The sequence below is a fragment of the Xiphophorus couchianus genome, chromosome 18, assembly GCF_001444195.1.
Source record: "Xiphophorus couchianus chromosome 18, X_couchianus-1.0, whole genome shotgun sequence".
Lineage (NCBI taxonomy): Eukaryota > Metazoa > Chordata > Actinopteri > Cyprinodontiformes > Poeciliidae > Xiphophorus > Xiphophorus couchianus.
Genome location: NC_040245.1, coordinates 4,090,423 through 4,304,464, shown reverse-complemented (window position 1 = coordinate 4,304,464; position 214,042 = coordinate 4,090,423). Strand labels below are relative to the sequence as shown.

The 214,042-nt window shown below is 38.7% G+C and overlaps 4 protein-coding genes and 2 long non-coding RNA genes across 13 annotated transcripts; 3 read left to right on the top strand and 3 right to left on the bottom strand.

Moving 5' to 3' along the window:
* Positions 1 to 1,352: 1,352 nt before the first annotated feature.
* slc8a2b (solute carrier family 8 member 2b) lies at positions 1,353 to 103,773 on the bottom strand. Of its 4 annotated transcripts, none has more exons than XM_027999426.1 (18): positions 103,585 to 103,773; positions 93,716 to 93,854; positions 56,904 to 56,936; positions 39,940 to 39,991; positions 24,640 to 25,091; positions 22,624 to 22,761; positions 22,325 to 22,552; positions 21,248 to 21,613; positions 18,857 to 18,982; positions 18,567 to 18,762; positions 17,560 to 17,690; positions 14,585 to 14,958; positions 12,209 to 12,312; positions 11,068 to 11,085; positions 9,153 to 9,277; positions 8,152 to 8,251; positions 6,877 to 7,152; positions 1,353 to 5,601 (listed from the first exon to the last, which is right to left on the bottom strand). In XM_027999426.1, exons 5-18 carry the CDS (start codon positions 25,006 to 25,008, stop codon positions 5,225 to 5,227), a joined length of 2,928 nt encoding a protein of 975 aa, XP_027855227.1. In that variant the 5' UTR covers positions 25,009 to 25,091; positions 39,940 to 39,991; positions 56,904 to 56,936; positions 93,716 to 93,854; positions 103,585 to 103,773; the 3' UTR covers positions 1,353 to 5,224. The 4 variants fall into 4 exon arrangements, with proteins under 4 accessions (XP_027855227.1, XP_027855226.1, XP_027855229.1 ...); XM_027999427.1 differs by lacking the exon at positions 103,585 to 103,773 and adding an exon at positions 95,518 to 95,655 and having other exon boundaries at positions 1,365 to 5,601; XM_027999425.1 differs by lacking the exon at positions 93,716 to 93,854.
* On the top strand, positions 65,608 to 78,578 carry LOC114133554 (uncharacterized). The gene is made up of 2 exons (XR_003593209.1): positions 65,608 to 67,004; positions 77,016 to 78,578. It is a non-coding gene; the product is annotated as an uncharacterized LOC114133554 (long non-coding RNA).
* Positions 103,774 to 113,928: 10,155 nt separating the features above from the next.
* On the bottom strand, positions 113,929 to 114,973 carry LOC114133544 (uncharacterized). The gene is made up of 2 exons (XR_003593199.1): positions 114,743 to 114,973; positions 113,929 to 114,062 (listed from the first exon to the last, which is right to left on the bottom strand). It is a non-coding gene; the product is annotated as an uncharacterized LOC114133544 (long non-coding RNA).
* Positions 114,974 to 115,939: 966 nt separating this feature from the next.
* Positions 115,940 to 121,253, top strand: eif3k (eukaryotic translation initiation factor 3, subunit K). Of its 2 annotated transcripts, none has more exons than XM_027999536.1 (8): positions 115,940 to 116,137; positions 116,739 to 116,837; positions 117,745 to 117,865; positions 118,659 to 118,733; positions 119,039 to 119,105; positions 119,210 to 119,287; positions 119,726 to 119,851; positions 121,155 to 121,253. In XM_027999536.1, exons 1-8 carry the CDS (start codon positions 116,076 to 116,078, stop codon positions 121,184 to 121,186), a joined length of 660 nt encoding a protein of 219 aa, XP_027855337.1. In that variant the 5' UTR covers positions 115,940 to 116,075; the 3' UTR covers positions 121,187 to 121,253. The 2 variants fall into 2 exon arrangements, with proteins under 2 accessions (XP_027855337.1, XP_027855336.1); XM_027999535.1 differs by having other exon boundaries at positions 118,656 to 118,733.
* Positions 121,254 to 121,942: 689 nt separating this feature from the next.
* On the top strand, positions 121,943 to 141,870 carry LOC114133494 (calpain-9). The gene is made up of 20 exons (XM_027999469.1): positions 121,943 to 122,224; positions 124,742 to 124,811; positions 125,657 to 125,775; positions 126,309 to 126,442; positions 126,600 to 126,771; positions 128,076 to 128,147; positions 128,311 to 128,402; positions 130,145 to 130,219; positions 131,879 to 132,039; positions 133,212 to 133,360; positions 134,556 to 134,758; positions 135,212 to 135,257; positions 136,004 to 136,078; positions 137,215 to 137,275; positions 137,358 to 137,422; positions 137,874 to 137,942; positions 138,081 to 138,159; positions 139,646 to 139,762; positions 140,103 to 140,161; positions 141,561 to 141,870. Exons 1-20 carry the CDS (start codon positions 121,973 to 121,975, stop codon positions 141,585 to 141,587), a joined length of 2,097 nt encoding a protein of 698 aa, XP_027855270.1. The 5' UTR covers positions 121,943 to 121,972; the 3' UTR covers positions 141,588 to 141,870.
* A 707-nt stretch (positions 141,871 to 142,577) lies between these two features.
* On the bottom strand, positions 142,578 to 207,323 carry LOC114133482 (alpha-actinin-4). 4 transcript variants are annotated; one of them, XM_027999431.1, is made up of 23 exons: positions 206,944 to 207,322; positions 165,660 to 165,774; positions 164,568 to 164,687; positions 161,297 to 161,383; positions 159,621 to 159,708; positions 159,254 to 159,332; positions 159,082 to 159,163; positions 157,692 to 157,777; positions 154,532 to 154,624; positions 154,302 to 154,427; positions 154,106 to 154,210; positions 153,352 to 153,499; positions 152,026 to 152,176; positions 151,835 to 151,943; positions 150,728 to 150,868; positions 150,268 to 150,450; positions 149,532 to 149,666; positions 149,279 to 149,458; positions 147,548 to 147,694; positions 146,377 to 146,457; positions 145,368 to 145,433; positions 144,174 to 144,332; positions 142,578 to 143,651 (listed from the first exon to the last, which is right to left on the bottom strand). In XM_027999431.1, the coding sequence occupies exons 1-23, from the start codon at positions 207,064 to 207,066 to the stop codon at positions 143,493 to 143,495; spliced, it is 2,763 nt and encodes a 920-aa protein (XP_027855232.1). In that variant the 5' UTR covers positions 207,067 to 207,322; the 3' UTR covers positions 142,578 to 143,492. The 4 variants fall into 4 exon arrangements, with proteins under 4 accessions (XP_027855232.1, XP_027855233.1, XP_027855231.1 ...); XM_027999432.1 differs by lacking the exons at positions 146,377 to 146,457; positions 157,692 to 157,777 and adding an exon at positions 155,872 to 155,957 and having other exon boundaries at positions 206,944 to 207,323; XM_027999430.1 differs by lacking the exons at positions 145,368 to 145,433; positions 157,692 to 157,777 and adding an exon at positions 155,872 to 155,957 and having other exon boundaries at positions 206,944 to 207,321.
* Positions 207,324 to 214,042: the final 6,719 nt, after the last annotated feature.

Genomic DNA, 214,042 nt, shown 5'->3' with positions numbered 1-214,042 from the left:
CTTAGTACACTTAAAAATAATACAACACTAACTTATAAGTAACATTTTCACAAGACTAGGAGACTGTTCTAAGGCAATATTTCCTTAAAAGGGATTAAAACAAACAAAAAAGCAATGGTTCAATTGACATATTATTTTACTTCTAAGTACTTTTTAAAATCAATTTTAACAAATTGTTAATTTAAATAAGCTTAGAATATTCTTGAATTTGATTTGATAGGATTTCTGTTTAAGTGCAAATAATACCTAGTTTTATGGATCTCTTTTCTAATTCATTAAACCACAATTTCGGACTTTAATGAAACCATTTTTAATATCAGATTAGTTTGAAGCTCTGGTCAAGTCTGGTGATAGTAGAAGAAATCTGAAAAAGAACAAATACTTTTTCCAGAAACCTAATTGACAATAAACATAGAAATAAATAAATGGCTCGAAAGAAACAGTTTAATATATGATTGAAAAATGTGACAGTACATAAAAAATGTAAAATAAATTCAAAATATATTTTAAAAAATGCAACAAGTAAAAAATTCCTTAAATAAATACACTGTGTGAAAAAAATTATGGAATAAAAAAGGAAACTAACAATAAAATTAGAAATGAAATGGATAAATTACATAAATACTGTTTAAAATGATAAATAAATATTAACTTACGTTACAGTATAACCAAATAAGTTGGGAAAGTTCTGGATGCAATATTTTGTACATCAATCACTTATTCAAGCTATTTATTTATTCCTATGTTTATTGGGAATTATGTGAGAATCTGTACTTCATATTATTATTATTATTACTACTTAATGTATAAATAATGACTCGGACTCGTCACACATTGAAAATAAATAAACTATATTTAACTAAGGTCAAGTTCACTTGATTAAAGACCTTCGTTTTCTTTCAGTAACACGTTACATCTCATGCCAAGTTTTCAAAAACAAGATTTTCTTTCTTCAATTTTTTCTGTTACATTTCATACAAAAAACTTCAGTTAATTCATTAGAATATTGACTAAATGTATATTTCTATCACATTATATTATAATAACTCAGTCATAGTTTTAAGACGGCGTAGTAGGACCATTCCAAGTAGAAAAAAAAGAGTGTGTTCACCCAAAAAATTGGAAAATTTAAGATTAATCTCAGATATTTTCTAGAAAATACAAATTTGAAAATTCAAAATTATTATTGAGATTATTCTCAAAATTTCAGATTTTTTTTCTACCAAATTTTTGATTTTCTAGAAATGTTGAGATTAATCTAAAAAAAATTTTCTACCAAATCTTGCAGACAAGTTTTTTCTTCAAAAAGTCTGACTTTTCAAACTCAGCTATTTTTTCTGTGTTTGAAACGATTTTTCAATCTCAAAATTTCCAAGCTTTTGATTTTGTTTTTTTTAACCAAAATTTAGAGTTTTCAAACTTATTAAATTTTCAAAACTCAAATGTGTCCAAATTTTAAACTCAGAAATTTTAAAGTTTTTTCTACAAATATTTCTAAGGTTAATCTCAACATTTCTGAGCTTTTTCTGAAATTGCTAAATTTTTAAAATTAACTTTTTTTTTCTATCAATAACGGCCCTAATTCGCCGTCGTACAGTTTCCCTACAAAGGTTCAGGCAGAGACAAATCTTTTTTTAATTATCACATAAAACGAGTTCACACAGAGACACATTGGAGAGCAAGACCTGGGCAGGAGCAATGGGTGGGGGAGGGGGGACACGAACACGGACACGGAGATTTCACAGCGGAAACAAACCGGGGGATGAGCCGAACGGAGGAAACAGTGTTTCTGTGCAAATGTAGGAGACGGACTTAGAAAAATAAAAAAATAGAACGTCTCCATCAGGGTAGACCATGCTGCTAACACACAAACACACGGATTCATCATGCATGTCCGGCGCAACACAGAAACACAGAACACAGTGGGGGAGGGGCGAGGCGGCGGTGACCACCTCTATCTAAAGAACAGCTAAGACCCAACGGGCCGACAGTTAGTACAGAAGTTCACGGAAACACCGAGCAGTTCTGGTTCCGGCTACTGGGCAGTGTCTGGAGCACCGATTCCAACCAGTTCCAATAAGCTCCAGTTGGTTCCAACCGATTTTGACCAGTTCCAGCCAGTTCTGACTGGTTCTGACCAACTACAACTGGTTTCGACTGGTTCCAGCTAGTTCTGGCCAGTTCCAGCAAGTTCCAACCGGTTCCAGCCAGTTAAGACTAGTTCCAACAAGCTCCAACCGGTTTCGACTGGTTCCAGCTGGTTCTGGCCAGTTCCAACCGGTTCAAACCGATTCCGGTTTGGTTCCGGCCAGTTCCAAGCTGTTCCAACTGGTCCTGACTCATTCCCACCAGTTCATTTCATCTGTTCCAGCCAGTTCCAACCGGTTCCTACCGGTGCTGCTCAGTTCTCCTGCAGCCAGACTGTCGGTTCCGTCATGTAAACATGCTACTTACACTTACAGAGCCTCCTTCACAGGGACTGGGTGTAGAAATGTACAGAGAGATGGTAAACACTGCGGCAGGAGGCGTGAACAGACAACATGGAGTGTATTGCACAAAACGGCCGCGCTCTGTTCACTCTGCGGCGCAGCTCATCTTTAAGAAAATAAATAAATCATCTCTTCAGAATAGTTCTCCATCAACAGAAAGACGGCGATGGAAGACCGAACCGGCCAAAATCGAGAAAAAATATGCAAAAATTTATAACCAGATCGATAAATATATCAATATCTGTGGAAGGTGAATTAAATTGTTTACATTTTTCCTGTTTTTTCCTCTATTAGACAAAAGAAACACTATTTTTTACTATTTTTAATAGAGCCTCCACCTATCTCATGATAGAAACAGAAACTTTTAAAATACACAATTTAATTAGTCAAAAAGGTAAAATAGGGGGCTGGTTTTCACTTAATGGGATTTCCAACATTAATCCTGGTATTAAAATAGTAAATACATATAGATAGATAGATAGATAGATAGATAGATAGATAGATATAAACTGGATGTGGCAATGTTCGGATAGACATTCTAATATACATTTTGTCAGATTGAAACAAGTTTTTGAAAATGACCTTTAGGCTGTTATTAACCATACTTTTCATTAAGCCCACATTTCTGTATTAAGCATGTTTTTTTTATTGATCTGGTGTAATATTCTAATTTTAAATGTCATGTCTTCATTAGCTGTAAGTGGAAAATCATCATAGCATAAATAAAGACTTTCAAACATCCATCTATGTCTAATTAACCCATATAGTGTGCTTCATAATCAATCAACTTTATTTCTATACACAGTGGGAACCAAAGTGCTTTACATTAAAACAGAAAAAAGTAAAAGAATGTGATAAATATAAAATATACAATTATAAAAATAGAGAAACATAAAATAGTGCTGAATAAAAAATAATATTCTAATTTGTAGAATCAGTCTATATTAGAGCTGTGAGTTTAAAGTGTTATTTTGATTACATTGAGTTTAATACTTTAATCATTTTAACTCAGTTAATCTATTTTTTTCTTTTAAAAAAAAAAAAAAAAAATCTAATTTTTCAAGACTTTAAAAAGTCTTGAAATCAGAACTTTTATTTTGGTCATATATGTCATTTTATTCAATAATGTAGCAAAATGTTGCTTAATTTGTCAATATATAGTTTTAGATTAAAATATGGTTAATTAGTTACAGATCCTGTAATTAACTTGATTAAACATTTTAATCCAGTCCCACTGCTACTTTAAATATTTTTGACATATTTTCTATTTATGAATTATTTACATTTATCAAATTGCATTTTTTCCCTAATTTTGGCAGTTTCAGCCTTCCATATAGGGCAGTAGACTGTTTAAATGTTGCAAGGTTTGGATATCTTTCACCGTTGGATCGGCTCAGGAGCGTGGAAAACAAATTAAAATCTAATCCACTGACATGTCGAATGACGTCATCGGCTCTTCATGCCGATGCTAATCTGAACGTCGCCTGGAAATATAAAAAAAGTCTACCTTGGCTTCACCTGCAAGGAAAAGATACAAAATCCCTTTTAGAAAGTTTACAAAGTGTTATCGTGGGTAAACGACTCAAATCTGCCATGATATCGTAACAGTGTTGACGTGTTGAGCAGTCTTAGGGTGACGTTTTCAGTATGTAAGAGCTACAAAATAAAAAAGGATTTTTACTGATTTCTCATTGACTCAAGCTGCTACTGAAAGCAACTCTGACCTCATAATGACTCCTGTTGTTTCTCTGCATCTTCCTTCACCTTGGAAGATAAAAACCCTGAAATGTCAGTTTAATTTTAATCTGAGGAGGGTTTTTTATTTCCTTTTTCTTTTGGTGCGGTTCAGGGTTTTGTTCCTCGCAGTCTGTTTAGCAGCCGGTAGTTTCAGTAGCTTCAGAGTTAAAATACTGAACAACAATAATAACATTTCAACTGGTACTTCCTGCTTCTCCTTCTCCAAACGTCTATTTCTACTGGATCCAGTGTTACATTATAGCAGAACCAGCTTTAAATATTGCACAGAACTAAAGTTTAACACTGTTAGAGACAGCCGGGGCGGTTTGTACAGCTAAAGCCTGAAAACCACATTTATGTGAGTTTTTTTCCCTTAAGGCATCTTTGCCATGCGAGTATCAACGTGAACGTGTTGATGGCTGGAATGAGTTTCTAAATGGCAGATTTTCTGTAAACTAATACTGTTGTGTCGTCCTACTGCTGCAGCAGTGGGCGAGTCCGTTAGCATGCATGCTAACTGAGCAGACGGCTCAGAATCACAGGTGGATTCTGGGTATTTCCCTTTTAACAAGTTGGTTGTGTCTTGTGCATGCAAAACCGTCCTCCGACAGAGACTAGGCGCTAAAGAGACACGTCTAAACTCATTTCCCTGCTAATTAATCACATTTTGGGACTATTTTTCCTCCTCTGAAACGTTTTCAGCGTCCGGTCTATTTACAGCGCACGTGGAGGGCCTACTGTAGTAAACGTGTGATTTTAGCGTTTTGTAAACATTTGACTCGTTTTTTCTCCACCTCCTCAGCGTAAAAACATGAAAGTCGCTGCAGACGGGAGGGAATATGTTTCATCTTTTAGACCAGCAGTGAACCCGGCCGGGCGTGACGTCACGGCCCAGCTCACTTTAATACCTGCTCAGTTTCTCCTCCAATGATCTGTTTACATATGAACACGTGTCTGTCGTCGAGTCGCGTTAGACCGGACTCTGCGCTCTCCTGAAACTAGAAGCCCTTGATGTGGCAGTAGGCCTCCAGGCTGGAGAAGAAGATGTAGAGCAGCCAGAGGCCGAGGAAGAGCATGGTGGTGAGCAGGCGCGACGCCCTGGGGCCGCCCAGCTCGCCACCGATGGAGGGCCGGCGCCGGAACAGCAGCACCGCCATGCAGATGAACGCGAAGATGGTGAAGAGTGTGACGGAGAAGGCCAGTGAACCCGGGTCCACCTTGAACTGCTTCCCCTTGAAGGCCCAGTAGATGGCGGCCACCGACCACGCCACGCCGATCCCCAGGAAGACGTTGACGGCGTTGCTGCCGGTGACGTTGCCCACAGACGCGTCGGCGTGCTGGTCCTGGATGGCGGCCACTTTGCTGGCGAAGGTGTCTGCAAGGAGAGGAGCAGAAAATATTTCACCTGTGGACAGCAGAACCGAACAGGCACTGAGGATCACAGGGGTTTGCTTTGCTGAAAAATTCAAAATGGCGGCCATTTTTCAAGATGGTCGTCAAGAAAAATTTATTTCTGCACTAAACTTGCCAATATTTCTAACAAATTAATGACTTGGGTGTCAAGTCATACATATTTAGAACCATGAAATTATAGATATTTTCTTGATCTTATGTTTCCTTTTTTGGGAGGAAATATTTTCAAAATGGCTACCATTGTTGTAATGGAAAATACATGTTTGCACTGAAGTCGGCAGTAGTTATTTCCAGTTGAGGACACAGTTAACCAAACGGTTAAGTTCCCTAACAACTAACTCGCTAAGGAAGAATATTAGCTATGCTAATGGTTAGCTATGCTAATGGTAAACTGCTAAACACAAAATAAGGATAAATAGCAGAAATTAACACTGGACTTCTAAAGATACAAAAAATTATCAGTAGCTAAAGCTAAATTGCTAAGCATAAAAAATGAGCAGAATCAATCAATCAATCAATCTTATTTATACACCACCCTCCACACTAAAAGCAGCACAAAGTGATCAATAAAATCAAACAAAAACAAGCAATTATCCATCGCAACCCCACATAGAAAAACCCAGAACTGCATGAAAATGCACAGCTAAGCAGAAATGATTCGATTCAGGAAATACAGTTAAAACGTCGGATCTTGAATCTCTGCTCTTAAAGACGGCGACATTTTCTACGGCCCTCAGGTTCTCTGGCAGACCGGGGTCATAACACTGGGAAAAAAATGCTAAACTGCTAATCACAAAACTGTCAGCAGAAGCCAATACTAAACTGCTAACCACAAATAAATTGTACAGAAACTAACAGTAACTCGCTGAACATATGTAAAGTTGTACAGAGACTAATGATAAGTGACTAAAAACATAAACAAAATCACAGAAGCTATCAATAAACTCCAAAATCAACTGAAAAGACCAGATAAGATGAAAAACGACCACAAAAAAACACAATCACACAATGATACTAAAATAAAAAATACAACCATGCAAAAAAGCTACTGAAAATAATCCAATAATCTGAAAAAAATCACTTATTTCAACCACAGTCATTTTCGAGCAAAGATATTACAAACAAGAAGCAAAGACAGAAAACTCCAACTAGTCCAAAAATGAAGATATAAATAGATATATAGATATATAATATAGATATAACGAACATAAAGGAAGCAGAGAAACATGAGGCCCACCTGGGATGGAGGTTCCCAGAGCCACGAACACCACAGCGGTCACGGAGTCCTGCAGCCCCACGGTGCAGCCGAAGTGTGACGCCAGGTCGCCGATGATGGCGGTGAGGAATCCGATGACGCTGATGGACACGATGAAGCAGGCCCAGCCGTTCCAGTACTCTGTGGGCGGGACGCAGGCGAACAGAACCTTCCAGAAGACGGTGAGGAAGTGCATGACGTAGTCGTAGCAGGACGGGAGCCGCTCCTCTCGCCCCTCCTCCTCATCGTCTCCATCACCTGCAGCAGAGGTCAAAAGGTCAAAACCTTCAGATTGGATCAAATACCGCCTGCAGTGGCTGATACTGCCACTAGAGGGCGGACTCTAATTGAAACCTGGGACATCAGCAAAAGATGCCCTTTTTAAGCCAACTTAAAAAATATAGAAGACAAAAAGATCCTCCTGTGTTATAAGTGAAAAGAACTAGTGCTTTTTTAAAAATCGAAATTCAAGAATTATTGATGTACAACAAGTTTGTATATGTTGCTCATAAGTTCGTTTTGTCTTATTTTAAGTGTACTAAGATATTTGCTCTAGAAAATAGACAAAAATGCTTAGTAAGAGTTTGTATTTTTGCAGTGTTGTTGACTTAAATAAAACAAAGTTTATGCCCTAAATCAGAAGCTGCTTCTTGTTAAACCAGCTTTTAACCACCAAACAAATCTCCATATCTGTGCTTCATTATTTCATCTGCAACATGAGAGCTTAGAGATAATAAACCAACATATTACCAAGTATTTTTAGTTTTTACAGCAAATTTCTTAGTTAATTTGAAATAAGACAAAACAAACTCACTTTTCAGCGAGAGTTGGGAGCTTTTTTAGAGTAAATAATTCCTTCATGTTGATGAAAAGTACTAGTTCCACTGGGAGATTATTTCACATACAAAATGGAAAAAAAATGTCTTGCTATAAATCTGCCAGTTTAAGCAGTACTTTTCCCACTAATTTTAAGGAATTATTTACTCTAATCAAGCTCCTATATTTTGATTAAAAGTTACTAATAAGCTAGTTTTGTCTTGTATCAAATGAACTAAGATATTTGCACTGCAAACTAGACACAATATTTGACATTCTGTGTAAAAATGACTATTTTTTCCAAACCGTGGCGTCAAATAGCGGCCATAAAGACACAATAATAACATCTTTATTAGACTCATCATTGCACAGACTCAGACTGGTCTGAGCAGCTGATGCTAAACTGGGACCAGCTGGACGCAGACGGCCATGTTGAATCACCTGCGCTGACGGTGACCGCCTCCACAAACTGTTCCCTCCAGGAGTGAGTGCCGATGACCAGCGCCAGGTTGGTCTTCTTGATCAGCTTGTCCACGGTGCTCTGCCAATCAGAAGCAACGATTCATAAATCTTTAAAGTTTCAGTATGAAACCTTGATAAAAAAGTTCCTTTTTTTAAACATATTTGTTGAAACTGTCACTATGTCATGACGGTTTATTATGCGACAGATAAGCTGTGGAAAAATCAAGCTCCTCTGCCTTGTTCCAGTATTAATTAAAAACAACCAATCGGAGCCAGAAGGCGGGTCTTAGCCCTGTTATTTGCTCTTCTCTGCTACACTGCTTCTAGCATAGCATGATGTTTTAACAAACGTGAAAAATATGTATTTTTATACGCTACATGTTCTTTATTGTTGAGCAGGTAAAACAAAAAACAACAACAAACAGTCCTACTCGTCTGACACTTTGCTTCGTCCACATGGTTTGGGATCCTGGCTGTTGAAAAACGATTTCCTCCTGGGGATGTGGCCTGAGGTTTTAAATTTTACCCAACTGTTTACGTTCGCCGTATGTAACGAATCAGTTTGACGCTATGAAGCTAAATGGAAATTTCCTTCACCGCAAACAACCAGGGAGATGTGCCGATCCGAACGAGGCGGCTGTAAATGGTAATTCAATATGTAGAAGTGTGACCAACCAGGACTGAACGGCTTCGTTCACTTCCTCCGCTGTCATTGCCAAACTACAGGCAAACTACAATTCTAAAATAGCAGAAAATGAAAGTCATCATTTACAACTACTTCTTCTGTTTGCTGATTGAAAATGACCTCAAAAACTAATATATAAATATTTATATAAAAACTATGGTTGTCTTTTCTCAAAACATTTGTGGCTCTAGACAAGTTTTCTTTGGCTGGACTTTAAGGGGTTTGTAGAGGCTGCAGTTGCAGTGCAACCAGGTGGCCAGTAGAGGGCAGCACAGGGAAAGGAATGACTCGGCACCTTGAACTCGTAGGACTCCTCGATGACGACCTCCAGGCGGCTGTGCTCCCCCAGGATGGGCTTCCCCATCTCAGCGATCCGCCGGGCCTCCTCCTCCTCGGCGCTCAGCTGCCCCTCCGCCGCCTCTGAAGGGGCAGGAGGGTAAAAACACATAAACAACCGGAGCAATGAGCTTCAAAGATGGCCGTCACGGCTTCCCTCTAAATCCAGGATCAATAACAGATTAGGCTTCAGCGTTTTGTTAATCCCTGTGAAGTCATATTTGTTCTCAAAGCCGGGATCACACGCTGATCTGAACTCTGGAGCGTTTCAGCCGGATGTGAGGATGAAATCTGACAGAAACAAACTTTAATCTCCAGACTTAATAAATACTGAGTCATGAAGCTTTTTAATTCATAACAGTTTAGAGTTTAGTTCATAAACTAAACTCATTGTTTAGTTTATGAAATCAACAAATGAGGTTCAAGATGATGACAAATGGACAAATGGTTTCTATTTCAACAGAAATGGATGGATGGATGGATGGATGGATGGGTGGATGGATGGATCATTGATTCATGATGAAAGGTGGAGAGTCTAATAAATATAATCTAATCATTTTAATCGCGCCCCAATAGAACCAAACCGATTGGTCACATTATCTCCTTCTCTGTGTTCTGGATTGATAATTTGTATTGATAATCTGAACCCAGCTCTCCTCTAATCCCAGAGGAAAGGCGGGTTAAACAGGAAACCAGTTAATCTGAGGAGCAGCAGAGCAGAGCAGGAAGCAGCAACTGTTTCTGTTTCTGCTGGGCTCACACTCACTCCCAGTCCATCTGCCGGCTCCTGGCCCAGTCTGGTATTGGTCCTCCGCCAACCAATCAGAGCTCACGTTGGATGAATAGCCCAAGGAGCCAATCAGGGGACGGAACACAGACAACGAGCGCTATGAGGTTCCTGACTGCAGCAGGATGTTTGCTCTGTCAAACCTCTGCTGCTCTCGGTTTTAAACGTGTTCCATCTCTGTTGCCGTAGTTTTGTAACTACTGTATTTTGACAGGAAGTGTTGTTTATATTCAGATATTTGTCAGTGCAGGAGATCTGGGACCAGAAGACGTTTACACACAAATCACACAATTTTTACCAAACACATTTGTTTAGTTTCTTGTGGAAATATTTTAGTTCACTTGAAATAAAACAAAATCTACTTAAAAAGAAGATTTTCAGCAAGACAGAGGAGTTTGTTTAAAGTAAACAATTCCTTAAAATGTGTGAAAAAGTATGACTCAAACTGTCAGATTATTTCACTTTTATCAACTAATATTCCTGTGTTTTAAGTGAAATAATCTGCCAGTGGAACTGGAACTTTTTTTTAATGAATATTAAGGAAGTATTGACTTAAACAAGCTGTTATATTTTGCTGAAAAGTTATTTGTAAATTTGTTTTGTATTATTTTAAGTTTACTAAGACATTCGCACTAGAAACTACACAAAAATACATGGTAAGATTTTGTGTTTTTGCAGTGCAATGCTGGGATTCCTGCTGCTTGTTGGTGAAAATAAATTAATCTTCAACGGAAATGTTGAAGTTATGCAGGTAAAACAGAAATTATGATCTGACTGGAGCCACTTGAGAGCAGACAGAGAGCGGAGTCGGGCTGAATTTATCCTCCGACTCCTTTAGTCGGAGACAAATCTGCTGCTGCTCCTCTGATAGTTGCATATGTAGGACAATTTTCTGTGATTTAATGTAAGATGTCACTGGGCTGCGCTGCAGTCTGAATGTGACAGAGGAGTGAACCTAATCCGCATTACGTTCTGATATTCTATGTAAAAATAAAACGTGAAAATAATTAGAAGATTAAGCTGAACACACATTTTTTGACCAGTCTAAAGAGGTTTGGCTTAAAGCAGGAGGAATAATCAGACTTACCTTGGTTAAGCAGCAGAGCTGAGGACAAAATAACACAAGAGTCATCAGTTATTCTTCATAAGAAACATAAAAAGTTTAACAGCTCCACTGACAGATCATTTCACTTATAATATATTGATTAAAAAAAGCACCGTATACTAGTTCCAGCTCAAGATTATTTTTTTTATATATAATAAAATGTTTTTTCAGTTTGAAGTAATTAAAAAATACAATATGAAAAAAAATAGAATAGAATAGAATAGAATAGAATAGAATTACTTTATTCATCCCAGCAGGGAAATTACTTTGCAGTTACAGCATAGAGACAAGACACAATAACAACTACCACCGAGTAGTAGTTGTCTATAAATTGTAAAAATGTGAAATGCTGTTAATATAAAAAGCAACTTAGAGCAGTCCTTGCAAAGATAAAAAAAAAAAGCAGATATGTATATGTAAATATATGTACAGCAAGTGTGCCACAGTGCAGTTGTGCAAAATTGGACTGATTAGTGCAGAACAATGATTTAGCTTTTATTGTACAGTGAGATGGCAGGAAGGATTTCCTGTATCTGTCCCTACGACAGCGGAGCTGGAGCAGTCTATGTGAGAAGCTGCTCCGTTGTCTGTCCACTATGTGGTGGAGAGGGTGCTGTGCTATATTGTGCTAAATTTGATGAATAACTCGTTCTACTGGCTGATTAGTTCACTATTAAAACAAACTCATAAAAAGTTGCTGAAATGTTACTTTTACGTTAGTTTAAAGTAACTAAGTTACTTAGTTAAAACTAAGTAAGTTACTTTTAACTGCCAGTACTTTTAAAAGTAACTAAGTTATTTTTAACTAACTTTTTAGTTAGCTAAAACTATGCGTTTAACAGATGAACTAGTTTTTAGTTCGTTTTCAAAAAACAATTTAGTTTTAACTCACTATAAGTGTAAATTTTAAGTGCAATTGAAATTTATTTTAACTACTCTTGACATATTTAAAATGTAATAATGTATTTGCATTAGAAACTTGACTAAAAATACTTGCAGTTTTCAAAACTGCTTACAAATATTTCTAAAGTAGAGAGTAGAGTAAAATAAACCACAAAACTTAAGATAAAAATGTAAGTTTGTTGTAAATGTAACTCTGTGAATTGGAGTAATCTTGTCTCACCTGAGATTCCTCTCTTCAGCCAGCGCGGCTCCTCCAGAACGATGAAGAAGTTTTCATGTTTTTCATACTCTTCATCATCGATTATCCTCACCTGGAGGGTCTGACTGCAACGAGCACAAACAGAGCGTCAGCGCCGCCAGGCAGTGAACACCTTCCACCAGCAGGGGGCGATCGCTGCAGGAGTGAAACACGAACTGGTTTCCGTTTCCTGTTTCTCTGACGGCTGCCAGCTGACTGTCTGAGCCGAATGTAACAAGACAGTTAATAACCGGAGCTGGATACTAACTAGTTATATTTACATGAGTAGCTCTTTGGAAATAAATTACTTTTAGTAGTATTTTTAATTTTACTTGAGTAAAACTTCTGGATCTTCTCTCCAAAACATACAACTTTAATGTTCTGAAAGCAAACTGCAGAGTTCAACCAGTCCACCGAAAATGTGACTTTTTTTTTTGTTTTCATTTTTAAGCCTGAACGTCCACCGAGTTATGCACACGGAACATTTATAGCCTTGAAATGAGTTTGTATTTTACTGCACTGCCATGATTTCACTTAAAAAAACAAGATGTAATTGGATTCATTCAGGAGAAATTCACCGGGTTTTTTATTTACATGGTGAGTAAAATGCTGAAGGATCTGCTGCGTCATCAATCTGCAGCCATAGTGCTACATAAAGTCACGCTAATCTCTGTTAGCATTCCTGCTAACGGCACGGGAACTTCCCTCCAGTGAGCGCTGATGAATTAATGATGAGACGCAGTGATGGGATTTTCGGCTCCTTTTCGAGATGCGGCTCTAATGGCTCTTCTTACTGTGGAGAGCCGGCTCTTTCGGCTCCCAAACGGCTCCCCTATATATTTTTGACATTATTAATTAATTAATAGCTTAAACCTAATTTTATAATATTTTGTTTCATTATTGACATTGTTAAGCACTTATGATGAGTAAAAATACCGCATAACAATGCTATAGCAATACCGATGCGTGTGATGTCCGCATGTGGCTGTGCAGGTTGTTTGTCGAGCCTGCACGATAGGAAATGCTGACTTTGCACAGTCTGCACTCTGCCCTGGAGCTTGATGTAGCATTAAAATGAGTCCAAATCTTGCTCCGTTTTCTGTCACTCATTTATTTTCACCTATTCAGTTCTCACACTGACTCCCCTTCTTTCTGTGCTTCTTGACCGCTGAGTGAGTGTCTGTACATAAACACCTGCCGACGAACGCTATACAGCTTGGCCAATTGCCTGCCGTTTCCACAAAAAAAGTGGAGATAAACTTTTTTTTCAGTGTTTTCCCGCCACATTATTAATTGAAACTATGTATGATTGGTCAGATGTGTGGAGCACACGCTTGACATGAGGGCAGTGGACCGACCGAGGGAAAAAAACTCTCCGCTCTAGCACTGGCAGAAGAGCAAAACGCGAAGGAGAGGGAGAAGGGGGCGGAGAGACAGCGAGGCACCGCAGGACAAAAAAAAAAAACGATGTGGGGAAAAACTATCGGCTCTGGCACTTGCAGAGCACAAGCACAACGACAGGGAGGCGGAGAGACAGCGATATACTGTAGAAAAAAACCCGGCTCCCAAATAGGATCCTAAAACGGCTCCCATTGTGGAGCCGGTTCCAATCGTTCACTTCAAAGAGCCGGCTCTTAGAGCCGGATCGTTAGCGACCGACACATCACTAATGAGACCACGGAGCCACGGAGGTTAGAAACAGGACCGAAGGCAGGGAGGTTCAAAACCAGAGAAGAAGACAGGAATTAATTAAAACAATGACTGAACAGGTTAAAAACGCAGAAAAGTTAAGCTTAAAGTGGGTAGATGACAAATATCTGTTGTTCTTATTTTAATTGTTCAGTTCGCTTTAATCCAACTCCAGTCCGTTTGCCTAGTCAAAGTCCGATTTGTTTGGTGAGGTGTGAATGCTAATCAAACTCTGGTCTGCCTACAAACGTCGGTCTGGGTTTGGTTGAAGTGAACTCTGGTTCAGTCTGAATGCATATGATCAGCAAACGGACTGGAGGCCGCTCCAAAAGCAGGAAGTGGACAACAGCGCAGGGCATTCTGGGTAAAAACAACCAGCACAAACTAGCTAGCCTACCTATAGCTGGAGAAATGGCTCATAGTTTTTAGCAAGAGACTAAAGAGAAATCCTGCAAAAGCTAAGATTTTACGCTGCTTCAGTTTTGTCTACATTTGTGCAGAAGGACGTTGCACTTTTTCCCTCAGAATTCAGAAATTTTCTCATAATTTTGACTTTTTTCCACAGAATTCTGACTTCGATCTAATAATTCTGCTAAAAAATGTTTCCTGTTCAGTTGCCCTCTCCGTAGCTCTGTGTGCGTTTCCGTGGTAACAGCTGCTGTGCCTCACGTGGTTTGGTCGTTGGTGAACTCCAGCTCCCCGCGCGCCTCCTCGTAGTCCTCCCCCGCCATGGCGCTGCCCGACTCGGTGTGGTACGGCAGAACCACGGTGCCTCTGGCGCCCGAGTTTCGCACCACCGTCACCTCCATGGTGCCCACGCTCTCGCTCACGCGCATCAGGCGCTCGCCGAACGTGAAGATGCCGGCGTGGTCGTCGTCCAGGATGGTCACCGTGGCGACCAGGGGCTCGACCAGCCGGGCTTTGGGCGCGCTGCCCGCCTCGTCGCTTTCGAACATCCCCTCGGCGTCGCCGACTCTCAGGTTGAGCAATCGGACGAAGAAGTGTTCGTCTTCTTCGAAAATGTCGTCATCGATGATGCCGACCTGCAGACGCACAGAGGCAGAATTAAAAACTTTAATAAAATTTAAAAATTTCCCAGTGGACCAAAGTGTCACTACAGGTTTCTGACTTGGTTTAAGAAAATTTGACTCAAATTCTGTTGTCAGATTAAATATTTGCTGGTTAAATTTACCTGGATTTTTCACCAAACCCTCAACAAGCTGACAAACTTTCTCTGAGCAAGTTAAGTAGATAAAGCATCAGAAATTTTGACATTAATCTCAGAAATTATCTAGAAAAAACTTGGAAATTTGAAAAGTAAAACATTTGCTAAAAAAAAACCCTTCAAAATTTCAGAAATTTTCTAGAAAAATGTGGGAATTTCAGAGATTGATTAATCAAAAAATTGATAGACAGAATTAAATCATTTTGAGATTAATTGCCATGAGCTTCAAGAAAAACCCTGAAAATTTCTGTGTTTGAAAAGTTACAAATTTGCTCCAACAAAAATCTAAATTTTGATCATAATCTCAGAAATTTTCTAGGGAAGACTTGGAAATTTCATTGTGTGGAAAGTCAGAGATATTTGACTTTTGAAACTAAACCCTTTAGAAAAATTCTGCGATAAACCTCAAAATTTTTGTTTGGATGTTGAAAATTTTCTAGAAAAAGAGCCAAAAAAGTTGAGATTATTGTCAGAAATGTTCTTGAGAAAAACAAAGGGATTCATAAGATTGAATCGTCAAAGATTTGTCGGAAAAAACGCTGAAGTTTTGACATCAGTCTCAGAAAAAGGTGCAAATTTCTGAGTTAAAAATTTGCTAGAAAAAATAAGAAATTTTGAAGTTAATCTGAATTTTCTTTTAGAAAAACTCAGAAGTTGAAACAGTTGAAAACATTATGATGTTGTGAAACATTTGCTTTAAAGTAAGGTTGGATAAAAACCGGGACGTTGGTGTGTGTGTTGTGAAGGTTTTGTGTTTCTCCTCCTGCTGCGACTGAATCAATCCCTCTTTCCTTTCACTTTGATCATCTTAGATTTTGCGTCCAGCCTGCAGGATCTTCTGTCTGTGCGCCTCCATGATGTGAAGCCGCATCCTGCACCGCTGCAGAGCCTCGGTTTGAGTTTTTTCCACATGCAACCTGCTGCTGCAGCAATAATTCAGCTTTCACTTTCAGCATCTCATTTGTAAAAGTGGCTGAGAGGTTCAGCAGCGAAACGAGCCGCAAGCCAAAGTTATTATCAATAAAAATAACAGAAACTGAAACGGAGAAAACATTTTTTTGTTAATTGAATTAAATTAAAACGGTAATTAATGTGGAGAAACTGTAACTAAATGGAGCTAATTTTAGTTTTTAAACTTAATTAAAACATACTGAAATTAGAGACGATATTCTTTGTTTTCATGTTTTGAATCTATTGGACTTTTGAACTGAAGAGAAAAGTATTTACTTTTTACAGTTTTGGCTTAATTATTGCTCTGAATATGTTTTTGAGTCTGTATACTCCAGTTAACACTTAATCAATTATTGTTCCAATAATAATTAATCCAGTTAAAGTTTTCAGCCCTATAAATGAACTAATTTTGTTTTATTTTGATAGAAAATAACTTTTAGTTTGCTGTTTTAATCCTTCCAGTTTTTCTAATTATTCAGAACTTTTTGAATGTTCTGAGTATCCAAACTTTCACCTCAATGCTCTAAATTTAGATTAATGTATTGAAAGAATTAATTATGTCTTTCAAACTTTAACTGGGTAAATTTTGATTGCTTTAGCATGAGAAAAATAGCAAACACAAAGCGTTGTATTTCTCAAAATGAGAAAATGATGACTAAATGTAACTACTTGTGATTTATTCAGGCTCATATCTGCTGCTCTGGAGCCAAACTGGAATAAAAAAAGCTTTTAAGAGGCAAATCTGTTCAGGTCAAAGCTTTAGAGCTTTAATTGCTCTGTGTTTCAGATAAGCCATTCCTCTCTCTGACGATCAATTTCTCATAAAGACGCTCAAAGAAAAAATCAGAGCGAGGGAGAGAAACTCATCGATCCGCTCTCAGACCCCATAAGTCAGTTTTTATCTTAAACAGATCTAATTTTTAAGCCTTTTTAACCTAAACTTCCAGTTGCTTTTTTTCTGTTTTAGCCAACAAGAGTCAGATCTTACCACCGCATGTTAGGGCCATTACGTTTCATAAAAAAACTAATGGAGAAATACATTTCTGCCAAAAGTATCAGAAATTTTCTAGAAATAAATATGACATTTCTGAGTCCAAATGTCAAGAAAAACTCAAATTGTGAGATTAATTTTAGAAACTTCCAGAAAAGAACCTGGAAATTTCTAAGTTTGAAATTGAAAAAAAAAAATAAAATTTTTTATCATAGTATTTTTCTAGACAGTAACTTAGACATTTCTTGAGTTTTAAAATTGGAAAATGATAAACTTTTCAAAAATTTCCTTGTCTTTTGCAGACAATTTGTGGGATAATTATTTTATAACAGAATCAATTTTCCTTGTTTTTTACAGAAAAGTTCTGGAATTTTTGAGTATTCTGGCAGAAATGTACTCTTATTTTTCCTCTATGTAAGACGGGCCTGCCACACCACCGCAGAATCTGTTTATGGTTTTATTCGCGCTGCGACTCGCCTTGATCTCTTTCCGAGTGTCTCCGGGTTTGAACACCAGCGTTCCCTCGCTATAGTCGTAGTCGGACCCGGCGTTGGCTGAACCGTCTTCGGTTCTGTAATCCACGTAGAAAGTGTTCTCCTCCAAACCGCCTGCAGACCAAAAACACGACGACAGTCATTTAAATATTTAAATATCCTTTAAATATCAAGAAATGGTGCAAAATAAAGAAACCTTAAGGTTCTGCATATAAAGTCATATTTTATTAAAAACCAAAAGTTCTCATCGAACCGAGCAGACATGAGAACGACAGAGTTTAGGGCCAGACTAAAAGATTTTTTACTCTTATTGATGAGAATAAAACTGATATCACCAGAATAAACTCGCGATATGACAATAAATAAAAAGTACGATCATAAAATTAAAATATAACAAAATAAAGTCATAATAGTAATATGAGAATAAAGTTATAACATTATGAGAATAAAGTCACAATATGACCAGAATAAAGTCAGAATATTGCAAGAATGAAGTTATAATTTTAAGAGAACTCCTATGCAAAAATTATTAAAATTTAAAATAAGGATTATTGAGAATCTTGTAAAATTAAAATCACAAATGATGAAATATCTTTTAACACATCAGTGGCCGAACTTTCAAACTTTTGACCAAACGGCTGTTTCTCCTTAATTTCTGACTCTCCTCTGGTAATATTTTATCTTTATTCTCATATCATCATGACTTTATTCCTCATGTTATTATTTTTCCCATCCACTGAAAGGCCATTGCCTCCCAAGATGGCTGACCTCAGGCATCGTCTACACACGTCTCATGTTGTTTGTCTTTTTATTTTGATTTTGGATGGGCTGGACTGAAATGTCAATTTTCCACCTGAGGGAATAATGAGGGATATTTTATTCTACTCTTGTAAAAAGAGAAAGTATAATTATCTTACCTGTCATAATGTGTCATAATTAATCCTGAACTGTTGGGGAAGTGAAGGTTTATCTTTCCGGTGCCGTTCCTACCTTGGCAGACCACGGCCAGCGTGAGAACGCCGCAGTTCTCCATGCACTGGCTGTGGGACGTCTCGAAGGAGATGTGGCTGCAGACGGCCAGGTCGTCTTCCTCAGCCTCCTCTTCGTTGGCCACCACCACGCGCCGCGCGTTGTCGGCGGCGTGCCTCTTCAGGACGTTTCCGGCTCCGATCATCATCCGGGTCGCCTGACGGCGATGAGGCGAAGCAAACCCGGCGTTTAAGGGCGGGACTTTGAGGCACAAGGTGCGGTTTGTGGTGAGGCAGGTGGCCGGAGCTTACCTGTATGCGGTAGAAGGCGCGGCTCTTCTGCTGGTGCAGCAGCGCGTAGTAATTGGCCAGCTCCACCAGCTGGTCCAGCTCTTTGTCGGGATATTTCTGCTTCAGCTCCTTCAGGATGCGAATCACCTGCCGAAGACGAGCCGGGTTCAGGTTTCTGGTTCCTGTCACTTCCTGGTACGCTCGGTTCCTCTGGAGCACTTTCAGGGCTCGTTCACTCCAGCCCAGTTCAATCCGGTTTAATCCAACTCCAGTCCGTTTGTTTAGAAAGTCCGGTTTGGTTGGTGAGGTGTGAATGCTAAGCTAACTTTGGTCTCGGTTCGGTTGAAGTGAACTCTGGTTAGGTTTGAATGCATATGTGAACGCCAAGCAGACCAGAGACCGCTCCAAAAGCACAAAGTGGTCTACAGCGCAGGGCATTCTGGGTAAATACAACCAAAACAAACATCTTAGCCTAGCGCTAGCAGGAAAAATGGCTCAGAGGATTTTACCAAAGACAGATGAGAAATCCTGCAACGGCTAAAATCTGATGCCTCCATTTCTGTTTCCATTTAGTGAAGAAGGAAGTGTCGCTCAGTGTCTTCAGTGGTTTCTGTGTCGCTCAGTGTCTTCAGTGGTTTCTGTGTCGCTCAGTGTCTTCAGTGGTTTCTGTGTCGCTCAGTGTCTTCAGTGGTTTCTGTGTCCCTCAGTGTCTTCAGTGGTTTCTGTGTCGCTCAGTGTCTTCAGTGGTTTCTGTGTCCCTCAGTGTCTTCAGTGGTTTCTGTGTCGCTCAGTGTCTTCAGTGGTTTCTGTGTCCCTCAGTGTCTTCAGTGGTTTCTGTGTCCCTCAGTGTCTTCAGTGGTTTCTGTGTCGCTCAGTGTCTTCAGTGGTTTCTGTGTCGCTCAGTGTCTTCAGTGGTTTCTGTGTCGCTCAGTGTCTTCAGTGGTTTCTGTGTCGCTCAGTGTCTTCAGTGGTTTCTGTGTCGCTCAGTGTCTTCAGTGGTTTCTGTGTCGCTCAGTGTCTTCAGTGGTTTCTGTGTCCCTCAGTGTCTTCAGTGGTTTCTGTGTCGCTCAGTGTCTTCAGTGGTTTCTGTGTCGCTCAGTGTCTTCAGTGGTTTCTGTGTCGCTCAGTGTCTTCAGTGGTTTCTGTGTCGCTCAGTGTCTTCAGTGGTTTCTGTGTCGCTCAGTGTCTTCAGAGGTTTCTGTGTCGCTCAGTGTCTTCAGTGGTTTCTGTGTCGCTCAGTGTCTTCAGAGGTTTCTGTGTCGCTCAGTGTCTTCAGTGGTTTCTGTGTCCCTCAGTGTCTTCAGAGGTTTCTGTGTCCCTCAGTGTCTTCAGTGGTTTCTGTGTCCCTCAGTGTCTTCAGTGGTTTCTGTGTCGCTCAGTGTCTTCAGAGGTTTCTGTGTCGCTCAGTGTCTTCAGTGGTTTCTGTGTCCCTCAGTGTCTTCAGTGGTTTCTGTGTCGCTCAGTGTCTTCAGTGGTTTCTGTGTCGCTCAGTGTCTTCAGTGGTTTCTGTGTCCCTCAGTGTCTTCAGTGGTTTCTGTGTCCCTCAGTGTCTTCAGAGGTTTCTGTGTCCCTCAGTGTCTTCAGTGGTTTCTGTGTCGCTCAGTGTCTTCAGAGGTTTCTGTGTCGCTCAGTGTCTTCAGTGGTTTCTGTGTCGCTCAGAGTCTTCAGAGGTTTCTGTGTCGCTCAGTGTCTTCAGTGGTTTCTGTGTCCCTCAGTGTCTTCAGTGGTTTCTGTGTCGCTCAGTGTCTTCAGTGGTTTCTGTGTCCCTCAGTGTCTTCAGAGGTTTCTGTGTCGCTCAGTGTCTTCAGTGGTTTCTGTGTCCCTCAGTGTCTTCAGTGGTTTCTGTGTCGCTCAGTGTCTTCAGTGGTTTCTGTGTCCCTCAGTGTCTTCAGTGGTTTCTGTGTCCCTCAGTGTCTTCAGAGGTTTCTGTGTCCCTCAGTGTCTTCAGTGGTTTCTGTGTCCCTCAGTGTCTTCAGTGGTTTCTGTGTCCCTCAGTGTCTTCAGTGGTTTCTGTGTCCCTCAGTGTCTTCAGTGGTTTCTGTGTCCCTCAGTGTCTTCAGTGGTTTCTGTGTCCCTCAGTGTCTTCAGTGGTTTCTGTGTCGCTCAGTGTCTTCAGTGGTTTCTGTGTCCCTCAGTGTCTTCAGTGGTTTCTGTGTCGCTCAGAGTCTTCAGTGGTTCTTGGTGCAGAATGCCCTGTGCTGTAATCCACTTCCTGCTTTTGGAGCGGCCTCCGATCCACTAGGCGTTCACATATGGATTTAAAACCGCAGCAGAGTACAATTTAACCGAACCCGGCCCGAGGTTTGTAGGCGGAGCAGAGTTGTCTTGAGTTGGACTAAAACGGACTGAATGAACCGTGTGATTAAAACTTCCATCCTTCTCCTCAGTTTCACTCGTTTTTCTGTGTCTCACCTCCTTGCGGCTCTCGTCCAGCTCCCTGCCGCTCTCCACGTTCACCGTGGCGCTGTTGGAGTTGGGCAGGTTGCCCCTGGCGACTGCCGCAGCGCCGATGTTGTTCACCGTGGCGCCCGTCGCTCCGTCCCCGCCGTTCTCAGCAGGAACCATGGCGCTTCCCTGCGGCAGCTTGCCGTCAGTGATCATCTCCATGCTGCCTTTGGTGGGGGTCAGGTCCCCCTCGGTTTCCACGACGATGCCGTGGCGCTTGTCGGCACGGTAACGCTTGCCCATGTATTTGTAGAAGAGCAGACGGCGATCGGCGATCCAAGCCAGGAGGACACAGACGGGAAAGAAGAGCAACGTCACCAGAGCTTCCCAGACCTGAAACACAACGGCCAGAGATTTAGGAACAAACATCCAGGAACCCGTTGACCTTGTGACCCCTGCAGGGTCACGGAGGAGCCGGTGGGAGAGTCAGAAAGGATTAACAGGCTGGAAATATCCAGCAGTATGGAAGGAGACGGGTTCTATTTCACAGAGCTTTGGTGCAGAACAAAACCTAAAGACCTTACTAAACTTAAACACTTGTACATCTGATCGGTTGCCATGGAGATTAAAGCATTAATCAAACATGCACGAAAGATTCAAAGCACCGCTCCAGGTTTGTTTTTGATGAGGAAATAACATTATAACACGATGGAAAGATAAAAAAGTGGATTTTACATGACACTGCCTTTTTAAGATTGTGTGATCTGTATTAAATACTGACCAGAGGTTTGCAATAATATGGGAAACATGTCTTGATGTAAGTGGATTTATCTGCCAATGGAACAAGAACTTTTTCACCAAAATTAAGAAATTATTGACTTAGAAGAAGCTCTTATATTTTGCTGAAAAGTTACTTATCAGTTAGTTTTGACTTATTTCAAGAGTTCTGAGATATTTGCACTGAAAAGTAGTCAGAAGTATTTTGTGAGATTTTTGCAGTTTTACCAACCGTGACAGTGGTTTACTAGTTTTGGGGGGCTGAGGCTAATCCTGCTGATAGTGAGATTAGCTCCATTGCTTGGTTCCCCAAGCAGGCGGCCTCACCTCCACGACGCTCGGCGACATGACAGCCAGGATGAGGTAGAGCCAGATGTAGGCGAAGATGCTCCAGAAGGCGGTGATGAAGAACACCCTGAGGTGTTTGATTTTGCGTGACTGGCCGTTGGGGATGACCCACACGCAGATCCCGATGATCACGAACATGTTGAAGGCGGCGCTGCCGACGATGGTCCCCGGTCCCAGCTGGCCGGCCTCGAAGTTGTGACCGCACACCTGCAGAGGAGCGGAGGCTCTGAGAGCTGAGCCGGAACGAGGACGCGACGCCGAGGCGTAACGGCGTTTACCTCGATCACCGACAGCAGGATCTCCGGAGCGCTGGAGCCCAGAGCCATGAGCGTCAGGTTGGAGACGGTTTCGTTCCAGATGCGAACCGTCGCCACGGACGTTTCCCCGTTGGGCATGGTGATGGTCACCTCCTTCTCCTGCAAAACACACACACTGGACACCTGAACACACCTGAGGAGCGGGGCAGAGCTGTAACTGGTTACATTTACTCAGATACATTTACGTGACTAACGTTTTTGAAAAAAAAAAATTACTTTTAGGAATATTTTTACTACGGTACTTTTACTTGAGTACTTTTATTATGAAGTATTTCTACTCTTACTTGAGTAAAAGTTCTGGATTTTCTACCCACTGAATGAAAAACAAGTGGACTATCAAAATAAGATCTGGGTATTGATGAACCTCAATATAAACAAAATATTTAGTTCTAGCTAACTTCTTAGCTAGAACTAAATATTTGTCTTGCTAACTAAATATTTTTGCTCAGAGCTACACATTTAGGTTGCTAATTAGTTTGTTAATTATTATTGCTAATTAGTGGCATTTAGAAATTAATAACATGTTGAAAATAAGATTGAAAATGACTACTGATTTTCTTTTCTCTTGTAATGAGCTAAAAATTATTGCTGTAAATTTTTGACTTTCTGTCTTTACAAACTACAACTAACCAACCCCTTCCCACAAACTACTACAACATAAACATCACAAAACAGGAAATAAGGGATAAGATTCAATATTTTCTCCCTGGCTGAAAAACTTCCAACAGAAAAGATGGGAAAGAGTCGGGGCTTTCAATCGGTGTTAATTAATTATCATCTATAATCACATTAATTAAAGTCAGAAATTATAAACGTTTACTAGAACTTATCTGACAAAAGTCTATAAAATGACTCCTGCTGTCTAATAATTCATTTGAATTCCTTGGTTTCTGGTTTATTTATCATCATTGGCATCTAATGACCTTCATGAATCCCCGTGATGCCTTCAGGAAAAGCGCGTAGGTTGAAAAAAACAACACATGAACTGAAAGATTTGTGCCCAAAGAGACGAGCCGATTCCCATCTGAGACAGTTGGAAATGTGACCGGACTTTAATTTACTCTGACCCAGAGCCTGATGGCCAATCAGCCGTCCTCATTCAGACGCCCGTTCTGCTATCGTCTCTTCCTCTCCGCCTCCAACTTATCTCACAACATTTCCATAACGGCCAATCCGACTTCAATGTGTTCCACCGTATCTACCGAGCTCAGATGAGCTGAACTGGGCGAGACGCTGCAACAGATCCACAAAGTCCAGCAGGCCTGGCGTCAAACTGAACGTTAAAAGCACAACAATGCAGAAAAGAAGCATCAAATGTAGTTTTACTGTAAAACAGGGATGTCAAACTTCAGTCCTCGAGGGCCGCTGCCCTGCAACTTTTAGATGTGCCTCTGCTGCACCACCTGAATACAATAATGAGGTCATTAAGGCTCTGGAGAACTGATCTACACATGGAGGAGGTAATTAAGCCATTTCATTCCAGTGTTTTGTACCTGTGGCACATCTAAAACCTGCAGGACAGCGCGCGGCCCTTGAGGACTGGAGTTTGACACCTGTGCGCTAACATGTTAATCACATCAATAACATTTAAATTTCAGGTTTTATTTTCCGTATCAGGACTAGCAGGATGACTGCCTCTGAGCTTTTTTATATCTACACTGGCCAAAAAACATTGGGTCACATGGGGCAAAAAAGAAGAAGTCAGATTTGGGTCACATAAGGGCAAAAAATTGGGTTTGGGTCACATGGGGCACAAACAGATGTGAAGGAATCTGTGAGAACGCTGTCTAAGTCTCCTTCGATTTCTGAAGTGAAATGACTTAAAGCTCATCAGAAATCGACATAAAAACCTTCAGCAGCCTGAAAAGCTGTCGATAAAGATTAGATTCAGAACAAAACTTTCTGCAGGAAGTTAAATTTGAACAATCCGAGCTGGTTTAAAGCTCCAGGTTCTGTTTCCCTCCCAGTTCTGCTCACCTGAGAGGTGATGACCTCGATGGACGCCATGAAGCGGTCTGCGATGATGGACACTCCCAGGAACATGTACATCAGGGAGACGAAGTAGACGATGGCGCGGGCCACCTGGTACCCGAGGCCCGGCTGCTGGGGCTTCCACACCGGCAGCAGGATGCCCTCGTTGCAAACCGTCTGCTTGTTGCACTTATCTGGACCGCCAGAGGCGGAGCTGTTCCCGTACGGCAGCGACGGCGCCAGCGAGGCGGAGGCCGACGAGGGCAGCGCCGTCCGCGGGTCCGGCTCGACGCTCGGGTCGACGCGCTGCGACTCCGGCTGGCAGGCAGGAAGCAGGACAGCGAGGAAGAGGAGGAGGAAGGAGGAAGGAAACATGGCGGAGCCGGTTCCCACGAGCCGCGAGAGGAAGAGGATGAGGAAGAGGATGATGGGAACTAAGAGTGGCGCAACGAGCTCACCTGCAAAAACACAAGAAAAGATTTGAGACACAAATGAAGGTCAAGATTCACTCAGATGGAAACTACAAACAGGAGATGTCCAAAAACAGACACTGATTTTGTAGAGAAATTACGGAAATTCACTTTTCTAACTCATAAAATGAGAAAATTCAGTTTGAAAAGTTGTAATCTTTTCACTTTTTGAGTTTTTTTCTTTATTCTAGAAAAATTCCGAGATTAAACTCAACATTTCAGATTTTTTTCAAGCAAAGTTGTGACTTTTAGACCAAAAAAAAAAAATTCCAAGATTTCTCTAAACAGTTTCTGAAATTAATCTGAACATTTCAGATTTTTTTCAAACAACATTTTGAAATTTAAAATTCTAATATTTTTCTAGAAGATTTCTGAGAGTAAGATCAAGATTTCTGATATTTTCTGGCAATTGTTTTTACTTTTCAAAATCGGAAGTGTTTTTTTTCCAAGAAAGTTTATGAGATCAATCAAAAGATTTCAGTTTTTTAAGCAAGTTTTTCAAACCAAGAAATTTCCAAGATTTTTCCCAAAAAAAAAAAAAAAAAATCAGTATAAATCTGAACATTTTGTATATTTTCAGCAATATTTTGACATTTCAGAATTTCAATTTCTTTTTTTTTTCTTTTCTAGAAAATGTTCTAGATTAAGACAAAAATTTCAGATTTTTCTAGCTAATTTTCTAGCTTTTTAAACTCAGGAATTTCTTTGTTATTTCTAGAGAATTTCTGGTTTTTGGTGTAAATTTGCTCTTTCTGATGCGATGTGGTATTAGGCTCTACAATGGAAATAAAACGGCATCATAAAAATACCACAAAACACAAAATATTACTAATTATCTGTCAAGTTTTTTTCTAGTACAAATATCTCAGTAAACTTTAATAAAGTTTATTCAAGAGAGCTTGTTTTAAGTTGATAATTCCTTAATATTGATAAAAATAATAATTGTCAGATTATTTCACTTATAAATTGGGAAAATGCTTTGTTACTGCTTTGTTATAAGTGAAATAATTTAAATATTAAATTCCTTAATATTGACTTAAAACAAGCCACTATATCTTGCTGAAAACTTACTTGTAAATTAGTTTTGCCTTAATTCAAATGTAATAAGACATTTTCACCAGAACTTAGACTAAAATACTTGACAATATTCCGTGTTCTTGCAATGCCATATATAAGACATAAATCCCTTTTGTGTCCTTTTGTTTTGTTCTTTATAAATCAGTGCAAAACAACAAAGACGAGTGGATCCAGAAAAAGAAGCTAATATAAAACAGAGGCGACATCAAAGCTGTTTGACTCCATTTTTAGGCTGCGTCTCGGAGCGAAATGCAGCTGATCGCAGCGTTTCTGCAGCCATATTTACGGTTGGACTGACTCCGTGCTGCTGCTGCTGAGAAAACCCGGATAAGGAAGATTCAAGATGTCCGTGGATCTCTCCAGTTGTTCCTGGTTGTTTTGAGCTAAGTGCTGTTTTGATTCATCCTGCTACAATTCATGTGTTCATCTTCTCCCAAGCAGCTGGCTTCCTCCCAGTTCTACTAAACACTCAAGGGACCGAAACCATTTCAACTTTAAGATCCTCGAAGCTTTTATGCGTTTATTATCCTGGAGGGATTTTATTGATTCTCATGGCTGCAAATTGTTTTTACAGTTTTGCTTCTTAGATTGTTTTTACGATACTGTATTAAAAAACACTGCAATTGCGAAACTGTGATTTTATCAACATTAGCAGAATATCAACAATATCACATTTATTTGTAACAGCTACTCTCTATGGGCTTCAACACTGAGAAATTAAATTTAATTCAGCACTAAGTGTTGGTAGAAGCAGCTTTGTACAAATTATTACTATACTTCTGACAATAATAAAGGATTTCTGCAGGTTTTCACCTAAGAGGAGGTAATAAATGTGGAGGATTCTTTCCTGTTTTGCATCAACACTCTTCAGTACTGATGTCTGAGACAGACAGCAACATTAAACATTAAATGGTCCAGTGGGAGAAGTGACAGAGCAGCTGCAGTAAAACTTAGAAACAAAACAGAAACGCTGCTGAAGAGAAAGAGTGAAAGAATGGAGGAAGTGGAGGAGGAAGAGGAGGGATAAATAAGAGGAAGGGGGAGGGACCAGACGCCCAGAGGAGGCTCTGCTCGGCGTCGTCAATCAGAGGGCGGTCCGTTGTCATGGTGACGGGAAAAGGGGGAGATCAGGCGGGGGTCGGGTTCCCGTGGGACGATCGATCAGAGAAAACGGTCGTCCATCAATAAGGGCAGGCCACCCCCCTCCCCACACACACACAGTCATGTTTCCATCACTTGTGGGGACTTCACATTGACTTCCATTAATTTCTACAGCCTAACCCATAATCCTAATCCTAATCCTTACCCTATCCATCACAGACCTAACCACTAACCCAAAACAACAATTTCCCGCATGGGGACCAAGAAAATGTCCCCACAAGGAGCAACGGTCCCCATAACCCCACACTGTAGACAGAAACAGGTTCCCATGAGGATATAAAACCTGGCACACACACACACACACACACACACACACTACTTCTACACAAACTGATGACTTCGTATCGACTCCCATTTATTTTAGTTGCTGCATTTGCACCCAACTGTCACCAGTTTGCACTGCAAAAACACAAAATCTAACCAATAATATTTAGTTTCTGCCTTAAATAAAACAAAATTAACATAAAAGTGACTTTTCAGCAAAAAAAGGAGCTTGTTAAGTTATTTATATTGAAACTAGATTAAAAAAAGATTTTGTGTTTTTGCAGTGAAGCCCAAGTATTCTTGGTTAGTTTCAATGTAAACATTTTATTACACTATATAAGAGAAAACTAACTTTTCAGCAGGAAATAGGAGCTTGTTTTAGGTAAATAATTCTTTAATATTGAGTTTAAAATAATTACTAGTTCCATTTGCATATTATTTAACTAATAAAACATTTTTTCCATATTAAAAATAAATATATATATATATGTTTTTATTTCTGTTGATGCTTTCATGAAAATGTCTTGTCAGTCCAGAGGATGTTGTCCTACACTGAGCTCCTGACCTCTGACCTTAGAGGCCCTCAGTGCTGTGGGATGAATCCTTCCTGCTGCTAGCTGAGCGTTTTCGGCCTGCTTCATGTCGTCACACGGGTCGTAATTACAGCGAGTTCTTTTCATCTGTTTGTTAGATGAAGCTTTAAATTGTGACAAAGAATAAATCAGTGAGGGATAAATACTTCCACACGCAGGAAGCCTGAGTTTGAATTTGCTTTAGTTTAATAAATAATGACACATCAGGTCATTTACGAGGTTTGGGTCGATGAACTTTGACACTGACAGATTTCGCTGAGAGGTGGCCGCCTTCAGCCTCAGGCAGATCACCTGATGACGCTGAAACAAAATGTTCTGAGATTTACAAACCGCCTTTATCCCATCACGTCCACAGACTGAAACACAGAGAAACAAACGGCTTCATGTCACACAGCAACAGTCATTTTGTCTTATCTCAGATTTATTTATGCTTCCTGGAACGTCTGTGGTCTAAACAAAACATTTTCTGCACAGAATCAGATTTCAGTCTGACCAGTTCTGCCCATTCCGATCCGTTTTAGGGTCTCTGTCACTTTAAATCCCAATAAGCTGCTGCTGGCCACGCCCCCAACTCAAAATTTCAGATTTGTTTTCTGTGACGATCTGATCTGAGGGAATTTCTTTGTTTTTTTGGCGTAAATTTATTGGCAAAAACAACTTTTGAAAACAAACCGTCCCTCACTCCTGATGCCCGACTTGGTGCCTCAGTGTGGTTTTCCCACTGCCAAAAAGCTCATTCATTTTAAGATTAATCTCAAATTTCCTAGAAAAGACAATTAACATTTCTCAACATTTCAAAAGTCAAAAATCTTCAGCCTTTGAAACTCAGAAATTTCCCTTTTTTTTTCTAGAAGATTTTAGAAATTAATCTAAAAATTTCTCATTTTTTCTTGCAGATTTTCACATTTTTAAGCTCAGAAATTTCCAAGTTGTTTTCTAGAAAATCTTTTACAACTTTTACTTTTGAAATGTCCAAATATTATAACAACTTGTTCAAGCACTTTTCAAGTTAAGACTCGTTTGTTTAAATGTTGTGGAGGTTGAGACGCTTCAACAGATGTATTACATTTTGATCAACACGACGTAAGACTTAATAATAACTTGCATTTGCAGTTTGCTCACAGGAAAAAGAAATCTCTTTCTGATGTGCACAAACAAAATTATTTAAAGATTTAACAAAAATAGTTTGGAGAAATTCACAAAAGCGACTGAGAAAAGCTGTAAAAGTTGAAACTGAAAACCGAGCAGTGAACCGTCTGCAGGTAGCGATGATTGATTGATTGATTGATTGATTGATTGATTCGGTTCTATTCGTTGCTTCTATATTTGGGAATAAAGGAAGTCAAATCTGCCCTTGGATTTAATCTGGGCCGCCTCGGTCGTGTTGGCTCGTTTACGGAGTTAAAGCGAATTTGATGAGAGATCGCTGAGGAATATGGGGCTGCCAGCTGCGGATGTTAATGTCGCTCATTCCTGGGAGGAAACGGTCATGAAGTGAGTCCAGAGAAGGAGCAGAAACGCCTGGGATTACGAGGAAAACAGCAGCAGTGAAGCGGGATTATTTTAAAAATGATCAGCAGGTCGGCAAGCTGAACCGGTTCCTGATGAACAGACCCGGGTGGGTTGTGTTTCGTTTGTTTTGCAGCACAAAGCAGATCAGAATAATCTGAATAATCTGCTGCAGATCAGAATAATCTGAGCTGTGAGGTTGGGATTATAATCTGACCTTTCCCTGGATAGCTTTTCTGTTTTTTCTTGGTGGGTTCGTGTCGTTTTGCAGGATAATGTCACCGAGAGCTGGCGAATTTACAAACGGAGACATCTGTGATTCAGCAGGAGACCAGCCCAACACACACACACACCCCCGCCCGCCCACGCACACACACACACACACACACACACACACACACACACACACACACACACACACACACCTGCGTCTTCATCAGGTTCCCATATGGAGCGCAGGAAGGGCCAAAAAGGTTTATTTATTTATTTAGGAAGGTAATTAAAGCTGAAGAGGCAGAAAGAGATTTTAATCAGGAGGAGAAAATAATTTTGAAACTCAAGTTGGATTTATTTGATTATTTTCCATTTAATCTGTAGATATTCTGTATTTGAAATATTTTAGGTCCGTCTCTCCTTGTCACTCTTGTCTACATCATCTAAGAAGACGTCCAGAAAGACACAAAGCTTCCCAAACATTAGGAAACATTTACAAAAAAATTTATTCCATAACAAAAGTGTATATAATATTTTATATTATATATAAGTGACTTTTCACCAATTTATAGGAGCTTTTGTTGGGTGGATAGTTCAAGTTCCACTTATAAAATGGGGGGAAATGTTTTGTAATATACAAAAGATTTAAAATAGTATATTGAAAATATAATATCTTTAATAATATAGTATATAAGAAATTATGTAACATATTGAGGATACAAGCCTCGTTGTTGCGAAGTTTGCTTAATAAATGTTGCCAACACAAAAGTTTCTCCATTGAAGAGGAAAAACAGATCAAAAGTTTTATGCTGCAGCTTGATAAACAAATTATTTCTCAAATCATAAAAACAGTCAAATATTAAACAAAGATGAGAAAATCAGATTCCACATTTCTAGAAAAGTTCCTGAAACAACAGAAAGCTGAACTTTGCTCCAATCTTAGATGAAAGAGTTTTAAAAATTCAGAAAAACTCAGAAATTTTGAGATTAATCTCAGAAATCTTTATGAAAAAATTAAAAAATTTCTTTACTTTTGAAAATGTACAACTCCAAAAGATGAAAACTTTGACTTTTGAAAATCAGAAGAAACTTCCAACTTCTCAATCTCAGAAACGTCCTTGTGGTTTTTATTAACATTTTCTGACATTAATCTTAAAATTGAGAGAGATTTTCTAACAAAGTTTTGACTTTTAAAATTCATAAAATATCAGTTTTTTCTAGAAAATGTCTGAGATTATTGTCAGAATCTTGGCAGAAATTTACTCCTCCAATTTTTCTGACCTATGTCCCTCATACGCCATCATACAAAACAAATTAAAAACAATAAGCGTCTGTTTTTGAGCTCAAGTATCGACTTATTAAATAGTTTAGCAGCAGAAAAGTTTCTGAATTGAAAATTGAGCCATAGTTTTCAATTAAAATGTGATAATTTTTGATTTAATAATTGCAGTTTCCTCAATCAACTCGATTAAAAATTTGAATCCTGCCGCTGATTATGTTCTTTGTGTAATTAGGAAAAGGAACTCCGGACTGATTGTGTCTTTCTCTTCTCCTCCAAGCCTCCAGAGGCTTTTAAGTTCAGGGCAACAACAACAACAACAACAACTTGTTGCTTAGCAACTCAGACACACAGACGCATTCAGACAGAAGCAGTGATGCTGCAGTGATTCATCCGCAGCATCCAAAGAGTCGGTTATAAACCAAGATATAAACTATAAGTCGGTTTTATTCAGATTTCCAGCTTCAGACCGAAAAATATTCAACTCCTTATTTAATTCAGTCGGCAGAAACACTTCCAGAAACACCGGCTCCGTTACACGAAGTTGGTAAAGGAGAGGAGGATTAAACAAGTGGAGCTGGAAGTGGAGGAACTCTTCCTGTGTCTGTGAATTATTTATAAAAGTACAGAGAGAGCAGATTAAACTGGTGTGCAATAAAAAGCTGCTGCTTCCCAGTGGAAACTGTTTTATTATTATTATTATTATTATTATTATTATTATTATTATTATTATTATCCAGCTTGCTCCAAACGTCCTGTGTGGGCAGGAAACTGAGGCAGTTAAATTTAAATCCTGCTCTAAACGTCACCATGATTTAAAATGATAAATTACAGAGCAGAAACAGAGTTTTAAAGACTCTCTGCTTGTTTTATTCCCACTGCTGAACTAAAAACAGCCAAAGCGCAGAGAAATGGTTTGATTTGTACAAACAGGGAACAAAAACAGCCATGATTTGGGTCTATTTGCAAGCAGAGCCAAGACTAAACAATATTAAACCTTTGAATACATTTGAAAACTGAAGAGGAAAATGTTCAGCTCACTGCAACAACACTAAATCTAACCAAGTCTATTTTGCAGTGCAAATATCTGAGTTCAGCTGATATAAGACTAAACTAACAGAAAAATTACTTTTTCAGCAAAATACAAGTTTTCTTCAATCTTCATACGTGGAGGATAAAAACATCACAATTTAAAAATGCAATACCAGTCAATATTGATAATTAGTGAACAGTTTTTGCAATATGAAATATTTATTAGTAAATATCAGCTGATTGCAGCAATATCAGATATCAATATCTGCCCAGATTTTCAAACTGGTGCATCGCTAATCATCAAATTTAACTTTATTACTGTAGATTTAGTATCAGTCAATTGATTTTTCTTTCAAATATTTAAAATAACATAACACTATTAAGCTTGTTACTAATTTCACTGGATGATAAATCGCTTCGGTTATTATTGCGATAAACGATAATATTGTTGTTTTGAGGCTTTTTTCAAGTAATATATTGTTAAAGACATAAAAATGCAATTTTGCTCTCCCAATAAACTTAGTTAATAAACTTTAATTTTTTTTGAAAACATGTAACAACAGAACTGGAAGATACTTTAACTATCCAAAATAAAAAACAACCAAAAACAAAAAATATAATAACATAACATAATAAAAACCACTTACAATCAAAACCATAAATAAAATGTATCAACAACAATGTTTATTTAAAAAATATCAATAATCAGAATGTAAATTATTGACCTTATTTAAAAATTTCATGTGATTAATTGCTGATTGTGACAGACTTCTATTCCACACGTAAACACCAATCTGCATTTCAAAACCCAAATATTTTGTTCAGTTTGCTCCTCCTGTAGGGTTAAAATCGATAGTTTAGCCGTAATAAAACACGCTGGCATCAGGGGATCGGGATACAATGATAATAATGGCATAATAATGAAAGAACAAATTTTTAAAGATGATAAAACTTTAAATTCTAACAAACATTTAACTCTGGGAATGGGAGACATTTTAAATATCCAAAATAAATAAACAAAGCAACAGAAACAACAAATGCAATTAATTATAGAGTTTTTTTCCTCAAAATTCCTGAGATTAATCTTAAAATTTTGTAGTCTTTTCAATTAAATTAACGTTTCAAATTCAGAAATGTTCTTGTTTTTTTCCAGAAAATTTCTGAGCTTAATCTCAAAATTTCTGGATTTTTTAAGCCCATTTCTGATTTTTAAAACTCAGAAATTTCCAAACATTTTTCTTGAAAATGTCAGAATTAATTTCAAATTTTCTGGATTTTTTTCTAGCAAATGTTAAGTTCCAGTTTTTTCCAGAAAATGTCAGAATCAATCTCAAAATTTCTGGACTTTTTCCTAGCAAGCCTTTGACTTCTAAAGCTCAGAAATGTCTGAGATTTATCTCAACATTTCTTAGTTTCTCCTAGCAAGTTTTCAATTTTTCAAGCTCAAAAGTTTCCAGTTTCTTTCCAGAAAATTTGTGATGCTGATCTTAAAATTTCTGAGTTTTATCTAGCAATTTTATTTACTTTCAAAACTCAGAAATTTCTGAGTTTTTCCTAAAAAAAGTCTGATTTTAATCTCAAATTTTCTAATAGGTTTTCTCCAGTTTTTCTGTTTTCCAGCCGGCTCTGGTAAAATGCGGTACCAGATGATATCTGTAACCCTGTGAAGTGATTTCTTCTGGTCCCGACTGTCTGTCAGCCTGATTTATTAAATTCATAAAGCAGGAAATAGACGCCCGGCTCTTTACGGTGCCGTCCGTGAATCAATTTCCACTGGTTTTCTGTGGATAAATGAGCTGCTGATATCTCAGAGACAAAGCGCTACATTTTCCTGTTGATGTAATGAAAAAATGTAATAAAAATCTGCCTTTTCAGCAGCAAACCGGCGCTTCACTGTGAACCAGGAGCGGCTGCTTTCATTGAGTTAGTGGAGCGGGATCGGAGGCTGAGGCTAAATAAACAGGGCATGAAGGGAAAATGAGTGGGAGGAAGAAACCTGTTCTTTACAGGGAAACGCGCCCTGGGATGACTGATGTTACAGCTTGGTGATATAAAAATGAAGATCTGCTCTCTGAGGGTTTATCATCTGTTGAACTCTCCATGTAATGGCAGATTTAGTCCCGCGGCTGCAGCTGATTCGCTTTTATTTCAATAAAAGCAGCTCTGCTAGAAATGGAGGTCAGACGCTTCAGATTTCCTTCATTTGCGTCTCTTTGTCCTTTTCTCCCTTAGGCCAAAAATCACCCAAGATGGGGTTGGTTTCTGTTTCTGGGGTTAAAATTACTTTAACTCTCCAATCAAAAATCCAAAACTAATTGTATTGTGAATTATTTCTCTGCAGAAATTCAAAAATATTACCAAATGTTTTTGGTTAGTTTCTAGAGGAAATATCTTAGTTCACTTGAATAAGATAAAACTAACTTATAAATAGCTTTTCAGCAAGATATAGAAGTTTAATAATTAGTTAATTTTGTTCCACTGGCAAATTATTCCCCTTTTAAGAAGGTAATAATGTTATGAGTGAAATAATCTGCTAGTGGAACTAGAATTTTTAAAATCAATATTAATATTAATATTATTACTTCTATGTTACTTGTATGTACTTGTAAAACTGACTACTTGTATGTTAGTTTTTTTGTACTTGAAGCAAGCTTAGCTTTAAAACATGTTTAAATGTCAGGAACAGATAATCACCCATCAGAAACCATAAAAACTTGGTAAGATTTTGTGTTTTTACAGTGTTTATCTGCGCAACAATAAGCTATATCTTCATAAATTCAACATTAGTATAACATTTGTTTTAATGTTTACAGTTATTTAACTTTTTTGGAATTTTTTTTTTTGATGTTTTAGTCTTTAAACTGTTTCCAGCAACAAAAATGAGAATTTTCTTGGTAAAAAGTCACTGAATGTTTGTGGCATGGCTTTCTATTAAAGAATAATTTAAAAAACATTAATAAACTGAAAAATCTTACTGTTGTATTTAACACAAATGTCCCTGCTGGAAGACACACAAGCTCATTCGTAGGGCCACAAACGGCCCCCGGGCCACAGTTTGGACAACCTGCTTAACATACAGCTTAGCTTTAAAACACGTTTAAATGTCTGGAAAATGAGCAGGAAAAGCAGCGTTTCCCTGCAAACTCCCAGGAGGAACGTCCACATTTTCGGAGCCGCCTCTGCTGACAGGAGATGAATACTGAAAACAAAGCAGCTGGAAAACCTCAGTGAGCAGAAAGTCTGCAGCAGCTGGAGTTTAAACCCAGTTCGTTCTCAGTGCTTAAAAATGGAGTTTGGTTGGTTATTTTTCTGCTGTAAAGGCGATTTCTGGCAATAAATCTTTAAAACCGTCGGAAAGCCAACTGAGAATGTGGGCCATGAAAACATGCAAAATCACACACCCACACACACACGCCCCCCCCCCCCCCCCCCCCCACACACACACACACAGCTAAATCCCACTTTTCATTTGTGTATTTGCCTCAATGTTCTGATTTCTATCTTCTGCAGTTTAGTTGATTTAAAATGAGACACAGTTCTAAAAAAACTATTTTGTTGCTTTTTATGGTACTAATTTGATGAACTGAGAAGAAACGTCTGACAAATTTCAACAATAAAGTTTCTTCTCTTCTGGTATATTTTAGCTATTACTTTGAAAAAAAACAAACAAAAAAAAAACATGGTGAATAAAAACAAAAGCTTCAGATCCCTTAAATTCAGTGCTACTGACCAGTATTTATTATGTAATTTTATTATAAGTTTCAAGTGCAAATATCATAGTAAACTTGAAATAAACAAAACTTACTCATAAGTACCTTTTCAGCAAGATACAGGAGCTCTGAAGTCAATAATTCCTTAACATTGATTTAAATAAAGTACTGGTTTTCTGGCAGTTTCCTAGTGAAGTAAAGAGAGTGGTGAGAAAGTGGGCGTGTGTGTCGACGTGAGCAGGGTTGTGTGTGGTGAAATATGGTTCATAGCTGCAAGGAAACATATAGAAATGGACATTTTTTAATCTTTTTTTGCACTTTAACCTGACTGCCGGGTCAAATTGACCTGATCAGTATCTATGTAAAAAGTAGACCTAGGGGTTGGTACAGATGTGTAAAATGAATTAATTTTCAATTTATATGTAGAGTGCACCTTTTAGGACAAATAGAAAAAGTTTCATGCAAAAAAACAATACTTCCAACTATTTTAAAAAATTTATTTAACTTTAAAACGGGTCAATTTGACCCGGAACATAACAGGAGGGTTAAATAAAAATGACAGCTGAACTAGAACTTTTTCATTAATATTAACAATATAGTAACTGAAAACAAGCTCCTGTATGTTGCTGACGTTACTTGTAAGTTAGTTTTGTCTTATTTAAAGTAAACTAAGAAACTAGACAAAAGTATTTTGTAAAACTTTGTGTTTTTTCTGTTTTTATTGTTTTGTAGCGCTTATCTAAAATATTGGAAAGGAAATGAGAAGCTAAAATGACTAGGTACTGTGCTTCTTGACACGCTATTGGCTGGACTTAGCAGATCAACCAATCGGTGGGCGCCATTTTGTTTTCCTTGTTGCTGATTGGCTGAACCCAAAGAGGAGATCAGCAAGACTGAAGATGTAAGATCCTGACTCTGTAGTGGAGCAAACGTTCGTATTAATGCAAATTAAGGTATTTTTGGTGTTTAAACTATTAAAATAATCAGCTATTAGCATTTTTTACTGGATCCAAAATCCTTGTTTGTACCGGGGATCCTCTATATTCTACATGTAAGTGTTAGAAAATGTAAAATGCTCCTAATTTTGAGCAGTAATCATTGAAAGGTTGTCCTTGTTTATCGTCTGGAAGATGATTTTTCTGCTTCTTGTCCAGCTACTGACTGGCTGTTTAGCATAATCTCCATATTACACTGATAAAACACCTTCAAGTGAAATAATTGTATGAAATAAAATGTCCCTCCTCTTGCCTCATCGTTATCTACCACATCCCACTGAACTGCCCTCTGTTATATTGAAAGTGTTGCATCAGAATGAATTTCTGATTTTAAGTTACAGTTATTGAGAAATGTGAGAACATTTGCCCTGATGGATTTTCTGCTGCTGAACTAATCGAGTGTGCGACCCTGCTGAGGAGGTGCAGGTGTTCAGCTTGTCGCCTGCAGCTCTTTCTCCATCAGCTCGCTGCTGTCTGAGTCCCAGCCTTCAGTTCACAAAGGAAAACATACCAGTGGATGGAAAATGGCTGGAAGGACAGGTTGGCCTGATAAAAAGATGCTTGTTTGGCTAACAGGAGGAATGGAGAACAATAAACTTAACAAACGGTCCACATTCACACCGAGGCTTCAGCTGCGCTTCTCTGAATGTTTTATAAGCTGATATTTTCAACAGGATTTCAATTCAAAACGCTGTAATACGCACACTATACCAGCAGGTGGCGAAAATGGCAACAGTAACAGTGTTTTCATACCTGAAAGTCTTGCAAATTCAGTTTGATTGGGGAACAAAACTTCCTACATTTTCAGCCACTTTGAATCAAACCAACAAAAACCTTTGAAGAACCTGTTCCCCTCCTCGCCTGTGGGGGCGCTGCACCAAGAACCACTGAAGAAAACGACACAAAAACTTCAGAAAAAGACACGCAACTTCCTTCTTCAACACTTGGAAACACAAATGGAGTGCCGTCAGATTTTAGTCGTTGTAGAACTTCTATTTTGTCGGTAAAAAACAATGAGTCATGTCTGTGCTAGGCTAACGCATCTGTTTTGGTTGTATTTACCCAGAATGCCCTGTGTTGTAGTCCACTTCCTTTTGAACAGAACCAGAGTTCACTTCAACCAAACCCAGACCAAGGTTTGTTGGTGGACCAGAGTTAGCTCAGCATTCACCCCTCACCAACCGAGGATGAGGGGTGAATGCCAGAACCGACTCTGGTTCGGTTCGAATGAATATGTGAAAGCCAAGCGGACAGCAGAACGCTCTAAAATCAGGAAGTGAACTATAGTGCGGGGCATTCTGGGTAAATACAAGCAAAACTAAAGTGCTGGTGGGAGAAATGGCTTGCGTTTTTTTACACAACTGCTAAAATCTGACACTTTTTCGCAAGTCTAGCGCTAGCGACGCCACACCAGCTACCATGCTGAATAAACACTTCCGGATTATTTTAAAAATGACAATGTAATAATTTTCCTAATAAATAATAATTGTCATAATTCACTTCAAAGATTATAATTCAGTAGAAAATTGTGAATTTGACTCACTGGGCTGTAAGGTATTTAACCATCAATGCGCCCTCTGGTGGACCAATCATGCAACAGCTCTTCAGGATCCTTGGATCTCTCCATGCTGTTCCTTAGACTTTAACAATCTGGACTGGTTTACGCAGAGAAAACCTTCAAAATGCAGATTAACAACATGGATCTGAAGCGATGCAGCTGCAGTGTTCAGGGTGCCCTGATTTATTCCTCTTCAGAAATTGCAGTTTACCAAAAAACAAACAGCAATAGTTTTTACAGTTTCTTATTTTTGTTAAAATGTATTCACACAGAAAGACCGAGAAAATAAAAATAAAAACTCCCTGAGAGTTTTCTAAAACTGATCTGACTGGCTGCTAGGTCAGCCGAAGCTGAACGAAGTCCTTCATATCAGGAAACATGACCAAGGCGGTTTTATCAGCACAGCCACAGACGCTCTCTCCCTTTCACCTGTGTCTCTGTTTACAAAGCAGAGAAACACAAGCCATCTAAATATTGATTGGTTCACGGGATGAATTTCTGCCTCTAAATGGATTCTGTCAACACACTGTTTGTTTTGCCGCCTGAAAGGCAAATTAATTGACTTTCACACCGTCACACAGGTCTATTATGGAAAACCTCAGCTTTCTGCAAAATACTTTGTTTTCTTTGGCTTTTCTTCAAGTTCCTTTACAACACTGAGTAAATAAAACACTGTAGTGTTCACAGCAACATTTAATGAACTGTTCTGTTTTAAAAAATGACTGCAGTCAACATAAAAAACAATAATTAGATGATACAGGCAGGCAGAGTACCAAAAACTGTACTCAAGTAAGATTAGCACTACTTCTAAAAATAATAAGAAATTACTCAAGTAAGAGTAAAAAAGGATTTGGTAAAAAGTACTAAATAATCAAATTATCAATCATTTAATATTTATAAATTACATAATCAGATGGACCAAAATATAAAGTTAAGTGGAAATTTTGGTATTTTAATGACAATAATTCATATAAGTAGCAAAAACTAATAAAATCAGCCAAAATAATTTTTTTGTAAATCAGTTTCTTTCATCAAAAGATTATAAAACTTTAACAGAAACTGCAGGTGTGAGTCTGTCTGGTGAATTTCTGATTAAAATGTTTGTTTTTCATTCAGTGGGTAGAAAATCCAGAAATTTTACTTAAATAAGAGTAGAAATACCTGCTAATATCCAAATATACTTTTTATGTTTGACTCTACTGAGAATAACATCCATTTTGTACTAAAACAATAAAATTAGGCGACATTCCTTGTTTGATTTTAGTTTAATTTTGGCGCTTGTGAAATAAAGTGTTACCCCTCTGTTTTATTGTTTTTTGTGTCATTCTGAGTTCATGTCAAGCTGCTGCCTCTCAGATCTCAGTGCGTCAGTGACAGGGTGAGACTGAATCAGCTTCATCAGCGCCAACGCCTCGGCGCCGCTGCATCGAAAGCGAAGGACTCACCACGGGTCTCTGGGCTGCGTCTCTAACTCTGGAGCTGCTCGACATCGACAGGCTGCAGAAACACAAACCAGTGGAAAACATTTACTTTTCATGTTGTTTGCAGCGTAATCCAGCAGATAGCTGAATAGTTTTCACATGATGTTACCAGAGGTTTGCTTTTTAGGGTGGGAAAAGCTATCCACTGATAAATTCAAGATGGCGGCCATTTTTCAAAATGGTCGAAGATTTATGTATTTTTTACTAAATTTGCCAATATTTGCCAGACGAATGCTCTGGGTGTCCAATCAAACACATTTTGACAAATAAAAATCATGTTTACTGATTATTTCTTATTTCTGTCCAAATGGCCGCCCTGGTTGTCACAGAAAATACATTTTCGCACTAAAATGGACAATTACACAAATGTATTTGGTGTTAAATCATAGCCTACATTTTTAGAACCACAGAAATTATATTTATTTTCTTGATCTTGTGTTTCCCTTTTCTGGTGGACTTTTTCAAAATGGTTGCAAGGGACAATGTTTCAGCATTGTCCCTTGCAAGGCTAGGTTTAGGCTGTAGAAATGAATGGAAGTCAATGGAAAGTTCCTGCAATGATAGCTGTGCAAACACGTGTGTGTGTGTGTGTGAGTGTGTGTGTGTGTGTTTTCCAGCAGAGGCTCTATCGATAACAGATGGTTCACAGAGGAGCGGGATTCGCTGCACTCGGGCTGATTCAACGGCATTTCAAACCTGAAATTACCTGCTGAAGGTCTGACAGTGGAGGACGTTTTCTCTCCAGTTTCAGATGATTTTTTTTTTCCCAGCAGGCAAAAATCCAGAGCAGCAGATTCAAATGTTTAAATAATGAACTCCTGCATTAATGTCTGTAGACTTCTTCTTTTTAAACGTTTGTCACACTTCAGTGTTTCAGAAAATCAATTTAAATATCAGTGAAAGACGAAACCGGTGAACATAAAATGTAGTTTATGTTATATGTATGTATATATACTATATATAGGACAAAACTAGCTTACAAGTAACTTTTCAGAAAGAAATCGGAGCTTGTCGAAAGTAAAAGAATCTACTTTTCTAGCTTTATATCATGTTATAATCTGACTCTCTAAATAACAACATGCATAGAGAGCTGCAGGAACTTCTTAAAGAGACAGAGGCCCAATTTCAAAGCGCTAATTTACAAAATCAAGTTTCTTTTAAGTCATGTTCAGTTTTATAACAACTGAAAGTGACATAATTACTTGATTATGCTATAAAATGGCACAATGTTCCTGGAAAATACATAATTCTGCCCGTTTATCATGTCTGTGTGCACCGACATTTTCTTTTAAATAGAGAATTTTTTTTTCATCATTCTCATATTAAATGGTTGTTAGATTAAAAGTATCTTTTGAAAATTACATTTAAGCAGGTATTATTTTTTGATCAAACCCACATTTCTGTGTTAAAATCTTTTTTTATTGGTCTGATGATATTTTCTACTTTAAATGTCCTGTTTTCATATCTGTAAGAAAATCAACACAACATAAATACAGGCTTTCAAACACCCATCTGTGTCTTATTAATCTGTTTTAGTTTGTGATCAAATAAATTAGCTTACCAGTAATATTCCAATTTACTGAATGGGTTTGTAATAAAATAAACGAGTGGAGAAGCTGCAGGCCTGGAGGATGAGGAGTGAAACAGATTCGTCTGACCGTCGTGTTGCTGCTGACCGGTTTACGTGCTCACCATCCAAAACCAACGCCAGAGCAAAAAGCTTCGCACTTTTATCCCCTGCAGCTTCTCTGATTCTTTCTGGCATAAACTGAAGAATCTCAGTTCCCTCCGGAGTCTGGGTTTGCTCTTCCACGTTTCTGCATGCTTGTTTCACCTTTCTGAGAAACTTTGGGGAATATTTATTGCTGCTCGTGTGGTTTGGGGTCATACAATCAGAAGCAAAAGCAGATTTTACTCTTAACAAAAAAATCCTAATTTATGTGTGTTAAATTAGAGCGGAGGACTCTGATCAACTTGACGTAAAGGTCTCAGCTAAAGGTCGACGACGTTCACTGCAGAGAAAGTCATCAGAGATGAAGATGAACTCTTCTGCATCTCATTTTATGCGCTGACCTCGTCTTCCTCACTGAAACAATCCTGTGTTCAGAAAAGCTTGAGTCACTTTTTAAGGTACTTCCAAAGGTGACCTATTAGGATAGGCCTATAGCTACACAAACATGTTCGTTACACGTTCATTATGGAAGTAAATATGTGCCATCAGAATTTGAATAAAAAATGCCTCTGAAATTTGAATGTTGTATATTAGTGCTTACTTTTTCAGTGTTAAAATAAATTCAGAATATATCTTTAACCTAAAAAAAATTCAGTGTCATTATTTGCACATGAAAAAAAAATTCTGTGTCATTATTTGTACATGGTTGCAATTTTCATTTATTAAAAAGATTCACATTCCTATTTCAAAGTGATCAAATTTTCAATATACATATTTTTCACAGTTTAAATTTTCAGTGTTAAAAAATTCAACATATAAAAAATTCGAATGCAATATTTTCAGTGTCCTCCAATTCAACTTGCTCAAATTTGCTGTCTCAAATTCACCGTCTAAAAATTCGCTGTAAAAGTGGCGAGGTTACTTCAGGTCACAGACATTAGCAATGGATGTCAGATTCCAGGACCCAGCTAATCACGTGACGCAACCGTCATATTGAAGAAATACCAGCATCACCCAGGCTGGCGACCATGGAGGCGACCGCAAACCCAACGGTGAGTTTAATGCTTTCATATTTCTGTAGTATATTTTATTTTGCGCATGAAGTTTGATACATTATCTTAAATCTTGATTTAAAACATGGGTTTGGGCCGTTGTTAATCTTACACCATGTAGTGCTAGCATATTACCTCTAGCTACCTACTAGCCCCCCCAGCTCCTCCCCGCTGCCCCACACCCAATTTACCCCGTTTTATTTCAAAAAGAAATACCACTTGCACCAAGTCTAGAATCTTGAAAGAGAACTGATGGGTGGCGACTTTCTGGGTTGTTTGTATGTTGTCTTAGGTGAGACTGAGACAGGCAGTCTTAGTAAAGTGTAATTTTTCAGGAGATGCTAAGCTAATATGGCTGCCTTGTATGCTTCAAGGAGGGGCTGTGAACACTTCCGACATTAATTATAACCACAACCCCATTCTGTTCAGCTACTGTATTGTTCAGGTGACTTCATTTATGAATGAATTAATAAATTCATTGTCATGCTCCAAACGATCACGGAGTCTATCAAAAATATGATCCAGCAAAAGTTCCTTGAAAAGAGAAAAAAAAAAAAACATGTCAAAAAAATTGTCAGTAAAATAAAAAAGTATTTTGAAATCAGTAGGTCAGTATTGAGAAATCACAGTAATATAAATTAAATTATAATATTTAATCTAAAATAAGTCAACAGATGTACTTACAAGCATATATTTTTCTTGAAAATGAGTTAAAATCAATTGAAAAAACAAAGGGAGTTGTTTATAGTGTTGCTAGGTAACAGAACGAGGTTTTATACCGCAAAGTAAAAAGAATGTAAATTAATATTGTATATCAACACTTGTCAGATAAGAGAAGCAGTGTTTTGGATGATGTTATAATGACAATGAATTTATTAATTCATTCATAAATGAAGTCACCTGAACAATACAGTAGCTGAACAGAATGGGGTTGTGGTTATAATTAATGTCGGAAGTGTTCACAGCCCCTCCTTGAAGCATACAAGGCAGCCATATTAGCTTAGCATCTCCTGAAAAATTACACTTTACTAAGACTGCCTGTCTCAGTCTCACCTAAGACAACATACAAACAACCCAGAAAGTCGCCACCCATCAGTTCTCTTTCAAGATTCTAGACTTGGTGCAAGTGGTATTTCTTTTTGAAATAAAACGGGGTAAATTGGGTGTGGGGCAGCGGGGAGGAGCTGGGGGGGCTAGTAGGTAGCTAGAGGTAATATGCTAGCACTACATGGTGTAAGATTAACAACGGCCCAAAACCGTGTTTTAAATCAAGCTTTAAGATAATGTATCAAACTTCATGCGCAAAATAAAATATACTACAGAAATATGAAAGCATTAAACTCACCGTTGGGTTTGCGGTCGCCTCCATGGTCGCCAGCCTGGGTGATGCTGGTATTTCTTCAATATGACGGTTGCGTCACGTGATTAGCTGGGTCCTGGAATCTGACATCCATTGCTAATGTCTGTGACCTGAAGTAACCTCGCCACTTTTACAGCGAATTTTTAGACGGTGAATTTGAGACAGCAAATTTGAGCAAGTTGAATTGGAGGACACTGAAAATATTGCATTCGAATTTTTTATATGTTGAATTTTTTAACACTGAAAATTTAAACTGTGAAAAATATGTATATTGAAAATTTGATCACTTTGAAATAGGAATGTGAATCTTTTTAATAAATGAAAATTGCAACCATGTACAAATAATGACACTGAATTTTTTTTTCATGTGCAAATAATGACACTGAATTTTTTTTAGGTTAAAGATATATTCTGAATTTATTTTAACACTGAAAAAGTAAGCACTAATATACAACATTCAAATTTCAGAGGCATTTTTTATTCAAATTCTGATGGCACATATTTACTTCCATAGTTCATACAAATAAACGATCTCAGATTTTCAGAAGTCTTTCTTACATAATAAAGCTGGAATTCTGAAAACAAAACTCAAATTTTCTGAAAAACATTCAAACCTTCTGAGAAAAAAAGTAAAAAATCTGAGAAAAAATAAAATTCTGAGAATTTTTTTTTGTTGAGAAAAACATAATTCTTTTTTTAAATAAATTTTTTTAGTGTCCCTAATCCTCTTCCATATTTTCCCATATTATAAGTAAAATAACCTGCTAGTAGAACTAGTACTTAAAAATATATCTATATATTTTTGACTAAAAACAATCTTGCTGAAAAGTTGTTAGTTTTGTCTTTTTACAAGTGAACTCGTTCATTTGCAGAATATACTGGACAGGAAATGTTAAATGTGTTTTTACAGTGTTTGGGTCAATCAATAACGTACCAGCAGCAAAAATGAACAAATGACTAAAGTCTTGTTGGTCACAGAGCATCGATTCATTGGTAACCGATTCATTCTGCTAATAGAGCGAAATCCTGCCGACCTGCGATGTATATTTGCTGTAACCGATTAAGGATCCGTGCTTAAAGAACCCATGGATCGTCGGTTGGGCTTTCCGCGGTGGCTGGATGTGGTTCTGTCGATGTTCTCCACGTTCTTCTGCTGCTTTTTATGCTCTTTGTTGCGGAGAACCTCGCCGAACGGAGTGGCGGCATTGTTTGCTCGCGTGAACGGCTGATTGCGCTGTGTGGGCCTCTGCTGCTGCCCGGAAACGGGCCTGTGGTCCCGGAGGAGTTACGGAGGAGACGACGGGGCTGCGGGTCTGGAGTTAAACGGAGGGAGAAGAGGAGACGGCACAAACCAGCGTGTAGGACCCAGAAGGAGTACATGGAGTGCAGTATCTTCTGCTTCACGGAAACCTGGCTGCACTCGCTTATTCCAGACTGCAGCGTGGAGGTTCCTGGATTTTCCTTTCCAAGAGTCGGAAGAAGAGGGGCGGTTGGATTGCACTTTATGTGAGTGAGAGGTGGTGTAATCCCGGTCATGTTAACGTGAAGGAACAGATTGTAGCCCGGACATTGAACTTCTGGCTGTGGGAATGCGGCCGTATAATTTACCGAGGGAGTTTACGTCCGCCATTTTGATCGCTGTTTACATTCCCCCATCGGCTGATGCAGCGGTGGCCTGTGACGTCATCAGCTCTAACGCAGCCAAACTAAAGACTCAACACCCGGACTTTGTTATTGTGTCTTGTCTCTATGCTGTAACTGCGAAGTAATTTCCCTGCTGGGATGAATAAAGTACTTCTATTCTATTCTATTCTATTCTATTCTATTCTATTCTATTATGCAACGCAGCAAAAGTTTGCAAATGTTTCTGCAAAGCCACCGGAGAAATGACTTTGTTTGGGTATGAAATTAGAACCAAAAGCAGAATTAATGATTGCAATTAAAGTCAGCAAAGGGCTGCATGATGAAAATTTTCTCCTGCAGCCGCCTCCCACACGCGCATGAATAACAGTCAGAACTGAAGCTGAGATCAACTTGCATCATCCAGATTCGAACTGCAAACTCTTCACATTCGCTGCGAAGCGTCAGCGGAGCGGCGGAGGAAATTAATTCAGCGAGTCGCAGGGGGAAGCCACGGAAAACGCTGCAGCTGGGACACGGATTCGGCCTGCAGGTGGAAAACGGCGACGGCATCGACTTCTGATGGAGGGGTCAAAGTTCACAGAGAGTTCTGCAGCTGCAGACGCATTCAAATGAACCCCAACATCATCAGATCCGTTCATCCTCATCAGATCACTCAGACGACACGGTCTCCTATTTTCACTCCTTCATAGTTTTCAGGTTTTTAGCTCGATTGCCCGAGAACTGAGAAACGGATCCGATCATCTGACTTAATGTTTAAAAAGTTATGTTCAAATTCTGGTATGTTAAAGACTAACATGAAAAAAATGCAAATAAATAGCACGAAGTCAAAAAACAGACGCAACAAATCAGAGCAGCAATAGTTTCAATAATCAATTAATCACGACTAATCGTTTCAATCTAAGCAATGTTTATGACTTATGTGATTATCCTGACGATTAATCAAGTAACTGAATAAAAATAATGCAAAATGTTTAGTTTGACCACTTGAATCTTTCCGTACTCTGCAGATTTCGTTGCATGTGACACGTTTCAGCCTTTCCAGAGGGAGACGTGTGAGCCTCCAGCTTCACACACTCCTGAATAATTCACACACACACACACACACCCATTCCTCCCTGGTGGGAATCTGTTGCCTCCTCTGCCGCTGCAGCGCCGATGATGATGATTGTGTTTGTCAATTGTGTGTGTGTGTATGTGTGTGTGTGTGACAGCGGGTTTTATGTATGTGGGTGATGAGTGTGTGCTGTTGTTTACAGGTTTCTCTCTCACACACACCCCCACATACAGAGATAACAGGTGCTAAACCTACCAGCAGCTCCGCTCTGCAGAGAGGCGCAGCAGAGGGACGAACATGAAGAAGAAGCTCAAGTTCTGATTGGACCGGATCAGAACGCAGATCTGCTCAGAACCAATGATGAGGCTCGGTGGAGGGGGAATGGTGATGTGGGCTGGTTTATCAGCAACAGGACAACAGAGGAACATGAACATCCAGCCACCATCCATCCAACCAACATCCAACTACTGTAGATCTGATAGTTTTGGTTTAATTAAATCTGACTTCTTGTTTCTTCAGTATATTTAACCTCCACTCTGTAATCTCCAGTTGATGATTAATCAAATACTAAGTCATTTGCTGATTATTCTAATAATCGATTAATCACGATTAATCGTTTCAGCCCTGCAGCTGAAAGCAGCTGAATGTGATTAAACATGGAGGCAAAAAGCTGTAAATGAGCCAGAAACCTTCCTGCTTTGGTCTTTAGCTGCACAGAACAACGAGGTATAAATAAGAAGTAAAGCCTGCAGGTTCATTCAGCAGCTGGGATCTGCAGACTCATTGATCGGAGCCCAGATTTATCTCCAGCCGTTTGGAGGAGACGGCGTCCAGCTGCAGCGCCGAAATATGGAGCAAAGCTGCTGAGGGCCAGGAAACATCCGGACTGTTGTGGGAGACGGATTTATGAGCTGCTGCTGCTACTACAGTCGGTCCAAGAGGGAAATGTTGACAAAGATATCACCTCTCATGTTGTTTATCGGCAGAAAATCAGATTAAATTACACATTAAATCCATAAAACATTTCCTCCTTTACCAAAGTTTTTTTTTTTAAAAGAAAAGACACGTGAAAGAAAAAAACATAAATGAGCAACAAAACCATAAAAACGTCAGTCATAAACTGAATAAAGTCAAAAAGTTATGACTTTATTTTCCTAATTTTATTTTTATTTTCTTACTTCAACGTAATTTTTTATAACACATTTATGAGGATGCTACAATAGAATAACTAATACGGAAGAGGATTAGTGCCACTGACTTTAATCTGACATTTCTGACTTTGATCTCAGAAGATTAGAGACAAAATTCTGAGAAAAAAAGTCAGAAATCTGAGTTTAAATTTTGAGATTAATAATTATTTTTCTTCTTCTCAGGGTCCCCTCGTCCTCTTCCTTAATCTTAAAGTAACCCTGTTTTGACTCATTAATCCTTTTGGGTTTTGCAGAATAAAACAAACCTGACGATCCAGAATATTTCTGTTATTTTAAAAACTCTTGGTGTTTGTAATCCTTCTCCCTGAAGCTGCTCCTGTTTTAATCTGAGTCACAGATTTAAGTGAAAGCTCAGCTAAAAGGCTGGAGATGTATTTAGCAAGCAGACGTCTAGTTAGCTGCTATGGATTTTAGAGGATCATCTTTCCAGGTAATGACTTTCCTCCATCAGCCATAAGTTAGAAAAACATCGGTAATAGAGAACGCTCTGGTTCTCTTTCTGTCCAGGTCAGTTTCTTCTTCTTCTGACAGGAAACATTTCAGCGTGCAGAACAGTCTGTTCCACTGAACTGGAATGAGGACAGAAAGATGAGAGTTGGATTTAAAAATGGAGTGCTGCTGGTTCTGATTTCTGCAGTAATGGAAATGTGAAGCTGCAACATGAATCAGCATAGTTAAAGTAAATCACATGCAGTGTCACAACGGGCACTGAGACCGAATCGACAACGAAACTAAACCAAAAACATTTTTCTCCACCTCTAAAGCATCTTACTGCACAAATTATCCTCCTTATTTTCTGTTGTTTGGATTCATTTACATGAATCTGTTGCAGCCCAAACATTTGTCAAAAATTTGATTAAACTAAACTTGACACAATAATAATTTTCGATAAAATTTTCCGGAATTTATCGCGATAAATGATAATATTGTTGTTTTGAGATCATTTTCGGGTAATATAATGATAACAATGCAAGAACCCATTTTCAAAGATCAATGGACTTTAAGAACATTTAACACTGGAACTGGAAGACATTTTAAATATCAAAAATAAATAAATCAAACAACAGAAACAACAAATAAAATTAATTGTGAAGTCTCTGTAAACTAAGCTTAGTCGAAAATAAAACAGACTTTTATCATCCAGTTTGAGATAAATAAAACCAATAAATGATTCAAATGGAAATTATTGACTTTGTTTTAATTTATGATGCGATTAGCTGATTTATTGATTATTGTGACCGGTTTGGATTCAACCAGATAAAAACCTTGGCAACAAAGGTTTCCCACACGACTGCTGTGGGTTTTTCTGATCGAAACATTTTAAACTCAAAATAGTTTCGAAGAACAGTCTCTTTGTCCATTTATTCTACAATTCAGCAGCAAACCTTTTTATTTTAATTGAAAATGTTGATTATTTTGTCTTTTCAGTGATTTTTCAAGTAGAACTTGAACAATCTAAAAATCAGTGAATAATTTAATATTTAAAAATTACATAATCAGACGTACCAAAATATAAAGTAAAGTGGGAACGTTGGTATTTTAAGGAAAAATTCATACAAGTAACAAAAAAATAAAGAAAGTTTTTCCAAATCAGTTTCTTTCAATAAAAAACTGGTGAAGCTTTAACAGAAGCTGCAGCCGTGAGTCGGTCTGGTTAAAACATGTTTGTTTTTCATTCAGTGGGAAGAAAATCCAGAAATTTTACTCAAATAAGAGAAAAAATACTTCAAAAATAAAATTAGTCAAGTAAAAAGTACAGCGTAGTAAATAAAAGTAAATTTAAAAAAGTTACTGAAGTAAATGTAACTAGTTAGTACCGGACTCTGTGTGTGTAATGAAGTGTAAAAACAACATCCCATAATATGTTTAAATTATATGTGCATGCAGTGAATGAGAGCGTCTTGATGGATGGTTGCATTCAAACTGCCCCTCCCTGTTTTCTCTTGTGTAAGCCTGATAATATGTGTGTGTGTGTGTGTGAGTGTGTGTGCGCGTTTGTTTCTAATACCTTGTGGGGACCATTTTCCTGACATATACTACGTTGTGGGGACACACTGCTCTTTGTGGGGACTGAAGCCTGGTCCCCACAAGGGGAAACGTTGTTTTTGGGTCAGATTTAGGACTAAGGTGTGAATTAAGTTTTGGTTAGGGTTAGGTATGTCATGGGGAGGGTTAGGGTAAAGGTAAGGGCAAGGTTTAGGCTGTAGAAATGGAAGTCAATGGAAAGTGCCCACAAAGATAGCTGCGCAAACGTGTGTGTGTGGGCGTGTGTGTGTGTGTGAGTGTCCAGCCTCATTAAAGGCCATCTGAGCTGGAGGCAGCAGCATTGCTATAGGACATTAATATGAGAGACGTGATGTTGTGCCATGTTTGCTGGTTAATGAATTTAAAATGAGAAAAGGTTTTTCTGCTCTGATAAAATGTCTGCAGTGTTCAGAGATCTGGTGCTAACTGCTAATCTGATGGCAGAATCTGCCTGTGCAGCAACAACCAGCAACCTGAAGTGAAATTAGTAACATTTAATGTTTTTATCTAAAGTTAACTCAGTGATAAATAATAACAATCTAAACAAATCAAGCTAGCTATTAGAAACTATCTAATAAATAGCAGTAGTGACATGCTAATGCTAACAAAGCTAAAACTTTTGTTTGGTAATTTACCTTTTTTTGCCGTCCGGTTGTTTTTCTTCTCACAATCTATATGTGACATTTTGCCACAAACACAAAAGGACCAAAAGTGAAAAATAAGAAAGAGAAAAATGTTTCCTCGCAGAAACATCAGACTGTTTTCACACGTGATGGTTCAGTAGATTTGGCAGTTTGGGTCAAACCAGCCAAACCCTTTGAGCAAATTGTTTTGTTTTATTTCCTTGCCGACTTGAAATAAGACAAAACTAAATTACAATTAACTGTTCAGCAAGTTACAGAAACTTGTTTAAAGTCAATTATTCATTAATATTGATGAAAAAGTTTTAGTTCTACTGGTAGATTATTTCTCTTATAAAAAGAGAAAAAGGTCTTATTATAAGTGAAATAATCTACCAATTGAACCCCTTAATATTTTCAATTGTAATTTAGTTTTGTCTTATTTCACGTGATTGAAGATATTTGCACTAGAAATTAGACCAACATACTTGGTAAGATTTTGTGTTTTTGCAATGCAGACAAAATAATAATTCTGCATATTCTTGTACTTTTATTTTTGTCACCAAAGTTTCTAATTCAGCAGAATCTGAACAATAAGGACCAAGAAAGAAACGAGAGAAAACTCCTAAGTCTAGGAAACAAACAGCTAAAAGCGGAGCCGCTATTTTAGGTCCCCGGCGGTGATTAGCTTTTCTGTGGAATTAGAAAACGCTTTAATTTAAAAACTGTTTCATCACAGCAGCTTAACTTCAAAGTGGCACCAAATCCCAAAAGAGGCAGATTTATTTTTCCTTTAAATAATTCAAGTGTTCCAGCTGCAGAGCAGCAGCTGCCGCTTTTCTTCTCAGCCGAGTTACGATGAAATGGAAATTAGCCGAGCAACTTTACAGCAAGCCTAATCAAATCCAGGAGAGATGCTACAGGAAACCACCAAAGACACGGCGAGCGTTTCTCCTTCTTCTGAGCCAATCAGATCCATCCATCTCCGAACATACAGTTATAATTACAAAAGCTGTGCGCTCCATCGCAGCGCCGTAACCCAGCAGCAGCACCAGAGGCGGGTACAGTACCCAAAAAGTAAAGAGAAGCAACAAATTACTTAAGTAAGAGTAAAAAAGTATTTGGTAAAAGGTCTACTCAAGTACTTTGTAACTGATCAAATTATCAATTATTTAATATTTAAAAATGACATCATCAGACAAACCAAAATATTAAGTTGTGTGGATTTTGGTATTTTAAAGACAAACATGCCAATAATTCCCATCAGTAACAAAAAATAACAAAATCAGGCAAAATATATTTTTTCCAAATCAGTTTCTTTCAATAAAAAAAACAAAAAAAAGAAACTTTAACAGAAACTGCAGGTGTGTGTGAGTCTGGTGAGTTTTTGGTTAAAGTGTGTGTAAGGATCTGGGTTTTTGTGTGTGATTATTTAACTTAGTCTCTGTGTTGTCCTGTCGAGTCCCTGCTTGGTCCCACCTGTCTCTTCTTTCATTATTTTATACTCGCCTGTCTTAGTTTCCCTGCTGGATCCTTGTTGTCTTCCTGAGTTCTGTCCCGTTTCTTCATGACGGCACGTTTGTTTTTCACAGTGATGGGTAGTAACTAGTTACATTTACTCAATTACATGTACTTAAGTAACTTTTTTGAGAAAAATTTAGTTTTTACTTTTGTGTAATTTTATTATGAAGTATCTCTACTCTTACTTGAGTAAAGTTTTTAGACTCTAACCACTGAATGAAAAACATGTTTTAACCAAGAAACAAACACAAACCATCACCTTCCTGAACATCCTGTTTTCTTTTTGTTGTTTCTGCCAGTAGTAACATCCTACTGATGATCATGTGACTTGTGTGATGCAAAAAAAAAAAAACTGTTTCCATTGCAGCTTTGCAAATTAAATCTATTTCAATACAGCCAAAAAACCCACCTCATTCTAACACAAATACATGAGTTTTTTCAAAATTGCTGTTTCCATTAAGCAAATTTATTTTCATAAGACATGAATTGTGTTATCATGCTGTAGCTAACAATCTGGTTTGTGTGCCATTTTATGTAGATCAAGCGGTGTAGAACCAACGTTTTATTTAGAAAAAAACCCCAAAGTTTTTTGGTTGAACCTTTTTCAACCCAGTAACAGAAGTAAAGTCGGTTTTCTTGTATTCCCTCTTTTTAAAACATGAATCGTGTTAGCATGCTTAAGCTAGCGATCCGGTTTGTGTGCCAGGGAGTTCAAGCTGTTTAGAACCAACATGTCAGTTAGAAAAAACAAACATCAACCTTTTTCCAAGTCAAAATAACAGAAGTACAGTTGGTCTTTCCTGCATTCAGATCCTACGCTGTACACTGATGTCGTCAAAGCAAGCGTTGTTCGTCTGACTCCATATTTAATGAACCACATGGGTATGTGTTTTCACTGGAGGTGGTGGGGCTAAGTGGTGATAAAACCCAACATGCTCTTCATTCTGCTTTGTTCCCTGACCTTATTAGGACGTGTTGAGCGAGAGGAAAGCCACACACATATTCCAGCAGGAGAGGATCGTGGGTACAAGTGTGTGGGTGGGAGAGAGGAGGGATTCAGAAAAACACGTCCTCTTGAACAAACACACATCCAGAGAGAGAGATGCTTGAAGTCATCAGCAGTCATTTCCTGGCTGTGGATCACGGTGCTTCTTCAAACAGCCTCAGTGGTCTTCAGCTCCCCTTTGGTCCACTCTCAGAAAGCCAATTACCACCCAAACCGCCCGCCAGTCATCCTCCACCTCTGTATCCAGGCAGAAGCCGATCACATAAACAAAACCTTCTACGGACGCAGAACTGCAGCTAGCATGAAGCAGGAAATCAGTCTGCAGCGAAGCGTAAAGATGATCTATTATGCTTCCTCAGGTCTATACAAAACATGTTCTTTACATGTTTTACACAAAATCATCCTTAGATCATGAAATTTTAGTCAACTTTTACACAAGCACCTGTAAATGGCTGCAAACAGAATCTCAATTATACAACCTGACATCTTTGAAAAGCAGAAGTGGAGCCTCCTGTACAACCAATAAAAATGCAGCAAGAGGTCTCTGAATAGTAAGTCAAAAACAAAACACTTGTGTTTTCTAGCAGCCATTGTCCGGCAAATACAGCGAAAAAACCAGCTGACCAAACATGCTGGAGCGCCGCCTGGGTTGCTAGGTAACAGACAAGGCTCAGCTGTGGTTGCTAGGTAACAGAGCCGTTAAGAATGTGACTAAACAATCAGGAGGTTTTTGAAACGGCTCATTTTCTAGGAGGCAATAAACATGAAGTTACAGCCAAACAACCAATGGGTGCTGATTGTTAGCGCTTGTTGTTTTTAGAAGCAGTTCTGACACGAATGGAAAAAATGTGTATTTTGGGTCTCCTTTAAAAAACTCATTACACAGACAACTGAGTCCCAAAATGAAAACGACGGCTTTATGGGGAGATTTGATCCCATCTAACTAACCGGCGTAATTGTTTTAAAGATCTAAAATGTTAAGCTGGTACTTTTGTCCAAAACTAAGCTCATATGCTTGAAATGGATTTGCTCATTTTACACATCAGGTGGTTTTCATGTTGTTCAAATATTTCTGAGTGAAATCAGAAACCAGAGGCAGAATCACACACTGGGGGTTTGATTCACTGTCATTTAACACACATAATGGCCGCCAGCTCCTTCTAATGAAGAAACATTGATTTTGTTTCAGTCATTTCATCGCAGTAAGCGCACAGTGTGATGTGCATCAATCTGTTTTGCTCTGCGTATCAGAAGGAAAATGGGATTTCGGTGTGATAACCTCAGGAGAGCAGAGACGGTTTGGTTCTGGAAAGAGGCGGGTCGTCGCTTCGCGTCTTCTTTAGGCTCTCTGGTTTCATTCAGAGAAAACAGTTAAATGGAAACAAGAAAGTCTCTGCAGCGGGAGGCGGTGCAGATCTGAACCGGTTCAGATCTTACAAAAGAACTGGGAGTTCGTTGTTCAACAGCTGATTTCCCTCAAACCAGACAGCAGTCACATGTGGGGTTCCCCAAGGCTCAGTCCTGGGACTCCTCTCATTCAACATCCATCTGGTCCCACTGGCTCAGGTTACCACAGGAAATAAAACTAGATGACACGCAGCTCTACATTATGATGTCACCAGGTGACCTTTGAACCCATAAAATCACCGAACAAACGCTGAGAACAGATAAATATGTGGATGTGCCAAAACTTTGTCCAGCTGAACAGAAACTGTAGTTTTTATCTTTGGACTTGAAGAGGAACAATCTAGAGTTATAGATCTAGAGTATTAGATCTAGAGTTATAGATCTATGGTTACTGGAAATAAGACAAAACTAACTTATAAGTAACTTTTCAGCAAGGAATATGAGCTTGTTTTAAGTGAATAATTCCTGAATATTGATGAAAATATCAAGGAGTTCAATTGACAGATTATTTAACTTTTAACAAGACATTTTCCTCATGTTGCATATTAAGGAATTATCCCCTTAAATCAAGCTTTCTTGCTGAAAATACTTATGATTTAGTTTTGTCTTATTTCCAATAAACTAAGATATTTACACTTGAAACTGGATTAAAATACTTGTTAAGATTTTGGGGGTTTTGCAGTGTAGAGGACTAATGTCCCAGCAAGGTCCAGAGAAACTCATCCATGTGTTTATCTTTAGTTCAATTACTGCAACAGTGTCTTCACAGGACTGGTTACAAACCAACCAGATGGGGGCGCTCATCTGAATCACTGACTGTAGAACAGCAGAAACTCTTTTAGAGTTGCTTTAAAACCATAATAAACTGAACAGTGACCGACACATCTGACTTAACATAATGGTGGCACTTGAGAAATAAAATGTTTATCGTTGTTTCATAATTGGTTACTGTTTCATGTTTTTGTAGTGTAAACCACTTTAAACTGCCTTGCTACTGAAATCTGCAACAAATTACATAAATGTTGAATTTTTCTTCAGTTCTATGTCTAAATAAAGAAAATTTAGGCTCAAATCTCCTAAGAATTTTCCTCAGGAAGTCTTTTGTTTATGTCTGAGTTCTGTCTCTGAAATAAAGTCAAACTTTCCTCTGATGGCTCAGGAGCCATGCTGAATCCTACATGAGAATCTCTGACCTTCTCATTCTGAATTACAACTTCTAATTTTTTATGTTTCTGCCTGGTAAATCAATGAGCCGGACCTCGGAGGACCACAGAAAGCCACGCAGACTGAATGGAAAGTTACTGTAACAGAAGACCTTCTGCACTGGAAATACTGTAAAACCTCAATAATTACAAAACATTATCATCCGACTGTCACTTGGTGAAGGTTTGGGGTATATTAAAAAAAAAAAAAGATTGTTGCACTTAGGAAATTAGGAAAATAAATGTTTTTAATATCAGGTTGACTCGTAATTGGCTAAAAAAAACTGGGATCGATTCATCTTTGAAAGCAGACACAGCTGGAGGAAACAGTTGGTTAACCTGAGAGCTGCACACGCCCACACACACACACACACCCACACACACCCCACACACACATACACATCTTGTAGCGGCTCTCTGTTTCCAGGCTAGTGGATAGCGGCAGCGTGGTGTTTAGTATTCAGAGCGGATGGATGAACCCAGACGAGAGCTGGCTGCAGAAACAAAGCAGCCTCTCTGTGACTCTCACCCTGTGTGAGTTTGAGACTGTTGTTCATGCATAAACCCTCTGATACTCACTGCTTCTCACCAGCAGCCTGCGTTTGTGTGTGAACGGATGACTGACGATGCATTCACACCTTGCAGTCCGGTAGACTCGGTTCTATTGGGACCAAAGTTTCATCATCTGGAGAACCTCCAGCTGATGAAACCTCTGAACCTCTCTTTCTCTCTGACAAACCAACCTGTTCCCCTCCTAGCCTGAAAAAATCTATAATATACCTTTCCAGGAAGTATTTCTTTTAGCCAATGCGTGAATTAGCTAACAGGGCAGATTGTGCAGTGATGGGTTAAACAGTTTGAGGTTTTTCACCAAAAACAAAAGTAAAACAACCGCTCCAATTTAGTTTCCATTTGGTGAAGAAGGAAGTTGCGTTCAGGGTCGTCAGAGATTTCTGTGTCGTTTCTTTCAGTGGTTCTTGGTGCAGCGCCCCCACAGGCCAGGAGGGGAACAGGTTGGTTTGTCTCAGCAGAGAGGAAGAGAACCACAGCAGCTGGAGGTGGAGCAGATGTTTAAACTTTGGTCTCAAACCGAGTCCAAGTGGAAAAACAGCTTCATTTTCAAACCAGTCAGGCATGCAGGAGGTTTTACTCACCCAAATCAAACTCATGGAGTTGTGTTGCTTCACCTGCCGAGGAAAAGAGAAGAAGGACTAATTAATACAGAAAATATGTGTTTTATTTTCTGATATGTTAACTAAACTTTAACTGCAAACTGTATGATCCTGGACATTTTCAGCAGCATGTTTCTGCACCTGAATTTGTTTCAAACCGATCAATGAAGAACTTGTTTGGTGTTTTGTCTCCACGGCAGCTGTAGAAAATCATCGACGGCTTCAGGCCAATATTTCTCTACATAACTTAATTGTATGTTGGATTTTGCACCGGTTAGCGCAGCGCACAGAGAGGTGGGTGGTGAAAATTTAATTCTCTGCTTTGGTTTTTATCAGCAGAGACCGCTTCCATCCCTTCTCACGTCAGAGCATCATTTATTTAAGTTGTAATGCTGTTTTTTTCTGGTTGCTGCTGAATGAAAGCCGGTTTGCAGCCTCTGCCGGGGTGAGTTAAGTGTAAAGAGGGGAAGCGTGGGAATCTGAGCGCCTTGCCGGGTTTCAGCGGCTGATGACATGCCAGAGCTTCAGCCGTTCATTCAGCTCTTTGTCTGCACGTCTCGGCGCTCACCCAGACGTGACTCAAATAACAACGAACCTCCTCTCCTTACGACCCACAACTGGACAGATTGGGTTATTGATCGGCGGGTTCTTTAAGCGCTGAGGCTGATCCGAAATCTGACAACTCTGATGCAATTATTAGCATCAACAAGAAAGCGAAAGAAAAGCTGAAGAAATCTTCCTTTTTTTAGAGAGGATTTGTGTTTGTGGTTTATGATTGTTGCCACGCAGTCACAGCCGAACAGTTATCTAAAAAATAAATTAAAAATACTTTTTAACATCACTTTTATTGTTCCCTAATGGTACTACAATATATGGTGATAATGTCTTAGGTTCATACGCTGCCTTCATGTCCATCAGTCTGTCGCTGTTACCAACTCCACAGTGAGGAATGTATGATGTCATCGCCTCATTTCCATATTTGGTCATTTGTCATCTGGCAGTAAAAGAAAGGCATTTCTAATTTGGAAAGCCAAAAACTGTTTCTAAATACTCCAAATATGTTTAGAACTACAAACAAACTTTATAAAATAATGTAAATAGTTTTACTGCATTAATCAGTTTTGTCCGATATCAAATTTAACCAGAAGACAGTAATCAGTTTATTTTAGTGCCACATTTTTGATAAAACAAACAAACAAAAAAAAACGATAGGTCACATAAAAAAGTTTTATTTACATCCTTTGTAACCCAGATCTTGCAGATGCGTGATTCAACTGCAGAGTGAACGCAGAGCAGAGTGGAAACGCTCCAGGGTTATTTATGAAGATTTCATGTTACTTTGAGGCACAAACAACGAAAAACCATGAAATGTTTACCTGTCAAAATGCCAGGTTTAATTAACGCATAAAGTATTTGCTGCTGGCGCCTTCTGCTCAAGTTCAAAAAGCATCGGTCTGAGTTCATTCCCACCAGCCCTGTTCAGTCCGCTTTAATCCAACTCCAGTCCGTCTGCCCAGAAAGCCCAGTCTGGACTGGTCCGGTCCGGTCCGGTTGGTGAGGAGTGTGAAAGTTCAAACCAAAACGTGAACTCTGGTCCCCCTACAAACCTCGGTCTGGGTTCGGATTGAAAGCATATGAACAGCAAGCAGCCCGGAGACCGCTTCAAAAGCAGGAAGTAGCCTACAGCGCAGGGCATCCTGGGTAAATACAACCAAAACAAACGTGCTAATCTAGCGCTAGCGGGAGAAATGACTCACAGTTTTTAGCCAAAAACAAAAGAGGAATCTACAACCACTCAAATCTTACTTAACTCCAATTTAGTTTCCATTTGGTGAAGAAGGAAGTTGCGCTCAATTGTCTTCAGAGGTTTTTGTGTCATTTCCTTCAGTGGTTCTTGGTGCAGCGCCCCCACAGGCCAGGAGGGGAACAGGTTTTTGATTAAATTGGTTGGTTTAATAACTGATTTGTATTTTATGAATATATTGTGTAAAACAATAAATTAAGAGGCAGGATAAATCTGTTTTTGTAACTTAGACCTGATTTTTGATTTCACTTGTCACTAATATTCAGTAGCTTTTGGAGGAATGTTGCCACTGATAAAACTAAAAGCCAAAAGTCTCTGGATGCTTAGGAAAAGCTTGTTTTCTGTTTACCAACATAAACAGACGGTCTCTGTGGTACAACTCTTGTTTTTCTTTCAACCTCTGTCCCTCAAGTGTGTTTCTGTTTGTTAGGAATGATTGTGCTAATTATAATCCGTGCTGTTAATCAGGTTTTGACTCCTCTGGGTAGGTGGGAGCAAACAGCATTGCTGAACCGTGCATAAACTCCCTGTTTCTGTTGACAGCCTGTGGACGGCGGCCAAAAGCTGAAGCTAGTGACATGAAACGGATTAAACCAGCTCCAAAGGTGCGTCGAAGCAATTAGTTAGAAGCAGATGTTTGACGGCATTAGCTCAGGACAAAGATTTATATTTGAATGTTCACCTGATCTGCTTCTTTCCAAACAAATATTCTTTTCAACGTGTTAAAAAAAATAGCACCTGTCGCAGATAGAGCTGCTGGGCCTGCTGCGCTGAAGAACTCCTTTAATGGAGCCATTTTACACTGTGAGGGAGATCCTGAAGGACATTTTTTATTTTAATTATTGACGTCAGTGAGATTGTAGTCTTGCATAATTCAAAATGTGACCACAAAGCGTGTATTAATCTATCTGGTTGCTTTCCAATTGTTTTGATAGCAATGCTATTAATGTTAATATCCTCAGCACACCTTTAACTGACCACAAAGCAATATTAATGCAAATCTCTATGAATCCTAATACTCACCCCGGGGGGTCTTACTGAAAACCGAGCAGCTCTGTCCTTAAACATGAGGCAGCGTCTAAAATGGTTCATTCATTAATCCAACGCTTCGCAAATAAATCTGGTAGGAAGAACATTTTGTAACAACTGGGAACTCTCAAAATTTGAATCATCAAAATTTCTGAGAACATATGCCAAGTTTGATTGCTAAGAATAAAAGAGCAGAAGAAGAGAATGTAATTTCAGAAAACACATCAATAACCCAAAAAATGCCAGAAAACCTAAAATGAACAAATTCACTTAATCTGTCTGCAAAATGAACTGGGTGACATTTACAGACTGAAAGCTGAAGGAGCGCTGGTGAGAAGCAGGAAAAGATGGAAGGAGGACAGAATAGTTTTTTTGACTTGAACATTTTCATGCCAGAATTAACACCATTGAAAATCTGAACATTGATGGAGACGTCACTGATGAACCTCGAAAAATGGCCAAATATTGTTCAGAATTTCATACTAAATTATTTGAACCAGAATACGACGGATATTTTACCTGTCGATCTGTGGGATCTCCTACGGAAACTAAAACAGTTTATATCAACTTGATGTGATGAAACTGTGATGAGCCAATAATATTACAGGAAATCATTCAAGTCCAATAAGTGTCGGTGTTAAACCTTTTCTTTCAAGAAAATTTCTGAGTTTTGTAGAAAATGTTTGACTTTTCAAACTGTGAAATTTCCTAAGTTTTTTCTCAAAAACTTCAGAGATTTTTTGGTGGAAATTTATTCCTTTCTTTTCTGTCTACAATCGCTCTTATACGTCACTGAACAGTGTGAATGTGAACCGCAGCAGCTGAAAGTCTTTCAGACTATCAGGTGGGAAAACACCCCAAAATATTATGTTTGCTTAAAATCCGAGCTAATGTCTGAAACCTTATAAAACTGAAGCGATGTCATAAATTCATTGATGTGAATTCCTTCACATCAATGTGACAGACTGAAGGTTTCATTACAAGATGCTTAATCATGAGGTGTTCTTACTTTTTCCCTTCCAGCTTCATGTTGTGGTTTCTGTTGTAGGTTTAGTTCAGAGACTAATGAAAAAGAGATGTGCACAGAAAGTCAGAGTGTGAAAGAAATCAATTATTCCTCCAAGAAAATTTCCTGACTGGTTCACATTAACCTGCAGCCAGACCGAAAGATTTATGGCTTGATGACGATCAAACTTCTGATCATAATGACATCAGAAAGTCCTCAGGCTGCCACGGGAAGCCATCCATAACCTGGCCAGAGTGCAATATTTATTAACATGTGATAAATGTAACATTTCAGACGTGCCGCTTGTTATCAGAGAGAGAAAGGAAAGTAATGAAGCCATCAGTTCCTGACGAATATCTGATTATAGTCGCATTTCTCATCATTTACATGCAGAAAATGAAAAAGATGTAATTTTCCTGTAATGCTAACGAGCTCTGCGCTCCGTCGGGGAGACTCATCACTGCCCAGGGTTGAAAATGAAGTTAAGTTGTCAAAAGAAATGACTTTGTGTAATAAAATGCTTCATTTATTATTCCGTATTTCAGACTATCTTACTCTGTGCACTTTTACCTGAATTAAATTCAAATAAACGTAATTACAGCTACATTCACAGTAAAGCAGCTTCGGTTTATAAAGCCTGTGCAAATTGAGCTGTTAAGGACAGGGCTGAATCGGTTAATCGGACTAACCACGATGAATCAATTATTAAAGTAATCGTCAAGCAGTTTAGTAAACGATTAATCGCTAACTGGAGTAACAGACTCAAAAAAGGCCATTTGCTGAAAGACCAGGGCAGAAAGTCAGAGCAGCAAATGTTTTAAATAACAGGTCCTGCCAGCAGTCTGGCAGTATGTCAGACATTTAAAACTAAAAAAAATAATCAATAACTATCAATATACTGGTATGAAACACTTATATTGTAATTTTCCAGCCATATTGTCTGCATTTTAAAAGGCGGGTTGTGGTTCTGGTTGTGGCAGTACAAATACTGTAATGTAGTTTCCCAGTAGAGTAACTGACCACTCAGGCTGTGAGGCTTTCATTGTCTTCATCAGAGAGTCCGTCTCTGTAGCGCCGCCCTGGAGGTAAAAGTCGAAACAGTTCATGTCCAGCATGTGTGTGATCTGCAGAGTCAGTAACAATCCTCACTTCAAACCTGTTCATTTGTTTCATATGTGATGAAGTAAAAAAGCTGCATAAGTGTGAAAAGTTCTGCAGTTAGACTGGAGCCATGAGGGTTGGACAGGAAACAGACAGAACCGACTCGCTGTAATTAAAGTCATTAATCGCATGTTTTCCTCCGTTGTTTATTTGCTGCTTGTGGAGAGAGAAAGCTCCTCCATCCTGGATGGATTCACCTGCTCTGCTTCAGTTTCTGGGTTCCACTGAATGAACTATTTTGTTGTTGTTTGTTTGTTTGTGGAGCAGCAGAATAAAAAAATCAATGTGAGTAAAATGTGGAGCCAGCTCTGGCGTCTCAGGCGTCAGGCATGTCTCCCGTTATTAACTTCCTCTTTCTATGTGTGTGTGTTTGGGATATGTTATTGCTCATTTCTTCTTCTCTTGTTCGCAGCAGAGCGGTGCTGTTTGTCCTGTGAAAACGTGTCCCTGTGTGAGGAAAGAAGATGTGGAGTTTGGCTGCAAGGATCAGATTTCATGTAAAAAAAAACAAAACAGAAAACTATTTGTTTCTTTCTTTACACAGTTCTGGATGTATTTAAACAGTTTCCCCATCAGGTTCTGTTCCAGTTGTCTGGATCATGTTTACCTCCTGACTTTATCTGAACATGTTTAAAGGTCTTTGTAGCAGATTGAATCCGTAATATTTCAATATTTTGGTTAAACATTCTCTGTTCGATTTGGGACCAAAACTTCATCATCTGCTTCACCTCCAGCCGCTGTGGTTCTCTTTGCTCTGAGTCAAACCAACCTGTTCCCCTCCTGGCCTGCGGGGGCGCTGCACCAAGAACCACTGAAGGAAACGACACTGAGCGCAACTTTCTTCTTCAGCAAATGGAAACAAAAATGTGGGCATCAGATTTTAGTGGTAGCAGGATTTCTCTTTTGTCTTATAAAAAAACCACAAGCCATTTCTCCCGTTAGCGCTGGGCTAACGTGTTTGTTTGGGTTGTTATTACCCAGAATGCCCTGTGCTGCAGTTCACTTCCTGTTTTTGGAGTGGTTCATTGACCACAGTTCACATTCAGAATTCGTTTAGTTCCCCAAACAAACCAGAAAAACTGACTGAACTGGGCTGGAATGAATTCACTCCCAAATCTCTTTATAAATTCAAATATGCCTGAAGGAAACAACATGAAAACCTCTGAGGAAGACACCGAGTGCAACTTACAAAATGTAAAAAAAGATGGAGATTTTGGCATTCAGAGGATTTCTCTTTGGTCTTTGGTAAAAGCCACAACGTCTACAATTAAGATTTAGAGGGGCAGTGTTATATATTTTCATATTATTGCAGAATCTATGTTACCCTCAGTTGTTATAAAAATGCTGTATATATCTAACATAACTTAAAAGAAAATTGACTTTGTAAATTGACGTCTTGAAATTGGGCCTCCGTCTCTTTAAGAAGTTTCTCCTGTTTGCGCCTTCAGGAAGTCACAACTGAGGAAAAGTTACACTGCAGATTATTTCACTAATAAGGTCACATTTTCTCCCATGTTTAAAGTGCAATAATGTTCATATTTAATTCATTTTTAAAAATGATTGGCTTAAAACAAGCGCCTACATTTTTCTGAAAAATTACTTGCAGGGTTTCTTTTATGTCAAATGTCAGGATAGTTTAACTAGAAACAAGACCAAAAACACACGTTAAGATTTTGTGCTGTATTTTTATTCTGACCTGCTTTTGGAGCATCTCAGTGACCAGGAAAAGAGAAAAATGAGAATAATGTTCGTCTTTCTGGCTAAATTTAAAACAAGAGATTTGGACTCTTGAATTTAGGCTCTGCTCTCCTGATGCGTCACAGTGAAATCAATCCCATCCTGCTGTCAGATAGTTGGTAAAAAGTCTCTGGAAGTGTCATTAAAAGCTGCACAGCAACGACAGAATGATGCAAGAAAACTGAAAAATAAAATTTAAAATGCCCCGGATTAGATTCTGGGAACCTTTCTTCTGTTTTTGTTGTTTTTATTTTATAATTAATTTTAAAAATAAACAGACTTCAAGGTTTGTCACCAGCTTGGTGCTGAATATACTGTTTTAATGACAGAAGTGGGAATTAAAGACGGTATAAAGCATGGAAGCAGAGGCCGACGTTCGTTGGGATGAATAATCGTCGCGGCCCAGCGGAGGAACCGTGATGGACAGTCAGAGACGGTGTCCAGTTAAAAGGAACAAACGGCTGCAATAAATCTTTCAGCTCGACGCGCAAACAAAGACGAGCTCCAGAGGAACCGCAGAGTCAGAGAAAACACAGCCGACAAGATAGGAAGAAAGAGTCAAACGTTTTGTCCAAAGTTAATTTTAAATTATTCTTCCTTAACACATGCAACCTTCAGATAGTGGTCTGTGGTGGTGTGAATGGTGAGGCAGACGCAGCAGATCCAGCGTGAGATGATTATGGTGATTTAATGGTGAAAATCCAGAACTCCAAAACACAAAAACAGTCCTAAAACCAGGCGCCACGGCTGAGCAGAAGCTCAACGCTGGTAGCAACTGGCAAACGAAAGGACAAGAAACAAACAGCTGGACGACTGACTGGTAGATAGACAAGGACCCGACAAAGACACAGAGACACAGGTGACATTAAATACAAAAGGGGTAGAGGAACGAGACACACCTGGGAACAATCAAAGGGAGGACAGGACAACACGGAGACTCAGAAAACTCGAAATAAATACACAGAAAAACACAGATCGTGACACCTGCAGCGAAAAGCACAGGAGCGCCATGGAAACGCTCTGCAAAGAGGCGACCGACATTTTCTGGACCTCAGCGTCTCAAAAAACAAAAAAAACAAAAAAAAAGACTGGATTTCAGGAAATCACACGCATACTTAGAACAGGGGTCCTCAACCTGTGGCTCTGGGGCCCCCATGGGGCCGTTTGGATCTTCCAAAATGGTTCAAAGTTAAAATGATAAAGAATCAACTAATGTTTTAAAAATGAATTTAAGAACAAGTTTGAGCTGCTTGTTTCCATGTAATAAATACATTTTACAGGATAAAATGACACTATAAAACCTTTTTGTTGGGAAATATTTTCATTTTCCATCAGTTTCGGTCCCGGGGGGGAAGACTATCCCGAGCTCGCCGAGCAGACCGCCTGCTCACGGCGATCCTCGGCTCACGGTCTTCTGCCGGGTCCAAGAAATTGTACCATTAAATCTTTTTAACTGCTATTTTCTTCTCTGTGTGAGTCTCTCCAGATTGAATTACCTTCATTTCTCCGGTGGCATCTACAATTTTTTTAGAAATAATTTAAATTCAGTACAAACAATTAAAACTGAACACTGCAAAACACAAAATATTACCAAGTAATTTTAGTTCAGTTTCTAGTGAAAATATCTTGGTACATATAAGTAATTTTTCAGCAACATATGAGCTTGTTTTAGATCAGTAATTCCTTAATATTGATGAAAACGTTCTGATTCCACTGGCAGATTATTTCATCAGCAACATGGAAACATATTTTATGTCTTATCTAGTTAGTAGGTAACTTCTGTAAAAACATTTTTCTGCATATTTGTTAAAATTGCCACCATGTTGTGACAGTTTAATATAAAATAGATAAATTTTTTTTTAAAGTAACCCCTTCCTGTGGTCCTACTGCCAACTGCAGAATAACACTGCCTGTTTAGGAAACAACCAATCAGAGCAAGGAGGCGGGTCTTAGAGCTGTCAATCACCCTGGTGAATGTTAGATTGTGATAAAGAAAAAATTGCATTATTATGTTATGAAATGCAATCGTTTTGCATCAAAACTGTATCTAATAGACAGTTATTGTTGTTTTATGACGTTAAAATAAGCGAATGTTGTAAAAAAAAAAAAATTGTTTAATTTGCACAGTGGTATTAAATTACTGGCTGTAAACCTTTATCACATTTAAAATGAGCAAAATTATGACATTATTAGCTATTATTGCAGCCCTGAGTTGATGGAGATGTTGCAGGATGACTGACTCTGCGCTGCAGATTTTTGTAAACATGACAACCGGGTGAGATCATCGGTCCGGCAGCGTTCGCCTCACGTCTCCCCTGGACGGAGCGGGTTGGGTTTGCCGTCAGGTTTCTGTTCTCCAGGTGGCGTCCCAGCTGGCGCCGTGTTCATCAGGATGTCGTAACTCCAGGTACCGCTCACCCCATCGCTCACAGGTCGCAACACTGAGAACACGCCCACGCTGCCGCAACATTCAGCTCATTTATTGTGCATGTAAACCTTTATGAGATCAGTGAAATCTGTTACTACCTGTCCTCTAAAGAAAACGCATCCTGTCTTCATTCTGGGGTTTTAGATTATTTCCTTTTTATTGGGTTTTAACATTTTTATTCACATAAACTGCTAGTTAAAGCTACTCAATTAACTGCTGTTGTAACCATGACAACAGGAAAAGCAACTGTTGCTGCTCAACAATCTGGGAAGGGTTCAAGAAATTTAAAGACCTGAGTGAATTTGCTTCAAATCAAACAAAATTGGTGTCAAACATTTAAAAATATTAATAAATGTTTCCAAAGGTCGACCAGCCGCCCCACATTTACAAAATCAATCAAAATCAACTCTGCTGCAAAAACCCTTAAATGCACAATTAATTCATATCAATTTAGTTTGATTTTGTTAATGTGAGGGCTGATCTTTGGCAAAGGCAAAGTACACAAAAGCTGTAGTAAACAATAGTAGCTCTACTTCAATGTATTTTCACTCAACTAAACATAAAAAGTTCTAAAAGTCAGTCAAATAAAGTTCAACATCTGTGAAGTTTTGGTTATCGACTGTGTAGATTTCTTCTAGTAATTATACGTTTGTACTGATGCTCTTATTTTGAAGTGGACGGAGGCCGTTTACGCATCAGTTCCTCACGTTCCACAATGAGCTCTTTGCAGGTTAGCTTCCGCGTTTGGGACAAAGCGGCTCAGTCGTTTCCGGTTTATTGAAAATGGCATTTTACACTCGGTGCTTGCAGGGCCTGGCCAAGGTAACAATGAATGATGAACATCGATCCGAAGCCCCAACCAGTAGCTGGAGAAAGGTTGAAAGATGTTCACCTTGTTATACATTCACAGATACAAAGGTGAGTTTTACTTTATGACTAACATTAACTTTAGCTTCTGCTAGTAGGATATATGCTCGGACATTTTTATTGTAGAAATGTGCTATTTAAGTATCTAAACATTTTTAAGCCATTCTAATGTTTTTACCTTATTTTGTAATTATTTCCAGGTATATTATGTGTGTTTGTCGTTGTTAGTGTCAGAAACCAGGTAAGGGGTTACGGTTCGGGCTTTTTGCTTCCGAAGCATCAGGAAGGACAACAGGCCCCATAGCTTAACGGTAGAGCAGCTCTGGTGGCAGAGTGAGTTCAGTTAACTGTTCAGGTTCAAAGTTGTGCTACCGTGTTCTTTAAGGTCTCCGTGTTATTTCCTTTTATTACTTTTGCATGCTTCTTGCGAAAAGATCAAATAGGACGTGTGTTTACAGCAGTGTGTAAAGGCGGGTCAGTTGCTCGGTTGTCTGGCTGTGGGCTGCTCACTTGTTCCCACACACTCGCTCTTTCAGGCTCAATACAGAAGTGATTCCATGGTAATGGAAGGGACGTCTCCTTTATTTACCATCCATCTCCCCCTGGTTGTTTTAGGCTGAATACACTGATCCGGAGTGAAGTGAAGGCTGCAAACTTTGCTGTGCTGCTTTAGCTTTAACTGGTAGCGACAAATATTTACAAGCCACCGTCTTCTTAATTCAGGACCGTTTGGAAATCCATGAAAACTTAAAAGCCCATTATATTAGGAAGACAACAAAGTGCATAGTATTGTTTTATTTCCGTCTGAAATAAGACTTTGTCTTTTCTAGCTGTCATGGTAACTCAAAGCGAAACAAGAAAGCCGCATTTCGCTCATGCGGATGTGACGTCAGCGCCGTACGCGCAAAGAGCCCATAACTTTATTTAAAACAAGAAACATACAGGAACAACATAAAACGGACAGGAGAGAACAAGATATAAACGTAATAATAAATATAATACCTAAGAACATGTAAGTAACAATGCCAAAGTTAAATTGGTGATTAACGGTTGTAGCTATATAATTTTAATTTAAACTAGCGACTTAGCATTAGCGTCTGCTAGCTGCTGCATTGGTGTAGTTGGCTACTTTAGCATTAGCAAAATGTTTATTCTGCTGTACAACTAAAGTGTTAGTTGGCAGCGCTCACCACTGCTTTTTACTCACTTGTTGTCTTGCTTGTTTTCCTTTTTTTTCAGTTTAACTGTAAAAAACAAAAATCACATTTAAAATGATTTACATTGAAAAAAAATTAGGAGCAGTTATATAAACCTTTTTTAGGGTAATAGTCTCTATAAACTTTTGTTTTAAATTTTAATTTAGTAGCTACATAATAAAAATAATCCTAAATTTATGTAGATTTTATCTTGTTTATGTAGCGGAATCTGCATAATTAGACTAATACAGTCAAAATGTGGCTTTCACGCTGCTACCTCGCATCAAGGTGACACAGGCTGCAGGTAATTACTGGCAGTGTTGTATAAAGTACTGAAATCTCAGAGTCAAGTAAAAGTACAAGTACTTCTCCAAAATACGACTTTGGTAAAAGTCCAAGTCACTGACTGAAATGTTACTTGAGTTAAAGTCTTAAAGTATCTGAAACTTCTTGTACTTAAGTATGGAAATTACTGTAAAAATGGATGTACTCAAGTAATGTAATGAAAAGTACAAGTAAAAAGTAAAACAAGGCAAATGCAGTTTGAATGACATTTTTTATATTTTGGTAAACTTGTCAAATACACTTAAAATAATGTACCCAACCAAGTGCAGGCAAAATTAAACCTGCTAATAGATATACCTGCAGGCATCATTTAGTTAAGAAAATTAGGTGCTTTACCTATAGCACAAGGTTAACTTAACCTGCTTTACAACTGAACCAGCTTCTTAGTAAACCCTCCAGGACAGAAAATACAAAGTTTTTGTAAGCCTTAAGTTTTCCCTTCAAGTAAGGTCAGTGCTGAAAATGAGAAAAATAAATAGTACAGAAAATGCGGCCAACATGAAGAAAAAGAGCTGTTACGATTACTCTACTTCACAAATCAGTGAATCAGCCAATGCTACAGTCAGTAGGTGGTGCACACAACTGGTCATTATGCAAAAGAAAAAAAGAATTGGGAGGGAAATGCAGCTTATTGGCATCTGTAAACCTGGTTTTGAACTTGCATGCCTTTCCTATATTCGTTAAATTTAGTCTAAATTGCTATCGCTATGGCTTCTGTCCCCCCTTGAACAGAGGAGTCTAGGTAGCCTGCTACAGTCAACATTAGGCCTAAGCTAAATACACCACGTGTGGAACTGAAACAATGCCAAACAAAGTTCATTTATGGTCAACGTTTCACAATACAGTAGTGCCTAGTGACCAAGCTATAGTTACTGAAACAGGAGGATTATAACCATTTCATAAGAAGTTACCTCGATGTGTTTCTTCAAGTTGGACGGGGAGTTTTTGTAAGATAGAATTTCCATGTGACTGCTACTGATTGCGAGACTTGCTTTGTGTTTAATGGGAGAAGCGAAACAGGTGTATCCTAATTAAAAGTAAAGAAATCAAGAAATGGCAAAAAATGTGGAATGAAGATAAGAAAGGAAGAAGATTATATGAAGTACAAACGTCAGTTCAAATTCGAAGCATTAATGAACGAAACAGAAGAGAAGAAATAATAATTAGTAGATTAAGAGTAGGTCATACCTACTTAAATGACATGCTTTATAAAATAGGGAGGAAAAATAATGATAAATGTGAGAGATGTGGAGAGAAAGAAAATGTAGAACACATATTGATGAACTGTAAGTCAAATGAACTCGAAAGGGAAAAATTAAAGAGAATAGTTAGAAATATAGGGCATGAATGGAATCTTAAAGGTATATTAGGAAATGAAGGAAACATAACAGATATTCACAAATTAAGGAAAGCATTGTTTATTTATCTTAAGAATACAAAATTAAAAAATAGAATTTAATAGATGTGAAGTAATGCTTCTACACACTCATGTACAGTAGGTGGCGGTATGCACCTTAAAGTTGCTTGTGATCCGCCATAATAGAAAAGAAGAAGAAGAAGGTGTATCCTATTGGTGGTAATGAACAAGCCCAGACAAGCAGGCTACGGACATTGTTTGGTAGCCTGCTTGCTACTTGCTAATCAGTAGGTGGGGTCAAAACACTTGCGTTTCTCTCTCTGGCTTTTTTGTAACGAGTAACTAAACCACACATTGAAAATGTATCGGAGTAAAAGTACGCAATTAAGTTCGGAAATATAGTGAAGTAAAAGTGAAAGTCATCAAAAATTTTCATACTCGAGGAAAGTATGAAGTACTCCAAAATATACTTAAGTAAAGTAGTGAAGTATTTTTACTTCGTTACTATACAACACTGATTACTGCTTATGGATTACCAGCAGCTGAGAGACAGACTCTAAATAGGTACAATCATGAAGACAGAGCGGCTGCTCGGCTGAGAGCCAGGAGCATCATCCTAGGTCTGCTACTGATGCAGACGCGGGTCTCTGTGGAAATCAGCGCAACAGATCTGCGTATCGCCGCAGCAACGGCGGGTGACGCAGCAGCGGTTTCCGTTGTGACAGAGGCTTTCCCGGCCAGCGCTGTGAACCAGCAGCTCATTCAGAGAAAACAACCACCAGGCAGTTTGTTTTCTTCCTCTGCTTCGACTCTGACTGCAGAGATTGATTGCAAACAGCTTCGAGGATGCGGAGAGGATTAAAAAAGACACACACAAAAAAAAAAAATCAAACAATACTCAGATGAAAGGAAACGCTCTGAATGCGTTCTGATGCTCAGAGGTCGGATTAGTTCAGGAATCTGTAAAACATAGTAAAAACTCTTAAAGTCTCTTTAACTTCTGCTTAAACTACACTTAAATCAGTTTTTTCTGAATTACTGAGTGATGCAAATGAGAATAAATTAAACTAAAATGAACAACACAGTCATAAAATGCCAAATCTTTCCAGAATCATGCATGAAAGCGTTGAACTGCCAGATGTAGACAATAAAAAACAGGAGCAGAAAGTTTTATATCTCAATAAAATGAGAAACGTCTTGTTTTAACGACATATATAAAATTTTATATCTCGCAAAATATGTTATTGCTTAAACAAGAAAGGAAATGGCAAAACCTCATGACAGGTTTGAGTCCAGAAAAAAGAGTGAGAAGAAGAAGAAAAGTATTTATGGTTTATTGGTTTTATGTATCAGTCATGATTAATAAAATGTATTTATTTAATTTTTAACAAAAAACTAATTTTTACGAACCACTGTGCGGGAGAGGAATATATGCGATGAAACAAACCTTTTCTGGCAGCAATGAATAAATATTTAATCTTAATTTGTCTCCAATTTAATCCCATTTACGTATAAACTCCTGTGATCAATAGCTTCTAAATTAAAACTATTAAAATCTGTGGATTCCCAGATAACGTGACGTTTCCCGCCACGCTGCTGGACACGCGCCGCTTCCTTCCTGTCCGACATCACAAAGTTCAATGAACCTCCAGCGGTTCTGGTCCAACAGAACCTCCAGATAATTACGATAACAAGCCCGGAATGCAGATGGTTCTGCTTTGCCGTCTGAACTTTATAGATTCTGTTGATTAAATCAAACCAAAGGCAGGGTCAGTCCTGCTGATCGGCATGAAGAAGATGTTAGTAGGAATTTTAACACTTTGGTTTTTTTTTTGACCGTCAAAAAAGCTAAATTATTATTTTTTATATCAGCTCTTTTGACAGCTGTGTTAAAAATGAATTTGAGTGGTCATAATAATCTATGTGAATGGTATAACAGATTATTGACATATATTACTGGATGGTAAGTGAAGTTACCACATGTGGACACATTTCACAGGTCAGAAAAAGTTTTAAAACGGTATGAAAGTGGGACGTAGCTCAGCTGTGCTAACTTGACTTTGACACCGTTGTTCATAAAGCCCTCATGTTTTAAACAGCAGCGTCAGACCTTTTAAAATGGTAAACCTTGAGTTTGAATTCAGCTTGTTTGCTCAGTTGATCTGAGCCGGCAAACATTTGAGGCAAACCCACAGCTGATTAACATACCGGCCTAGTTAGGAAAAAAAGCTAAATAACTTTTTATTTCAGCTCTTTAGGCAGATCTATTAAAAATGAATAGTATTTTTTAGTGGTCATAATAATCTATTTGATTGGTACAACTTCTAATATGAAGTCAGGACTGATTCTGGATGCGTATTCAGACATTTTGTTGTTCCTTCCAGTGTTTTCCACCTGACCAAGATGAGGTTCCCCCAGGCCTGGGAGGGAAACCCACCTCATCAACAAAGTTACAGAAGTTTTACTGTTTTTAGAACACAATTTTACTTAAAACATGGGGAAAAAAATGTTATCTTAAAATTTCTGAGTTTTTTGGCAGAAAATTTGCTCCTTTTTTACCTGCAATGATTCTAATACGCCGTCGTCGAATGAAGATGTCTTGAATTACCTTTCAGGATAGTAAAAATTTAGTTATGTCTTGTCAAAATCCATTTTGTCGAAATCTAGAGTGAAATTATGGCTAGTCAAATGAAACAGATTTTATGTTAAAAGGGCTTGCCATATAACGGGACATTTTGGTTCTAAACGCAGATAGAATAAATTTAAAAATGACTTTAAGACATTTCTGTGGAGTGGCGTCATGTGAATGGACGCAGAATTAATTTAACTCTTAAATACATCTTTACTCAGCTCTTCAGGTGTAAAAACAACCAACCAGGAGTTTCAGAGCAGCGAATTATCTGCTGAGGTACAGAGACACAGACGGAGCCATTATTCATCTAATGAGACGCTTCAGCAAGAGCCAGAGGTCTTCAGCGTTCTGGAGAATACTAGAGGGGCGAACCGTCATTAGAGCAAATCAGGTTAATGATGGGATTAGCGGCTCGGTTCGGCCTCTGTGTGCTGCAGATTCTCTGTCGGCTTCCAGAGCAAAACCTGAGCAGCAGAAACAAACATGGAGAGCGAACGCTGCTGCAAGCTCTTCTGTCTCACAGAGCCGCCATCAGGAACATCTCAGAGGAATTTGGGTCGACTGGAAGAATTACATCAGATCATCGGTTCAGAGCAGGCACATTTTACACTGTAAAAACACAAAGCCTTTTCAGCAGGGGCTTGATTTTAGTCAATAATTCATTTATATTATATAATACTGGCAGATTATTTCACTTATGACAAGACAATTATCCCATATTATAAATAGAATAATATTATTGATTTAATATTAAGTCAATGTTAAGGAATTATTGACTTAAAACAAACTCCTATGTCTGTTGAAAAGTTACTTCTAAGTTACTTTTATCTTACTTCAAGAGTAATAAGATATTTGCATTAGAATTTGGTAAGATTTAGTGTTTTTGCAGTGAACCGCAAGTGTTTCTGTTCCAGTTTCAAGTGCAAATATCTCAGTACATTTTAAAACAAAAGTAACTTACAAGTAACTTTTCAGCAAGATATAGCAGCTTGTTTTACGTGATAAATTACTTATTGATTTCGAAAAGTTCTAGTTATACTGACAGATTATTTCACTTATAAAAAGACATTTCTCCCATGTTCTAAGTGAAATAATCTGCCAGTGAAAGTGGAATTATCTACTCTAAAAAAGCTCATATATCTTGCTGAATCGTTACTTGTAAGTTACTTTTGTATTATTTCAAGTGTACCAAGATATTTGCACTAGAAACTATAGAAAAATACGTGGCAAGATTTTGTGTTTTTGCAGTGTACATTTATTCTGATATGCATAATCTGTATGGGCTCCAAATGTTGTTCTACATCCCAGCAAATCTCGACAAATTAAGCTCAAATGTTTGAGCAAACAAAAACGTTTTATTGTTGGATGACAGGAAGAGAAAAGAAAGCTCTTTGATCCATGAATGACAAACAGAGAGAGAGAGGGGAATGTTTGAACCTTCTGGTTGTAAATTATTGATGTCCTGGTGGAAACCTGCACACTCCGGCTGTTTCTGAACAAGAGGGACGTTGGCAGCAACAGAAGCAGCAAACTGGGCTTTGAATTTTAAAGAAACAGGACAAGAAACCGTTTCCAGGGTAAACGAGAAAAGTTACGCTTCAAGATGAGAAATAAGCATCCATTTTTATTGAGCTGGAGACTTAAGAGTACAATGGACAGTTTAAAACCTAATAAGCTTTTACTTTCATTTGTTACTGACCTGTAGGTATTAGCAACATTTAGAGAAAATCGGCAAGCACAGACTCCAGAAATTTCTAAAACAGAAAAATAAAAGAGCCTAGAGTCAATGGTTTATAAACGGTAAATACATTTAAACTATTGGTTGAACTTGATTAAACTCTTCAGAGTTAATTGCAGGGAAAACAATTAATCAAACATTTTAACCGAAAACAACATAATTAACAGAGTAAACTATGATTTCAATTCAAAAAACATTTTTGATTCTAATGATGGCGTATTAGGTATAGTGGATAGGGGAGAAAGGAGTAGATTTCTGCCAAGAAACTAAAAATTTTTAGTTTAATCTCAGACATTTTCTAGGAAAAAACGTCAAAATTTCAGAGCATGAAAAGTTTTTTTTTTTTTTTTACTTTTGTAAAATCTTTTGTAAAAATTTCCTAAAGTCAAATTGTTTAAATTTTTCAACTTCAGAACATTTCAGTTTTTTTTAATAAAATATTTGAAGTTAAAATCACATTTTCTCGTTTTTTTTTTGTGTGCAAATTTTCAGAGCATTTTTGGAGCTCAGACATTTCTACGTTTTTTGGCATAATTGTACTCCTTTTTTTGGATTTACGATGGCCCTAATATCTAATAATCACCTGTTATTTAGGTTCTTAAACGATTAGATGGCAGCAAAGTGTTATTCTACCCATCCAGCTTTCCAGAGTTTCAGAAAACTGATCATTCATGAAACCTTTTTAGAAACGTGGACTCTGGGCGCTGACGTTAGCATTAGCTACATGCTTACAGATGCTATTTTAGGCTTAAATAGCTTTGCTAATAGGCTAACCCCTTTTAGTACCACTTGAACACAACAATATAATTGTCCAGCATCCAATCAGATCTTTTCTAAAACAAAAATTAACCCCCAGTGGGCCAAGAAAAGCATCTTTATTGTCCATCGCTGTTGTTATCGAATATCGCTTGTGCATCAGATGTACGGACGTACCAGAAACACAATACAAATGTTCCGGTTCGGGACAGTTGTGTGTGAATATCGAAAATATTTCAGTTTTTATCTTAGTCATACAATTATAAATACAAATATTTAAGTTTGAGCTAAATATTTAGCTCAAACCTCTGAGCTAAATATTAAGTATGGACTCTCCAATTCACTCTGAAAAGTTGAATCGACTCCCACGGATCGTTTAAATGCATTTAGCTTTTAAGTTTATAAACCATCAACTGTAGGATTTTTGTTCTAAATTCTTATTTTACTGTTTTTTAAATTTTTGGATTCTGTTTTGGTGATTTTTCCAAAATGTGGTTAATACCAACACAATATTTGGTTTAAGATACATTTTTAGCTAGTGTGCAAATTGTCTTGCTGATAAGTTGAAGTGGACTATAAAAATAAAAGCTTGGCTAATTTGTTGTTGGCTAATTTGCATATTAGCTTAATAGCTTGAACTATTTAGTTACAAGCTAAATACACTCAGGTTAATTTTTTTTGTTAAACTTTGTAACCTGATAAAATCTAATTGGAAAATCAAAATTAATGTGTTATTTTCCCAGCCTTAATGTAAAGAAAATAGTTTTGAACCCAGCCAGGCTTTGGCACCAGGGTGATAACGGGCCGGATGATTCTGCGTAATGAGGTCGGATCAGCTCTTTCAGGTAACTCGGTTCTCCCGGTTTCTCCTCCTTTGTTCCTCTCTCGTTAAACATCTCTTCTCCACAGAGCTATAATTAGCGGAGCTGCTGGTGACCCGGTGTAAACGCAGCAGTTACTCTGCAGGCTAATGGAGGCGCTGCATTGAAATACATTTATGCAAATCTAAAAATAAGTTAATTAAGTGGAAAATTGCGTGCTGACTGACATGATTTTGCGTTTCACAGGGATGAGCTTGGATCAGTCATCATGTTTGACATTATTTGGAAATGTTCAGAGGGATTTGATATTCTGAATTTAAAAAGTTAAAACTTATGCTCTTTTATTCTCATTAACAAAACTAATCATTTAGACAAGAATTACATGAAATAAAGATGAGATTTAATTTCTGACATGCCATCTCTGCCAGAGTTGGGCAACTACATTTACTTAATTGCATTTTCTTTACTTTTTTGAAAAAAAAACAAACGTTTTGGAGTATTTTTACTGCACTGCACATTTTTACTTTTACTTGTGTAATTTTATTATGAAGTATTTTTACTCTTAGTTGAGTCAAATTTTCTACCCACTGAACGAAAAACAAACAAATTTTAACCAAAAAGTCACCAGACAGACACAGATCTGCAGTTTTTGTTAAAATTTCATAAGATTTTCATTGAAAGAAACTGATATACAAACATTTATTTTTGTAATTTTGGTCCTTAAAATACCAAAATTTCCATTTAACTTTATAATTTTTTCCAGTATGTAATTTTTAAATATTAAATGTTTGATAATTTGATCAGTTACTCAGTACTTAAGTTTTCATTTCACCAAATACTTTTTTACTCTCGAGTTATTTCTTAGTCGCCTACTTTCTACTTTTGTAAAAATATGTTAAAGCAGTGATACTCTTACTTGAGTACAATTTTTGGATACTCTGTCCACCTCTGTTCATTAAACTCTTTTACTCTCATTAACAAAGCTAAACATTTAGATAAGAATTACATAAAATAAAAATTTTATTTAATTTATGAAACACACAGAAAACTGTGCATCGCTGCACAAATTGTCAAATTATAACTTGTGTTTAAAGGGGAAATAAAATAATCTGAAAATAAGAAACTGTCAAAACTAAAGAGCAGTCAGGTTTGATTTTTGTCTTTAACATGTAATAAGCCGTTATCAATTTATTTCAGCCTGTGGTTTCCATCTGCAGCTCAGTGAAGTTTCCAGATGAGGATCTTGGTGAACCTGAACGTGTTGGAGGCTGATAGCAGTTTCGCCGCAGGACGCATTAACTGCAGCGAGGACATAACCCAGGGCGCAGCGTCTCCACCACCGGCTGGGAGGAAAAAGTTTCAGCTTCACTGAAATGAGGGAAAGTTCACTTTTTACAAAGTCCTGGATTCAGCTGGAAGACGTTAAAACTGAAGTTACATCACAACCTGAGTCATCACCATGACAGCAGCTTTACGCCACGACTGCATCGCTACAGAGCGGAAAAATAACAGCAAGATTTTGGTTTATCAGGGAAAAAAACCTGAATGTTCATTTTTCTAAGTCATATTTTCACCATGTTATTCATACATTTATAAATGTCCAAACAAAATGTTTAGTTCGAAAGCTAAGTACTTAGTTTAAAAAATAATTAGTTTAGAAACTAAAGATTTATGTCCAAATTAAATAGTTAGTTCCAAGTAAACATGCCATTCCCAAAAAAACATTTCTAAACTAAACATTAGCTTAATGTTTAGCTTGGCAACAAAATAGTTATATTCAAGCTAAATATTTAGCTAATATCTAAATTAACGTGCTGATAAGCGGAAGTGGATTATCAAAATAAAAGCGGGATTTTGCAGACTGCTATTTAAACTCTGCTGTTGACTAATTTTCATATTACCTAATTATAGATGTTTGAGTGAAATGTTTTTTGGAAATTATATGTTTAGTTTAAATAAATATTTGGAACTAAACATACATATTTAGTATGAAATATCTAGGTATTTAGCTAAGAAACTAAATATTTAATTTGGAGCTAAACATTTCGTTTGCAAGTTATTTTTTTAATGCAGGTCGTCTCATTGAGATCCAAGATCTCCTTAACAAGAAAAACAAAATGACAAACACTGTAAATATTTAGTTTTATTTTAGTTTTATTTATACTTGGCCTCCCAACTCAATATTTATCTAGGAAGTTTGTGAATTAAATGTTTAGTTTTAAACTATGACATTTATAAATGTATGAATAACCAGGTGACAATATAACTTATAATAGGATAAACAAACCAAAATATTGCTGTTTATTTTTTACAGTGTAACACTACAAATGCAGTTTATCCACCCAGAATGTCTAAGAGTTTTTAAATAAAAGGTCATTTAAAAATGGGGACGGATAAATATTCTACAGTCCCAAAGCCAATCGGGTCAAAAACGTCCAGAACCAATAAGGTTTGTTCTGTAAATAGGATTCACCTTTGACCTTTCAACTGTCAAGTTAAAATGTTTAGTCTCTGCTAAGCAGCTGCTACTTGATAACCAGTGGGGGAAAATGATGAATAAGGTTTTATGTCCCACTTCCTGTGTGGTTAAAATGTTAAGTAAAGCTAAATATAAAACTAAAAGTCTGGTTTGGGCCTCGGTGAGTCCCGCCTCCACCAGCTGTCAGGTTTCACGGTGAGCAGAGAGGATCTGCGGTCCTCTGGCGATTTCCTGCATCACGCTTCGTCTCACCTCATGTAAACTTCTCTCAGCTTAATAAACAAACAAACCCGACGCCTCAGCCGCTCGACACTTTCTGCTTCTGAACTCTGATTTACACACTTTTTGAGTTTGTTTTTGTCACAAACTCTTGATTTGTAGCTGCAATATGAATAATTCAGTTCAGCTTGTTTTATCCTGTGTTGCTTCTTGACTAAATGGAAAAAGCTCCACTTATTAGTCCTGGACATGATTCGGATTGAAATTCTTGCCATCCTGAGGTAATTTAATCATCTGAACAGATTAAAAGTCACATTAAGCAATAATGCAGCCAACGCTCAAATGCTAACTGAATCATTTACCTGAAAGATGAAAGCAAATCGTTTTACAAAATTGCATTTTTACCTTTTTTTTTAGAAAAATCCAATAATGTGCTCAGAGAAATAAGAGAAAAGTCAAATAGTTCTGTCTAAATTTAGATTAGGTCCAATTTATTATATTGGTAACTTGGGATATTGGTACATCCCAAGTTAGAATAAAAAAGTTTTATTAATATATCCCCTTTTTTGCTGCTTTATGCTTCCTAAATATTCATGTTGGTTTGATAATAATCAGTCATATTTCATTAGAGTCAACTGATCCTAATGGAACCAAAGTTAATATAAAAAAACAATAATAATACACTCAAATCATACCTGCTTTAGGGACTTTTTAAAACAGTTTACCTCTATAAATCATGAGAAATACTTAACTATAAAAACAAAGTGAGATCTAATGGTTTGTTTATAGACACAAAATGGAGAACAGATGAAACGGTCGAAGATCAACTCTTAAAATACTAAAAGCTGACAGAAACATTTTGTTTCCACGTAATAAAATCAAAAGGATTCATTTAAGCAACATAAATGAGAATCTGTCGGGTGTGTGTGTGTGTGTGTGTGTGTGTGTGAGTGAATGATGAGAGGTGAAGAGAGTGGCTGAGTGCCGTTCAGTGTCAGCCATGAAACAAAGAGCTGCGCGTGACGAGCCGCGAGGAAGCGAGGGATGACGGATGGAGGAGTGGAGGAGAAAACAAGTGGGAGCCTGAGAGGAATGAAAGAAAAGGGAAAACACGCAGCGCTCTCAGAGGCCTCCCCACACAACGCCGGGTCGCCACAACACGACTGGAAGAAAATACTGGAAAGAAAAAAAAATGGTGGCGTTTTATGGAAACTGCCGTTTTCATTTAAATGTAAATAACGCCGATCAAATCTCAAAATATCACTCATTTTGTACAACAGACATGAAATACAAATCTGATGTCATTCATGGCGGTCTGAACGACCCAATACCCTAGTTATCGTGTGACGTCACACGTCCGTGACCTGCGTAACTATCAGTAGCTATGGCAACAGTAAACAAGTCACACTTTAGAACTAACTCTCCCTAGCTTATAAACAATATAAGTACATTACAAATATTACTCGATCACAGTTTTTGAGTACTCTACACAACACACCTCTGTGTAATGCCAACATAAATATCAGTGATATCTACTGCTGTACTTACCGTCGAACTAGCAAAATTAGCATAGCTAATGTAGCTCTTAGCTGCTAGCCAAGACGGTGTACGTGTTTGTTACTACATGTACTCACTCTGCCAGCCACCAGAACCTTGTAATTTACACGAAGAGTTTGTAGTTCTTAGCAAAGCCGTTTAAACATTGATTGTATGCATTCGTTGATTTCAGCTGAAGCTCCTCCATGTTGTTCAGACTCTTCGTGCTCATTAAGCAGTGAAATATATCACAGTGTGAGATGGCAGGCAGCTTGTCCACATCCTCTGACATGTTTTCCCTCTCCTTCTCATTCGGCTCGATCCGACAGCAGCCATGGTCAAGGTTTTTCTTTGGTCTGAAGCCATGGGTCCGCTATGAATTGCGCATGCTCTTGCCTACTAAGATGGTGTGGATCACTTCTGATTCAGAACTATGCATTCAGATTTTTTTCCAACGCCCCCGCCCCCCGCAAAACTGATCTGAACCATTTTCCTCAGAGGAACTAAATTTGATCATTTTCAATTTTCTGCAGTCTGAACGTCCATGTCGCATTTGATCAGACTTTTACATTATTGACGTGAGACATGCTGAATAAATCTGCAGTTTTGCTATTTAATTTAGGAAAAACGCACAAAACCTTGTTTTGCTTTCTGTAAATAATGTAAATATATCATTAAAGGGTTAATAATAATTCCATAATTCAAAGTAAAAAACATCTACAGACCAGAAGTTTGATGAGATACCAAACTTAAATCATAAAATGTATCAGTATTGGTGATTGTACTTACTTGGTTTTGGATTGATATTTTGTCAAGTTCCTGTACTTTTCTCCCAGTGCTAACGAGAAACAACCAATCAGAGATAGGAGGCGGGTCTTAGCGCTGTCAATCAAACTCATATACATGCTGTTCACACACTTCCCTTTGATCTAAATCTAATTTTCTGTCAGCAGAGTCTGCCATGAATGCTAAGGCTAGTTAGCATAGCCACTGATGATGGCAGATAAATGCTTTTCCGGTAACAATCACTTGTTTCTCCACCATTAACAGCGTACATGAGGTAGATTGACAGCACCAAGTCCCTCCTCCTGGCTCTGATTGCCGTGCATTTCTTCAGATGGCAATAGTAACACTGAGATCAATCTTTTCACATTTTGCATGTTACATACTGAAGCTTTAACGTTGCCTTAGAAACGTTGCTGCTTCTTTTTATGATGAAAGTTGATGGAAAGCAAAAGGAATTCTCAATTCTTCACAATTTTCTTGTTGTTTTTCTTTTTACAAACAAATAGTAAATGCAAATGCAACTGTGCTTTCAGATTTTCATTTGCAAAACAAAAAAACCCAACATACATCGTTTTCTTTCCACGTCACAATTATCCACAACTTTTCACTGATTTATAAGTTAATTCAGATCAAATACACTAAAGTTTGTGGCTGCAACTCCAGAAAATGTGAGAAATTCAGAGAATACTTTTTATTCTCTGAATATGAGAATATTCAGCATTTTCTGTCAGACTCAGACTGTTGAGGTTAGTTTAAAATAAAACATTTACCACTTGCATCTATCAGGACAGAACTACTGGTTCAGTTAGCTTTTGGCTGGACTGGTTTAAGAGTTTTGCACAGGACTGTACATCGCTGCTGTTTGGCTCTGAGGATTGTTGAATTACTGCAAAGTAAATGTCCCTTTTCAAAATGTTCCAGTTTGCACATATTTTATGATGCAACATAAATTAGTAGGAGGTGAAAACAGGAAACGCTGATATGAAGAGTAAAATTTAATAAAGTCGAATCACTGAGGCAATAATAAGTTCCTGCAAGGCCATAAAAATCTGCAAAACTGCACTGAGTCTTATCATTTTAATTCCAGCTGAACAGCTCAATCTTAACTACCTGGAATTAAAAAATCAGCAGTTTTTCTATCGTTTTAAACAGTTTACTGAACACTTGGAGCGAGTGTCACACTGTGAGAACGATCAAAGCCTCAATGCAGCACAGAGAGAAAACAGCAGGAACCCGGATACAGGAGCCAATTGTTTCTTTTCCATTCCTTTGTGTTTGCTTCAGATTACGCAGAGAGGCTGCAGGAAGCTCCGGTCATCCAGAACCAGCTCGTCCTTCCACTCCAACCAGACACAGAAACTTGGTCAAACCCACAATTTTCAGTCCCAGATGTAGACTCCCTTCAGTCCCAGCACTAACAGGAGAGTAAACCGGTTCCCAAAGCTCCAGTTTGGGTCAGAAGAAACATCCATTGCTTTAACGGTGACCTAGACACTTCCTAGAGCAGGTTAGAATAGCCTATGGCCTATACAAAACATCTTCATTACATTTTTCCACAGAATATTCTTGGATAATAAAAATGTATTCTCCCTATTTTGAACCGTTTTAGAGCCTCTGTCGCATTAAGTCTAAATCAGCTGCTGCTGGCCCCCAACTCACTTTACACTCACACATGAAAATAGCTGCAAACAGACACGCAATTACACAACTGAACATCTTTGAAAAGCAGAAGTGGAGCCTCCTGCAAAACACAACAAGAATGCAGCAAGCGGTTTCTGGATGGTGAGTCAACAACAAAACACTTGTCTTTTCCAGCAGCCATTGTACAACACGTCTGAAACCAGCTGACCAAACGTGCTCGAGTTTCACTGAGGTTGCTAGGTAACGGACTGGTCTTTAAATATGCACTGCTTACTGGAAACCAGCCAACAACGGAACTCTGAACTGATCCGACAGACAGTGAAGGTGGAAACATAGCATATATTTCCCTTATATTATTTTCCCATTTTATTAGTGAAATAATCTACCAGAGAAACTAGTACGTTTCCATCAAAATGAAGGATTAACTGACTTAAAACAAGCTGCTATATCTTTCTGAAAAGTTTATTGTAAGATAGTTTTATCTTATTTCAAGTGTACTAAAATATTTGCACTAGAAACTAGATGAAATTTGATGTTTTTGCAGAGAAAAACACAAAATCTTTAGGTTTGCTGCAAAAATGTCTCAGCAGACACAGAAGGACATCAAGCTCAAAGTGCGTATAAACATTTGCATTGCCAGAAGGGTAATAGGACAATAAATCCATTCATCCATGGTTTTTTTAAAGGCGCAGTATTAAGTATTTAGCACCATTTGATAGCACAATCAAGGGTCCATTTGTCTTCATTTGTTATGAAAAGGTTGTATCAAATTTGACATAAAAGAAATTTGACTTAGTACTTCAGCGGCTTGTAATTGGGCCCCTGTCTCTTTAAGAACACTCATTCAGGAAGTCATCTCAACGTTTCTCCATTAAGCCTTTACAAACAATTTTAATAGCATTGGATTGAGAACTTTTATATGACGCCGCCCCTTTAAGGATTGGGTGGCAGTGAGATTAGAGGTCATTGCTTTATTTTCAGACTTCCTTGTCTAAAGTAACACATTCCAGTTCATCCTGGAGATGAGTCCAGATCCCCAGATCCTGCTTCTCCCCATAGATGACTGGCCGGTGACGCATCCACAGATTTTACCCACAGCTCTGACTTCCCCCCTCTGATTCCAGCCGACCGTTTCAGGCCCACCCTGGCCGCGGTGTCAAACGCACACCGAGTAGAACATCAGGATGAATCACGGCAGAGGCCGAACCAATCTGCTCCTCCATCTTTATTCCATCAGTCCTGAACAAGAACCTGATCCCCAATCTGACTCAGAAACAGAAGTTCAACTCAAAGCTAGCACTCCCTCATTTCCACCTGAAGCCGGGTTCTAGCGGTTCAGTCGGATCCAGGAAGAGATGCGTTTCCTGGCAAAATGATTTTCCAAGTCTCCGATTAGGTGGATGTAATGGAAGTGAAATATTTTCAATATCTTTGAAAATTTACATCAAAAACATCTGTTATCTCATTGGATGGTTTGATTTGTGATCGTCCAATCAGATAGAAAATCAAAAAACATAAATTTTTTAGTTTTAATTGTTTTTTGCTGCTGAATTGTTGAATAAATATATACAAAGATAATCTGTTATTCGGGTTATTTATCCATCAGATTAAATGCAATATATGTCTTTTTTTGAGTCTGTTTTCACCAGTTGACGGTTAATCGATTACTACATTAGTTGACAGTTATTTCAATTCGTCTCGATTAATCGTATTAATCATTTCAGCCCCACTGACATTGTTGAACATCAGATATTCTACAGCTGACCCCTGAAGTTGAATTTCTCAGTTTCAGTTGCAATATTTGGTCACATTTGCTTGTGTAGTCTGAATTCAAAATATAGCTGCATATAAACGTTTCCTGAGGCCTTTACTCCCACGACTCATCCAGCTAGACGGTTTCAATCTGTTATTCAACCAGATTAGATACAATTTATGTGCATATTCTTTGCACCGTTTGGGCTTAATTGCTGTTCTGAGTCTGTTGTTCTTTCAGCAAATGCCTTTTTTGAGTTCGTAAGTTGATGATTAATTGATTAGTTGACAGGTATTGACCTGACCGATTCACTGCGATTAATCGGATTAATCGTTTCAGTCCTACTGACGTTGAACATCAGATATTCTACCACTGACCCCTAAAGTTGAATTTCTCAGATTTCAGCTGCAATATTTAGTCATCTATAACTGTGCAGCCTTAAAATCTGGTTTTAGTCCAAAATAAAAATCTGTATCAACATTTCCTGAGGCGTTTGCTCCCACTCCCCTGCTGGGCGTTCTCCAGGTCGGTAATCAGAGTACTCTGGATGTTCTTGGTGAACGAGGAGCCTGTGGAGAAGCGGGAAGCTCCTCTGCTTTCAACTGGAATCGTCTCAGCAGGTCTCCGTTATGACAGTCCAGGCAGCCGCGTGTTAATGGCTGTGAAATGGAGCCGTCTGCCTCCTGCTCCTCGTCGCCACGACACGATGAGCGGCTTCACACTCTCCTCATTTAAGTCGCCCGCTGTAATTACAGCCACGACAGTCCCCGTCTCTCGTCACACAGGCTGCATGTTCCCATTTCGTTTCTTTCATGCTTCTTCTCCTTCCACGTCGTTTTCATTTGTTGTTGGCATTTCATTTATTCTACCTTCATGGTCCATTAAATGCTGGTCGCAGGACCCTTGAAGGTTATTCACATATCAAAACAACTCTAAACACAGGCAGGAAACACATACCTAGGGCTGCAACTAATGACTATTTCAGTTCTAGATTATTCTGTAGCTTTTTCTGACGATTAATCAATTATTCTGATGATTAATCAATTAAAAATGATAGGTTCTGTACATTTTTCACTTAAACACTTAAGCCTGTTTTATAGAATATAAGAAATACATTAAAAGATGCAAATAAACAATTCAATTCGTTTTTTTAAATTAGAAAATAATAAAATAATAAATAATAAAATCTCTACTTCACTTAATGTCAATACAGTAAAGGGCTGATATGGAGATTTTTTGTAAATATAAATTAAGTATTTAATAATTGGACAGGAACTCTTCTTAAAGAGTTTGAACCAGGTGAAGCTAACCTGCCACTTGAGGAGTCTGGGTAGAACAAATGTATAGTGAAAGAAAAGTTTATTTGATATTAAGTGCAAAATATACAGTTATCTTTTTTCCACTTTTGTCTTAATTACTGCTTCTGAGTGTGTTGTTCTTTCAGCAAATGTGTCCTTCAGTTAGCGATTAATTGATTTGTAAGTTAGTTGACCGATTAAACATTTCAGTCTCATATGTATCTGGTTTCGAATGAAGAACAGCAGCGATTCTTAGAGAGGGAGACAGACATCTGAATTGCGACTGCAGTGGATCACAGCTCAGCTTTAGATCTGAGCGACATTTTGTTTATCTAACCTCATCAGCATTGATGATTTTCGGGTTTGATCTCCAGTTTCATCTCAGGCTGTGAAACAATAAAGACTCAGCTATAAACTGCTTTTTGGGACCCGACTGACAACATATAAGAGTCAGTTCCAGCTTCAGGCTGGTGATGGATGCTGCTCTTTCATCACCATCACACTTCACATGATTTACGCAAAAAACGTGTGATGGATTTATCACAACAAAAACTGGAATAAATAATACAGTCCATAGAAACATGAAGATCACCTTCTAGTACAATTACAGGTTACTTTCCAAAACATACGGGTCTATTTTCCAAGAGATTACTATAGATTACTTTCTGTAAACCTTAAAGTTACTTTTCTAGATCCCAAGTTAATTACCTGAAACTTGAAGCACTAATCAGAAATATTAGCTCTGCTAATGCTAAAGCACTAATCAAAAACATTTGTTATTCTACCAAAAGCACTAATTGTAAACTTTAGTTCTGCCAATGCTAAAGCACTAATTGTCAACTTTAGTTCTGCCAATGCTAAAGCACTAATTGTCAACTTTAGTTCTGCCAATGCTAAAGCACTAATTGTCAACCAGTGCTGAATTTACCGGAAGCTATTGCGAAAGCAGTAACTTCAGTTCAAATTATATTAACAAAATAATATCTTAAAAGCAAAATATTTTGAAGGTTCTATTTATGTGCTCCTCTGGAGACTAGAGGGCCCGATAAAAAGCTACGACGGGCCAGATTTGGCCCATAAGCCTCGAGTTTGACACGTGTGACTGAGGGTTTACTGATAAAAAACAATCCTGATCAGAGCTACTGTAGAGGAGCCATTACTCGAATCAGTAAGAATAAGCTATAAAATTCACCTTATCTGAAACAAAAAACCTAATCTTTTAAAATCTTTATCATTCATATCGTTGAACCGTTAGTTGAAAGCCGCTTGTGTTTTGTTTTCGACACTAAACAGAAAAGACAGCAGCAAGCCCTCATACCCCAGCGGCTGCAACTCAAACATATTCATCACTCAGATTTGATAAATGTCCCTTTTGGCTTTCCAGATTTTCATCTGAACCACTCGCTAACGGAGTGGCTTTCGGAGTGAGATGAGACGGGTGTAGCTGTGAATGGGCCTGTTAAAAGAGCAGCAACAGCAGCCAGTTATCAGGCGAAGCAGCCAGACATGGCGCAGGCATCCTGTCAGATAAGAAACACAACACCAACAACACAAAACAACCACCACTCCAGCTGACACTCACAGCCACACATTTATCACTGCGAGTCAGGGATCGAATGGCCTTATGTGAACCCAGCACCTCATTGTTTCTGAGGAAGACCCTCACATATCCCTCCAGGATAAAAAAACAAAAGCTTACTCAAATATGAAAACTTCTGTCAGAGCAGTAACTGGAAAAAAGTCAAGATAACTGGCATTGAAAGCTTCTCGTTTGTCATTAAGGAAAACGGTTTGAGGTATCATTTGTTTGAGGCTGCATTCACACTGGCCCAGTTTAGTGCACTTCAATCCAATTCCAGTCCATTTATCTAAAAAGTCCGGTTCAGGTGGTGAAGTGTGAAGGCTATGCTAACTCTGGTCCTACAAACCTCAGTCTCGGTTCAGTTGAAGTGAACTCTGGTTCAGTTTGAATCAGTATGTGAACACTAAGCAGACCAGAGAACGCTCCAAAAGCAGGAAGTGAACTACAGGTTGTATTTACCCAGAATTAAAGCATTCTGGGTAAATGCAACCAAAACAAGCATGTTAGCCTAACGCTAGCAGGAGAAATGGGTCATAGTGTTTAGCCAAAGACAAAAGAGAAATCCTCCTAGCGCTGAAATCTGGTTCTGCTCAATCTGTGTTTTCATTTGGTGAAGAAGGAAGTTGCGCTCAGTGTCGTCTTCAGAGGTTTTCATGTTGTTTTCTTCAATGGTTCTTGGTACAGCGCCCCCACAGGCGAGGAGGGGTACAAGTTGCTCAAAGGGTTTGGTTGGTTTGACAAAACGAACCGCAGCTGGAAATGGAACAGATGCTGCCACTTTGGTCCCAAATCTACTGGATTATCAGGACAGAAAACAGCCTAAATGTTGGTTGAAACTTTGTTTTAATATTGTAATTTTTAGTCGACAAACTCAAAACAGTGACGGAGTTTCCAGCTAGAAAGCGTCTCTCTCCTCCCTCCGTTGTTGTTCATGATTGTGTGGCTGGATGAGCAGATGTAGACGTTACGTGAGCTTGTTCCACATGATGGGTTTGCATCAGTCACAAAGGATTTTACTAACCATGTGGCTTTCACACCAGCGAACACTAATCATTGTACAGAAACAGTAATGCTGCGGTTTAGCTCACGTTTAAAAGCTTCTCTCAGCTCTGAAGCCGGATCAAAAAAGATTCTTACAAGTTTTAAACGTTGAGATGAAGTCGATAAAACATAGAAACTCTAGGACAGGGGTTTCAAACTCCAGTCCTCGAGGGCCGCAGACCTACAGTTTTTAGATGTGCCACAGGTACAAAACACTGGAATGAACAGTGTTGTATAGTAACGAAGTAAAAATACTTCACTACTTTACTTAAGTATATTTTGGAGTACTTCATACTTTCCTCGAGTATGAAAATTTTTGATGACTTTCACTTTTACTTCACTATATTTCCGAACTTAATTGCGTACTTTTACTCCGATACATTTTCAATGTGTGGTTTAGTTACTCGTTACAAAAAAGCGCGAGAGAGAAACAAAGTGTTTTGACCCCACCTACTGCTTAGCAAGTAGCAAGCAGGCTACCGAACAAAGTCGGTAGCCTGCTTGTCTGGGCTTGTTCATTACCACCAATAGGATACACCTGTTTCGCTTCTCCCATTAAACACAAAGAAAGTCTCGCAATCAGCAGCAGCCACATGGAGGAGGAGACGGAGACCACAACGACTGCAACTACGTCGGACACGGCTCCAGGGGAACCACCAGCTGGTGATGAGAGCCCATGGCCTTATTTAAACACAATATACTCTTTCGTGGGTGTTAAAGATTCGTCGTACCGCATGCAGTTTATGTTATTCCTGCCCGAAGATGTGGAAATTCTATCTTACAAAAACTCCCCGTCCAACTTGAAGAAACACATCGAGGTAACTTCTTATGAAATGGTTATAATCCTCCTGTTTCAGTAACTATAGCTTGGTCACTAGGCACTACTGTATTGTGAAACGTTGACCATAAATGAACTTTGTTTGGCATTGTTTCAGTTCCACACGTGGTGTATTTAGCTTAGGCCTAATGTTGACTGTAGCAGGCTACCTAGACTCCTCTGTTCAAGGGGGGCAGAAGCCATAGCGATAGCAATTTAGACTAAATTTAACGAATATAGGAAAGGCATGCAAGTTCAAAACCAGGTTTACAGATGCCAATAAGCTGCATTTCCCTCCCAATTCTTTTTTTCTTTTGCATAATGACCAGTTGTGTGCACCACCTACTGACTGTAGCATTGACTGATTCACTGGTTTGTGAAGTAGAGTAATCGTAACAGATCTTTTTCTTCATGTTGGCCGCATTTTCTGTACTATTTATTTTTCTCATTTTCAGCACTGACCTTACTTGAAGGGAAAACTTAAGGCTTACAAAAACTTTGTATTTTCTGTCCTGGAGGGTTTACTAAGAAGCTGGTTCAGTTGTAAAGCAGGTTAAGTTAACCTTGTGCTATAGGTAAAGCACCTAATTTTCTTAACTAAATGATGCCTGCAGGTATATCTATTAGCAGGTTTAATTTTGCCTGCACTTGGTTGGGTACATTATTTTAAGTGTATTTGACAAGTTTACCAAAATATAAAAAATATCATTCAAACTGCATTTGCTTTGTTTTACTTTTTACTTGTACTTTTCATTACATTACTTGAGTACATCCATTTTTACAGTAATTTCCATACTTAAGTACAAGAAGTTTCAGATACTTTAAGACTTTAACTCAAGTAACATTTCAGTCAGTGACTTCGACTTTTACCAAAGTCATATTTTGGAGAGGTACTTGTACTTTTACTTGACTCTGAGATTTCAGTACTTTATACAACACTGGGAATGAAATGGGTTAATTACCTCCTCCTTGTGTAGATCAGTTCTCCCAGCCTTGCTAATGACCTAATTATTCTATTCAGGTGTGGTGCAGCAGAGGCACATCTAAAAGTTGCAGGACTGCAGCCCTTGAGGACTGGAGTTTGAGACCCCTGTTCTAGGACATTCCAAGTTCTCTTAAGAGTCCCGACCTTCACTTTGCGGCATCCAGCAGAAACTAACGTGATTTTGTTTTACACGGATTAAACCAAACTGCAGCAGCTGCTTGGCATAGACGGACTGCAGCATCAGACTGTTGAGCGTCTCGGTGCTGCCAACCTGAACACACACATTATAAATCCAAACACACACACACACAGCTGCAGCTTCTCTCTGACTAATCACCGGCGGTTTAATGAGATCATTGACCGGTTCAGTGAGGTCACCGTGTGCGGAGGTGGGATGACATTTTAAACGCTGCAACTCAACTTCTGATGTTTGAGACAACAACTCGGTTTAATTTTAAAGGCAGGAGCAGAACTGATGAAGAGGAGGAAGAGTATTCACTGACAGACTGATTGTTGGTTTTAGTCTATAAAATTCAGTCAAGTTAAAGTTGAAACAATTGGACCTGATAGGACAGCTCAGCTTTTCAGCTCAAATCAGAAGAGTTCTGAGACTAAGTTCAGAGTTTTGTGATCTGACGCCGTGAAACTTAAAAACTGTCAACAACACAGTCAGAGCAGAAATTAAGTCAGAACTTTAAATCAATATAAACATTTTGCATTTAAGATGAAAAGGAAATGTGGATATGTTGAACCCAGAACTCGTCAAGCAGCAGTTTTGGTTTCACCCGGTTCACATTTGTTAAGCATCTTTTTCTATACAATTAGAAATCAGTTAATCAAAAAAAATAATCACCAGATTATTCCTACACTTTATTGATGTTAAGTCCAGCAGAAAGGCCCGAGTTTTTCACGTTAGCTGCAGATGCAGCCTTTGCTATAAAAAATCTAAAGTAATGCTGCTGGTGCATTTAAAGCAATAAAATGTTTATTTTCTTATTTAAAAAGGGAACTGAAATGTTTATTTGGATCTCTTAATGCATTTCAAATATTGTAAGAAGCAGTCTTAAGTGGTTAAATGAAAAATCTGCAGAATGTGTAAATTGTTTATCAATTTATCATCCAAATAATCAATAGATTAATCAGTTTCTTAAACAATCATTAGTTGCAGCTCCAGATTCCTCTCAGTTCTCTACAAACTTTCATTCAGCTCAGAATTTTCTCTTCACAGTTAGAAAACGGGGTTTTCCTCTCAACTTGCCAGATCTCGGTGCTCAGATAATTAAAAGCTGCAGGCCTCAGAGAGTCTGAGCCGAGGCGTCGAGATGTGAACCAGAAAGCGTTTGGTCTGATGGACGAGGATGTAACACACCCGCAGCGACGCCAGGACGCCAGCCAATCAGAGGACAGCTGGTGGGACACATCCTGGACTCGGACCAGTGGCTGTGTGGGTGAACCTGTGGGGTGGACCAGTGTGACGTCCGACGCCGGCGCCGTGCTCCAACTGCCTGTCCAAGATGGACACCGCCCGTCAACATCCAACAGCAGTAAAAAAGGAATCTCCAAACAAACTTGGATTAATTCAATGTTTCTGTCGGATCCTGGCTTCCTAAAGCAGCAGATCCTGAATATCTTCAACAAACTGCTGATGTCTCTTCGTCTCCTGATGATCCTCCAGGAAAACATTTACTTCCTGCCAATCAAAAGCTGAGAAAAGTGGCGGACTGGAGCAGCTTGAGGAGCGAGGAGGCAGATTTTGATTCTAACTGCCCGACGGTGATGAGTGGGAGGTTCAGAGATGTTCTGTCAGAATCATTTTGGTAACTTCAGTTTGCTTCAGTGGATTTTTAAGTATTTAAAAGAGAAACATTAATATCTACATGTTTTGTGATGAACTAAAAACTGAAATTAGCAACTGGTACCAGATTTTATTTAAATTTAAATGAAATACAGTAGCAGCTCTTCATGTTATGATGCTAATTCCAGGAAATTTGTGGACTTGAATTAATTTAGTAATTCAAGTCCACAAACGGTTCTGTCAAGATTTCCATGACAGAACCATTACACTCATACATGAGGGAAATTTAGTTTGTTGTCACACCTTTCCATCCAGTAGATTTGGTTTGTTTGGAACCAAAGTTGTAATATTTGTTCAGCCGCTGTGGTTCTCTTTCTCTCTGCTCTGAGTCAAACCAAAGCCTTTGAAAAACCTGTTCACCTCCTCGCCTGTGGGGGCGCTGCACCAACAGCCACTGAAAGAAAAACCTCTGAAGAAAACACTGGCAACTTCCTTGATCAAAGGGAAGCAAAACTGGAAGAGTCAGATTTTATAGGTTAGAGGATTTCTCTTTAGTCTTTGGCTAAAAACCACAAGTCATTTCTACTGCTAGCGCTAGGCTAATGCGTTTGTTTTGTTTGAATTTACCCAGAATGCACTGTGCTGTAGTCCACGTCCTCCTTTTGGAGCGGTCTCTGGCCCACTTGGCGTTCACAAACACATTCGGAGTTCACTTCAACTGAATCCAGATTGAGGTTTGTAGGCGGACCAGAGTTAGCTTAGCATTCACACCTCACCAGCCAAACCAGACTTTCTAAGCAAACGGACTGGAGTTGGATCAAAGTGTACTAAATGACTGGTGTGAATGCAACATTACAGAGACCAAAACGTGAGTGATCTGTGCGCCATTTACTTCAGCATGTTCTGATTAGGCTCATCAAGCATCCAATCAGGATTCAGACCCCACCATGCAGCCTGCGACTCCAGCAGCATTCAGTCATTCAGCATCTAATCCCACAGTGGAAGAAAGGACTTTACTAAAGCTGCACAGTGTACAGACTCTGTTTTAGGATTTCAAATCATTGCATCATCATTGCATACCACATTATTATTACATACTGCGACCGGTACACCAGCTTTACATTTTGATTGGACGGACTCTGTAATGCATACAGCGGTAAAACCTGCTGACCAAACATGTTGACACTCAGATTGAGTTGCTAGGTAACGGGCTGGATCTCTACTGGGGTTGCTAGGTAACACGGCAGTGTCTGCTGATTTTTAAAACGGCTCATTTTCCAGTCACTAAAAAAACATGAACTTAAAAAAAATGCCTGTTTTTTTTAAGCTCTTGGTCTTTTTTAGAAGCAGTAGAAGCCCAAATGGAAGTACAAAAACATTCAAAATGTAAATCTTTCCATTATAAAGCAACATCTTCCAAATGTTTTGTTACATTGGAAGTATTTTTGATGAGGCATCAACGCAGCCACCTGCTCTTTAGAAATAGGTCCCTTTTAAAAGGATAGACAGAATCAACTGCCTGTAAAATGTTTTTCTCAATTAATGCACTTCAGGTTTTGAACAAAATGCAGCAGCTGGAAAAACCAAAGCAGCAGAAACTGGTTTCCTGTCTAAGTCAGGAAATAATTTAAACTTTTACTGCTTGATTTTAAGAGTTTTAATCACATTGCACTTGATTTGGCCCTTTGTTTATAGCTCCAATCTTCAGCCAGATTTATAGACAGATCTATAAAACCGTTGCTGCTGGACATCCACACATCTAGATAGACAGGGATTTTTATCGCAGCCCTAAAAACTAATTTATTCTCACTGAGTTAATATGCAGGTTGAAAAAAAAAATCTACAAAATATTTTAGCCTGAGGATTTGAATCAAATGAGGAGTTAATTTTAATCTGACATGAAGTCAAATCTGCCTGTTAAGAGAGGTTTGAAAATAAATTGCTATATTATGAACTCGGAGTCGTGGATTCCCTGTTCTTCTAACCTGCGGTGCACTTGGAGCTGATCCAGCATGAGCCTGCCCACACAAGAGCCCTCCAACACTGCTGCAGCACCTCGGACCACAGGATGACAGATAGCTCCGACAGGCGGAGGAGTGGAGTGTGGGAACGGAGAGGAGATTACTGCAGAGAGAAAATTAAGAGTGAACCAAAAAGAAGAGATGTTAGAGGATAACGACAGAAAAGAGGACAAAATAGGAGGTAAAAGATGAAAAAGAAATAGAAATCAGAAGAAAACAATACAGAAGTATGAATGACATAAAACTAATATGGTCAACAATGAATGCTGCTCTGTAGACATCAGTGACCAAAGAAATATATTTGTTTTTATTTAATATTGTAATATAATTTTATGTAACTTTTATTTCATAAAAATATTTTTTTACATATTTGTTGAAACTGTCACCATGTCGAGGGAGTATGACATAAAATCTCCCAGTGCCAACTAGGAAATAAAATAAAACAAAAGAAGAAGAGGAGCCAGGAAACGGGCCTTAGCGCTCTGCTACTATGCAGCTAGCACAACCTATATTTTTGTTTTATTTATTTTCTGTCACGTAGTCCACATTCCATACCGGTAGGTGGCGGTAATTCCTGCGTAACGGTTTTTTCCCAACCGCCAATAAAAATCAAGAAAAAGAACATAGCATAGTTTGTTGTGAATGCTAGGCTAGTTAGCATAGCCACCAATGGCGGCGGATAAATGGGTTTCCTGTAACAGTAAGTTGTTTCTCCGCCATTATAACATTTAGCAGCGAGTACATTTCACTAATTATACTAGCAGAAAAATTATAATGATAATCTGCCAATGAAACCAGAACTTTTCATCAATATTAAGAAATTATTAATTTAAAATAAGCTCCTATTTTGCTGAAAACGTACTTATAAGTTGTTATGGTCGTATTTCAAGAAATTTGCACTAGAAACTAGACCAAAAACACTACATAGGACTTTGTATTTTTGTGAAACTAGACTAAATAATTTGGTTAGTCACAGTATTTCAATAATATTAACACATTTCTTTGCAGTTTAAGTGGTAAAAAATGAAAAAAAAACAAAGAAAAACAGTTGAACTGAATGAAACCAGAAAAAAGCAAGATAAAAGGATGACTGAGTAAAGCTGAATAGATGAGGATGACAACAAAGAAAATGAAAACATACTTCCAGTGATAGAACCTGCAGCTAAACAAGATGCCGGCTGTGAGCTGGCCTCCAGAGGTTTCACGCCCCCTGTAGCCCTGAAGACAGACCACAGAGCCGCCGCTGAACCCGGAGCCAAAACAAACCTCTGGAGATGAAATTTATCCAAGCAAATCTTCAGCAGCGATCAGAGGAAACTGCAAATCAAATGGAGACAGCATCCAGCTGCTGAGCAACCAGCAGTTTGCTCTAGTTCCTATAATTAATGAGTATGAGAGTTTAAAATTGACACAGGTGGACTAATTTACTTACATATTTGAGGTATAAATACTGAGGAGGGTTTGTGATGTTTAAAAAACTAAAAATCTGGAGGCTTCAATGTGGGGCTGGATTAGATTTATAATCCATCCACTAATAATTCATTGTGTTTGCAAGCGTTAAGCAGGCATAGCCGCTGTTTTCCATTACAGGGAACCATTAAGTAATGATGAATACCTTTTTTTATTTTGAATAAATTAAGACACCTGTTTTCAATCTATACTCACTAAATAAAACATTTCAGCAGGAGCCCAAAAGGAATGAACTGGCGTAAACATAATTTGTTACGGACGCAGAACAACGGCGGCAGTTTGTGGGAATTACTCACCATACAAGGAGCTGGCACATCTTGAACAGCAGAGTGGAAACGTCATGAGTGGATTGGTGATCATTTACTGTCATGTTTGGTGTTTTCAGGTGCCAAATAAAGGCAGGGAGGCACTAATGAACCAAAGAAGGTTTGATGAAGAAGACTGACTAACAGAGACGACAGGAAGAGACCAGAAGAAGAATCCAGCAAATAGAGCGATGGGGGAAAACAGGTGAACCGAATCAGAGGGAATATGGAACAGCTGCAGCAGGCAAGCGCAGGAAAATGGAGAAAAGAGGCTAAAGCTGCTTATGAACACTTCACAGCCTAAATAAGATACTCTACTAGGAGGCAAAGTTACATTATTTGCACTATAATTTGACTTTTTCATTTGAAAAAGATGAAAATCCAGAAAGTTTACTCAAGTAAGAGTACAAATAATTTATAATAAAATTACTCAAGTGAAAGTAAAAAGTACAGTGTACTAAAAATACTCCTAAAAGTAAATTTTTTTTCAAAAAAAGTTACTCAAGTAAATGTGAGTAAATGTAACTAGAGACTACCTAAATCTGGGTGTTAATGTCGAGGTTATCGGCTTCCTTCGTCTTTCTACAATCTCATACTGATACTGTCGGCTCTGAATAACTTTAAAATCCATCCATTGACGGTGGCGGACATTATACTGCCGTAAACAGAGCGCTGCCGGGCGGCATCGTCTTCGGAGCGCTTTGGGATCGTAAACCGTTCACACAGAAATCAAATTATGTCACATTTGACTAGTAGCATTGGATGTTTTAGCCTACTTAATGTTGTTAGAGGGGGTTTATTTATCTATCTGGATGTAATCAGTCCTGAGTGTGGTTTATGAAACTATAGAAAAATATGTGGTCAAACAGTATTTCAATAATATTAATACATTGTTTAAATGTATTCAAAAATTCATATTTAGGTCAGAATAAAAGGGTTTATGGAGCTTAGAAAATATCTTTTTGCAAAAAGGTGAAGATTGTTTTATGCTTTATGTTAATCTTGTTACTGTTTCCAGTGTAAATCTATGCAAAATCAGAAAAAAAAATCGAAAATAATTGACATATTTGTTTGGTACTGCAGTGATCAAGACAAAAAATAATAATCTCTACATAAATATATCATTATTTCACTGGGAATAAAACAGATTACAGGACATTTCACTGAGAGTTCAGCGAAATGCTTATAAAAGTGGAGGAAGGAAGCTGGAGAATGGAAAGACTCAAACATCAGCAGAAACGGTTTGCAGTTCCTCTGGTTATGTAACATAATAATGGCACAGAAAGCAGAGAGAGATTATTTACAGAGCGCCCAGGTGTGTATGTGTGTGTGTGTGTGTGTGTGTGTGTGTTGACATGTGATGTTGATGGTAGCAGAGTGGGATTTGATGGCGGAGGAGCCGCTCAGACGCTTCTCGGCAGGCGGTCGTTGCAGCTCCACCATTATCGCCTCATAAATGATGCAGCGCTGCTGCAGCGGCTCCTCGCCTGCATGTCTGCTGCGCATCATGAGGAGCGCTGCCGGGGTTCACACAGGCGCACAAATCCTCAGAAATTATTCAGTCACAATTAGTTTGGAAATAGCTTAATTTCTGCATAAAGTCCTGAAAAATACTTTATGTTCAGTCTAACGCTTGATTAAAAGAGTAAATTTGAAAATGTTATTTATTGTTGGACCAGATATTTTCAGACACCTAATAAAAAGAAAACAATTTTTCTCACTTACTGAAGTTAAATCGGATTAAACGTTTCTTGTTTTAGGTCAGTCAGAATCACCAAAATCATTTCTGATAAAGATTTAAAAGAAAAACTTTCTTCTCTACAACGGCGTATTAGAGCCATTGTGCATTAGACAAAAAGGAGAAAATTTCTGCCAAAAAAAGACGATATTTTTAAATTAAACTGAGAAATTTTCTAGAAAAAACTTACAAGTTTAAAAGTAGAAAATTTTTAACTTTTGAAACTCAGAAATGTCCATATTTGTTTTGAAAATTAATTTAATAAAAAAAAAAGAAATTTGCATATTTTTCAGATTTTTTATTTAATTAATCGCGTTTTTTTTTTTTACACAATATTTAAAATACATTAAAAGATGCAAATAAGCAAATAATTCAATTACTTTTTTGAATACGAAAACAAAAACAATATGGTCTACAATGCATTAATGTTTGGTCATTTGCATCTGAAGCTAAAAAATACTGTTTACTAATCTGTTAATTATTTTTTGATTAATAATTGGTTAGCTAAAGGTGCTTAATGGTAGATTTATTTTTTTACTTTTGCAGAATCTAAACCAAGTGAAGCTTAAACTGAAACTTGAGGAGTTCTGGGTGAAACATATTTACAGAAAAATATGTTTTTTCATCGTAAATGCAAAATATGTGTATTTGGACAGTTTTGTCACAATTACTGTTCAGTAAATGCCAATTTTTTGAGTCTGTATTCTCCAGTTAATGATTAATCAACTACTTAGTTGCCGATTATTTCAGTAATTGATTAATCACGATTGATTCGATTAATTTTTTCAGCCCTAATACCGAAATTCTGAAAAAGCACAAATTCTCCATTCCGCCACTATTTCCACAAAGCTCCACTAAAAGTTTTATTAGATCATCTGTGGTACAACTTTCATCTCTAAACTTTTACATTTCAATAACACAGCGTCCAGCAGTCAAAAGATGAGATCAGGGTCACAGCAACCCACCTTTCCCTTTCTCAGGAAGGCAGCCTGTAGCGATGGCACAAATTCTGAGAGGGAAATGAAACCAGAAAAAAGGCTTTCTTCACTTAAACATGACTTCAGCAGATGCATCGCACCACCTGACCCTCAAAGACAACGTCACGTTTCAACCAAACCACTCAATAAGTCTGGCAGTAAACACAAACAGAAATTTCTTAAAGATAGAAACAAATAAAAAAAACCCAGCAAGCAGGTGCGTGAGGAAGGTCAAACACACATCATTCCCTCTGCAGAGAAACGCCTCAGGGTTGGCTGAGTCTGCTCCCCACAAAGTCGCTCTCACCAAAACATCATCGGTTCAGGAGAAACAATAAAGGTGATGGTGAACTATTAAAAGGCAGCCTTTCCTCTCCATCTGAAAGTTCACGGCGAAATAAAAAGTGCCACAACTTCAAAAAGAAGTTCTGTACATGTTAAAATGATCCTGATGTGGATCATTGCTTTCTGTCCAATGGGAGCAATGATCGCCACCAACGTAGCTTTGTCGACGGAGTCCGATTGTAAAAAAGCACAATGTGAAATCACATTCGATTCAAATAATCAGGTCATTATTAGGACTCGGCACATTAAGGAGAAAACCAACCAAACCCTTTGAGCAACCTGTTCCCCTCCTGGTCTGTGGGGGCGCTGCAGCAAGAACCACTGAAGGAAACGACACAAAAACCTCTGAAGGTTTTTTATTTATGTAGCACATTTTCAGCAACAAGGCAGTTCAAAGTGCTTTACATGAATTAGAAGGAAACACAAACCAAAGGAAAGAGCAAAAGAAGAAAAAATATAAAACTATATATTAGTTCCTCATGTTTAAGAATAAGTAGTCAGTAATTTATAAACTAGTAGGGGTTTTCTCAGGATTCCTGTTCTGATAATGTGGATCTAAGATAGTGAGGCGAGTTCCTCTGGATTCTAAGTTTGTTCTAATTCCTTTTCTGGGTTGCAAGATAATTATAGATACTCCATAATTTATCATTTATAAGCTAGAAGGAGTTTCCTGGAAAAACTAATGGGAGTTTCTCTACATAATAATAAAGAAGACACTGACCACAGCTTCTTTCTTCATGAAATCTAGACAATAATGGAGTGGCGTCAGATTTTAGTGGTTGGAGGATTTGCCTTTTGATAAAAACCATGAGACATTTCTCCCGCTAGAGCTAGGCTAATGCATTTGTTTTGGTTGTATTCACCCAGAATGCCCTGACATCTAGTCCACTTCCTGCTTTTGGAGCGGTCTCTGGAGTTATGATCTCTGCTTTAGGACAAACTCCAGATCTGATGATCCAGAAGATAATCCATTCTGATGTTTTTAGATGCTGTAAAACTTCCTCATTTCAGTCCTGGAGGCTTTTATTTATCTGTTCATCACAAAACCGCAGCGAGGCACACGCTGGAAACCATCCTCCAGATTCCTGTTGCTCTTTATTTTCTGAGGTTTTCACCAAACAAATGGAGCGATCTCGCTGCAGGACTCCCACATTAGCAAAAGGCAACTATCTGTCCTTTAGGAAAAGAGCCAATCCCCCCGGTGAGGTTAAGATACTGCGACGCTGCTCCTCTCAGAAAGACAGCCATCCACATCATTTCTGTAACTAAGGAGCCACAGAGGAAGAAACGCTGTGCTAATGTCCCCAGAGATCAATCAAGACCAGAGACAAGGAAGAGGACAAAACAGTGAGCAGAATAAACCCACAGAGAATCACTGTCACTTTGATATGTTGTTTTTTTATTATTAGTTTGATGTGTTTGATGTGGCATAAAATGAAAAATCCCTGTGGAGAAAATAAACCTTTCAGGTTGGATGAATGTGTTTAGAAAAACAGAAACTGGGACCAGTGTTTTCTAACACACCTGAACCAAATGGTTGAATCCTCAGCAGACTCCGGTTGATGATAATATTATTTGATTTGTGTGGATTAAAGCAGAAAAAACATCTAAAACTTACAGAACTGGAGTTTGACGCCCATATTTTGTATGGCAGGCCGTTTTAACATAAAATCAGTTTACATTCCAGGTATCTGAAATTGGTTTAAGATTAGTCATATTTGTTAACTAAGAATTACATTCTGACTAGAATAAATAATGTCAAATTTACTATTAAGTTGCATAAAGTGTTCAATTCAAGATATCTACAATTAATTACTATCTGAAACATGTTTCAGATAAACAATTAAACTATGACTAGTCAAAAAGTCAAATTACTGCAAAAAAACCCCAAAATCTTACCAAGTAACTTTCTTCTGGTTTCTAGCGCAAATATCTTAGTAAACCTGAAATAAGACAAAACTCACTTAGAAGTAACTTTTCAGCAAGAAATAGACGCTTGTTTTAAGTCAATAATTCCTTAATAATGATGAAAAATTGCTAATTCTATTGGCGGGTTATTTTACTTGTAACATGGGAAAAATGTCTTGCTATAAATTAAATAATCCGCCAGTGGAACTTGAACTTTTCCGTCAATATTATGGAATAATTGACTTAAAACAAGCTCCTATTTCTTGCTGAAAAGTTACTTGTAAGTTAGTTTTGTCTCATTTCAGGAGTACTAAAATATTTGGACAAAAAACTTAAAACAAAATTACTTGGTAAGATTTTGTGTTTTTGAGATATTTCAGGTTTTGTTATGACTTGTCATAATTTCAATTAACATATCTTAGATGTAAATTTAGATGTATAGATTCAACAAGTGTAAATTAAATAACAGATATTTTGAAAGCAAATGATGACTAAATTAGAGAAATCTGGAACTGTAATTTTGACCAGTCAAAATTCATTTTAATGCATCTCCAAACAAATTAGAGATGTATTTAATTAGATGGCTTTTCTGTTTCAGATTTACTTAATTAACATTCTAACAAAACATGCCAGATTTATGTAGCATTTCGAAATTTTAAACAATAAAAAAGATTTTTGAAAATGCTCCATTTTCAGCAGTTAATATAGGTTGACACTGTAACTTTTAGCTTTTCTTATGTTCATGAGGTTTTCAGAAAATAATTAATTACGAAATTATTTGCCGATTTTTGAAGCCGTCTTCAAGGTCACAAAATTTTGAATTCCCCTTAAATCCTAGACTGCAGGATTCTTTCCACATTGTGGGATTTTCTAACAATTTTCTTTGCAAAACAAATTCTTCAGGCAACTGTTTGGACAGCTCCATGGGGCTTAACAAAGTGGGCTTAATTCTCAGTTCAGATATCTAAAAATATAATTTTGAATCGTCATAATTAGTAGTTGTGACAATTTTTTTAACCCAGTGAAGTCATAGAAGATATTTTGAGATAAATAATCGCAATTCAATTCTCCCGACGTCCATCATGGCGCCTCAACGTGATTAAGTGAGGTAGATGCAAACGAAATAGAGGCCCCTTCAAAACAAGAGCATAAATATATAACTACTTGAACTTAACAGTGGACAGCCAAAAATGTTGTTGAACAAATGACATTTTTACAAAAACATTAGCGATTTATTATTTATGTGGGAAACCTCAGGGGAAGCTTACTGCGCGAAACGTTTTCAAAGTTAGCAAAATATGCTAGCAAAGACGAAAATTAGCTACGCTAGCTATAAACAGTTTCTTTTAAACCCCTCCAAGGGGGTATTTTGTGGGCTCTAGTGTCCCTTATACGAAAGTAGGCTGACAGGAAGGGGGAAAGACACGCGGCAAATATTGTCGGGTCCGGGAGTCGAACCCGCGGCGGCCGCGTAGAGGACTCAAGGCCACCACGGCACGCCCTATAAACAGTTTTAAGAGGCCTAACCTAACTGAATCACGTGGAAAAGGAAGTCAAGCAACAGATAGATGTAAATTAGAGTTGATAAATGTTACATAACCGCTCTCTGCTCTGTCATAGCTACCAGGCAGGCGCTTTAAGGGGATGTGGGTTTGCCTGAGCTTTTCCCCAGTGTCATATTTAAATCTGGGAGTGTGAGGAGGGGGCAGCGATGAAAGAGCTAACCAGAAACCCCCAAAGGTATCAACACAGGTTAAAGGAAGCAGAAAACATGGGGGCTTTCTCTTTTACAGCAGATGGGCAGAGGAGATAATGGAGGAGAGACAGGGAAGAGGGGATGTAATAAATAATCCAACAGACGATATATAAAGTAGAGCAGTAATTGGATATGGCTCATAAAACAATAAATATGTTGAGGAGGCAAGCATCAATCTGCAAACAGTGAATCCAGAGCATCGTGTTGTTGAAGGACAAAGAAACTGACATAAAGAGGAAACATCAGTCAGCAGAGCAGAAAGAATCGAGTCTGATCAGGACTTTAACAGCAAAACACACTGCATCTGCTGCTGGGGAAGCCCTCAACAGCAGAAACAGCCCAGGGAAGCCCCGCTGCAGCTTCTGCGAGCAGGAGGATCCCCTCTAAAGCATGCTGCTGCAGCCGCAGACTCCTCATTGAAACTACAGTCACACTTCATGCAGCTTGTTCCTCCCTGCAGCCCTGCACCACGAACCAAAACACACCTCAGAGCTGCCGATTCAGCGAAATGCGTCGTTTTTAAAGTGTGATATGAGATGCAGTGAAGAGCACTGAGTGAAAGTGGATTATTTTGTGTAAAACCGGCAGAAAATATAAATAACATGAGGAAAATGGCAGTTTTATGGAGCTGTTCGGATGGGAAGTCTGAGCAGATCCACTGGAACACAAAGGAGGTTTCTGATGCTAAAGATGCTAAATACATCAAATCAGAGGGAGGATTTATCTTCAAAATCTTTTTTTTTTGTTTTTTTATGCCAACCTTTCCTCCAAGAGGCGCATCAATGAAATCTGAGGTTTACTCCAATCAGGAAGCAGCTCCACCAAAACCATCCGGGATGCTGCGTGTTTTCACTAAACTTACTGTGATTTTTGTTTTTAAATCAGACTGGCTGAGTTTATCTCCTTCCCGAGCAGAACCCAGAGTTTGGTTCTGATCCTCGGACACCGCTCTCCCGCTCCGTGCACCGACCTCCTCAGGGAGCAGAGCGCAAATTAAACCGGATATAAGCACCACAAAGCGAGCAAAACACACACACAAAAAAACCCAACAGCAACCTTAAAGGTTTCACTCCCGCTCCTTAAAGTTCGTAAACGGCGGGACAAGGTTGCGCTCGGAGCGCAAAACCCCCAACAAACAACCGCTGATGTTTCATTGTGATCCATCCCAGATCAACGTAGCAGCAGCAGCAGCAACACTCCCGAGGAGCAGAGCAGCTCCACATGGCCCAGAATCAGCAGCCAGGGATGCTCGCATGGAGTGCGCACAACAAAAACGCGCACCTGTACCCAACCAAAAAAAAAAAAACAATGCGCAAAAAGGAGAAGCTTCTTACCGTGTGATCTAGAGCCAGTCCGCAACCGAAGCAGTGAGCATGTTGGAGTGAAAGAGATGAAGAGGGGAAAGTGTCCTCCGCTGCTCGACTCGCTCCCAGCAGCAAACACACACATTCACACACACACACACACACACACACACACTCAGAGCGCGCAGGCGGGCGGGGTGAGGAGGAGCGCGGCTGTTCTCGGGGACGCGGATGGTTGAGAAGTCAGGAGAGGAGAAGGGAGGATTAAGAGTAGATGGAGGTCAGCAGTGCTGCAAAAACTGGGTATGCATTTATGCACGCACAAAGGCGCCAGCTAGAGGGGGCGTCACAAAATGTGTCAGAATAGTTATTTATAGTTGGCATTTTCTATATTTAACTGAAATTTAGGAAACATCTCAGAGTTCCAAAATATGAAATTCACAGGTTAAATGTTTAATTCCCAACTAAATGTTTAAATATATAGATTTCTAGCTAAATATTTAGCTGTTAGCTAAATATTTAGGTAGCAACCAAATATTTATTTGTCATGCTAAATGTTTCGCTTAAAATGAAATATATAGTTAAAAAATTAAATGTTTAGTTTGGAAAATAAATATTTAATTTAAACTAAATATCTAGTTAGCCTTTGTCTGTTTCTACATATTTAGTAAGCAAGCTAAGTATGACATCGTGTCTCTGTCTCTTTAAGAAACTCCTGCTCTTTCCGACCCTCTGATTTCAGGAAGTAATCACAACAATGGTCCTCATTATGCTGTTCGCTTACATTTTTTCTTAGGAACTTTGAACTGAAAAGTTAGTTTGTAGGATGAGCTGAGAAGATGCGCAGTTCCATCTGGTGTTTCCTAATTGCTGCTGGCTAGTCTGAAGGAGCCGAGTTTGGGAGGACTGCTGTGTGAGGAAACACTTCAGGTATGTTTTTGATGAGGGAATAACATTATAACATGATGTAAAATAGCAAAAATAGCTTCCTTTAACATCCAAACATGGATTTCATCATGTTTGGCGCCGTCTGTGGTAACCCGATGACTGAATCCTGAGTGGAGACCAGAGCAGAGGGTCCATCAGTCAGAGCTTCCAGCAGAACCAATTACTTAAGGCCTGCACCACATTTCAGCCTGCTGCTGACCGAGCAGCCTGCAAACAGTCAATCAGCAGCGCTAAATCCTCCAGAGTCCATCAGGGTTTACACACAGCTCTCTCCACAAATCCACTCCTTCCTTTGCTTATTTCTGTAATGATGCTCCACAGGGAGGTTAGGATGACACGCTTCTACAGTGGGGCACATTTCCTTGGGTGTATTTTATGCCTTTTTAATAAAAATGTTGAGATTATGAATGATTCCACTTCAAAACGTTTTTATTTTCACAAAGCTGTGACACAGGATGCATTTTAATTCTTCAGCTTCTTCTCTGTAAATCTTGAGAAAGGTTTTCTCTACAGGTTTGTTTTGAAATTTAAGCTTAGCTTGACACATTTCATGACATCCTGATAAGAAAAACTACAAAAAAAGATGGAAATAAAACAAGACATAAAAAATATAACATTACAGAAAAGGATCAAGAAATCACTTAAATTGATCTTTTCCAGCAGCCAATGCACAGCGCATACGTCGGTAAAACCAGCTGACCAAACATGTTGGAATTCAGATTGGGTTGCTAAGTGATGGGCTGGGCTAATCTGACTAATCTGTGGAAAGATTGATCTGAACCACCTCCTCCATGAGCTACTACTGCCGACTGATCAAAGCAACGTTCCCAACAAAAACCAGCCAATCAGAGCCAGGAGGCGGGTCTTAGTGCTGTCAATCAAGCTCACATACATGCTGCTAACTCTGCTGATGGTGGAGAAACAACTTACCGCTACAGGAAAACCGTTCATAAGCTAGCATGATCACTAGTTAACATTTGCTAACTCTCTGCTACAGTTCTCAAAATTTTCAGATTATCTGTCTCATACCAAACTGTTGCTATGCAACAGTTTTAACAAATATGTAAACATTTATTCTTTATAAAAGTTACAAACTGCAGCTTTAATGTTTTCTAGCGTCTGGAAAATTTGCTGTTTTAAAAACTAACGGAATGTAACGTCACAGATCAGCAGGCACTGTCCGTCACCTAGCAACCCTAGCCCCGTTACCTAGCAACAAAGTTTCAACAAATATGTAAAACAATTTTCTTTTCTTTTTTTCTTCTTCTTTTTTTTTTTTTACAAAGTTACATATTATAGCTGTAACGTATTCCCAAAAAAACAGATGGGTATTTTTTTTAAGTCCTTGGGTTGTTTTTAGAAATATTGAAAATGCAAATAAAAATCCTAAAATGTGAATTTTGCGTAAAACATCCTGTTTACTATCATCTGGTCAGCAGTCGTTGGCGACACTAGATGCAGACTCAATTTAAAATTAAAATTGGGATTTTTAAGTTGTGGAAGTCTGGACTTTTTTAAAGAAGCGACTAAAGACATTTTTATAGCAACAGACTTTTAACTCGGCTGCCACTTTTTATGTCCATTTTATATTCCTGATTTTATGTTTGTGTCCTTATGAAGCATTTATGATTTTAATGTCTGTTATAGATCAATTTTACTGACTTATTTACTTTCAGAAACCCATAAAGCCAGAATGAGCCCTCAGGTTGACCTCATAAACACAATGCAGGTGGAGAGCCGCTGACCTCTGGGGTCACGCAGAAACACATCCATGGCAAACGGGACTCACTTCACCACAGTCAGAACTGAGTGGATTAAATTACACCACAATCACACTGAATTTTCTCACCGCGGATCAATGATGTGCTGCAACGCCCAAAATGTGAACGCTTGGATGACATTTATGGAAATGAGCAGCAGAGAAAGCTTCTTCTCTATAAATAACACGGCTGTTTGTGTCTTATGACAGGAAGTGAGCACACAACAGCTTGTATTCCTACACATATTAAAAACTGGCCCCAAAATATCATTTTAGAAGATAAAAGTCACCAATAATGGGTTTTCCTTGTTAAATGTTTTTCCTAGCTTATCCTATGCAGAAACTGAACAATATTTTGTTTTTTCTCAGTAATAAAAACAGAATCTCGGTCAAAAACACTTCCTGTATTTAACCAAGTTTTAATAAAGCAATTAATAGCAGATTTGGGCGCACCAAGCTGGACGTCAGAGCGCAGGTCAATGAGTAGATGTCGTCCTCGTTACAGAGAGAAACCAGATGATGTTACATCTCACAATTGTATAAGAAGATTTTGATTTAAATTTTATAGAATAGATAATAAAAATTCTGATGTGGTTCAAACTGAAACAGGAGTACCTCAAGGTTTGACCTTGGACCCCTTATTATTTAGTTTATATATAAATGATTTACCAGCTGTTTGCCCTTCTGATGCTTCATGTCAGCTACATGCAGAAGATGCAGTAATGTATTGATGTGAAACATGAATAAATAGCTGCCAACGTTAATGGTGCCAGTTTGTCAGTGGCTTAAAAACTCAAATCTTAACTTAAATAAAACAGTTTGCATATTATTTTCTGAGTGCAAAAATAAGAAACCAGATCCAATTATTATTAGTAGTGGATGGACAAATTTCTAACACAAGTATTCATCCATTATTGGATAGACATAAAGTAAAATATAATTTCAAACACATTGACATTGAAAGCTTCAAAATTATATTTAAATGCCTTTAATAGGAAAACTGATTTTGGCTGTTTTTTATTTCCTGTTCAGGATTCAAATTCTGGGAATACACCGTCACCATTACACTTATTTTAGCTACACATTGTCATGTATGTAGTTACAAATGTTTTTTAATCTCTTCCATCAACCTGATAGCAAACTACACATGAAGATTAGCCCAATCTGGCATATTTACTTTGTGTATTTATGTTGCTTCATATACATCCGTTGCATTACAGATGATGTCTTTCTCCAATAAAGTACACAAGAGACTTCTCACCAACAACATGTTTTTACATTTTGAAATATTTCTTCTTCTGTGTAACTTTGTAACAGGAAAGCAAACATCCTCATCCTCTCTCAATCCACCAGAAGCTCCACACGATACATTACATCTAAATTAAATCAGACACAAGATGATTTCAGGCCACTTTCCCTTTTTCGTCCAAATGTGTTGCTCTTCTTTCTCTCTCTCTCTCTCTCTCTCTCACACACACACACACACACACACACACACACACACACACACACACACACACACACACACACACAGCCACCGCCATGCTGGGAAAGTAAATTAAATTGTGATAAGTGGCCTTGCCAGCTTGAATAAGCAGAGAGGAGGCGGAAGAGGGACGACTGGAGATCTGCCTTGAAAGCAGAAAGCTGTGAGTCTGGAAAAAACAAGGTGAAAGGGAAGAAATAAAAGATAAAACTGAAAGGAATAAGTGATAAGAAAAAGATGAGTTCAATGTAAAACAGTGAGCACACCCACAAAACAGAAAATAACAGAAAATGTTGAGAGAAATCCATTTTTTTGTTATTTGACCCCAGAACTGTTTAATGCAGCTTATTTTCCACAAAAATAAGATGCAGAAATCAACACAAAGACTTTCCAAGAGTTCAAACCGGAGATTTAGCTGATAAGTTATCAACGCTAAATTTTAAATGGACGCCTGATATATAAAAGAAAAATGGACGCAGTGCTTATATTGTCAACACTACCACTATTAAATAAGGTCAGGAAAAAGTTTTAATTAAGAATAAAAATATTGAGGGAGAAGAAAGTAGTTCTTATGCTAGCTTGACTTTGACAGCCGTAACATGTATTTGAGGAATTCGGTGTTTTGGTTCAGTTAAAATAAAAAAGCAAACTAAACTCCAACTCTGACAGATCATCAGTAGATTATTTAATCTGTCACCGTGTTAGCTTAGCTAATAGCAGCGGTGGCTAGTCTACCACCACTGTGTTAGCTTAGCTAATAGCAGCGGTGGCTAGTCTACCACCACTGTGTTAGCTTAGCTAATAGCAGCGGTAGCTAATCTACCACCGCTGTTAGCTTAGCTAATAACAGCGGTAGCTAATCTACCACCGCTGTTAGCTTAGCTAATAGCAGCGGTGGCTAATCTACCGCAGCGATCACTTAATAATAATCGCAAAATAAACATCAAACCTGAAAACATAAATCTGTAACTGACTGAATGTCCTGTTCTTTATGTGGAAAATGTCGGAGTGTTTTCGGTGTTGAATCCTGAAACATGACGTGGCGTTGCTGTCTGTTGCTATGGCAACGAGTCTGCGCGTAGCTTAGCCGACACAGAGAGCGAGAAAAGAGAGGCTTTGAGTTGCTCTTTAACGGTTTTCCTGCGTTATTTTCCCCTTTGCACTATATTAATAATTCCTTCATCTCCGGGGTTCATTTTGTTACCGGTTCCTCCGCGGCAGCGCGGCTACGGATGGCGAGGAAAAGAAGCACCTTTTTGCCCTCCAGCGCGAAATGTCCAGATGTAAACAATAACAGCGAGGGGCCCTTTACGCAGTCAGACTGTGTAATACAGAGAGACCGATCATTTGGTGAAGGATCCACTGAATTACATGGCTTCAACTTAATATGAGCACAAAGAGCCTGATAAAGTAGATTCAATAAATAATACAGTGGATCGTCCTCACAAGGTTGAACTCTGCTGCAAAGATCTGATGGTTTGCTAAAGCTAAAGTCAAGTATACAGATAAACGTGACTGTACGCAAATGTAAATAAACCTCATTTTATTGGTGCTTCTTACCCCCAAACTCTCACATGATGTTACCAGTTTGCTGATGTAAGTTGCATAAATTCATAAACTAATCAAGGAATTTCTTTTGAAGCATGACAAAGATTTACTGAAACAGAAAGAGGTCGGCAGCTTGAATTCATGCTTATGGATTTTCTGCCTGCGTCCTGCTTTCGCCCTCCTAAACTCAGAGGAAAGCTTTCTCATCAAATTGTTCCACTTCAGTACAAGCGTAAAAAAAAAATGTGTGAAGATGTTGGCATTTCTAATTTACCACAGGAAGATGGCTTATTGATTTCAGTGTGACTCAGGTTTAACCCAGTACAGGTAGAAAACAGACATTTTTCTGGTTCATTTTGAGATTTCCAGCTGGAAATTGAAACAAAACAGTGATTAAATTGAAAGACAAAAACCCAATGAGAAGACAGTTTGGAAAAGGAAACAAGTATTTAAATGATCTGCAGAATGTAAGTTGAAGATTGGAGGAACACAAATATAAATAGAAATATCAACTAAATGCAAAGCTGTGGAGGAGGAAGTGATGCGGCTCTGGCAAGAACACAATGAGTGTGTATCAGAGTGACAATGGGATCATCAATCAATGCTTAAACCCATCATGGCACCTCAGCATTAGCACGGAGAAACACAAAGAGCTGAGACAGAAACACACCGAGAACAACAGAGTACAGCGAGAGCAGAAAGCAGGAGGTGAATACGAACCGTCACTTCGGCTCCAAAAGCCTGTCTGCTGCACGGCAGCAGGATAAAAACAGAAAGCAGCGAGACAAAGACAGAAACAGAGCAGCGCCAAGACAAAAAAGAAAACAACATTCAGCGGCGGTGAAACACTCAGACTCACAGCTTCGCTTAAAACTTTGAGGATGAGCGGGATGAACGAAAAGCATGGAGATAGGAAGGAAGTAAAAAGATTAGAGGTGCATGAGAATAGGATGACTGGGATGAATATCATAAAGAGTGATGATGAGGATGAGTGGAAAGAATATTGGTTGTAAAGAATGATGAGGAAGATAATTAGGATGAATGTATTGATGAGGATGAGTGGATGACACTATACATATCTACAGTGAAGAAGCAATCATAAATATTTTACAAAAAGTGTTTTTTCTTCAGTAAAAACAAAAAAAGGGGTCAATAAATGGGATGAGGAGAATGAGTGTGAAGAAGTTATACAGTTTACTGAGGAAGAGGAGGAGTTTGAAGAAGTAAACAGGAATTCTGATCGTAGGAATAGAAGGTGTGATATAGCAGGAGGCCAGGAAGAAGACTAAAAAGGAGATGAAGTTAGTTGGTGTAAAGGTGGAGGACGCAGAGAAATGGACTAAACGGAAAAGCCGAAAGAGAAGAAGAAAAATTATATGGGATATCAGATGAATAACAATACAGTGAGGATGGATGAAGGGGCGGGAGAGTAAAGTGGAATCGAGAGAGAGAGCTGCAGCAATGAGAAAACGTTTAGGATGTTTTTCCACCTGGTGGTCCGGTAGATTTGGTTTGATTAGGGACCAGAACTTGAGTCAAACCAACCTGTTCCCCTCCTGGCCTGTGGGGGCGCTGCACCAGGAACCACTGAAGGAAACGACACATAAACCTCTGAAGACACTGAGAGCAACCTCCTTCTGCAAATGGAAGCAAATATGGAGGCGTCAGATATTAGCAGTTGGAGGATTTTTCTTTAGTCTTTGGATAAAGACCAAGAGCCATTTCTCCTGCTAGTGCTACGCTAACATGTCTGTTTTGGTTGTATTTTCCCAGAATGCCCTGCGCTGTAATCCACTTCCTGCTTTTGGAGCAGTATCCGTCCTCTTTCACATATACATTCAACCGAACCAGAGTTCACTTCAACCAAACCCAGACAGAGGTTTGAACCAGAGTTAGCTTAGCATTCACACCTCAGCAACCGAACCGGACCTTCCAGAGAAACGGACTGGAGTTGGATTAAAGCAGATTGAACTTAGCTGATCCACAATCAGAGAGGCTCATCTGTGAATGTGTTCAGGGCCCACAGGACCATACATCTTCACCGACCTCTGGAGATCCTCAGGTCTTCATCACAAAAAGTTTGCAAACTCATAAAAGTTAATTCAAAGGCTCCATTGTCCATGTTTTCTTACAGCTTTGGACCAAAAGCTGCTCTTTGTGCTGATTTCAGCTCAGTCAGGTATTTTTTTCCCATCATCTCACTAACTTTATGCTAATATAAATTTTCAGAGCCCTCGGTCTCGCTCTGGGCTCATCTGAACCCGAACTGATGTTGGCGGGTTTTCTGCTCATCAGTCTCTTCCTTCAACGCTCTGCTGTGATTGGTGGAAGGCTTCAGAGAACACATCAAGTTAATCAGTAAATGACTTCAATCAATCTGTAAGCTGATGAGCTGATTCTCCTCAGGGAGTTGATTTTTTTACACCTCGGCAGGTTTCTTCCTCTTCTGACCTACTTTAGAGTTTATTCCCATCGCCGGATTAATTGACCAAGAGAAGAGAGAGAGATGACTGAACAGCAAAGCACTGAGTATTCTCTACAGGAAATAAAAACAAAAGAAGAACAGAGCTGATAGAATCTCCATCGGTACCGTCTGTGGTGGAAAAGTTGTAAAATTCAGTCAACAATAGCTTATTTAACAAGTAGCTTATAAAAACTCAAAGCAAATATTAGGGAACATCCCAACCTACTGACCTAAATCTATAATTTTCTGATTATTTTCAGATGTCAAAACGGGATCTGAGTGGGGGTGTTATTTATTTTCCAGGCACATGTTGACATTTTACAGTCAAGTAACAATGTTACTTCAGTTGTTATAAAAATTTATATTGTAATGAAGCCAACACCGCAGATTTAGTCCCGCCAAACAGGGTTTATTAGAAATAAGTACGAGCTGCTATTCCTGAGGCTGCAGCTCACAAACTGGTACACTCCACTGATGGCTTCACTGCTAACCCAACTCTGAACTCTCTCCACTTCCGGTCCTGGTACTGCCGCTCCACCGATCACATGTGAGTGGGAGTCAGCAGAGTCAGACAGGGGAAGCCCATAACACTCTACACATAACAATAAGGATGACAATGCAACCTATAACAAATACACATAACCATATGGACTCCAGCAGAACTAAAACACAGAATCGGGCTCAGTGTAGAACTTAAAAAGAAATTTGATTTTGCAATTTGAGGCCTCTGTCTCTTTAAGAAGCTCCTGCTCTTTCCGACAAGTCGTCACAACGATGCTTCTCATTATGCCGTTTGGAGAAGTAGTTGGCATTGAAAGCTCAGCAGGTGCAGTTCCACCAGGTGTTCGCTAATTGCTGCCGCTAGTCTGAAGCCTAATGATTGGATAGAAAAAGGTGGTAAATAGATTATTTTTACAGAATTTGAACCAGGAGAAGCCAAGTGAGGCTTTGTGGGTAGATCATATCTACAAAGAAGGTTTTCATTATCATCTTAACAGCTAAATGTTTATATTTTTGTCCAGTTTTTGGCTTAACTGCTGCTCTGAGTGTGTTCTACCTTCAGGAAATTACCTTTAATTTCTCCCTTCAGTTAACGATTAATCAATTATTTCGATTGTTTCAATAATCTGTTAATCACGATGCTTCTCCCGCATTTTAGACTAGGATTAATTACAGACTCTACCCAGGATTCCCTGCTCCTGCATCACACAGTGTGCAGTCGTGCGTGTCCTGACTGATGCCTGCGGCCCCTCTCTGTCAGCGGGGTTGGGTTCATGGAGCACCGGGCAGCAACCGCGGTACACACCGGATCTCTCTCTGCAGCTGCCATTCCTCTAGAGCTTTACATTTACACAGCAGCAGCTCATCTTTTATTCATGTCAACACACATGCTGTAATATCAGAAAATCTATTCCTGTTCGTCCGAAATGCATCAGCAGCGCAGCCTGCTTCTCCTCTCGTTCAGGGCGTGTCAGCAGATCTCTGCAGGAGTCCAAGGTGCCACCTTGGACTCAGAGCGCCCCCTGCTGCTCAGACATATGCACCTACTCGACTGATGGATTTACAACGTGTTAGCGCCATTGTTGATAGAAAAAAGGAGTAGATTTCCTCTAAAATAACTCAAACTTTTAGTTTATTCTCAGAAATGTTCTTTTTTTTTTTAAACTTAAAAGTTCATTCTGTAAAAAAACACGGACATTTCTGAGTTTCAAAATTTGAACATTTTCTAGACAAATTGCGATCACAGGTCAAAGTTTATAATTCAACAGTGAGCAACAAAAATGGCCTCCTCCAGGGGCTCTTTTGTCCCTTATGTAACGCTACTTAAGGCTAGGCGCCTGACTACGGCCAAATATAACAAATGGCGCTCGGATAGATTCGGCTATGGAGCCCGTGGGTGTGAATAAAATACCATTAGACAAAAGTATGTTTAAGTTATTGTATTCAACTTGTTTTTTTCTTTCATATATATAGGAAGATATGCAATAATAATAATATTTATAATAACAGTGATTTTCTATAATATAACCAAAAACACAACCAGGAAAAAAAAACAAGCACTCAGCAACAAAAAACAATAAACCCTGATGTCACCCAAGAGTTTCTATTTTGGTCCATTCATGAATCCAAGGTGATCAATAGTCCATCAATCAATATCTGATTGTTTTCTTTTTTTCCATGATCCAGAGCAAACAGGTCCAGAATGAAAAAATAGCTTGGTTCATTTAAATCCTACCGCGAAGCTGCGGTGATCCGGTAGCTCGCCATCCTGACGTGACACAGGGGGTGGGAAAAAACCTGACCTAAACAAGGTCATGAATAAAAATAAAACAAATTAGCTGTCATGTTTAAACATTGTCAACTGTTATCCAAAATAAAGAAACATTCAACAATTACAAAAAAATAAACAAATAACTATATTCCATAAAGTGTTTTCTCATGATTTTTTCAAATGAATTTCTAATTAAAGATCGCGATCAAATTCAAAGTTACATTCAGATTCAAATCAAGGGTATAGACCTTATTAAAGTTACCGGTCAAAGGTACGAATCAAATTAAAGTTACCGGTACAGATCAAATTAAAGTGCACTTTCACATTATATCTAAGTTTAATTGACGCAGTCAATTAAACTTAATTGACTTCCATATCGTTTCAATAAACAATTGGTTTTTTTCCCTTTTTTTTCGTTGCGCAACTCCCCAATAAAAACAAATGACCAAGCCCAGAGTTCTATAGGCCGTTAGCAAAAATCAATCAAAAAAATAACTAAACTGTCCTAAAAGGACGAATCTGCAAAAATCAAAAGGCCTATTTAATATTTTAACAATATATAATCTATTCGGCCACAAACTTAACAAAAAGAAAATGACCTTTTAAATCAATAAATAAACTTTTCAGTCATTAATGCACAGATTAAGTGGGCGTGTCGCCACCGCATTTCTATTTCCAAAGAAAACAAAGTACGTAAATTAAACGACTCACCGTCGAGCGGTCGACAGGAAACACCCAATTTAATCCTTCGGCCCTTTTAGTAAGCCTCGATCCAGCCGTATTCTTCTATAAGTTTAGAAGACGCCGAGACGAGCAGCTGGCCACAGCGACAGCAGCAACAGCGATTGAGATCCGAGTCACCTGTGACCCGTAACTTAAAGGGTGCTGTCAGTTTGACCCGCCAAAATAAAATACGGGTTCCTTATTTTGTGCAGGTTACACTTACATGAAAGTAGGCTGACAGGAAAGGGGGAAGACATGCGGCAAATGTCGCCGGGTCCGGGAATCGAACGCGCGACGGCCGCGTTGAGAACTCAAGGCCTCCAAACGTGGGTCGCGCCAACCCCTACGCCACCACAGCACGACCCAAGGACATGTTTAACCTGTTCTCATATTCTGCCTTAAATTGGTGACGAATGAGTTGATTTTGAGATATTTTTGTGCGCTTCATGTTGTCAAGCAGCTACTATTTAAGAGGTTTATTGTTTCTGCAGGTCTGGTGGTAATGTCAACCAGTTCTTATGTGGAAACTGAACTCCGCTTTCCAAAAAAGTTGGATTAATCACATTTCATTCATAATATAACCTGAGCCAAATACAGTTTTAACTCTGGCCAGGTTGGTTTGCTGTTGGTTAACCATTTTATTTAGCTTTTTATTGGTAAATAAAATAATTTGGAAAAAAAAAATTCTGCCAGATTTTTCACAGGCTAACTAAGCAACACTAGACAATAGCAATACACCAATCTACATTTTATTTGTTAAAGAAACACAAAAAAGTTTGTCAACATGACGGCCATTTTGAATGTTCACAACCTCTAACATGCCAAGAAGAATTCTTGACAATTTATCCATCTTTTGAACTTAGCTATCAGAATTCCCAACAAAAAAAATACAAAAATAAGCAAAGTAACTAGATTTAAAACTTGTTACTGGAATCAGTTTCATTTGAGTGGGACATCATTTCCAAATCTACCATTCCGAACCTGGAACTATAAACACCAACATAAAAACTAATATTTTTATAATACTTTGTATATTTGTAACAGTTGGATAAATAATTTAAGAAATGTTTTCAACATTTTACTGTATGTCGTCAGACTTAGTTGCATAATTAATTTGGATAAAAATTGATTTCGGATGCTACGTGATGTTTTAAACAACTTGGTCATACGTTTTACGTACTTCCCGTTGGTGTCTTCCCGTCCCTTGTTTTTCCGGTCCGACCTTTTTCTCCCTCCGCCCCGGTGTCTTTTCTGCTTTCTGGCCCACGTGTGAAATAAAGGTTAATTTGACGTTAAAATTATCAGTTTAACTTCGGACCAAATGGCTTTAACCTTCGAGCAGATGAGGGCGAACGTGGGGAAACTCCTGCGAGGAATCGATAGGTACGAATGATCCGAGAACCAGTGATCAACCCGGCGGAGCTAACGTTAGCATAGACTGTTTTTGATGCTATTCACTGCCTTCAGTATCGTTGTTACGGCCATCAGTCAGTTATCTTTGTTATGGTTTACATTTTATATTGACAGTAAACCCGTGAGTACGGGGTGTTAACGTCACACATTAGATGTTAGCAGAGCAGTTAACTAGAACGGATTGTGGTTTTATTTTGAAAGGGTGTTGATGGAGAAAAAGTACTTGGGCCCCAAAAAGGGTCGCAGTTCGATGTTCTCAGATCATCAAGCTACTGTTAATGTGAGGAAAAGACCAGTGAAAATACAAAGTGCCCTTTTTAGATATTTATTTATTTTAGAGTTTAGTAAAAACAATATTTTAACGGGCCAAATCCGACCCAGCGTAGCTATTTATGTGGCCCCATAAACATCATCGTAAATGCAACATGCCTTAGTCTAAAGAAGATAAGAAAACTAAAAAGCAATTTAAACCTGAACTGACGTTATGTTAAGGGGAAAAATTAATAAAAGTTGAATATTCCTCATCAGTCAGCTGATAATGTAAAGGTACCAACTTCCTGTCGTGTCACAGGTACAACCCAGAGAACCTGACCACGCTGGAGCGCTACGTGGAGACGCAAGCTCGGGAAAACGCCTACGATCTGGAGGCAAACCTGGCTGTGCTGAAGCTGTAAGTCAAACCGAGTCTGTTTGGGACTCAAGACACCTGAAACGTTACCTGGCTGTTCAGAATCATCTGATTCTGGAGTTGGAGGTGGAAACTGGTTCCAATCTCCAGCTCTACCTGGATCTACCACGATTTGACATTTTTTGCTGTGTTTGTAACTGTTTGTTTTTTAAAGACTTTAGATGGCGACTTTTTATTTTAAATAAGGGTAAAATTATTGCCAACATAATCTTCTTATAATGGAAAATGTTAAGTACAACACAAAATATAAGTAGCTTTTATATATATAATATATATTTTTATATTTTATATAATATAAACGTTTATAATAAGTAGTTCTACTTTTATAATAAGTAGAAACATGTCTATCCAGAGACTTTTACTGAAAAGCTGACTTTGCTGCATCCAAATCAACTTTATTTAATTTAATAAACTTGGCTAAATACACCCAGCATTTCAGGGACGAAAGTAGTTAAGCTTTTTGTCCGATTAATCGTGATTAATCAATTATTCATATCATCAGTTGGTAATTGGGAGTATACAGACTCAGAAAAGACCATTTGATCAAAGAACAACACAGAGTAGTAATCAAGCCAAAAATGATCAGAAAATATAAACATTTTGCTTTTAAGATAGTTAATGTAAAAGTTTGGACACTCCTGCTGTAGATTAGTCAGGAAGAAGTTTTGCTAGTTTGTTGTTTCATTTGTTATTGCGTGACAATTACTGAGGTAAGTAAAGCTGGTCAGAAACTGACATAAAATTAGTTTAATCTCCTACAAATATACATTTAAACTGTTACCTGCTTGTACAGGAAGAGACAAGTTTCGCAGCTAAACCGTTGCTTTATTTTTCTGTAACTTTTTTTTATCTGATGTATTCTGATTGTTATTAATTGTTTCGCCCACAGGTACCAGTTTAATCCAGCTTACTTCCAGACTACAGTGACCTCACAGGTTCTGCTCAAGGCTCTGACCAACCTGCCACACACCGACTTCACCCTCTGCAAGTGTATGATCGACCAAACACACGTATCCCTTTGGTGCATTTTCACGTCTTCGTGTTTTTATTTTATATATTTACTTTTAGTGAAAGTTTGAGCAAAGTGAGACGTTTTGGTGTTAGGTATAGGTATACAAATTCGGGCTGAAACGATTAATCAGATTAATCGCGATTAATCGATTGTTGAAATAATTGTCAACTTTTTAAATAATCAATTAATCGTTAGAAATCGCTGAAATCGTTGCTGAAAGAACAACATATTCAAAGCAGTAATAAACCCAAAACTGTATGATAAATAGACACATTTTATATTTCAGATAAAAAAAACTCCTTTGTCTGTAAATATGTTCAACCCAGAATTCTTCAAGTGGAAGTTTTAGCTTCACCTGGTTCAAATTCTGTTAATAAAAGAAAAAAGTCACATGTTGATGTTAGAAGTATTTTTTCAACTGCGGATGTTGGAGGGTTCGCTAAAGCATCGCTGTTATTGCATTTTAGGCAACAAAATGTTTATTTTCTTATTTAAAAAATGAATAGATTATTAGTTATTTGCATCTTTTAATGTATTTCTAATACAGCATACAAAAAGCTTACATGGTTAAATGAATAACATGAAAAAAGTGCCAGTTTGGCTATCTGATTAATCGGCAGAACTATCGATTAATCAGTAGAATAATTGATTAATTGTCAGAATAATTAGTTAATCATCAGAATAATTGACGGCTAAAATAATCGTTAGCTCTAGGATGAATATGTTGTGAAAACGCTGGTGTGGCTCTGTGTTGGGGTGAGCGGGGCGTTTCCTTGACTACGGTGTCGCAGCAGGAGGAGCGACCCATCAGACAGATCCTCTACCTGGGGAACCTGCTGGAAACCTGCCACTTCCAGAGCTTCTGGGTACGGCTCCCAAACACAACTATCTCCTCCTAATCACCACATTCTATCAAGTTTATGTGTGGGCTTTGACTGGACCATTTTGACAATATTTGGTTGATTTTTTTTGGGATCATGGTCCCATTGTATGGAATCACATTCCTGCCAAAAAGAATCAAGATTTTCCAAAACATAAACATTGAAAGCAGAAAGTTTTGATTAATCAATAAAACTGATCTATTGCCTACTTTAATTAATATCTAGAATGTTCGAAAGAGATGGTTCTCCTGACTCCATTTGGTATTAAGCTCTGTTTTTGTCTGCATCAGACAAGTCTGGAGGAGAACAGAGAGCTCATCGACGGCATCACTGGTTTCGAGGACTCAGTTCGGAAATGTGAGTTTCATTTTCTGACTGAACAATGGGATTTCTTTCGTCTAATTTAAGTTTCGTTTGGAAAATAAACGCAGTAAGTCATAAATATTCATCCTGTTCCTCAGTCATCTGTCATGTTGTGGGAATCACCTACCAGACCATCGACCGGCAGCTGCTGGCTGAGATGCTGGGAGACCCACTGGGTGAGAACGCACTGCTACGTTTCACTGGTTTTCCTGTGGAAATTAGCCTTAATTGTCAACTTATTTCGAAATTGATTAATAGTTGACTGGAGTATTCAGGCTCAAAAAAGTTCAGTTGCTGAAAGAACAACACGCAGAGCTGTAATTCAGCCAAAATTGTACAAAAATGTAACATTTTGCATTTAAAATGCATAAAAACAAACAACCTGTATCTGTAAATATGTTCTATCTCCTCAAACTGCATGTTTACCTTCATCTGGTTCAGATTCTGTAAAATAAAATCTCATAGTGAGAACCTCTTGTATCCAATCATTGATAAAAATTTTAAAAAATCAACAGATGTGCCAGATGTTTATCCGATGAATCGTCAGAAAAACGGATAAATTGTCAGGATTCTTCTTGTCACTGAGAGCTGGAGTGTGTTCCTGTTTGGCGCAGACACGCAGCTGAAGGTGTGGCTGAATAAATTTAGCTGGACGGAGAACGAGGACGGCCAGATCTTCGTCTACAACCAGGAGGAGAGCATCAAGCCCAAAAACATCGTGGAGAAGATCGACTTCGAGAGTGAGTGGCTCTGCGTTGGCTCGGCAACGCTTTTCTGACCCGCTGGTGTCGATTTCTCCGTTTTACGGCTTTTAAAGTCACCAAATGAGTCCAGTCGTAAATGTTTTTATAGCTACCCAGAATTTAAATCTGCATTTTTATTGCTTTATTTCAACAGACTCGTGGTCCACAACAACATGACACACGACAACATATTCAAAATAAAAATAGAATCTTATAAAAGATTTGCATACCAATGTTTCCACAGAGCCGACTGGTATCTTAGCGCACTGACAGAGGGATGTGAGAACATTTCAGTAAGACTGTTCATTGAGCTGCACAAACGACACATAAACTCGTACATCAAATTTCTCAGGAGTGCCTGGAATGTTCTGACATGTTACTAAACGTCTCTCTTGCTTAAGAACCTGGTTTCTTAAGCAGATTTCTCAGGGAGTTTTGTAAGCAACCTTAAGTTTCTGCATGCCAGCTTTTTAAAATTTACACCACAAAGGAGCTGTATAGCAGGATGTACAGTAAGCTTTGAACAAACTTATTTTTACCTCATCAGTACAATGTCTGCCTGGGCGTGCAACATGCGACGCTGCTGATAACCGCCGCCATCGTCACGGAGCCGGTCTGTGATGTGGTGACCCAGATATTTAGCTTTTGCTCCAACAGAAAAAAGTCAGGGAAACAAAAGTTCTTTGTCTGCTTTAGCATATTTATTTTGATTCGTCAGAGTTATTGAAGATGCTAATGGGCAGAAAAGACCTCCTGCAGCAGTCTGTATCGCAGTAAATGTGGAGTAGTCTCTGACTGAAGACGCTGTTTTCTGATTTTAAGAGCATAATGATTCACGTACATCGTTTTAAATATCAAAACACTTTAATTTCCACATACAAAACAATAAATAAAATGGATAAACAAAATTGCACTTTAAACCGTATTATTAATAAGCATCAAGCAGGGAAAACAGACTTTTGTAACAAAAAAAAAGTGCAAACCGTATTCAAATGTTTGTAGCATTTTTCAAAATGGCATCGCTATAAAGATTAAGCAAACTACACAAACAATCAGGCAAATGGAAATTATTCCGTCCATTTTAATTTATCATCTGATTAACTGATAAATTTATTGCTTATTGTGACAGAATTTAATAATATTACTGCTGATGTCTTTCCGCCTTGGCAGTGTGTTAAACCTGATTTACAGATCTAAATTATTATTTTAGGTTTATTGAATTAAAATAACGCCGGGGTTTATTAAAAGTCTCTGACGTTTCTACGTTTATGTTTTTAATTTGCTGTTTTTTCTCCTGCAGGTGTTTCCAGCATCATGGCAACGTCTCAGTGACGAAAGCAGAGCCAACTTTTGTTTTCAGGATTGCTAAAATATTAAAATAAAGATTAAATACATAATGTTCATGCCTGTTTTCAGTTTTTCATGTTTGCTTCTTTCAGTGAAAATGTTTTCATTTTATACAAAATCTTACCAACTATATTTAGTCTGGTTTCTACTACAACAATAAGACAAGACTAACTTACAAATAACTTTTCAGTTTATTTTAGGTGAATAATTCCTTAATAGTGATTAAAAATGTCTAATTCCACTGGCAGGTTTTTTTGGTTTGGGGTAAAATGTCTTGTTAATAAACTAATCTGCCAGTGCAACAAGAACTATTTATTAATAACTGACATAAAACAAGCTCCTATATTTTGCTGAGAAGTTACTTTTGTCTCATTGCAGGCGTACTGAGGTATTTGCACTAGAAACATTAGATTTTGTGTTTTTGCAGTGTTTCTTTTTTTAAGGTAGTTAAGAGCTTAACATACATTCTTTCTTGGTCTGAAAGATAAAAGCTTTTTTTTAGTTAATTTTTATGACTTAATGGTTTAAAATAAAGCTGTTTAAATGGAAAGATGCTTTAATGTGACAACTATTAACTAGAGAATAGTAATAAAGCTTGATTAAAAATAAAGATCAGAGACTCTGATTAGGTTAAACCAGCAGTTTCCTAATGTTGACATGCAGGTGCCACACCTTAGTTATTATAGTTGCGCGGTTTGTTCTGGGTGGGCGGGGCCTGCGGGAGTTTATTACCTGCCTGCGGAGCTCAGGTGAGCACAGTCCGGCTCCAGCATGTTCAAGTCCCGCAGGTTGTCCTCTGAAAGCTCGCTCCCTCCGCCGGACAGCGACGATGCGGCCTCGGAGAGCTCCGACGACCTGATGGGCTCCCAGTCCCGCCTCTGGCTGATGAACATGGGGGCCCTGGGGATCCCGCTGGAGGGCGGGGAGGTGGACGCGGTGGGCCGCGACGGGCTGTGCGTGGACTACCACTTCCCGGTGGGAAAGCTGGAGATGGAGGGCGGAGTTAGATGGATGCGGCCGAAGGTAAAAACACGAGATTCAGGTGGCAGAGTACAAAAAACTGAAGTGAAAGTAGTTCCAGTTCAACGTATTTCTACTCTGGTAGAAGTAAAAAGTAGCAAGAAATTATTCAAGTAGAAGTAACAAAGTATTTGGTAAAAAGTTTACTTAAGCACTGCGTAACTGATCAAATTATTAATAATTTAAAAATTACATAATCAAACGGACCAAAATATAAAATTTAATGGAAATTTTGGTATTTTAAGGACCAAAATGACAATAATTCATATTAGTAATAAAAATCAGGGAAAAGAAAATGTTTCCAAATTGGTCTCAAGTAAAATTAGAAATACTTCATAATAAAATTACTTAAGTAAAAAGTACAGCGTAGTAAAAATACTCCAAAAAGTACAATTGTTCAAAAAGTGAGTGTAATTGAGTAAATGTTAGTTCCTACCCAACTCTGCAAAGTGTTGGTTTATAGTGCTGCACAGCCGGCCTGAGGCAGCTTTAAAACTGAATATTTAGCCTCGTTATTCCAGCCACTTACAGCAGGAAGCAGTGAAACAATAATACAGGTTTTGTGAAAAATTTGAATTTGATATGCAGCTTGAGGCAATGTCTGAACTTTACCTGAGAAGGTGAGTCAGGTAAAAAGAAACGTGGAGTCAACAGAGTCCAAAACAATGGAGTCCATACAGCGGCCTGGAGTTCTGTAGGGAATGGGTCAGTGTGGGCATGAAGCAGAAAAACACACAAAGCAAACAGCTGAACAAAATGACTGTCGAGTGTTTTCAGTTTTCAATGCAGCTGAAACAACCTGGTTTATCTGAAACAACCTGGTTTATCTGAAACAACCTGGTTTATCTGAAACAACCTGGTTTATCTGAAACAACCTGGTTTATCTGAAACAACCTGGTTTATCTGAAACAACCTGGTTTATCTGAAACAACCTGGTTTATCTGAAACAACCTGGTTTATCTGATTTCTTAGTGCAGGAGCCACATTTCAGCAACAAGGCAGTTCAAAATGATCCCAACATAAAAACATAAAACAGCAAAGAATTACGAAAAAAGCAACAAAAAAAATCAAAATCATCAGGCAAACAAAAAAGAATATATATATATATATTGATCAATGTTCCATCAGTTACTGTGAATCAGAGGCAACTCTGATCGGGTTTTTAGCCTTGATTTAAAGGAACTCATAGAAGCTGAATGCAGCTTCTCCATAATATGTTTCTCACATATTATGTGGTTGCGACAGTCGATCCCTTTGCCAACAAGAGAAGCGGGGCGAAACAGGAAACAGAACCAGATAAGTGAGCTAGAGAATCAGGTGGAAGTTCTCCGTTCACACTCTTGCCTACAAATCTTGACACAAAGGCAAACATGGGCTCTGCAGGGTTTTCTTGTGAGCAGCTGCTGGATGAACAAACCGGTCTGGTGAAAAGTGTAAAGAACATCCTGGTGTGTGTCTTCCTGCTCTGTCTCGCAGCCATCGGTTAGCTCAGGACTTTGTGCCCTTCGGTGTTTAAGATTGGACGACTTTCAGGGTGTTAATTAATTCTTCACCAGTTTCAGCGTCTGGGCGATGATTACTGGATTACTGGATGTTGAAATGGGTCTGGCAGAAAATATTAGGAAACCTGAAACAGATTTCACTGCTGCCTTGCAGCAAGAACACTGCAAAAAAGAGTACAGAGGTCTGTACCGAAATATTGTGTTCAAGTAAGAGCAGCACTACTTTAACATATTTTTACTCAAGTAAAGCTAAAAAGTGGCCGTCCAACAAGTTACTAAACTGAGAGCAGAAGAATATTTGGTCAAAAGATGATTTATGTACTGAGCAACTGATCAAAACATGAATCATTTAATATCTAAAAAATGCATCATCAGACAGACCAAAATATAAAGTTAAGTGGAAAGACGAAAATGAAAAATAATTAATATAAGTAACAAAAATCAGTCAAAAATAAATTTTCCAAATCAGTTTCTTCCATTAAAAACTTCTGAAACGTTAACAGAAACTGCAGGTGTGTGTCTGTGTCTGGTGAGTTTTTGGTTAAAACATGTTTGTTTTTCATTCAGTGGGGAGAAAACCCAGAAATGTTACTCAAGTAAGAGTAAAATTATTTAAATCAGAGTAGTGATTCTTCATGATGAAATTACCAATTTGATCAGTTACTCAGTACTTGAGTAGACTTCATGCCAAATACTTTTTTACTCTTACTTAAGTAATTTCTTGGACAGCTACTTTTTACTTTTACTTGAATAAAAATATGTTGAGGTGGTGCTGCCCTTCCCCATGTCTGCTAACTTGCTCTCTTGCAGCGGCCATCTTGTGCAAAGCATGGAGCCACTGGCTGCCGATTGATTAAAGTTTGTGATTCTTGGAAACAGATCTACTGTTTTATAACATGTCTGGAGTCTTTCTGCAGAATGATAACCATGAACTGGATGTATTACGTTCTGCCAGCTCTGAACTGATCCTGATCATTTTCTTTCTCTCCTTCTCATCTGAACTTCCCGACGTCTCCAGGAGCTTTTTACTTCGCCCAAGTTCATAGTGGACGGAGCTTCACGGCTTGACATCTGCCAGGGGCTACTGAGTGAGAGACCTTCAGTCTTCCAGCCTTACATGATGCAGAGCCTGAATTAATTAATGCTCATTTCTGTCATCAATGTTGGGATTTTAACAGATCCATAGTGACTTATTTTAAACATTCCTTTCCAAGGTGGAATGAAAATACACCGATATGGATTGATTTTAAAAAAACTGTGTGCAAAAGTAAAAATTTATTCATTCATTCACCAATTTAGACAGGATGAAAACAAACATTTACCACTGGATCTGGAAGAAATTTTAAATATCCAAAATAAATAAACAACAGAAACAACAAATGAAATTAATTATGAAGTCTTTGTAAACAAAATAATCCTTCAGAAAATGGCAAAACACCAGACTGAAGATTTTTATCATCTAGTTTTTGGTCGAGAAAGAGAAAAACAATAAATCATACACGTGAAAATTATTGAGTTTGTTTTTAATTTATCAGGCGATCTGTTATTGTGACTGGCCTATTTGCATTTACCCATGATTGATTCAAGAAAACTAGCTATTTAGCTAGCATGGGCATGCTAGCAGCTAGTTAGCGGTAGCCGCAACTGTTTCGAGTCACAGAATGCAATGAACTTTGCCTGACAGAAAATTCCCACGAGAAAAACAAAATGCAGTGAATATACGTGATTAAATATTCCTGCCACAACAAAATGAAGGATCTGAGTTTAATCTGGAGACCACTTTACTTCTTAAAATAAGTTCAAGGCATTTCTTGGGCCTTAGCTTTGGATACTTCAATGTAAGAGTTATTGGCTGAAGCTCTGACTGAGCGTGTTTGAGGTTCCTGTCAGTCATGAAGGAGCCTCCAGTTGAACGTCGGTGTGTCGTCTGCAGGTGACTGCTGGGTGCTCTCCGCCATAGCATCTCTGGCGAATTACCCAGAACTCCTCAAGAAGGTCGTTCCTCTCAATCAGAGCTTCCAGGACGGTTACAACGGCAGATTCTCCTTCAGAGTACGTATCTGGTCAAGAAGAGGCAGCCGGGGTTTATTTGTTTCATAATGTGTTCAGAGTTTTAAGGTCTCTGGTTTCATTTAAATCCCAGTTAAATTTCATTCCAGACATTTGTTCCAGTTAAAGTAGCATACAACACCATGGGAGTTTCCCAGAAGGATTTGTGTGAAGATTTTCTAAATAAAATGTAAAATTTCAGAATAATTTTTGTTGTTGTTTACTTACCATCCAGAAACCACTTGTTGTGCAGGAGGCTCTACTAATGCTTTTCAAAGATGTATGGTTGCACAATTGTACATCTGTTTGCAGCCATTTTTGTGTGCGATTGTAAAAGTTGAGTTGCGGGGGGGCGTGGCTAGCAGCAGTTTACTTGGATTAAAGTGACAGAGACCCTAAAACGGATAATTCTGAAAGCAGATCCAGACTGAGATCTCATCAATCTCATTAGCTGTGAGATGAATGTTTTGTACAGCTAACCAGTTCCAGGAACTGTAACAGGTCCCCCTGGAGGGTTTTTGTAACTCTGTGTGTAGTTCTGGCAGTATGGGCAGTGGGAGGAGGTGAGGATTGACGACTTCCTGCCAACGTACAACAACAAGCTGATCTACCTCAGCTCCCCTGAAAGACACGAGTTCTGGAGCTCTCTGCTGGAAAAGGCCTACGCAAAGTAAGTAATTAGGGAAGAAATGAATGCATTTAGGAAAACTGTTTTGCTTATTTCTGTTTTTAATCAGGCTTCTGGTTTTGGGTGGCTCTGAAAGTTAATTTTATGAAATGAAATCCCTCCCTGTGCTGAGCTGCTGACAACTGTTTGGTTGAGTCAGGCTGAAAGGAGGCTACCGAGCGCTGGAACTGGGTTACCCTCATGAGGCCATGGTGGACATGACCGGCGGAGTGACCGAGGTCTTCAGCCTCCCCTTGGTGTCCAAAGACGTGCCGGAGCTCCTCAGGAACCTGCTGGCCAAAGGAGCGCTCATCAACTGTGCCAACGGCAAGGTACGCAGGTGGAGGAGGTTCACCTGGTTCACCTGGTGGAGACTAACGTCAAACATTTCTACTTGATAAAGATCAGGGAAATGAGAAGCAAATGCTTTTAGCAACATTCCACACCTGGAGGCATTAATCATAAATATTAATCATAAATATTAGATGCACTAAAGCGTTATAGCAACATAGTATTTAGCGGAAGCTAATGCTAAAGTGCTAAATTCAGCCATGTTGATAAACCACCATGTTCATGTAAGTCTTGTATTCCTCTGCATCATTAGTTTTTTTATTGCCATTTGCTCAATAAAGTTTGTTGACCATAAAAGGTAGAACATTAACATTAGGTAGGTCCTTAACAGGACTCTGGAGGACCATGACTGCACTTAGGAGGTGATTCAGCTGTTGGATTCATGTGTGTTTGATCAGGGAGACGTCTAAAAGTTGCAGGACACCGGCCCTCGAGGACCAGGATTGCCCACCCCTGTCCTAGCTAGACGGACATGTAGCCTACGTGTTTGTTACTACATGTTCTGGCTCTGCCAGTCACCTGAACCTTGTTATTCACATGAGGAGTTCGTACGTCCTTTACAAACCCGTCGTTGAAACATCGATTGTATTTTATAAACTGGATAACTCGACCCAGACCTTTACGTGACCTTTCCTGTTTTATCCCGTTTTCACTTCATGACATTGTTTTTTATTTTTAAGCTGTTATGAGGCACAATAGCAAAGCCTTAAACTGCTGCTGCACAAGTTACTCAGCAAGGTGTCGCTAGGTAACCACAAGTTGCGCAACAAGTTGTTGCTAGGTAACGAAAGAGTAAGTTAGCTAGCTCTGAGAGGTTGAGTGGCTAAAGCTAATACTGTGTGCTTCTATTCAGTGAATATTCTATATATTGAATATAGTACCAGATGAATCATGTATTGATTGTGTCTATTGCGATATATATTGTTATTGATTGATTGTCCAGCCCTGCTGTGTCGGTGCTGGACTTGTTTTTCTGTAAATAATGGTGGCGAGATCCACAGTGCATCTCTGCTTATTTCTTCTTTTCTGGATTTTTCCATGATCCAGAAAAGAAGCAGCATGTTTGAGGGTTTTTATGCCTCCATTTTCCTCAAGAGATGTTAATGAGTAGCAAAAGCAAACCATCATTGTCATCTGTGCTTTCCGAAATTGTTTAAACATATACTGATCTAATTTAAAGTCAAAGAATAAAAGGTTACATGTGTTATTTGTGTGGTGTGTGTTGAAATTTGTTTTGAAGTGTTGTTAATGTTGCCTCATTCCTTTGATGCTCGCTTCGCCTCAGGGTGAGGTGGAAAAGAAGAACGAGATGGGAATCATGTACCGACATGCCTACTCCCTGACGGCGGTGGAGAAGGTAACGCTCTCTGAACAAACACAAACGAGGGATTATCCCTGATTATAAATGTCAAACTCGTGGCAAGAAGCCCTGAGGCGTTTACTGGGAACAAACTAAGAACAGAACAATGTTCTTACTGAAATTTTTTCAAGAGAATTGTTTCATTCTCTCCCTCCACCAGGTGAAAACAACTGATGGGTTTAAAGATTTGGTGCGAATCCTCAATCCATGGGGCCACACGGAGTGGTTAGGGGCCTGGAGCGACAACGACAGGTCGGTGCAACATTTACTAGCATTTTTATTGTAACATTAGGGTCTTCAATAAAACCTGAAATGTTTTTATTAGTGGTGCGACATGATTCATATTTTAATTGACTTAATGGCAGGATCTGTAATAGGTAGCTCTCACAAGACCGGACTGGAAGAAAGTTTCCCTGGAAATGCGCCATCTTGGTAGGCGTCCGGTAAACAGCGTTACAATTCAAATTCAGTTCAGTTTAAAAATACTTTATTGATCTCAAAGGGCAATTAAATTAAGTTAAATCAGAGCAGCATTACCGATACTTACATTGTTTTTCATTTGTCACCATGTTGTGACAATGTAATGAAACTGATAATCTGTGAAAAGATCGAGCTCCACCTCCTCCCTGAGCTGCTACCGTTGTCTGAAGGAATGCACCAAAAACAACCAATCAGAGCCAGGGGGAGGGGCTTAGCGCTGTCAGTCAACCTCATGAACTCGCTGATAAATGTGCTCAACAAATGACCATTTCAGGAAAATCTGGTTGCTATGCTAATCAGCCTGGCTAGGTGGAGAGGGGCTGAACGACGGCACACCGCTAAGACCGCTAAGACAGCAGGTCTTAGCGGTGTCAATCAACTTCTAACAATTGATTGACAGCGTTAAGTTGTTTCTAGTCAGCACTGGGAGAAGGTACAGCAGCTCAATTTTTTCCACAGATTATCTGCTTCATACCAAACTGTCACGATATAGTGACGTTTCAACAGAAAATATTTTTTATAAAAGTTACATCCTGCAGCTTTAAGGCTTTTTCTTCTCTTTCGGATAATGTCATCATATTATATTCACAGCATTGATCACTGAATATAATAAGATTAAATCTATGTATGCACATCTACATTTTACATTTCATACTTTTTGCAAACTGATTTGTCATTTTAACCCACAGGTTTGCCTACAAAGTACATATTGTTACATTTCAGTACAGTATTGTCTGAGTTGCTTTAGAAACATTTGAAACAGTAATAAAGTGCTGAGTGCCAGTCCGTGCTGTTTTAGATCATCTGTGTTTGTTTTTTCTCAATATTAACCAGATTTTCAGTTTTTAGCAGCAAAGTTTTTTTACTTGATGTAATCAAATCTTCTCTTTATTATTTTACTACCTTTGTTTTTATGTCTTTCTTGAATCCAACAATATCCAGTGGAAAGCTGCTTCCGCCTATCAAAATGGCGGCAGGGTGACTTCATGTGGGAATTATGGATTCAGAGCATTTTAATTGAAAACCATATGTCAAGAGAATAAGCAATAATTTCAAATCATAAGCCGGTTTTGCTGCTGAATTATTGAATAAGTAGACATGGCAGCTTCATGGCTCATTTCATTTGTTGTTTATTTATTTTGGATATTTAAATTGTCTTCCAGTTAAATGTTCATTAGAATTTAAAGTTTATTGATCTGCAGGAAAGTATTGTTGCATTATTATTCCATTAAATTACTTGAAAATGATCTGAAAATAACAACATTATCGTTTATTGCAATAACTTCTGGGACAATTTAACGTCCAGGAAAATTTATCATGACAGGACTAATTGTGACAGTCCTCATTTGTCCTGTAAATGTAACAGCGGCCATCACTGGACTCGTCTCCACAAATGAAGGTCTTTATTCCTGGGATCTGAGTTTTTATGTTTCTCTTGGCTGCTTCCTCACTGAGCGGCCTTCCAGCCCGTAGGACCTGCTTCAGCTGGATGTCTGAGAGCGTTTCTGTTCCAGGAACGAGTGGACGAAGGTGAGCGCTGAGGAGCAGAAACGACTGGGACGGGTCCGGCAGGAGGACGGGGAGTTCTGGTGAGTTTCAGCTTCCAGCGCTTTTCACAAACATGAAGCACAACGTGGCGTTTCTGCTTCATCGAACACCCTGAAGCTCGTCACAAAATCTCAGATTTCCAGCTTAAATCTACTTTTTTCTCACTTAAATTAGAAATGACAGGAAATAGTTTGAAAAAGCGTCTTAAATATCAGTGAGTTGAGTAACGGAGTATTAGGACTAGACGAATGTTTGTTTAGTTAAAAGAATAAAGTCATAATAAAGACAAATTTACCAGAAGTACGTCTTAAAATTAAGAGAAAAAGCTTTTTAAATGAGAAGTAATACAGTTCTTGTTTATATTTGGTTTTGGAATTGTCATAAAATTACTGCTTCATTCTCTTAATATTACAAGTTTATTCTGGTAATATTAAGACAATCTTTGTATTATTTCAACTTTGTTATCATATAATTGTTACTATTACTGCATTCTTGTAACATTATAACTTATCTTAGCCTGACTGTTATAGACATGTTTCAATGTGACGTCAGACGCTCAAAATCCCGGCTGGAGGGCAAAGAGCTGCTGGCTAACGATGACTAGCATTGGTTTGAGCTGTTAAGTTATCAATATAACGCGCCAAATCTTAAATGTACGCGTGATGTATAAAAGAAAAAGGAACACAGTGCTTTGGTACTGACTGTTAACATTATGACAATTAGATAACAAGGCCAGGAAAAAGTTTTAAATAAAGAAAACATTTGCGTGGAAAAGGGAAGAAGTAGTTCAGTTATGCTAGCTTGACTTTGACAGCCGTAACATGTAGATGTGATGAGGAATTCGGTGTTTTAGTTCAGTTAAAATAAAAAAAAAGCGAACTGAACACCAACTCTGACAGATCATCAGTAGAGCAGGTGTTTAAAGTATCTAATCTACCACCGCTGTGTTAGCTTAGCTAATAGCAGCAGTGGCTAGTCTACCACCGCTGTGTTAGCTTAGCTAATAGCAGCGGTGGCTAGTCTACCACCGCTGTGTTAGCTTAGCTAATAGCAGCGGTGGCTAATCTACCGCAGCATCACTTATTAATAATCGCAAAATAAACGTAAAGCCAAAACACATAAAACTGTAGCTGACTGAATGTCCTGTTCTTTATGCGGAAAATGTTTGAGTGTTTTATGGTGTTGAATCCTGAAACATGAAGTGGCGTTGTTGTCAGTTGCTATGGCAACGTGTCTGCGCGGTAGCGTAGCCGACACAGAGAGCGAGAAAAAAAAGTGGTTTTGAGTTTTGCTGTAACAGTTTTCTGCATTATTATTTCCCTTTGCACTCAGTTAGTAATTCCTTCATCTCCAGGTTTCATTTAGTTAGCGGTTCCACTGCGGCAGCGCGGCTACGGATGGCGAGGAAAAGAAGCGTCTTTTTGCCCTCCAGCTTTGTGCGCAAAGTTCCCGGATGTAAACAGCAACACGTGGCGTGTCTGTATCTCATCGTAGAGTTGACCTGAATTAATAACTCCAAAATAAATGGAAGTTGTAAAAAAAAAAAAAAACGTTTGTCGAACAAGATGGCCGCCTGGGCGTGCTGACGTCTGAAAAAAAAAATCCAGATTTCCAAATCTTAAATTCGATGGGATGGATCTCTGGTCTGCTTGGAGGCAGCGGTGTGGGTGAACGGACTTCTTGCTCTGACCGTTTGTCAGGATGTCGGTGTCAGACTTCAACCTGCACTTTGACGCGATGGAGGTGTGTCACCTGACGGAGGCGCAGAGCGCGCCAGGCTCTGACGTGTCACCGTGGAAATGCGTCATGCATCATGGAGCCTGGTTGCCGAACATCACAGCTGGAGGACCTCCTGACAGCAGTGAGACATTTTAACATTTACTGTCATTTATGATTCAGTGTGAGAAAAACCTCAGAGCAGGATGACGACTTTATGTGAACAGTTTACAGTAAAGTGGAAGGAAAGTTATACGTGTTATTTAAATGTTTATGCTATTGAGAAAAGTAAATTGTGTATCCCTTACTGGTCTAGTTTATAGTGCAAATATCTTACTTCACTTGAAATAAGACAAAACAAACTTACAAGTAACTTTTCAGCAACATATAGGAGCTTGTTTTAAGTAAATAATTCCTTAATATTGATGGAAAAAGTTCTAGTCGGACATTTTTTCTATAAGTGAAATAATCCAACAATGAAACTAGAACTTTTTTTAAAATCTAAAAGCAGCTCAAAGTGCTGTGCAGAAATACATCTACAGCAATCAGTTAGCTTTTTTGTTTTGTCTGTTTTTGATCAGATCAAACACTAAGCTGTTACTAATTTTAAAAATGCTAAAAACAGAATGAGGCTGAAATTCTTTCACCTCCTTTAACTTGAATATCTTAGCAGGTTTATAATTCAGTGAGCTTCTAACCAGGATGGAAATGTTTAAAGGGAACCTATTGGGTAAAATCCACTTTCTGCACATTTTTATTCTTCCATTTGGGTCTGAACTGCTTCTAAAAACATTTTTAAAAGTTAAAGTTAATGTTTTTTGGTGTCTGGAAAATGAGCCGCTTCAAAAACCTTCCGAATGTAACGTCACATTCAACGGGCACTGTGCCATTACCTAGCGACCCCAGCAGAGTTCCGCCTGTTGCCTAGCAACCCCAGCTCAGTTCCAGCATGTTTAGTCAGCAGGTTTTACGTGCTGTACAATGGCTGCTGGAAGAGAAAAGGGTTTTGTTGTTGACTTATCATGCAGAAACCACTCACTGCATTATTGTTGGTTGTGCAGGAGGGTCCACTTCTGCTTTTCAAAGGTGTACGTTTGTATAATTGTGCATCAATTGACAGCCATTGTCACGTGGAGTGTAAACATTGAGTTGGGGGGCATGGCCAGCAGCAGCTGATTTGGATTTAAAGAGACAGATTCATAAAGCAACTCATAGGAGCAACTTTGATCCTCAGGAATAGAAACTCTGGTTGCCTGCCTGACTTCAGATCATGGCGGTAAGTGTGTGTGTGTGTGTGTGTGTGTGTGTGTTTTCCAGACTCCTTCTGGCAGAATCCCCAGTTCCTTTTGGTTCTGTCAGAAGTGGCCGGAAACAGCAAGAGCAGCTGCTCCTTCATTGTGGCCGTCATGCAGAAACATCAGAGACGCCGAGGTGTTCACCTCTCTGTTGGCCTGCATATATACCAGGTACACACACACACCCAAACACACACACACATACACAGAGGCAGATATGGTCCTGAAGTCAGGTATCGATGCATTTAATGACCCAACTTGAGAACAAATTTCTAGGATAAGGCATGGAGGAGGTCTTGCACTGCAAAAACACAAAATATTACCAACTACTTTTCTCCAGTTTCTAGAGCAGCGTGTCAAACTCCAGTCCTCCAGGGCCGCTGTCCTGCAGTGTTTAGATGTGCCACAGGTACAAAACACTGGAATGAAATGGCTTAATTACCTCCTCCGTGTGTAGATCAGTTCTCCAGAACCTTAATGACCTAATTATTCTATTCAGGTGGTGCAGCAGAGGCACATGTAAAGGTTTCAGGACAGCAGCCCTCCAGGACTGGAGTTTGACTCCTGTGTTCTAGAGCAAAAATCTCAGCACATTTGATTTAACACAACGCCCTAGTTACTCAACAGTGTGCAGCCCTGAAGGGAGGGGGAGCAAGGCGCAGCCACACACAACTATTTTTATACAATCTTAAAAGAGCATGGTTCATCAGATAAGAATGCTAGTTTGCAGTTCCTCTGGGTCATGACCTGGTGGACCGTCTCGTTCATGGTACCCTCCTCTTCACTTCTCAGCTTTCCGCCTCTCACAGTTTCCTCTTCTGCAAACACTTTCAGACACTCAAAGCACACAAAGGTAAAACAAATGGATGATAATAAACCTTAAAACCTGTAAAATAAACAAAACTATACAAAAATACTTGGTAAGGTTTTGTGTTTTTGCAGTATTTTGGTTTAGTTACTTGTGCAAATATTTTAGTTCACTTAATTTAAGACAAAGCTAGCTTACAAGTAACTTTTTTAGCAAGAAATAGGAGCTTGTTTTGAGCAAATAATTCCTTAATATTGAGGAAAAAGTTCTGGTTCAGGCAGATTATTTCACTCATATAATGGATAAAATGGAGTTGTGAGTGAAATAATGTGTCAGTTTTTGTTTTGTGTTTTTGCAGTGTGGAGCTGTTTTACCTTCCAGCTTCTGTTAGTGAAGAAGCAGGAGATGCTGTGATGTTTGCATCGTCTCTGGCCTGTAGTGATAAAGTTAGCTGAAATGCTTCCTGCTAGCTGCCCCGGTTTTGACGTTTATTCCGGTTCGATTTGCCAACGTGGATTTAAAAACTTGTGACGTAATAAAACGTGTTTGTGGCTCCAGGCTCATCCCCAGAACACCTTCCTGTCAGCGGAGGATCTGCGGAAAGGCGTCCTCTGCTGGACGCAATACTCGACGCGCCGGGAGGTCGTCCTCCGCAGCTCGCTCCCTCCGGGTCGCTACATCATCATCCCCTCGACCTTTGAACCCAACCAGCAGGGGGAGTTCCTGCTCAGGGTGCTAACGGAGCCGGGCAGCGACGCCACGTCAGTTTCTGCCGTTTACGTTTTCATTGTAGTTCAGTTTTATTTCATTTGTTTGATTAATTCAGTTAGTTTTAGTCTTTATTAGTTACTGTTAGTTAAATATTGTTGTGTTTTAGTTTAGTTTTTAGTGTGTGCTTGCTGGTTTTATTAGTTAAATATAGTTCAGTTTTTATTAGTTATTGGAATAGCTTATGTTTTTTCACACTTTGAAAACTTATTTTTCAAAGTATTTTTTAAAATGATTTTTAAAAATCGTTAAAAAGAGAGAACGATTATTAATCTCTAACATAAATAATCTAAAAATATTCAAAAATATGTTTTTTTCACTCTTATCTTAAATAATGTTGATTCATTTTGTCCTGAAGCGTAAAGCCAGAGAACTGAATGAGGTGTACTTTCTTTTCCCCCCTGACTGTGTGTTTTATTTGCTGCTTTGAATGTTTCTTGTTTCAGTCCAGCTCACAAACCGACGCCGCTCGACGTTTTGTCGATAAGAGAGGTAACGCAAAGTTTTCATTTCTCCCAAGTCAGAGGTAGGATCGTGTCCTGCGACATAAAACAGACTCAAAAGGTTTTTCAGCTTTTAAAACATTTACTAACATTTAAACTAATTATGTATAAAAGAAAATCTTTAAAAACCAGGATCTGATTCTTCTTTGGAGCCTGTGGTTCCTATTTGAGCCAGAGGTGGCGCCAAACCGTGAAACAAACCGATATAATAAGCAAACCGTCAAATCAGGGTTGTTTTTTTTTTGTAGTTTGGTACGAAAAACTTGTTAAAAATAATCGCAGGCCAAAAGAACATAAAATTTTTTAGAACTAAAAGTACAAAAAATATATAATGGATTTGTACACCAGCTGAAAAATAAACAAAGAAAGAAATATTTTCATTAAAGAAATTAGTCAGGACTTATAAATAATTTTGAATCCAAATCTTAAAAATCAATTTAGATTTTAGCTTTATTATAAGGCATTAAGTTTTGGAATAAAAAAAATTGAAATTCATGTTGGACATTTTCAGCAATAAAACAAGAAAATGGGTCACTGTTTAAATGTTTAATAGATTAGCTAAAGGCAGATTTAGTCGCACCAAAGTCTTCCTCAGAGTAAAAGTTTGTGATATAAATGTCCCCTTTGATTGGAGCCAGGAAAACGTCCCACATCCTCCCTGCTGCCCATTTATTTCTGCGTTTCTGTAACGTTTGGACAGAAGTGGCTGATTGAAGGTTTTGATTTTCCCTGCAGCACTCGCTTCCTCACCAGGCCGCTCTGCCGTCGGACGCAGCCGTCAGGAAGCTTTTCCACCGACACAGCAACAAGGTGAGGCCCGACGTTTACCACAGGTTCTGGTTCTGGACGGGAACTGGGAAACGGCAGACTGGAAGGAGGCTGGAGGAGTTCTTATCCTTTAAAATGATTCAGTTTCAATCAGGTGTTTTCTGGGTCTGGAAAGTGTTTAATATTCAAACAGAGCAATTCTGTAATAAAATCTAACCAACGTTTGATCAAAAGGCCGAATTGGAAAATCGTTTTTTTAAATTTTAATAAAATAATTATACAACTTTTTTTATTTCTTGCTCTCTGAAATAAAATTAGACTAAACTTTTCTTGTTTTATGTCAGTCATAATCACCAAAGTTATTTCTTTTTGCTAAATGCCAGAAAATTTAGCAAGAAGGAACGGTCTAGTCAAAGTCTGAAAACAACTCAAACAGGTTGCTTCACTTTCCCATCCTTAATTAAAAAGGGTTCATACTGGTAAAATGCTTGAATTTTCTGTAGGTGTTTTCAAGGTTTGGAAAGTTTTTGATTTCTGCATAAAGTCCTTGAAAGTTCTTCATGTTCAAACTGCACAGGTTGGTAATAAAGTTCAATCTAATGTTTGATTAAAAGCCTAAATTTGGAAAATATTTACATTTGAAAACAGATATTTTCACACACCTAATAAAACATTTTTTTTTTTGCTGTCTGAAGTTAAATCAGATTAATTTTTCTTATTTTATGTCAGAATCATCAAAATTATTTCTATTTGCTAAAAGTCAGAAAATCTGGCAAGAATTTATTTTTAGAGATTTATTTTTTATATTTTATCATTTAATTTGAGCAGAAAGATCATTTACCTCAGCATGGTTTGTTTATTTTTTGAATGTTTATTATTTCTAATGACTTGTTGATGAGCTTATATTTCATTTAAGCCACATTAGTGATGTTTGGGGATTTATTTTGTTAAATTAATGTTTTGCTCTCAGATCAATCAGATGTAAAACAGACATTTCAAAACAGAAAACTTTGTTTTATTTTAGTTTTATAAAATATTATAACAATACATTATTAACAGTAAAAGAGTTTAAACAATCTTTTTTTATTCATTTGTGTTGTTTTTTTTCCTCCAAAGTTTGAAAGTGAACCTTGAAAATCCTTGAAGTTTTGAATTGTTCCTTGGGTTTGTGTCTCCAGGAAGGTTTGTGTAAACCTGAGCGGCTGCAGCGGCTGCTGACCGAGGCGCTGCAGGGCGGAGGTTCGTTTCGCTCCATGTTTCCACTCAACCCGCCACGTTTCACCGGTTCTCTGGCTAAAATGGCCGCCTGTTGTGTGTTCAGTGTTGGCAGGAAGTGAGCGGTACCTTTCTCTGGAGCACTGCAAGAGCCTGGTGGTCCTGATGGACGTATCCTCACAGAACCCGCTGGGACGCTTCGGCTCAAAGGGACCCAAACCGGTTCCTACATAAACTAAATGTTTGTTAAAGGGAAAATATAAAAACAGGAAGCTGGTAAACTGCTTCCTCTGCAGTTCCAAGTTGAGCCAGAGGTGGCGCCAAATCCCAGTATGTTAAAATTATCAGGAAACTGTGACGTTAACAGTCTTTTTTTTAAATTTGGTACAAAAAGCTTCTTAAAAATACTCACAGGCCAAAAAATTACATTAGTTTTGAAAACTAAAATTATTTAACGTATATATTAATAACATGAATAATTTTCAACCCAAGACAGACGGGATGTTTCAGTTGAGTTGAATATTTTCCGGTTTTAGTTTTTACAGAGCGCGGCCTCTGCGCTGCGTTCGAGGACAGTCGGGATGTTTCCGGTTGCTTGCCTTGACCTCACTGTTTTCTGCAGAGCCAAGGCAAAGCGAGGCTGAACTGGTCTGACTTCCAGCTGCTGTGGGACAAAATCAGGAAGTGGACGGTAACCATAGCAACACCGGCATCTCATACGCCGCCGTCGGTCACACGGCTGCAGATATTTTCATTCTTTCACAGGAAAACATGAGATGTTCTGGATTTTACTTGCTCTCTGCTCCCATTTCTATGTTGTTGTTTTTAGGATATCTTCCTGGTTTACGACACGAACAAAACTCATCACCTGGAGTACAAAGAGGTCGAACCGGCCCTGAAGGCAGCAGGTAGGCGGAGCGCAGCAACGGAAACCATAAAAGTTTCTCATTATAACGAGAAATAAAACTGTTTTTGTGTTTAATTAAATCTGTTTCTATGGACGTTATCTGGTCAGACTTCTGCCCCCTGCTGGCCACACGTCACTGCACATGCAGAGAAAAGGATTTTTCTGATTAGAAAGTTTAAGGTTCTAATGAGAAACCTTCTTGTTTTAACAGGATGAGTTTTATATCTCATTTTAACACACAAAAAAAGAAACCTTTTCACTTTGAAGGGAAAAACTTGTCATAAGAAGGAAGTTTCTGGTTCTATGGAGAAAGTTTTATCTCGGTGTAACAGGAAACTTGTTTATCGAAGATACAAATCTCATTATAAAGAGAAACTTTCTCATAACTTAAGTTTTCTATCTGATAATAAAGTCTCTTGTTTTAATGAGAAACTTCTTTTTGTTTTAGCGAAATGAGTTTAGTATCTATATATCATTTTAAGGAGATAGAAATCTCGTTAAAACGAATAAATTCCTAATTTAAGGAGATATAAAACTTATTAAAAAGGCGTAAAGCGATTCGCTACGTCTTGAGGTGTTGCTGTTTTACTGCTACAACGTTTCTTATTTAAAAGAGAAAATATTTAGATTTGAATGAGATAGAAATCTTGTTATGAAGAGGTTTCTTTTAACATTGTTAAAATGATAAAACTGAATCGTCTTAACTAGTTTTATGTCTCACTATAACCAGATAATGTTCTTGTTTAAACGAGATCCTTTTCCTAAATTTATTTTTAATCTCTATGTAATTTTTATGAAATAATTTTTTTTTACATATTTGTTGAAGTTGTCACCATATGATGATGGTTATTATGGGACAGATAATCTGCCTTCTCCCAGTGCCAACTAGAAACAACCAATCAGAGCCGGAAGGCGGGGCTTAGCGCTGTCGATCACAGGTTCATATTGCCAGCTTTTCCCTATCAGTTGATCCTGTCATAAATGCTAATGCTAGTTAGCCTAGCCACTGATGACTGTGGATAAATGGTATTTCTGTAACGGTAAGTTGTTTCTCTAACAGTAGCCCATGTAGCAGTGAGTATATGAGGATGATTGACAGCGCTATGCCACGCCTCCTGGCTCTGATTGGTTGTTTTTGGTGCATTTCTTCAGACAGTAGCTCGGGGAGGAGATCAATGTTTTCATAGATTATCTGTCTCATATTATCACGAGATGATGACAGTTTAATCAAATATGTTAAAAAATTATTTTATAAAAAAAAGCTCCATACTGCAGCTTTAAGTTTTTAATCTAAAGTTTCAGCTTCGCTGTGTTTCATGGTCTGTTTTTTCACAAAATCTTCCTCATTGTGATTTTCTCTCTGGTATTGTGGCACTTTGTTAAAAATGTCTCAGATTAAAAATGTCTCAGATTAATCAGCTCTGGAGTTTTAATTCGGAGTAACATAGACTCCAGTTGGTTTCTGCTGACCGCTGCGTCTGCTGCAGGCATCATGGTGAACGATCTGGTGATGCAGCTGGTGGGACTGAGATACACGGAGAGCGACCTGACCATCAGCTACCCCGGCTTCCTGTTCCTGCTCATGAAGATGGAGAGCATGATCCGTAAGAGCGGCCAGGAAACTCAGACTGCTTTCTTCTTCTTCTGCAGGCAAATTTCATGATGCAACCCGGAGCTAAAAGCAACATACTGGGATGGAGAACTTTGTTTCTTTCCTTTAGTGCCTATAGTCACTAATTTGCATCATACCTACATTTACTCAAATGATGGGTGCAATGATCAAATTCATAATCTATAATTTAACACCTGAACATCCAGTTCTGTATAAATCCACCAGGATTTCTGCTTCATTTATGATTTTATTACAAAATTAATGTTTTTAATCATAATTTCCCCCAGAAAATGTGAAAATTCAAACATCATGATTGCTTTCTTCTTCTTTAGACAAATTTCAAGTCCACGACATAATGGGACTCGGAACCATAACAATCAGCTACACACAGGTATGAACAGAAACTAATCAAAGCTTAAAATGTTGCAACATGACAAAAGTTTGAACAATTTTAGTAAAAACTGACTGAAAATGATCAGAAATTCCCGGCCCATCAATCCAAGAAGGGTTACTGGGCCATTTCCAAACCTTTTGAAGTTCATAATTATACAGAGAGAAAATTTTCTCAGTTTGAAAACATTTAATCCCAGAAAAGTCAAAACAAAAACAACCCAACAGCTTCGTCTCAGACTCTGCAGGAATCTGAAATGTTCAAGATGAGAAAACTGGAAAAAAACAGAAATAAAAAAATGTTTGAAAGAGAAAATAAAATAAAATAAATATCCTTCACTGTCCCAGTGTGGGAAAGTTCAGGTGCAGAGCCGTATTTACAGGAACCTGGGCCCCCGGGCTGGAGTCAGATTAATCCTCCGCAGAAAAATAATGCAAATTAAAATAAATTAATGTCGTTTTATACATGAATTATTGCACAGCAGCTTTTATACGTCGCCTGAGCAGTAGCTTCTTATTTCAAATATTTATGTATTTATATTAAAAAAATCCCAAAAATGTAATGTAATTCATTTGATATAGAACTATGAGTTTTATATAAGGTAGAACGCACAACCTTATAAAAAAATGTTTTATATTCATAAAGTGTTTTTAAGGTATTTGTAGAAAAAAAATGTCTTTGCTGCCCCAACAAATATTGACGCCCTGGGCGACTGCCGTGTAAGCAGGAGCGCGGATAAAAAAAATACATATATAAAAATTAGAATAAGAAACTTTACTGTAAGAACAAATTTACAACATGAGGAGAATAATGATGCAGTTATTAAAAAATAACGTTTAAAATGTATCGGTAATTTAGAGGAAACAGACAAAATGTGCAGAAATACACTGAAAAACAAAATCCAGTCAAGTATTTTTGAAATAAGATAAAAACTAAATTATTACTAACTTTTCAGTAAGATATAGGAGCTTGTTTTAAGACCGTAAATCCTTAAAATTCATAACTTTGCTAGTCCTACTGGCAGAGAATTTCTTTTATTGGAAAATGTATTCGATGAATTAAATAATCTACCAGTGTAACAAACATTTTCCATCAATATTAAGGATTTAACTTAAGACAAGCTCCTGTGGTTTGCTGAAAAGTTACTTGAACGTTTTGTCTTAATTCAAGTGAGCTGAGACGTTACTCTAGGAACTAAAATACTTTAAGATTTTGTTTTTTCAGTGGAAATGAAAATGCTCTGACAGACACTACAGTATTTTATTTCATAGACTTTAGATTTAAATGTCTTGATTTGAAAACCTCCCAATGTGCACCAGCATGTTTTATTTTGAGTGATCTGAACGGAACTTCCTGTTTGGTGCGTCTCAACCGTTTCCTGCTCTCTGATTGGTTCCAGTGGCTCCACATGACCTTGTACAGCTGAGGCGGACCCGCTGCGCCCGGATCCACTTTGTTCCGCTTCCTTTTAGTTTTTATTCTCCCACATGTGAAACTTTTATCACCATGATCAGTCTGCTTATTTTCTACTGACTGTTGCGTTTCCTGAGCAGGTAACCATGGAAACGGAAAGGAGCTCAGCCTTGGACTCCATTTGGGTCTTTTGAAGAAATTTTAAATTTCATTTATACCATTTTAATCTGCATTTAAGCGTTGGATGTTGAGTCTGGTGCAAATATTTCCTCAATAAATTCAGTTTTTACTGATTATTTTATTGTCTGTTTATTCCTCTGAAATTTATTTTGTACCTGGATTTAAACATGAAGAAAAGTTTTACACTTTAAAAAATAAGATTATAAGTACAAAATAGTTTAACAGCTACTTGCTCTAAATTCCATCTAAAAAATACTTTATTCATCCTAAAGAGAAATTAAATTCATTCAGGTTTGTAGATGCTAATAGCTGTGAATAGGAAAAGGAAACCAGGAAGCCTGGATTTTTGTAAGTCGATTTTAAGTTAAGACTTGGAAATTTTGTCTCAATTTATTCTTGAATTGTATCCACAGGCCGCAAAAAATTAATCCAGCGACCGCAAATGGCCCCTGCACCCTACTTTGAACACCATTTGTTTTAGACGCTCCACTGTTGGGTCTCCAGTCCAAACAAACAGAAGTATTTATATTTCTCTTCTCCAATGACAGAAAAACTCAGAAATGTATATAAACTTTGGTAGTTTCATGAACTTACATTTTTATTCCAGCAGGTGGCAGTGTGCACAAGATAAATCAACCAAAACAATGCATTAAAGGATTAAAAGTGTTAATTAAAAGGTGATTTTTACCAGAAAATTTTACTAAAATGTTTTAAACAAACCTATAAAATCCAGATGTGAGATTTTGATGTTATTTTTCCATCCAGAGGAAAATAATTCCAGAGTTAAAACATTTAATCCCAGATTAAAAGACGAGCTGAGGCGTTTTGTAAGGAAACTTTTTATGTGTGCTTTGTGAAAGTCATGTATCATTAGACAGAAGGCGTTGCAGTTTCCAGTACAGCAGATAAGGTTTGATATTAAAGAGTACAAAAAAAGGAAAAAAAATAATCACCATTTCAGAGTTTATTTCTCTTCAACCTAACGGGGAAAGAAAAGGCGTCGTTTCGTCCGCCTCCCCCTCCTCCCTCGTTAGTGGCGGATGTTACTCTAATTACCCGAGCGAGAACTCGAGGTCGGTCAGAACATGATTGCATAGTTTCTGTTTTTTTCTTAATTTGGTTGTGGTTTGACATGATGGGAGCGTTTAAATAAGTACACCCCTCCTCTGGGAAGGGAGGAGCGGGACGGAGGACGTCTTCTCGAAATACAGGGAATTTCAGAGATAAATTTGAGTATTTGTTCGGATGGGCGAGCAGGAAGCCGCCAGAATCGCCGAGCCACTGGGGGAACCCCCCGACCCCGCCGCCTGGAAATAAACAACCGGCTCTGGGAGGAGAGAAAGAGCCCCCCCCCCCCAGCATATATCTCTCTAGGATCTAATACACAGACCTTGCCGGCTGCTGTAGGAGACCCTGACCTTTGACCCCCCGACCCCTCCCACCTGGCAAGAAAAAACAAATTAAAATAAAATAAACAAAATTAGCATAAGTATCAGATTAGCTTGTGTGATTCCCCACCAGTCCAGAATGCTGCCCCCCCACCCCAGTTTGACCCACAAAACAAAACAAAAACCAAACGGGGTGAATTCAGGAAGTGCTGCCCCTGGATGTGCCTGTTCTAAACCTTCAGGTTGAATCAACAAGCCGCGGGTCGGACAAATATTCTGGGAATCAAACGGGCACATCCAGGGGCAGCTCACAGAAACCCTGGACCCCCCGGGCCGCGCCGCCTCCACCTCTACAGGTCGCTCTCTCCATACAGGGCCGTGGAGAACGACATGTAGTCCAGGGCGCCGGGGACGCCGTCGGGCCCCGCGTACGGCGCCATGCGGGCGATGCAGTACTCGGCCTGGTCCGGCGGCAGCTCCCTCCGCAGCTCGTCTGCCGTGATGAAGTTCTGATGGGAGAAAGACGAGACCAGAGAGACTGAAGCGACTCAAGACGAACGAAGAGAAACAGAGAAAAAAAACCTGCAGCAACGACGAATAAGCGAAGGCGCACGGCTACGTTCTGATGCATAAAACATTCTGTAGAGTGAAATCTGAAGAATCAGTCAAATTTGAAAAACTTCAGTTTCTAGAAGGTTAGTTGATTAAATCCATCAATGGATTCCAAAGGAAGTTAAAAACGAACAAAAATTGCATTAAAAAAGTTTAAAATTTAAAAAGCTGAATGAGTTGCAGGCTGATGCCATCTGACCCGTTTAAACTTTGACTGGAGCTTCAAAGAGCGCAACGTTTAGCTTAACACTTCAGGTTAAAATGTATTTGAAAAAACCAAAAGTGACGGCCTTAATGTCCTGGTTGAGCTGCCAAGCAGTGTTATTTATATAAAATAACAGTAACAGGATGTGAGGAAGAGCCAGGCGTCCAGGGGCGGTTCGTTTGGCGCCAGCGGTCCGGACCCGTCCTCCACTCACCTTGTCTCCAGCCAGGATCTTGAAGGAAGCGATGACCTGGTCGGCCGTGTCCGTGTCGGTCGTTTCCCTGGACATGAAGTCGATGAAGGCCTGGAAGGTCACGACGCCGGTGCTGTTGGGATCTACGATGCCCATGATGCGGTTGAACTCCCCGTCGCCCTGGCAACCAAGACAGCAGCACAGGTTAACCGGGGCGAGGCAGCGGCAGCAGGGGCGGCGGCGGCGGCTTGGGTCAGACGCAGGTTACTGACGGGAGGAAAACATCCAGAGAACTGGATGTTTCATTTCCCAGCATGCATGAGGACGGCGCGGTCCGATCGAAGGTTAACGTACGACTGAGACAGAAGACAAACTGCTGGGGTGATTCATGCTGAGACGACTGGACAAATGGACGAGGAGGGAAAACGAAGACGTGACGTTTACAGAAGTTCAGACGTCTGCAGGTGAAGAGGAGGAAACTCTGAACTCAGTCCTGATGGATTCAATCAGTCCTGATCCGGAGTTTTATCAAAAACACGCTACGGCTGCGAATAACGATCATTTAAGTAACAGATTAATCGATTACTCTGATTAATTGGTTACTCTGACGATTAATCAATTATAAAGTTGGCACATTCTGCAGATTTTTCACTTTAATACAATATAAGAAATGCACTAAAAGATGCAAATAAAACAATTAATTCCTTTTAAATAAGGAAAACTTTTCATTGCCAAAAATGCAATAGCATAGCATTCCTTTAGGAAACGCTAAAAAACCAACAGCGTGAAAAGCTCATTTCTTTCTGCTGGACTTCTTACAGCTTAGAGCTGATCTGGTGATTAGTTTTGGATGAACTGATCAATAATTGATAGCAAAAGGTGATTAACAGGATCCTTTTCTTTTTTTTTATTACAAAATTTGGAGCCAAACCTGCCACTTTCTGGGAGTTCTGAGAAACAATTAGACAAAAATGTTTCTTTTTAATCTTAAATGCAAAATGCGTATTTTTCATACAGTATGGGCCTAATTACTGCTCTGAGCATCTTGTTCTTTCAACAAATACCCTTTTTTTTATCGTGTACTCCAGTTAACGATTAATCGATGGCTAAATTAGTTGATGATTAATTGTTTTAAAGATGATCCTTCACTGCATCGTCCAGGTGAGTTTTCGCCCTGCAGACGCCCTGAGGAACACCAGGCAGCAGCAGCAGTACCAGACTGTTTCCTGTAGAAATGAGCAGAGCCCGGAAATCATCCGACACCATCTGACCCGATCGCTTCTGCAGCCGCCGCAGCACAGCAAGGGTCGAAGGTCACGGAGTCGGAGACGAGGAAAGGACGGACAGAGATTTAGAGAGGTGGAAGATGTGAATATAAAAACCACAGACAGTTAACAGCTGCAGCGTAAAACAGACAGACAGAGAGAGACAGGCGGCCCAGAGCTACAGAGACCCCTGGTGGACAGACAGGAACATCACAGCTGCCTGATCGCCATGCCGACGACCCAAAGACACCCTGACCGGCCGGGACCGACGGAGCAGGAGGGCCAGCTGATCGCTGACCCAACTTCACCTCCAACTTAAATCTACAAACTGACTGTTTAAAATAAATAACTGAGGAAAATGTGTCTTGAAATAAATAATTTCTCCTCTTATGGTCTGTGAAATACGGAAGCCTTTTACTGCCAGAGATTGGAAATAAATTCAGCAGCAACATGTCGTTACGAGAAACTTTCCAGTTTCAACAAGATTTAAAAAGAAAAACACTGATTTCTCTCTCAATAAAACCAAAATATCTTCTCTTAAATAAGACAAGTTGTAAAAATAAAACCTCTTAAGATTTTTAGAAGTCTAGAGCAAAGGAGCGTTATTTTAAGTTTATGACTATAAAACTCGTCTTACAACATTTTAACATCGTCAAACTAATTTTGACAAGACACTCGTGTTTTAAGAAACTCTCCTTTAAACAACTTTCTTGTCATGAAGAGATTCGGCGCCTGAATTTATTTCCAAGCTCCAGCAGTTAAACGTTTCTGCACTAAAGGGATTAAAATCCGTCTTTATTTATTACAGTTTTTAGAGAAACAGCAAAGTAAAGCTCAGCCCTGCCAGCTGATTTCAGGGTTGGAGGTGTTAGTCAGCGATGGCCGCCAGCCTCCCGCTCGGCGTCCAGATGGACCCAGCTGCTCCGGACCCGGCGCCTCTCCGGACCCGGCGCCCCTACCTGCTTGTCGTTCTCCACATCGTAGCCCAGACTGATCAGACAGGCCTTGAACTCCTCCGCCTTCAGGCCCCCACTGTGATCCTGCGGTCGGCCAGACAGCCGTCAGAGCGATGCATCATGAGGATGAACGGAGAACGAGGAATGGATGGAGGGATGATGAGATGGAGGGATGATGGAATGGATGTACGATGGATGGATGATGGGATGGACAATGGATGGATGGACGATGGAGGGATGATGGGATGAAGGAACGATGGACGGACGATGAAAGGACGATGGGATGGAGGGACGATGGAGGGATGATGGGATGGATGGACGATGGACGGACGATGAAAGGACGATGGGATGGAGGGACGATGGAGGGATGATGGGATGGATGGACGATGGCGGGATGATGGGATGGATGGACGATGGCGGGATGATGGGATGAAGGGATGATGGACGGACGATGGATGGACAGACAGACGGACATTGAAGGATGTTAGACGACGTCAAAAACAAAAACACAGCAGACACAATGAATCTGATGACAGAGTGACTGAAACACGGCGGAGTGATGAATGGTGTGACCTTCTCATCCTTATGATGCTTCCAGTTTAACAAAACCACAGAGAGGGACACCATGACACGACTGGCCTAGTTAAAGCAACTGAAAGTCTGCTGTCAAAATCCGACTGGAAAATGGAGAAAAATACGAGTAATTCTAGAAAAATTTTAAGAAATTTTGTTTCGCATTAATAGTCCTTTTCTTATTAACACTCCTGCTGTTAATTAAAGAGAAGCAGGCCCACAGCCTCACAGAGCCACCACCGTGCTTCAACAGTAGGTCTGAGGCACTTGAATTTGATTTAATGCGAGTTACAACAACATTTATTGGGATCAATAAAGTATTTTTTAAATTTGAATTCTAAAATATTCCTCCTTGGTTTCCTGCTTCCAGCAGGAGAGTTAATAATAATTCTGTTTATCACAGAAATCCAATATGGCCGCCACAAGTTTAAAGCAACTGAAAACAAACTGGCTGCTAGCCGCCGTCTGATCAACATCAGCAGCAAATCTCAGAGAAAAACACCAGTAAATATTTAAATCTGTAAAATCTAAAGCTTCCTTTAACAAACTGTTCTGGATGTAGATCAAGAGGAGAAAGGCGGAGTAGCGAGTGACCCCTGACCTTGTCAAAGTGGTTGAAGGAGGCGCGGTACTCGTACAGCTGCTCCTGGCTGATGCCTTTGGCGTCACGTGTCAGGATCTGGTTCTCCACCTCGTTGATGGTTCTGGCGATGGTGGTGAGCAGCTGCTCCCAGCCCACACGGAGGTGCTGCAGCAGAAAAACAAACCGTTACCGACTGAACGCTGAACGATGCGTCACGTCTCTGATCCGCTGGCGTCGTTCAGAACGCCGAGTCACAAACAGGTTTTCAGTGTCTCTTCGGTTTTCACATACATGTTCACATTATTTATTGCCTAAATGTAAAAATATCAAAAATATTTTGAATTTAAAAAAAGATTTGAAATATTTATTTAAAAGATATTTGTATAAAATACAATGACTTAAATTATAATATTGTAGATAGTACGTAGGGCTGAAACGATTCCTTGAATGATTCCAGTACCTGAATAATTAAAATTCATCGAGGAAAAGTCATCTGCCTCGAAGCTTCGTTAAATTATATTTTATTATCTAGCGCACTGTGTTCCTGCCGGAACATCATTTGCGTTGCGCGGAGCTCTGACTTCCGCCTCTGAGTTGTTGACGAAAGCTAAGTGTTGGCAGCATAATGTCCAGTTTTCAAGCCTGAGAGGATTTTATTGATTCATGATAATGTACAGGCTTTCAATGTTTTTTGGGGACCAATAAGAATCCTTAAAATGACTGGCGCAATGCTCTGAGTACGGCAGCCTTTCTCCTCCCGGAGCAGCTGCCTGGTGTCGGTTCAGAGCGAAGGCGGGTAAGAGCGCTGCAGGTGTATTTATACAGGTGAGCAGATAGACATTAGATGACTAACGTAAGTGTAGCTTTACGGATGAACCGGAAAATTTATTTCATATCATTCCGGTCTCAACAGATGTGTGGCGGAGCTCATCGTGACAGAATTTAGACGAGTTTCTGTGTGTGACGAACTAAGGTGTCAAATCCCGTTGCTAACGTGAACACAGAAGCTATAAACGTCTGGGCAAGGTGAGAGTTCATCTATTAAACTGACTGAAGATGAATACATAAACTGAAAGCTGGAGCGTAGACATTTTTTATAAGCTTATTTGTGAGCCTGAATCTTTATTAAATTGAATATAATTTCAGATTTTTGTATAACTTTTCTTCAGGTTAACTTAGAAAGTGAGCTATTATTGCTACAGGTTAATTTTCTAAACTACAGAAAAGTTATTATTAGGGAAGCTCACATGTGAAAAATTGGACTGATGTTGACATCCGGTAGTAACACTGCTGTTATGTTAGATTTACCAATGTTTTATTTTATCTTTATTTTTTATCCGACTAAAAATAAATCTGATTTTTTTTCCCTGATTTTCTTACGATTAATCGCAAGAATAATCAATAGATTACTTGATTACTGAAATATTTGTATACAACAGCCTAATACTAGGTGATCAACTCTGTGTCAACTGCAGGGATTTTAAATGTCCAGCAGGGGTCAGTGTTCAGCGACGCCTCATCAAAGCTTCAGTACTGTAGCAACAGGATCTACGATGAATGTCATCCATTTCCTACACAAAACTGACTATTTGATTGGTTTTATTTTATCTTTTAGTACTTTTGACTCGATTTTGATAAAACATTTGGAAACCCTGTGTTGGATAAACCTTGTTGCAGTTAATGTGATGCTAACTGAAGTTTTTAAAAAGCCCGTTATCCGCCCAGTGATTTTTGGGGGGCCCGGCATACCTCCATGGTATAGGACGTGTACTGGTTGTCAAAGATCAGCGCCTCCTGGATGTGCTGGTGGTGTGCCTCCAGCTTGTTAATCTCCGGCATGTAGGACAGGATGGTCTTCTGGTACTCCTTCAAGTTGGTCAGCTGGTCCTCCAGGGTGCCGTTCATCTCGATGGATATCCTGCCGATTTCCTGTTGACACAAACGGAGCGGTTACGAACCGAACCGGCCTCCGGGAACATTCGCCAGCTCAGTCATCCATTACCTCCATCTTGGCCTGGATGTAGGCGCCGACTGAGTTGGCCTGGGCGGCGAACGTGGCTCTCAGCGAGTCGTTGGAGTTCTGTTTGTTCAGCTCGTGCTGCAGGGCGTTGTCGCGCTGCGGCACCATGGCCATGGCCTGCAGAACACACAACCGGAGGCGTGAAACGCTGATGTTACCAGATTGGAAAAACTATACGATTACACAAAGAATCTGAAAAACGGACTAGGACCAAGTCCAAGGATTTCACATCTCACAGGTCAGGAAAAGGTTTAAATTAAAAAAATATATATTAAGTTGGAAGGTGGTCAGTTATGCTAGCTTGATTATGAAAACCTTAACACATAGATGTGCTGCAGAAGTCAGTGCAGCACAACCTGAAAACAAACTAAGGATACGAGTCAGTGCAGAGTAATGGCGCCTGCAGCGTCGCTAGCTGTAGCGGCTAACAGGTGATATCCAGTAATCTTCTGCTAAACACATCTACATAGCAAAAAGAAAAATTCAACACCATCTTTATTTTCCCTGTAAGGAAACTTCTCCTCACTGGTAATTAGTTTTAAAACATGAATTAATGAATTGAACTGGAAGTAAACCCCACAAAAACATCCGGAGAATGATCTAGAAAGATAAGAATCCAGCCAAGTTTTAAGAGAAACTAAACAACGTGATAAAACCTGAGGAAGAATCAAATCTGACATAAAAGCAGCGACAAACAGTAAGTGTGAGGCCAGCCCACCTTCTCCCACTTGCTGTCGATGCTCTGGGGCGTGATGGTGGTGTAGGGGTTGGCGCTGCTCAGCTTGATGCCGTTGCTCTGGGCGATCCTCTGCACCTCGGCCTGGATGGCCTGGATGGCCTCACGCTCCTTGTTGGCCTCCGGCAGCGTGGACTTGAACTGCTCATGGGCCGAGATCAGACCCTGACAGGACAAACCAGAACATCAACACCCCTGCTGGAAGCCGACATTTAGCTCCTCGTCGCTCATTCATGTCTGGATGTCGATTATATTTATGTCTAATTTAGTATTTGATGTTTCTGTTTCCACAGGATCTGTAGCTGTGTCTCAAATACAAATGTGTGTAAAGGTTTGTCGATATTCTGATATAGAAAACTAAATGGGAACTCTGGGTTAGCTTTAGCCGTTAGCCTGTTAGCGGATAAACAGTGCTGTTGAGTTGAGCGGAGCTAGCAGCTACCTGGATCTCCTCGATGTTGTGAACGATGAACATGTCCTGCAGGTCCTCCATGGCGCCCTCCATCCAGTTGTTGAACGGCGCCGCCCTCTTGGCGTACTCCAAGTAGAGCTCATCTATCGACTCCAGTTGCTTCTCTGTTCTCTGGAGGCCAAAAAACAAGATGGCGATCAAAATGGATCAATGACAACCAAACTTAAGGCTTCTTGGACTATTTATTAGGAATCAGTATGGAAACATCTTCAAAGCTACTGCTTTAAGGTAAAGATGAAAACATGGAGGTAGTCTATCACAGTCCCACAGCATGATGCTACCTCTACCGTGATTGGTGCAATGTTGGGTTGAAAAGCTTTGCTGCGGTCATGTTCATTAATACTGGATAAAAACTTTAAGATTAAAATGCATGAATCAGAAAACAACAAAAAATCTTTAGGGCTAAAATGATTAATCAGATTAATCATACACTAAATTGATTAATCGTTAACTAAAATAGTTTGGAAAAAGGCATTTTGTTAAACAAGTTTATTTAGAGCAATAATAAAATTAAAACTGTACAAACAAATTTACATTTAAGATAGAAAATCCTTCTGTTCCTGTGAATATGTTCTACCCAGGTCGCAGTATTAGCTTCACCTGGTTCAAAGTTTTAAAAATCCCATATTAAGCACCTTCTAATCTCCAATTATTAATCAGTTAATCCAAAAAATAATCACCCGATCAGCCCTCAACTGTAGATGTTAAGTCCAGGGGAACGGTTTGAGCATTTCACATGCTAGGATTGTTTTAGCCTTTGCTAAATCTGATCAAGCATTCACCGAAGGAGTGCTGCTATTTAATTATTGCTTTTTCTCTTTCAAAAATAAATTAATTTGTTCATTTGCAAGTTTTAAAGCATTTCTAATATTACATTAAAAAAATAAGCGGTTAAATTAAAAATGGGCAGAATGAGCCAATGAATAAAATCCAATTAATTGATTAATCATCAAAATAATTGCTACTTGTAGCTCAAAGCTAACGGCTTCTGACCAGAGCTGTTTGCAGACAGGCAGCACTTTTCCCATCATGCAACACTGCAAACCTCACAGCTGCAGCCCGGTTTGAGTGTTTTACCTCCAGTGACTCTTTGCGCCTGTGGGTGAGCGATCCCAGGATGTCCCACTGTTCACAGATCTTCTGGCAGCGAGTGTTGACGCTGGCAGCGTCGTAATAGTCCAGTTCACTGTTGGACGCATTGAGGCAGTAAGTTACAGCGCCCCCCAGGGGTTAGCATGACCGTGTTTAAGCTCTCCACTTTTCCTTACTTGAGCTCCTGAGCGATGGCGGCGATCTGCTCCACTCGGTCCTGGTGGGCCGCCAGGTCGCTCTCGAAGGCCTCATGTTTCCGTAGCAACGCTTTCACCTCTGACAGAGTGGAGGTCTCGTAGTCTTTCTGGGTCAACATGGCCTCCTTACCTGCAGACGGATTTAAGAGTCATTCATTCACCTAACGGCAGATTCAAACCTGACGATCTTGCTTTGATATCAACACTAGGGCTGAAACGATTAATCACCATTAATTCGAGTAATCATGATTAATCAAATTAATGGTGATTAATCGTTTATTAAAATAGTAAGGGATTAAACATTAACTGGAGTTAATTAAAAAAGCACATTTACTGAAACAAAGCCACACTCTGTATATCTCACCAACCGTCTCAGAGACCGTTTCTACCCGATAGCAATAACAAAACTAAATGCAATCAAAACAACCATTAATCATCATAAATGATGTATGTGAGAATGTGGCTGTTCTTTTTTTTTTTTTTTTTTTTGCCAGTTGTTTGTTGATTCTTGCGTTGTGTGTGAATTGTGAGACAGTTATTTTTTGTTTTTGGGCATGTGCACTGACTGATGGCACCTTTTGAATTTCGTTGTCCTTGTGACAATGACAATAAAGATTTATCTTATCTTATCTGTTACTAGTTTTGCCACTAGCTGTTCCTGCTTTTAAACTGAAAACCAGTTTAGTTTAAACTGAACAAAAATACATTATGTATTTAAAGTGAAAAACCACTTAAAATTATTTTATACATTAGAAATACAATAAAACATACAAACTAAACATTTCAATTCCTTTATAAGAAAATGAACATATTGCCTAAAATGCAATAACAGCATTTCTTTAGAGAACATTTATATATTTTACATACAAAAGAGAAAAATCTTTGTAAATATGTTCTGCTCTGAACATTTTAGGTTCTTTAGCTTAACCTGGTTCAAATTCAGTAAAAATCTATTTAGTACCTTTTTGTTATCAAATTATTGATCGGTTAATTAAAAAAATAAAACATATCAGCTGTACACTGCATTAATGTTAAGACAAAAGAGATTTTCACATGATGTTAGAAGCATTTTCTAGCTGCAGATTAATTTTTTGGCTTCATAATGTATTTATAAGATTGTATAAAAAGATTTAAGTGGTTAAATGAAAAATCTTTTTCCCCCAATTAATTATCAAAATAGTAGCTCAAAATTCTAAGTAGCTAATTGTAATTAAAAAGAATAATCAGTTATTAAAATAATCGATAGTTGCATTTCTAAGCCACACACTTAAATGAAGCATAAATCTAAAGACTCCATTAAACTACCGTCAGTCCAGGATTCATGGATGGCGGCTTTCTGGTGGAACTTCTCAGCCAGATGCTCGAGTCTCTCCAGACGCCTGATCTCGCTCAGGATCCACTCCTCGTATCCCTTCTCCGCTCCCTCCAGGGTGTGCCACGCCGTGTTTATGTCCTGGAACAAAACAGCACAGTTACCAGCAGGTTAACAACTATATCCGCTCCACAGCTTTTGTTTTATCATGTCATAAACTAGAGGTTCTGCATTAATTTGGAATAAGGATTATTCCAGAATGATTTTGGAACTCAGAGGAAACTCCTCCCACAGTTTTAAAAATCTCTTGCATTGTTAGCATATTTGGTCATAGGCTGCAATGTGAACAATTAAACTGGCAGCTTAACAGAAACTTTAAACTTAATTAATGTTTTTGGGTTTTTTTGCATAATTGAAGATTTTAACAAAATATTTACTTCAGTAGGCAAATATCCCTTTAAGCTAGCATTAGCATTTTAGCCAAGACTAGCATTTGAAAACTTCCACTTTTTTTCTTAATTTTTCCACTCTCCCTCTGATTTTCCTGTGTTCATACTGAGTAAAAACCAACTAGTACCACAGAATCTTCAAAAATAATAAAATTCTAGTTTATGTTGACTTTCAGGCCTTCTTAGATTGGGGTTCAGTCAATTTATTTCAAGTTGCTGCTAATGAAGGACGTTAACAAATGCTGCCTACGGGTTAGCATACAGATAAAATAGTTTGTTAACATGAAGGTTTACGTACGGACACCATGCGTCCTTCTGACGGCATGAAGGCAGGTCTGTTGCTCAGTCTCAGTTTGGTCTGCAGAGTGTTGAAGCTGATCTCCAGCTGACACTTTTCCTGGACCTGAAACGGGACCAGATCGTTCAGTAAAGACAACGTCAGGTGGGTCAGACTTTTAACGAGCTTCGGGTAAAAACGCTGCTTGCTGCTGGACCTTGGGTGGTTTGTGAACTGTGCGGTAATCTCTGAAGTCCTCCTGTTTGGCCTGCAGGTCTTTCACGGTTTTCTCCTGGGTTCGGTTCTCCAGCCAAGGGATCGTCCGACGAATCCACTCTAGCAGCTGGATTGAAGTAGGAAGAAAAGCCCAGAAAATGTAAAAAAAAAAAACAAAAAAAAAACATGCATAAATATATGTAACGTTTATGAATTGTGCGTCGAACTCACATCGCTGGCGAGCTTCTCGTAATCCTCCATCATTTGTTCATTCTCCTGGTTGACAGCCAGCACTTTGCAGATGCGATTAGCGGCAGTCTCGGCCTATCAGGAAACAAAGAGTGACTAAGCTCCAATTTAAACTTTGCTCCAATCATTTCCAGCAGACATTACAATCACTAAGCTCAACTGTTTGAATTAGTGCCTCTGGGTTTTAATAACTACACTGTCTCCTTCCATTTTTGTGAAAAAATATTCCACACGCAGGCAGTTAATGCTTTAAAAAGTGACAAATGAAACTGTCTAAAATTAGAAGCTACTGATGGCATGCAATCGCTTCTGATGATTAGTTCAAAGTGCCACAAAAAAGCAAAAATCAGTGTTGAAACTCCATGCGTCTCCCATCCAAACGTGGGAATCAAATCCATCCATCTAGTTACAGATTTATGGAATGCTGAAGTCCACATCAGAGCGTCTGCTAGGATATAACACTACCACTGGAATAAAAGACAACATATTCAAAATAATCAAAACCTCCCCTTCATCATCCAAAGGCTAAAATAAGTTTAAAATATTCTACTTTACAATGAATATTCATCTTTGTTTGGAAAGTGTGAACAGCAGGGTAGAAACCAGAGTCGTCAACTGGGTTTTCCAGAAACAGACTGGTCCGTTTAGAAACAGACCAGTCCGCAAAACCCAGCCGGCGTCAAAAAGCAGAAACAGAAGAACCGGACAGGTTGTAGTTTACAGAGTCCCCATCATGTTTATAAATTAATTTACAAATCGACCTTAAATATTTAAAACTAGGGCTGAAAATATCAATTATTAATTAATGCTCTCAGCAAATGGACTTTAAGAGTCTGTATATTCTAGTTAATGATTAATCGATTACTAAATTAGTTGGTTTAAAAAAAAAAATCTATCACAACTAATCATTTCAGCCCTAAAGCCCTTGATGCTTGGCCAAGTTTAAATAAAAATAAAAGCAGGTTTGGGTGCAGCGATATCAGCTTTCTGATGAGCAAGTTTGTAAAACAATTATTTGAATAATCACGATTAATCGTTTCAGCTCTGAAATGGTTGCTGTATTTAGCTAAGTTTAATAAATTAAATAAAATCTGCAAAGTCAACTTTTCAGCCTTTTGATGCCTAAATTAGTTGACGATTATTTCAAAAATGTATTAATCACAATTAATCGTTTCAGCCCCATAAGCCCCCAAAGTCATGTTCTGATGTATAAAAGCCGGTCCTGTCTATATTAAACATGTCGACTGATGGGGAATTCTGTGGCGTTTGCAGGATTTTCTCGGTCGAGGTGTTAGTGTGATTTCGAAGCGTGAGGAGCTCACCTTCTGTGCGCCAGAGAAGGCGTGATAGAAGCAGGAGACATAGGTCATAATGGCCTTCTCATCCGGCCTCAGAGTACCCACGATGTCTAAAGGCATCCCCAGCAGAACAGAAACAGAGGTAAAACAGAAAGAGTGAAGCCAAAGCTGAAAACACCCAGAGTTCAACGCTTCCTGGCCCCCCAGCAGGGGGCCCACAGCTTCAGCTTCCTCCTAAAACTCAGATCACCTTGAGGGAAGAGGCACCAGAGAGGTTTGAGAGGCTGGGACACGAACAGGGGAACGAACCTGAACGAGTCTGCAGATTAGAAACAGATCCGCTATCTGCAGACTGCTGCCAAACTGTCATAATCCCAGAATTCACTGTCTCAGTTTACTGTTTGGAAATCCAGAAACGATGCAGCAAATCCGAGAAGCGAGCTGCTGATTCTAAAACTATGTTACAACAGCAGCTTGGCTCAAAACTGGTGCGCTAAAGGTCGAGAGAAAACTTCAGTTTTTCTTCTCAAACAAAAGGAGAAAGGGTCACAGTGAAGCTCATCGACTGATACCTCACAACAAATGAGTGAAAAAAACAAAAACAGAAAGAAAAAAAACCCTGCAAGGAAGATTTAGAGCTGCAGCCAACGACTATTTTAGTGTTATTTCTCTAATTAGATCTAACAAAATGGCACATTGTGGGAATTTTTATTTAATCACTTACACTTACTTTATACAGTGTTAAAAATGCTAATTTGTTTGCTTTTTAATTGGAAAATGTTTGATCATTTGTAACAGAATGAATCTGAAACTAAAAAAAGCCAGAATAATTAAATTAACTCTTTCTGCTGTGTAGGCCTGATCTGATTGTTATTTTTTCAATAAACCGATTAATAATTTAATTGCGTAATTTGCTTAATAGGAGTATTTTACAGATTGTGAACCAGGTGAAACTAAAACTGCCACTTGAGTTTTGGGTAGAACAGATTTACAGAAACAATCCATAAAAATTGTGTTAAAATAAAAAAAACCTTCATGCTCAAATTAAATACAACAGAAGAACTCTAAAGATATCCTGGCATTTAGCAAATAGAAATAATTTTGGTAATTGTATCTGAGTTTGGACAGTGAGGAAAAAAACAGCTTTTTTATGAGGAGTATGTAAATATCTGGTTTCAACTGTAAACAATGTTTTCCAAATTTAGGATTTTAATAAAATGTTAGATTGCACTTTATTACAAAACTGTGCAGTTTGAAAATCAAGCATTTTACAAACCATAAACACCGAAATTAAAGAACTTAAATATCTTTATAAACTCTCTATACACACAGTTTTAATTAGGAAAATTTATTACAAAATTCCTTGCAAATATTTCACAAAATCAGCTGTTTTGATTGTGAAAAAAAAAAAAACAACTCAAAATTCTGGATGGACTGCTCAATAAAGTTAAGACGTTCAGAAAAGAGGCAGCTGATATTTCCAGTTTGACCACTAGATGTCAGCGTCTGCTTCAAAGTGACCCTTTAACCTTCCTGTTGCTTCCTGTCAGTGCAGAGCAGATTGGGCGGGCTGGTTATCGTTTTGTTTACTTGGCACTTTGAACCGTTATAATTCAGGTCATAACGTTTTCTGAGCTGAAGCTGAAAAACTTTTTAAAAAAGGAGAAAATCCAACTTTCAATCATCAAGTTTAAGATTTAAGCAGCAGGTTTTTTCTGCAGACTCATTTCAGAACCGACTCGTTCGCGTTTGTGTCCCAACATGTGCAGCGTCTGTGCTGAGCGGGTGAGGCCATGCTGGACAGGAAGCGGTTAGTAGGAGGTCAGAGGTCAGGTCAGTGGTACCTTCTGTGCTCCAGAGAAGGCATGGTAGAAACTGGACACATAGGTCATTATGGCTTTCTCATCGGGACGAGCGGTGTTCACAATGTCTACAGGGGGAGACGAGGTTATGAACAGAGACACGGCTGGCACAGGGCTCAGAGCGGATCATAAAACATGTAATCAACCACAAACAACACGGATAAAACACAGATTAGTCCTGGAGACGTCTTATCTGGAAAAAGTAAACAGATCAGGCATCAGAGTCACATGAATCAGGCTGTAGGTCCCGTCTCACCGCTGCTGCTCAGGTTCAACATTTACACTGAAGGATGATGGGAAGGAGTAGAGCAGGAGGGGCCGATTGTACCCAAAAAAATGTTTTTATCAGGAAAAACACTCAAAAACTGAAAGGTTTGAACTTTTAATATGACACATTTTTACTGGCAGGAATAAAAATTTACTTACTAATTTATTTTATTCATTTACAGTTTAAAATAAACGACAGAGTATTCGGGTCAAGCTAAGAAAATAAGATCAAATTATGAGAATTAAATAATTACGAGTCAGAATTACAAGAATAAAGTCGAAATATTGCAAGAAAAAAGTTGTAGTTTTATGACTATTTGGATATTGTTGCTATTTTAGACTTGTTACAACTTTCCTCGCTTATTCTTCCGACTTTCTCACAATTAAAGTTGTGCAGTTACGACTTTCTCCTCGAAGTTTTATTTTCTCTTAGTTTGATGTAAACAAATTCTGAATGAAAAGTAGGTGGAAGGAAAAAACAAATCTTACATTTCCTCCACTTTTGCTGCTTAACATGAGACAAATGGGCGACGCTTTAAAGTCGTGTTCGTTTAAGAATCAGACGGTTGAATAAAAAAAGAACTTTGAAAATTTAACAGAAATAAATAAAGTTTGTGCCACTAAGTCCTGACAAGCTGAGAGAGAAACAAACTTGCATCCCTCGATCTGGGATTCGCTGAGAATACTTGCTGTCATGCATAAAGTGAACGTTTGTGCAGGAATGCATGATTTAGCATTTTTTAATCTCTATATTCTGCTAAGATTTGCACAACAGTCACAGCTCTAAGTCTTGTCTATTGGATGTATCCACCCAGAAAGAAAACGGCCTGACCCGGATCCCTGCTTATTGACGTAAAGTAAAACGGGCTCTTCCGGCTCTTTTCACCACCATCCTGTTAAAAAAAAAAAAAAAAAAAAAATCATATTTTTTGCAGCATTGACCTAAAATAGCTCCAGTAAAAACTGGATTTACTGGTCAAGGACTGCAGTCACATGCAGAGCAGCAGTAAAAGTCACTTCCTGCAAACTCAAACAATTAATGATTAAAGAAACTTTCTCAGAATTAATCGTCAAACATTTTCCCATCCAGTTTTGAACCTCGTACCTTCAGCGTCCAACATTTTGGGGATGTCCAGGTGCTTCTCAGCCACCTCGAAGGCATTGTTCAGGTTAGTGACGGGGTCGTCCTGACAGAGAGAGAACACAGTGAAGTCAGTATTTCAGTTTATATGGAGGGTAGATAAACTCTGGGAAATGTTTCCGTTTGAGTGAAGAACCTTTCTGAGGCTATCGTAGTCGATGAGGTCGGGTCTGTGTCTGTGGATCAGAGCGTTGAAGGCAAGGCCGTCCTTCCAGCTGACAGGAAAATTTAACAATTTATGTATTTACTGTATGCAAACATTTCTAGGCTTCTCCAGCAGCTGGCGCTCTTTGAACAGAATTACAGGAAAATGTCTGGGGAGAATCTAATTAGATTACTGCAAAATGTGCGCCTTGATTAAGTTTATTGTTTAATTTCATTTAAAAACCTGGCAAACTAATTACAAAGATTACTAAGCTAGAAGCTCAGGAAATAAAGCTTTATTCCTGCACGTTATCTGAATTATTTTAGAAAACTGTCTGCAGTTTTGAGGCGTTCGCTACCTGATGTGGAAGTTTTGCACGTTGACGTTCTTGTAAGGAGCCGTCTTCCTCTGGCACCACAGGAGGAGACCCTCCTTAGCAGAGGTCTCTGCCGGGAGGAAGAGGAACAGTCTTCATCAGCAGCGTCCATATGTGGACACTCCACTCATTACAACTTCAGGTAAAGGTCAACATTTATACACCGAACATCAAAAAAAATCACTCAATGTTATATAGACGGAAAAATGGTAGTAGCTATTCTACCGAAAAAACATTCCTTATTTTCTTATTATTCACATCACTAAAGGAAGCATTAATCACATCCAAGGAGAAATTAATCAGTCTATCAGAGGAAAAAAAGAAAAAGTTAATAGTTAGGCTTGTAAACCGAGCTAAAACAGCTCAGAAGGAAAATGGGATGAGACTAAATGAAAATGCTAACGAGCTGAGAAGAGGGCGGAGCTTACATAATATAAACACAAAAGAGGCGGGGCTTATAGAAGATATCAACAGAGGGGAAACGGGGCGGGCTTAAAGAAAGGAAAGAGCAGGGTTTATAGGTGGAGCCAAAAGAGCAGAAAGTTAATTAAAACTTGAACTAAATTACAAAAGCAAAAAAAAAGTAAAAATAATAAAATAGGTGAAACTTATAACCCAAAGACTTGGCATAGAAAAAGACGGGATTTAAAGAGTTCATACACAACAAGAAGAGGTGGGACGTACAAAGATTTGTAAGTAATAAAATACTGCGGGGCTAAAACACAAAGAAAGAAAGGGGCAGGGCTTATGTAATTAAAAACAGCAGAGTGCAAATGGAGCAGAGCTGGATGAAAACTAAAACAAAGCTTGAAGACAAGAAAAACAGCAGAGGTAGAAGAGGCGTGGCCTAGAAGCAGATAAGAGAGAAGTGGGTGGAGTTTAAAAAAAAATTCAAAAATTTGACTTTTGTCTCAACTTCAAGAGTTTTGGTAAAGACCTGCTGCTGAAATGGATTAAAAATGATCGACTTCATTTTTATCCAGTAAAATCTCTTCATGCTGTCACATCGGCTCTCACGGAGTGAAACATTCACATTTTCACCAGTTAGCAACGTCTTCCCAAAGCTGATCCCACATCATGATACTTCCTGTACCGGGGCACCAAGCGATGAGCGCCACAGACTGGATAATCGGTGGGATCCGTCTGCTAACATGATCATAAAATACCCTGAGCTGTGTGTGAAATAGGCACCATGTTCCCCTCTGAGTGCATTAATGAGAGAAACATCAGCAGATAGTATTCTGCTTCGCCATGCAGGTCAGATCTGCTTTTCTCCACCGATTCTCACCTCGCGGTGCGAGTGGGAACAGCTTGTTTTTCGTTCTGCTTTGCACAATAAGCTCTGAAATCTGCATTTATGTGTGAAATCTACTGCTCAGGTTAAAAAATGAATAAATTAAACCCTCACGAGCAGCAGAGGAGTTGGAGAGTGTTTCTCCTGCTCGTGATTGCTTGATTTATTTCTACATTATTTAGATTTTATTAATTTAGGGAAAGAGTTTAAGCAAAACCTGACCAAATGTCAACAGGAGGAGAGAAGGAAGCAAAAAGAAAAGAACAGAATATTTTCAAATATATGACTGATGCAGCTTCTGATGAGCTTTAATTCCTTTTTTGTTTTGTCGTTCACCCGGATTGAACCCTCCAGGCTGCCGTACCTTCAACAGAGATGTCCTGGATGGCGAAGCGGAGGATGATGGTCCAGATCATTCCCAGTGTCATCTTGGCGTTCCCATCAACGATTTCTGCACAAAGACGTTGGACACTTCACAGTTAGCAAGATTAAACAAATCTAGGAAGCGATTAATCAGATTAATCGTGATTGATTGATTAAGATAATCGGAGACCAGTTTAGTAATTGATTGATTGTTAACTGGAGTATACGGATGAAAACCTGCCACAGGCAGAGCTGTAATTAAGCCCAAACTTAAAAAGACAAATTCTTTTTAAAAAAACTTTAGCTACTTGAGTTCTGGGTTGAAAATATTTACAGACAAAGATGATGCGTTTAATAATCTTAAATGCAAAAATGTTTGTACTTTTTGTACAGTTTTTGCTTAAGAGCAACTCAATGTTTCTGCAAACAGCTTATTTTTTGAGTCTATCCTCCAATGATTAATCGATTACTAAAGTTGTTGACTATTTAAATAATCTTTTAATCATGATTAATCATTGAAGTTTTAATCGTTTTAGCAGAATGTTTTCCAGCAGAAATGGTTGAGCTTAACTTCTGATAGGAATAATCAAGTGTTGACTAAACTATAGTCCTGTTGCAATAAGCAATAAATCAATTAATCACATTATAAATTAAAATGAGCTCAAATTCTATTTTCATTATTTATAGTTTCTCTTTCTACCAAAACCTGGATGACAAAAGTCTCCATTTTGCACAAAATACCAAACATTTATAAAATGTTTGATATTTTGGTTTCAACTAGACTTTTTTTTTTTTTAAAATGAGACTTTTAGGCTCATAAATAATTTTATTTGTTGATTCTGTTGTTTTGCTCACTTATTTTGGATATTTAAAATTTCTTCCTTTTCAAGTGTTAAATGTGCATTAGAATTTAAAGTTTATTGATCTTTGGGAATATGTCCTTGCATTATCATTATGTTACTTAAAAATGGTATCAAAACAATAATGTTTATCGCAATAATTCATCACACAGCAAAATTTATCGTGACAGACAGATCTGCTGTATTTCTTTCTTATTTAAAAGCAATCAAAATATTTATTCTCATTGTTTTAAAGTATTCTATTGTATATAAAACCTTGAGAGGTTGAACAAAAAGACAAAAAAAACAATTTAAGGCTTTAATCCCATTGATTAATCGTTAGAATAATCAATTAGTAAAATAATTGTCCGTTGCAACCCCAGAGGAGATTAAACAGTTTTTAACAGATAAAAATGTTTCGTCTGCAGGGGGAACTCGTGAACCAGGTGGCTGATTTGCAGCGTGTTATCCTGGGTTTCCCTGCAGTGGCTGTTAGAAAGCAGGCGTGTAGTTTGGTAGTTTGGCTCGGATTCCAGTCATAGTTCAAACAATCCTTTCGTGCCTTCACCCGTTTCATCGCAGCTTATTGGGCGCGCTCTCACCATCACCCGTCACCTGTGAACTCAACCCAAATACTCCTCATTGCGTCTACATTCCTCAGGTTTGCTGTCAATTTTCATGCTTTAAATTCCTCTCCAAGCCGCATTCCTTCAGTTTCAGCAACTGGACTGAAACTGCAGCGGCTCAAACGCAGATGTGGACCTTCCTCTGGCTTCCAGCTGTCATCTTGGCATTTTTTCTCAGCCCGTTTTCCAGCTGATGACCTTTAGCCGGCTGCTTTCACAGAAGGCCAGACTCAAAGTTTAGGATGGGCAGCCATGTATTTTTTTTTTATTTATGTTTTTTGTTTCAGTATCGGCTGCATCATGCTGCAGGAATGTCATGGTTGTCCTGGCAGAGTGGGAGAAAGGTCGCCGTCCACTAGCTAAACACACAATGACCTCAGTGTGACGAGGCGGCCCGGTTCTGAATCTGTGGCATCACGCAGCCGAGACATTTAACCAACATGTCAGGATAAAAGGCTGGACACAGAAATTATTGGGTTTCTGTATTAAGGTAAATGTAGTAATAGAGAAAAAGACATGATCAAATTAATTTGAATAACATCCCTTTATGCATATTTATCTTCACAGACTAAAACTCTTGCATATTTACTTGTCAACAAGTTGATCCAAGATGCAGCAGAAGAAGAAGTTGTAATGGAAAATAAATATAAATAGTAGAAAAATGTATATAGAAAATAGGAAATATGGAAAAACTAAAGTGAATATGATTAAAATTGTGAAAAATATCACCCTCATTTTACCTGCAGGACGATAGAAATTAACGTAAAGCTGATTTATTTATTTTAGTAACTAAATATTTCTCAGTAAAGAAAAATAAAAAGGAGAAATTAATGCTATAAAAATATTATGAAGTGCAAAAACTACTTTTATTGACTGATAAATAGCAATTTTTTAGTTTTTAGTTTTAGATCAAACTAAAAACTTTTTTTTATTGCATTAATGTCAATTAATTGCTTTTTTTAGATAAAGAAAAGTTCAGAGGGGAACCTTTGTATTTGCATGTTTCTGGTACGGCTGTAAAACTGACGCACAACCTACATCCACTAACAGCAGCGATGGACGACGTAGCCGTTTCTCTCGTCCCATTGTGGGTTAATTTCTGCTTCAAAATGATCTGATTGGACGCTGGATAAGACTGTTTTTTTCAAGTTGTGCTAAAAGGAGTTAGCCTGTTAGCGAAGCTACTCAAGCCTAAAATAGCATCTGAATGCTAAACATGTAGCAGCTAACGCTAATGTATTCGTCTACGGTCAACATCACAAAAGAAGCTCTCTGAATGATCAGGGCTTCTGAAACTCTGGAAAGATGAACTTTTCTTCAATCTGTTGGTTGAATAATGGATTAAAAATAAATATCTTTGTTGATGGGCTCATTTCTCTGTTTATGCAATAATTAAGCAGCAAAAAAGTTTCTTTGAATTGAAAATGTTGCTTATTTTGTTGATTAAAATGCGATTAACTCATCACTACAATTTATATATTTGTGTCTTATTGTGGGCATTATTGGTCCTCCGTATGGTTAAATCTGCCTTAAGTCAGATACAGAAATGGACCAACATGTTTCCAGTCAGACTGCAGTAAAAATGTGACTTTTCTGAGCCGACTCTGAACGCAGCATTTGGACGTCGGCTGTATTAAAACTACCATGTCTCTCTGTCTTTTATCTCCGACTGATTATCAAACCGTTTTATCATCGGCCCAGGATCATTTATCAGCTGGTTCTGGATGTAAACAAAGAATCATCCCAGTGAATTTCACTGGTTCCAGCAGTTCCTAAACGCCCCCTGACCTCCATCTTGTTTTCTTACCCTCGGCTCCGATGGACACCAGCTTGACTCCCTTGCTGGCGATGAAGTCCAGCGCTTTGTTCACGTTGTTGATCTTGTGGACCCTCATCTTGCCTCGCTCCGGCTTCGGTAACCGCTCGCCTGCAGACACAGAGGAGGGGGGGGTGAGGACGCGTTTCCGCACACTCAGCAGAACAGTCGCTCCGTCAGGGAGGCTAAGGTTACCGCGGCGACGTCGGCATCACTCAAAAATGAAGTGAATGTGAGAGAGGAAGCCGCAGGTTTGCTACGGTTTCTGAACTTCTCCAGGCTGTCGAAGGAAGAACTGGCAGAAATCTGAACATTTCTCAGATTAAAAATACTTTATTGATCCCAGAGGAAAAATAAATGTTATTTTAGCTCATTAACTCAGATTCTTTAAAGAGTTTTTGTAGATGGCTGCTGGCAGGAAAGATCTCCTGTAGCAGTCTGTGATACAGCAAATCTGAAGAAGCCTCTGACTGAAGACAATTTGGTTTCCAAAGACTGCCTCAGGAAGTTTAGGAGTCCAACACAAATCATCTGGGAATACTGTTCATCCATCCATCCATCCATCCTGGTTTAAACATGGAGAAACTGAAGACTGAAAGGATGGATAGATGGAGGTCAGACCCACAAATGAACTGGAAAAACAGACATGATGGATGGACGCACGGCTGGACAAATGGAGACAAATGGTTGGACGGACGGATGGATGGACAAACAGGAAAAGAAACGATGTATGGATGAGTGGACAAATGGAAAAACCAATGGACTTTAGGATGAACAAACAAATAAATGGTTGGATAGATGAATGGTTGATAGACAGATGGACTAAGAAAGACAAACAGACAGATGGACGGACAAACAGATGGACAGACAGACAAACAGCAAGAAACAGTTGGACGGACTGGACATTTGTTGATGGAACTGAATTTCTTTCCAACTATTTTTCTTTCCAAACCTGGAAGCTCCTAAAGCAACTTCCAGGTTTTCTGGATGGAGCAGGAACTGTCACTGAAAAGACCGTCCACCGACCGGTCCGTCCACCGACCGGTCCGTCCACCGACCGGTCCCCAGTCCGGCAGAACTGACCTGAGATGACCTCCAGCAGCAGCATCAGTTTGAGTCCATCCCTGAAGTCTTCCTCGATGTTTTCGATCTGCGTCCCGGCTTTCCTCAGGTGGGAGTTGCACCACGCCGTGAATGTCTAAAAAAATAAAATTAAAATAAAAATTATCCTCTTGATTTCACACATTTTACGACAACAATCTGACTTCTGAGAAAAACATTTAACCAACTTCAGGAAACAACAAGTAAGAATAAAAAGGAGCAAATCTCTGGCAAAGTTGAAAATTGGCTATAAAATACAAACATTTTTGGATTAATCTCAGAAATGTTTGTGTTTTTTCTGTAAATTTTTTCGAGTAGTTTTACATTTACTCTATTTCTTTCCTGTCTATAATGACCCCAATACACCAGTGAAGGGAACAGAGGGAACAGAGGGAACAGAAACGATAAAGCTGAACAAAAACAATAAACCAACAGAAACGCCACTGCAGAGAAGTAAACGCATCCAGAAGGTTTCATTGGTAATCTAGTAAACAAAAACATCTGTATGGTTCCTGAAAAAATGTGTTTTAACTCATTTTATTTTCAGGCAGCTCGTGGAACGGCCGGAGCCTCGTCACGCCACGATTCAAAAATAAAATCCATCCGCCAAAACACACGACAAACGCCAGTTTCCTCTCCATTTAAAACATTTAAAGCTTCAATAGAAAAGCTTGTAAAAGTAACACTACAGCAGAAACACAGGGAGATCTAAAATACAGAAGAGACAAAAGCTTTTATTCCAGCTTAAAATAAAATAAATTTTAGTTTAGATTTAAAAGTGTAAACCAAATATTCAGCCAGTAGTCTAAATAAAGAATAATTTTTGTCCTTAGTCCAGATAAATAAAACATCTCTAGAGCTACAAATGTTAGATAATACAACCAAAAACGCTAAGCTAGCAGTATTAGCCTAGCATACTTAGAGGAAGAAATTGTTCGTGTTGTTTTTTTTTGTTTGTTTTTTACCAAAGACAAAAGAGAAATCCTCCAACCACTAAAATCTGACCCCACTCCATTTTTGTTTGTTTCATGAAGGAGGAAGTTGCTCTCAGTGTCTTCAGAGGTTTTTGTGTCCTTTCCTTCAGTGGTTCTTGGTGCAGCACCCCCACAGGCCAGGAGGGGAACAGGTTGCTCAAAGAAATGTCATAAAAAATGTTGAAGGGACCCCATGTGACCCAAACCGGGTCAGAAACAGAACAAGAACCTCAACCAGCAGCAGATTCTCCACAATGAAGTAACAAACCAACAAAACCAACCAGGAAGCTGTTAGATCACGACTCCAGACATGCAGACATTATTTTATAATAACCAACAGCTGATTGACTCAAACAGAACCGTTCTGACTCAAACAGAACCGTTCTGCTAAACACTCCGTATTAAAAAGCTCATTTACTGTTTGGGTTTGGTTTCCCAGAATAAAAACACCTTCGCCCCCTGCCATGTTTGTAATTTCTCCTGTTGAAAAACATTATGACAGGGTGCTGCTGGCCGACCCACCCCTCTGCCCACCGTCCCCCTGGGCCGGCGGCACAAAGCGCCCATTGAGCCCGCTGGATAATAGCACCCTTCAGCCCAAAGTGTGTGTGTGTGTGTGTGTGTGTGTGTGAGACCCCTCCCCCAGACGGGCTGACAGTCCAGCCTCTCTCCCCTCCGTCTGCGAGCGGCCGGAGAAAGAGGAGGGTGGAGGGATTTTCGGTGGGCAGCGGTGGCAGGACAATGGTCCGCCCGCCTCAGGCGTGCAGAAACGTCAACCATGCAACAGGAAGTGGCACTGCAGTGACAGGAAGTTGAAGACAATCGGTGAAGATGCATTAATCACCGCGCTGGAGTTGTTAAAAACTTCCCATTTATCATCAAGAAAAATGCTTTCTGGTTCATTTCTTGGATCTCACCAACATTGAGATTTTCATACATCCCTGTTTTTATGCAGAATATTTACTTTTTACTTCATTTTGATCTGAATTTTGCTGAGCAGAAACAGTTTCCTGCAACATTCACACATCAAGATGAAGTAGTTCAACATATTCCACTCATGGCTGAAGTAGGGAGGCAACTAACAATTTTAGTAAATCGATTAATCATTAAAATATTCGATTAATCAGATAAAAGCTTGCCACATTCTGCTGAAATTATATTTAACAACTTAAGCTTTTGTATGCAATATTAAAAATACATAGAAATATGTAAATAGATTCCTCTTTTATAAATAAGATGAACTATTTATTGCATAAAACGCAACATATTTCTTTAGTGAACACTTGATCAATGACAATTATTTTGACAACTATTCAAATAATCAATTAATCACAATTTATCCGATTATTCGTTTCTGTGCTAAAATGTATTCAGCCAAGTTTAATAAATGAAATAAAAGCTGATTTGGGTGCAGTAAAGTCAGCTTTTCATCTTTTTGATGACTAAATTTGTTGACGACCATTTCAATAATCGATTAATCACGATTAATCGTTTCAGCCTTTAGTTAAAGTGTTGCATTTGTAGCCAGATCTACCTGTGAACTCCTACATGTATGCATAAGAACATTTGGGACGTGTTAAGGCTCGTTTTCCTGCAGCTGAAGGCCACATTGAGCAGATCCTTTGTCCTTCGCTTCGTCCAACATCAGCGTTCGTACCAAACCCAGTGGAGCTCAGCCTCCCTGCAGCCGCTCAACACACCCAGCCATTATGAAGCCTCCTGTGCAGACGCAACAGCGCCTTACTGTAAGAGCAACATTTCTGAGGCGCTGCAGTGATTTCCGTTAAAGCCAAACAAGCCTGAACATGCAGAGCTGCTCCCACACTGGATCAACAGTCCCTCCACCATGTCACCGTGTTTCTCTGACTGCTGCTCAAAAAAATTACTGATTTCTGGCAGCTTTTTCAAAAGGTTGTGGATTGTCTAAGCTACTTTTTTTGGCGATCAATTGGAAGCTGATTGATCGTTTGTACTGTTTAGAGCGCTGAACTCCAAGGTGTCAGGAATTGATGATATGCATCAAAACTTTGTCCTTTCTTAAAAAAACCCAAACATTTAGGACCTTTAGAGTTCACTTCAATCAATATTCTATAGAGAATCAAAACTCTTAATCTTGGAAATTCTGAATCGACTCAAAAATCCATTTTGAGGGGCGTGCCGTGGTGGCGGAGGGGTTAGCGTGACCCACATTCAGGCAAAACGTAGCCTCGACGCGGCTGTCACGGGTTCGACTCCCGGACCCGACGACGTTTACCGCACGTCTTCCTCCCTCTTCTTCCCCCTTTCCTGTCAGCCTACTTTGAAAAAGGGACACTAGAGCCCACAAAAAAAGACCCCTTGCGGGGCGATTAAAAATAAAAAAAATAAATCCATTTTTAGTCATACATCTCTGCAAGTATATTGTACATCATGCATCAATTCCCCCTCTGCATGTATTCGCAATAATTCAGATATTTTTTATTTAAGAAAAACCCAGACCCTTAACCAAACCCTTTTAATGATGATGTAAAGTTGCTGAAATGTGTGACACAAACTTGATTTAAAAATGGTTTCTGAATCAAATCTCTAGACACTGGCAGACTTGCATTTCTGTCGTCCATTAAAGAGCTACATTCACCAAAAACATGTGATTCTGTCCCCAAGTGCATCTCTGCTGAAGCTGCCGTTGTAATTTTTTGTTTTCTGGCAGAACTCCAGACAGGTGGAGACCTGCTGCATGTCGGCGCAACATGTTGCAGGGCGATCCCAAACGGCGGACATGTTTCCATCAGATCCTGAATCTCATCATCCGTCCCGTTCTGGATCTGTGGCTGCAAGTGAAACATGAAGGAAAAACTCTGATTTTCTGCCGTGTTTTGTTCTGCTTTGGCCCGTTTGGGTCAGCAGAAGGAGGAGAGCTGAGCATCAGGTGCAGCATGTGACTGCGACCTTTAACCCTACCATGCCCTCATCCCTCATACGCAGCTCGTCATGTGATCCATCTGCTTTATGACGGCCAATCCCGCTGAAAACGCCCGGCTCTGCTCATGTTCACTTCCTGTTAGATTTAATCGGCTCCAGGCTGAATTAGGAGAGTTAACCGGTGAATCCTGTTTAACCTGACCGAGTGTCGGCACCGTGACCTCCGACCTCAGCCAAGGATAACGAGATGAAGGACAGAAAATCTGGATCCGAGGGTTAAGACGGTTTAGAGGGTGAAGCTCTTACGTAACCGTTGCTTCCGTTAGGCTGTAACCGCCTCACAAAATCATTTACTTCTGGCTGTTTTCCATATCAGTGAACTTTAACTAGACACCTGAAGTTCCTCCAGCAGCATTAAGCTGCTTCGCTGTGGACCAATGAACTGCAGGTCACAGGACTTCGTCTGCTGGGTTTAACAGCTGCAGAGGCTAAATTTGTAGAGAGGAAGAAGAGGAAAAAATCTTTCACATGGCATTTAAGGTTCTGATGAAACTGGGTCAAACCTCTGCGAGGGCGTTTCTAAAATAAAAAGGTAGCAAAGTGGTGTTTTTATTTTTCCTGCTTCTCCATAGCTTCGGTTTTATACGTTGGGACTAGGCCTGTCGCGATAAACGATAAATCGATTAATCGTACGATAAATTAAAACTATCGACATCATTTCAATTATCGGCATTATCGTCTCTTCCGGCCTTTTTCTCTTTCTATTGATGACACCGAATGAAAAAGGCTCAACTCCGGTGCTCTCCACTGATCCTCCTTCCTCATTTCCTTAGTGTAAAGCCCAGCGCACACGACACGATCTTAGAGCTGTCATTACCCGACAGAAATGCTAGGTATAACGGTTCGATCGGGTTCGGTCCTGCGGTGTGGTGTCCAACAATGGCCACAAAATAATGGCTACAAGTCCCGTGAACTAATTTTAAAACCAGACATTAATCAATGCTTTACTACAATCTACCTGCAATGCATGTGGCCAGTGTCAGTCCTGACTGAATGAAAATCATTAGAACCTATTTACGTCACGTTACCGAAGAACAGCTGAAAAGTTACTGGGTTTATCAACTGCGGTAGCAATTTCGCTCCAACTCCTCCCCTTGTCATTTCTATATTCTTTGCATGTTGAATAAACATTAATGTTGTTTCCACATATCATCTCCAATGTCCGCTGGACTTCGGGTTGCGCTGTATCAGCTGTTTGGGATTCCACTCTGTAATGTCCCCTCAGAAAACACGAGGAGAATCCACGCTTTCTGATTGGCTGCCTGTCACATTCAACAGGCTGCGTTAAGATCCCAGTCGGGGAAAACCCCTGATTTGGATCGGAGCGGCAACGACGATCCGTAACACACCACACAATCTTAGAAAGACCAACGTTCTAAGATTGTTGTAAGGGGAAAAATAGGAGCAAAAAATCATGTAGTGTGAACTATTGCATCAGGTAGTCGATGTGCCCATCTTCTCTATTTAAATCTAATTATTACTGAAGGGCAACATAATATACAGACTTCATAATCTGCCCTCTTTTGGTTGAATGCAGTATTTATTTCCACTTTGGCTTTATGTTGTTTAGGTTTTATCAAGTACATTTTTTGTTAATGGAGACTGAGAATCAATTTTATTTTTGTTTTTGGTTGTTTTGTTTCTTTTGTTTATCAGCTCCAGTGTTAAATATTCTTTTGAAAATAAAGTGTATCTATCTTTGGCAGGAAATCACATGCATTATTACGTCATTTCCATTAAATCGGTGTAAAAAGATCTTCAGACAATATTATCGTTTATCGCAATAATTTTTTGAGACAATTAATCGCTCAGCAAAATTTGCTATCGTGACAGGCCTAGTTGGGACACAGATTTTATCCTCACAAGATGCTAAAAGCACAGATTCCACAGAATCATGAAACGATTAATCTGATTAATCACAATCGATTATTGAAATAATCAACTAATTTAGTAATTATTGTTAAGTGAAGTATACAAACTTAAAAAAGGCCATTTGCTGAAACAGAGCAGTAATTAAACACATTTTTGTAAAGTTCAGTCTTCCATCCATTGTTGAACTTCTCAAGTAGCAGTTTTGGCTTAATATGGTTTGTTTCAGTATTTTTTATATTGAAATAAATCTGTTAAGCACCGTTTGCTTCTCTGTACTGATGCCAACTCAAGCAGAAAGGCCTGATCTTAAATTAAATGTTTATTTTCTTATTTTGAAAAGGAACTGAATTGTACGGAAGAGGATTAGGGCCACCGGAAAAAAAAAAAAAAGAATTCTGAGATTAAAGTCAGAATTTTGAGATTCTGAGCTTCTCAAAAATAGATTAAAAGATGCATTTAAGCAATTCTACGGAAGAGGATTAGGGCCACTGAAAAAATAAAAGAAATAATTCTGACTTTAATCTCAGAATTCTGACTTTAAAGTCGGAATTTTTTTTTTCGGTGGCCCTAATCCTCTTCGGTAGAATTGCTTAAATGCATCTTTTAATCCATTTTTGAGCTTACATAAAAAACTTCAGTGGTTAAAAGAAAAATGAGCAAAATGTGCTTTTTTTAACCGATTACTCGCCAGAATCATCGATTACTCAAAAAAAAATTTTTGTGGCAGCTCTAGTCATGATGCTAAAACAGAAAAAACTAAGATTGTTGCTTGATTCATCATTTACAGATCAACATGACTGTTTTAGCGACCCCAAAGTGGAAAGTCAGCCGAGAACGGAAACAGCCTTTACTGCAGCTTCTGTAGAGAAACCTGTGGAGTCAGAGCTCAGAGACTGTGATGCGTTCACTGACACAACCTGCCTTCATAATTTCATAGTTCTAATTTTCAGACATTGTTTACGCCCACATTTACCGCTTATTCTTCTGGTGCAGAATTATGATGCATGTTTGACGTTAATGATGCAAAAGTTTAATAAAACGCTTGAGAACATGTGGAACTAAATCGTATCAGAACAAATTTTTTGTGAAATTTTTTTTTTTTCTTTTTAAGAAAAGTTGGGATCTCCTAATTTTTCTAAAAACAACCATAAATCCTTCTGGGATCGTGCGTTTAGTCTAAAACAAATCATCTGACCCCTAATCCACTTCCTCTCTGATCTGATGGGGTCAAAGGTTACAGATAAGACTGATATCAGATTAAAGAGACAAAACCAGGCAGAAAAACACACTTCACACACCCCTGAAAGTCCGTCACACACACTTCACACACTCCTTGAGCAGGAATGTACTCTAGTCACAAAAATCCAACCACCTACTCACACCAGCCACATGCTTGAAACTCACTAATTAGTCCCACACCCAATTTCTCAACCCATCCGCCATGTTCAGGCTGCACACATATCGCATGTGTGTTAGTGACCCATACACCCCCCCCCCCAACACACACACACACCCACAGAGATAAGGGTGTGTCCTTCTAAGATTGGAAAGAATGAGCCAGGTTGAAAGCTGCTGTTGCACAACTGCTTGGAGATCTTCTCATGACGGCAGCAGAGAGGGTGTGTGCTTTCTGTGGATCACACGCCCGTTTTTCCTCCCTGTTAAACACCGATGAGCTCATCAGCAGTTAGCCGCCTGCACTGACTACAAACTGCGACACGTTTCGCCACAAGAACTCCTTCAAACGCAGGTCCGACTCAGCCCAGAAGGAAACCAGAAAGTAGCGATCAGGCCTGAAATCTGGGCGTAGTGATGGACTCTGACCTGAACATCCACAGCCACATAAAGACGGTTACAAAGACGGCCTTCTGTCACCTAGAAAACATTTCCAGCACTAAGTCACTAACGTGCCAGCTACATTTAGACAAACTCATCCATGCGTTTAGCTTCTACTGGGTCCCTGGAACTCAGATTTTAATCGATTAATCATCAGAATAATTAATCACTTAAATAATTCTGTTCTTAACTCTCCACTTTATTTTAAACTTCACTTTGCTTTAATTTCTCTGTGCAAACGGCTAAAATAAAACCCTCAGAACGGCTCACAGGAAACTGGATGGCACCAGCCCGCCCGGCACCGGGCCCGGCGCTGTGACATCACCTGCTGCAAGTCGCATTGAGGAATGCGACTTGCAGCAGCTACCTGTTGGAGCGCATCCTCTGCGCTGGATGGTGCTCTGAGGCCCTGCAGCGCTCAGGCTAGTCCTCTGAGGGAATCTGCCACCAACTGACTCTCCTCCTCCTCTGAGCTCACCTGGATGCAGGTCTGCACCCGCCTGCCCCACTGGGAACCAGTTTAACCAGCCGCCAGCTGCCAGCGGAGGTGTGAGAAACAGCAACCGACGTCTCTGGAGCCCGTCGATCAATCACTCAAGTTAGTTTGTGTTGCAAATTTCAGCGTTGCATCATGAAAAGCTAAAAATCATCAGCAGCACCTCGTCTAGTCAGGAATCGCGTGGGAACTCCATGTTTTTGGGGAATGTTCCTCTTTAATGGACGACATTTTCCATAGTCCAGCAATTTGATTCTGATTTTTATGATCATGATTCAATTCAGAAACAATTTCAAAATAAATCAAGTTCATTTTTGTAGCACAGTCCAGCACCTTTACATCATGAAAACATAAAAACATCTTACAGTCACCAACAGTAAAACCAGTAAAACATTTTGTCAAGTACCGTCATTAAAATCATCAATACACGTCAAATATGTTGGTCAATGTTCCAGTTATTATGGTTCAAAAGCAACATTACACAGATGGGATTTTAGGATGTCAGTGTTTTGCAGTTTTCTGGAAGTTTACTCCAAGTTTGATACAACAACAGCAGCAGATCTTTAAGCCGCTCAGCGATTTATAAGCTAACAGAAGTATTTTAATCAAATAAAATTGGCAAAATCTGCTGATTTCTTATTGACCACTTAAGCTTTTTTGTATTTGAAACACATTAAAAGATACAAAACAAATTTCTGAAATAAAAAAAAGACATTGTTTCCTAAAATGCAGCAACAGCATTCCTGTAGAGAACGTTTTCATGTGTAGCAAAGCATGAATCTGCAGATAAAAAATATTCCCAACACTTCTGCTCCACTCCGCATTAATAGTGCAGAGCTTGACTGTTGATTATTTTTGATTAATCAATTGATAATTGGATAACAAAAGGTGCTTAACAGATGTTTTTGTAAAGAATTTAAACCGGATGAACTTAAAACTTTCACTTTAGAAATTCTGGGTTCAGCAGATACAGAGAAAGATTTTTTTCTCCATCTTAAATGTAAAATTTATGCATATTTCTATAGTTTCAGCTTAATCAATTACTAAATTACATGAGTTTGTTGTTGTTTTAGCAAATTGTCTTTTTTTGAGTCTGTATACTCCAGTTAACGATTAATCAATTACTAAATTACATGACAACTAATTTCAATGATTGATTAATGATGATTAATCTGATTAATCATTTCAGCCCTAATTATAAGTCAGATATTCCTCTATAAATCAATTCAAGCCCTACTTACTACTTAGCAAGTGGAGATGAATATCTTTTTTTGTTTGTTTGCTTTTTAAGAGTCAAATTTTAATCACCAGATAATTTGTAAAAGAATTTCCAAGCCTTTAACCTCAGCACTGTGAATCACTGAGGCATAAAATGTTCTTTGATTCAACAGATAAACGTCATAAGGCAACATTTAGAGTAAGTTCCATGTTGGATCCCAACTTCTTTAGTCTACTGCCTGTCTGTGTGTTATTTTAAACACACACTCTCCAGAATAAGAGAAAAAGCAGATGAGACTGACCACTAACTGTGACCTAAAAGTGATTTAAAATCAAACTTCTGCACCGTTTTTATGGTGCAGCAGCTCAGCTCTGAGAAAACACTGAAACCAAAATCGAGGAATTTGAAAACTGTAAAAACAAGAACGGCAGCGACAGTAAAAGTTTTATATGTGGACGTTTTGGCAGGAGGAACAACCTCAAGGAAGTTGGACTGGATCTGCCGCTGCACCAGACCGGGCCGGGCCAAAACCAAGGAGTCCAGCTTCAGACAAGGAGTCTGGTCCGGTCCGGCTGCAGAGCTTCTTTTTTAGATTAAATAAAGGGCTGTGCTGTGAAACACACAACAAATTACTAATAATGTTTCATCTTATTTCACCACAAATTACAATTTTTTTAACAGAAATTTACTGTAATTATCTGGTTATTGTTAAATCTAAAAGGTCTGTGTACAAAAACACAAAATCTTATCAGGTGTTTTGGTTTATTTTCTAATGCAGATATCCTAGTACACTTAAAATAAGACAAAACTAACTCACAAATAAGTTTTCAGCAAGAAATAGAAGCTTGTTTGAAATCAATACTAACTTATTAATGAAAAAGTTCCTGTTCCATTGGCAGATTATTTCACTGATAAAAGTTTCCCCCATGTTATCATAGCTTTGCTACCAATTGTCAACATTACGACAACTAGATAAAAAGGTCAGGAAAAAGTTTTACGAAAAAAATAGCAGAGGAGAGCAAAGTAGTTAAGTTATGCTAGCTTGACTATGACAATGCTAACATGTATTTGTGATGTGGAATTCAGTATTTTGGTTCAGTTTAAATATAAAAAAGTGACCTAAACTCCAACTCTGACAGATCATCAGTAGAGCAGGTGTTTCTTAGGTATATATATATTTAACAAACTTTGCATGTATTACCTAAGATGGAGTAGCTTTCAACAAATAAGCAATTTCCCCTTGGGGATCAATAAAGTATATTCTATATTAGCTAATCTACCACTGTGTTAGCTTAGCTAATAGCAGCAATAGCTAATCTACCACAGCCATCACTTATTAATAATCGCAAAACAAACGTCAAGCCTAAAAAACATAAATCTGTAACTGACTGAATGTTCTGTTCTTTATGTTAAACATTTATGTTCAAATGTTTGAGTGATTTTTGCTATTGAATCCTGAAACAAAGTGGCGCCGTTGTCAGTTGCTATGGCAATGAGTCTGCGTGTAGCTTAGCCGACAGAGCGGGAAAAGTGGTTTTGAGTTGTTCAACGGTTTTTCTGATTAAATTAATAATTCATACATCTCCAAGTTTTATTTACCGGTTCTACCATTGCAGCGCCGCTACGGATGGCGAGTAAAAGAATCGTGTTTTTGTCCTCCAGTGTTGTGCGCATGGGCAAAATCTCCAGATCTAAAACATGCGATGGATTGATAAGTGAAATAATATGCCAAGTGAACTAGAACTTATCACTACTGAGGAATTATTGACTTAAAACAAGTTTCTATATCTTGCTAAAAGATCATTTATCAGTTAGTTTTGTTTTATTTCAAGTGTACCAAGACATTGGTAGTAGAAACTAAACAAAATACTTGGTTAGATTTTGTGTTTTCTCAGCGCGGTGTGGATTTCACAGCCGGGTTCCTGCAGATCCATTCAGACGGCGGCGTAACCGGATCTGCAGCTCGCTACTGTACAGCAGCAGGGCAGGAATGGGACACCGTCTCCCGCAAGCCGCGGCCCAACCGGGCAGGCAGGCGCAATTTCACATCTGCACAACTCAGACAGCAAGGAAGGAGAAGAGAAAAACAATAAAAAGCCTCCAAAACAGAAACACTCAGGCCGAAACGAGGAGCGGCGGCGACTCAGAGCGGGGAGATTGACGCCCCACAGCAGAGCAGGGGTTGCTCCGGTCTCATTATTTCCTCAAGTCTGGACAGGTGATCATTAACATGTGTGCACAAACACAGAAACAGAGGGGGCCTCTGCTCCTGCTTCGTGTGCTGACAGGTAGTCTGGAGCAAACACAAACACACACCCACACACACACACACACAGGCGTAATTGCTGTGTACTTCTTGGCCGGCCTAATGCCCCTCAGATATACCATTATGTGAGTCAACAACTTAACACAGACAGTTTTCAACAAGCTTCCTCGCTCACTGAGGAGCCTTAATATAGCCGCAAACAGAAACAAAAGGGAAGGCAGGATGAAGAACAGGAGGGGAAATGCCTGAGAAAATATGGAGATAAACCTTATAAAAACACTGCAGCCAGAAAAGGCAACATGACTTTTTTTTTCTATGTCTGTCACATTTTTGTATCTTCAAGTGCAACTTGGAACTTCAAGTGGTTTGTTCGGCCCTTGCTACAAGTGGTGAAAACTTGGCAAAGAAAACAGAAAACAACTGATGAAGTCAGACCAAAGACACTTGGTAAGACTTAGTGTTTTTGAGGTGCACAAACAGGATTTTAACTATTCGACTTTAAGATCTAGTGAACGTTGTCATAATGTGACATTTAATTCGTCTGAATTAGCTCGGATTTAAAGCAGATTTTTGGGAAGGATTTTCTGTAAAGGTTGCATTATTCATCAGGGTTGGGTGTTCCCATCAGATTAATCTGACAAATAGTTTCCTCTTGTCAAACATTTTACTGTGCAGAAAAGAAAATTGAACCAGATACAAGTTGTTTCAAACAGGAATAAGTCTGAACTGTTATTCTGGTCGTTTCTGCAACAAGCTGCTTCTTGATTGGAGCTTTGGTTGTAAACAGTGACGGTTTACAACCATCTGTTTGAACTGAACATTCATCCTTCATCAGCAAAATAAAAATATAAATGTTAGAAGTTCTTCAGATTTAATTTTATATTTGCAGATCATTTGCTGACACCAAACAGAAAAGTTAAAAACATTTAAATTATTGTCCAATTTAAAGAGGCTAATAGCTTTATATTTTCTTAACAGACCAATCATCATGCTGTTCTGATAAAGCAACTGGCAGGGACCAATCACAAGCCAGCAACTAATTTGACCTGGACTGTATGTTAGCATTAAGCTATCACCTTTCATGTCAAGTGAAACAACAAACCAGATTATTAGCATCAGGATGCTAAAGATTAACCTTTTTAATGCAATCAGTAGCATTGAGAAGCTAACCCTTAGCATGTCTAAGCTAATGACATATTGGATTACACCATATTGAACGCTAAGGCTAATCACAAAATGAATTACTTTAAAAGAAACAGCAAGACAGTAAAGATTTGCACGCATGTAGCAATTAAGGGAACACCTAGCATGTTTAGGCAAATATCCTACTGTGAACTATTGGGAAAAATAATTCAACAAGAACAAAGAAAATACCAATGCAAATGACAGATGGTTACAAGCATTCAGCCATTAGCAAAAGATTAGCATGCATTATTCAACTACTAGCATTTCTAGGCCTATTACCACTGTATCACAGCCTTACATGGCACCCTACATGTCTACTTAAGAGATTTCCATTCAATGATAGCATTAGGATGCTAATAATTAGCATCTATAATCCAATTTGCACAAGGGTTGATGCCTGGTATATTCAAATCAAAAATACTTTATTCATAATAAATGGAAATTGTTGGAATAAATACAGTATCCCAGATGAGGCCATGAGTTGTTAGCAAACCCAGCTAATCCACATGATTAGCTTTTTCCGCTTCTCTTTGAATCTATCTGGCTGAATGGTTATAGAGACACTGGCGTAGGGGACATGATCCCTGCCCAATACGACCAATGTAAAAGTCAGCTTGAACAACTTCTTTCTCTGCATGCATGAAGCCTTCTTTTCAACGTTGGGTTGCAGTTTGGGTATTATTTCAGCTTTTGACATCAGGTTGTGAAAACACCACCTTGTTGCCACGGTTACACATCATAACTGTCCAAAAGTTGTTTTTTTTTAAAAAAAGCAAAAATCTGATGCATATGCCTTCAAACATCTCGTAGAGTTAGAAATCGTTTATGTCTCAAGCTAGCAGACCAAAAATGCTACAGTAGTTGAATCCCACGTTTCATTTTTGGAAAATATAAAACTTGGCCCATAAAACAAAATATCTAATCTCACATTACTGCTCACATGATGTATTCCAGATTTTACAAATTAGCATTTTATTCTCCACAGCTCAAAGGTTTAGACGATAAAGAGAGAAAGGAAATGAGGGTGGGAGGAAAAACTAGAGGAAAGGCTAAATGTCAATTGAAGCGGTCATTTCTCCATTCATTTATGTCTCTTCCTGCCTTTGTTGGTCGCAGAGTCCTGCCAGGTCAAAACGCTGCGATTACCACAGCGAGCGTTTAGTCTACATCAACATCAGCGAGGAGGAGGGGAAAATGGCTTAAAACCTGAATGATGCAATTTACAACACTCACCAAAAACCAGAGTCCGGCAGTAACCCGTTACATTTACTCAATTACAGTTACACGAGAAACTTTTTTTTTTTACATTACTTTTAGGAGTATTTTTACTCCTCCATACTTTGAGTAATTTTATTATGAAGTATTTCTATTCTTACTTGAGTAAAATTTCTCAATTTTCTACCCACTGAATGAAAAACAAACATGTTTTAACCAGAAATTCACCAGACAGACACTCCTGCAGTTTTTTAAAAAGTTTCATCAGTTTTCTATTGAAAGAAACTGATTTGTAAAACTTGTCTGATTTTGTTATTTTGTTCTCAACTACTTCAACATATTTTTACACAAGTAAAAATGTATTTGGTAAAAAGTCTACTCAAATACTGAGTAACTGATCAAATGATCAATAATTAAACCAAAATATGAAGTTAAGTGGGAATTCTAACTCATAAATATCAAAAGTTGAACATTTTCATAAGTCTTTTCTTAAAAGAAACTGATTTGGAAACATTTTATTTTGTTATTTTAGTTATTTATATGCATTACTGTCATTGTCATCCTAAAATACCAAAATTCTCACTTACTGTATAATTTGGTCCGTCTAATTATATTAAATTTAAGATAAACAATTGAATTTGATCAGTTACTCACTACTTGAGTAGACTTTTTACTCAATAGTTTTTACTTAAGTAATTTCTTGCTACATTTAACTTGAGTAAACATGTCGAAGTAGTTCTGCTCGTACAGTTTTTGGGTTCTCTGCCCTCCCGCGTTCGCAGCATAAACATCCCTCTCCCGTATCTTAGATGGACTCCAGCTCACGTCGGCCATATTTGTGGCCTCTTCCCCACCAAGAATGAATATTTCACCAGAACATTTGGCTGCATCTCGCTGCTGTGTGTCAACAGAAACCGGCTGAGACTTGGGCAACGCAGCTTTACTCCATATCTCTCAGTCCGATGTTGCATAACTGTGTTGACACTGTCCACCGCAAAAACCTCGCGTTCATTTCTTCGCTCGGACCGTTTGGTTGTTACGACGTTTGACCAGATAATTTAAATATCTGGCAGAAGATTTTTCACCGGTGAACTGAATCCACTTTGTGATAATAGGCTCAATAAAGCAACTACTTTTTACTGTTTTCACCAGGAAACTAAGAGCTTAGAAATATTAATCCTTCAAAGAATGCAGAATCACAAAGGCTCTGGAGCTTTTAAGGAGGAAGTAAAAACTGAAGTTAAAGTTACCACCTTTTTAACTTCCTTAAGAAGGTAATGAGTGCAGCAGGGTGGCAATAAGCTGAAGAGTCAGTGAGGGTAAATACCACCCAGAGCGAGAACAGTACATGAAAAACTACGGAGGGTGAAGAGTGCCATTAATTTAATAAAGCTGGAAATAGATACATGGAATTAAAATATGCGTCTCATTTAAATGCAATGATTTAATTAAAAAATAACAACATTCATGTGCTGAAGCACATCATAAATGAATTAAAACTGTCAACTTTGTCCATCAATCTCAGTGGGCAGGGTCAGAGCTGCTTTTATAGAGACACCTGATGTTTGATTGGCTGCTTCAAACCGTAAGTAACGACAACTTCCTCCCAGCCCGAGGTCAAAATCTTTACTGGAAAACGCAGAAACGGCTTCAATAATGTTTAAATTTTTGCAATATATTTACAAATAAACTCTTGGTGAGAAACTCCAGCCTTGATCTAAAATAACTAATAATTCACGAGAAAGCGTTAGCTGGTGTTAGCTAGTGGGCGAGGCTATCAGCTAAGCCTGGTGAAATTAATAGAACTATTTCAGACCAAGCTACAGACAGAGTTTGTACTAAATAAATGATTTATTGAAGTTGTTTCCACACTTCCAGTGAAAATATTGACAGTCGTACAAACTTGTAAGAAGTTGTTTTGACTTGCTGTTTGAAACTTCTAATAAGACGTCAGGATCTCCCCTAATCCTGCCCACTGAGTTTATATTGTTTAAATTTATTCATTTTGTGCTTCAGCACAGGAACATCTATACTATAATTCATATTTCAAACTAAATTCATTACATTTCTGTATTTTTTTCAAGTTTAATAAGTTAATGACATTTAATTATTTCAAAAATTATTTACTGTAATTTGGCACTCCTGGCTCTCCATAGAAAATCAAAAATCTTCCTTTAAGAGTAAATCTGAACTGCTTTGGGCAAGTAAAACGAAAGAGAAAGTTCATTTGTGTTGTTCATCTCCGTGTGTTTAAATAAAACAGTTTTCTGTCATCAGCTGAATTTTTCTGTGGCTGATTGAAGCAAGAGGAAACGCAGGAAGTCTTCCTGGAATCAAATAAAAAAAGGAGACACTTTAAAACTCTACGTGACTGAACATTTACTGGTTACAACAGGCAGAGTACTCAAAAACTGTACTCAAGAGTAAAAAGGTATTTGGTAAAAACTATATGTATTAAGTAACTGATCAAATTATTTAATATTTAAAAATTACATTATTGGATATTTTAAGGACGAAAATGACAATTATTCATATTAGTAACAAAAAATAAAATCAAACAAAAGAAAATTCTTCTAAATCAATTTCTTTCAGTAAAACAAAAACTTATGAAACTAAAAAAACTGCAAGTGTGTCTGAATATTTGGTTAAAACATGTTTGTTTTTTATTCAGTACGTAGAGAATCCCGAAATTTTACTCAAAAAAGTGACTAAAGTAAATGTAAGTAGTTGCTACCAGACTCTGATATTTGTGGACATAAAACAAGCTAAGTGCAGACATTTTCTGAATACTTTTACTATTAATCCTTTCCAGATGTGACTTTCCCTCCTCCGGTCGATTAGTCGGCAGAAACATGTTTTGTCGTCCGTCTTGTGCGGAAGACTCTACCCGTCTCCGAACAAATCAAACGGCTGGCTTTTTCACACTGCATTTACGTCAGCTCTGCTCAGCGCGACAACGCCAGGAATGCGTACTATGCTCTTCCTCCAGCCCCCTTCGATGCATCCTTCTCTACGACTCAGACCTCACTTCCTTCCTCATTCCACCATCATCATCATCTTCTTCTGCTTCCTCTCCGATCTTTGTCTCCTTTCACAAGCAGTCAGTCAGCTTAAGATGAACCATCTGTAGTGTGTAAACTATTGACACGGTTGTGCTAAAGTACAAACAGTGTAAAATGAAAGCATACCCCTGTAACTGTAGGCCATTTGAAGCCCCTGGAATGATTTAAACATGACCAGGTGGTTAAAGATGTTGGAGAGTTTTTATTTTTCACTGATGCAAAGTTAAAATCGTTCTAAAATGCATAATGTTATGTACAACAGCAAACATTTGTCTTTTAATAACCACTTTGTTCCGTTTAATTTCATGGGAAATGTGACAACATCTATCCAGTGGGTTTTAATCAAAAGACGACGTTTGTGCACCTAAATCTGCTTTTGATTAAATTTGTTAAACTTCGCAAGCGTTTTAAAAAGAATAAGTTACCAAAATCAATATCTTATTGATAATACAAAAACAAATTGGTCTACTCTAATCAAAAATTAAAGGTGCATACTTTGGTTTCTACAATGAAGAAAAGACTCACTATTTTGTCTTGTCATTGTTAAAGCCATTTCTCCTACTAACGCTAGACTCACATGTTTGTTTTGGTTGCATTTACCCAGAATGCCTTGCACTGTAGTCCACTTCCTCCTTTTGGAGCTTTCTCCAGTGTGCTTGGTGTTCACATAAGCATACAAATAACAATGTATACCGTGATAGTCACATGATCAGTATCAATAGATAATACATCTGATGTAATATTCACTGAGCCGCACAGCATTCTGGGAAACGTAGGCAGAGGAAAGACTTTAGCCGTTCTCTCACAGAGATAAGCTAGGCTGGTGGAATCAACCATCTCACTCACTATTCGGTTGCCTAGCAACAACCTGCTGGGCAGCAGGCAGTTTCAAGCTCTCCCCAAACTTCGGTTACCTAGCAACAGCCCGCTTAGTAACTTGCGCAGAAGCTGTTTCAAGTTTACCCAGTTTGCCTCATAACTGCTTACAAATAAAAAACTAAAGAATGGAGTGAAAACTGGGTAAAAGGGGACAGGTCACGCAATCAAGTTGGTAATTATTTTAGGTATTTAAACTAAAAAACTTAATAATTATCAATAGACTGATATGGAAAGTGTATATTGTGGTAAGTTCTTCAGCCATATTCTCCAGTCCTATTTGGAAGACAAAGTTTAAAAATCTTTGTCCAAGCAGTAGGTTGTAAAATGATCAATTCAGTTTCCTGCTCATCTCCTCAGATGGTCTAGTTAAAGGTCTGGTGCAGCAGCTGTAATCAGTTTTAAAAAGCTGTTCAAACTCTCAGTCAACGTATTGAGCTCAATGTTGGCGTTTCGTATCAAGCCATCACTTTTTCCCTCCTCAGCCAATCGACTGCTAAGTATTCCACTTCCTGTGTTTCAGAGGCACAGGAAGCAGTGGGGGTGGAGGATGTCCATGTTAATTCCCCAGGAATGTGGCGGATGAATCCCACTGTACAAGACGTCAAACATTAACGCAGGGAAAGCTGGTAAAACTGAACGTTTACAGCCTGTCCAATCATGACACATCTGACTGAGCCCAATAACGAAAGGGCAGGGGAAGTTCATGAAAGGGTGCCGCGCTGCTGCAAGTCAAAGGAGCAATCTGACTCGTGCAGAGAGCCAAGTGAGGTCAGGAAGAAATGCAAACTCCAGATGAGAGGTGAACAGGCTGCATTCAGGAGGGAGCCTTTCTCCCCTCGCCTTACAGGCGAGGGGAGAAAGGAAAACATTTCTGCATTTCTGAGCTGTGTTTATGTATGTAGAAGTCGCTCAGGAAAAGGAACTAAAAATAGGGCCAGACTTGCTTAAAACTAAAAACAGTGACTGAACATTGTTACTGATTACTTCACCATAATGATGTGATTACAGATTACAGAGCCATCTCTTTAAAAAGCTACTAAATCAAAAGTTTAACTCGACACACACTAAATGCCTGTCAGGCTAATAATTATGTTTTAATGTGTTCATTTCAATACTTAAATCAGTTTAGCACAAAGTTAAGAAAGCAGCGAGTAATCATATAAACCATGAACTACATTCCAATTTAGCCATCTGTAGACACAGCTGTCTCAGTTTTCCTTCACATGTTTTCACAGCAAGTCCATATTTGTAACTATTCCGATATTTACCATTATAAGCACCAATCAATCCACACTGCTAGCTGGAAATGTCACCAATGCTAACAACCGTATTTAACCGTATTTTTGTTTCTTTAAAACTAAATTTGTTTCAATTCCATTCATACCATTAATTTTTATTGTCCTGCATTAAAACTACCTGGTAACCATTTCAACTGTGAGCTGTGGTATTTTATAGTAGTTTTTAAACTACTTTAGACTATTAGCACACAGTTTCACTTTGTAGCCTTATCCAGACTCAGTTATAAATGATAAAACACTAATTCGTAGAATTCCCAAAAATTTATCCAACCAAATTCAGATAATATAATGATTACATAGGTTATGTTTTTTTTAAAATGGCATTTCTTAATTCACAGTATCAATTTCAATTGCTAGCTAAAATATTTTCACCAACAAATGCTTGCTAATCTGCTACCAGTTTAGCTAGCTAGCTGCTACCAGTTTTGTTACCAAGGTAACAATTTTTTATTTTACATCTTTACCATTAAAAACACTTTTTAAAAAGCATTTTTTTAAGTCAGTAGTTACAATCTTTTGAAAGCTTTATTCCTTCTGTTAGCAAACATTTGCTAATCAACACTTCTGACAACAAACTGTTTTGTTGGTTTTTTTACACTAAATCTCAGCACTTACTCACACATTAAGCTAGCTGTTATGCTAATGCTAGCATCAGAATGATAACACCAGAACTGGATGATTTCAACATCAATCTTAGCTGCTGTAAGTAAGTCATGTTCAGTGAGGTGTCTAAAATGAAGACTGAGGAAGATGCTAAAGACTTAAAAACTATTTTGTCTTTGTTTTTATAGCCCAGTTTTAAAGCGATTGCTCTCACATGGACGGATGTTTCTATTCCTAAATGATTGTCTATCACTGAAAGGCTAGAAAAATACTGTGAATGTTTTCACATATTCTTATATTTCTAAAAGGAAAAGTCAGAATCAGTCAAAGTCGCCAACAGGAATTCAAGGCATCTTTAGTAAAGTTGAAACGGTAACGTCACCAAGTTCCACTTAGTCATCATAAACTTGTAGTACAGCTGGGAGTGTGATGAACATTTTGTTACAATGATAATAATCCCAGAACATCGCCTAGAGACCAAGAAAGGGAGTGACTAACGCCTGGTTTCTGCCATTAGACTGCACCCAGAGAAAGACCTTTTAAAGAAACAGAAGGCTCAGGGCTAAGGTTAAGTTCATGTAAATTTCCTTCCACTGTTTTCACACCTCATGTCCACTGAGAAATATCTTTCCAAGTATTTTTGGTCTAGTTTCTAATGCAATTTTTTAAATTCACTTGAATTGAGAAAACTAACAAGTAACTTTTCAGGAAAACATAGGAGCTTTTCTTAAGTCAGTAATTCCTTAATAGTGATGAAAAAGTTCTTGTTCCATTGGCAGATAAATTAGCTAATAACGATATTTTCCCATGTTACAAGTGAAATAATCTGCCAATGGAACGAGTATTTATTCGTCAATATTAAGCCGTTTTTGACTTAAAACAAGCTCCTATGTCTTGCTTGTAAGTTAGTTTTGTTTTATTTCAAAAGTATTAGAAACTAGACCAAAAATACTTGGTAATATTTTGTGTTTTTTCAGTACGTGCGTTTATAGCAGATATCTCCACCTTGTTCAGGTTGACGTTCAGTTAAAAGGAGATAGTTTGGTACACAGTGTTTACCGAATGTCTCTCCTGCGTTGACCTTTGCCTTTCCCTGACGTACAAGCCGACCCTTTCAGTTACTAACTCTGTTCGTTTCCAGCTGTTTTCTGGCCGTCTCCAGTAGCCAAAGCGGTGTTCCCTTTCCTTCGCCGGCTTGACCTCCCATTACGAAACGAGAACGGTTTAATCACTGAATGAGCTGAGGTCACCGTTATTACAGCACACACACGTTCCTCCGTGTGAGCGTGCTTCTGCATCATCCAAATCAGGAGTTTGGCAGGAGCTAATAGCAGTTGGCAGCGGCAGGAGTCAGCTGTTAGAAAAACCGCTGGCTGAATCTTTCCAGAGCTACAAGTCGGTTCTCTGGTTCTGTTCATCAGATTAGGCGGCAGAAAACAGAACCAGCCACCAGCCTCTCTTTGCTAGAAAGCAGACTACTATCTAGATGCCAAATACATAAAGATCAGGTTGCACAGGAGCCCGGCAGTGACTTAAACTACAATTATCTTGCTGATTAAGATGGACTGGTGCAACAAAAAGTAGGTAATTTACCACGTTAGCGGAGCACAGGATCACAGAGCAACAGATTTATACAGATCACGCTTGAAGTTCTTATTGTGAAAGACGACAAAAAAAGGTTTGAAGCTGGAAGTGACTCATGTAAGAACTGCCACTAGGTCAGTGACAGAAGAAAAAGAATCTGAATGATGACGAAAATGTATTTGGTGACAGCACATGTTTTTCATCAGGCGATGTTCTGACTGCCAGATGTCTGCCGCTGCCAAAGAGCTGAGAAATTCTGGAAACCTGATTTACTGACATGCGAAAGTCATTTGGCCTGTTTACGTCGCTCCGCGCTGATCGTCCACAGCATTAAAACCACCTGTTTAATCCAAACCGCCTCGGACCGAGAGTGACGACGAGCCGTTTACTGCGACGTCGGTTCTGGTTGGATTAAACAGCATCACGTCTAATCCAATCGACTGGACCTTCAGAGGAATGATCCAGAGTCAGAACAGCTTCAATTATTACAGCTGGAATCTAAAGAATATAGGCTGAACCTAAAGACGGTTACAAAGTCGGCCTTCTATCACCTGAAGAACATTTATAATGTCTCAGCAAGATGTAGAGAAACTCCTCCATGCGTTTATCTTTAGTCACATTGATTACTGCAGCAGTGTCTTTACAGCTCTGTCTAAAAGAATCAATCTGGTCCAGAACGCTGCCACTGGTGTTCTGACTAAAACCAGGTAGACAAAGCACAACAGCCCAGTTCTAAAGTCCTTCCACTGAGAGAAGAGACTATAAACTACTGCTGGTAGTTTATAAGTCACTGAATGGCTTAAAGATCTGCTGATGGATCAACCTTCCAGGCCTCTCAGGTCTTCTGGTTCTGGAACCAAACATGAAGAAGCAGCATTCAACTTCTATGAACCATAAATCCATAATAAACTTCCAGAAAACAGCAAAACAACTGAAACACCGAGTGAATTTAAATCTAAACGCAGCTGATTAGATTTGCTTTTGAACCATAATAACTAAAACAATGAACGTTTTGATTGTGTCTTCTATGACTTTGTACGTTTGTGTTTTTATGAGGTAAAACACTTTGAAATGCCTTACTGCTGAAATGTGCTGTTCAAATAAAGTTGATTGATTGAATAACGTTAATCTGGGCGGCGTCTGAAAGGCAGAGATTAAAGGGAGCTGATGTGCTTTTACTCAGAACTGAAATCAGCAACTCATAATGATACAATGAAAACACTAATTTACTGACAAACACACACAACAGTTAGAGGCTCAAACTCTAAAAATGGGCATATTGCAATACTGGTTCAGCCAAACTGCGCTGCTTCCGTTTTTAAAAAGTTTAAAACGTCGGTTTTCTTTCATGAGTGACTGTTAAAAACCATCTGAAACCAGAAAGAGGAAGTTGTTGGTAAAAGAGCTGAAGTAATTGTGCTGAGAGCAGAACTGAGAAAGAAATTAACCTCTGTTTGTAAACTTGCACAATTTAATCTCAGAGAAAACGCCACAGCTATGTAAAGGATACAAGTTTTCCTTCAACCTGATGACTCATGAGTTGTGTTTGCTGAACTAGAGTTTTGTAGCCTTAAACTTGTTTCCAGTGTAGAAATGGCTGACTCATTAAGCACATAGCTCACATTTGCAATGGCGTTCAAAACTTCAACTAACTTATTTTCCATTTTCCTGTGAAAATAGGAAATTATGTGCTACTCCCTGAACTAGCCAACAAAGCTAAAGATAACATTAGCAACCCAATGCTGACTTTTAATGTCAGAAACATTTAGAGTCATACAAATTTTCAAGACAAAGGAAGAAAAAGTACTTTGAAGAGATAAAGGAAATTTTCAGTAAATTAGCCAACATTAGCAAGCTAATGCTACTCTAGCAACCAACAGTTGTTAGTTGTTCTAACTCAACTCCATGTTGAGTTGAGTTCTGACTCAACTCAACATGGAGTTAAGTTAGATTTTAGTGGATGTAGAATTTCTTTTTTGTCTTTGGTAAAAAACCAGGAGTCATTTCTTCTGGTAGCGCTAGACTAGCGCAATAGTTTTGGTTGTTTTTACCCAGAATGCCCTGTGTTGTAGTCCACTTTCTGCTTTTGGAGTGGTCTCTGGTCCGCTTTGCTTCCACAAATGCATTCAAACTGAAAGAGTTCACTGGTCCAGTCCAGACCCAGGTTTTCAGGCAGAGGAGTTCAATTTCACCTTCATACCTCACCAACCGAACTGGATTTAAACTCAAACAAACTGGTGTTGGATTAATGTGAACCAAACAGAGCCGGTGTGAATGAACCCTTAGGTAGAAATGCATCTATTTTCGTCCAGTTGGTCAAACAATATAAACCAGTAAGGCCAGGACCGTGTCAAAACGTTCCAGCATACAGAGAGGAAAAAGGAAGTAAAGCATAAAACTAAAAAGCTAAAACCTGCTTGGTTATTTCTGCATGTTCGGTATGACAAGCATTCGAACTGAAATACTCACACTGGGCAGGGTTGCTTATTCCCAGACTGTGGTGACAACAAGCATGTGCACACACCTCAAAGAGAAACAAAGGTAGCAAACAAAGGGCCAAAGTATTTCCAAAGACAAGAAGGAAAGAAAAATCCCAAACATCTGATTATTCATCTGGGTTAATCAAAGAGGAGGGAAAGTAAAAGGAAACAGTCGGATCTTTGTGTGTGTTGGAGAAAATGCAGTTGGACGGGAGTTGCAGGCCGGCCCGGTTGCCCGGCAGCAGAAGCATTGTCACATTAACAGCCTCTTCCTGCCCCTCCCCCGTTCCACCCGCCTGCCACGCTTTTACCTTATAAGGCAGCAGATTTAAGTGGCTGTCGCCGCGACAACAGTGATGTAAGAGGCCGGCAAGGTGCGCCCCCCCGCTGACACGCAGGAGGAGCGTCCAGGGAAATGACCGACTGCCCACCTGACCCACATCCACCACAAGTTAGGAGGAAAAACTCCTCATTATTCTCTGGTATCTGAAGAATTATTGTTCACTTCTTCTGCCATATTTAGATTACTGTTCAGAGATAATCATAAAACTTTCAACACAGTCACTTATTCTGCAAAAAAAGAACGATTATACACGCCGATCCACGTTTTAAAACAGTCAAAATTAGATTGTTTCTTACCAGACAGCGATTGTTATGTATAAAGAGACAATTACCAGAAAATATTTATTATTCAAGAACCACGAGGGAGGACACTATGTAAGAGGGGAATATAAGTTTAAAATATTAAAGTTTCTGTGCATTTCTGGTGTTAAGCAATGGAAAAATGTAAGCGAGGATCTCAAACAAAGTCCAAATATCAGACAGTAACTTTTTATCAGAGCTGATTAATATGATGTGGGGTAACCCTAGGCTCAATCCTGGGACTCCTCCCATTTAATATATATATTACCACTAGCTCAGATTAGAAGTTACCAATGATTTGTATTCAGGTATTACAGCTGGAAACTAGAGATCAGGTTGAACTCTGACCTGAATCTTCAGAGCCACATAAAGACGGTTACAAAGTCGGCCTTCTATCAGCTGATCAACATTTCCAGGGTTAGAGGACTAATGTCCCAGAAAGATCTAAAGAAACTCATCCATGTGTTCATCTTTAGTCACACAGATTAAAATATTAATCAGACGCAGAACGCTGCTGCTTGCGTTCTCACTAAAACCAGGAAACCACGGGTTCAGATTACATGCTCCTCTAATCTGGAATAAACGTCCAGAAATTGCAAAACTTCTGAAACACAGTTCCTTACAAAAGGCTAAAAATCCACTGGTTTAGAGCTGATATTAGACTAAAATAAAAAAATGTCCTGTTATTAATTGCTTTCCAATATTTTTTAGGTTTATGTTTGTTGTTTTTACATTTCCCTCATGTGAAGCACCTTTCCTGCTGAAATGCTTAATGTAATAAACCTGACTTACTTTCATTCTGTTTTCTGTAAAATCTCAAATCATGGAGCATAAACACCAAAAAAAAAACATGGAGTTTAGTTCAAATATATTTCAGGATTTGAAGCTGAAGCATCTCTAACCCCAACACCGGCTGTTAGCTTGAATTCAGGCTTTCTTCATTTCTGTCTGATGAAAAAACAACACAGAGTGACGCTTTTAGCTCCCCCTCCTTCCTGCTCCCCAGAAAGGAAAGCAGGAATGAACATGGCAACCTCAACATTTTTGTGACTCTGTGGTTGTTGCATCAGCTGCTTCTTCTTCTCCTTCAGCAGCGCTAAAAGCAAGACGATGAGTGTTGACTTTTTGGCAGTAGCTGCGTATAAAATCTCTCCTTTACTGTAATTAAAACAGTAAAAACTGAATATTTATGCAAATTGAAGATGTTCACAGATGGATAAAGCTGCGATTGCATTCCAAGTTGCAGAAATAAGGTTATAGTTGGGCTTCTGCAAGGCCTCCAGAACGAGGAACAGCATGTTTGCTCCTCTGAGTTTCCGCTTGTTGATGACCCATGCAGTAACATCCACCCCCCCGCTACCAAAGTTCAGCTTGGTCACACATTCCACAGCACAGCCGGGCCTTTATGGTTTTATGATTCACAGACTTCAGCCAGCAGAGTGAGTGAAACGGATTCAAAGGCAAATCAGCATGCAAAGCAGTCATCACTCAACAGCAGGCAGGACGGCTAACGGAGTGAAGCCGGCGCAGTTTAAATTAAAACAGCTGCATGACTCTAGGTTCATTTTTTTTACATTACTGCATGTGGGGCCAAAACGACTAATTGTTGTTGAAATAATCGTCAGCTAATGTAAGTTGATTAATCGTTAACTGGAGTATACATAATCAAAGCGTGCCAAGTTCAGGGCAGAAATCAAGCCAAAACTGTACAGATTTCTACATTTTGCATTTAAAGTTAAAAAACAACTTTTCCTGTAAATATATTCAACCCAGAACTCCTCAAGTGACAGTTTTAGCTTCACCTGTTTCAAATTCTATATCAATCAGATTAATTGTGATTAATCGATTACTGGAATAACGGTCAACTAATTTAGTAATTGATTAATAGCTAATTTGAAGTATGCAGACTTAAAAAAGACTCTTTGCTGAAAGAACACAGTCAGAGGTGTAATTAACCCAAAACAGTACAAAATACATACATTTTGCATCTAAGATTAAAATCTGTAAATGTTCTACTAGACTCTGCAGGATGTGCAAGTTTTTTTATCCAATAAATCATCAGAATACCCAATTAATCGTCAGAGTAATTGATAAATCAATTACTAAACTCATCCTTTGCATGACCAACATCACATCTGTAGCCTTCCTATGAACTGTCATTGATCATGTTTACTATACGTGTGACCAATCAGATCGTGTTTTATTCCTGGGCAGTTTGGGAGCAGATCCGTCCAACCACATCAGCCGAAAACGTTAATGTAACTCAGGGAACCTCGTATTCCAGATAATCACAGACTGAACTGGTAAAAACCCACATTTCCCCTCAGAAGCCCCAATGGCTGCAGCTGTGGGAGGGTCCATTTTATCTCTTTAAAATAAGCCTGATATCAAGAAAACCACCACTGCAATCTGGATTTATGTGTTATTTGATGGATCCAGCCCTAAAAACAAAACAAAAGAAAAAGCTCTGACTTTCAATCAGTCAGCTTTAAAAAAGGCACAAAACTCAACGGAGGAACCAGAGTTCTTCTGTTAGTTTTTCTTTAAATGATACATGTTGGTAAGATGCTGAACCAGACTGAAAATGGTCGACAAAGCAGCAACTTTACATACAGATGCCTTCAGAAAACGGCTAACACTTAAAACTGTATCCTTAGAAATTACGTTTTCTAAAAGTTACACAAAATCTTACCAAGTAGTTTTGGTCTAGTTTCTGGTATAAATGTCTTCGTATATTTGAAATAAGACTAAACTAACTTACAAGTAACTTTTCAGTAATTATTTCCAATATAACACACAAAAAAAGACTTGTTACAAGAAACAATCCTCTTTTAATCAATATTAAATTACCGACTTAAAACAAGCTCCTACAAAGTTACTATACATTTTTTTCTTATCTCCTGTGTGCTGAGATGTTTGCATTAGAAACTAGACCAACATTCTTGGTAATCTGCGTTTTTGCAGTTGGATGTGGTTTGACCTTTGAACTAATTTGATTCATTTTGCAGCTTTTGGAGCCAAGTTGCTGCCTGTGATGAATAAAAACAGAGTGCAACTTCCTCTTGCAGCCTCACACCTCGGCTGCTTCCTGCTCTCCAGTACCGCTTCTCAGAACCGAACCGGGTCGTGACCGTGGGATAACGCGACACCGGCTGCTTCGGCTCTCCAACTCCTGTGACTGTTTCTCATCATCCGGGAGTTTCACTGAGGAAATCCTCACTCAGACTTCGGCCACACAGTCGCCACAGTTGAACGGCAGTGTAGCTTCGGGGGTTGTTGCTAAGCAACGCAAGACCACGGCGTCTTATTTTTAGGAGGCTTAAAATGCATCTGTAGGTTGAACAAATTGGACTGTTGAGCTGAGTTTTCATTCTGCTCAGTGTGGTTTGTGAAAGCAGCGAAGTAAAACAAAATAATTTTTGAAGGCGTTGATAAAGTGAAGCCAGCGCAGGGTCGTGACTGTCGCCGTGCGTTTACTACAGCGCGGTGAGTCAGAGGAGCCTTCTCTGCTAACAGCAGCCGGGTAATCCCTGCAGGCTCGCTTTGATTGGATCAGACGGGATCGTGAGGGCACAGGACTACCCTGACCCACATGGAGATCGGTGCAGCTGCAGGAAAAGCTGCAGCTTTGTGACAGTTTATCCAGCAAACAATAGCTGCACTTCTCCGCTTCATGCCTTTTGTTCCCATGTTGACATTTAAAATACAAAACCAACCGGGCATTAAAGTTCTGCATATACATTCGGCTTTAAGCACCTTTAACCACCGTTGCAAATCCCCAAAACTGCTCAACAATAGCAGCTTTTAGCTAGGACTGAATCGATTAATCGTGATTAATTGATTGTTTGAATATTCGTTAACTAATGTTCTGTTCTGGGGACGACTGTGGGACCTCTGGGGATGATGGTGCAAGGGAGGATCCTTCATAAAATCTATAAAATTATGGACAACCCTGACCATCCTCTTCATGAGACTATGGGGAAAACAGTGTTTTCAGTCAGAGGCTTCTTCAGATTCAATGCATACAGACTGCTACAAGAGCAGTTTCCTGCCAACAGTCATCACTACCCAAACTAACTGTTTGATGACTGAATTAATATGAGTTACAACATTTAATTTCCCTTTGAAATCAAAGTATCTTTGAATTTGATTATTCCTTGAGTATACAGATTTTTTATATTAAATAATTATTTCCAATAAACAATATGCAATTGCATTTCAAGCATTAAACATGTTAATTTCCTGATTTAAAAAAAGAATAGAGTTGTTTATTTGCATCTTTTAATATTGTATAATAGAAGGTTTAAGTTGTCTAAAGAAAAATCTGCCGAATGTGCCATTTTGTATTTGATTAATTGTCAGAACAATTGATTACTAAGCTCTGTTTTTGGCTCTTCTACAGATACTAAAACATAAAAAAATATCTGTGTTTGTATTAATAAAGCAGCAGGAACTCTCTACTCTTTGATTCAGCAGCCAGTGAGGTTTCCCCATCTGGTCCAGTAACACCCGGAGTGACACACAAAGTGATCCGTCGGCGTTTCAGGCCCGCCTTTGAGGACTCGCCCCACCGTTTGCTGCTGCTGCGGCGGCTTTATTTAAAGGCAGGAGAGGAGCTGAAAAACCTCAGAAACTTCAGAGCCTTCCTTCCCCTTTCTGCCACAGCTCCCAGGACGCAGACACAACCGAGCCACCCGCTCGTAGCCCTTTATTCACCCCGATTCTCAAAAGTTGTAAATTGGCAATTAATTGTTTGGCTGTTTTTTTTAAACTACGGTTAAAAGACTTTAATCAATATCAAAACCAAGATATTTCTCTAGTCTGGACCAGAGTTGTTTTGATCCAGAAAAGAACCAGAACCTGATCCAGATGTGACTCTCCTAATCTTGGAGGACTTCTGGCATTTTTTTTATTTTTAATCACAAACATCTGTCTCTATAATCTCAGCAAACTTCTAAGATTTTCTTCTCTTACAAATTTAATCTTAAATTTGCTCATTTATGCCTTTATAATCATGAAAAATTATAGTTTTCTTGCAAAGATGTGAAATTAATGTTTAATCTACTCACTTCTCCATAATAACCCTCATCCTAACCTGCAGGGAGATATTATCATGCATGGGGGTAAAGCTTTGTCTGCCTGCTTGCATATTGTAAACAAACCGACATTTAAAGGCTGCATCATGATAACACTGTCTCCCTTTGTTTATCCAGAACAATAATGTTCACGAATGTTTGGAAATGTTGAGCTGCTGCTTCGTTTAAGGGGTTTCACTGCATGTTTATGGATTTCTGCAGGAGCCTGAGGGTTTTATTCCTCTGTGAAACAGAAACGAAGAGCTGAACGTCTGAGTGTTCCCCCAGAGGAAGCAGAGCAGACAGAAACCGACCCGTCCCACCAGATGATTCCTGCAAACAACCGAAGGCAGAACCAGAGAGCCCGCTTCCCGTTTCTTTAACCGAGCGAATCGAGGGACAATCTGATGAGCTCTGAGGAACCTGACAGCTGGGAACGGCCGCTAAATATTTAACGCCGCTCCTCTGTGGCCTGAAACCAACACGAGCTCCACCGACACCCAGCGGGGCGGTTCTGAAGAGAACCGCCCCGCTGGGTGTCTGGTGTAACAAACGCTGCCTTCGGTTGAAGCCTCGGTCAGGACTCAAATCCTGCAGGACGATCCGGCTCTGGTGTCGGCGCAGATGAAGACGGCAGCGGCGTTCATCCACGCTTCATAAAACGATAAATGTAAACGATAGATGTTTGTGCATCTTCGCCCTGTTTCCAACCTGCTAAATGATTCAGGAGGAGAAATCAGAGACGGAGCCTGAATCAGGTCCATTTGCTCCAGAACCGGCCGCCATGGCGCTCCAATCAGCCGGTCGGGTGATTCCCCAGATGGGTTCGGCTCAAAACACACAACAAGTAATCAATTAAATCGATCACTTAACGATTAACCGGATAAATGAAACGTCAAATTCTGCAGATCTTTTGAGTCTTTTTGCGTAAGAAATACATTAAAAACGTAAAGAAACAAATTCCTTTTATTAAGCAACAAAAATACATTTATTGAATAAAATGCAATAATATAGCATTCATTAGTCAACACCTTATTTGCAACTAAGGATGCATCTGCAGTTAAAAATGCTTCAATCGACAACAAAGCTCAGCTCTTTGTTTGACTTAACACAGTGCTGATCTAGTGATAGAAAGTGATTAACCGATTAATAATCGGATGAAAAAGTTGTGCAATACTTTTTTTTTTAACAGAATTTAAACTGGTGAAGCTGTTTTTTTGTACAGTTTGGCTTAATTACAGCTCTGTCTATGTTGTTCTTTCAGCAATGGTCCTATTTTTGAGTCGGTATTCAAGTCAAGCTAACGATTAATCAGTTACTAAATTAGTTGACGATTATCTCAATAATCGATTATTCACAATTAATCATTTGAGCGCTGGCTAAATGATAAATTTTCACCCAAAGTCGGGGCACCTGTCTGCAAGGATAAAAATGGTACAGATGATGAATGAATGGAAAAATGAAAAATATCTGGTTTAAATAATAATACAAAGTCAAATGGCCTCGTGATGACAACTAAATGTATTTATATTTGTTGTAGATCATAATCTGTATCACTTTTTTAGACTCCAAATGATAAACATTTTGAAATCCATATCAGAAAAGTTGCTGAATTTAGACTAAACCTGAACAAGAAGTGCTGGAAACCTCCTGTTTCTCAGCAGAGAGAAGACAGAAACCCTGACAATAACAAGTTGTCGGTTTGATTCTGGTGTAACATTACAGCTCAAAGGTTTGGTCAGCTGAACCGCAGCATTAGAGGCTTTAAAGGCCGTTTCACCAACACGCCCTGAAGAACCCGTCTAGGTGTGGCAGTACGAGCAGGAAACCATCCGACTCAGTCTGAGCTGCAGAACAGGAACGTTACTCCAGAAACACAGCATCAAACTACCTCAAATCATTTCTGCTTTACTTTGAGTAAAAACACAGAAATAAGGAGAAATTATCTCCGTTTCAAGCAGGTTGTTCTGGGTTGGCCGTTAAACATCGCACCTCAGATGAACTCATTTTGCTTCGCGCCGCTGGCATTCCAGCAGCACGATGTTTGGCGAGCGCTGAGTGACGAAGGTAACCGCTGGAAGAGAGGCGACAGGAGGAAGAGAAGAAGACGGACAGAGAACAGGCCAGTCCGGTTTGGTGCTGTTCAGGCGCTTCATCTCGTTACTGTCGGGATAATTACTGCTTAAGACGGAGTAATGACACAGATCATTACAACTAAACATCACCACTACAACTCGCATAATGGAGTCAGACTGGCTGGACTGAACATCAACAATCAGCTGGTTTTCCTTCATGATCAAACATTTCACCAACCGTAACACGACTGAGACAAAAAGACTCTCGTCTTGCGTCGTTTTTCCTCCTGATAGTAGGTTTGGTCTGATTTGGGACAAAATTTGATATATTTGCTCCATCTCCAGCTGCGGTGGTTCTCTTTCTCTATGCTCTGAATCAAACCAACCAAACCCTTTGAGCAACCTGTTCCCCTCCTGGCCTGTGGGGGCGCTGCACCAAGAACCACTGAAGGAAACGACACAAAAACCTCTGAAGACACTGAGACCAACTTCCTTCTTCACAAAATGGAAACAAAATGGAGGTATCAGATTTTAGTAATTGAAGGATTTCTCTTTAGTCTTTGGCTTTAGTCAAGTCACCATTTCTCCCGTTAGCGCTAAGCTAACGCATTTGTTTTGGTTGTATTTACCCAGAATGCCCTGCAATGTAGTGCACTTCCTGCTTTTGGAGCGGTCTCCAGTCCGCTTGGCGTTCACATTCAAACCAAACCAGAGTTCACTGAAACCACTGAAACCAGACCGAGGTTTGTAGGTGAAAGGAGTTAGCTTAGCACTTGCTCCTCAAATGAACTGGACTTTGACTAGGCAAACGGACTGGAGTCGGATTAAAGCAGATCAAACAGGGCTGGAGGGAATTATAGTATATTAATGGAAAAGTTCTAGTTCCACCAGCAGATTATTTCACTTATAACAAAACATGTTAGAGGAGAACTCGTACTTTTTAAAAATCTATATTAGGGAATTATTTACTTAAAACAAGCTGTTGCATGTTGCTGAAAAGTTGCTTCCAGGTTAGTTTTTGTATTCTTTCAAGTGTAATAAATTTGCACTAAAATCTAGATTAAAATACTTGGTAAGATTTTGTGTTTTTGCAGAGAATTCTTACAGTGAAACTGCTAAAGGTGCAATCATGTAATTCTCCACCCTGAAGTCGCACGTTAGCTGAGAATAAAAAGATTAACTGCAGAAGTGGAAAGTGAAGTCGTTGCAGCAACATAAATTCATTAAAGCCTCATATAATCAGAACTCTGATCTTCATTTGCTTCGTCTCTCTGGACTGAACTCTGCAGCTCAGACCCGACTGAACGATCCGCTCGCTTCGTTTCTGCTCCATAAAGCTGCACCTGCCAGCGTCAAGTGTCAATAAAAGGCTTTTTTAAAAACATGCAGCATGATCGCGCCGACCTCATGCTAAAACCGAATCCGTCTCACACTTTCAGTCGATGTTTGCAGCTTAAAATGTCATGAAAATACTAATGCATGTAGTCGTGGATCAGTTTTTCACACCGCTGCGTCTGTTTTTAACTTCTCGTTTAAACGAGCAGATATGCATGAAAACAAAAGCTGCATTCAAAATATTCCACTGAGCGTTTGCAGACAACAAACTGCTTCTCGTTTCTGGAAAAGTGAAGTTTACAAAGCATTTTGGTGACTTAAATATAAATAAATGTTGTTAAAACTGAGGAAGAAGTTAAACACAATGCTGGAGTTTGTTTTGCAGCGACGCTTCCCCCTCAACTTCTCGCCTGCTGATTTCAACAATGAGGTTTTTTTGGACATTTAGTTCTGCAATTCTGCGCCAAAGCCCAAATTACACAAACGGTGCATAAATACATCCTCTCATGTCGAAGCGGCACCTTACAAACCGCCCTCACAGGGTGCTGAGCAACGTGTTAGGAGTGTGGGAAGGTCTATGTATAAGCTCTGAGGTGAGACACCAAGCAGAGGTTTGGTGCTGAGCTCTGCTGCTCTCAGTCAGCTGCAGGACGACAGCGGAGCTACGAACAGCCGATTCCAAAAATAAAGAGCCCTGCAGAGCTGAGAGGCTCAGAATAGAGGCTGCAGATAGAAACGCCGAGCGCTTTCTGCAGCCATGGAGACGGACGAGATGCTGAGCCATCTCCACAGACGAGATGCATCACTACGCTGTAAAATACTGAGGCTAGAAATCACAGTGCTGCTGCTGCAGCAGGAACGGCCGTTAGTGTGAAACATCTGTTGGTAATCTAGTAAAAAAGGATTTATTTACCACAGACTGCAGCACAAAAACAGGATGTGGATCAGAAGCATTTCATTAGATACAACCAATGATTAGTTGAGTAACTGATTAAACTACTATTCTGGCGATTAATCAATAAGTACAGACTATCATGGTAATTAATCCATCAAATATTCTGATAATCAAAACATCTATTGTCTATTTTGGCAAATGATTAATCCATTGACTGACGATTAATCAATAAGTGTATCAATTACTCTGTTGATTAGTCAATTTTTTAAATTGGTGGATTTTGCAGATGTTTCACTTGGACTCTTAAGCCTTTCTGTACAATATTAGCACAAAAATAAAAATGCAAACAATTCTGTTTGTTTCTATAGAATTTGATTCTGTTCTTGACGATATCACTGCATTGTAGGTCTGATCTGTTGACTGTTTTGGATTAACTGATAAATAATCGATAGAAAACAGTATTTCATAGCAGGTTTTATTTTATTTACAGAAATTGAACCAGATGAAGCTAAAGCTGCAACTTGAGGAGTTCCAAGTAAAACATATTTACAAGATTTTATTGTATCTTATAGGCAAAATGTTTATATTTTTGTAAAGTTTTGGTTTTATTACTGCTCTGAATATGTTGTTCTTTTAGCAAATTTTCTTTTGTGAGTCTATATTCCAGTTAATGATTCACCAGTCACTAAATCGGTTGATTAATCGTTTCATCATGATTAATTGTTTCAGCCCTTGCTACAAGCGTCTCAGTTTATTTCTCTGCATTAAAATAAAAAAAGCTGCACACCTGGTTTCACTTTAAACCCAATCAAGCCGCCTCCTCTGCTGACACGCCCAACCAAACATCCATTTGTGTCGCTGCTTTCCAAAAAAGCCCAAACTCTTCCCCAGGATTCAAGCAGGACGCGTCGACCAGAACGAGTTCGACATACTTTACGCACCCAGAAACTGACTGTGCGCTGAATGAACAAAGAAAAGAAATAAAACCAGAGTGGAAGCTAACGCCATCAGCAGGCCGCTGGCTGCCGACCAGCAGGAAATTCTTGGTCTGTAGGAAATGCCGCTCGCTAATCCTGAGTGTACGATCAGATCGGCAGCTGATGCTCTGCAAACAGAGCTCTGAGTATTGCAGCTTTTATGGGACCCAGACCCAATCTGAGCTCTGCTAGCCGCGCTCCTGCTGCCGTACAGAACCAGGCCACCCCACCCCCAGTTTTAGCCCGGACCCCCCCGCCGCCTCCGGCCCTGCAGCCCACCAAAGGAATGTTTCCTCTGAGCGAAGCCAGGGGCAGAACAGAGACACAAAAGCAGGGGGAGCAGAGCGACATTCCTGCCTCCGTCGGCCCGGACCGGGGCGTTGTTCAGGCCAGTAGAACCCGGATCGGTCCGGAGGGCTTTCCCACAGCTGACCTGGAATCAGCTGGGGCCGCCGGCGCCTCCAGCAGGGCAGATGTTTCTGCAGGGAGCCTTCGCAAACGCCCCACAGGAACAAGGAAAACAATGTTTTACTGAAAAGCTGCTTGTAAACGAGAAGCAGGAGAAACTTACTGGGATTTTTCATCCCAGTAACAAACACTCAGAAACTCATCTGACATTTTGTTTGAGCACAAACTAAAAAACTTAACCAAATTTCTCTTCTACAGCTGAGCATAACCGTCATACTGTTGCTGAATATTCAGAAAATCACCTCCAATTCTGCCGACTCCATTTTTACCATTTTCTAAAAGATTTAGCAACTAAGCTGCAAAAGATAAACAGGTGTAGAGAAAATAACTTGGTTACATTACAAAAAACAAAATCTCACCAAGTGGTTTTGTCCAGTTTCCTGTGAAAATATTTTAATACACTTAAAATATGAAAATTAACTTATAATAACTTTCCAGCAAGACAGAGGAGCTTGTTTCAGTCAATAATTCCTTAATGTTGATGAAAAAGTTCTTGCTATACTGGCAGATTATTTTACTCATGGAAAAAATGTCTCATTAGTGAGTTGAACCAACCGTCTCAGAGACAGTTTTTACCCGATAGCAATAACAAAACTAAATGCAATCAAAAACAACCATTAATCATCATAAATGATGTATGTGAGAATGTGGCTGTTCTTACTTATTTTATTTTTTTTTTTTGCCAGTTGTTTGTTGATTCTTGCGTTGTGTGTGAATTGTGAGACAGTTATTTTTTGTTTTTGGGCATGTGCACCGACTGATGGCACCCTTTAAATTTCGTTGTCCTTGTGACAATGACAATAAAGATTTATCTCATCTTATCTTATCTTGATCTGCCAGTGAAACCAGCACTTTAAAACCTTTTAAGAATAATCTACTTAAATCAAGCTGCGACATCTTGATGAAAAGTTTTTTTTTAGTTTGACCTTATTTTAGGTATAAAATTGTATTTGCAGTAGAAACTCAACCAAAATACTTGGTAAAATTTGGTGCTTTTGCAGTAACAGTCTTTGCAATTTAAATATGTTGACTGAAATAAAGCAGGAAAAAAGTTGAAACGTGAATTTAACAGTTTTACTTCCTCTAACATTTGAGCAGAGAAGAAGTTGGACCTTATGTTCACAGCCTGTTGCTTAATGCACAGGAAGTAGATCTGGAGGTGTGTGAACATGCAGTTGCTTCCATGCAGTTAAAGATGATCCATGCATCGCTGCTTCACCTTCAGGATTACACAGCAAAGGTGTGCAGCTCACACTTTAAAAGCTTTCTCCTCTTTCTGCCACGCCCAATCTGTTGCATCATTGCTCACTATTAATTCGCATGGAGGCGACCTCACCGGCCGGGTCCGTTTGGAAGCGCCGCTCGTCCCGAGCCAAAAGAGGAAAGCTTGCCACAGTGGGCGGCAAAAAGAACAAACAAACATTGTGTCTTGCTGCCCACCTCGTAAACAATGTATCAAAAATGAGAGCGAGGCGCAGAGGAGAGGAGGGGGAGGCAGGAAGCTGCTTCAGCTAACAGGATGGAGCCGCTCGCCTTTCCAGAGCTCCCAGTTACGGCTGGAGAACCTGAAGTTTGGGATCCTGGAGCTTCAAAACTCTGGAGCTCCATGAAATATGAAGCACTGGTGTTGGAACCAACGCTTCATTAATATTAAGGAATTATTTACCAAAACAAACTCGAATATGTTGCTGAAAAGTTACTTGCAAGTGAGTAAATTTGAAATGAGACAAAACTAAGATATTTGCACAAGTAATTAGACCAAAAATACTTTGTGATATTTTGTATTTTTGCAGTGTGTTAAGGTTTGCATGCACAAAGAGCCTCATTTTTAATAAAATCCAGAGTGTTTTGCAGCAGGAAGTGTAGATGATGGACCCGGTAGCGCTGGACCAGAAACGACTCAAGGTCATCAGAAAGTACAAGCAAACATTTAGAAACATTTCTATCTCCCAGCGTTGGTAACAAATGTTTACAAAGCGCAAACAGAGGTCAGAACATTGTTAGCTTATCTCTTCTCTCACTGGAGATCATAATCTGTCACTTTTTAATTCATTCACAGACGGTGGAGTCAGATTTAAAGACATTCTCTGAGATAACGTAGTAACCGTTGGATTATTTTCTGCAGATTTTCAGAAACTTTCCTGCAAATTCCTTTTTTTTTCTTGCTCTATATGCAAATAATGTTTTATTCAAGATAGTCTTTGGGAAATCGGTGCCTCATTCAGCTGGGTTTCTGTGTCTCTCCTGATGGAGCAGACTATGAGACACAGACAGTTCACACTTTACTGAGACATTTTGCACTGACTGGTTGTGATTTAGTCGCCTAAAACACTCAGGATTGGCCAGACGAAGTAAAACACTGAAACAAGGGAGAAAATTCTCCAGACTGATGATTTTCTCCCATTTCACAGTGAACGTTTATCAAATTACAGTAAGGCAGAAACGATTAATCGTTTCAATCATGATTAATCGATTATTGAAATAACCACCAGCTGATTTAGTAATCGATTAGTCATTAACTGGAGTATACACACTCACAAAAAGACAATTTGCTGATGAAACACAGAGCTGCAATCAAGTTTGTAAATGTTCTAAAAATTAATCTCCTACTAAGCATCTTCTGCTTTACAATTATTAAATCGATTAATCAAAAAGATGAACACTTTATTGATGTGAGGTCCAGCAGAAAAGGCTGAGCTTTTCACATGTCGATGTCAGAAGGATTTTTTAACTGCAGATGCATCGTTTGCTAGAAACAATAACATTTTTACTTAAGGAATACTGCGTTGGCATTTTAGGCAAAAAACTGTTTGTCTTATTTAAAAATTATTTTATTTTGTTAATTTGCTTTTTTGTGCATTTCTAGTTTCTAAAAAAATGTTTTAAATGAAAAATCTGCAGAATGTACCACTTTTTCTATCCGATTAATCATCAGAATAAACGATTAATCGATTACTAAAATAATGTTTAGTTGCGGCCCTGAATTATTAGGAAATTTTTAAACAACTGGAGCTGTAATTCGAGCCTCCTTCATGGGAATCACTAGGAGCCCAACCGTCAGAATCAGGACCAGCGTGCGGAAAATCCGGCGGTGGCAGCGCGCCGTAATATGACATGTTTCAGCTTGTGGCGGCTCTTCGAGCAGCGATGGCAGGGGAGAGGAACAAAAAAAAACAAAAACGGCTTAATGACATGTTTGTCAGGAGGGGGAGCTTCGCCTGTAATAAAGTGCAGCTAAGTGGACCCGGCTGGGCTCGGTTCTGCAGCTCCAGGCTGCTGGGAAACGTTGCTCAGGGAAACCTGAAAGTTGACAACTTGAGTTTGACCTTTTTGTGCAGGAAACAAAAAAACCACAATCATGTTCACCTCGTTTCTCAGTATTCACACGCCCTTCCCACAGTCAAATTCAAGAACTTTGAGTATTTTCAAGGGGAGGTATGATTGAAAAATATTTTTTCCACGACAGAAGGTTTCAAACTTTTCCAAGAAGACCATCAATAAGTCACTGAGCCATTAGGAATAGTAAATATTATTCACATTCAAACAGTCCAAACAAATTATGTTAAGGTAAATGACCTTCCTGCTCAAATTAAATCCTAAAATTCAATATGGAAAGAAAGTTGCAAAATACAAAAAACTAAAAAAAAAAAATAGACAAAAACTAACATGTTCATGTTTTCTGGCTTTTAGCAAATAGAAATAATTTTGGTGATTCTAACCGACCTAAAAGAAAAGTTTAATCTGATTTGACTTCAGACAGAAAGAAAAAAAAAACCCATCTGTGTCTTTATATTTGACGTATGAAAATATCTGGTTTCAACTGTAATTATTTTACAAATGTAAGCCTTTATCAAAACATTAGATTGCACTTTACTACAAAGCTGTGCAGTCTGAACATCAAGCACCTTCCAAACCTTGAAAACACCTGATGGAAATTCAAGCACCTGTATGAACCCTGAGACTTTCCCTCCTTTTCCCCGAGCGTTAAACCCTGCGAGGAATTTGCTCTCTGGGTTTGAACCGCAAGCCTCGCTCTGTTAATCATTTCTAAGGTGAGTTTTTTCTTTCTGAGGACTAAATGAGTCTGTGCACAAACAACGCCCACCCAGTCCAGCACAGGACGGGAATGCGTGGCAGCTATAGTTAAAAAAAACGCACGTGAAGATGCTTGGCATGCCGTCACACCACCAAACAGGCATGCAGCCTATTTAAACAATGCATTGGGAACACTCCCTTCTGAACAGTAGAGTAAAAAAAAAAAAGTTTTAATGACTTTAAGGTATGAGAACACGGAGGGGAAACCAGCTCAGATATGGTTCAATGTTCCTTCATTCTTCTGTCGTTGGAATGAAATGAGCAGTTAAACCAGAAGTGGCCATGTCAGAAAACACGACTTTACGCCCAGCAGCCACAGCAGCTCTGCTTCAGAAGAAAAACATTTCAGCCCAGTTTTAGATCCCAAAGTCCCCAAACCGAAGCGACCAAATCCCAGCAGCTTTACAGGTAGTCTGCGCCTCAATGGAGGGCTGTTTCACACCTTATTGAAGAATGTGGGCCGATTAAATCCACCTCAGTTCAAACTCAGACAACCGCTAAATCCACTGGCTGCAGGACAACTTGCTCGTTAAGAAGTCATTAAACTCAGTTTGTGAGCTGTGAAACTTTTCATTCTGTTCTGATTCAATCTACTGGAATCGTCCAGTCAATGCTTTAAGTTTTGTGGGTTTGGTACTGGAACTGACCCAAAATGGTCTAGATTACCAACAAACATTCAAATATGGCTGCATCTAATAATTTTACTAGTAACAGATTATTCCACTGATTATTTTTGACAATTGACTAAAAGAATTGGCACAATATTAGAAATGCATTAAAAGATCCAAATAAACCAATAATTTAATTTCTTTTTAATAAAATAAGCATTTTATTGGCAAAACCGTAGCATTTCTTTAGTGAACACTTGATTATTTGTATCAAAGGATGCATCTGCAGCTAAAAATATGCTATAAATAATAATTGAACAGCAAAAGGAGACTTTTTTACATAATTTGGACCAAGTGAAAACTAAAGGAGTTATGGGTTGACAGACAAATGTTTCTTTTTTTAATCTTATTTGAAAAATGTATAATTGTTTTGCAGTTTTTGTTGCTTACTTTCTGCAGTCTTTCAGTAAAAGGCCTTTGTAGAGTCTGTATAGCAGGTCTATAATTAACTCAATCGTTTGAATCATTCTTTAGAAGGAATGTCTCACAGATTTAAAAAAATGTTTGTTGTACACAATCTAAATGGGTCTAGCATAGCACTTTTTGAAGCCTCAGCAATAAAAAGTTTTACAGATCAAAACTATGATTAAAAAAATCTACCATGAGTTGAAGCAGTGGTATGAAGCCAATTAAACGTTTAAAAACTGAGATTTACGTTTCATGAAGAGGATAAAACTTACATTTTTGGGTCTAAAATGGTCCAGATTAGTTTTACCAGATTAAAGTAATTCAGAATGAGAACTGGTGAAATGGTCCATTTGGCGGGTTCGGCTTGATTCCACCAACTGGTATCGGTCGGATCCTCCAGAAACTCGACGAACAGCAGATCCAGGCTGGAGCCAGCGGAACCGGCCGCCCTCCACACAAACCCCGCCTGATGTGCCATCATCAGGCCGAACAGCTCCGCACAATCTCGGCTTCGGTTTCTACCAACAATCCGGGTCAGTTTCCGCTCAGAGAGACGCAAAAAGAAGAGCAACGAAGATGGAAATTGGGTTTTCTAAAAGAGTGAAAGCTGGTTTAAATCTCACAGAACAAGGCTTTCACTGAGGCCCGTGTTCGGTCTCTGACCCCCACACGTCCATTTTCTTTCAGCTGGGCCTTACCTTCCGCTGCTGCTTCTCCCAGGCCGGGTCCAGCAGCAGGTCCCGGTCCCAGTCGTTCTCCTGCTCCATGTAGGTTTGCGCCCCGCCGGCAGACTGGTTGTTGGCGGTGTGATAATCTACCATGTCAGCACAGGAAACCTCAGTGCGCCGCGGAGAGACTGTCACAGGTTCGAAAAATAAAAAACAAAAACCCGGCGAATGGGGGGAGAGAAAAAGCCCAAATCAAAGAGGTGAGGGTGGGAAGGGATAACCGAGGAAACGGTCCGTGTTCGTCCAGCCGTGAGAGGCTCTTCAACGTAATCAGTCTCCGGTGTGTGCAGTCAGAAGATCCCGCTGCTGCTGCTGAGAAGAAAAGCTCTCAGTGAAACGGTGTGGCTGCTGGGAGGAGGAGGAGGAGGAGGAACCGGCCGCTCCTTCTGCCTCAACTTACTCCGCCATTACGGTTGGAGCACTTCCGGTTAGGCCCTTCAAAGTAAAGCTCAACCAGCCGCCACCGAAATCACCAAAGAAGAGTCGTTTGGAAAAAGAAAAAGAACTGGTTTAGAGCAACACTGTTCAGACTGCGGCTCGGGGGCCATCTGTGGCTCTCTGAAGGATTTTATGTGGCCCCTGACCTCAATGGAAGCATATGTGGTTGATGGAGATGGGAACTTCTTGTAGGGAAATTGTATTCAAAGTGAATTACAAAGCAGCTTGACTAATAGTTATCCTGATACTAACGGATATTTCACAAAGCTCAGTCAGGTTTAAGTCCAGAATATGGAATAATTGGCTTTTTTTTTTAAATCTGTGACTCATATTTGTGATTTTTGTATTTTCTTCTTATATTACTTATTCGTGTTTAGATACATTTTCTTATTTAGGCCTTCTTGTGCCTTTAGTAAAGGTAATGATGATGATAATGATTTTACACACATTTTTAATATTTTCCTAAATTAAGTTGATAATTGTATCATTTGTAATACAATATTAGAAAAACATTAAAATGTGCAAATTAAGAAATTCTTTTTTTAATAACCTTTTTTTTGTCTGATGTAATAGTGTACAGTTGATTATTTGTAAAAAAGAATGCTAGATCTGGACGGATTGATCCAAAAGACTGATAATATCAATAGCAAGTCAGCAATGTTGGATCAATACTAAAATGATAAGATCAATACATTGGTTTTAAATACCAATTATCAAAATACTTCATTAACATATCTCACTGTGTACCAGTGACGCGCGATCAGGGGAGGAATGGAAAAATATTGTATAATGATTAAGTAATTTATATTGCTTCACCTTGTGGTTTGCACTATAAAGTACCTATATTTTCATGTAGCTTAACAAATTCTGATTATTTTTTCTTCAAAATCGCTGAATTTTCCCATCTTCCCATTCAAATGCTCGGAAGCGCAGCCGGTGAGGCAGCAGCGAGCTGAGCCTCACCTGGGATTGATCAACCTCTGGCTAAATGCACTGGCTGCCACTCGATGAGAGCATGCTCCTCCTGTCTGTAGGTCGCCAATAAAATGGCTAAAAACCATTTAATGTATAAACTGATTTTCCATAATTTAGCTTATGTATATAATGTACAGTGTTTTTTTTTTTGTCACCAACTGTTTGTGTAACGTGCTTCGTGTGCTGAGGAGCGATCAGAAACGGCAGAGAACAGATTCGAGGTGAGGCAGGCAGTTCTCCTGCCTCCTGGCAGGGGGCGCTCATGATCCCTGACATTGTGACTCCATAAATGCAGAGTAAGAGACAGTAACAGCGAGCTAGCCATGGAGCTAGCCAAACAGTCAAGTGCAGCGATATATTTATAGTTTTCTCAACATACCACATCAATCACTTATTAATAATCGCAAAATAAACATTAAGCCTAAAACCATACCACTGCAACAGACTGAATGTTCTGCTCTTTGTGTGGTAAATATTTGTGGGGGGGTTTTGTGGCGTTGTTGTCAGTTGCTATGGCAACGAGTCTACTCGTAGCTGCGCTGATACAGAGAGTGAGAAAGACGTGGTTTTGAGTTGTACTTTAACGGTTTTTCCACTTTGCTGTGGAGCCCAGCACGAAATTCATAATATCTACATGTCCAAGTTTGATTGAGTTAACGGAATTATTCTACGGCGGCAACGCGACTATGGATGACATGTAGAAGAATCGTCTTTTTGACCTCCAGCTTTGTCCGCATGCGCGAAATTTCCTTATGTAAACAATAACATGCAGGGGGTCTATATTTGTAAATATGATTATGATTAAGTCAGTGCCTCACCAACTATGAACATCACCGCACGCCACTACTGTGTACTAACAATCTTGCTTTAGAAAGTTTGTGTTACATTTTTTTGGAAATTCGTCCAAGTCCAAAGCTTTTATTTTGAAGGAACCTTCACATATTTTCTGTTGGTTTTATCTGTTAGCTTGACAGACCCGTTTTCTCCTGTATCTAATATGGACGGTCCAGCTCATGAATATAAATCTACTGTTTCAACGTGAGTTGCTCACCCAATAAAGCGTGAAATTTAAAAACAAGGTCACAAACTAAAAATATACGCACACATAAAAAATTACAGTAAAAAATACGTACTTAATGAAGAAATACAGAAATGTAATGAAGGAAGATAATTTAGGTCAGTTATGCATGATTCATGTCACATCATCACTTGGAGCATGATAGGCACATAAACTGAAACGTGGTAGGTAGATTTCAAAATAAAAGTACATCTTATTTTGTAGGATGTAAATTGTCTGGGTTTGAATTATTCAGTTGTAAACTTTGTAGACTTTCATGTTTTATGAATTTAAAGTATTTTTTTTACAAAAGCTTGATGAATATTTAAATTTAAGTAAAACTAGCCAATTCTGCAACGTTTATAAATATTAGCCTGGGACGTCGCCTGTAGATGCTAAACTCTTCTGAAACTTTATACAACACAGCTGGAGAGAAAGTCATGTTTTCAAAGTTGGAGATTTTTTTTTGCTAAACAATTATTATTGATTCTACCAATGAAAAATAACAACAAAAATCAAATCCCAACTGTTTCCTTTTCACATACAAGGTAGCATTAGCGCTAACTAAAATAAATACTTCTTTCTTTCTTTTTTTTTTTTACAATAATTAGTCAAAAAAGTATTTTTTTTAACATAAGTGCATTCAAACCCTTGCTGACAAGCTTTTTAAATGTTTCAACTCACTTTTTGACTATTTATTTTGGTGGTATTCTCTAGGTTTTTGCAGGCCTGAGCATATTTCGCAAGAACAGAGATAATTCCTCTTTGTCTCCAGGTGGCAAGTTCATAGAAATGTTGTTTTTATCTAATGTTTAAAACTGATTTGAATAATTAATTGAACTTGATGCAATGATCGATAGCTAGCATCAGTTGGAATGTATGTGATTGGAGTGAAATTACTGTTTTTGTAAAATGCTTTGAGATGATGTGATGTGAATTGGTGCTATAGAAATAAGCTGTACTGAATTTTTAAAAATTTAGCATCATTAGCTACTTCACTAGAATTTATGCCACAAGCCTAAGTAGCAGCAAAAGAAATTAGCCTTATTAGCTGTAGTACAATACAACTACATGCTACAAAAAGCTGAAGTTAGCTTTCAGAACTAGGCAATACAAGAAACTAACATTAGCTTCTTAGTGCGACTACTGTTAGCACCTTAGTGCAGTAAGGTACTATTGGAAGCACATAATGTGGAAATTACAGCTCAGTGTAAATTAGTATATCACTGTTCTTCCTGTCAGCAGAAGCCAGCTTAGCATGCTAGTGGCTAGCAAGCCTCACAGCATTAGCTATTTCCCAATTTGCAGAACACAAATAATTATTTATTATAGTAGAAGTGGCAGGAAAAATGTTTCATGTTCTTGTTTATTATCATGGTAAAGTGGAATTTGCATCCAATTGTTCAGCTAATTATTGGGGATACTTTTATTTAGCGTTACATCTTGATTTGCATTCAGTCAAATACACAGCAAATATATACTTTTAACAGAAAATCTGGTATTGTTCAAATTTTGCTGGTTAAGAAACTTTTTATTTCTAATTAAAATTTTAGATTTTTAATTTCTAATTAAAATGTTAGATTTTGATTAGTTGTTTCTGACTTTATTTACTAAATCCATAACATAAAACAGAAAAAAATAACTTTTAGTATGCAGTGTTCTGTTAAGAAATATCGAACCAAACCACAGGTTTCCAGAAGCAAAGTGACCTGGGCTGCAGTTTCATTCATCGCTCCTGCCAGGAGGCGCCTTGCACCGATTGTACGGTGACTCTCCTGCCTGCAGGAGCAACCAGCAGAAGTAGGTCACACTGTCTTGGCAGATTAGTGTCACAATAGCTGGTGGGGGATATGCACACTGTAATAGTAACATAAATCAACAGCTCTGTGATTGGTCAGCTCAGAAATACTCACAGCATGACATCATAATGTTTTCAGTTTCTAAAAGGTTGAATGAACGAGAAACTCCCAGATTTAGCTGCTGATGTTTCCACAGCAGGTTATGATGAACTTTGATCCAATAAAACAGTTTTATGTACAATAACCATATAGTTTTTCTGTTTTATGAACACCGAAAGAGATTTCAGGTGTTTTATGAACAACCACAAAAGAGATAAAATAATTACAGCTTAAAATACCAGAAAACTAATCATAATAAAAATTGCTAATGAAAATAAATATCCATCCATTTCTCCATCTATCCATTTCTGTTCACCCTTTGTCCCTAATGAGGTCGGGAGGGCTACGTTCTGGGCGAGAGGCGGGGTCACCCTGGACAGGTCGCCAGTCTGTCGCAGGGCAACACAGAGACATACAGGACAAACAACCATGCACACACACACTCACACCTAGGGAGAATTTAGAGAGACCAATTTACCTGACAGTCATGTTTTTGGACTGTGGGAGGAAGCCGGAGTACCCGGAGAGAACCCATGCATGCACAGGGAGAACATGCAAACTCCATGCAGAATGACCCCGGGCCGGGAATCGAATCCAGGACCTTCTTGCTGCAAGGAAACAGCGCTACCAACTGCGCCACTGTGCAGCCCTGAAAAAAATAAATATATATAATAAATAATATACAATACTTACAGTTTAAGAAAGAAAATAAAAAATAGTGACTAATAAGATACCTAATAGATGCATAAGAAGATTACTGATAAAAATCTAATGTACACATAAACCAGTTTAAGAAAAAGGAAGCAATAAAACTATAAAAATATTAATAAGAAGATAAATAATTATCAAAACACTAACTTCATTAACAACAATAGAATAGTAAATGAAACACAAAAAATACCTGCAACAATAATTTAATAAACTGAAAGCAAAAACAAATAAAAAGACAAAAGCATAATTAATAAATACTGGAAATAGAGATAAATATAGAAAAAGAATTATGTAAATTTATGAAAGAAAGAAAAAATCTATAAGTGAGAAAAATATCAATATAATATTAGAAGATTTCAGCAGCTCTTAAAATTTCCTCTCCAACATCTGGAACAAAACAAACTGAAGCAAAAGTCACATTTACTGCGCAACAGACAATGTGGCGCCAGGAGAGACGAATCCTTGTGTTTTGGCTCCCCCTGCTGGCCCAGCGTGTACGACAGATAAAACAGTCGCTTTGGCGCATTTCTCTTATTTTCATTTTCGACATTTGCAAAACAGTAAGTGCATTTCTCAAAACAATGTGTACAAATAGCAAAAAAATATCTACAAAAGCCAATGTCTTGCTCAAAACACTTAAGTCATCTCAGGATTCACCTGGAAGCAATTTACCGAAACAGGACAGAAAAATGTTTAGAAATGTGCAACTATGGAGAGCCATTTGAGCCAAAATTAAATAAATAAATAAATACACAAATAAATATGTATCAAAAGATAGAATAGATAAGTGTATAAATAAATATAAATAAGAATAAAGAAGCCAATTATTTATTTAATTTTGGCTCAAATGGCTCTCCATATACAACCAAAGCACAGCAACACACTGGGTCATGAGAAAGACATTAACCTGAGTAACATCACAAACAGAAGAACACATTCGAACGCAGATATTCCCCATCTGTAGACGTAGTTTTAAAAATCCTTACCTGTTTTTGGCTCCAATAACGATTAGTGACGAATGCACTGCGCTTTGTGGGATCTAAATGATCCTGACTGAGATTTGTTTTAAGGAAAACTAGACGGAATAAGTATTTTTTAATATTTCTATACCAACACAGTGCATGTTGTCAGCAAAAGAAAAAAAAAAGGTATTCTGTATGATTAGTACTTTTTAGGTATTCTTTAAGATGAAAATTACTTTTGTACTTAAGTACATTTCAAAACTGGTACTTTTTTTACTGTACTTGAGTAAAACAGTCCAACGTGTACTTTTACTATTACTAGAATATTTTTTCATGCAAGTATTTGTACTTCAGAGAATGTGCTAATGATGCTAAATTTTTAGAAAATAAGTTTAGGGATATTTTCCAGTCTAAGTGGAAGATCTGGATTTGTTTTTGTAGGAAAGTAATAGCCTTCATTCATGTGGGAAGAACAACCATATTTAATAAAAATAATAACTGTTCATATCTGCTTTAGTCGTTGCAGGTTGCTATATGTCTTAACTGGTAATATTGTAACAACACAAATGTATTTCTTGTACTAGAAATTCAGACCTGCAGTTAGCTGTTATCACCACTAGGGGCCAGCAGGTTATTGCGTTAAAGTATTCAAAATTAATTACTTATTTCTTGATGTTTTACCTTTGGGGGGATATATAATATGCTTCATGTTTGTATTTTAAAGGTAATATTCAGTTAAAAGCAGAAAATATTCGTCTTTTGATAACCAATCATTTGTAATAATTTGACTCACATCTATCCAGAGACTTTTACTGAAACGCATACTTTGCTTGACCTCCATAAGCTTATATTTAATTTATTAAAGTGTTTTGAGAGAAACTCCTACTGAGAATAAACCTGAATAAATTTGAGCCCAAAAGAATTGAAAAACTAACAATAATATATTTTATTTGTAGTAGTAGTTTATTGACGTTATTGAATGTAGTGTAGTAGAAGAATAAACAAAGTTACATATAAACAAAATCAAT

What these genes read in the sequence shown, in the direction of transcription:
- LOC114133494 (XM_027999469.1), top strand. Translation starts at nt 121,973, where the DNA reads ATGTTCAAGTCCCGCAGGTTGTCCTCTGAAAGCTCGCTCCCTCCGCCG. An exon ending in CATCTGCCAGGGGCTACTGA is followed by an intron (nt 124,812 to 125,656) that starts GTGAGAGACCTT and finishes TGTCGTCTGCAG; the next exon opens with GTGACTGCTGGGTGCTCTCC. An exon ending in TCAACTGTGCCAACGGCAAG is followed by an intron (nt 126,772 to 128,075) that starts GTACGCAGGTGG and finishes GCTTCGCCTCAG; the next exon opens with GGTGAGGTGGAAAAGAAGAA.
- slc8a2b (XM_027999426.1), bottom strand. Translation starts at nt 25,008, where the DNA reads ATGTTTCCTTCCTCCTTCCTCCTCCTCTTCCTCGCTGTCCTGCTTCCT. An exon ending in TCGAGGTCATCACCTCTCAG is followed by an intron (nt 22,762 to 24,639) that starts GTGAGCAGAACT and finishes TGTGTTTTGCAG; the next exon opens with GAGAAGGAGGTGACCATCAC. An exon ending in TCCTGCTGTCGGTGATCGAG is followed by an intron (nt 22,553 to 22,623) that starts GTAAACGCCGTT and finishes GCTCCTCTGCAG; the next exon opens with GTGTGCGGTCACAACTTCGA.
- eif3k (XM_027999535.1), top strand. Translation starts at nt 116,076, where the DNA reads ATGGCTTTAACCTTCGAGCAGATGAGGGCGAACGTGGGGAAACTCCTG. An exon ending in CGAGGACTCAGTTCGGAAAT is followed by an intron (nt 119,106 to 119,209) that starts GTGAGTTTCATT and finishes CCTGTTCCTCAG; the next exon opens with TCATCTGTCATGTTGTGGGA. An exon ending in GATGCTGGGAGACCCACTGG is followed by an intron (nt 119,288 to 119,725) that starts GTGAGAACGCAC and finishes TGTTTGGCGCAG; the next exon opens with ACACGCAGCTGAAGGTGTGG.
- LOC114133482 (XM_027999431.1), bottom strand. Translation starts at nt 207,066, where the DNA reads ATGGTAGATTATCACACCGCCAACAACCAGTCTGCCGGCGGGGCGCAA. An exon ending in CAGAAGGACGCATGGTGTCC is followed by an intron (nt 153,500 to 154,105) that starts GTACGTAAACCT and finishes GTTTTGTTCCAG; the next exon opens with GACATAAACACGGCGTGGCA. An exon ending in ACATCCAGGCCAAGATGGAG is followed by an intron (nt 149,459 to 149,531) that starts GTAATGGATGAC and finishes TTGTGTCAACAG; the next exon opens with GAAATCGGCAGGATATCCAT.